Raw genomic sequence first — 253,185 nt, 5'->3', positions numbered from 1 at the left:
ATGGCCAAGAAACTTGAAACTGATGCAGGCAAACCAATTACCTGTTAAGGCATGCAGTGAATAGAGACATGCGGAACCTCTTGCCTCCTTCCCTTAAGAGTTTGCATTTATTTGGAAAAGTTACAAAGATTTCACTGCTATTATTTACAAACTGTTTTTCTAACAATGACTCTCAAAATGAAACTGTCCTAAAAAGACTCTCTTAATGTGCAAGTTTTGGATAGTCAACTTCCAAGAGTTCAAGGATTTCTGTTATTTTGAAGACAGGAAAAAATACATTAGGATCACCTTCTGTAAGTTTTAAAAGCATCTGCATTCTATGGATGGCAGTTTAATTGGGATTGAATTGCCTGTTAAATACATAAAATTGTTACCAGTTTTCAAACCTCCTCTCAAGAACCCTGTCTCTGATCCCCTTCACTGCCCAGCCACATGTATCCTTCTGCTGCTCCTCCCCAGCCAGTTTCAGTTGTGAAAGGCCCCATCTCCCAGCAGCACCCACAGCCTTACCCCCATTTGCTCAGATTCCACCACTGCAATCCACTTGTGTTTACAAGGCAGTGCATCCCATGTCTTTTTTCTCTCTCTACCAGTCCTCCCTTGTGCACTCCTAAAACAAGGGTCCAGCAGACATTTCTGATGATCAACCACATCATAACTAAATTTGTCACCTTTTTCTACACCTCCTTCCAGCTCAGTGTGAAGAGATCACAGAAGAGTTTGGACTGGAGGGGACCATAAAGATCATTTAGTTCCAACCCCCCTGCCATGAGCAGGGACTTCCACTAAACCAGGTTGCCCAAAGCCCCGTCCAGCCTGGCCTTGAACACTGCCAGGGATGGGGCAACCACAGCTTCTCTGGACAACCTGTGCCAGCACCTCACCACCCTCACAGTAAAGAACTTCTTCCTCATGTCTGATCTAAAACTTTAATACATCCTTCATAATGAAAGGTTCCAGATCAGAACTTCTTCAAAGCTCAAAAATAAACACACATGCGAGAGGTAAATCAGTAGAGCTTTATTTTCCATCAGGGGATAAAAGGAGATTATCTATTAGCCCTACACATTTCCTAACAGGTTTCTTGTTCCCAACGTGTTTCAAAAATACTAATTTTATACCTTCTGCAACGGTTCTGCAAATTGTTCCTCAAACTTCTTCCTTAGGCTTACTGCGTTTTTACCTTATCCCACCAGAATTCATGAAACCTTAGTGCTTTGCTCTTGCAGATAAAACCTGACCTTTTAAAAGATGGTGAAGACTGCTTTGTTTAACTACCTCTCTTACCCTGCTGTTTGCTATGCCATGCTGGTTTCTTTTCAGCCTTATTATCTTCAGTGGATGTATGCATTTTCTCCCAGATTCCCACATGGCATTTTCATGTAGTGCCCATGCCACTTGCAAGGATTTTACTTTTATAAATTGCCTTTAATATGCTTTTTCATTTTAAGTAGTTTTCTCTAAAAAACAAAACCCCTAAAGCTGGGATTTTCACACGTAGCAGTGTTTGATCCTGTAAGAGATTTAAATACATTTTACCAGACAAGTAACACTTTCAACCAGATCCTGCATGCAATGGTCAAAACCACATAAACTGCTTCTCCATCTTCAGATTTGTGGACTAACTGCTTCATGAAATACTCACTAACTGTGCCTAGCAATTTAGTCTCCACATCAATCATTGCTGCAGCCACTGCCACTACCAATGCAGGTCTAGGCTGACCATGCAAACTGAGAGGTCAGAAGAGAATGAAAGGGCTCCAAAGACAAAGGAGGGAAGGAAAACAACCACATAATAAAGTCAGCTTCTCTTCATTTATTTACCACATTGCTCACAGGGCTCCAGGTCCTGGAATTAGACATTACATTTATCATTTTTCATGAGCTGCTGTTTCTCTGACTTTCTAGCCCACAACTGCAGAGGGAAGGAAGGAAAAAAAAAAAGAATTCAGATACTAGATGGGTATTCAAGAAGCAGAAAGTAAACAAATCCTGATTAAAGATAACAAAAAAGTATAAGTTAACTGCTTAAAATTAGCTCACAAATATTTAAAAGCAATTAAAATCTGACCACTGACACTGAACGAGCCACTGCAGAGCCACAACACCTGCTGAAAACACACCTGGAAGAGCTATGTGCATTCCTGTGTTTTGATGCAAACAGATGTTCTACTTGGATCTCCTTCTTAATGCTCCTATCATAAAATCACTTTCCTCTCTGTGTACCCCAGGGATACCTCCCCATTATTTGTACATAAATTCTCCCCTTTATTTCATACCTTTCTAGTCCCATCAAACCATCCCCTTTTTTCCTAGGTTACAGCAGCATTAGCAACCTTCCTTCTTCTCCTCTGTGGCAGGGGGACAAAGCAAGGACTTATCTACCTTCCTTCCCCTGCTGGGAAGGACTCCCCTCCTCCCCGAGCTTGTGCCTCACACTGCAGAGCTGCGTTTCAGTACCCCCGACTGACAGCTGATGGTAAAGCACAACATTTTTCTGCCAACTCTGCCAATTCTAATCTTAAATATCCTCCAAGAAATTATAAGAGCAAAGACTGGGGCACGTGCTATAGAGACTTCTTGCAATTGTTTAATACTTTATCCTAGGAGAAACAGAATACATATCAAAAGGGAGCAATTATAAAACAGCAGCCTAAAGGGAGCAGATAGAAACAGGAGTTACACAGACATGCATCTTTTCTGTCCTGTCTTTTCAGGATAGAGGAAGAGAACAGTTCGTTTTCCTTACAAGTTTTTGTGTACTACTAGGAACGGAGCAAACAATGAGCTAAGGAATGTAGGACAGATTGAAGTAGTCAATTATGTTACTCCTTGCAAGGCTAAACAGCTAAAAATCCACAAGCCCCTTAGAACCTCAGCAGGGCAGACAAGCTCAACGGAGCTGAACAATTCAAGCCTGCAGCTTGGTAAACAAGCAGAGCACAGATGAGCACTACTCCAACCAGCTCACTCTGTACACAAAGCAAGCAGGTACCACACAAATGCAACACAAATTGCACAAGAAAAGCATAAAACAAAGGCCAAAGAGCTAGCAAGATAGGAAGGACAGCAATGTGGGAAAATGGGCAACATCCAGCTGACAAGAAGGTAAATAAGAAGTGTAGGATGTAACCTGAGTAATAGAGGAAAGAAAAAAAAAAAACAAAAACCATGCAAACTGAAAGTGTGCTTGCTCATGGAAGAGACGCTTTCCTTCTCCACATGTCCTTTTAGACTCTTCTGTTCAGGTAACATATGGCACAAAGTGAAAAACCTCTACTCAGACAGTAACAAATTTTGCTCCTGCAATGATACACAACTTGAGATTTTGTTTAAAACAACAATGCAATTACAATGACCTTGCTACCAATTTTTCCTAATTCACTTGATTTTTATGTTTTGTTTGGGTTTATTTTTAATATTTTCTTGGGAACGACCTACTACTTTGGACTGAGCTACAAGTAACAGCATGAAACAAGAATGATAAACATCCACCATTCCTACTGCTCTCCTAATCACAGCTGCAGTTCTGTGTCGCCGCACTTCAGCTTCCCACTCAATCTGTTAGTCAGACACAGTCCACCAGTTTTACTATTACTCTATAGCAATGTCCAGCAGCAGTTCAGATGCCTGCCACTGACCTGTATCACAACAGGATTCTTTATCCCATTGTCAGGTATCTGACAATTTAATCAAAATGAAAAAAGAGAGATACACTAACACCGAAATAATCTGCAGAAGTCACAGGCAGCACTATAAAATCCAACATACATTTATTTACATGCTCATTGACCCACCAGCTTTTGCCAGCAGATGCAGGAGACCTGAGATCAAAGGAGGAAAAGACTTGCTGAAGAGCTGATGTGCTACAGAGGGCCTGGGTTTTTTAGGAAAAAGCTATTTTCAGTTTCAGTTCCTTTAGCCACATGCCATTTCAATGGGCATTTTCAGGTTTTAAAAGCTTGACAAAAAAAGGCATGGCAACTTTAATACAGTTGAGATGAAGTTTGTTACATAAGGCTTTAAGTAGGACTCTAAACCTTTACTTCACAAAAAAAACCTTAAATATATACACACATAGATATACACATAAACTAATTATTTGAGCTTTTTACACAGTAGCTTACTAAGTAGTCTGTTCAATTTTCACGTGGAAATGCATAGAGAACTTGTATTTAGACTCTTTTCAGATGCACTGATACATGAGGAAGAGATGAATTCAAGTTAGACAATGAGAAATTTCAGCTAGGTGAGAAGAGAAGCTCTCTTCTGATGAGGGTGGTTCATCCCTGGAAGAGGTTGCTCCCAGACACTGTGGCTTTCTGCATCTCCATCTTTGGAGTTACAATTTCTGGGCAATGCGCGCAGCTACCTGCTCTAGACAGGCTGACTTGTGAACAGGCGGGGTGGGCTACATTACTGCCAGAGGTCCCTTCCTACCAACATTGGTTCTGTAATAAATCCAGATGACTAGTAGCAGAGAACAACATGAAATACTTCATAAAGCTACTCATCTCATCTGAACCTTGTTAAGTCAGCAACAGAAAAGATACAGCTTTAGCCTGATAGAGGCTTTTCTGGCATGAAAACATGGAAGTTTTTGCAGTTATAGAAGTTATTCATCACTCATATTTGAAGCTTCTCGGAAAATAATGGTCCTACTCCCACCACTAAATATTAAGGTCTAGGTAAAAAATGAAAATATTACATGACAACTGCGCTACTGGGGATTTATAGTGTAAGAGCGGAAGATGCTTAATTTAACATTTGGGTCTCTTATTACAAAACTTATCTGACTTGAGAAACCTGTGCCAAAATAAGAAAAGGCCTATGTAGGACAGGAACTCAAACTAGCTTGTGCTTGAAGTTTCTCATTATGTACATGGTTCTCTCTTCCAGCAAATATAAAAGAACATAGGGAGAGCTTTAAACCCCCAAACAAATTTTTTCGGGGAGCGGGGGGGGGGCAACACCTCCAAAACAAAACACACAAAACATCTTTCAAATTTCAGGTTTTGATCCTTCCTTCACCTCTCAAGATTATAGCTTTATTTCTGCTCCCTGCTTTCTTCTGCTGCCTTCCAGACTTTGCTCTCACTTTGGGCTCACAGCTTATTCCTATATGCTGCTTCTTTTCTTTCCCCCTCTTCCTCTGAGGAGTTCCCTCAAGCCAACACCATCAGTTGCTATTCCACCTACCTCCACATTCTCAGCCACAGGCTGTGTGCAAAGACACATGGAAGTAAAGTAAATATTTGCAAATAGCTACTTTCAAGTGGCAAAACACACAAAACAGATACGAAAGTATTTGCTACTTAAACAATTTAGAAATAGACTACACAGGCAAAGGGGAAAAAAAGAAGAAATAATAATTGAGCTCTTTCCTACATTACCACCTCTAAAATTTCAGTTAACATACATTTAAAAGCATAATGTGCCCAAGTAACAGAAATGAAAATTTGAAAGTCAGTAAGCTCCTTCCACTGACATCAGACTTCAGATGACAATTTGAGAACAAAAAACAAATTTATTTTTGATCTGTGTTTTGACCAGTATGCCTCCTTCTTTCAGTCACCTGACTTTCAAGGTTATTTGTCTGCAGAAAGTAACTGGTCTCAAGAGAGCTCAGCTCCTCTGCATACTCCAACATCCTGAAGGACCACCTCCTTCCCATACCAAGCAGCACCAGGAACCCCACAGACAGGCATCTCATCAATTTAATTCACAGAACTTGGAAGTATACTCAAGTCAATTAGGAATATCATGGTTTGTCTCAGCAATCCTTCAATACTTTGACTTTGGAAATTGAAGTTGCATCTGGTCATTGCTTTCTCCATCCCAACATTATTCTTCATACAGCATTCAAAGTTTCCCCCTTACTAAGCCAGTATGTTTGGCATCCCTCTCAGTTTGCAGACACTCAGAGCCACACTTCAACCTGCACTAATTATTCACTTTCACAACTGACATATTAACGCAACACTTCTAATACATCTGAACTCAACTCTACATCCAACATTTTCTAACAGATTATTTTTTTTAAGAAAATAAGAGTGTTAGTATAATAAGTTTACATGATCAATTAAAGCAAATCCCCCCCTCCTCCTTTTTCTAAGATGACTTTAAGCTGTGGGCCAAACTCCTGATCTCTGTAGAAGTATACATAAGGCCACCTAATAGCAAGCTTCATAGCAGAACCAAAGTCTTCAGAGCTTGAAGACAAAAGGACCTATCCTTATCAGAACACATTTATACTTTTTTAGTCAACACACGTTGAAATCTCAAGCACTGATCATGTAACAGACCACAAGTACTTCAAGAGTTACTGATTTTGCCACTCTAGAATTTGTTCTGAAAGATCCATGCCATCTTGAACAAAATCCCAAAATACTTTGTTATTAATTTTTCCCCCTAAATTCATAATTGATTCAAAGCTGAATCATTTACCATAACAGCAGTCCAAATTAGACCCTTAATTCATACAATCAGCCTCCTACACAGTGTCTGGAAACATTCTTCAGCAATAACATAACTCTAAGTTACTTCTAAGGCAACCAGGAACCTGAAGACATCCAACACAGTTTAGCACTAGAAATGTCGGTTATAAATATTGCCAGAAAACAGGCAGCAAGTTGAATGCAATAGTAAATCCATTAAAGAATACAGGTTCCCTCCCTTTTATTGGATTTCATTCTGCACAGAGAGCAGCAGAGGCTTTACATTATTAGCTCACTTGCTACCATGGCTGCACCAAACTGGGAGGAAATGCTTTACCCTTTTTGCCTTAGAAGGCAACACGTGAAAATTGCCAGCACACCTGAGGGGGGCAATCATTCAGTTCAAACAGCTTTCTACACTTCCCACTGAGCTTCGTGGTCACTGGAGCTGAGCTGGCAAAGATTTTCTTACTCTTCCAGAGATTTCTAAAAAAACAAAAGGATAAGCTTGCAATTTTATCCTTATTTTCACCACTGTCTGGCTCTACAGGTTTAATCTTTATCAGCGTAATGGCATTACACAGCAACTTTTCCCATTCACCCAGTAACTTTTCCTAGTCCATCTAAAACCAATACATACCCCAAAGCTATGTAAGGATTCAAGCAATATCCTATTCAGAAGGATTGGAAATTACTTTAAATTAGGCAAGTAGTTAAAAGAAATTAAAAAGCATCTTAGTAATACAAGAGAGTTGAAACAGCTGCTGTGCCTTATAACACTGTACAGCCCAAGGGGCTGCTACTGACACTTCACTTTGTTTTCTCCCCAAGGAACCTCTGCATGGCTCCTGCACGAGAAGAGAATAGCTCCTTCATTTTAAAGAAAATCTGATTAGACAGCCTATTTTCCAGAATAAAATACCAGAAGAAGCTGAAAAAACACCCCTGCATGATACATGAAGCCAGATTAAGAAGAAAGCAGCAAGGTCTGCATGAAAGAGCAACAAAACTTGCTTGGGTAAATCATTAAGTTCTCTTACAGGCAACTAGAAGAACTGCTACTCAGATCATCATTTTCATCACATGCTCCTCCCAGCCTCAAAACTTACTACCTTTCACAGATATCTGTAAATTATAAGGATCTGTAAATTATATCTGCAAATTATAAGGATGGGTGAAACAGTGGTCAGCACAATCCATTCTCAACTGAGTACTGCTGACTACCATTCTACCATTTTATCAGCACCATCCACATGAACATGAGCGCTAGTCCTTCCTTCAGGCAACCTGATGAGGTTTACTGCAGCAGCATCACAAGTCTGAAGACAAGACTTAGCTTTGGGTCAGAAGTTTTCCATGGCTGTGACAACCCTGACACTGAGAAGTTCCATCTCCATCAATCGTTTGTGACTGTGGGCAGGGAAAATCTCACAAGTACAGCACACAAAGTAGCTGAGGAGAGTTCCTAGCTGCTGCCACATGTTCTAAGACAAGTTATCTTTCATAGAATTGAAGAGATTAGCAGACAGCATTACTGTCTCAAACAGGCTGGATCAAATCAGTCTAACTTCCCTCTAAAATACAGTAACTGACTTTGAATAGGAACAGGAGGAAGAAAATGCTTGGAAAAAAAAAAAAAATAAAGTATGACTTTAGACAACATTTCCAGTTAGTGCCATAAGCCAGAAAAAGAGAAAACACTGTCTAGGAAACAAAATGATGTGGCAGTGGCAGAACTCCCTGGAAAGCACTTCTAAGAGCTTTATGAAACAAAAGATTTATCACAAAAGTATTTCATTCTGTTCAATGTTTGCATCAACAACGTGGATGCTGAATACAAAACACATTTATTAAATATGTCAACTATGAAAAGCTAGGAAGGACAAAATCAAAATCCAAGTCAATTTTATAAATTAAAGAAATTGACAAAAGAGGAATGAAATCCAGCAGGGGTGTGTCCAAGACTCATATAAAAAGACAATGGAAAATATAAGTAGTAATCTTTAAGAAAATGAATAGCGCCTAAACCCCAAGTTGAACAGTCAGTGTTAGGCAACTGCAAAATAGGCAAACATCACTGAAGTGTGGAACAAGGACAGCTTTCAGAATAAGTGAAGTCATCTTTTTTGCTTCATTCTGCAATACACTTATAGATGAAATACTGGACCTCCACTGAAGCATCAATTTTCAAGAAAACAACTGACAAATCCAAAGAGGAGGAACATGAAGAACATGAGGAACATGCCTACAATAAATACAGAATGAGCTGGATTTGGTTACTTTTTAAGGGAAGGTTGAAAGAGGGCTTCCTAAGAACCAAAGTGCTCAGCAGGCTACTGCAAAGAAAAGGGGACCAATTTATTCTCACTTTCTCGAAAGACAGAAGATGCAATGGGCTTGAAATTGTAATTAATAAAATCCACATCAAGCACTGAGGAGAGACACACCACTTTCCAACAGTAAGGACAATGAAACCTTAGAGCAGATTACCAAGGTTCTTTTAAAGCATCCAGCACTGGACACAGTTAAGGAAGGAAAATGCCCACAACGTCAGTACCATGACCATAGCAAACTCTTAAATACTTCTTGTTCCTTACTTTTGTATTAAAAAGCCCAAGCAAACAAATAAAAAACCCAACTCTATAGAGCTCACTGGCTCTAACATTCATTTCAGTAGAGAATACCAAGGTTTCCTAGATGAGGTATATCACTAGAAATGGGTTCAAATCCTAGAGAATGTGTTGGGCTTTCTGGTTTGGGGGTTTTTCTATTAATTTAAACTTTTATGACTTTTTATTCTCTTCTCCCCCTACCTCCAGCATAGTCTTAATTTTCAATTAACTCTCTTCCATGTTTATGATGATCATAGTTACCAGGGCTGCACAAAACAGAGTCCATCTTACCCTGTTCTTGCTAGAGCTTTAAAAAACACTCAATAGTCAAACAAAGGATTGCATAAGAAGAAAGAAATCCTAATAATTTCTATTCAACTCTCCCAATTCCATGACTCATGGGTTTACTGCTGACTTATACTCCTATAGAATAACAGAGCACACAGTAAGTTAGACATGAGGAAATGGAGAGTATCATGGAAGCAAATTAATGAAAATCAATAGTTTCAAAGACTAAACTGCACTGATAATAAAGCTCATGAGGTTTACAGAATTAGTCTGATTTTACTATTTTCAAATAAGAAAATTAGACAACACTTTCAATGCAGTGTTCTCTCAAGTATGTAGTTTAAAAGATTACCTTCCTAGTTTAATCAAACTTGTAATAAATAATAATGAATAATTATTAATTATACTGCAGGCACACCGGCAAGGGAGAAAGTGTGCCTTGATTAGGACTTCTAAGATGCCCTCTCAATCCCTCATACATAGAGGCAAAGCAAGCCCTGTCTCACACACCAAATTTTACCTGGTAACCTAACAGAGATGACAATCAGTTTGGACAACATCTCTGCAATATCAAACGTTGAATTCTTCTCATCTAGTTTTAGACAACAAGCCCACTTTCCAATCATCCCTTGCAATCAGGGAAAGGAAGAAATGCCTGCCCCCCAAGACAGTTCAGCAGGTGTTGGATGTACTTTAGACCCTCTCAAATGACTGCTTGTATTATTCTGTTTCTTCCCACTGTCTACAGAAGTGGCCTAGTATCACTTCCTCAGACTTGAGACCAACTCTTCCCTCGCATCCCAGGTTAGACATCTAACAATGTTCCTCTTCCATTTCTTTCCTCAAGCAATGCTGGCTAAGGCTCCACGGTCTCAGATTCTTGACACCTCAGAAGGTAAGCCAAGTTCAAGAGGCAGAGCTAGACATCAACCTCAATGATTTTGAGAGGACAAAGCAAAGACACAAAAGACTGTTCCTTCAAAAAAGGATTACACCCCAGTTTCAGTTACTGGTTTGTGTAGCAGCTATTTTTGTGAGGTAAAGTAAATAACCCAAGTTGTAGACACAATGCATAGCACTAACTGCTCTTAAATGCATGGAGGGCTATCCTAGCGATGCAAGAACTCCCAAGTGAACCTGACTGCATCTTCATGGAAAAAGTCCCACTGCTTGGATAACACTAATTATTTGAAATTATGAGCTGAAAACTGAGCTAGTAAGAATTTAATTTTAAACTGCATCAGCTGCATGCCCTTCCCCATGTCCTCATTATCCAGACAGGAGCTCTTGTAAAAGTGAAAGCCATAAGTTAGTATGAAAAGTAAACACTTCAGCAGGTATTTCAGCAGAACATCTTGTATCCTGAAAATTAAAACATGCAAATGTTTGAAGAAATAAAGTCTAAAATGGTTGGTTTGGTTCCTGGTTTTGTTTTGTTGGGATTTTTTTAAGTAATGACATTCAAAAGGATAACTCTGATTCTACCAAAAAAAATAATTCTACAACTTCACAACAGCGTCCAACACATAGACAAACAAATTTTCCTACTGAAGTACCTAAACTGGGATGAAAGCACAGATCACTTCATACCATTCACTCAGGCAGAGGTAAAGGTCCAGTGAGACCTAAATCAGAGCTGGTGCTTGGGCTTTAAGAAGTTCAAATTGCTGGGCCACAGCAGCAGTTTCTCCCATGTTCTTTCCTGGGACCTGAGACTTCAAGACACCAACATCAGAAACAAAAAAAAAAAAAAAAGAGATAAAGTCTCTCTAAAACCCTGAGGGGATTTCAGAAGTAAAACATCTTTAAACACACTGCTCATGAAAGACAAAGATCCCCAGGGTGAGGTGAGGTAAGGTAAGGTGGTGCTTCACATACCTTCCAAGATCCTCCTTTCCCTGCCAGCTAACGCCTTCCCCATGAATTCTAGTTTCTTCATGAACTCTTCTAAAGACCTGCATTAAAAGGTAGGACCTAATCTAACTTGTTCACAACAAAATAGCAAAGAAAATACTTCTGAGAGCCACTTGTTTAATTTTTTACTTATCTTACTCTATTACCAGCCATGTAAGAAGCAAATTTTCTGAATGTGGAGATTTACACTCTAAATCCCTTATTCCCTCTATGTAGCAAAAGACAGGCTACATAAATAGAGATCTGAAGAAAATCCCATTTTTTGCTTCTCCTGCTATGAGGAGAAACAAAAAAAATAATCCAAAATACACTTAACAGCATCCTCACTTCATCAAACACATGGCACAAGAGATCAAATACCTTGGTACCAAATTCATAACATAGTGTGTCCTGCTCAGAAAAAAACTCGTTGTCAGATATTTAACCAATTTAGCCTTATTTGCTGACTCCATAGTTGGAAAGTAGAAACGTTGAGCTATTTAAGGAATTCTAATGCCTCAAATACATTCAGAAGCTTTAAAGGATGACTTGAAAATAATCAGTATGTTTTATGTTAGACACATATGCTAGTTTCTTGCCTATTTTTGACATATCGTCTCCTCATTCTCAATTCTCAGTTCAAATATTTAAAAAAAAGGCTTAGATGCATGCCTCTAATAGTACAGTACTCCAGCAGAGTAGTTTAGGCTTGAAACCAACTTTACCAGGAGCAAAGATATTCACAGCAGAGACAAACCCCACTTCGGGGTTATCTGATTCATTTTACAGCTCTTTGAAAAGCTTAAGTCAAGCTATCTGATTATAAAGAGAAAATAAAGGGGAAAGTGAAAAGGTGTCTGTAATACAATAAGCAATGGGTAATAAAACAATGCAACAAATAATTACTCATTTTCCTCACTTACATAAAGACCAAGAAGTGCAATGCCACACTAACCAAATGATTCACTAACTAAACGTTTAAGAAAGCAGTACTAAGTTGTGATGGCAAAATGTCACTACATGTCTGCCTTCAATCAAAAAAAATCACGGATTATCCACCAAACAATCACTACGACTTGCTTTGTAATTCAAGTCAAAGTTTTAAGTTTAGTTCACGTAATCATCTTTTTATTTAAGAGTACTGAAGCCACTACTCCACTTCTACTGTTCACATGTGATCTTTGCAATTTCATTTAACACTCCGTTATTTTCTTACTAGTATTTTTCATAAGAGGAGAAAGGACTTCAGTGGCAGATTATATATTTTCAGACACTTCCATGAATATTACTCTTCCTTCTTATGTCCCTGATTAACATTACAAGTTTACTGAATATTCCTTAAACCTGTACAGTTAACACCAAGTGATTTTGTCTGTCAAGACATTCACAGCATCTCTCTTCCATTAGCACACCAATATGTGCACTTATCTCCAGCTAAACATTTTACACAAAATTGTGTGAACTACCTTAACAGTATTCTGCAAGTACAGTCCAAGTCCACAACCATCAATGACAAATTCAAATTATACTGACTGGAGTCATGCTAAATGGGACTAGCTTTGCAATATGAGAGAGAATGAACATCAAAGGTTCATGTTAAATAACCTTCAAATTGCCACAACAATCAATTTTATCATCTTGATGAAAAGACACTGAGAACATGAGCCCACATACGTCATGGACTGTGTGCGTTCTTAATTACGAGGCACAAAACACAAAGTCTGAGTAGTCCTGAATGAAAAGTTAAACTTTGCCAAATCATGCAATTAAGATGGACAGTAAAATGAACGAGTGTAAATTATCAGGAAACTATAACAAAAAAAACCCAAGGTTTCCTATTTTCCAGCTGTTGAAGTTACAATCATTGCATTGCAAAGGTTTAAGAGAGAATTCAACTCGTGACTTCTCACTACACACACTCAAAAATCTATCATACAGATAAAGAGAGAATCTAATATTAGCCTGAACATCTGATTTAATGTCAAATTAATCAGAACAAACCCCAAAACTTACTGAATCACCTAGAGCTATCTCGTACCGAAATTACCCATCTGACAACCTTGGATTTGCACAATTTCCACATTTCCATCGACAAGACTTTTTGCGAGACACAACAAAAGCACAATACAAAATAAACGCAGAGAGGCAGCACGCACATGACATTCAGAAGTTTTCCGCTGTCCTCAGATCAACAGAACATTTACAGTGTTATTTTTCCGCTAGCACTGCGCTCCCTGCTCAAAGCCTGAGCCCACATCGCCTCCTGACTTTCAGCTCTCATATACAGCGAGCCATCAGTACACAGCGGCAAGCAGAGAACCAGCCTATCTGCCAACAAGAAACACGGGGAGAGTTTAAGGGCTTCCGGACAGTTCAGACTCCGCTATTACACCACGCAGCTGCTGCAGCCATCCACTAGATTCTTCAGAGACACTCTTATGCAGAAGAGTGTAACGCTTTGATAAATACAAGTTTCCGAACAACATACAGACAGGAGAAACTTGCACAAGCCCCAGCAACAGTTTCTCCCGTGCTGCCGTGTGCAAAAGGCAGCTGTATACGAGCTGGGGGGAATCAGCGCAAGTTTGAGGCGAAGCGAGCGCATTCCAGTTACCAGGGCGAGAAACAGCCCAACCTAGAACCTCCTCTGGGAGAGAAGCCTTTTTAACCAGCATTTATTTATTCATTTCCCCCGACCGCTCCTTACTGCCGCCGAGTCCCGCGGCCGGCACTTACCTGAGGGTGCGGTTGCCGGTGCAGCCGCGGCGCTCCATGGCGGCGGGCACGCAGCTGGTGAGCTCGGTCCAGTCGGCGTGCAGCCCGCAGCTCCAGCCGGTGGAGAAGCGGGAGAAGAGCCACGTGTCCTTGTCGCCGCCCGGCCGGTGGCAGGCGCACTTCTTCTGCCCGGCGCGGCAGTAGCAGGGCTGCTCCAGGCGGATGTTGCGCACCAGGTGCCTCCCGAAGGTGGTGCCGCCTGTCTTCTGGATGTGCAGGAAGACGATCACGTCGCGGCCCCGCATGTCGAACCGCACGCGCCGACACAGCTCCCCCCGCGCGAAAGGGAACTTGGCCACCAGCCGCGGCAGCGCCGCCGCTGCCTCCGCCGCCTCCTCCTCCTCCGCGGTACCCGCGGCCGCCTCCTCCTCCTCCCGCTCCGCCGGGCCCCCCCCACGGCGGGCAGCGGAGGCCGACGGGCGGCGGGCGCAGGCGGCGCCGGGGCAGGCGGGCGACACATACTGGTAGACGATGAGCAAGAAGAGCAGCGCCAGCAGCGGCGGCAGCAGCCACCTGTTGAAGCGCTCGTCCATGGCGGTGCGCGGGGGGCAGCGCGGCGCGGGATCAGGCGCTGCCGGGCGCTGACAGGACGGCCGCCCCGCTCGGATCCCGCAGCCGAGGCTCTCCCGGCTCCCTTCCCGACCGCATGGTCCTGGCAGGCGGCTGAGGTTGGGCTCCGCTCCCCTCAGCGCAGCGCGCCGCGCCGCAGCCCGCCCGAGGCGGCCATCCCGCTCCCCGCGGCTGAGGCGAAGCGGGGAGCGCCTCGCGCCGAGCCCGCCACGCGCTGCTGGCTGGGCGGCAGCGGCGCCAGCACCACAGACTCCGCTTCGCCGGCAACTCTCCAGCCCAAGCACACCGCTCGGCCCCCGCCCGCCAGCCAATCGGGGCAAAGCCGGCCGCTTGAGCAGCCAATGGCGAAGCCCGGCACGCCGGCTCCGTCGCCAATGAGAGAGGGCGGCCAGTGAACGGGGGTGGTGGGAGTCCCTCCTCGCTCCCCTCCAGGTATCGGACGGAGAGCGATCGCGCGCGGGTGACGACCAAGGGGGGGACGCCACAGCAGCCAATGAGGCGAGAGAGGCGGAGCGAAAGGCAGCCAATGGGATTAACGAGGGGGCTCCGCCAGGTGAGCGGCGCTCCCGGCAGTGCCCGCAGCAAAGCGGCGCGCGAGGGGCTGCCGAGCGCGGGTTGGCTTCTCTCACCGCTTCGCGTCCCTTCAGGCCCGTGTGCGGTTCGTGGGGGCCACCGAAGTAAATAACGTGTGGTTTGGATTGTAAACTCAGTCATATCCCGTTATTTTGGCTTGGGGGTTGTGTGTGTGTGTGTGTCTTGTGCTCTCTGCAGTTCCAAGCCCGTGTTTACAACCCCAGTGGTTTTCATATAACTGTTGGACAACATAATGACTACACAGCTGATTAACTGTAGATTAAATGATCTGCAGTGCTGTTGGTTCTTGTGGCCTTCAAAGCACAGGCGCACAAGCTGAACAGACTTTGCAAAACACTATCTCGCTGAGGCAGTAACATCGATTCCCCTTTATTAAAGTCCCAAAAGTTGATTTATTTCGTTTTCAAAAGTTGGTTTTTCAAGACACTTAACATATTTACCACAATCCTCAGTCTGAATCTGTGCTGTTTACTGACTTCACAGTCGTAGAATGGTTTGGGTGCGAAGGGACCTTAAAGCTCACCTAGTTCCAGCCCCTCTACCACAGGCAGGGACACCTTCCACTAGACCACATGCTCCAAGCCCCATTCAACCTGGCCTTGGACACTGCCAGGGATGGGGCAGCCACAGCTTCTCTGGGCACCCTGTGCCTCGCCACTCTCACAGTGACATTCAGCTTACAGGTCACACTCAGCTGAGCTTTGCCAAAAAAAACCCCACAACCCACTGTTTTGTCTGTGGTGAGTTCTCTGTGGTTTTAAGTATCTGTTACACTTCATATCCAAACACAAGCCTCATACAGCTCCTGGATAATAGTACATTACTATGCAAAGCATTTCATATTGGAACTGATTGCACATCTCAGTTATTTAATTACAGAATGCCTTTATTTACTGAGGGATTAATTAGATATCTGACAGTGCTAAAGCAACTTTCTCACTTAACTCCAAAGACAACTTCACCTCTAGCAGGCTGGTAACAGAAGAGTAAAGCCTTCCTATGGGACCATTTAACTTTGGAACTTGAAAAAAACAGTTGCACAAATGTACTTTAAACTGAAGATCTTTAAATAGAAAGTTAGAGTATTTGGGCTCTTGGAACAGAGTATCAGCTCCCATTAAAGCTTGCCAGAAATAATAGAAATTACCAAAAATTAGTCTAAACAAAAGAATGTTGTGAAATGTTCCAGAAGTTGCTACCAGATCAAGGGTATGTACCACCCGCTGTCAAGCACACAAACATATAGCACACACATACACATTTCCAGAGTCACACAGCACTGTTAAGGTTTTACATTGGTAAAAGTCTGAGAGCAGCAAATTCTTGTGTCATGCAAAGATATCAAAAGAAATGCATTTTTATCTTCAGTGAGATTTTCTAAGGAGAAAGCCATAGGTTACATGGTAAAAATGTAAAAAATGCAGAGGTGGTGTCAAATGAATCTACTCAGTCTTCTTCATATAATGACAAGAGGTGTGCACCCACTCACTCTTACCAAAGTGGAAAACAGCATTTTTGTCTTGGAAAATCACCATATTGCCACCAGGAGCAGCAGAGCATCCATCTTCCCCCTAGGGAGACTTGGACTTTATTTGCTTTGCCCACCACGGTGCTCCCCTGCTTTCAGACTCCCAGTGCCTCCTGCCAAGTGTGGACTTACTGAGGTTACCTTTTAACCTCAGTCTTTTACTGGGTGACAGCCTACCCCAGAGAAATGTAAATATTTATACATGGAAGAATCACTTTGTTCTCACCTCAGCCTATTCATTACCTAACAAACAACCACAAAAAACAAACCTCCAAAAAACAGGAACATTAAATATAGCCTTGTTTCAGTAACAGAACAGCACTAGCAAGCCTTCTGAGGGTAAATTTGTATCTGGAATAAAAGCACTGCTAGAACATTTTGACTGAACTATCTCTCATAATGCTTTTAGATACAGATATGCTATTAGAATTTAAGATTTTCTCATTAAAGACATAAATGACACTGTACGTCCATCTCCATGAAAAGATCAGAGCTAAATTTGCTAAACAGATAAATTGTGCATTTTAGCTATATTTAAAATTCTTATTTATTTAAATTTACTCAAGATCGTAACTGATTCGTGAAGATTATAAAAAATATTTTTTAGTGAACAGAAAGGATGTACAGGAGAAGTAAAAATATATTTAATGAGGTTTAATTTAAAACCTGACTTTTAGAAAGCACTCCTTTTTCTGAAACTAGCAAAAATTACTTGAAGACCCATATGAGTTAATGTGTAATGCAGCTTTCAAAGACAAGCTTTTACTCATGAATTTTAATACTTCTAATGACAGTTTGTGGACCATGCTCTACATCACAACCATTGTACATCCAACCACCACCCAGTTCTTCCCACTTGCATACAGGGTGTGTAGTTACACACCAAGCTGTAAGGAACATGGCCCTAGCTTGAATAGCAGTTGGAGTCTCCAGAACGAACCTGCATCTAATGATCATAGAATGGTTTGGGTTGGAAGGACTTTAAACCTCTTCCAGTCCCAACCTCCTGCCATGGGCAGAGACGCCTTCACTAGACCAGGTTGCTCAAAGCTCTGGCCTTGAACACATCTTCTGTGGGCAACCCATTCCAGTGCCTTCCCACCCTCACAGGGTTTAAACCACGACATTGATCTCCTATTGATAGATACCATCTATGCTCTAATAAAGTGACAGCATTTCAAAAATCTAAAAATGTCGTAGTTTAAACCAAGTCCCCCTACTCCCGGAGAGTTAGGAAGGAGAATCCAAAGAATGTAGCCCCCACGGATTGAGATAAGAACGGTTTAATTGCTAAGGCATAACACAAAACCCCTACTGCCATTTACTACTACAAATAATAATGATACAGCAAACAGCAAGTGAAAAGAATACAACACCCCACCAGCCACCGACCCATAACTCACTCCACCCTGCCCGGCCGAGCACCATGTGCTCCTTCCTCCATTTTCCTCTACAGCTCTCTCCCTCCAGCTTTCTTTTTCCCAGTATGCATCCTGGGCATCACGTGCTATGGTATGGAATACCTCATGGGCTAGCCTGGGTCAGGTGTCCTGTCTCTCCTTCCTCCCGGCCTCCCCTCCTCCACCTGGCTGGAAAAAACCTTGAACAAAAACACCCTCAAAACATGCTCAAACCATGACATTATCCACCCCTTATTCCATACCATTCACGTCATGCCCAGATCCTACTTTTCGAATACACCATCACTCTTAAGTCCACCCCTCGATCATGAGACATCTCTATGTTGCATCTCTGGACTGATTGCCTGAAGTATCTGGGCCCACCAGGCTCAAAATCATTCACTGTCCCCTTCAGCAGTTCTACAGCTTGCTGCTGGGGACTCCATACAACTGCCTTCCACCTCCAATGCTTCCAAAGCACTGGAGGGGCCCAGTGGATCAGATACCTGGCCATACTGTCCCACATGCCCTGCCACTCATGACTGTCCAGCCTTGGGAACACTCTCCTGGTGCTCCTATATCCTTGTCTAACCCTAGACAAGACCCAGACCTGACTCTGCTTAACTTTTGGGATCAGACAAAATGGCCGTGGGTAGAACACACTCTGTGTGTGTGCCAACATGCCGATCACCATTACAATCAGCAGGCAGGTCCCAAGGGCACCCAAAAGCCATTCAAAACCATCAGAACTCTCAGGTGCTGCTGCTGCACTTGTCACTGGGGCTGATGTAGCTGCCGTGCTTGCCAGCTCTCCCACTATCAGCTTCTCTTCTCCCGAGTTCGGATCCTCCTCCTCTGCCTTGCTGGGAAATGCTGCCTGGTCTCCTGTATCCTGCTGGGGCTCGGCGGGTGACTTCCGGGGAATATTCTCGGATGCTGCGGGGTTCGGAACGGCGGCAGGACTCGGTTCCTCCTCTGCCTTGCTGGGAAGTGCTGCGTAGTCTCCTGCATCCTGCTGGGGCTCGGCGGGAGACTTCTGGGGGACACTCTCGGCCGTCAGAGGGTTGGGAACGGCCGCAGGACTCACCCCCCCCACTGCCTGATCCCGCTGCTCAGCTACCGTCCTGCTCCGCTCCTCCCCCGCCTGCTCCCGCTGCTCTGCCACAGCCGTTTGGCTCCCCGTGCCGCTCTCCCTGGCAGCCTCAGCTGCCGGCAGCTCCCGGGGCCGCTCCTTCCTGGCTTCACGCAGCTCCACACAGGCGACGAAGAGGATAAGGACAAGGACGGCGAAGAGCAGCGGGACGGCCTGGTACAAGTCCAAGTCCACGGCCACGTCCATCCCCCCCTGCTGCCGGAGCCCCACCGTATTACAAGCCTCCGACACAAACACATCCAGTCCATACACAAAGTACCCGGCAAAATCCCGAAACAGCGAGATCCAGAGAAAAACCTCTAAGAGCCAATAAATCAGCATTGTGACAAGAGACCATAAATCCGCTCAGATCTGTTCTTATCTCAAACCCTCGGGCCCCACGTTGGGCGCCAAAAATGTCGTAGTTTAAACCAAGTCCCCCTACTCCCGGAGAGTTAGGAAGGAGAATCCAAAGAATGTAGCCCCCACGGATTGAGATAAGAACGGTTTAATTGCTAAGGCATAACACAAAACCCCTACTGCCATTTACTACTACAAATAATAATGATACAGCAAACAGCAAGTGAAAAGAATACAACACCCCACCAGCCACCGACCCATAACTCACTCCACCCTGCCCGGCCGAGCACCGTGTGCTCTCTCCTCCATTTTCCTCTACAGCTCTCTCCCTCCAGCTTTCTTTTTCCCAGTATGCATCCTGGGCATCACGTGCTATGGTATGGAATACCTCATTGGCTAGCCTGGGTCAGGTGTCCTGTCTCTCCTTCCTCCCGGCCTCCCCTCCTCCACCTGGCTGGAAAAAACCTTGAACAAAAACACCCTCAAAAACATGCTCAAACCATGACATACATCATCTAAATATCCCCTCTGTCAGTTTAAAGCCATTCCCCCTTGTCCTGTCACTACATGCCCCTGAAAAAAATCACTCCCCAGATCTCTTGTAGGCCCCCTTTAGGTACTAGAAGCTGCTCTAAGGTCTCCTTGGAGCCTTATTTTCTCCAGGCTGAACAGGCCCAACTCTCTCACCCTTCCTTCACAGGAGAGGTGCTCCAGTCCTCTGAGCATCTTCATGACCCTTCTCTGGACTCGCCTGAGTCCAGCATGTCCCTCTCGTGCTGGGAGCCCCAGAGCTGAACGCGCACAAGAGCTAATTAGAGGGGGAGAATCTCCTCCCTTGACCTGCTACTCAGCAGGAGCCAAGTATCCCTACACAGAGAATGTAGCATTTTCATTTGGTAGCATTTTATGTTCTCTTTATAGAGATCCACATTACTGTGCAAGGCTCTGTGGAATTAAGCTTTAATAAAACCAGCTAGTTTCTTTAGAAGTCAATGGCTGTAACTCATTAGCATCAATGAAGCGATGGTAAGGGTCATTTTGAACACAGTCGTGTTTGCATTGATTTAATGGGAACATGGCTGGGTTCAAAATGAAGCCCTAAAAATTGCAACACTGTTCAGTCCCAACATTTTCCCTTTCAAATATAATTCATCTGTAAATCTCCAGTGAGAGTTTAACTACAAGGAACATCCAAAGTCAGTTACAAACTATGTTTGAGATACTCTTTACTGTTACAAAATGAGTGTAGTTTATCTGGATTTCAAAATTAAACAATTACTAAGATTTGGAATTCTCTTGTTTCTACCATAGTAGTTCTCCGAGATCCTATGCTGTCAGCATAGAGCTCAGAGTTCACCAAGCATTCAAATAAAATAATCTTGAAATGCACTTATTCCTTGTAACAATTTCAGGCAGAATACTTTCACCTATTAATACTTACATGCCTGCTATACTGTCATCTCTACCAGAGATATGCCGACATGTGAAACTGTGCACACAAGATTATTTTGGAATTCCAAGACAGTATTTTCCTTCTCCTTGCCAGTTCTGAGATAACACTCAGCACATTTTCAGAGTTACTAAAAATAAAAATAGGCATACCTACCATTTATTTTAAAGGTCAGTACAACATTTGCTAGTCTGAACCAATGGACATGTGAAACACTGTCAGTGCCAACATCAAGGTTTGTACAAAATGCATGAGTAAGCAAATGATATTATGAAGCAAAGGTACAAAAGTATGATCTCATTTAGCAATTACCTGTCTGACAAGTTTAGCATCTAATAGACCTGTTAATGTAAAATTAAAGTGACACCTAACTTACACTGGTTTCTTTAAATTATTTATCACCTCTTGACCTGAGCTGTTTCAATGCTTGTAGCCAGTTGAGATTTCCAGTAAACTAATTATTCATTGTGCAGCAAGTCCCAGGTGTCTCTCTTGTCACAAGGATACAAATTGTTAAATTAATAAAGGCAGGCTAACTTCAGTTATCTCTCATGGATTAATCTGTTCCAAGGTTTATAATAAAAACCTCCCTTATTTTTTGTCAGATTAAATTTTAGTACATGCAGTTACTGAACCTTCTACTCCAGTGGCACACTGAGTGATGTGTTCTTCCTTTTAAAACGATTTATGCATTACACTGTCATCAGTCCATCTTCTCATAAAGTTGCAGTTCATTATGAGGCTTGTTAATTTTCACTTCTCCTGCTTGCCATCCTTCTTCTGGATGTAACAACTTTATTAAACCTATGACCCCCTTTCATTTCCTTTAGTCAGAACACAGACAATATAGAAACAACGCTTTCAGTCAATGTCTCCTATGTGCCAATCCACATGCGGTGGCTTCTGCAAGTCATCCCTTACGCACTGCTACATGTTCTCCTTATGAGAGAAAAGATCATCTATATTCTGCTTTGAATATTCATAATTCTACTAGTGTAAGACACTGACCTAGAACAACTTGAACATCTTAAATCACTCCCAAGATTCTAGTCATTTTTCTTTCGTTTAAATGTTTAAAACCATAACTGCTCTTTAGAAATATTAAAATACACTTTTCCTTTTTAAATTACAGTTGTTGGGAAGATAGTTTCCAAAAAAAAAAAAAAGGAACATTTCAGAAAACCTCAAGCTACATTTTTTAAATAGATAGCAAAACTAGATGTTTATAGGTACGTCTCCTTTCTACCATGTAACTTGCTCATCTTTTGCTCTTGCACTAGGGATCATTCCCGGGCTTTGCAACATGAACTTCTAGCAAAGAAAAGACTGAGAAAATGCTCTGCGTTTGGGCATGTGCCAACTAGCACTCTCCCATCCAACTCCTGGACACAGTCTGGGAGTCTAACCATTCCAGAAGTCATTTCCAAGCAGCACTCAGTGACCAAGATTACAGCTTCAGTGTAGGTGAGACGACATCATGTTACTCAGCTTCAATATTCAAGAACATTCGTGAACATGTTTCATTTACTAATGTAGACAACACTGCTGAGCATTTGCAGTTTTTAATTTGGGGAAGAAAAAATTGTGTCTTCTCTTGCTTTTTGCACTGTGGCATAGCCAAGTTATATTACAAAGCCGAGTCTGAAGTTACAGTACGTTAGTTAGCAAAGAGAATCTCTGCCATTTAGAGCCACACACAGGGCTTACTGGAGTCCACTGCCTAGAGAATGGGGTGGCTCTAGAGATGAGCAGTGTTAGTCAGCTACAATCAGAACAGCAAGAATGGTGCAAGATGTGACCCTTGTCTGCAAATTAACCAAAGAGCCTCTGGCCACTCTTGCCATTCAAAAGACATGTGCAGCTTCATGATATGACCAGATAGAGCTGGTGAGTGGGAACATACTTTGAGTGGAGTTACAAATGCTCCAGTTATTGAAAGATGCAATATCAAATTACTAGCAGCAAATGCTGGTCCTGCACCAAAGGGAGAAAGCAAAGGGTACGAAATGCAGGGTTCTTTTTTATAACCCCCAAAACCCTAAACACAGGGTTGTTCATTTATGTTCTTTACAACCAGACTGCAACACGAAGACAGCCTGAGGAAAGCATTTAGCAGGACAGACACAGCAAATTGCTCTCCCATTTCTGTTCCATGCACAGAAGAACTTAGATGTACTTACACAAATTTCTTCCAGCTCTCAGCCTTCTGAATACTGCAATATTTACAATGCAAACTCTGGAGTGTCTATAACATATCAAAAGCACTTCATCTGTACCACATTGACGTGTATTTTTCCAGATTCAGTACAAGTAGAAATGTTACTGACCCAGCCACTGTCAATCATGTAAAGGATATTGCTACTGCATTTGCATATGGTCTTTTTGTTTTTCCCAGTACAGAACAGTCCAACAGCACGTAAGAAACTCCCTTGTTTAAAGATTAAGGTGTCCAAGTCAACACCCAAGTTCCCAGACTGAAGCTTCCACCCAAGAGCTCACTTAGGTCAAGGAGATAAATGCAGAGAGAAATCTGTCTCTTCTGAAATTGGTCCAAGCTTCCTTCTGCCTAGAAAAGCTAACAAATAGACATATCAGTATTCCTCTCAAGACCCCAGAACTTCTCATATAGTTAAGGTATAGGAATTGCAAGACTGTGTAAGACTGCCACCTGGTGATATACATCACAGCAATTTCTTCCTCCTAGCATCACACAACAACCTTTTGCTTCCTTTCAGGAAATCACCATCAAATATAGCTTATCCCATTATCAGTTTATCTTGAGCACCTCTGCTTGTATCTAGAAATCAAGTTACTCATGTTTTCAAAGTTCAGGCCATAGCTCGTCTTTTCCTTCAGGATTGACTTTTAGATGTGTTATGGAGAGATGTGGTCCATACCCCATCACAACTTTCTATGAAATCTAGAAACTTCAGTGTTTTCTGAGAAATAAATTTGAAACAATATTAGAAATGATCCACTAGGTCTCCCCTTCCAAGAAACTTCCTTCTTCAAGATCTAAAAAATTATTTCTGTAGTATATGATCTCAGATTCTTTCATCTCTTTCATCTGATCTCTGTGGGATACAGATGGAAAATGGAGAAAAGCAGTGCAAATGGTAGATTGGTAGATCAGGCTCAACTTCTAGCACGCCTATCTGGCTTTCACAGCTGTTCACCAGTCTGAACTTTTCTTTTGTCACTGACCTCTAGCTGCTTAGTGAAAATCACAGCCAGTTCAGAACCGTTATTGCTTTCTGGGTTGCTGCTATTTCTTACTAGGCCTTTCTTGGATTCATTTCAGCAAGCCGACTTAGATACTTTGAAGTTTGAATTCAAGAACTGCACTTTTTGATGTGCAGGAGTTTTTTATACTACAGGGGGTTTTGGAACAATTCAACCCTTCCTGAGAAGTACTCCAGCACCTGACTGGGGATTTTTCTTAACTCTTTCTGATTTACCTATCTTGCTGTAAGCACTTAGAGGCATGTAATCAGTGATTTTTCCCTAACGTATAACCATACAAAGAAATTTGGTCTTTTGTGTATTTGTGTATGAAAGGTAATATCTATTCTGTAACCGTACAAAGATCCCCAAGATGGAGGGTTGGACTAGATGACTTTTAAAGGTGCCTTCTAAGCCAAACTATTATATGATTCAAAAATCAGTGATATACTCTTCCTGTCATTAGTTTAAAGTTCAGATGGACTTCTTGAAAACGCTGAGAGGAATTCAGCTTTAATTATGAAGGGGTGTAAGTTATTTCACAGCTGGGGCTGCAGTGAAGTATTCCTGCTACCTGAAATCTGGCCAACCTACAGAAGTCATAGTGCAGAAAAGTCACTAGTACTGTAGGCAACAGGTTAGATACACTCAGATTGAAGTCTTGGCTTGAGTTATCTGCCTCCAGCACTAATTTATCTTATCATCTTGGATTCAAGTATGCTAAAGACTGTAATTACCATGAGAACTGGGGATTTTAATATGTAAGAGCAAATGGTGGCAGCAATTGTCAAGATACAAATAGTTTCCCTAACCCTCAGCAGAGGGAAGGATCTCTTGGCCTTGCAGTCTGTCTGCAACAGGCCGATGACAAGGTAAGAAATATGAAAGGGAAGAAAAATTGTTCAACACTGTGACAGGTTTGAGATGAATAAACTGTAAATCTGGAGGGAGAGCTCAGGTGAAGATTGCTTGAGTGTTTGTTCAGATTAAGAATTGGCAAAAAAACGAGAGAATATTTCTCCAGCTGGCAGAAAAGAAGATCAAAATACAGGTTGGTCAAAGTGCTTTGTCTGGCCAAGGGGTCTAAGGGCACTTGAAGTCAAAGTGGTTTAGTGAAGAGAAGCATGTACCTACAAACTAGCAAGACTGCATATCATTTTGTGGCAAAAGAAAAGCTGCAATAGATCAAGAACTGCCCTTGAGTGTCTTACAGCAGTGTAGTGGCTTACAGGCCACTAAGGTGTAAGAGGTGGCTTACAGCAGTGTAGTCACACTGTGGCTTACAGGCCACTGATGGTGAGTAAAATACCAGAATGTGATTTGCAAGACAATTACTAGCCCTGCATGCCCATCTGTGGCTACATACAAGCATAACTGTGAAGTAGCAGGCATTCAAATATTTTAGTTGATGTTTGTAACATAAACATTCATATGCTGTAAAGCTATTTTATTTAAATACTGATGTTTCAAACATAATTGTCATTCCTTTTCCTAAGTGCTAAGAAATACTATCATAGACTCTATGATTCTGTATTCATAGTAGGATTCAAGTTGTCCAGAGATTTTATAATTGCATTCCTTTAATAAAGTGCTTGATCACCCCAAGTTTATAGAAAAAAATGTGGAGAAAATGGGAGCTTGCACTTTCTTTTGGAAGCGAGACACTTAGATTCTTTTGGAAATGTTTGCTGAGGGCTTCAGCAGGCAGGATCTGACTCCTCATTCTTTAGTATAATAGAAAATACATACCATTTAATCTTAATCCTTTCAGGAGGCCTAAGTATATCGGCCTATATACTATATATTATAGTAAATTGTTTATGATAACTGTCAGTTACCAAAATTATAGTGTAATCAGCAGTATAACAAATGTGAAAAATCAGTACTGGCAGTGTATTTCTGATTTAGCTTCATTTAATCTAGGAAGTCATGTCAAAAGAATAATGGAAAACCAAAATAAAGATGAGGTTTCCAGTCTGAAACCTAGCTTTAATAACTAATAGATACCCATAATTTTCCTTTAGTTTAAGATGAGATATTAGTGATACATGATTACCATACATACCTGTGTATAATCTTAGAAGTTAGCCAAATATCTGTCTAGGTGCATGACCATTTTATTTCAGTGACAAAGATATTCTAGAGAGTATGCATCAAGATATCATACATATAGCATTAATTCTGTTGCCTTATTCCTTCCTGTATCTTCAGCGTCCCATAGCCTGGAACTGCACATCACTGCTTCAGCAGCACTGGGAAGGGGTGAAAAAACCCTCCACAGCACATGCCCCCAGCTCTTACCTCACCACTGTGGTAAGCTTGCATGGCTGGGAACCCCTTTAGCAGAAAATGGATACTGGAGATACCATTAGCAGAAGCTAGTACATTAGGGGTTAAGCAATTTGCATTTTGTTAATAACTCTTCATTTTTGCCCTCAAAGTTTATCTACATTAAAATATTCTAAATGTACTGTGTTTCTGTAAGTCTAATTATATGCAGTATGTGAAAATATATTTCATAATCACATTGCTAATTATGTGCAATCACTTCAATACACAGGTGCAAAGCTCCAGAAATATGCACAGTTGAATCTCTTCACATACAGATTTAAAACGCAGCTTTGTATAGTTATTCAAGTGTTCGGTGACCTGTCATTTCTCTGGGACAGTACTGCCTTTGGAACCAAAGGAATGTGCTGGGCTACTCAAACCTAGGATTGAATTTCTATGTGCATGTTCCAATGCTTAAAAACTGTATTTCCTGACTTTTCCACAGTTTAGGAACATTTTCAAGTACACATTTTATAATTTATTGACAAATACATCATGCTGACTTCAGAGATATAACTTATAAAACCCCAATTTGTTAAAGATCAGAATCTTAGTACATGAGTATTTGAAACAGAAGCATAGGATAATTTCTTTCCAAAAGTAAAATTATAAGGGAAAAAAGATCTAAGACCAACAAAAATTTAAATACCGTTAACAAAGACCTTAATTAAAGCATGCAGTGCCATTCAGAATCCAAATTTCTGGTTAATGCGCATTTATGTTTGCAATGCAAGACTTCATTACAAGAAATACATACAAGGAACATTTTAACTATAGTATTTTTTTCTCAATTATGCATCTTGCAACTGGAGAAGCAAGTCCTTTGTCCAGAGAAAGCTAATTTAAAATCACATTCTTTAAATTACATCACTTTTCTGTAATTGCAAGGTTTTGTTAGTATTAAATGCGATGCAACTGGATGTAGCATAACTCGGATGTAGCACTGACTTTGCAGACCAGAGCCAAAAGGAGTATTAATCTAATCTCCATAGTGTAAAAAAAAAAAAAATAAAATAAAAATGCTGATATGGATCACTCGTGGAAATAAACTGGTTCATTTTCATTTCATAGAATGAAATTTCATGCATAATGTGAAATTGAATGGTCAAAACTGAAAGATGAGCACAATATGACACCACTCAATTATGATTTCTTTAACAACTCTCACTGGTATGTAAGATATATTTTGTTGTAGGAATTTAAACATTATTTACAAACCCCATGGCTAGTTTCTCTACAAAGGCTCTCTTTAGTTAGAAAAAAAGATGTGGAAAAAGACCACAACAGGAGTATTTTTCTTCTCCCCCCCCTTTTTTTTCATAATCAATTTTACTATTCTATAGGCACAAGCCTATAACAACTGATCCTTTTGCTTTCTTATATCCTCCCTTATCACATCAGATGCTGGAAATAGTTATGAAGGAAGCCTCGTAAATGCCAACCTGTACTGCATCTTGACACCAGTGATGTGATCTGCACTGCAGCCAAATCGACCTTCATTTGATTCTTGACACTGAGCCATATCACCTGTCCATGACGGGAGCTCTGCTGGTCACTACTGCAATACTGTTGCGAACAAGTTTTATTTACGTTCCAAAAATACAATCATCTCTACTTGCAATATCCCCCATCTAGCCACAGACCTTTTTCTTCCATGTTTTCCTTGCTTTTCAGAATAAAATTTTAGGATTCTGGTTATTTTTATGTTTATAATAATTATTATTAGCTCACTGGTTTTCTCACTTCTAAAGGATCACCCAGGTGCTAACAGATCCTTGCTCAAGCACTGTCAGCCCACTGACTAGTCTGCAGTCTTGTCTTACCTGCTTTGGCTTGTATTCCATGTTCATTTCATCAGCTCCCACTCTAGTCCTTGTTTATTTTGCTAATGGACTTGCTGCCACAGCATCTATAAAAGTAACAGTAATATGGTGAGGGAATTTCAAGTCCTCAAAATGCAATCTCAAAATGTTTCACTTTCCATACTGTGTTGTTACTGTAGCAAATAGAAAAGTTCACAACTGAGAAAATGCAGAATGCAAAAAAAGAAACCCAAAAGCCAAAACTGGACAACGTAGCTTGCGCGTCAGATGTATCTGTATGCAAATCTTTATTCATTTGTAGTTGGCATGTTTGTTGGCTTTTACATTGATTCACAGAATTGTTTGGGTTGGAAGTGACCTTCAAGATCAACCAGTTCCAACCCTCCTGCCATGGTCAGGGGCACCTTCCACTAGACCAGGTTGCCCAAACTCCCATCCAACCCAGCCTTGAACACTGCCAGGGATGGAGCAGCCACAGCTCCTCTGGGCACCCTGTGCCTGTGCCTCACCACCCTCACAGTGAAGAATTTCCTCCTCTCATCTAATCTAAATCTCCTCTCTGTCAGTTTAAAGCCATTCTCCCTTGTCCTTTCTTTATAGGCCCTTACAAAAAGTCCCTCTCCAGGTTTCTTCTAGGTGCCCCTTCAGGTACTGGAAGGCTGCTCGAATGCCTCCCCAGAGCCTTACCTTCTCCAGGCTGAACAGGTTTTAAAAAACAAACAAACAAACAGAACCCCCAAACACCTGCATTATTGTTTATTCTGAATTTAAATCATTCACCTCAGATAATTAGAAAATGTACTACACAGATGACCTTTTACAGTTAGACTGACAGACTATCTGTGTTATGCTCTTCAGTGCTGTTCATTGTAGAGCTTTACATCTGGAGCATACTACAGAAGGGTGCAGAGCACTTAATCTCACTTTATCCCTATTTCTCCCTAAGAAGTTATACTATTACTCTTTCATCTAACAGAATCTGTTACATTGGTAAATATTCTGAAGGTGAAATTTTACATCAAAGGCCTTCCAAACCCAAACCCAGCATTAGCCCACAATGGCTGTTTCCAGTACTACCAGTGATACAGAATGATACAGGATAACATATAGCTCTCGCTGAAAATTATTAAGTTTCAAAACAAATGCTTACAAAGAGAGAATGCTCGTATGCAGCTAAGAAAAGATGGATGAAACTTGCCAAAATTAATATTATGAAAGAACTACACTCTTTTAAAAAACAACTGGGGAAAATTCAAGATACCTGGATAGGCTTGCAAATATTTAACCAAAACTTGTTTTCTGTTCTACCTCAGAGACACGTGATGATGATTTCCCAGGGCTAAATTAACATTGCCACCATTCTGCAAAGTAAATAGGCACCTATTGATTAAATTAAGCATGGGGTGAACTTAAGCTGTTTTATCTGACCATCATGAGTGAATGTTTTGCTGGCTGGGAATGTCCCCAAAGAAGAACAAAAGTGCTTGGAATCGATACTGTCCAAACCTATTTTTTCTCACTGTTATCAAGGAGAACCCTGTAATTAAGAAGCAATTTGCTTAAACAGCCCACCACAGTATACAGGAATGAGAGTCTAAGTCAGCTTCTCAGAGATACAGTTTGCACCTTCCCCGGTGGGGTTGAATAATGTTACCACCCAAGCAGACTCTCAAGTGTATATAAAAGGCTTCATTGCAATTGAATTTCAGTTGTTGGTTCAAAGAAAAAAGCCTTTCATATTTACCTCAGCTTAAACAGACATAATTCTAAAATCTCAGGGCATATTAGATAAAACTACATAAAGTCAAATTAGTCTGAGTCTTTTTGGTTTGTAATAACCTTGATATCTAGGAAATCCTAGCTACATTGCAGAACTATAGGAAATTTACTCTAATCCACAGAGATAACACTGCTTATCGATCTGCCTAATAACTACAGCAATGTTTGACTTGAGAGATCCTGTCTCAACACACTTGAAAAGCATATTCTGTAGTTTCATTACAGCAGTAGTACCTGTGACGTATTCTGACAATGCACCTGCTCCATCCATGGTCCAACTATAGACTTCCCTCCTGAGATCTGAGATTTGCAGAACATTTTGTGTGTTGGCCTTGGTTTTGTACCCCCTCGTTCTCTCTGTATTTGTATTGACGTAGGAAACAGTTTTTCCTGCCCTGAATTCATAAGGTTTCAAAAAGAAAAGCCTCCTGAAATTAAAATTACAAGAACAATGCAGAAACATTTACTGACCAAGATAAGAAACAAAAAGTTTACCTTGAATTTTTAAAAGAGAATTTATTGAGTGAAACAGCATTACCACAGTTGAGTTTTGGTTTTGTTGCTTTGTTTTCCGGGGGTTTAGGCCTAGTTTATCCATATGAAACATGAACTGTTTTATAAATCACCTCTAGATTTGGCAGAATATGGAGTTACAAGTCCTTTTATTAGTAATAACCATTAAGGTAGAATTGGAATAAAAAAAAGAAATAAGGTAAAATGATGTTCAACTAAATAATAAGGTAAAATGTACAATACTTGAAAACAACTGTACAGATTGATTTGTTTGAATCAAACTACTTTGTGCAGAAGAGCTATTTATTAGAACTACCACCTGTCTTGATTAAGACTACTGGTTAGTTAGAACTCAAAATTTAATTATTTCGTATCAAACACAGTATCTAGCAAATTAATTTTGGCACGTGTGTTCCTTTGTGAGGATCTGGTTTTGTACTACGCTATATATATATATATAGAGAGAGAGAGAGAGGGAGAGAGAGATGTAGACATATATGTAGATATATGTTAGGGTAAATTTACCTATAAAACCAATGCATTCCTGTTGTATATCTCAGAACCTGGAAGGGTACAGACAGGACTTTTCAGAATGAGCAACAAAGCACAGCAGCTTGGAAGAAATGAAGCACTGTAATTTTCCCTTTTTATTCGTAATACTTCAATGCCCTGCAGACCTGCTTCTTCTCACCAAGCATTTGAATAATGTGTGCTTCCTGAAATCCTGCAGTTTCTTCAGGGAACATCATCCACTTTATAAAAAGGAAAACAGTTTTTTGGTAGAAAGCAATTGCTCAAGTTAGATGGTGCTTTAAAAGTTATTTCAGCTGTAAGACAGAAAGGGTAAACTATGGAAATGTTCTTTAAGAAAGCAGATTGAACACAATGAAATCACACAAGACCTGTGTGATTGAGATGGTTCCCATTTATCAGGCAAGATAAACAGAGCAAAGGAAATATTAGCTAGAGATCAGAACAGAAGACGAACTTCCTCAAAATTCAGAAAGCATTTTATATGACTGTTACTCCACAACAGTCAGCTGCAGGGTAGGTCTCTATCAAAATAAAAGTAAAGAAACACAGCAATTAGAAACAAATAAACCTAAACCAGTATTTATAGTTAATACCAGACCTAATGATCATTTAATACTATGAATTGGCTAGGAATTAATCAAAGTTAACTACAGTAATGCAACTGTTCTTATTGTGAGAAATAGAGCAATATATGCGCAGATTTTTAGGCGAAGAATGTACACTGCTGTAATTTCAGGATGACATCAAAGTCATAGATCTTAAGGAAGATTATTTTGGAAATTTGGTTCTCTCTCCCTTATTTCAATATTTACTTAATAAGTAAATACAGGACTAGAAACTTGGGTAAAGATTACATAGAGCCCACTTGGAGCTGATGATGTGTATGTTAATGCAGATGAAGAGAAATGGAACTTCCTCCATGCTATACTCCAAAGATGGTTTAATAGGCTACCAACAGCATCTTATCTCCAAAACGTACACACACACATACCCAAAACTCCTAAGATAAGCACAGGCACAGGGGGAGAGAACAAGGTGCCTTCTGCTCCTAAGACAGAAAGGTATGCAAGACATAGTAACAGAGGGGTAAAATCAGGGAGCAGTACTTGGTAGTAGGTCACTCTCAGAAGTGAGGGTAGTTCTTGCTCCTGAACTGCTCTGCCTTATTTACCATCCAATGGCTTTGGACCAGGAAATGGGAATGTGCAACCATTCCCCCTCATTTTACGAATCCTAAGCACTGAACTTCTGACTGTGAGTACTATGTTGAGACCCTTACACAAGTGTCTCTGCTTCTCATGAACCCATGGTGAACACACTCTGTACATCATTAATTCTGTTGTTTGTATGCAGGGTGATCTGTAAACACTTCAGAGGTTCTTCAGAGAGCAGGATACTCAAAAAATATTCAAATCTGTGTATGAGGTACAGACCTCTCTGCTAAAACAGCTTGCATTGCTGGAAGTATGCACAAGCAGACTTTCGGGCACCGAGGGAATCTACTGGAGCTGCATTACCTAGAAGTGTTTACAGATCTGGGGCTTAATGGAAATTTGGCAAAGGTTAGGATGACACAGTTAGACTGACACTTAAGTTCCTTTCAGGCCCCACTTCACATCTATCAGCCTTGCTTGAATTGAGCTCTTAGATGCTTAAAGAGAAGAACAGAATCAACATAAAATTAGGTTACGATTCAAAAACAGTGGCTGTATGGAGGAAGAGGCAACTCTTATTGCAAACTTAGCAGGAGAACTAGGCATGAAAGAGGATCCTTTACTCAATACAGAAAGATGCTACCGAGCCATGTGGAGTAGAGTTCATGAACTCTAGTCCACAAGAAAGGGGAGTATTTTTAGAGTAACCCATCAAACCCAAATGTCATAGAGAAACAGATAAAGGCAGAAAAGAACACATCGAAACATCCTTAGAACAAGGTGAAATTTTGCTGTTCCCACTTTAAACTCTGTATTTGAAATAAATAAAAGGAAACTGAAATAGCAGTGATGACACTTTTGAAGAGAGGATGTGAAGCAGTGCCAAAGACTCTACCCTGGGAATGTTCCATGTGCAACTCAATGATACGGAAAAATAAATCAGTAAATCAATGCAAAAAAAAATCCAAGTAAATAAACGTTTTAAATCTGCTATCCTGTTTCTGATGGTGTCCAGTAACAGAGACTTAAAACAGACAATAAAGAGCCAAGCTGCTAATGCTTTTTCCTTAGCATGTCAAATTTCAGTAGAAATTTCAGTTCAGGGATTTCCTGAGCCAGAGATGGTATCTTTGCGTTTAATAACCCTCAACGGATTTGTCTTCCATAAACTTGTCTTTTTCAACACATGAAGACTTTTAGCATACAGTAACATCCTCTGCTAAGAAGCTTCACCACTTCATTTAATTCATGTTGAACTTGTCACCTGCTGACATTTAGTAACTCTTAGTTTTATATAAAAGGTAGTAACAATCATGTATCATAAAACATTGTTTAGCTAGAACATGGTGTTACAAATGCTTGGAAGATCCCTTTTTCATGAAGCAAGAAATCTAGAGAAAAAAAACTGCTGCAAGACAAGTAACAACAGAGGTATTTCTTAATGTATTTTTTTTTCTCCTGCCTTATACTAGTTGATTGCTTGGCAACCAATCCTAAGTGTTTACTGCATCATAAGCTCAGAGTTGTCATGCTGGGACCTGCACATATATTTGGTATGTCTTGATTTTGTACCAGTGGTTTATCATGCTCTAAGCAATAACCAAAAGGGACAGGACATCCAGAGCAAGACCAGCCTCCAAACTCCTGGCAGAGAGATAATGATCAACTCTTCTCAACAAAGAGAGCTTGCAGGAAAGGAGAAAAAGTATGCCATGGATGCCACCAATTAATTTTTCCTGTAAAAGCAAAAAGCTAATTAGATTTCCTTGCTTGAATGGCATTTATAGTTACAGTAACTTGTAAGACAGAAAACTCAGGCCTTGAGGAAGTCTCAGAATTTTTTGAAGTTATCAGGTTACTTCAGTGGCATCTTTACATTCTGTTTCCAAATTTTGAGAAATTACAAATATAATAATAGTCAGGAGACTCTACACGATGCATTACACTAAAACCACAGCCAAGTGTTATCTAGTTACTACAGCTGAGTTACTTTCTCTTTGCAGTTTCATACTGCAGTTTAGCTTTTTGGTTCTCACTATATAACAAACACTAAAAGCTGATAATAAAAATGTAATGTAAAAGTAACATACACATTTTCTCTCTAGTAGACTATTTTAGACTCCAGTTTCTCATGGCTTTGAAGCTCTCCAGTGTGAATCACAGCCTTTTTTTTTTTCCCCCTTCCTTCCCAGAAATATTAAGCATCTTTCATCACTTGATGAATGATGAAAAAACACAAAATCCCACAGGGAAAAACATCCACGAGCCTTCCTCAATGATGAAAAGTTATTATACAAATGATGGACTTTTGCAACACCTCAAAATGTCAAAAATCCTTTTAGATACTTTTAAGAACTAAAACCAATTACAAGTATGCAATTCATTTCTCAAACACATTTAGTCTAAATGTTCGTCTTTGCACAATATCTTTTCTCCTTGAAGGTGGCAAAGCATGAATTAATTCAGCACAATGAATCATCCATTGCAGCATCACAAAAGTAGCTTACAGGATCACACTGTACAGGGATAAACACTTATTTTTTTTACAGGAGGTTTTTACAGGAGGAAAATCACTAACTAGATTTATCGAAGTCTTATTTTGGAAAACAACTAGAACCCGGGTTAACCTTGTACTTGAAAATTTTACTTCCATTTTCCAATCTCATTCTACTGGTACCTGGTCTGATGCTTGTACAAACATGTAAGTAATTCTGTATGGTAAAATGAAATAAAATATTTTTGCATAAAGTGTAGGTAATCAGCAAGCACACAGATGCTCCTGAAATGACAGCTTCAGAACATCAAGTGAAATTCAGATTCTCTAAGAGTTTCAGACAGCAGCTAACACTCAAGCAGCAATGCACAAGCATCCATTCTCCTAAAGCCTCAACCATAGATACCAAATACTTAAAAAAAAGTAACCCTGCTTTGCTGAAATGCTCCTTGGCTTGCCCCAGCCATGGTTAGATATACTCTGAAAGCTGGCTGCTTAAACCACCTTGAGCTCTGCTTCATTCCAAGCCTCAAAGCACAATATGGATTCCACCCACTCAGCACTAGCACAGCCACACCTGCCGTACTGGGTCCAGTACTAGAGTCAGTCAAGCAAAGGGTCACAAAGGTGACAAAGGGTCTGGAGCATCTCTTCTGTGAGGAAAGGCTGAGAGAGCTGGGACTGTTCAGCCTGGAGGAGAGGAGGCTCAGGGGGATCTCATCAATGTACATAACTACCTAAGGGGAAGGTGCAAGTAGGAGAGAGCAGTCGTTCCTTCCCTACTACTTCCATCCCTAGTAGTGGCTGGCAATGGATGCTTAGGAAGAGAATATGCCATGCTATTTCATACAGCAGTCCTTCATTCCCTCTGCCCAACCCTCCAGCAACCTTGCATCTTCCGGTAGATTGTGGTTTAGGGATTCCCAATTCCCATCATTGTGTTTAATAGCCCTAGATAGAAGTATCCGTCATGAATTTGTCTAAATGCTTTTGAACCCGTTCAGACTTTAAGCCTCCACAACACTCTGCAGCAATGAATCCTGCAATTTAATTATGCACATCATGAAGAACTACTTCCCTTCATTTGTCTTGAAGCTACTGCTTGATCATTTCACTGGCTATCTCCTCGCTCTTGCACTCTGAGAAATAGCAAATAATTATTTCTCTTCACCTTCTCCATGACATTCATGATTTTACATACTTCACTCAATTTCTCCTGTCATTCCTCTTCTAAACTGCAGAATTCTTTCTTATTTAAAGTCTCTTCACATAGAAGCTGTTCCTTCCCTGTGATGCAAAATCACTATGGACTTATACAAAAGTATGTTTTCTTCTTTATGCTCTCTCCTCCTCTCCTGATCATTCCTAACATTATCAAAACCCTCCTACAACTCCTCCTTTTCAAGCTTAAGAACTTAATTTAATCTTACTGCATGCAAAATCCATTCCATTCTTTACTTAATGCTACTACATTGTTTCTGCACCTGGGAGACCAGAACTGCACCCACATAGATGTCATGCACGGTAATAAAATGGCTTCTTTTTTTATTCAAAGCAAAGCCAACTGTATCCTGGGCTGCATCAAAAGGAGCGTCACCAGCAGGTCAAAGGAGGTGATCCTGCCCCTCTACTCTGCTCTTGTCAGACCTCACTTGGAGTATTGTGTGCAGTTCTGGCGTCCTCAACATAAAAAGGACATGGAACTGTTGGAACATGTCCAGAGGAGGCCACGAGGATGATCAGGGGACTGGAGCACCTCCCGTATGAAGACAGGCTGAGAAAGTTGGGGCTGTTCAGTCTGGAGAAGAGAAGGCTGCGTGGAGACCTCATAACAGCCTTCCAGTATCTGAAGGGGGCCTATAAGGATGGACTCTTCATTAGGGACTGTGGTGACAGGACAAGGGGTAATGGGTTAAAACTTAAACAGAGGAAGTTTAGATTGGATATAAGGAGGAAGTTCTTTACTGTGAGGGTGGTGAGGTACTGGAATGTGTTGCCCAGGGAAGTGGGGAATGCTCCATCCCTGGTGGTGTTCAAGGCCAGGTTGGATGAAGCCTTGGGTGACATGGTTTAGTGTGATGTGTCCCTGCCCATAGCAGAGGAATTGGAACCATATGATCTTAAGGTCCTTTCCAACACTAACTGTTCTATGATTCTGTGATTCTATGAATTGCTGGACTATTGGCCATTATGAACAGTTATGTAACAGTTATCATATTAAACAATAAGTAACCTGCTATTGTCCTTAATTCAATTTTTTTTTTAATACCAGCTATTAAGATGAACCAACAGGCTCGGCCTTGAGAATATTATTTTCAAATGTGCTATTTTTATTTCAAGTGATTTGTACTGATCATTTAAACTCACATCTCTTACACCTGAAGACATGTAAAAACCAAGCACTTTGCTGTTTTTCAGATTGGAAATGCTGCACTTCCTATTGACAATATTTAGGCACTTTTCTTAGAAGACCTACATCCATGTTCACAATCTTTCAACGCAGAGCAGGGTTCTGAATAGTTGCTTTCTTTGATCTAGCTGAATAACTAGAGGCATTACTGTCATAATTTTTGGTTGCTGCTAATATATGGGCTATAACTAGCTTTAGCTTCCTTAAGGCATTCATATCGCAGTGAGGCCCCTGATAACATGAAAAATAAACTCCTTTGCTTGAGAATCCTATTCTTGCCTTTGGGATTTACACTAAAGTGCATCTCAGACAGTATGTCAAAACTTGCATATGCTCACTGGAATGTACCTATGTCTCTGTGGTTAGGGTAAATGGGGTGGGATTCATTTCATCTAAATTTAATAAAGTCAATACAGATATCTACATGTGAGCTAGGCAACCAAATCTCTGCCATAATTAGTGGAGATCACCAATACAGTCAATGTAGTCTAGTCTCAGAAAGTAGAGACGACTCTAGACACGATTTAGATTCCCAGTCTCGTAATTACAGAAATGCCACAGGCTTTGTCTCCTCTATGAACCTATATGCTCGTGTCATGCGTCTCAATAAACAGAAATAAACTAATTTACAGAATTAGAAAACAACGACTGTTAACTTTAGGAATTAGGGGTTTTTAATACCTGGATGAGGCAGTAGCCTTGACTGATACTATATATACACAAAGTTGCGAGGTTTCACATTTAGGTCTAGCTGGTGAATCGGATCTTCTCAGAAGAATTCACTGCCTGGATGTGAGAATTTAACATATTTGACTTCTGATTATCACTGAAAGCTTATCTCCTTGCTGCTCCTTTGTAAATTCCCCCAGCTTCCATCTCCTGATGGATGCTCCCTTCCATGAATAGTCCCTTCAATGGTCCCCCTTGAATGGGTGGGGCTACAATCAGCATCCTTTTAGGCCACCTTCAGACACTAGAAGACTGTTAATTGGGTGGAGGAAGAGGTTGTTAGAAAGTCCATAGAAAGGTAAGAAAGGCAAAATCTCAGACAGAAACAGGACAGAGATAGGAATCATTTCTATCTCGAGTATTCAAGAAGAAAAAGGGTCCTTTCCAACCCTAACTATCCCATGACTCTATGAAAAACAACATGGAAAGAGACATAATCGTAATCATCTCAGGAGACCTTGCCATAGACACTGTGCCCCCCAGCAGAGGTCTCGTGGAGAAAGCAGCATGTGCGCCCCATGACAGGATTTCAGGAAAAGAAACTGAAATAAAATGGTGTCAATGGAAGTGAAGCAGGCGCAGCAGAAGAGCAGCTTGGAACTCCTCCTGGGACTGGGGCAGCAACAGAAATTGGGTGCTCTCTAGAAGCAAGGTCATGATTCTCAGGAAGACTACTGAGCTGGGGATCACACATGGAGGGAGGCACTACAGAAGGCCAAAGCTCAAGTAGAGATGAAACTGGTCAGTGTTCCCTCAGACTACAACCAAAGGCTTTTTGAAGTATGCTAATAACAACCGGAGGCCTAAGGAAAGTACTGGACTGATACTTTATGAAGATGGCCACTGAAAGGTGGGGATGAAGAACAGACAGAGGCATTTAATGCTTTAGCATTGCCTCAGTCTTCAGTGTGCATGGTAGACCTGAGGGTCCCAGGTCCTGTGAGTCAGAAGACCATGGCTGCAGGAGCCATGACTTTCCATTGGTGGACACTGCAGTTGTAAGGGATCAGTGCTTGGGTCCGGAGCTGCACATGGGCACCCTGGGGAGAGCCCCACAGGGCTCCGCCCCATCTGAGCCCCCAGGTGCTAGAACCGAGGTCACCATGGTGTTCCCTACTAACACGCTGCTGGCCCGGCAACGGCTCCAGTGCCTGCAGGTACGGTGCTGCGAGCAGCAGCACCAGCGGCACTGGGGGTGCCAACCTCTTGTTTTTGAGGAGGAGCGCTCCCGTCTCACTGCTATCCTAGCAGATTATTACTCGTTTATTACGCATCTTTTCTCATCCTGCTCAGGATGGGGCAGTGGCTCTGCTGCTGCGGGTCCAGGTGAGTACCCCAACAGCTCGGGGACGCGCCGGCACAGCAAGACCTTGCAGCAGCCGTCTTGCTCATGCCCAATGCTGTCTGCCCTGCAGGGATGACCCTGACCCCAGTGAGCACTGTGAGCCCGAGCTGGCATTGCCAGGGAACATGGCTGTGCCAGAGGCACCTGGGCCATCGGGCTCTGCGGCTGCAGGAGCTCTGTTTGGCCGGCCCCTGGCAGATCTCTGCAGCCAGGACGGATTGCTGCCTCAGCCCATCCAGGTAAGCCAGCCTGGCTGCGGGGTCCCCATCCCATCACATCCTGCCAGCTCCTCCACAGACAGGCTGTCCCCAGCACCTACCTCAGGGCCTGTCTCCAGCCCAGCATCTCTCCTCCTCTGTGCCCTCAGGACCTGCTGGCTCTGCTCCATGAACATGGCCCATCCACCGAGGGGATCTTCCGGCTGGCAGCCAGCCAGCGCGCCTGCCGGGAGCTCAGGGAGGCCCTGGACAGCGGGCTTCCAGTTCAGCTGGAAACCCAGCCCGTGCTGCTGCTGGCTGTCCTCCTGAAGGTGAGCCCTGCTGACCCAGAGCCCTGCAGCTCTGGGCTCTCTTGCTGCTGATGGGCACCTGCGGGAGCACAAGCACAAACCCAGCTGCCTGCTCACGAGCCAGAGGCCTGGGGATGCTGCGGCTGCTCCTGGGGGCAGTGCCCAAAGCCTCACGCGGAGCCCTTGGCACTGCAGGACCTCCTCCGGAAGATCCCCTCCAAGCTCCTCGACGTTGACGTTGTTCGAGGACTGGATGAGATGCCATGGAGAAGACCAGCAGGCAGGAGAGGCTGGCAGCTCTGAGAGAGTAAGTGTGGCAGCAGCCAGCAGGGACTGCCACAGGCTGGGACTCCAATGCAAAGCACTGGCCTGCCTGAAATAGCCATGGCTCCTGCAAGCCACATTCTGCTGCTGTGCGGTTTAGATCTGGGGGATATAAAGAGGCACCAAAAAGCTTTTGTCTCTGGGAAGCACTTCCACAGCTGTTGGGGCTTGCTCCAACAAGGGCCCTTTTCAGAAGGACAGGGAGGCAGGGAGGTGGTCCTATCTCAGCCAAGGCAGTCCCTCTGCTGTAGAGCAGGCAGTGGCCTTGGGTGAGATCAGCCTGGGAGACCTGTGTTGTCAACACCGACTTCATTAATGCTGTGCTCCTGTTCCCTCAGGGTGGCCAGCAGGCTACCAGTGGCCAACCTGCTCCTGCTGCGGCAGCTGCTGGTGCTGCTCAGCAGCATTAGCGACAACGTGGCCAGCACAAAGATGACGGCTGGGAACCTGGCCATCTGCCTGGCCCCAAACCTCCTGAGCCCACCCCAGGAGGTGCCCCTGGATGTCCTGGCTCAGGAGACAGGGAAGGTACGCTGTGTTCACCACCCGCCTACAGCGTCCCCAGCCCAGCCCAGCTTTGCTGCTCACAGGGTCCTGGCTGCTTCTTCCCATCAGCAGCCGGGAAGAGCAGCCCCACGGCTGCATCTTCCTGCACAGAAATGTGGGTCAGGCTGGGAAAGGCTGTTTGAGCCCTCATCACCCCCTTGCTGAAACCAGTCATTTGCTGTGTGCAGGTGACCCAGCTCATCCAGTTCCTCATTGAGCACCACGAGGAACTCCTCAGGGAGCAGGTGGCCGGGCTGGCCAGTGAGGGGGCTGAGGAGGCACCAGCACCACAGCCACAGCTGGAAACAGCAGAGGTAAGTGAAGTGCACGAGCAGTGGGACAACAAAAGGCTCCCCTCTCAGAAGGTGGGGCTGCTGCCACCACAGGGACAAGCACGCTCATCCACCAGCCTGCAGCTCTGCAAAGTGCAGAGCCAGGCTGATGCAGGTTGGCCATCCTGCTTTGTGAGGTGATCCTACCACAGCTGGCTCAGCTGAGCTGAGCAAACCCATGCCAAGGGATGTGCCTTTTAGAGACAGGGTAGCAAGTTGTGCAGGGAGGTCCTTGCCCCCTGCTAACCTACACATTTGCATTGCAGCTGCCTCCCATCGCTCCCAGAGAGTGAACAGCAGAGGAGCTTTTCCGGGGAGAACAGGTAAAACTGCCTGGCTTTGCTTGGTTCAAGGTCATCGTGGCTTCACCTGTCTAACAATACTGTTGAATGGAAAGGTTCCCAGGCTCTTCTTGGAACACCAGGAAGAGAAGAGCGAGCTGGGAAGAGGGCAGCGACGGGACACCGAGCAGGAAGAAGAGCAGAACCGAGCTCTCAGGGATGGGCAGCTGAAGAAATTCAAGCAGCGGAAGAACAAAGCACCCAGGTATGTAGCAGAGCCTGTGCTCCATCTTTTTGCCAAGCTCTGGGTGTAGGAAACGTTCCTGAGGTGCACAGGATGGTCCTGCCTTGGGGGAACATGTATGTCAGGAGAAACATGCTACCCTAGCATTGCCTGCCAACCTGTGATTTTAGGATGGCAGAGCAAGAGATGCTGCTGCTTGGGTTTTGGAAAGGGCCATATCCCAGTTTCCAAGGGCTCCCTGCTGAGCCCTGCTGCCTGGCAAGGGGGCACTGCACATCTCTGTCAACTTCCCGTGATCTTGGGCTATTACATGTACTGAGAAGGGACCAAAGCAACACTGTAGTTGCCAGTAAGGAACCAGTAAGGAGCCTCTGTCCTGTGCTATCAATGACCCTTTTTACAGCATAGCTCTGAACAACCCAGGAGCCACGTCCCGCCTGCTCCTGCCCTCATGGCTTCATCAGCGCTTTCTGACTCTGCCCTTGTAGGTGCCCATCTACTGCTTCGCGTCCCGCACGCATTCTGCTGCCTGGGCTTTGAGTTCCACCTTGCGGCCCCAGCACCACCTCGGCAGCGCCAAGGACAGAACCACCGTGTCCTTCTGCTCTGGATAGAAGGTTCCATCACATCACCCCGGAGCCAGAGCAGCGCCCTCAGACCCATCCCAGCCCTTGCAGGAGGCCTTGCTGGCTCACTCTTCAGCTCTGCCCACTAATGCACGACCATTGGAGCATCTCCACAAGTGGGGAGCTGGCCTCTGGGCTTCAGATGTTCACTACCATGTTTCTTACTATCTTTGTTACTACGCTGGTTACTATGTTTATTGCCATATCCTGCAGAATGGAAAACAGAAAAGAAAGTCTACTGAGAGAGTCTTTGGATTAGGAACGAAATGACAGAAAGGTATTTATGCATGCAGAAGAACTCCTGCTACACCTTGAAAAAGATTCAGATAAGCTCCAGGAGAGTACTGCCTGCTGTTGGAATACAGCTGCATATCCTAGACACCTGTGAAGGCCCAGAAGTAAAGAGAAACTTGCTTCTAAAAGAAAATGCAGGCAGGCAGCAGAAAGGAACACTGAATGGCACCACTGTTTTCATTGACAACTGATGGTGGTGGGGAGAGAGATGATGAAACAGAAACAAAAGAAACAACAAGGAAACAAAACTGAGAAAAGAACCAAAACAAAGCAACACAAAATCAAACAACACCCTCCATCCCCCACCCCATCCCCCCTAAAAAAAAAAAAAAGAAAGAAAAAACCCCAAACAAACAACCCCCTTAAATCCTATTTTGGGGGAAAAAAGAAAAAAAAAAAGACAAAATCCCTCAGATCCCTCTGCACTCTGATGGGGGAAACACTGGGAAATGTTAGCAGGTGTCCGAGGCATCGGCAAACAAAGCTGTCTCAAACTGGGTACCAACAGAGTGATTTGTTGGTAATAGGGGTGAGCGACTGACACGTGCTTATTCCCTTTTGCATTTGCTGGAATATATCGTGCAGACTGCCTGCAGTTCTCAGTGTTGCTCCATATGTATTATGCCTTTCTGAACTTTCTTTACCACTTCTATACAGAAATAAAGCGTCAAATGCATACCTGGCCAGTCTCTGTATTTGGATAAATGCCTTTCCTTTTTATTCCTCTCTCCATCTCTGGGTTTTTTTCCCTTCTCCTTCTCTCAGACACTTACCCGGCCAAGAAGACGAAAAAGGGCATGCAATGGTTGCATTTGTATAAGCCCTTTTTTCTCCCAGGAACCTTGTTTTTAACCCTAAAACACCTGAGGAGACCTTTGCATCCAAGAAAAGGCCTTGAGAAGGAAAGAACTTGAGTACATTGCTGCTACTTCTTAATCTGAGAAACACAAGCACTACTTTTGCCCAGAAGGCCACTGGGCAGTATTTATGTCATCTGGCTATGCTTTCACTCCATCCTTCTTCACATTCAGTACCAAAGCCCCAAATCTCTTGGCCATGTTGCCATACCACATACACTCTTAGGAAGAGAGTAATTTAAAGAGTGCAGGGAACTGTTGTTTATGAAAAGGAGATTATACCTTGTCACCTGGAAACGTTAGAAAGAACTGCTAAGTTACAAGGGGACAGCCACTTCAAATCTACCTCATCTAAAAAGTAGCTGATGAAGTGGCTGAAGAGCCTCACTGACTATTAAAATAGTAGGCACTACTCTGAGAACTGTGCATGCATCAACTGTCTCTATGTGTATGTTAAACAGATTGGTGTAGGGACCAGTCTTGTTCAACATCTTTGCCAGTGACATGGACAGTGGGATTGAGTGCGCCCTCAGCAAGTTTGCCCATGACACCAAGCTGTGTGGTTCGGTTCATACGCTGGAAGGAACGAATGCCATCCAGAGGGACCTTGACACGCATGTGAGGTGGGCTGATGCCAACCTCATGAAGTTTAACCATGACAAGTGCAAGGTCCTACACCTGGGTTGGAGCAATCCCAGGCACAGCTGCAGGTTGGGCAGAGAAGAGATTCAGAGCAGCCCTGAGGAGAAGGACTTGGGGGTGTTGGTCAATGAGAAAATGAACATGAGCCAGCTTCAGTGTAACTTGCAGCCCAAAAAGCCAACTGTATCCTGGGCTGCATCAAAAGGAGCGTGACCAGCAGGTCAAAGGAGGTGATCCTGCCCCTCTACTCTGCTCTCGTGAGACCTCACTTGGAGCATTGTGTGCAGTTCTGGTGTCCTCAACATAAAAAGGACATGGAACTGTTGGAACAAGTCCAAAGGAGGGCCACAAGGATGATCAGGGGACTGGAGCACCTCCCGTATGAAGACAGGCTGAGAAAGTTGGGGCTGTTCAGCCTGGAGAGCTTTTACTTTCTATACCTGAAAGTATTGTGACTATACAGACATACTTGAGAGTTGCTTTTCAATTCTCCAGACCACTAACCACATTATAAAAAGTACCATAGAATATAGTAGCGCCTTGGAAGAAACTGAGGGCAGTTGGAATTTTCATCCATAGGACACTTTGTCCTATTTGCTGGTTTGTCTTAATTAAAACTGGAGGTTGGAATGACAACCTGCTGTCTTCCCTGAGCCTAAAATTAAACAACTGCATAAAAAGCAATAGCTTCTGGAAGGAAACAGTCTCTACTGTAACCTGAAGCAAAGCACAGAAGCACAGAATCATTAATGTTAGAAGGGACCTCTGCAGATCATCTAGTCCAACCCCTAAGTCACCACAAGCTGCCTCTGCACTCAAGGGAGAGGGAAAGGTATTTCTGAAAGGCAACTCATACTCCCTGATGTGAACGACCTTCTGGAGGTAGTAGATGGTTTAGTCTGTACCTAGCTGGTGATGAGATGCATTTGATTTAGAAGTATCTATTGTGTTTTAAACAGAATATCACATTGAAGGGAAAGAAAAATTAATTCTGTCAGACAAACGTGAGTCAGTCACAGTCACTGGTATAAATAACCAAGCTATTCTATTGTTTATGCCATAGTCATCTTCATGGAAAGGGAAGAACCCAATAGATCATTTTCTCTTACATTACGGAGTGTAATGTGGCAAATGTCTGATTCAGCACATAAACATGTGGGTAAAGAGCATCAGCCTTCAACGGGGGACAGTTGTTCAGTATTTAAATACATTCATGAGTGACACAAGATACAAAAATCCTGTTTCCTCTTATTAGCATGAATCCTTGACTAATCAGGGCTTCTGATCAATACATTGTTTTGCTTCTAGAATCATAGAATAGTTAGGGTTGGAAAGAACCTTATGATCATCCAGTTCCAACCCCTTGCCATGGGCACGGACACCTCACACTAAACCATGTCACCCAAGGCTCTGTCCAACCTGGCACTGAACACTGCCAGGGATGAAGCATTCACAACTTCCCTGGGCAACCCATTCCAGTGCCTCACCACCCTAACAGTAAAGAACTTCCTCCTTATATCCAATCTAAACTTACCCTGTTTAAGTTTGAACCTGTTACCCCTTGTCCTATCACTACAGTCCCTAATGAAGAGTGCCTCCCCAGCATCCCTGTAGGCCCCCTTCAGATACTGGAAGGCTGCTATGAGGTCTCCATGCAGCCTTCTCTTCTCCAGGCCGAACAGCCCCAACTTTCTCAGCCTGTCTTCATACGGGAATTGCTCCAGTCCCCTGATCATCCTCATGGCCCTCCTCTGGACTTGTTCCAACAGTTCCAACTCAAGCTTTGGGAGCTACAGCAGGAGATTCTTCCTAAAGATGAAGGAAGCTACTAGAAAAGCAAAGATTTCACATTTGAGAGATATTAACGGGAAATAAGTGGGAGAACTAAGTGTAAGTAAGCTCAGTGAAGCTGAGAATAAAGCAAAAGAAACTGCTATTTTAAGGAAAAGAATCAGGGAGAAGGGCAGCTGTAGAATTCAAACTACCCAGGGAATAGGTTGAAAGGGTCGCCGGGGAGTGAAGCAGAAAGGATGGAAGTGTTCCGAAGAGCTAAAAGAGTCTTATAAAATACAATAGCATCAAACTATGCTATTGTAGAGGAAGGGTACAGGGAACAATGATAAACATTATGACTGCATTTAGAGCTCCTCAGTGATCTCAGAATAAAATAAAATAAACCAAATGCTTAAATAAGGACACCCATTTATGGACAAGAGCAGAGGAACAGCACCAGCATATTGAAGTGACACTAGAAAGGTTATGGATCGGGCCAAGTTATAGCTTGGGACATCAGAGGCAACAAAAAAGGTTAACAGTTAGAAGAAATAGGGAAATAGAGTTTACTTCTGTAATGGGAAAAGAGAACACATGATGAATGATGCAGGGAAGTCTGAAGGAATTAATGCCTACCTTCTTTCAGTCATTTATATTCCCCACCCCAAATTAATTAACCCAGCTTTAATAGCTGAAGAGGATAGTGAAGGAGCTAGCTAGAAATTACTGAGTAAGTCAGAGGCATCTGAATCAGGCCACCTCAGAACTGCCCCATATGTTTCTCCAGAAAGTAGCAGAAGATGTCTCTCTGAACCTTAGCCACCTCAAAAATATTGTCAACAATGGTTTTGTTCAAAGTGGTTTTGTTCAAAGGCAAAAGAACTGGACTGCAATACCTTCTCTAACTAGTTCAGAACAGGAATTTCTGCTAAAGTCTCCTTTCTTAGCAACTCTCTTGCAGCAGAATATTACGTTAGAGCCTAAAACAGTGTTCCCCCTTTGCACAAAAAGCTTTACCAGCAAATGGAACAGCAAGAAGAAAAAATGCTCTCTAATTTAGGTGATTAGATTGCAGGCATCTGCGTCCCAGTGACCATTTTCTTAGCCAAAGTGAAAGCATGTGGATAAGAAAGGCAGAAGATGATGCTGAGATGTATTTCAGATTTGGAAAGTTTGGTTTATACCCTGAGGTACAGAGAGGAACTGAATCAAGTTCTCCCACATCAAGGGTGAATGCCCGAATGACCAAATTAGTTATTGAATTAGAAAGAGAAAACTTCCAATTAAGCTTTGGAGTTTTTCCAGCCACAATTATTTGATGCATTCAAATGCTTCTGAGACTTTAAATCACACTCTTCAGCAAATTTGCTGTTTCTCAGTAAATATAAACACACTCATACAGACCTAATGATTATTGCCTGAAGGTGAACAGAGAAGGGAAGGAAAGTTATAATTAGTTGAGTCAGGACACAATTCACAGATAAGGTGTTCAGCTGGCAGCTACAGCCTTCATCCCTGCCATCCCTCTCCTCTCTGGCTTCTTTTAGTGGACACTCTACTTATGCTGCCAATTGGTAAAGCACTGTGCTTCCCGCACAGCATGGCAGAGCTGCACAGTAGCAGCAGCTACTTCATCAAAATACCATTTACGTAGCATAAATACAGAGAATTGGAGCCTATTTGTCATAACTCATGCTTTTATGCTCCATATGTTGCTACCACTGTTCTCACATACTCTCACTTGCTTGTTCCCCTTCTCATTTTCATATTTGCAATAATAACACCAAGTTATTATTCAGTCTTCCTTCTACCAAGCACATGTAGAGCACTAACTGGCAACAAAGGGTGAGAACGGCATATTAGCTAATTCTTGAAAATATTTCTTCTTAATGCATCCATTATCTCACTTTTATCAAGCTCACATCTGAGTCAGCAATTTTGCCAGGCTCTTCTTCCAGGAACAATGCAATATCCATGCAGCAACAGTACCACCCACATCATCTTATTCAGTGCTCACTGAAGAGGGGAATGAAGCCAGATTTGACCCTGAGAAAAGGTGCAGGAAAAGCAGTGTGGCTGCTCGTCAGATTTGGACTTCGTCACCTTATTGCAGCCTTTCAGTTATTAAAAGGGGCTTATAAGATAGATGGGGAAAGAATTTAGTGGGGTTTGTTGCAATAGGATGAGGGGTCATAGTTTTATACGAAAAGAGGAGAGATTCAGGCTGGATGTGAGGAAGAAGTTTTTTACAACGAGGGTGGTAAAACACTGGCACAGGCTGCCCAGAGAGGTGGTGGATGTGCCATTCTTGGAGACATTCAAGGCCAGGCTGGATGTGGCTCTGGGCAACCTGATCTCATTGGAGATGTCACTGCTCATTGCAGGGGGTTGGACTAGATGACCTTTCAAGGTCCCTTCCAACTTGACCTGTTCTATGATTGTGTGATTCTGCGATTGTATCATCGCTCTTCCCAACTGCAAGCCATCAACGCATTGTGTGGAACTGAAGCCAGCCTTTCAAGAACTGCTAGTTTGTCTGTCCTATTTTTGTGGCTATAAAACATGTTATTGAAAGCTATTTCTATGTCCTTTCTTTAAGAAGGCTGGGATTTGATAGATATTGATGGAGTTAGTTTTTCTCCACCTTTCTCACTGTTTCGCATGAGGAAGCCACTGTTATCAAGCTATCATTTTAAAGTGCTAAATTTATATTGTGCCAGGAATTCCATATTTTCCCTTTAAAAACAATAATCTTAAATGTTTCTGCTGTGTGCCAGCTACACTTTGCTTTGTGTTTGAGAGTGAAACTGTGACTACCAAATCTCTTCCACTGTAGGACATATCCATGTTTGTGACTAGAAAAGTAAGGTTCCTTGAGCAGCAGTCTAAGGTTCTGAATCCTTGCCCATCATCTTGGTTACGTGTGCAACTGAGCTTCTGTAAAGAGCAGCCTCAACATCCTACAGGCCCTGAGTGGCCTTTTCCCCAAAGGAAAATGTTGCCTTAACAAAGCACAACCAATTCCCTATGGAATTTTGATATAGTTTAATTGTATTTGTTCAGGATAAGCAGCAGCACATTACAGGCACCCTGTGATTAATATCACCTACAGAAAATGAAAAATGTGCAGCCAGCTTTAATAGCGGTTAATGCAATAGGGACAACAATTTGTTTTAAAGAAAGTTAGTCTCAGCTTTCAACTAGTTTGAAAAGCCAAGAACCTCAGGATCCATACTTCCAAACTTGCACACTTCAGTTTAGGTGCCTAGAACAGCATTCCTCAAAGCAGTGGGAAAGAGGCAAGGGTCCCTGAAGGCTTCAGAAGAAAACCTCCCTGCCCAACTTTAAGCCTTTTTGTCACCAGACATGTTTGCCTAATGTATTTTAAAAGATTCAGCTCTAATCCCAGTAGTTAATGCTATATTATTAAATAGTTTAATTATAAAATAAATACTTGTCAATCTTCCTTGCTTTCATTCAGGACGCAAGCTCCCCTCAGGGCTTCTGTCACTAAAAATTAAAGGCTTGATTTAAGAAGTTGGTAGATGCTAGATTATTGGAGAGCTTCTGCACAGGAAAGGACCTGCTACCAATAACAGAAGAAAAATATTTAAATCATACATAGAAAAGCTGTAAGGAAAGCTAAGGAAAACTTGATATTCTGGGAAATAATTAGTAAATTTGGTATGTATGTTTTCCTCTTCTTTTTAATGCACGTATCTTCTGAATGCTTCTAACAAAGAACACTTACTAAAGCTGACAGAAATAGAACAAGTATGTATTCCTGACTGGCTTCAGTTATTGTAACCGAAAATAAACCCAGTTACAGAATAATGTATTTTTAATTTCATCTTGACACAGAAAGAAAATGAGGTTCATCTGTGTTGTTCCTCAAGTTCTTTCAAAAAAAAAAAAAGCTGTGTAAGAGCTTTATTATTAGTTACATAAATCCCGGAAAATGGTTGCAATCCAGACTGTGATCACTAATGACTGTAGAGCAGAAATCACACTGAAAAGTTAGCAATGAGACAGTTTATCTACCCGAAGCATTCATGAGCTGCCCCACACTCTTCCTAATGACTTCAACCTCAACCTGCCTGACCTGTTTTACCTCCTTGTTCCCATCACCATAAGATCTTCATTTATTTGACCTGCAGCCATGGCTTACCTTCTCTACTCACAAAAGCTCATTCATCTTCACCACATATACTACATCTCCCAGAAGTCTCTGTTGCTCCACTCTCTCTTTCCAGGCACCACCAGTGCTCCTCCACACCTTTCCCTACTTACGTCCTGGCATTCAACTTGGATGTGATCAATAGTGCCTTAGGTCTGATGACTTTTAGGCAGAATTCAAGTCTTCTTCATGCCTCTCCAGTGACAAAACTGATTAAAATGTCCATCTTTCAATCATCTCTCTCATTCCCTTTACATAGCCCATGCAGCCCATACCTGTGCCTAGATGATTCCAATATTTGCCTTCCATGCACCTACGTTTACTCTGCTAGGCACCATTAGCATACACCTCAAAGTATCACTAGTAACATTCACCATCACTAATTCATCCACTCTTCCTTTAGCTCAGCTATCCTCTACTTCCTCTTAATACCTTCATTTCAACTTCAAGAAATCCCACACTGACAGTCTCAGATTGCTTTTTGATATCCAGGATATTTTCCTCTGTTTTCACCAACAGAGAACTATGTCTTCTTAGAGTATAAGTTACCTCCTCTGAAGTCAGCTTTTAAAAGAGGACAGATGAGTTGTGCCCCCAAAGTGTCTGCTTCTTTGCATCATCTATAGCAGGAATCTCAACAACTAACTCCATCAGATGTAGCTGGCTAAAGGTAAGCCACAAAACAAACCACCAGATTGGGTCCCTATCTACAGTCTTGGACCTACAACCCGGACATCAGACTTAACTCTAACTTTTCTTTCTTTAAAAAAACAAAAGATCTGTCTGCTCAGGAGATCACAAAGGCCTGCACATGATTTTCATTCAATGCAGAAACTACTCTTCAGAACTTCTCTCATGGTTCTCCACTGCCTTCAACCCCAAAAAGCTAGGCAGATGGTACTCTGCTCCTGTGCAAATGGTGTTGTTTATCACATCACCATTTTGAGTATTGACTGACATACTGCATTGTACTGATAACTGTAGCAATACTGTATTGTTCTCCTCCTTGTTCTGAAATTGTTTCTTCTCCCATCTTAAATTTACATCACAAACTCTTATGGGCAGAGAAAATATTTCTATTCTGCATTTATCCAGCGCTTCTTGCAGTGGGGTACTGTATCATGACTATGCCTCTGAGGTATTATAAATATATATAAATAACTAGCACACACTAATATAATTACATTTTGGGTTTGCTTACAGCTACAACATTTTTCTTGGGCATTAAGCAAAAGAAAAATCAGACCTAGCATATGTAAATGCTTCTGCGAGACCCCCCAAATTATAATATTTCCTTATATTAGAAATGCCATATAACAGATAAGAGCAATAGAAAAACATTAGCAGATTTACAAAGGACCAAAGAGCACACATATAATTACATCTACTTTATTGCTGATTTGTAAGGCTCAGAACATTTCTGTACATTTATTTTCCTGATTCTGTTTTAGTTTCCTTCTTGTGCAGTAGCCATGCTCTTGATGGACTTGACAGCACTAAAATATAAGGCAAGCCTACAGTCGAAGTGTTTTCACAAATTCATCTGGCTCTAGGAAAAATATTACAAGAATGCCCTACTTATTTTCATATTCTGCAAATGTAAACCTTGAGTTTTCAAAGGCAAGGTTTTAAGAGCAATTCTTTCCATTTGTAAGAGGTTATTTAAATATTCCCATCCATCAGTTAAAAATCAGAAACTGCTTTCTTGGATGACTAAGCAAAGTCACAGCTGTGACCTGAAGTCTCTTAGGAGCTCATAAGCTATTTTACAGTTCTGCTTATAATCCTGCAGTAAGAGGATTCCCCCCTCCCCCAATAAAATAATTACCTTAATGTTGAAGAAGCATGAAGATATGAATAGAGCACATCAGTTTTCACTATTTAGATTATGCTATACCATATTTAATTATATAGCTATTAAGTTATATATATATGTGTGCATATATATAGTGTATACATAAAGTATACTTATATATACACACACACAGACAAGAAAGACCAGGGCTGGTTTTCAGAGCTTTAATTTGATATTGGTTTTTTTTTTTTCTTTAACTGTTATTGACTGAGATCAGTGTCTTAACATTGCACAGCTTTGTCTTTTGATTACTGTATGTGATGAAGGAAACCAGCTGCAGTAACCTTTCACAGCACTGTAAAGCAACACACAATAAACTTTCCAGTTCTCCATTTATTCATGTAACATAAAATGCAGCTGGAAGTTCACTTGGATTCCAGTAATGCAGTTCGTATGCAGATGACAGCTAGCCACAGTCAAGGGGATAAAGCTTTAAGACACCCTGCCCAACAATGCCAAAGAATCCTGGTTAGAGGTTAAGAAAGAAACAGCGGTTATAGGACATAAAGTTTTTTATTTTTAAGTTGCTTATCCTTCTGCTTCTGCGTACACAAGATGTTTTAGAAAGGAGGGAAGGAGACACCAATTCACGTCACAGACATACCTCACTGAGGTCAAAAACCTCAAGATTTAATTGCTTGAAGTGGTTAGGGATGCTGACAGACAAGCTTTGTTCTCACCTCTTTGTGATAAAAGTATTGATTGGCTTTGTATAAAGCTCTTGCAGTGGAAAAGATGAAAACCAGGCAAGCTGTACTTTGTGCCAAACATGAGTTTAGCATGCTTGAGAATGAAAACTGAGCTCAAGAGAGGTATGGTCTATTGCTCGCAATAGAGCAATGAAGTCATGAGACAGAAAATCCTCACCTAACCTGTTAATCCAACATCATCCAGCAAAACACAGTCAAACCCAGCTCATTGCAGAACTTTGCATTTCCCTTAGCTGAATTTCATGAGACTCCTGTCAGCCCAATTCTCTAACCTCTCATGGTCCCGACAGCAACCCAACCCTCTGGTGTAGCAATCACTCCTCCCATTTTGTATTGATCCCAACCTTCTAGGGATGTACTCTGTCCCATTGTCCAGGTCATTAGTAAAGATGTTAAACAGTGCTAGCCCCAGTACAGAACCCTGAGGCACACCACTGGTTACTAGCCTTCAGCTGGACTTTGTGCAACTGATCACAACAATCCTTTGAGCTTAACAGATCGGGCAGTTTCCAGTCCACCTCACTGTCCCTTTACCTAATCCATTAAGTCCCCAGCAGACAATATAACCGTTCTCTACTAAACTGGATCAGACAGAAAACCCCAGAACCTTTTGGTGCAGATACTTCATTCACCTTCAGCTGCAAGATGCCTGCTGTGAAGACAACAGTTGGACACCCAGTGCCATAGGGTATTGTCAGTGGTTGTGGTTCACCAAAGGTACACACTTCTACTGTAGATGACACCACACCAATGATGCTAGTCAAGCAAAATCCCCAGCCTCCTAAAGACCTTCTTAAATTTGCAACTACAACTACCTTTGAGGCAGAAAGGACAAAGTTCTGCTTGTGTCCCTTTCAACTCATTTAAGTTTGTGGCCACAGATCCATCATTGGACATTTATTTTTTATGACTTTCATTTACTATACTCAGTGCAAACACCAAACACAGCTTCAAATGCCAGGTTGCATTGTTCTGTTGTGCTTTGGTTTCTTTTTTATTTCAAAATGAAGACCACAACATGCAAGGTGAAGTGCTTAGAAAAACAGATACTGTCATTGATTAAGGCACAGTTCTGCTGCACAGAGGCCTTCAGCAACGAGTATTGCTTTTTCCTTCTGGATTGTGTTTTCTACTTCAAGGAAATGCTAAAGTAGCTGAGATCCTTTCAAACACTGTTCTCTCCACTACTCAAAAATACCTGTCTTTCCTATATTGCTGTTTTACAAAATGGAGAGAAGTTACATCTATCAAAAAACAAGTAGGGTGTGTATTACAAAGGGAAAAATAAGCAAAGCACGTTCTGGACCCTGTCACTGCTGAACTCCACACACACTCTCATTCACTTTCCAACATGCACACTAAATACAAAATGAGTTTCACTGGAGACATTTTCTTAAAGACTGCAGTATATGGATGTGCAAAAGGAGGGAGCAATAAAGTGAAACAGAGAATTCCCTCTTTCCATTTACAGCTTTTAAAGTTTTTATTTAAAGATACTTACTGTAGGTTTTGCTGGTAAATTTTTTACACATTTTAAGCAGGAAAATTAAGGGATTAAGAAAACCCACTGCACTCCACAATTTATCAGACACTGGCAATGCTTTCACTATAGATGCATTCTCCTGGTGAAAGAAAATGCTGCATTCTCTATTCATTTTTCTGTCTGGAGACTAACAATTCAAACAAAATAGGAAAATACCTGTCCAGCTTGCCACGCCAGAAAAATGCCTACAAACTGGCTTGGTCAAAGGTACTGCATTTTGAAAAAGCACCAAAAATAAAATCACTGTGCAAACCCAAGAGAGTCATTTTTATTTCTATCAAATTTTGAATGCAAATATAACTTCAATGAAAGGCCTGTGTTAAAAGCTGACCACGTGATTACTGAACCGTCCCGATTCATTTCTGAACCCCCTTTCTCCTTGCTCCCCAGGAAGCCCAACATGACCAGGTTGCTAGCTTACAGTTAACGGGTATGAGTCTTCCCTTCTCTCCAGCTTTTAAACAATCCTCTATAAAAATGACAATGATTTCTTAAAATTTTATGGATGAGAGTTGTATTTGCAATTTACAAAGGATCTTTGGGGAAGAAATTAAATTCACAAACCAATGAAGTTTACGAAAAGTGAAAGAAAGAGCCCAAAAATATATAAAAAAGAAATGTTTATTTCCTTATGACAGTAAAAAAGACAGCTCCGTGGAAATATTTGGACAACTAATGGGATTAGAAAATTGTTCCCAAAATACACTAAACTTGAGAAATTCTAGGTTAATGAAGACAGATCTCTGAAACTGAAAGAATGCTTACTAGTCTTGCCCGTAGCTTGCACTACAGCCTTCCCTGAAGTCAGTGGGCTTCACTCAGGCCCAAGCCAGACATACAGCATCATTTATACATTTCTATAGCCACTGCCTACCTTATAGGAGTCTGACATTTTTGGAAAATAATTATTATCGTATTTTAGCCAGACATACCAAGTGGACATTAAAGTCACTTACACGAAATTTCTTGAGCAAGTGGAGAGAATAAAGTAAGTAAAAACCTACAGTGAAATCCCATCTTCATTGAATACATTATTCTCAAGACTGCAGAGGTTATGGAAAGAGTAGATAACATATTCTATAGACAGTAACTTGATAAAAGCAATTTAATCACTTCCATCCTCCACAATGAAGTTTTATCTTTACCTTTGCCCTGAGGTGAGATACATCCTTCATTTTCATTTCATGTATTATAATGTTCAGAAAAATTTGCTATTTTGGTGGAGTTACTTAATCTAGAAGTCTCTTTTCGTAAGAAGTATCAACCAAGGAGATTTTTGATTGACGAACAGATGCTTAGCTCCTAACGATATTTCTGAGGTTGTCTACTCTAAATGAAACAGACTTAGATTGGCTAATTTTAAGTCTCTAAAGAATCATCTTCAATAAAGGTCACTGAACATCTCACTATGCAATTAATAAAGATTCAGCAAGTAATTCCTTGATCAAATATTAGTATTTTTGATTGGTCCCAGAAGAAATATCCTTTTTTATGTACACCTGGCACATGAATCAGAGCTGCAGCTGCTGACTGATATAATCAGTGTACAATATTCTAATCCCATGAACTCTGACTCAGCAAGCATCTGCTTTCCAAATAAACTCTATCAAACATAGTTTTCTATTTTCAGAACTAATTTTGTCAGCCAAGGTTTAAAAAAAAACAAATTTCAAAACCTTTCACAGAAGCACTTTGAAGTCAATCACTGTATTTCTACTTCTTTCCAGAAGACCTTCCCTAGGAATTCAAATGGTTATGAGACTGTTTAATTAGTAAAGAGAATAAGGTTTTTTTATTGACATTGCATGTAGGCTACAGACAGGGGAGTCGTCGGAGCCACAAGGTTTGATGTGCAACTTTTAGATACTAGTCATTTACTATCCCAGTTGTCCCCTGGTTCATATGAACTAAAGTAAATTTAACAGACCTGCACTTAAGACTACATTGATTATCTGTCAGCTTCTAAGCACACACACAAAAACATAAATGAGGGGGTCGTCTAGGGTCTGAGACACCAGCTACCTTGTCTCTTACTACCCTGCAATTAAAATCACACTTTTGTGATTGCTGATTTTCCACACAGTTTGCAATTTCCCTTGCAGTCTGTAGACTGAGACCTTCCCTAGCAACAAAGGGAAAAAAAACATCAGTTGCAGAATCTTTTAGAAATGAGCAATATTAATGGCGAACCACAGGAACCTTCCAGGTGAGGCATAATGCCAGTTTTTCCTCCTCTTTTTGCATTAATGCTTTCTTAGGTGCAATCACTGGGATTGCACAAGCAGTAGGATTGCTCTTCACAGCAGAGGTTGAGTAGGAAAAGGGACATCACAGCAACATAACCTTCTAAAACAGAAAAGCACAAAATCGTAGAAATGGTGCCATGACACCATGTAACTCTAAGGTCCAAAGAGTGTCCCACCCAAACCAGGGATATCACCAACACGGTTGGTCACCTGTGGCTTTATTTAACCAAGTCCTGAAAAACCCCAAAAATAAAGACTTCACCACCTCTCTCAGCGACCTGTCCCAGTGCTGCACAACATACCTACTCAAGTTCTTTTTCTAATGTCCAGCCTAAACCTCCTCATACATCCTCTGCCATTGCCACGTATGTTCCCCAGCGCTACAATTTCAGGGTTATATTGGAGTGCTCTAGCCTTGTCAAAACTGGAAAGCCCAGTTTCTTCAACACCACTCAAACAGGATGCAGATTCTAGCTCCTGCTCATTGCAGCAGCCCTCTGTAACACCTTTCTAGTTTCAAAACACCCTTACAATACCAGGGAGTCCAATGAAGTATTGTGCAGCCTAACAGGGTGACATAGAGATGAATAAAGCTCCTCTCCATCTCCTGCTTGCACCCCTTACTTTGATTGTATACACCAGTGAAGAACTGCTGAGGAGACGTTAAGGCTGGTGTAAAGAAGAAATACAAAGGTTCAATGTCCAGCTGGAGATCAGTAATGAGTGGTGTCCCTCAGGGATCGGTGTTGGGACCGCTCTTGTTTATTATCTTTGTCGCTGACATGGACAGTGGGATTGAGTGCGCCCTCACCAAGTTTGCCCATGACACCAAGCTGTGTGGTTCGGTTCATACGCTGGAGGGAAGGAATGCCATCCAGAGGGACCTTGACACGCTTGTGAGGTGGGCTGATGCCAACCTCATGAAGTTTAACCATGACAAGTGCAAGGTCCTACACCTGGGTCGGAGCAATCCCAGGCACAGCTACAGGTTGGGCAAAAAGGAAATTCATGGTAGTCCTGCAGAGAAGGACTTGGGGTTTTTAATACCTAGATGAGGCAGTAGCCTTGACTGATGCTATATATACACAAAGTTGCGAGGTTTCACATTTAGGTCTAGCTGGTGAATCGGATCTTCTCAGAAGAATTCACTGCCTGGATGCGAGAATTTAACGTATTTGACCTCTGATTATCACTGAAAGCTTATCTCCTTGCTGCTCCTTTGTAAATTCCCCCAGCTTCCATCTCCTGATGGATGCTCCCTTCAATGAATAGTCCCTTCAATGCTCCCCCTTGAATGGGTGGGGCTACAATAGGCATCCTTTTGGGACACCTTCAGACACTAGAAGACTGTTAATTGGGTGGAGGAAAAGGTTGTTAGAAAGTCCATAGAAAGGTAAGAAAGGCAAAATCTCAGACAGAAACAGGACAGAGATAGGAATCATTTCTATCTCGAGTATTCAAGAAGAAAAAGGGTCCTTTCCAACCCTAACTATCCCATCATTCTATGAAAAACAACATGGAAAGAGACATAATCGTAATCATCTCAGGAGACCTTGCCATAGACACTGTGCCCCCCAGCAGAGGTCTCGTGGAGAAAGCAGCATGTGCGCCCCATGACAGGATTTCAGGAAAAGAAACTGAAATAAAATGGTGTCAATGGAAGTGAAGCAGGCGCAGCAGAAGAGCAGCTTGGAACTCCTCCTGGGACTGGGGCAGCAACAGAAATTGGGTGCTCTCTAGAAGCAAGGTCATGATTCTCAGGAAGACTACTGAGCTGGGGATCACACATGGAGGGAGGCACTACGGAAGGCCAAAGCTCAAGTAGACATGAAACTGGTCAGTGTTCCCTCAGACTACAACCGAAGGCTTTTTGAAGTATGCTAATAACAACCAGAGGCCTAAGGAAAGTACTGGACTGATACTTTATGAAGATGGCCACTGAAAAGTGGGGATGAAGAACAGACAGAGGCATTTAATGCTTTAGCATTGCCTCAGTCTTCAGTGTGCATGGTAGACCTGAGGGTCCCAGGTCCTGTGAGTCAGAAGACCATGGCTGCAGGAGCTATGACTTTCCATTGGTGGACACTGCATTTGTAAGGGATCAGTCTTTGGGTCCGAAGCTGCACATGGGCACCCTGAGGAGAGCCCCACAGGGCTCCGCCCCATCTGAGCCCCCAGGTGCTAGAACCGAGGTCACCATGGTGTTCCCTACTAACACGCTGCTGGCCCGGCAACGGCTCCAGTGCCTGCAGGTACGGTGCTGCGAGCAGCAGCACCAGCGGCACTGGGGGTGCCAACCTCTTGTTTTTGAGGAGGAGCGCTCCCGTCTCCCTGCTGTTCTAGCAGATTATTACACGTGCGTCTTTTCTCATCCTGCTCAGGATGGGGCAGTGGCTCTGCTGCTGCGGGTCCAGGTGAGTACCCCAACAGCTCGGGGACGCGCCGGCACAGCAAGACCTTGCAGCAGCCGTCTTGCTCATGCCCAATGCTGTCTGCCCTGCAGGGATGACCCTGACCCCAGTGAGCACTATGAGCCCGAGCTGGCATTGCCAGGGAACATGGCTGTGCCAGAGGCACCAGGGCCATCGGGCTCTGCGGCTGCAGGAGCTCTGTTTGGCCGGCCCCTGGCAGATCTCTGCAGCCAGGACGGATTGCTGCCTCAGCCCATCCAGGTAAGCCAGCCTGGCTGCGGGGTCCCCATCCCATCACATCCTGCCAGCTCCTCCACAGACAGGCTGTCCCCAGCACCTACCTCAGGGCCTGTCTCCAGCCCAGCATCTCTCCTCCTCTGTGCCCTCAGGACCTGCTGGCTCTGCTCCATGAACATGGCCCATCCACCGAGGGGATCTTCCGGCTGGCAGCCAGCCAGCGCGCCTGCCGGGAGCTCAGGGAGGCCCTGGACAGCGGGCTTCCAGTTCAGCTGGAAACCCAGCCCGTGCTGCTGCTGGCTGTCCTCCTGAAGGTGAGCCCTGCTGACCCAGAGCCCTGCAGCTCTGGGCTCTCTTGCTGCTGATGGGCACCTGCGGGAGCACAAGCACAAACCCAGCTGCCTGCTCACGAGCCAGAGGCCTGGGGATGCTGCGGCTGCTCCTGGGGGCAGTGCCCAAAGCCTCACGCGGAGCCCTTGGCACTGCAGGACCTCCTCCGGAAGATCCCCTCCAAGCTCCTCGACGTTGACTTGTTCGAGGAGTGGATGAGAGCCATGGAGAAGACCAGCAGGCAGGAGAGGCTGGCAGCTCTGAGAGAGTAAGTGTGGCAGCAGCCAGCAGGGACTGCCACAGGCTGGGACTCCAATGCAAAGCACTGGCCTGCCTGAAATAGCCATGGCTCCTGCAAGCCACATTCTGCTGCTGTGCGGTTTAGATCTGGGGGATATAAAGAGGCACCGAAAAGCTTTTGTCTCTGGGAAGCACTTCCACAGCTGTTGGGGCTTGCTCCAACAAGGGCCCTTTTCAGAAGGACAGGGAGGCAGGGAGGTGGTCCTATCTCAGCAAAGGCAGTCCCTCTGCTGTAGAGCAGGCAGTGGCCTTGGGTGAGATCAGCCTGGGAGACCTGTGTCGTCAACACCGACTTCATTAACGCTGTGCTCCTGTTCCCTCAGGGTGGCCAGCAGGCTACCAGTGGCCAACCTGCTCCTGCTGCGGCAGCTGCTGGTGCTGCTCAGCAGCATTAGCGACAACGTGGCCAGCACAAAGATGACGGCTGGGAACCTGGCCATCTGCCTGGCCCCAAACCTCCTGAGCCCACCCCAGGAGGTGCCCCTGGATGTCCTGGCTCAGGAGACAGGGAAGGTACGCTGTGTTCACCACCCGCCTACAGCGTCCCCAGCCCAGCCCAGCTTTGCTGCTCACAGGGTCCTGGCTGCCTCCTCCCATCAGCAGCCGGGAACAGCAGCCCCACGGCTGCATCTTCCTGCACAGAAATGTGGGTCAGGCTGGGAAAGGCTGTTTGAGCCCTCATCACCCCCTTGCTGAAACCAGTCATTTGCTGTGTGCAGGTGACCCAGCTCGTCCAGTTCCTCATTGAGCACCACGAGGAACTCCTCAGGGAGCAGGTGGCCGGGCTGGCCACTGAGGGGGCTGAGGAGGCACCAGCACCACAGCCACAGCTGGAAACAGCAGAGGTAAGTGAAGTGCACGAGCAGTGGGACAACAAAAGGCTCCCCTCTCAGAAGGTGGGGCTGCTGCCACCACAGGGACAAGCACACACATCCACCAGCCTGCAGCTCTGCAAAGTGCAGAGCCAGGCTGATGCAGGTTGGCCATCCTGCTTTGTGAGGTGATCCCACCACAGCTGGCTCAGCTGAGCTGAGCAAACCCATGCAAGGGATGTGCCTTTTAGAGACAGGGTAGCAATTGTGCAGGGAGGTCCTTGCCCCCTGCTAACCTACACATTTGCATTGCAGCTGCCTCCCATCGCTCCCGAGAGTGAACAGCAGAGGAGCTTTTCCGGGGAGAACAGGTAAAACTGCCTGGCTTTGCTTGGTTCAAGGTCATCGTGGCTTCACCTGTCTAACAATACTGTTGAATGGAAAGGTTCCCAGGCTCTTCTTGGAACACCAGGAAGAGAAGAGCGAGCTGGGAAGAGGGCAGCGACGGGACACCGAGCAGGAAGAAGAGCAGAACCGAGCTCTCAGGGATGGGCAGCTGAAGAAATTCAAGCAGCGGAAGAACAAAGCACCCAGGTATGTAGCAGAGCCTGTGCTCCATCTTTTTGCCAAGCTCTGGGTATAGGAAACGTTCCTGAGGTGCACAGGATGGTCCTGCCTTGGGGGAACATGTATGTCAGGAGAAACATGCTACCCTAGCATTGCCTGCCAACCTGTGATTTTAGGATGGCAGAGCAAGAGATGCTGCTGCTTGGGTTTTGGAAAGGACCATATCCCAGCTTCCAAGGGCTCCCTGCTGAGCCCTGCTGCCTGGCAAGGGGGCACTGCACATCTCTGTCAACTTCCCGTGATCTTGGGCTATTACATGTACTGAGAAGGGACCAAAGCAACACTGTAGTTGCCAGTAAGGAACCAGTAAGGAGCCTCTGTCCTGTGCTAACAATGACCCTTTTTATAGCATAGCTCTGAACAACCCAGGAGCCACGTCCCGCCTGCTCCTGCCCTCATGGCTTCATCAGCGCTTTCTGACTCTGCCCTTGTAGGTGCCCATCTACTGCTTCGGGTCCCGCACGCATTCTGCTGCCTGGGCTTTGAGTTCCACCTTGCGGCCCCAGCACCACCTCGGCAGCGCCAAGGACAGAACCACCGTGTCCTTCTGCTCTGGATAGAAGGTTCCATCACATCACCCCGGAGCCAGAGCAGCGCCCTCAGACCCATCCCAGCCCTTGCAGGAGGCCTTGCTGGCTCACTCTTCAGCTCTGCCCACTAATGCACGACCATTGGAGCATCTCCACAAGTGGGGAGCTGGCCTCTGGGCTTCAGATGTTCACTACCATGTTTCTTACTATCTTTGTTACTACGCTGGTTACTATGTTTATTGCCATATCCTGCAGAATGGAAAACAGAAAAGAAAGTCTACTGAGAGAGTCTTTGGATTAGGAACGAAATGACAGAAAGGTATTTATGCATGCAGAAGAACTCCTGCTACACCTTGAAAAAGATTCAGATAAGCTCCAGGAGAGTACTGCCTGCTGTTGGAATACAGCTGCATATCCTAGACACCTGTGAAGGCCCAGAAGTAAAGAGAAACTTGCTTCTAAAAGAAAATGCAGGCAGGCAGCAGAAAGGAACACTGAATATCCCAGTATTTTCTTTCAAGAACCAGATCATATCCTAATATTATAAACATAAATTGTAATGAATATGGTAGTTATTCTAGATTTTGTGGTTTCAAAATGGGATGGATGATGTGGCTAGTTATTTTTTGTTTTACAGATTTGCAGTTAAAGAGCTTTATAAGACTTTGCAATTTCCATACTAACATGGTTTTACTTGAAGATATTAAAGAGACTATATTCAGTTTTTAAGTGACTCTTGGTTGCAGCATTATCAAGTGATGAATGTATAGTCTTTATAATATCTGTATCAAAGTTGGGCATTTCTACAATTTAAGGGATAGTTGATATCATGCCTTATTAGCAGTTTTATTTCTGCATTATTAATAATCTTTACTTATTCCATTATCAGAAAGAAATGCCATACACTTATTTTTCTTTAGAATAAAATTAATTTGACTCTATTTGGTTCTCTGTCTACAACCACTAGGACATCCCAGCTAGCTGTCATATGATAACTGGCTTTCAATCATACAATGGCATAGATTAGTCTTACAGTTGAAGTCAGAAAACCTACACATGAACTTCAAAATCTCAAAGAAAATTAATTTGTTATTTATGAGAAGATTCTCCAGAATGTAAAGCAGGATTATCTTTAATTTTAAGGTGAAGATTCATTATATGCTGTTACTATCTGGATTGTTGCTGATTTTGATAAGCCAGCTGGGAGACGACTGCTTTCTAATTCCTTGAAAAGCCTGGTGAGTTCCTAGCAGTTTTTATTAAGATAATTATTATGAATATGTTCTTAACAACACTGTGGACATTCAAAAATTATACTCTTAAATAAAGGTGTAATAAGGATTATTTTTGTGGGTCAGATGCAGACTTACAGGACTGTGCTTTCATTTTGCTCTACTCTCCTGCAACTCTGGCATCTCACAGGCCTGTAAATGATTATTTAGTTTAGGGTTTCTCATTTCTTCCCAATTACAGACTTTCTCCCATGAGGTAACCTAGTGTCTTACGTGGACCAGGGAAGTTAGGATAATATGAACCATTACACAGTGTTCTTCTGTATTGCATGTCACAGCTGTGGCTGTGAAGTAACTTTTTTTTTCACATCCTGTTTGTATGCTTCTGAGACAGATTAATCTTTTTGTGTTTTTATGTGCTAGGAGGATTATCCACATTTAAGAGTTTGATTAGGTTCCTCAGTGTTAATAATGGGACTTAGAGTATACAAGTAAATGTCATATAAATATAAATGACAAAAAAAATCTCAGTTCTGAGGAAGTTAGAAGAGTGATTAGACTGAAATTGGGAAAACATCTAGATTTAACTAATCAGGAACGAAACAGGAGCCATGTAAGAGAATTATAAAATTGGTATGCTGCAGGGAGCGTGTGATACCAAATATGTCTTTAAAAATAAGCTTAAAAAACTGCAAAGAGGAATATGCAGTACAAGGTCTTGTTACAGAAAAACATTTAATTTATCTGATTGCTAGACCTATGACCTGAGCTTGACAGTCGTATTCCCTCTCTAGTTTTACTTTTTCACCCCTTCAGCAGGGAAAATATGCCGTAGGCCCCAACTAGGAAGTGAAAGCTGTCTAGGCACAAGCTCTCATATGTTTGTAAGGAAAATCTAGGAAAAACATTAGAAAAAGCCAACAAGGCTTGCTGGATCTTCTATGAAATGGCAGTTTAATTGGTTATCTTAATTCTCATCGATAGACTTGATTTAGATTAACTTCATGTAAACTGCTTGGTCTAGTGGTTGCCAAGTTTCATGACAGAAAGACAAAAAAACAGAGGTTTTTTTCTGAAGTTCATTGCTTTGCCTGGAGTCTCTCTACTTCTTTCCAGGCCCTCCAGTTTGTCAGATCAGAGTCTAGTAGAATTTCTGGTACAGAAATTCAGGTGCAGAACTGGCACTAACACATCTTGTGCATGACTACCATTGGCATTTGAAGACAAGCATGAATCTGGGAGGGGAAGTGGCTGAAAGGAACTGACTTTTAACTATTCCAGTTAATACATAGTATTTCAAAAACTACTAATGTATTTTTACTTTGTTTGTTAAAACTGGAGATGTCTTAGCTGGAAGAGACCTCTGGAGGCATCTAGTTCAGCTTCCCATTCCCAACTGGGTTTATTGCCGACATTAGATCAGGTCAGCTGTAGGTTTGTCTGAAGAAGTCCTGAAAATCTCCAGGGTGGCAACTCCATTGCCTCACTTGACAATTTGCTCTGGTGTTCCATTGCCTTCCTGTTGTAGTTTTTCGTGCCGGGCCAAAATTGATGACCGTTACCCCTTGTTCAGCCCTCGTGTTTTTCTCTCACCATTAAGTAGTTGGCATTCTCTGTAGCCTTCTCTTTGCCAAACTTCTTCTAGTATCTCCTCACAGGCCCTTAGGTCTTATTACTGCTATCTGGTGTAGACTTTTCTGAAGCTTCTTCAGAATCAAAATGTCCTTACTGCAGTGATGGGACCAAAACCAGGAGCAGCAGTCCAAGTGCAGCCTCACAAGTACTGAGGAGAGGAGAGTAAGAGCTTCCCTTGCTTGGTTTGCTGTATGTCTTGTAATGTAGCTTGGTGTGCCACGTGTCTTCTTTCCAGCAATAACACACTTCTCGGGAGCAGTTTAAAGTACGCATTCTCAAACGCTTCAAATAAATACTCTAACAAAACTTTTCTCAAGAGCAGCAATTTAGAGTTTGCCACTTAAATATGTTGCATACCAATGATAACATTCCTTATTTGTGTATTCTTTACTGCAGGTAGTGTCTGTTTACCTTTTCTTCAGCTAGTGATGCTATTTGATCACACCTTAGAAGCATTACTCTAGTAAAATTTAAGTGGCATCATTAAATTTGCCTGCTATTAAGATTAAAGTGATGAGTGGATAAATTTTCTTGTATTTATTTTATGCTTTATTTGATAGTTTTTGAAAAACATCTACAAAGCCAGTTCTGAAGTTTGTAAATCAACACTTGTGTATGTCTTTAAAACGTTAAAATGTTAAAAATGCAGAATATTCTATTAAAAAAAAATCTTCCACTTAAAATACATATTCTGGAATAGGTAAATCCTTACTAATATAATTTTCACTCCTAATTAAAGTTTTGAATTAGGCATTGATGTCTGTTTTCTAAAGACAAAGAGCTGCAATAATTTAAATACTTAAGGGTATTTCACAAAACTATAATAGATATGAATCCATTAGGTAACAGCAGATGGAACTTCTGGAATTATGTCTTATTCTGTATTTTTCTTCACAGAAAACAAGCAGTCATACACGAGTTGGGATTTTGAACAACCCTTCATCAAAAATAAGGGAAGATAACACAGCCATTGCAAGAGGAATTTTGACTGCTTTTCTAACCCAGAACAACAGCAACTTAAAAAGTTTCCTAAGTAAACTCAGTAAGGAAGAGACAGCAAAATCCCCTGCTGCTGGAACTAAAATTGCTAAATTCCTTGTCCCAGTGAGTGCAAAATCAATTAGACTATTTTCTTTTTCACTTCACATGTATTTTATTGTAAGGAGATGTTGAGAAGAATAGTGTTTGGCCAAATGCTATGAAGTTTATAACACACAGTTTCGACTCTAGCATTTGAGTTTTTGACAACTTTTATGTGATGGAAGAATAGAGAATTTCTTTAAAGTAAAGGAAGAAAATACAAGAGTATAGAAAAATACAGAGTACAGATACTGGATTATTGAGACAAATAGTTGAAATTTTTATTGTTGATTTTATTTTTTAAAAAGCTCTTGCTTACTTAAGATTACAGTATAATGTTTACCATGAATTAAGACTTCAGAAGTAACTGTGTTTACCTTGCTATTGTGGTTGCAAGCAGTAATAGGCACAAACTGAAGAGCTCAAGGTTAATGAGCATTGAATACTTCTGGCTAATATTTTATGGTGTGTTTCTATGAAAATTCATTGGTTTAAAATATAAATGTTGCTGATTTCAAAGTTCACATGTAAAGTGGAGCTGAGTTATCAAATAACAGCTGCAAACTACAGTTTCTGTTTCAGAGCTATACATTTTAGTATTTTTAAATAGAAAGATTTGGAAGACTAAGAGAACTTGCTGGCACCATATTGGAAAACTAATTGGGTTGTGCTCTTATTTCATTGTCTAATTTTGAGTGACATAAAGGCAGCTAATTAAGCAGTGTATTATCTGAATTAGTCTTATCTGCTTGGTCTGTGCGTTTCTAATGAAGAGATATGTATTGGTAGCATTTAGTACAGCAAGGTAATTTTGACAGGTGAGGCACAGTACCATTGTAAGCATGGCAAAGTTCCAGCATTTTTTTTCCCACTTTGAATGTTGATCCATTACATGTCTAACGGGATGATATTTGCTATCCCAAAACATGTTTAAAGCTGTATCCAATGACCACATTAAAATGACTGTTAAGTTTTTAGAATATTATGCCCTTTTTTATACCTGTTTCCTAAAAGCTCTTTTTCATGCAGCTATGTTCTGGATCATAGAAAAAGTGTTTAACCTCAGGCTCAGCTTTCCTCTCAGGGTTATTCAGTTTCCCAAAAGTAAGAACTGCACACTAGCTAGTAGGGAGACCATGGCTCCACACCATCAGTCATGTTCTTACACTAGGGCTGAGGTGGTTCTTATGTTACTACATAACTTGAAGAAAATTTTGATTACCTCAACTATTACAAAATCTATTTTTTGCTGAAATTATCATCTCGTGCTTTACCTTTGCTTTAGGGCATGGATGACAATACTTTTGAGAAGAAGTACAACACTTTAGGCCTGGATATAATTAAAACCCACCAGACGTTCTGCCAGGAGGTTCTTAAGCTGCTTCCTGGGCAAATGGCTGTTATAAACAATGGCAGGGTAAGAAAGAAATTAAGTCATCTCTCAGTATTTCTGTAGATATTTACTTCCTGGAACTTCAGGTTCAAGGTAAAGAAAATGCATTATATTGATTTCCCACTTTTTCAGCCTGTTGTTAGAGAATGGTATGAATGTTTGCCTTGGTTTTTATTTTGTTTTACTCCTAATCTGTATATTATCTCTGTTCCATTGAAACTACTAGGTAAATATGTCCTCACTCCCACAGCTACTTAAGAGTTAATCCTATGGAATTCTTTCAATACAGTAATATTTAATGCATTACAAATGGTATTTAATAACATTCTTTGATCGTGAAGTTACCTATATTTTACACATTTGAGGTAGGATAAAATACTGCTTATATAATTAAAAAGAAAAAATTACATTGACTGGGGTAGTATTCCAAGCTGTAAAAACCCAAATTGTTTATAAGTATTAAATTGTTAGTCTTAATTCTTAGTGTTCAAGCAAAGGTACAGTATGTTTGTTGTTTCAGTTTCTTGTATGTGTATTCTGAAACTAATAGCTTTAATTGCAGTGTGGCTATTGCTGAACCCTGATTAAACCCCATAATCTTGGATACACTATTTAGTATCTGTTAATGATAGTCAATACCTTATATTACAAATACAGTTTATACAAACTACTAGGAGTTATCTCTTCTATTTTCTATTTATTCCTCTACCATTAGAAAAAGATAGAGGTACTGTTTTGGTATGTCATTTCTAGAAACTCTCTTTAAATTGTCATTTTAGTTGCTCTTGCGCATCCTATTCAGTTTCTGAGATACAAATGAAATACCACTAACAAAACCACAGAAGGTATTTTTGTTGATTAAGCACAGAAGAATTGTGTTGGTTTTTTTGTTCTCCCCCACCCACCAAAATATGCAATGTTATTTTATAAATGGTTGTCACTGTATTCCATGCCTAAAAGGAGCCCCCAGATAATGTCATATTTTAAGTTTGGAGGAAATGAGTTTCTTTAAAATACTTGGATAGATCTGATAATATATATTCATCTATCTGAAAGTGTGTTTTCACTTTGAATATTACTTTTAAGTAAGACATGGAATATCATTCCTTTCTATCCTTGCTATTTCATCGCTAAAGTTTTGTATTTATGAGCTTTTTTTTCTAATTATGACTTCTACAAAAGTAGCATGGTATTTCATAATCACATTATGGCTTTCTCTATCTCATGTATTGTTAAAATGTATTAATTATTCAAAAGTGTAATTTTACTAGATAACCTCTCATTTCTAGAAATTGAAATTTGGAAGAGAGGCACTCAGCACCAAATATACATCATGATATTCTACATATGGGGAGCCCTTTGGGCTCTTAAAGTTGATTTGGGTTGTTTTAGCCTGGTGAACTACAAGTACAAAATTCCAGCAACATTCTAAAGGCTGTTTTCTGGGACTTCAAGGCACCTTCTTCTCCTTCAGATACCAAAAAAAAGTAGTTCTGTTTCTTGTCTCTGTGTATCCTACATTCCTCATCCTTTGCTGTTTTCTTTCTTTCTATCCATTCTGTTTCATTTGTGAAACGTTGAGAAATAAAGACTGTGTTCACTGAATTAAACAACTAAAGAGAGTGGTTGGCAGATAGTAATTGGAATTTCAGTTTAAATTATCATAGATTTCTTATTTCTAAATAGTGTGGTACTTTATGTAGTATATATAATGAAGAATATCATGGATATTTCCATTGAAGCTGTTCTTTATGACTGATAATTAACTGTAATTACATAACTGTAGAAACCTAATCCTGTATAGTTACTCTACAGTTTAGTGATATATAGTTAATAATATTGATGAGTGCTGGGGGGTACATATTGAATATTGTTTATTCATTTAAAATTTTAGTATGTTTTTGTTTACAGAAGAAATGTCATTGGGACATTCTATGCTTAGTAACACTTTCTCTCTGCCTAAGGTATTGGGTCCTTTAGATGAAAATGAATTCTATGCAGAAGACTTTAATTTGTTGGAAAAGATAACGTACAGTACCTCAGCAGAGAAGATTAAAGCTATTGTCAAAGAGATGGGAAACAGTAGTAAAAGGTAAAATTCTTTTGCATTTTGAGGCTTTATGATATACTGCCATGTTTATTGCCTACAACAAATTAATAAACCTTTTGCATGGGAAATACAAACAAAGGTTCAAATATACAGCCACAGTACTCTTCATGCTATATATGTACATATATACACTCTAAAAGCACTTAAAGTGTTTGTTGTTTGCATGCTATGCATTTGCTATCTTCTTACTTAGCATCTGAGTACTTCTATGTAGACAAGTTTAACTGTCCCTCATTTCCTCTTTAGCATTTCCCTGACAGGCTTAGTATACTTACCTACTCAGACTCTTTCCCTATTTTCTAGAAGAAATAGCACATTTGCTGAATTTTCCATCGTCATTTTGCTTGGCTAATTATGCTATTTAACATTGTTTTCCACTGTATATATAAACTGTATACGTTGGATTGCAGCTGCATGTGTCATTTACCATGCAGCTGGCAGTCTCTTTGCTATTTCCTTGTTACAGCACAGAGTAGAATAAAAAGGCACCCTGTGTTATTCAAGAGATGTGCACCCTTTTATCAATGGTAATGCATGTGATGAGGCCAAGGCATAAAGGAGATTATTGTGTGTCCAAAGAATTATATCTATGTCATCTCCAACTTGCTTCATAACATTTGTGCAGATCTGCTAAATTACTCCAAACACTTCATCTACTTTCACTGTACTTAGAACCAAGAGACAAGTATAGCTAACTGCAAACAATACCTTCTAGCTTTTGTTTACTTAAGTAAACAGGTAGGTCAGGGTGTAAGTCAGAAGCAAGAAGTAGATCCCAGATGTATAGAACATGCTTAAATTTATTGGTTTCCCCTGTAGCAGAGGTTCTTTAACTCAGTAGAAGATTGATAACACAGGTCATCCAATTTCTGCCTGAGTAAACAATGCTGTGCATTTATGTCTGTCTTTGGGTGAATTTCAGAAGGCTTCTTAAGTGCAATTGTCCCTGCTTTTGTCATTTTCTTTGTGGGATCACTAAAAGGTTTTTATCTGCTTATAGCAGAAAAGGGATCCCACAGTAGCAAAACCCAAGTCTGTCAGTGCCTGCATTCCACCTACTTACCCTGCAAGCAAGTTGCACTCTCTTACATGAGTACATTATTTGCATTCATTCCAGAAATACAACTAAAAATTGCTGATAGCAGATAATGGTCAAAGAAAAGTGGAAATACAGCTATGCTACAAACTGGAACTAGCCTGGACACGGAGCTGGAGCAGCCTTAAGCTGTAACTGTTAAGAGCAAAGGACTGACAGCAACAGTCAGATTTTACCTCTCTTTTCTGGAAAATAGAAGGAATTGTTGGCCCTGTATTGCACACTTTGAGAGTCCTGATGTGCTGTAGCTGTGTGTTTAAAACGTAGTCTCACCCTTTTGTACAAGGTGTCTCTCAGAAGAACCTTTAAGATTCAGAAGCTGGGTACAGGGCTTCCACCATAATGCTGCTTTTCAGAAATAGTAATTGGTTTTATCTAATATTCTCCAAACATTAGTAATGTATGTATTTCCATCTTAGGATTCTTGTATTTTGAATTACAGTATTAATACATGATAGCACATATCTCTTAACAGTCTGTTGGATCAAATTGAAAGCCACTTCAGGGTCAGCTGCCATTCCCTCAGCATGTCAGGGCTGAGCACAAACATTAAGGCAGCTAAATCTTGGCAGAATGGAATTGGAAATACTTTGGAAAGGGAAATATGTCAAAGTAATATTTCATAGTATTCTGCTTTCCCATTTATTGATACAGCATCACTTTCTGCCTTCATTGCTGCTACTCTACCCCAAATAACAGCAACGTTCCCGGAAATGCAAACCACAGTGCAGTATATTTTACAAGAGTCCTGAACAGCTCATATCTGCTGAGAGGATGCAGCATGATCATTTGTTTTCCTCTTTATTTTAAACACCTGACTGGAGTGCTCACTCCCCTTCTCAGTGAAGAAGCAACCTTGGCTCTTTGCTATCTGCCAGCACAGCTGCTTCCTTGGATGGTAGTTAAGGCTATGCTACTACAAACCACAAAATAGAGGTAGATAGAAGGGGAAGAAGTCACTTAAAATGCTAAGGGGCGTAAGTAAAATCCTCCTAGGGAGAAAAATTACACATGATAAGAACTGGACTACTGGTACAGCATATTCTATTGTACTCTTTACAGAGAAGCGTGGGAATGTCTATGTAGAGATGCCAAGACAAATACTTACACTGATAGCAATTCACTTAAAAGAGAATTAACCATCCTGTTCTTTACCTAAAGAATAAAAACCAGCAGGAGTTAATATAAGATTAATTCTTTTATTAAGAGGCATTTTTTTTCTATTTTTAAATTGAGCTTTGTTTTTTTTTTCCTAATAAAGATGCTGCTGTGGAGGAGTTCCCCTTTAACATTGTGTAGGTTGTCTGGGTGAATGTGAAAACAGTCTTACTGTAAATCAAACTGAAAAACCAGTTTTAACTGTGAAAGTGAGACAAAAAGATTTCAGTAGTTTACATATCTTGAATGAACAGAACTTTGGGCACTGACACTAAAAACAATCTGGTTTTACCCTTATTCCTTTATTTTTCTGATTCATTAATATTTCCTCTTGGATCTTGTAGATGTATTTTACTGGTTTTGAGTTTAAATCACTTTCTTTTGCAAAGACAGGCAACTTTTTGGTTAGAACTTGGTTTTCTTCTATTTACTTTAAACCCTGGAACCAGCAGTTGCCTTTCTGCTTTCTACTCCATACAACAATTTGTAAATTCACAGCCCTGAGAGCTACTGTAGTAATGCAGGAATTGTGTTTTCCTTTAGAAAGTCAGAGAGGCGCAACAGAAAAGCAGTCTCATTTCTCTTGAAATCGAGATGGTGATAAACCATTTACTCTCTATTCCCCCCAACAAATCATAATTTGAAGGTTTTTTAAAAAATAAAGCATTTAAATTAATGTTTAATGGCTTGTGTACTCAGTATCCTTGTATTTGGTGTAATTTTCCTGTGCTAATGTATATATATTTGAATTCAATTATATGCCTTTTGTAATGCATCTATATGTGCTATTTTCTTCTGTCACATGGCAAAATAAGATGTGACTAATACTTGAGTTCTGGCACTTATTTTTATATATAATGTAGGGGTTGCACATGGGAAGGAGCTTACAAATGGATCTACGAGTTTCACCTGCTATTTTTAACTGTGGCCAGAGGACATGCAGCCTGTGGCTGCCTGAGGTTCTTCTCATAGTTAAAAGCTGTTCCTTCCATTCTGCAAGATATTGGTTCAGAGTGTTCATGATCAGAGGACTTGAGTACATAGTAAAGGTTTAAAAACCAAACAATATAAATTCAGTAAAGTAAGGAAGATGAGAGCCAGAATAGCAACTTAATTGCTTTTCCTTTTCACATTCATGTTTCAGGAATCCATTTTCCTAGAAGTCTAAATTTAGAGCAGTGGTGCAGTCCTGGATTTAATGCTTTGGAGCTTTTTCTTTTCCCAAATGTGAGGAATGGAAAGATGGTTGAGTTCTGCTTTAATCATTTCACACAGTCTCATTCTGCTTAGAGGTATTGATAGTGGGACATGCACAGGTATCAGAGAGTGGTATTGCTTATGTCAGTCTAAGGAAGGATGGATGTTAAGTACAAGAAGAAACTTCTGGAGAAATCAGAGGTGGAATTGGCCATCAAAATAAGCATGAGTGAGTTTTAAATCTACTTGAAAAAGAAGTGGGGGAGCACTTAAAGGAAACATAAGAAGGAAGAAACAGACCAATTAGCTGAAATAATAGGCAGAGGTATTCTACTTCTAAGTGCTTGCTCAATAACCAGTTACATTGCATTCAGTGCTAACTTATGATCTTACAAAATTTGTGCAGGATCTTCCCAATAATATGATTCATCAAGTAGCTATCAAGTCTCTCCCTCAGGAATGGCTTTGGTGTGAAACCTGGTGTGATGATGAATCCAAGAAGAAGGCTAAAACAATAGACTTGGTGAGCTGATTTCAAGTTATATTGGTTTTCTTCATTAAAAACCTTTTGCTTTAATTTCAATGGCTTTTGAGATAGATACACAAGTATGTCATGTCATGTCATGTCATGTCATGTCATGTCATGGAGGCAGTCCTGCTGGAAGGCACTGTAACATGGTGTCTGTTCGCTACAATACAGCAAAACTCTTTTCCTTTTCTCTGAGACCTTTTCTGCTTGCTCTGTACCAAATTTACTTCTGTTAAAGCTGAAAACTGTGCCCCAGTTTTACATGCTGTCTGTAACTGGACAGGATTGGGGTTTTCACACCCGTACGTGTATATTCCTTATCTTTTTAACATAGTCAGCTGGATTAGTGGAACTCTGAGTACTGTTAACTGTCTGGGTATTGTGTCACCCTGTTAAACTCTATGAATTTCCTCCAGAACCAGCTGTGTAGAGGATGAACTTAATAGTATCATGGTTTCCTCTGTCCATTTCACCACTATAAACAGGAGATAAAGAAGAGCTTTTTAAGTGTAATGCTGAGGAGACTATCCATATTTAGAAAGAAGAAAGTGTCTTTATTTGGGAATTGAAACAGAGAGAGAAGATATAGAGAGGAATTGGGGCTGCCCTATCTCTGGCAGTGTTCAAGGCAACCTGGTCTAGTGGAAGGTGGGGGGTTGGAACTGTGTGAGCTTTAAGGTCTCTTCCCAACCATTCTATGATTATTACCTCTATCCTGGTTTTTCCCATTCTCATTTTTTGACAACACCAACACACTGTGATACTTCAGACACAAAGTTCTGAAGAAAAACACACATTGTAAATTGTTTTGTTTTCTCTGTGTCTTTACAGTTGTTAAAATAAGCTTTTCTGTACACTCAAGACCAGAACTAAAGTTACTGATCTTTCTTTCAATCCCTATTATGTATCACTTATGATTTGCATTTATGTTATTTTATGGAAGCAATCAATACATCTTTCTAGACAACAATAGAGGAATCCTCACAAACATAACAAAAGCCCCGTATCAGATTCAGTTTGAATATACTAATGTATAACTTGTTTCTCCCCGTGTAGCTTTGTCTAAATCTTGGTAGTCTTGTGCTAGCCCTGTTTCTGCTACCCAGGTAGGCAGGAGCACATGGGAAAATGACAGTATTGACAGTAAAATGTTTTGAGTTATTGAAGCAGGGTTTAGTTACAGTTTGATTTGTGTGGGGTTTGTTTTTCTACTGACCTCACTTGATGCCCTTCAATGAAACTGTGAATGCTGATGAAAGCATTTAGATCAGTTCCTTGGAAAGGAGATATTTCCACATCTGCTCTGTTTACATCTGGTGTGTTTTAAACTTCCAGTGCAACAATCCCCAGACCAAAGAACCAAAATTAAAGGCTGCTGCCCGCATAGTTCCCGAGTGGGTTGACTACGACTCTGAGATACGAGCATTAATAGAACAAATTGGGAAGGAGAAGAAAAGTCGTTTATTTCAAAAAGGTAACTTGCATGCCTATTCATCTGCTGGCTTTTAACAACTATTAATACAGTTGACATTAAGATCAGGGTCTGTAGGCACAAGTACTCTATTTGTGTCATTTTCCCTGCTCTTACAGAAACTGAGTGAGGTTTAAGAGGCACATGATGCTCCTCTACGTAAGTTTCACTAAGAGGATAAAATCTATTCTTTCATGCCATGATCTAAGATAATTTTCTTTCTGTTTGGTTTACAGGTCTTAAACATGATGAACTTTAGCAGAGCCTTTACCCAGTAATGGGGACAGCTCAAGCAGTCTTCTGTCAAAGACCAAGTGGAAGTTACAGATGTTGCATTGGCATCAGTATTTGTTACATTCTGTAACATGAAGTCAAATATTTTATAACTTACAGTGTTATCTAAAAATGTTTTCAAGAAAATACAAAACCAGAAGAGAAATCCGTGGGTACTTTGATTTTGTTTTTTTACCCAGCATCGAGTAGGTTTACTGTTTGCTTTGGGTTTCCTTCACTAAACAGCAGTTTGCCCAGAGGGTTTTCAGTACAAAGACCGATGTGTTCAGCTCTTCAAAGATAGATTGTTTCAGTCTGGGGGAGAACGCACACACATGAAATACGGACATAAAAACTGGTTGGTGCAGATCACATGCATTAAGCTAATGTATTTAAATAGACAGAAATTTGGTTGTGTGTCTCTGGAGAAATGCTGTGGTCGCAAGAAAGAAACTCTGAGTGTAGGAAAGATCAGGCATAAGAAGTATCTGGTGTAATTTAGATTTGTGTGACCTGAGTCAACAGGGAAGCTGACTGAAGCCAGGAATGTCATTTCCCATTTATGATGCGGGACTGCTGCACTCTTACTTATTATAAAAAAAAAAGAAAAATAATTTTTGATTCTTAGGCTCTTTTTGGTCACATCAACACTATGTCATAACAGTCATAACCCTTCCACCCAGCGTGTACTGCTGCAGAAGGTCAGGACCTAAACACTGTTTCCATTCAGCTTTGATTATCATCATCATCCTTTCAGGCTTGATAATGAAATCTGTGAGTAATTTTGACTATCAGTCAGTGGTGGTTCCTGTGATTCTCAAAGTCTGTACTCACAAAACCATTGCTTTAATGGGCTACTGATGTTTTGATCCTACAGCAATTGCAGTGAAAAGTTCTTGCAATGCAGATATTTAAAAACAGGGAGCTTATTTCTTAAACTGAAAACTAGTGCCTTAAATACTCGGTTGTTTAAGCTGTGCTGCTTTCAAAAGAGATTGGACGTGACAGTTCCTTCTTGTACGAACAGCTTAATGCCGTCTTTTAAATGCTTGACGTGACAAAAGAGAAGGTAATTTGCACCGAGTGGGTGAATCCACAATGAGTGGCACAATATTATTTCCATACTAGCAAATTATTTACAAAATAACAAGAAAAACTATTTTGTCTGTATTGGAATTGGCCTCAGGTGTTGGTTATTTCAAATGTCTCACTGTAAGAGCAAGTGTCCTGGTTTTTGGCCAGTGTTGAACCATGACAGCAAGTATTTAAAATCATACTTTGCTGCTATTTTTCAAGTGTTAGGAATATGAGATGTGCAGATTTCTTGTACAGCTTTTTATATTTTTCACTGTATTACCTTTATGCATTTTCAAACAGTTTTAACATGTCACAGATGGATTTTAAAAGGTCCATTATGGGCATTTTCTGTGGATGAAGTACCCAAGGAAGTTACTTCCTGTGTAACCCATGCATAAATCCCAGTGTCAGTTCTCTTTAGCTGTTCTATTTCACTGCAGTATCTGTTTTGTTATGCTTGTTTGGCAACATAATTAGTTTAGGGTATCAGGCAGCATAGAACTTCTTGAAGCTGGTATTTTTATACCATATAGTCTTACACTGAACTTTGAATGTATAGTAATGGTGCATATACATCTGCTATGTGTAACAAAGAGATGACTGGTACTCTGGATCACAGGAAGAACCCAAAGAGGATTCAGCTGCTTGCTGCTCTGTTTATTCCCCCTTTTCTGTGTTTAAGCTTACAATACCACCCTGATGCTTTACTGGGCTGCCATGTTTTAACATCAGTCTGCCGTGGAATGCTTGAAGTGGACATTGGAAAGCTTTCTTTTTAAGCCAGGAGTTAAAGTTTAATCTGTAAGAAACAACTTAGTTCTCCTTAATTATCTGTGTGGAAAGTCTGTTCCTGTCATGGTTTAAGCCCAGCCAGCAACCCAGAACCATGCAGTATAAAAAGTGGGCAGTTTATGCATGGATCTCTTGTTCACTGTATCTGTAGCATCCTGTTCTTTTAAGAATTGCATTACTTCTAGAGGCTTTAAAAAAAGAAATAGCTCTTTAGGCTACTTGATCCTTGAGATCACTAAAGGATTAGAATATAATTTTTAGAAATAGCAGTTGCTGGAGATATCTTGAAGATTTCAGAGGTTTCATGGCATTTTCTACTGTGTTGTATATATTCGTAAAAGTGGTTTATGGCACTTTATTCCTGCATAACAATACTTTCAAGGACAACTCTTTTTTGAGACACGTCCTGTTCCTTTAAACCGGAGGGTCCAGCAAGTATCTTCAGTACTTCTCAAAGTTGTCTTTCAAGCATCACTTTGAATCATTAGCAGCATATATATTTCAATACCAAACCAATGGATTGTGGGTGTTGTACAAAATATGAAAATGTGCTACTAGAGGAAAAATGATTATTTTTTGTTCTCCTATTGTGTATTATATGAGAACCCTTCAATACTTGGTTAACAGATCCGAGGCAAAAACTTGCAACAAGACTTCAGCTGTCTTTCATCTAAACGGAGGTGTTTGTGCTCTGTGATGGGGTGAGAGCTTGGGAGAGGCAGAGCTTCACTGTAGTTTGTGATCTGTGTGCTCTGCCCTGTGAGAGGGAGGAAAACAGATCCTGAATTACAGGAGTGTTACTAAAACCTGGGTTAAGGTAGTAAATAAGCAAAGTAATATTTGAACTGTTCAAGTGAAGAGTATACAATTTATGTTCATATTACCATTACAGTGTCTTGCTCTTCTTAGTATCTTGTAAGTTTAAAGGAAATGAACAAACAAGACATTAGTGCAGTATTGTTCACAAGCCAGAGCTTTAGCATTGAAGGTACTTCTCAGGAAGGTTCCTTTTAACCTTTTTGGATCTTTGTATAGGGGGGACCAAACCTGCCCAGCCCAACAGGAGGTAAACTTAAGGTGTCCCTGCCCATGACAGGTTAGAACTAGATAATTAAGGTATCTTCCAACCCAAACCACTCTATGACTGCTTCGTGCTGTATGTTACCTGTTAAAACCCGACAACATTCACAGTAGCTACTAAAGAAATCCTACTTTCACCCCCAACCCAGGGTTCTGGCAGCCTATTCCTGGACTTTTGCAGAACTCCAGCTTCAGCCAGGATGAGGGAAGAAGGGCAGACAATGACACTGTGGTGCTTTCTGGTCATCATAAATATCTTTATTGTGAAAAATACCATAAAATAATTCCCACAGTTCTAGAAAAAACAGTTCTTGCTTTTTAGATTCATGATTTGATATAAAGACATTTCATCATTTGAAACATTTCCTGTATCTCTGGCTAGTTCTCCTTCTTAAAACATAAACCCGCTACTCTGAGATTTGCTGGGGGTGGGTAGGAATTATTCTTCCATCTATTTTGTTATTTTATGGATAAAAGCATGGATTACAGAGCAGACAAACAATACCTTCCAATAAGGCACTTTTAAGTACAACTAACCTGCCAGGCAGTTTCCAGACAAGGTCCTGCAAGTCACAGCCCTAAAGAGAAGAATAATTCCTGTTGCAAACACTGGTCCGAAAACTGAAACTATGACAAGCTTAAATTAAAATAATAAAAGTTTCAGCTGACATTTTCTGCATGTCGCTCTTATCATTCACTTTAAACATGGTTTAATACCAGTTTATTACTACATCAGTATTAAGCACTTATCAAGCTTCTCACCCCCCCTTCATTGTAAAACAAGTTGGAAACAAGCTTACTAAAAGTGAAAGAATTCAACAGAGAAAGTCTGCATCTACAGATAGGCCAATTATTGTAACGATTCTTCATGCACACCTCAGGACTGACAAGCTACCGCGACATCTATTTCAATGTTCAGTTCCTGAACATTATTGCACTACAGACATCCACAAATAAATAAAAAGGCAAAGTCTGCTCCCCAGCGCATCACCTGCACCATTAACACTCAGCATGGCACCAACACTTTGCTTTCTGAAGTCACATCAGGAAGCACATCTCCATGGCTGGAGATCCTGGAAACACAGAGGCTTTCTTTCACACACAACTTCTGTCTCCCTGTATCTACAGAGGTCCCTCAGAGCTACAAGCCAGCATCTGCTCCCTGAAGAGCTGCACCCAAGTGGTAATGATGCTTCTCAGTGGTAACTTTAATACAGAATGCCTTGCACACCACTGCTGGGTTTTGGTTTGTTTTTATGACACTGTCTTCCACAGAAAAAAATCTAAAAGCAGCACAGTCATCTTCCTACATTCAAGCTTACCCTCCCTCCCCCCTTAATATGTAGTTTTCCATTTTCCATTCATTCCAAAAAACAAACATAATGCTTTATGTTCCTGCCTGCTTGCAGTGCTCACCACAACTGCCTGCTGCCTTAAAGAAACAGAGCCAAACCACTCTGGTGTCAGCACTTTGTCCTGATCATTTACTTATGCGGAACCATCTTAATCCATTCCTACAGAATGGAAAACAAGAAAAAAATATCCAGGAAATTTCTCAGCGTAAGGTTTTAAAATCAGATGACAACAAAATGGCTGAACGAGGACAGACCTTTAGGAGTAGGTTTATCATTCCAAGCACTTCCCTAGCATATAAGCAGAGCTGCCTGCAGCATTTCCCGTTACCTCCTGAAACCAACACTCCTGCATGTACAAACATGACATGCTGCTCACACTGGTCATTCAGTCACAGAACAGTCTGGGTTGGAAGCACCCTAGAGCTCACCCAGTTTCATCCCCCCTGCCCTGGGCAGGGACACCTTTCCCTAGACCCTGTTGCTCAAAGCCCCGTCCAACCTGGCCTTGAACACTGCCAGGGATGGGGCAGCCACAGCTCCTCTGGGCAGCCTGTGCCAGGGCCTCACCACTCTCACAGGGAAGAACTTCCTAATGACCAATCTGAATCTCCCCTCTCTCAGCTTAAAGCCATACCCCTTTTTCTGTCCCTATGTGCCTTTTTACAAAGTCCCTCTCCAGATTTCTTGTAAGCTGCTCTAAGGGCTCCCTGGAGCCTTAATACTAATTTAAAACAGCCCATTCTGTAATGGACGAGGCAATACAAGAGTTTATATGGGGGAAGAACTCACACAAACACCTACCACCAGCAATGCCCAGGGCAGCACCAGCTACTCAGCCCGTAGGGACCAGTGCTGACAAAAGCCTGGAGCAGCCACTCTTGGTGGAAGCTGCCAACCTGATTTTTACCCACTGGGAGCAAGAAGCACCCACACAGAGGCTGACATCAGGGCCCACAGACTATTTGTTGTGCCGCAAGCTCCTACACCTGAGCCTTGGAGGTCCAGGAGAACCACAGCAGCCTACAACAGTGGGATCGGCATCCCACAGGTTAAACAAGAATCCTTCAGACAGGTCAAAAGCAGGAGTCCAACTTCTCAAAAGCCATTCAGCTTGGAAAACAGCCAGCACTGGAGTTCAACAGGCTGCTGGGCGGTTTTGTACCACGGACTGCTTGAAATCAGCACATGTGCTCTTCAGCGTGAAGATTTCTGCTGAACAAACACCTTTAAATGGCTGTTGAAAGGTATTTTAGGACGTCACGTGGCCTCACAGTTATAGTTGTAAAAGTACTGAGGCAGGAGACAAGGGTTTGTGCTTCAACAGCGACTCCATTACAGTAACCAAAAAGAAGCTTTGAGACTGAAGGCCTTATGTGCCAACTTCATTTGTTTTACTGAGGCTCTTATGCTTTCAAACACAAGAACTGAAGTGAGAGAAGGCTCCATCATCAACTGACTACTGTTCTCCAGTTAAAATGCAGTCAAGACAACACTGATGAACTGCAATTCTTGCATTCTAAAACACAGCTGCTGCTGAAACTGTTATAGAGGATGACTCCGAGCACTGACTGCTCTGTAGCCCCTCAGATGACATTCACACATTTCTGTCAGTCACTCTAAACCAGTATTAGCTACACACACCTTGAAAAAACATATCAGACTCTTTCTTGGCTAATGGGAAGTGAATCCCTCCTTCTGCATGCAATTGCTTTTGCAGCACTGTGGCTGTTTACAAAAAGACTTGGGTTAACTCGTTGTGCCAGCACCCAGCAGAACTGAAGTGATGTTAAGAGGGTCAGGCTGGAATAAATACCCTATTCCTGCTCCCCTCACAACCTGCATAGGCTCCGAGTTGATGTACAGAGAAGTACCAAATTGCTGCACAGTCAGAGAAACATCACATCAGATTTTTTGCTCAGATCTGAAGCAGGTGTTTTGACAAGGTGCAAACTACTCGAACATGAAACCAAAACATCCCAAATCACATCCCAAGAAGGTCTTTTAAAACAGATCATGTCTATTTTTTTTTACTTTCATAGTTGACAACTACCACCAGGGCAATGACCCCAATTTATTCCAGGTTAGTGACTGAAGTGAGCAGGCATTTTCAAACACTATTACTTACAAGCAATCTTTTCTAAGGGCAGTTGTTGGGACACTCTTCCCATATGCAGCATCTCTACGCCACCTATGGCACTGCTGACAGTAATACAGGAGTAGGTGGTCCCCAGGGGTTCCCTTTAAGAATACTGAGAGATGGGTCACTCTGCCCAGCACAACTAAAGGTTTGTTAACATAGAGACTATTGTAACTACCTTTTCCATGTTTATTAGGCCCCAGTCCAGAAAAATATTTACATGCATTTTTACTTTTAAGCATATACTTGAGTCCTAAATTTATGTTTAAGTGTTGTCCTAAGTAGCCTCTTACTGATTTGTCCATCCATGGTAATCAACGTGTCCTATATAACCACAACAAATAGGCAGTAACAAACCCCCACAGTAATAAACCAAACCGGTATGCACTTGGCAAGTTCATCACAAAGCAAAGCCTCTGAATCCTAAAAGAAAGAAGGAACTTTCTTCCAGTGCAGTAAGAATCTGGGTTAAGGACAACATCAGAAATTAAGATTTTGGGATCTTGAACTGAGAGACTTTTTATTTTTCAATGATTTAAGTAAAAAACAGCAGCAGCCACCGGGAACAGTCTTAGCTCTAACTGAAGTGAAATTTGAATGTAAACGGTCCTCCTCCCGATCCAAAGGGGTTGAATCCTTGCCATGTATTCCAGTTCCTGTGGAAGGGGTTTCCCCCACCCTGCTGACTCTCCGCATCCAGTGGGTCCTCTCCTGCATCAAACTTCCGCCGCATTTCTGGAGGAAACAAAGCCAAGGTGGAATCACAACACAGTAGTTAGGGTAAGAACACCAACCATCTTTGATGGCTGGTAACAGACACAGACATCCCCCTTGCCCCAGCCTTGTATTGGCAGCATCTGTAGAACCTAATTACTTTGAGGTTTTCCAAGCTGTCCAGGACACTGGCACAGAAGAGATTACACTCCATGAACACACTGCACGAAAAACTTCAAACAAGTCATTTGGCTTAAAGCAAGGCAAGACAGCACCTGGCTGTCCCATAGGGCAGGTAAGAACAGGACAGCTGCACTACCCCAATAACTGGGGTATTTTGTCCTTGATGAGTTGTGTTCAAGGCCAGGTTGGACAGGGTTTTCAGCAACCCAGTCTAATGAAAGGTATCCTTGTCTGTGGGAGTTGGGGTTGGACCTCTATGATCCTTAAGGTCCCTTCCAACCCAAACCATTGTATGAGTTTATGAACTCCAGAGCTAATCAATCCTGGAAATCTCTGCAAAATGATACCCTATAGAGACTTTAGTTTACAGTCACTGAAACACAGTAATTCATTCCAGGTTTACATCTGACTTCATGCAACAGATTGGATGCAAGTATGACTGCACTGTCTTCTTAAGATGGGTAAGAGGGGAAAGAGAAAAGGGGAAGCTGCAATGCTTACGACTTACACTTGCTGAATTTTACATTAGTGTAAAAATGTAATTAAAAAAAAGAAGTCATAAGAACAACCATTACCTGGGTCAGTGAGGACTTCTTTAGCAGCTGCTATATCAATGAATTTTTTCTCTGCTTTCTTCTTTTCTTCCTCGCTCTGGAAATTATCAGGGTGCCACTGGGATGCCAGCTTTCTGTAAGCTTTTATGATTTCCTGCTTTCGAGCATTCCTGCATGGATAAAATCATAACTTTAAATTCTCTACTTGTTCATATGCACATTAGTGAATGTACAGGTTTATTTTAAACACTGAGACAGTAACTAAGGGCATCAGGAAAATGATGAGGTGCTAGTCAGCCTTCTGGAGTGGCACCGAAGATTCTTTACACAAAAACCAGAAGAATCAGGCTGCAACTTCAAACAAAGATTACTCACTCTTTCCTTCACCACCCATTTACTTCCCTTGCAGAGATGCTACTGCCAGCTACCCTGCAGAATACAGTTCCCAGTCTGAAGAACTTACAATTGGTAACAAAAAATACGGAGTAGAAATCAAATTAGTTCACAATTGGAAAGATGAGCAATAGTAGTTCAGAACTAAGACATTTGTCCAGTTCTCGTCAGAGAAGCTGGTTTCTCAAGGTTAATGGCAGAAGTATTCTAGATACCTTTCAGTTACTCCTTTCAAACCCTTCCCATCTGTTACACTACCTGCCACAGCTTCATTTTTTGTTGCTTTCAGTAATTCTCTCCAGTCTTAATTTCATCCAAAGTTCATTCACCTGACCCTTCATCTATACTAAGAGTTTCTTGCCAAGGGATCTATTTCCTTTCTTCCCAATGTTGTTTCTTTATTCTATCCAAAAGGAACTACAAACAAATGCTACTTAAAAGCTGAACACTGCTAAACTGCTACAGGAGGAAAATGAATGTAGCAACATACAGAACACTCAGCAGAGCAAATTCAAATGATCAGCCCTAGATGTACTGGTTTAATAACTAACGTTCATATTATCATCTCAGATATTAATATCTCACCTTTTTACTCCTAAGATTTTATAGTAATCCCTCTTCTGTGATTGCTTCAGCATCTTCTGGGCACGTTCCAGCCCTTCCCGAATCTGCTGGTCGTTTTCACTATTGGCTTGAGCAGTCTCATAGTCTTTAATAGCTTTAGTAAAAAAAGTAAGTAAAAGAAAGATTACACAACTCTTTCATACACTTCAATTTAAAGAACTCAACCACTAACCAAAACCGAAGGTGTGTTATTTCCATATGTAAACAGCAGAGCTTTTATTTCAACTTTCCCTGTTCTGGGGTGGGAAGTTTCCCCAAAACCTTTGAGTAGAGGAGATGAATTTTTCACATATAAATTAGGCATTTTTCTTTCTCTGGGTTCACCACACTTTTTGGAAAGAAAGAAGAGATGTTACTAGTCGTGGGTCAGACCACTCTCTAGAAGCTACAACAGTCACACGAATGAATGTAACGAGCATCTAGGACAGGGATGAAAAAGAAGTCAAGAAGGAAATTTCAGGAGCTGGTATCTGAAGAGCCCACTGCAGGGTGTTACTCCCACACTGCTGCTCAAGCGAAGATGCGTGACAAATAATATTAAACTAATATTCCTTCTCCCTGTTCACCTCAATCGAGGATAAAAAGCCTCTTCCTCTCTAATGGCAATAAAGATGGATTTCAGATTACGAGAAGGTTCATACTGTTAGTGCAAGACAAATATTTGCCTTTTATGCTTCTGCGTAACATGTTTTAAGGCTGGGGTTTTCCCCAAAGGCATTATCTTTTATTTCAAGAAGTGGCATTTCTCAGGAATGAAAGGAGGAGGTACTGTAATGTATTCATGAATTATTAAGACATTTCAGGTCAACACTTTAAGTAAACTATATTACTATTGTAAGCGGCAACTGAATGCTGAAGACATCAAGTTTACCAATTCTTTGATATCAAGACTTATCAAGGGAAGCAACTGTTTTTAAATCTTTAATGAAGCTGCTCTTCTTTCACTGTTCCGATCGTCAAAATCTCATTTGCAGATCCAAGTTTCCTCGGTTTCTCCAGTTAGACAAAATACTTGCAACAGATTATTTCCAAGCAGATGCTATTTCTCAGCAGGTGTTACATTTGTTTTTCACTGTTTCTGAGCAAGGCAGCAGGAAGTGCTAATGAATTCGTATTACCCAGACATCTGATACCACTGCACGCTTGGGTACTGAAAAAACACACCACAAAACCACAACACAATAATCCAAGAATATTTCCAGTGCCCCAATAGCTTCCATGTGCTATTACAAGCAAAACAATTTTTATTCATTTTCACATCACTGGACACTGTCATCTGCTGCTTCAAAAAAGCATTTTGGCTTCTGCTGGTATTTGTAATTATTTGTCCAGTCATTAAAAAAAGCCCCAACAAACAGGAGTGTACACTAATGCGTGTGCCCAACATATGCTGTCAAAACTGATACAAAGAATGAAAATGCAGGGATTTCGTCATGCTGCTTTACCACTCCAATGATTTTAAGCACCAGAATACTTAATCTGCTTCATGTAATAATGGGAGGTCCCACCACAATGTCTGCCAAATGCAGATCAGATTGCTCAACATCACTGAGTACCACATCACCTACAGCACACACCGCTGCTGGAAACCAAGCTGCTCAGGGTCAAGGATTTGCAATGACAGTAACAAGACTGACTCCTGATTTAAAGGCTGCAAGCATTAAGCACACAGGAAGGCATGGTTTTCCGTACTGCACACTGCAAATGGAATGTGCCCAGCACACCTGATGGCAAGTACATTTTGCATTCTCCCAGTTGGAAGATGCTTCAGTTTTGATGGTACTCTCCAGTGTAGGAATTTCCTTCTTTCAGAGAGTTAATCGCTCTCCCCACCTGAGGGGTGAGGACTGGAAGCAGGTGGAAGCAGGATAACAGCTTCCTGACCACCAGCAGTTTGCTATGAAAACATGAGAAATATTCCTATTTCATGTCAAATGAGATATTAAATTAGTTCCACTCAGTCCCTATTTCTAAATGTATTAGTCCCTCACATACCCTACTAGAATCACTGACCTGCTATTTCAGTGAGCATTTGTTCTTCCTTTCATCCTGCCCCATGTATCCCATGACACAAAAGGCAACCAGTTACCAGTGCCAGCTTCAGCATGAATACTTTAGTCAAATCTAACTACAAGAGTTTGCACAACCTCTCAAACAGTAAGCACATCGTTATCTCTACATAGCTTAGCTGTCTTTCCTATCTTGCCTACCACCTCTAAAACAGAGTGACCAAGATTCCCATTATTCCACATGCAGAGTTCATGTACTGTCAAACACCAGTAACTGCTGACAACCTATGTCCACGTCAACTGTTAGAGGAATAACTGAACCAGTTATGGTCTTACTGAAACAGGGACTCTTTCCTCTACAGCAATAGGGTAGGGAGGAGAGGGAAAAGAAAAAGGTAGGGGTTTTAATTCTTTTACAAAACTCATGCTGTATACTTCAGACAGACTCCTGTACTTATGAGGTAAGCCAGAAACTGAGTCATTACACATCTGTCTCTGTAGACAAGCCCTGGATCCCATGTGATTATAAAGTAATTAAACCCATTTGACAGGAATCAGAACTCAGCAATACATACTGAAATGCATCTTGAAGACTTAACAATAATAGCCTTCAAAGTTCTGAATTACACGTAATTCAAAATTTTCTGGCTTTAAAACAGAAAAATGGGTGCCTCTAGCTTGAAGTTTTCTTGAGAGGAGAATGAGAATCAGTTTCCCCTTTAAATATAAGGCTACATTTTTAATTGCTCTACTGTTCTCTACAGCAGAGAGAAATCAGCCATCATTTTTACAGCAGTTAAAACTTAAGGATAAATGGAGGCACCTTTAGGCAGACTAACATTAATGGGCTATAATAGTGTTTATGGAGGCTCTGCTGGAAGGCAGAGTGTAACTACAACCATCTCACTACTGTCAGGGGCAGGAGAAAGGCAGACTATATGCTAAACCACAGGGATTCGGATGAGCATGGTTCCGCTCTAGAGTGGCTGTCCACTTAGAACCAGGCCAGGCCAAACCAGCAGGCTCCAGTCAAGGAAATAAGTTCTCCCAAATCCTAGGTGTGTCCCCTCCATGTTTCCTTACATCCCATAATAGGCAGGCATTTGCTCCATCAGAAAGCAAGCTGCATTTGTGCAGGACCTCATTACAAAGCTTTTTTCCCCCCTTCTACTTTCCAAGAGTAGAGAGATTCTCTCATCCTAGATGAACGAGAAACAGATGAGGATTTAACTGATGATAATGTTAGAAAGATCCAAATTGAGATTCATCAATTTCAAGAAAAACAGATCAATTCTGTCCATTAGTAAGAAGCAAAAGGTACATCAAAGAGGACTCATAGCAGGGCCTGTTTGGTCTGCCCATCTGCACCCTCCTCTAGGCTGAAGATTCAGACATCTTAGAGAAAACAACCTTAAATTTCCTTTGGGTTCTCCTTTTGCTGATACTTCTTCCTTTTACATCAAAAACCTCTGCACAAGCTTATCTTGTAGATTTGTATTCTGTACCTTAAACTCTTTTTAGAGAGGTGTTTGGGTTTTGAGGGGTTTTTTATTCATTTGTACATGCACTTTTCCCAGCACTCAGTATACTTCCACTGTTCTGAAGTACAGAAAAAGATGGGGAAATGCCTAAAGGAGGCCTCGTCACTGTGAAATCTTCCTGAATCTCACTTTAAGGCTGACACTGCAGTTCTAATCAACAGAGGGAAAACCATCAGCCTAAGAAAAACAGAAAGAAGATATTTTTCCTCATGCTTTGGGTTTGTTGAGGGTTTTTAAGCAACCCCCTTTGTACAAAGGCCATCAGTTCTCTGAATTACGCTTTCACCCTTTTTCTTTTAACAGGGAAAAAGGCTTGCCAGTCTCAGCAAAGGGGGACTAAGTCACTTCAGAGGTACAAAGTCTACAGGCCTGATGAAAGGACTATCTGAAACCACACCAGTCCTTTTAATACTGTGTTTTGATTTGAGCAAGTAGGCCTAATATGAGAACAAAATGGGTATCTCGTATTTGAAGCAAGCTTCAGGAGGTGAACATTATCCTCTCTCCTTAATTTCTCAAAAAGGCAAAAAAACCCATCTGTGTGCTATAAATGAGAACAGCTGCCTCATGAATGTTTAAATCAGAAAGATTTTTTTTCAGTTCTAAAGCAAAAGATCCAGTACCAGAATACAGAACAGAAAAATTGCTCTGTAAGTACTAAAAATCATGGAACTAGTTTTCTGTAGATCTAAAGCCTACAAGTCCTCTCCATCACATTTGACTGAAACAGCCCAATGCTTCAGCAACTGCTGCATGACTGAGCTCAAGGGCTGAACAGCCAGACTGTCCAAATTTCCTTCTTAAGCCTTGTTTCTTGTGGAAATGAGATTCACTAAATTAGATTTTGAAGGTTTTTTTAAATAGCACTCAAAGAAACTAGGTAACAACATAATGGTGTATGTGAGGCACTTACTCCTCAGTCCCTACTTCCTGAGGCTGTAGATGAGACCATGTAACAATATGCTTTTTATGGAAAGCCTGCATGGAAAACTCAGCCTAAGGAGTGGCATCAGTTTACTGCTCTTAACAGCACTAGAGACCCATCAAGGTGAAGCAACGGCTATCATTTTCATCTGCCCTCAACACATGCTACGGGGTGGAACGGTGTTGTTTCATGCTGCCACATGAAGACATTAAAATGGAGTTCCTAAAATGGATTTATATCACCCTAACTATAATTACCTCTTACTTCTAAACAGTTACCTGACACTGCTGATTATATAAAATGTGTTTAAGTAAGCTGAGTAAGCTGCAGTCTCATAAAACATCCTGAGCATAGCCCACTGTTGTAAAGACAACTGTGCTGTAGATAGAGCAAGTACCTTCAACTTATACTCATCAAGGCAAAATTACCAGCAGGTATTTTTGTGAAATCTGCAACTACCAGTGCTGATTAGGGATAACATAGTACAGAATCAAAGCACATGTTAAAAAACAGTTGAAACACTGACTGCATTTTAAATGCACACAAAAAAGTATGTGCAAATTGCATACAACTGTACCTTCTTCATAAAGGTCTTCCAGCAGATAAGCTTCTGCTCTGTCTTTCAGGGCATTCACATTGGTTGACTCCAATTGCAGAACTTCTGTACAAACTTTTATGGCTTCTGCAGCCTGCTGGTTCTAGGGAGGAGAAAGTACAACACAAGTCATGTAGTGTTGTGGCTTGTTTTTTTTTTGTGGTGGTGTTTGCTTTAAAGAAGCTTACAGACAGATATAACCAGTATTACCTTTGACAAGCAGTGGCAGATCCTTTCTTTGGCACGAGTAGCATAAATTGGGACATCTGGCTCAGTTTTCATTACAGACTCATACTTACTGATAGCATCTTGATACCTGTTTAAATCACAATAAGCATAATATCATGATATGCAGTAACAATTTCATGGTGTGATGTATTTACAAGTTTAAAAATCCACACACTTTTACATCCTTATAGCAATGTATCTTAACTTTAGTAGTTTTAAAGGTGTGGTGTGAGACAACAGTATGAGAAACCTTTCAGCCACTTCAATTACATCCCCATTCCCTTTTCTGTGCTACGAAACAGAAGAGCAGGGACTATGCCTGGCACAGTTTTGCAGAAGGTAAAAACTACCATCCCTTACCGTGCACAGACAACAGTCTCTAGACTTGCCTCCTGTCCAACACACCACTCTGTACTTGGAGAAAAGCATTTCCCTCTCTGATACACAAGATGGACTAAAACTGGAGTCTTGCTGTGTGTATTATTTGCATTTCTTGGTACAAAAAGACAAGCCCTTGATGGCAGCTTGAATCAGACGGTTGTTTTCTCCCTTCCTCCTTCTCACAAGTCCCACAGTAAAAGGTATTTTTGCTGTGAAGGTTTCAAAAATGCTCAAGTTCCATGGTTTGAGTAAGAAATTGGTTAGAACGTTCACCTAAAGATGCAAGCACGTGACTGAACCCATGGGTTGCTACAAGCTAGGAGAAATTCAAGCTCTTGGAACACTCCCCAAAAATGTGCTGATACTTGCTTAAATTAGAAGACTGAAGTGCAAAGAGCCCAAACAGATTGCTAACTCAATAAAACTGTCTTCAGTAGTGCTGATTCACATTCCTGATATACTTCATTTTGAAAAGCCACCCTGACAATGTTTAATCACTTATTAGGGGTCCTTAGATTACAGTTGGATATTGTGTGCTTTGTAACACACAAAACTGAAATAAAGTAAGAAACAGAAGAATACAGGGGAATTGTCTACCATTTAATAGGGTGCATTAAAGACACCCATTAGTCAGATCCATTTTTGCTGTCAAGGGACTGCAGAATTACTAGGTGGGTTTAATCTAAAAACGTGGGCTTTTAATCACAGAATAGTTGAAGTTGGAAGGGACTTCTGGAGGTCATCTGATCCAACTCCCCTGCTGAAACAGGGCCACCTAAAGCAGGCTGCCATATCCAGACCTGATATCCGTACCCAGATTCTGAATATCTCCAAAGCAGGAAGACTCCACAACCTCTCTAGGTAACCAGCACCAGTGAAAACAAGGGGGTACTGGGGAGCACTTCTTTATGTTCAAGTGAGATTTCCTGTTTCCCCTTGCACCCACTGCCCCAGTCCCATCACTGAGCACCACTGAAAGGTTTGCTGCACCCTCTCAGCATCCTCCTTTCAGGTGTTTATATACATTGATGAGACCACCCTGTAGAAGAGAAGGCTCAGGTGGAACAGTCAAAGCTATTTCAGCCTTTCCTCACAGGGACAGAGATGCTCCAGTCCCTCCATCATCTTAGTGGCACTTGGCTGGACTTCCTCTCTCTGTAGTTTCATCTCTCTTGTACTGGAAAGCGCAGCACTCAGGTGTGGCATCATCAGTGCCAACAAACAATATATGAGAGCTGACAGGTATCATCCCTATCTCAGTCTTACTGCCTTCTTTATAAAGAAGCTAACCATGCAAAGACAGTGGCATCAGAAGGAATCAGAATAGAACTGTCACTATGTGAGTCAGTATTTATCTTGATTGCAACTTGAGCGCTGTGCTCAGTTATCCACTTTAACTGCCAGCTGCAGAAAGCATCACTTAACTCCTCAATCAATAGTAAGTTGGCACCTCAGCAGTGGCTGGTTTTCCTCTTTGTTTTTAATATAGCTGTGAACACTTACCTGCCTTCTCGGATGAATTCCTCTGCTGACTCAATCTGCTTATTGAGTTTCTTTACTTGTTTATACAGAGAGAAGCACTGCTTGTGATCTTGGTCCAGTTTCAGACACTCCCGGACTTCACTGTTTCCAAGGAAGTAGGAATGGAAAATAAAAACAGAAACCGAAACAGAAGACATCACCACACATTATGACATTTCATCTGGAGGTGCAATGTAACATCTATAAGCTGTCCAGAAAAACAGTTGATGACTTTTACACAATCTCTCTGTTGAAAAAAAAAATGAATTTAAAGTGGAACAAAGACTTCCAGAACATACAGGAATATTTGTCTGGTTTTGGATTCAATTATTTTGTACTGCCAAATAGGCAGAGACTGACAAGTGTTACATTAATAACTGACTAAACAGCAGAAGAAAAATATACACTGGGAATGAAATTACATTCATCAGGTATCAGATGCAATTGACTGTGATTTTCTTGTATATTTAACTCTGCTATATTACAATACCCATGTAGAAATATATTTTATACTGCCCGAAACAGATGAAGCTCAACTAAGACCCATGCTTTTGATGGCATCTCAGCCAAACCTGAGCCTGACTTTTCACTGCAAAGACTGTTTAATCAGACTCTGATTAGGGCAGATACTTCTTAAAATAGGCCAAAGTCTTAAACCCCTCCAGAATGCAATCATATGAAAGAACATGAGGTTTGTACCATATAGAGTCATCATAGAACAACCAAGGTGTTATTTTTAGAAGAAGATCATAAAATCTCATTTTCTTCCTAAGCACACACAAAACCACCTATTTGAAAATCATTAAGCCTGTAAAGATAAACGGGAGAAACTAAGAGAAGGACACAATTCATGAGCCAGCAAGTCCAAGAGCTATACAACTCTCATACTATATCTTATGATGCAAGAAATAGAAAAGTGTCAGAGAAGAATAAAGAGGCTTATTCCTTTATACTGATACTATTCTATTCTTCAGCAGCTCTCTCAATTGTACTCGTAAAAACTTTTTGATTAAGTTATTAACAGAGTGTGCTCATGTCTGAATTTCAGGGGGTGGGTGAGAGAAGAAGTCTTACTAAAGAGATTCTGTGGTAGAAACCATATTGGAAGGAGTTTGGAAAGGCAGGCAGAGCATCTGAGGTGATGAGCTGCACAGAAACAACTCGTGCAAAAAGGATTAAATTATTTGTCCGGCTAGGCATAGAGTACGAAGTTAAGAGTCTACACTGGGCAAGGGCAGTAATCTGCAGGACTGACTAGGAATGGATGGGAATAATACCTTAAACTTAAGCAAAAATGAATAAAAGGGTAGGGTGTTGTCAAAAAATATTCCAATACTGGACACTGCCTTCAAGAATGCAACATTGACAGCTCTGGATCCCCAGCTTCTTACACTTGGATGCTTCTGGACTTTATTTATAAGCTTGTAACCTTTTGCTTCCACTCTTCAAAATGAAAAGCTAGCCTAGCACCAAGACTTAATGCATACATCTTTTGTTTGCACTGTAAACTTAAGTTGGACGAAGTTTGAAGGTTAAAAAAAAAAAAAAGCTCCACCAAAGCAAGTTTAGAGATGGAGAAAAGCAATAAAGCAGTAACGTAAGCAACTCTGACAGACTTGCACTATGGCTTCCACTTTGGTAAGCAAGATGCTAGGAACCACTGATGGCTGGTCTGCCAAGAATAAGCATGGTGTCTTCACTGCCAATTCTTAGCTTCTGGAAAAGAGCTTCCTTTATCAGATCTAAGCCAGAGATGCTACTCCATCCAAAAACCAGACAACATAGATATTTCATGGTTTATCATGACCTATATCACCACATTGCGTCTCAATTATAATGGTTACAGCAAACAGGAAAATTACCTGAGTGATAATTCATGGTCTCCCAACTGATAATATATTCTGCTGATCTTATAGAAGGCTTCTGTGTTATCATTCTTTAATTTGGCAGCAGCTTTCAAGTCACTAATGGCTTTGCTTGGTTCTCCTTCCTTTATATAACACTCAGCTCGAAGTTCCCGTAGCTCTGCGTCCCAAACACAAACCTTGAGAAATCAAAATTAAAGCTTGTTTTTGGTCTATAACACTTCACTTTTTTTCCTCCCCAGCAAAAGAAAAGCCCCATTTAATTTCACTTTGCCACCTGCAATAGCATAAGGTTCAAGCTGCATGCAGAGCACATGAAATTAGCATCTCTGCTTCCTGGTGGATGCTGTGATGCACCTGTCCACATAGAAAACAAAGGCCTGAAAAATTTGTAAGTGATTCAATAAGCTCATGCAGAGAGATGAATTTAATCTGTTGGCACTGCTTAAACTGGGACAGTCTGTTGAGCCTCCAGTGAAGGATATCAGAATCATAACTTATTATATCTTCCCAAAAGACTCAGGGTAATGAACAGCAAGGATCAAGCTGTCAGATGTCCTCTAGAAAGAGACCTGAGGGCAAGATTCAGCCACACAAGATCTGATCTTGGTATCCATATTTTAAAGATATATATACAGAAGTAATAATGTCACAATATACAAAGAAAAGGAAATGCTAATCATAATTCGTTCTAGTGAGAATTTATTCTGGGTCTTATCATTTGTAAGCCATGCTTTTAGAGAACAAGGCTTTTATGCTTCTCCACATTCCCTCTCCATAAACAAACTCCCACCCTTTGGCAGGTTCTTCAGCAAAAGCCAGAATGTTGTCAATTCCAAATCTGTGTTAATTTGCACTTGAAGAGTTGAAGCAGTTAACAGTCTTCTAATATATATTTCTATATGACACACAAAATGCCCATGATGAGTTATTTACACTTATATGATCAGCCTACCTATACTGATTAAGATTCGATACACACAGGTATCTACGGAACAAGCTGTAAACCAGAGAGATGTTTACATTTCTAACTTCGTGGGTTTAATCTTGTTACTTCATTCACTCAAGACAAAACCTGCCTGCATATAGGCAGTGAAAAATCTAGATGACAAATCTACACCTTCTATATTTGGCAAAACTTCATTGGTTTGAGAACAATTTATTCCCCATCTTCTCCAAGAACACCAAACTGTGAAACAATAGCAAAGTACGATCAAGGAAGTTATCTGCAACATAAGACTGGCTGAAGTTCTCTCTTTAACCCAAACTAAAAACTCTTATTTTGACTTTTTGCAAGTAGTGCTCAGCATTCTCTACTCTCTCATTATGGACTCACAGTGCTCAGCAAAACTGGGCCAGTTACACCAAATGTTTTCTATCAGTGAAAAAGTTATTAAACAAAAATACACAGATGTCAGACAGGAGCTCATACTTCCCCTTCACAGTACCATTATACTTCACACTTACTGCCAAGATTTCATCAAGAAGAGAAATAGCGGCTTCATAATCCTCTTGCTGGTAGGCAGATAATGCTTGTGAATGCAGGCGCTGTAGCTCATCAGATTTTGTCAGCTGAGTCTGGGCTTCTTTTTCCTCATTATTGCTAGGATTGGATTTAAGCTGCAAGCATTAAGGAGAGAGACTGAAATGCTTCTTCAAGGATCTCTTTTTGTCCCATAAATAATCATATCGTGGAGAACTGACTAAAGCTGCCAATAAAGCCAAATCAGTTTTAAAATTGCACTGGAAATGTTTCCAACTCCAAACTTCAGAAAAAGACAAGCATTTTTAGCTTCAATACAAGTTGCAGCAGGTGAGACAAATCCAATTCCTCCTGCCACAGTGCCTGACTGCTTACCATTGGACACATCATACATAAGTTAGTCCCCCCATCACCACAGGATGTCTCATGGATCTCTCAATTGTAGTCTAGTTAATTCATCTCTCTACAGTTATCATACACTTCATTCCTCAGCATCAGCAGAAATATCCACATAGTAGAATCACATACCTGACATTAAGTACAATATGTATTTAAAAATTCATGACAGAAATCAGTGTAACATGTCACAGACAGCATTACTGTAAAGCTGTTTCTTCTATTTCCCCCCACAAAAAGTGGCTACAGCAGCAAGTTAAGATGCCACACATGGGGGAAAGGCTGAACACTGGGATCAGCTGGGAATCTGTGCCTTTTGCTTCATATGTAATTGCAAACGAGCCTAAAGTTTTCTTCTACAGAGACTCCCATTTCTCAAGCCCCCCTCTCTGAGCAAGTAGAAGGTGTTATATTGCATTTGCTATTTTCAGAAAAAAACTTAAAAATCCAAAAGCCTCACAGGCACCTCTGCTTCCACCCAGGAAGACCCAGGGCCACAAGGATGATCGGGGTCTAGAGGATCTGTCTTACAAGGAGAGACTGCACAAACTGGGCCTGGTAGTCTAGAGAAGACCGAGATGGGATCTCATTAATGCACATAAGTATCTCAAAGGTGGATGCCAGGAAGATAGTATCAGACTCTTCAGTGGTGCCTGACAACAGGACAAGGAGCAGTGGCCATAAACTAAAACACCTCAAGTTTCACCTCAACATGAGGAAGAACTTCTTCACTATGAAGGTGGCAGAGCACTGAGCAGGCTGCCCAGGAGGATTGTGGAATCTTCCTCTCCAGAGGCATTCAAAACCTGCCTGAATGTGTTCCTGTGTGACATGCTCTAGGTGGACCTGCCTTGGCAGGCGAGTTCATCTATATGAACTCCAGGGGTCCCTTCCAACCCTAACGACTGTAATTCTGTAAAGACAGATATGGGCCAGGAATTCATTTGCAAGATTAGCCTGGATAAGGCACTGGCTCAACACTTGCTGACAATCACAATGACTTCCAAAGTTTTAAAAGGGACAGACCACCAGGACTTGAATTTTTATTATTATTTTGTTTGCTCTAAAAAAAATTTGCACCACGTTTTGTTTCTTTTTTTTTTAACACAAAATGTTAACTGAAGTTACTGGGTCCTCAAAGTCACTCCTGACTTTTTCTTTCCTTCTTTATCTCAAAGTGGCCTCTTCCCTTTTTCTCATCAGTAAGTTCTTCAAACACTCAGATTTTGTGCTTCAATGTAATGCAATTCTCAGTGTAATCCACATGTAATGTAATTCAAAATCAGCCTTCAGAACACTTTAACAAAATTCCCCTTGGTTCTAACACTGAAGGATATGAAAGCAAAAAGCCTAAACACCACATCAAAAGCATGCACAAGTCCCACCTCTACCTTAGATTCATTTTAGGTCTTTTTGAACCTTACCCAGCTGTTTTATTTTACTCTGGCAAAAATCAAGGTGTACTTAGACCTGACAATTCTCCTTTATCCCCTACACCATCTTGCAGCACAAGGAAAGGAATGTGATCAAAGAGTTTTCTCCTTTGTAGGCTAATTCCCAACATAAGTCTCACAAAGCTTTTCTTCCAGTTACAGCAGAAGCTGCCTATAAACCCCTGGATGTTGTGCATCCTGCTTCTCCCCCAGCTCTGGAGCTTGTAGCAGAGGCAAATTTCTGCCCCTGTAATTTTAAAGTTCCAAGACTACAAAGCTCTCTGAAGTTCTGAACTCTTTAGTTACAGCTGATGTGCTTAATTTCTCTGTATTTCTCAGCATTTTCTGCTCTTAAAAATAAAGAGCTTTTGCTATGGACAAGCTTTGTATTTCCATTTAAGCTTATCTCACAGGAACACTGCACTAAGACACACCGTATGTTTCTTGTTAGTTATCTGAAGAAAAACGTCAGTGGAATATGAAAAGCAATGCTGCAACCATAGACAAGCCCAACAGCAATAATGACCATTTTAGTGAAACATCCTAGGTAATTCTGGCCAGTACAAACCATCCTGGTAAAGAAATATCCCTAGCTATCATTCAAACTAAAGCCATCAAGTGTTTGTGTGCTACAGTAAGATGAACACATACACTCAGAAGCTCTTATTAGGTAATTAGTGCATTGGTATGATGGTTTAATCAGTAATATTAAATAAAGTTTTACATTCAGCTCCTAGGAAAAGGCTGAAAACATGATGTAGCTACTTAATACTCTCATTTTGGTTTACTTTCTTCCCTCCCCCTCTTCCCCCCGTGTTTTTGCCCTGTGATCAGAGGACTGTCATCATTTCAAATAACTGAAACATGATTCATTATTTCTGCTTTTCCTCTGAAGCAGGAAGCTTGGGGGGGACAACTCAGAACAACTGCTCACACTAAGTGTGCTAGAAAGAAACATGGTATTAAAGGAGCAAGAAAGGAGCAAAGTATTACAAAACACCCTTCAGCTGAATTTAATACAGGTCCAAGGCAAACCTAACACTCCTCTACATGCTTCATTAGTGGCCTCAAGGCACAAAGTCAGAAGATATGTTGTGCTCAGTTCTGCTGCACAAGCACACTGCTATTGGTGAATGTATTCTTAGTACATCCTTCACTGTCTGATGTTTACTACATTTGGAATAGAATGGTAAATTAGCTGCAGTTTAAATTGCAGTAGAGCTAGCCATCTGTTAACAGCAGCATTCATTTGCTACTGACACCCTCCACCCCAAACCTGCGCTCAATTCCTGTACAGAAAATAAAAAACCAGTATGCAGGAATGGCTTTGTTACTATAAATAATTCTCTAGCACAGACTTACTACTATGGGTGCTGCTTTACAGCCTAGTCTCAATACAGGGAAGAAACCCACCCTACGTTAAGCAAAACCCTACTCCCCTTCTTCCCCCCATTTTCCCCTCCCCCCAGGTAAGCAAGATTAAAGGGGAACAAAATTATCCTCCTCTCTCAACTAAGTTGAGCTTTACAGCATTCAAACATGTATCTACCTTCTTCCCCCTTACTCTCAGTGAGGAAGCTAGCTTCTTCTACAACTTCATCTCAAGGCACAAAACTTCACAACATTAGCTAGCTTACTGCACCCAGGACAGTGGAAAACAGGTATTAGTAGTTCACTTCGTGAAACACAGCATCTTCTTGGCATATTGGAAGTGTTTCAATCATTTTTACTTTAACTAGGCAGCCTTGGGATGGCTGTGTTGCATTTACAGTCAAACACCAAGTAGTCAAAAGTTTTCCGATGGGAAAAGCATTTTAACAAGGTAAACAATCCATGCTGGTTTTCAATAGACAACATCACACCCCCCCAACCTGCCATATTTCACTGCATTTCACAACTCTATCAATGTGACCTTCCTAACTATACACAAAAGTTACACCAACCACACACAAAGCTACATAAAAAAATACAATGCACCACTACTTCAGAAAAGTTTGTTAGTAGCAGGGCATCCAAACTTTATCAGCAGTGACAAAACACTGAAGTGAGACCAATGTTAAACTACATAGCACCATTTGTGTTTTGTGTGCTGGAAGGTGCTCAGGTTGACCAGAGAAGCTGTGGCTGCCCCATCCCTGGCAGTGTTCAAGGCCAGGCTGGATGGGGATTTGAGCAACCTGATCTAGTGGAAGGTGACCCTGTCCATGGCGGAGGGATTGGAACTGGATGATCTTTAAGGTCCCCTCCAACCCAAACCACTCTGTGATTCTATAAACAGAGCAAGTACCTCCTGCTATCAAATTTAGTACGAACTCTTTGCTTCAGGATCTTTTCTCAGAAATATAGCAAAGGGTTAAAAGACATGCCTAAGCTAATTCAGTGGTTTAACAATCTGTCCTTCTTTCCATCTACATAGTACTACATCTTTCTTTGCAATGGCTCATTGATGATACAGGAAGAAGTTGGGCACTTGGCACAGGAATTCTAAGGAAGAACAGTTACAACCACCTTAGAGAAAAAACACCAACAACTCTAAATCCATACTCAGGATACAGATTAAAAATATACAAACAATTCACCCATAGCATTTGAGTATCTTAGTATATATTATAAACAGACAATATCAGCTTGAAAAAAACCCTCCTAAATACTGTTGTTAAAATGAAATTGTTAAAAAAAAATGTTACAGATGTACTGTTTCTATACCTTGCTTAGAGTGGTCCAGTGCCACTCATGTAGGCATACATCTACACATTCTAAAGCTGTTTTATTGTCTTCCTTCTTAAAAATGTAAATACACAAGCAATGAAAATTGCTTTGGCTTGTGAAAAACATCCAGGGGAACTGAAGGAACCTCCACTGTTTGTGTTATCTAAAATTAAGACATCCACGTGCTCAACAACAGTGCACAAAGGAAAACTCCGCATTGGCAGAGCAATATATTAGCTAACACTATTATGATGTTAAGCAGATGGAAAAAAAGCAAGGAAATACCTTGCAGTCTTTACCTAGAAAGCTACAGATGATCACAGGACCACAGAGGAATGTATTTGGAAGTCTAATGTTACTTCGATCTGGTTACTAGAGCTTCAAACACCCAACCCAAGATTCCCTAGTAACTTAGTCAAATGAAGTTATGCCACTGTAACTTAAGACGGTCTCCTCCACCTACATCCCAGATAATACTATTACATATAGCAACCAATCACAGAAAACTATTATCCAGTGTACTTCGCAACAGCTGAGGACTTCTCTACAAGACAATTTGCAGATGTACAGTGCTCAGCCACTTGGCCTTGGCTGACATCTAGTGGAGCTGGAAGTAGTACCTTCAGTTTCCAGCTTTTAAATGATTATGCTTCCAAAGGAGACAGAAGTGCATATTTAGGGCACCTAAATTTAGAGTATTTATTGCAACACACTGCAACTGTAAGCATTATAGTTACTCTCAAAACCAGGAAGACTTAAATATGATAGCTTGGTCCTTTCCACACTTTCCAACAGACTAGGTGGAATTTCTTTTCTATTTTCGTGCCTTACACTGAATTCAGCAATTTAAATACTTAGCATTTTCTCTAGCACACAAGCAGGGTCACAGACATTATAAGGCATATACAAAGGGCTGTCAGGACTTGCATTGCTTTTGTCATATTTTCAGAAGGCCTTTCGTCAACCAAAACATATCAATATTTCTTTTAATTTCACTAAAAATCACATGCTTACAGATAAATATTCCAGAGCTTTTGTGGATTGAGGCTACAGATATGAGCGCTGATGTGCCCACAGATCTGTCCTGTTGACTTCTATTATTCAGAAACTACTAACCAAAACAGAAGGAACTTGGTATTAAAGCATATGAACATCCACCCGAAGTTTGAGCAGTGAAATAAATACTATTCATATGCTGTGAGCAATAACTTTCCGAAGTGTGCTAAGGACTTCTTAATCCTTGTTACATCCTGAAGACTCTGAACACAAGAATTAGACCCCTACGTTGACACTTGTTATAAGCTTTGTTACCCTCTAGGTCCTAGACTTCAAAACAGGTAACTGAGTTGCAAAGAAAAATGCTAAACATCTAAAGATTATCAAATTGTGATTCTGTATCACTACATGGAAGAAGTCCTGGTCCATGTAAGGAATTCCATCAGCTTCATGCATCTGTTGACTAAATGGAGAGGTACCTAGAAATATATTGCTTAACACCCCTGGCAGCATTCAAGGTCATGCTGGATGAGGGTTTAAGCAACACAGTCTAGTGGAAGGTGTCCCTGCCCATAGCAGGGGGGTTGTAACTAGATGATCTTTAAGGTCCTTTCCAACCCAAACCATTCTATTCTTTTATCACTTTATGTTGAGACATAAGTCTGAACCACACCTTCTACCCAAACCTCATGATGAATTTCAGCCAACAGGGAGGTACAAAGTAGACAAAACAAATAAAGACACCTCAAAACAATGCATGAAGACTGGGGCTTGAAGCAGCTCTGTCCCTGAAAGAAGTGCTCCCATCCTTTTCAGTCAGGCATTCCCACTGCCTGCTCTCACACTGGCACTGCCTCACAAGATAGCCAGTACCAATATGCCACAGGAGGCAGAAATACAGAGAAACTGTTCTGCTCAGCAGTCAGGTAACTTCAAAGAGGTACAGGGTGCTTGTGAAACTTTTCCCATGTACTACAAAATCATGCAAATAGAATTTAAGGATATGATTTTTTTTTCATGTTTATACACTAAAGGATAGTGGTACTACTCTATGTAAAGAATAGTTCCAGTGATTCTTTCAAGCTCTACAGAAAACCACTGCTGTTACAACCTGGGAAAGTTTACTTGTCATCCCCCTGCCTCCACATAGATGGGCTGATCTTTTCTTGCTATTTCTCTGCCTCAAAAATGATTGCATCTCCTGAAACACTGAGATCCCTTTCAAGAACATGACTTTTAGAGAAGGGATGGGAAGAAAAAAAATGCTTTTCCAAGTCTCCACTGGGATTCAGACTTTGGAATATGCTTGGAGAAAACATTTTACAGACATATCACTATATCAGTCACCTTGCAGTTCTGGTACGCACACAAAGGAACACTGCTGATATTGACTCTTAATGCAACCATCACACAGGGAATTACAAACCATCTCACTCCTACATGTCTGTCTTTGGTAGTCCAAGTAAAATTACTCTCCCTAGTTTCCACACCCTGACATGGTTTCTCCAACTCAAAAGCAGAAAATACTCTAAATTCTCATCTGCTCCCTTGAAATCAGAACCTGACCCAAACAGTCTCATGTGTGAAGTCACACAACAGAACTCATCTATAATCATTCAAGGGCATATAATCTACTTCAAAGAAGGCTTTACCAGAAGAAAGCCCATCTCATCTACACAACTATTTCCTCAGGAAAATAAAACAACACTGAAGGCAGAAACTCCCACATTTTTACATCTTACAATTCATTTCTGTACACGTATGATGTTCTCAGGAACACCTACTCTCAGTAACATCCTGCAAGACTGCACACTAAAGAAAGTGGATTATTTTTCTTCAAAGCAAGACTTTCAGCAAAAAAGAATGGATGGGGTGAAGGTTGGTTCTGGGTTTTGCTGGGGTTTTTGTGGTGTTGTTTGTTTAGGGTTTTTTGTTGGGTTTGTGTGTGTATGGTTTTGGGGTTTTTTTTTAATACAGCATTTCCACCCTGTCTTTCCACAATACTTATCTTACGCAGATTCAAACATATGACCTGGCTGCTGCATGCCTACTGACTTAAAGTAACTGCAGATTTTGAGCCTGCACACAACTAATGCAGGATGACCCAAGTTTTTCTCCAATTTAGCTCCAGATCTGGACACAACCTGCTGATGTGTTACACGCTTTGCCAAAATGAAAGCATTCCAGTAGGTGATATCCAGGCAACAAAGTGAGAGGCTAGTGGGCTCTTCAGCTCCTGACCTATAGAGCATAATCGAATTACATACTCTGTTCACATGTAAAACACACAGTTTCAGGTATCGAAGTCCACAACTACATTTTAGCCTAAAAGCTTTTAAGATCCCACTGGTATTTCTTTGCATTGTATCTGCAATAGTAACAGAAAGAAGTTTCCAGGTACAACTTATTCTTTTCGGCTCCTTGACCAGTGAATCACAACATGAGCCAAAGCTTCCTAATGGCTAGTACTGCCCCTACCATTTTTGTTAGCAAAAAGTAGAGTCTGGATGTGAAAGTCTTGAGATCACTTCAAGAGCTACTCAATCCCTAACAGACTCACACCTTCTTTCCTCCCCTCTCATTTACAAGAAAAAATACCAAAGACTAAAGGCAGTAATCTTAAATTTTTGCAGTTGGTTTGGAAAACGGCAAGTTCCCTGACAAGTGACCGCAGCATTTCCATTACATAGCATTAAGCTATACTTCAAGAAACAGTAACAGCAAAGAGATGCATACACACTCAGATTCAACACCGACATCATGTAATTGCTACAGCAGCAACTATGTCCTCTGTTAATCAGAGCTGAATACTCTCCCGCATTTGCAATTACACTTTCAAATTCTATTTGTTTTGGCATAAGGAATATGCAAGCTGTTCAACTAGCAACTCTTGAAGGGTAAGAATAAGAATGAATCTTACTTATTCTCATGCTTACAGAAATTTTGTGCAGAGAAGGAATAGGGTTTCACATTTTCTCTGAGGAATTTTGTTCTAGATGAGTTTATTTTCGCAATGTAAGGCTGAAATGTACAAATACCCATGAAAATTAAAAAGAAAAAAAAAAAAAAAAAACCCAAGTGAGCTTTAGGTGGGTAACATCCAACTGTGTTTGTATGGAAACTCTGAGCACTTTCTGATCACAGAGAAAAAGTATTGTCAATGTCATGTCACACATGAAATATGGGGAACTCCTCAGACTCAGAATCCAACCTTAAAAGCAATGATGTAATTCAACTTAGGCTTCCAACTTACCACATTTTTAAAGTCATCCTCTGCTTCATCAAATTTTCCTTGCTTGAGCAGTAAGTGTCCTCTCTGTAATCTCGCCTGAAATAAAACCATTTCTTTTTATGTACAAACTGGAATTCAGCAAATTATGAACATAAACTTCAGCTTCCTTTATCAAGAAAAAGAAAGTTGAATTTTACTACAGCTAACAAGCTGAAACAGATCACAACACCCGTTCCTCATCTTCTTGATTTGGCATTCTTAAAAAGCCTCTTTGATGGTAAAGGATCACTGCACCAGAACTGATGGAGAAAAAGCAGCCACAGTTTTTATGAGCAGCTGAAACCCATGTAAAGAATTCATCTGAAGAGTTGCACAAAGCACAAGTTAATGTTTACCTTACACCAGTTACTTGATTATAACAGATTTAAGAAATCAGAATAAATAATTGAATAACCACAAGCAAGAGAAATGTTCAGCGTAAACCCATGAGGAACATGAACTTAATGAATCTACTACTAGTTGTTAGAATAACTGTCTAGACTATACTCAGCATAGCTACAAATTAAAGCACATACACCCCTGCTATTATTTTATCCTGTTAAAAGCCTTATGAGTAATACTATATTTCTGTTGAGCAAAACCTGAAAAAACAAATTTGAAGCAGGGGGGTTTTATGCTTGAACACTTTCAATCACAGTAATACTTACTGATGTGAAGTCCTGCTTTAATTCAACCACTTTACTTAAATCACGAATTGCTGCTTTTGATTTGCCCATGGCTAAGTACACTGTGGCTCTTCTGTAATAAGCAATGTAGTTATCAGAGTCTGCCTCTGCAAGTGAACAAACAGTAATCAGAACACTATCTCAAAGCAACTGAAACTTTGGGTAAAACAAAACTTTAATAACTAAAATTATCTGACTTTTAAGCCACTGGAAAAAAGTGGTACTTATAAACAAGGCATAACATTTGTAACAATATCCAAGCACTATGCAGTTTCATTTAACAATCAAGATTACAGAACTACAATAAACTCTAAATGAGTACTGAAAGTGAAACATGTACACATTTTTCACCTTTGTACAGGAAAGCAGCCACTAATGCTAACCTTTTATCTCCAACCACATGCCTGCATTTGAAAGCATATTAATGCATAATTCTCTATTCCAGTCCCTGTCAATCATACAGGATGCAAGCAAGTAACTCCAAAATTACCAATATGCAAGTCCAATGCCCACACAGACACATAAACCAATCATCTATTGAACTAGCAGCAGCTTCTTTCTTTAATACTAAAGTGGATACTAACACCCCCTTCTCAGTGGCAGACAAATGGACATACATTAGTAAAACCTGAAGGCTAACTTCAAGGCCCACATATTCCACACTGTATGCTGGTCAAACTTCCACGATCCGGCTATTTTAACAATTTTAAGGCTAGCACATACATACGCCCTTACAGAAGGCAATCAGTTTCTGAAACTGAGTAAGACTTCCCTCAGTATTCTCCTCTAGGCAGTTTTTCAAAGAAACAGGCTCTCAAGAGCAACTTAAACCACCCAACCAACCATACACAGTAGACTTCTACTGTGCTATTAAAAAAATCACCAGAGTTTGTAGACAAGACACCCATATCTGTCACAGAAAACAAGTATTTATTGTCCTCATCTCATCTGAGGTTAAAGTTGAACTTCAAAATAAATGGAATAAACAGCACTGCCAAAAATCTTACGGTCAGTAACCAAGTTTCATAGCTGGCCACCTCTCTTACCAAAATGCTAGTTCAAGTCCCACTGGAAAAAGTATCTGCACCCTTTCTCTCCAATGTGTTGGTTGTGAAAGTCAGAATGCCCAGCACTGAAACTGAATTACAACTTCCATGCTGTACAGCAACATGGTGGACATCTAGCATATTTAAATGTTGCTACCTTTAAAAAATGAGAGGTATTAAATCCTACTGCATGCAACTAAATATGTATGGTAGGCACACATCAACAGCTGAAATTAAGGAACTTCATTAATACACAAAGGATGAAAGAGAGGAAAAGAGCAAACCCAGAAAGCACATTCCATCCCAGAAGGATTATGGTCTTTCTGTCAGTCAGCATACAGTTTTGCCTCAGTTCCCCAGTAACAGTAATGAACAGCAGTTGGCATTTACCCAGAGAGAAAGCATAAGCCATCAACATGACACGACTGAAGAAACAGTTGTAAATTTAACGGGAGAGAAAACGGACAAGAGCTTTCTTCTACTTTAGAAGTTTGAACATAAGCAAAACAAAAAACAACCAACCAAAAACCCACAAGAAAAACGAACAAGGAAAAAAAGTAGGCAGGCAAAACAAAACTATCCATTTACCTCTCTGTCTACAATAATGAAACACAGACAAATTAGCATTAGAAACATTTCTCCCCTCCTCTACAAACACAGTCAGCAAACTGCACTTTCTTCTCAAAAAGGCAGAATACAAAAAAGAAACAAGTCTGATCACAGTTCCAGCAATCAGGCTCAAATCAACATACAGCTAAGAATCCTGTCAAGGCCACAACACAGGTGGTCATACCATAGTTTTACCAGCTGCTCCAACAAAGCAGAGGATTTCTTTCTTGCAGGCACCTGACACCACAGCCACCTTTGCACCACCACCTGCATTTGAACAGCCACAAACTGTACTGGACTTCTCATCAAATCCAAGTTAAGGCTTGTCAACCAATAGTAAAGGAATAAACCACACTGTAACACTAACTCTGCCCAGATCCCACAGGAATGCTTTGACAGCAACACACAGGGAAAAGGTGGAACAAGGAGCCTCTTGGTAGAACAAGGAGATTCCACATCACAGAGAAAGAGAAAGTTTCCCCTCCACTCCCTTTATGAAAGGGAGGTTGATCTTAGAAATCTCACAGAAAGTATGAATAACTCAAAAATCAGCAAATATTTCATTTACACATCACTATTAGACCTAGACATAAATAGAAAAGTCTCAGTAGTATGACTTGATGTGTAACACCTTTGTATTATTCTTTACAGAGAAAATTATGCACTTGTACAAATTACAAACTCCAACAACTTTTAAAATGTAAAAAAAAAAAAAATATGCAATTGAGAAATTAGTGTTAATGAGACTGCTCTTTACTGGTGCTCTGTCATTACACTTCAATTAAAGGATTTTAACCAGCCAAGTTGCTTTGAAATTTATAGAAGCAAACATTTAACTCCTCTGTTTGCTGAAAATGTAGAACATCAAAACAACTTGATCACTAGTTGAGTTTGAGAGGCACAGTTAATAATTCTTCACTACCAGTCCAGTATCTCAAATTTGTAGAATCAGTTTCACAAAGGTATCAACCACCTCAACTAGAAAAAAAAAAACAACCCCCAAACTGCTCCTCCCCCCCAAAAAAATACACCAAAAAACAAAGAATTACTTTAAATGTCGTTTTTTTAATCCATTCTTTCTTCTCTCCAGCACTGTAAACTCAACCTTTCAAAAACTAACTTCAAATAACTTCATAAAGACAATACCTCATCTTGATGGGATTAGATACAGGTAACACCTCATCAAACAATAACATAATCAATTGTCATTGCTTTCATACAGCTAGCTTGCAAAACAGCAGTGACTTAATGTTCACGTATCACAGTTCCTTTTATCAAAACCAAACCATAAGTATTATGCTACATCTCTTTTGGCTTATATCCAAACTGCTGCATAAAGATGCCCAAAATTCTGTGACTCATGGAATGCAGTTTGCAAGAAAGCAGAACACTTGATGAAGCAAACAAAAACAACAACCCAAACATCCAAACTTATTTCAAGGCAAACATCACTTTCCAGAGATACATACCTATAGCAGTGTGAAAGTGAGACAAAGCATCTGCTAGCTGTCCAGCAGCCAATAACTTCTTTCCCATTTCAAGTTGCTTTTCTACTTCTGCATTTATTCCACATTCAGCTCCTTAAAGAAAGGCAAGACCAAGGTTTTGAGTAACTAGTTTGATTATACCAAGAGCATATAGTGATAACACATATAACAAGCAGTTACTGATATAAAAGCAGTCACATATTCCTGTACTAAAACAATCAGCAACTTAATAAACACTGTCCCCAAAATTACCAAGTAAATAGATAAGCATTGTAAAGCACCATATTGTGAGAAGGCACCAAATAGGCATTTCTGCTCCTGTCTATACATTCAGTAACATACTTTCGGCACACCAAGCTTTATACATCAGCTATAAAAACAATTTGACAAAATACATTTCTATGTGAACTTTCAATTTAAAAACAATCTGAAATAAAAATACTCATAATGCACACACAGCAACGAAAAACAATTGAAGTTAAATTTCATGACCCTACTGATAACTTAGGACTCAACTGAGAACAGTTAACTGAGTGACTGGCTTCTAGTCTACTGCAATTTTGTCTCATTTACTTTATCATTTCCAAGGCAAAATGTTTCCAGGGCACAAGTTTTGATATCAATAATTAAGATTCTTCCCCCTCCCCCCAATTTTCATTTAACTGGAAGTATGAAAAATCACACTAAGGTGATAAGTTTTCAAACTGCCAGTTTCAGTTGAAAGCTAATAAATTGCTGCTGTTCAATGAACAGGGAAAGACTATTGTTGAGAAGAAATAAGTAGCTGAATTCAAGTACATGCTGTACATCCATCAATTCAGCCATAGAGATTTTTCATTTGTGAGACTTGACGGCAATCTGCAAATCAGGACAGACTTTCACTACAACTTACCAGTTTATGACTATTGAAACTTTCACTCTATAAAGAGTTTTAATAAAAGCATACCTTACACATAAGCTTAAGCAAGGTAGCAAGTTAAAATCCTGAATAAATACAATTACTGTGAATCAACTTCTTTCAGTCAGGTTTTGTGTCTAACTAACTCAGGCACCTGAACTAACCTCATATACAAAAATGCAGCAGCACTTTGAAGCTGTTTCTTAGAGTCCAAATAAAACTGTTAAAACTACACAGGTTGGAGGAAAATATATCAAAACTTCTCACACTGACAGGTAACTAAACAACAAAGTATTTGTAATGAAAAGAACATGAATGTCTGGATCACCAAATCCTTAAGATTTTTGGATCCAGAAGCTCTTGGCACTCAAGATCTTAGTTTTTCTTTCCTACTCCTTAATGCAGTTCATAATTCTTTAAATTCCACAGAAGAAAAGTAATGCCCTCTGTATGCACTAGAAAAAGCTTCATCTGCTAAAAGACTGATAATAATTAAACAAACTGGATTCTAGAGGCTTCAATTATTTCTTTCAGACCAGTAACAAACTATTTTTTTTTAGTTCATGGAAGTTACTTTATAAAATAATCCCTAAGTTCCTGGTCAGTAGGGTTTTTTTTGTTTAAACAGATGACATTCATGTACTAATTATTATCCTAGAGTCAATTTGGGGTTCTTATTAAACAATGCATCCCAAAATCCATTCTATACATTCATGTATAGCTCTGAAGAAAATACAAATAGCTCCACTGATAAGAGAGAAGTACTTGACAGCAATTTTTCCATACACAGTATTCTACTTCAAGGCAGCTTTTATGTGAATGTCTATTTCTCCGAAAATTTGAGATTCTCTTTCCCATTTTGCTTCTTTGCCAGCTTGAAGTTTTTATCACCAAGTAGTTCAATGTCCTCCAAACTGACAAAGCAAGCACTGAAGGGAAGAAAACCAAAATAACCCAAACCGGAAAACAAACCCACAGATTTCTCTATCTTTGGAAGTACACTAGCAAAGAATCAGGTATCAAGTCACGAACAGACTGAAGTATTTAACATGAGCCAAAAAAAAAATTTAAAGCTTTGTCTCTCCTGTCTCTCCTCACATAATACCTGAAATCTTTCAAAACTTGTCAAGTTTGGAGCAGTATCCTAGAAGTGGGCTGTAAATTACTCTTTGATGAACCTTCCATCCACCTAAACATGGCATTCAGTTTTCAGAGAGTCTCAAGCATCTGAGGGAGTGCCCTTACTTTTACATTTAGTCACATCAGGATGGCTCCAAGAATAGATTTTCCACAATAAGATGTACCTATACAATTTATACCTTTCCTGCACATTATGTTCAGTATAGCTTTACAGTTACATAATACTTTAGGCAGGAAAGACTTTTTCCTTGAAAATACTGAACATAGTGAATGAAACGAGACAGATGACCATTAGTAGTAAGCAGGCAAGTAATAAAAACAGAAGCAACACAGATAGAGAAATAAGGCAAACTGGGAAGTATTGTATGCTCTCTGCAGAACAAGACTAATTATACTAGACATACTTTAAAAGTACACAAGTTGCTGAACATCTTAAATTGACATGGGAATCTCCAGAAGCAGCATATATAAATGGTGTAATCATGATGAAAAGTTACATTTACCATAACTACTAGGAACACTGTACACTGACCTGATAGTTAGGTTGATTATTCATATAAATCTACATGAACACTTACTCATTTTCTGGCTGTAAGCAAACAATCACTTTAAATAACCACCCCACAGCAACCATCTGCAAAATCCTAACACAGGCACAGAAGTCTAAGGACTCCAATTTTGTGTAACCTACGTGGGTATCTACTCTTTGGTCTGGGAATAAACGTGAAGACTCAAGTTCAACCAGAGGTAAAAAATAATCAAACCCACAGAGCTCTTCCCAGCATATATACAGACATTCCTGAGCTAGATATGAAGGGCCCAGCACTGCAGCTGAAGAAGCTTTGTGTGCTCCAGCAAGAAACTAAGTTTATGCAAGAAATATGCAAGTATACTATTTTTAGAGCTTTCAACTATTTTAATTTGAATGTTATTTCTAAAGCCTGCCTAATTGTTACCTATTTACCAAGAATGACAGATGACCACACACAAGAGCTCCAGCAGTCAAATCAAGTCAGATATTGTGGATAAGTTCAAGAGTCTGTAGGTCTGGCACTGATGCAATGGTGGAAGAGTCAAAACAGAAGCCAACAAAACAAAAATAAAACCAAAGTGCTCTCAGATAATAATTGTTTCCAGCCCTGTCAGTCAGAAGGCACAGGAGATGATAAGCAGGTGCAGCTAACCTGTTTTTCCAGTTAAATACACTCACTTCAAAGAAATTTTAACTACCTGGTAGGATTTTTGTTTTATTAGAATAACTGGTGCTAATACATGGGTACCTGAGCATGCAAACTTCAACTACATCTCATAATCAGTCAGATCCACAGTGTAAAAAGCTTAAGGCTGTCACAAGGCAAACTCCTATTATCAAGACAGCAAAATGCAAATGAAATATGAATATGAACACATTTGAGTTCAAAGACCAGTAACAGTAAAAAAAAAAATCCAGATATTTAAATAATGTAACCCCTAAATTCTGTAACTACATACTCTGGAAAATGAATTCATGAACTAAGAGATTAGGAAGTTCAGAAAATAAGATCTAGAACCACCGCTTTTCATTATATTACTGTTCATCTTTATTAACTGGAAATAATACATCCTAAATGAGGAAAAGGGTCTTTGATAATTCCTCATGGCCACTAAACCATATACTTGAAACAGGCTGGCAACTCCAAATAAAGAATCTTCAGCAGGAACTCCTCATGTGAAACTCTAAGTGCACAATTGTATAACTAAGTTGTACATTTAACAGGAGCTTGTGAATAAAAGTTTGACCAGACAGGTGTTGTTGACAGAGTATTCTGAAAGTAAACAGGTTACAAAAATGCAGATAAACTTCCCTGCTGAACTTCAAATACTAACGTTGAGAAAAGAAACAAAAAAACAAAGACACAACAATAAAACAAGAACATAACCAAATACAATACAGCTGTCAAAAGCCTCAGCCAGCTTGGAGGTCTGGCACTAGTAATGGCTGTGGCTGAGACGGACCATTGAAAATACCTTTTTACTTGGGAACGGCACAAAATTCCTCCAAAAGTGAGAAATTCAAGGCTAGTATAGAAGCGGCCAATACCGTCACACAGCTGCGCTCGATAACACCACGTTTTCACGACCTCACAGCAGCTCAAATCCCAACAGCAAGCCAAGGAATACGAAGCACACACACCGAGCCCCCTTCACCAGCACCGCCAGGAACTCGGACAGAACCAAGCAGATTACAAACAGGGACGGTGCCTTCATTACACACCCTTCGGAACCGCCTTGATGAGGTGGCAGCTCTGCACCTCCTTCTTCCCCACACCTTGTCCAGAAACACTCTCCTCTCAGGACGGCGGCCCCGCCGCCATGGTGCTCGCAGCCCCGCTCCTCCTCTCGACCCGGCCCGGCTCAGGCCCGCCGACTCCCTGTGGCCAGGCCGCGGCTCCGCTCTCCACCGGCACAATTCAACCCGGGCCGACACCCGAACAATCCTAATCGTCGCAATCGACGAAGACAGACCAGAAGGAGAGAGGGCGATCACCCAGCGGCTTCCCCTGACCAGGCATCGCCGCGGGCCCAGCAGTGACCCCATCTGAGGCCGACCTGCCCCAGCGGGCCGCTCACGGAAGCGGCGGCCACCTCTATTGCCACACACCTCCGGGCCGGGCAAGGCCGAGCTGCAGACTCCCCAGCTCCCCGTCACAAGCTCCACTCACCCTGGTACTGCAGGTCGAAAAGCACGAGCAGGAATGGCAGCGCGGAGCCCAGGCGGCCGGCGGAAGCCGCGGGACACACCATCTCCACCGCGCCCCGACTCCCGCGGCAACACTGGCGGCGCCCCGGGGCCGACAGCTCCAACCGCTCCGGGGTGGGTCGTGGGCACCCCTGATTGGCCGCGCCACGATCGCCCTCCCCCCGCACACCCTAACGTGGAAGCGCCCTACAGACGCAGCCCGTCCGCCTAAGTAGGCGGGCGGGCGGGGGTGCGGCTCCGCGCATGCGCGAGAGAGAACTCACCGTCCTTTCGCGCAAGCTCAGTGGTGCTGGGGCTTCTCTAGCCGCTCAGTGCTGCGCATGCGCGTTAGGGTGGAGCGACGCCACCGCCCGTAGGGAGGGTCGGTCAGTGGACGTGGTGGTGTGGGCGGAAGCCTGGGGTCAGCCACTGTGGAGTTGGCCTATCAGGAAGAAAAGCCCGGAGTGCGGCCACCTGCCCATGTGGTTTACCCCGTGTCTCTTTGCCCACTCTCTCCTGTCGCAGCCGGGCTCTTCCTGGGGTGAGGTGCGGTTTGCTCCAGGTCCGGGTTCAGCCCGACTCAGCGTGTTCTGCGGGTGTTGGCAGGCATGGCTCCTCGCCCCGGGCCAGCCGTGAGGTGAAACGGCTGCCGTCGTTGGTAAGGGAGAGAGGACTGTCGATATAAAGAGCCACAATTTGGGGTGTGATTGTTGCTGTTACCCTTCAAATTACGCTTCGAGGACAGTATTTCTGACTAGTCCAAACTGTAGGAAAATTGTGCATTTAGTCAGAAGAAAATTGATCCTGGTTCTTCATCGCTGTGTCTGACCTAGCACGGACCAGAGAACGGCAAGTGTGGTTTCAAACTGTGCTTGGCCGTCCCTGGGACACAGTCCAGCTTTCCACTAAGATTAGTCAGCATGGCCTTAACTCTGTGTTGAAGTCCAGGCATGCCAAAACAGTGTTCAGGAGTTTACCAGACTGCAGAAAAATTGGGGATGTGATTTAACAGAGCATGGTATTTTCACACTGAAAGTTCATATTAGATCTGTAAACTGAAAGTAAAGCCTGTGTAAGATAGCCTGCAATCTAACACGTATTTTTGGAGATCTCATTGTGATACACGGGTAACCAATGTACAGGGGGGTAATACAGAGAAATTGTACAAGGGAGTTAAAGGAATTCCTTTGCTTAAACAAAAGTATTGTCTGTCCTAAATACCTTCCACTGCCATCTTGCCAAGGCATTGATTGCTGCTGGAGGGGAAGAAGCAGATGCTAATTCTACTGACAAAAGCAGATGAAAGGTCCTGCTGATAAGCACCAGGAGAAGCAGACTGGGTGACCACCATGACAAAAACACAGATGTTTGGTCCTACTGATAAGCGGCAGGAGAAGCAGACTGGGCACCGACTAACCCTAAGTCCATGTCTGAAGATTAAAAGGTGTAAAGGTTAAGAGGAAGACTTATTTACTTCATCTTGAAGACCCCTACCCACAGGAGGAAGACTCATTTACTTCATCCTGAGACCCCTGCCCATGATCAGAAGGGGCACTGCGCAAGTGCAAAGGACCTTCCGGCTCATTATAATACGAAGCGGGGATAGATAATAAATATGTATAGGCAGATTGAGCAACCTCATGTCTATGTATACCTTAAGAGGATAAATGTAAAGGGACAACAACCCTGAGGTGTGCATGCTTTGCAGGAGCTATCCCCATGCACCTCAACGCTGAATAAAAGCATACCTACTTTACAACTTTAACTAGTTGTGGAGTCTATCCGCGCATCAATTGTTATCAATGAGTGAGTCAATCTCGTTTCAGAATGCAAATTTAGAAATTTATTAAATTGAGCAAGGGATAGCAGATAAAAACCAGCGCTGGGTGCGGAGAGGAATCTCCACTCCGCCCAAGATGCGCACACCAGGTCTTTGGGGGGGCTGCCCTTTATCCTTGTTGGTTCAAGGCTTCAGCCAATCCCGCTGCCTCCTTTCGCCCAGATGTTGATGTAGCGCTTTTCCATTGCTTCCCTCTGTTGCTGGGGATCTCATCGTCGAGAGGTTTCAAGAAGCTCCCAGAAGCTTCGAGAAGCGTCCGTTACCAGCCTCTCCATCACCGGTATCTTTATTCCATATGTGGTGCATGTAACAAGATATCACTTCAAACTACCTAACTCCCCCTCCCTCCACCAGCAGGGGTGCGCTCTGAACACCAGCGCGATCTCGCTGGCTCCAGTCTCATCACTGGGCTCGGGGCTTCCTCTCGCCTCCCAGTCCCGTGGAACAATACAACTGATTTCCCCTTTATAACTCACAAAGTACAATAATTACAAAAAAAAAAAAGAAATATGGTTCCACACAGTGACAGTTACAGAGAGTGTCTTAGAGTGTAGCAAGCAATATTTCCCTTTAAACCTTTCGATGAACAAACCCCACACATTACATCATTACCTTTATTTTCATAATGAAAATACAATCTGTTCTTAGCTACCACAGAAAAACTAACCCTGTATGTGCCTAGTTGTTCATTGTTTCAAATTATCTGCCTAGTGTTTTTGGATAAGCAGTTCATCTTAGGGGCCTATTATATGTTATACCTCACCAATGTAAAAAAAACAAACAACAAAATAATCATGCTTTCCAGGGAAATCTGCTGAGGAAGCCAAAAACTTGAGGCTTACAAGTCTGATTTGGCAACCACAGAAACTTCTTTTTCATTCTGCAAGTACAGTCACATTACCTTTCTTACCCTAGATGATATAATTCACTAATTTTCTTGAAAGATCATACTGTTAAAAAGAAAAGCAAGTTATCCCTCTTCACTTTATTTTTAAGATGATGCTTCAAAGATACCACCTTGAAATTTGACCTGCAGAAGTAATTCAGAAATAAGAACTTGAAATAATATAAGAAGTGTTAGATGTGAAATGAATAACTGATGACATTCTAAGGATATCAGCATGAAGAACTTGACAACTCCATAGCAGTATGGGTAAGACAAAATATGAAAGCCTAAAGCTGAACTCAGAAGCATGCAGTCACTGTTACAATAAATAAATTCATTTGATTTACCTGAGGAAAAACAAACTAGACCAAAGCCAGACAAAATGAATATGGAAGAGGAATTTAATCCTTAAGATGACTGAAAATAATACTAAAATAATGATGACTGAAAATAATACTAAAGATTATGACATACTTAATAACAAGATTAGAAGAAAACAAGCTGGAGAAAACTCAGTACCTCATACAGGAATACCTATCATAAAGATTCAAGCATCAGAATCCCTTAAAGCAGGATGAAAATAGTATGATTAAAACATCAAGTATCATTCTGAGTAGATGCTTGACAGGCTTTTGGTCCTTGACCTTGGCCCTGAAATACTGCACCAAGGTCAATATTTCAGGCTGACACAGCAGTGTAAAGAACAGTGTGTAATGCCAACACTACAAAAAGATCTGCTCAAAAAGCATTAATCATTGTCACTCTGTGCTGGAAATGTCACCATTTGCACAGAATTACACAATAAGTCTTGAAAGAAATCATAAACCATAAAGAACCATTTCTGATTATTACAGATTCCCAAACATATTTTATTTAGATACTAAGTATTAAACTGGGAGAACAAGTTCTTTACCACATATTCCCTTGTGCAATTTCATCAAAGAATCATAGAATGGTTTGGGTTGAAAGGGACCTTAAAACTCATCTTAAAAAAAAAACCAAATCTAGATTTCAGAAGCAGAAGAGGAGGAAGACTTGAAAGAACAAATGCATGTGACATGCCAACATATTTTGGAATTTGAAAAACAGCAAAGCAGCACAGCTGTAATGCAAAGAGTCTTTCAAACGGACTCATCAAAATTAGGCTGTTGTCTGAAACAAGTTTCTTCATCAGTCCTGAGTTTTGGAGTGAAAGGGTGGATGACAAAGACTAATGTTCAAAGTGCTGAAAAGACAGAAAACAAAAGGCATTTACTCCCGGTAATATATATAGTAACATCAGAGGGCGGCAATGAGCAAGGAATAACTCTTGAAACTACTAATTGCTTGTAACAGAGACAATGAGCTGCATATGGTGACGTGTGAAAATAGTTAAATCTGTAGTTTCTATTTATTAACTGAGAAACCTTCTAAGATGTAATACAGTAAGAAGTCTGGATTACACGTGACAAACACAGGGTCCTGTTTTGCTTGGCAATATATTTTAATTAATAATCTTGAGTCCAAAACCAACCAAACAAATCAAAGTTTCCTGATAAAGAAAATAACAGGAGACTGTTATGTTGCATACACAGTCTAGTAGGAAAATTAAGGGAGGATGGTAACACAGAGGTACTATTGTCAGGGTTTATTCTTGTAAGAGGTCTCTAAGACCTCACACTTTGTTTTTATTCTTGCTTCTGTATATCCCTATTAGAAACATAGCTGTGTTGGAGCTAAATAAAATAGTAGCATATATCTGGTTAATATGGAATTATTTTTATGCAGCCACATTTCTTGGTAATTTCACATTTGGATTGGTGTTCACAGGAGAGGACTTTAAGGAAAATCATTTTTCTGGGCTACTTTTACAGTAAAAGGAAGCAGAAACTCTACACCCTGCAGTCCAGCACAAGAACTTAATTTACATGCTCTGAACTTCCACTTGGAAAAGCTGATATTTGTCCATGGACATGAAAGAGCAGAGGCTAGCTTCCATTAATACTTTCTAGTTACTTTTTTAGGGCAAGGCTAGCCTCCATTAAAACTTTCCCCTTCATATTGTCCTAACAAGATTCTGCATCTTTGTCATAGCCTTGATGGGAGAAGTACGTTTCTGGTGTGGAATTATTTAGCCTTCTGCGCTATGGCCTTGTGTGTAGACACGATATAAAACCACAGCCAGTTATTGTGTATGTATCCAAGTATGATACACCAAGCTGTTGTAAGCAGATGCAGACAACAGTATAAAAAGGATAGATGCTTTGTAGTAAATGGCATTCGTTGGACCACATTGATCGTTTCAGCATTGTTCATAACTCCCGCGTCGCGACAGACATCTAAAACTGGCATGCAACTCAGTGGGATCATCAGGCACAGTCAACATGGGCTCACAGAGGGAAAGTCCTGCGTAGCTAGTTTGAGATCCTTCAGTGATGAGGTTGCCTGCCTAGTGAGTGAAGGGATGGTGGTGGGTATTGTTTTTCCAGGTTTCAGTGGGGCTTTTGGTACTGTCCCTCTCGGCATCCTTCTGGACACATTGTCCAGCTGTGAGATGAACAGATACATGGTGCACTGAGTGAAGAACTGGCAGAAAGGCAGGGCTCAGGGGGATGTAGTGAATGGGGCTACATCTGGCTGGCAGCTGGTCACTGGTGGTGTTCCTCAGGGATCAGTTCTAGGTCTAGTTGTATTCAATCTTCTTATCAACGCTCTGGATGCGGGAGTTAAATGCATCATTGGCAAATTTGCTGATGATGCTAAGCTGAGAGGTGCTGTTGACTCTCTTGAGGGACAAGAGGTCTCGCAGAGGGATCTAGATAGACTGGAGCATTGGGCAGCCGTCAATGGCATGATAGTGAACAAGAGCAGATGTTGGATTCTTCATCTGCGATCAGGAATGCCAGCCTCAAGTGTAAACTGGTAGAGGGGTAGCTGGAGAGCAGGCCTGCAGAAAGGGCCCTGGAGGTGCCGGTTGGCAGCAGGCTCAGTGTGAGTCAGCAACACCCCTTGGCAGCCAAGAGGGCAAACCACATTCTGGGGGGCATCACACGCAGCATGACCTGCCAGTTAGAAGAGGTGATTGTCCTGCTGTAATCAGCGCTGGTGCGGGCTCACCTTGAGTACTGCTGGGTGCAGTTATAGGCCCTGCCATTGAAGAAGAACATGAAGATCCTTGAATGTGTCCAGAGGAGGGCAACAGGGCTGGAAGGCATGTCCTGTGAGGAGCGGCTGAGGACACGGGGTTTGTCTAGTTTGGAGAAAAGGAGGCTGAGGGGGGACCTCATTGCTCTTCCCAAGGAGGGGAAATAGAGAGGGAGGTTCTTGCTGGGATCCATTGACAGGATGTGTGGGAATGGTTCAAAGCTGTGCCAGGGGCAGTTTAGACTAAACATTAGGAAGCATTTCTTTACCTAGAGGGTGGCCAAACCCTGCAACAGGCTTCTTAGAGAGGTGACCAGTGCCCTGTGCCTATCAGTGTTTCAGAGGCATTTGGACAACACCCTTAATAACATGCTTTAGCTTTTGGCCAGCCCCGAAGGGGTCGAGCAGTTGGACTTGATGATCATAATAGGGCTCTTCCAACTTCCAATTTTTTCCTCCCTATTTCCTTCTTTCCCTAACAGTACACGCTGAGGAAATACTGGATGCTATTACTTCCCAGGACAGCACTAGTGGAAGGGATTGAATGGGAATCACATCCCATCACAGGCATTGGCTCTGTCCCTCTGTGGGAAGGAGGCCTGTGACTTCTGGTGGGGGTGAGAGATGTCAATTGCCTCTGAATCATTTGAGCGTCTGAACAGATTTGTGAAAAACACGAGTGAACTGGTTTGTGAAACTCTTCTGTGTTCATCCGGTTCATTTGGGTTTCCACGGGATAGCAAAGGACCACATCTCTGATGTCAGTGAGGCTCAAAGATCAAGCCCTCAGCCTGAAGCAGGACGTGCTCCTGAACTGAGTGGTTGCAAATCTTGTTCATGCAGGCAAGACCTGCTCATTTCCTTGTGATTTCCACCCTCTCCCAAACCCACCCCTCCCCCAAATACTGGTTTGTAAAAATGCCAGAGTTGTTTCTTTGGGAGAAACGGAACAAAACACAAGAGCCTGAGAACAACAACGCTCCGTCAGGAGTCCGTCTGGCCCAGTACTATCTCTGCTGTGGCACCCCATGCATGTCTAAAGGAAAGTAGATGAGGAGTGCACATCTACTTCCGTCAGGGTCCAGAGGGTGTTCGTAGGCCTGAATGCCTTGGACTGGCCGCCCTTGGTACCTGCACTGCAGATAGCACCTCAGACCTACACCAGAGCTTGTCATGCAGAACTATATGCATGACATATCATAGGTGTTCTGACCTGTTCTCTTCCATTCCGTTCCGTTCTATTCCATTCCCCGCACACAATGAGTTGCATGATGAGACCATCATTTACCTGGAATTCCAAGTGGTTTTCAGCACCAAAACCAACACTTTCAAAGACACAAATCAGAAAGGTTACAGGTGAAAAGAGTATTTTATTTATTTATAAGTAAAAATATTTATCCTAATTTTAGAATATTTTATCTTAGCTTAGTTTAGTTGATTTTAGCCCAGCCTAGTTTAGGTTATATTTTCTTTCCCTAAATCTTTCCTAGCGGTGCTGTGGTGGTGTGAGAGCAGTGCAAGAACCCAGCCAGAATGGGCCGGGGAAGACCTGACAAGGGCTGGTGCTCAATGCTACAGAGGACAGGCAACAATCCCGGGGCCACGCTGGGGCCACCCTGGGAGTCCAGAACTCTGCCTCCCCCGGATGCGGGGCACGAGGGCCAGCTGCGTGGAGCACGAGCCGCTGCCCTTGGGCCACACTAACCCAAAGGAGCCCCATGAAGGGGCTGTGCTCGGCTGCAGGGGAAGGCAAAAAACCCCAGGGACACTTGCTAGTCCACCTGGGGGGAAAAAAGCTCTTCCCCTCCCAGCTGCAGGACACGAGGGCCACCTTCGTGGAGCATGAGCACCGGGCGATAACCAAGCCGGAAGGCACCGAGGAGACCTGACAAGTGGTCCTGCTCAGTGCTCAGAGGAAGGCAAAAAACCCCCGGGGACCGGTGCCAATGTGCCCCCGGGGGAAAATTCCTTCCTGACCCCAGTGCTGGCGATCGGCTACTCCCTGAGCACGTGAGCAAGACCTGCTCCTGGTCCATGGGCTGGTTATGGCTCTTGGGTGAAACTGGCCCTGCCTTTTCTGCCTCCACCTGGAGCCATCTCAGGGGCTTCCAAGAACAGCAAAGTGACCCTGGCCTCATCAACCATGGCGGCAAAAACCCTTCCTGTGCCCGGCAGTGGGAGCTCCAAAGTACTGCAGGAGGGCACTGGGCCGTCTCTGGACCCTGCTTCTTCTGTCTTCCGACACTATCTCCCCAAAAGATGAGGACTGGGATCTCCCCAAAGACTGAAGCAGGATTTCCATCTATCAGATGAGCTGCGAGTGTGACCCCTCTAGGGGCTGGAATTGCAGCAGAGAACCTCCAGCAGCTTCGGGCAGTCTTCCGTCCTCTGCCCCTCCAAGTAATTCCAGGGGTGCCTCAAGGAATTCCTTTTGGGTGCCTTCAGGTTCCAGCTCTGTCCTGGTGCCAGCACCAGGCTCTCTGGCAGTGGAACAGGGGAGGAGGCTGCCTTATACTGCCCCGGGGCATTGTGATGCTGCGTTGGTGGGTGGTGGCCCTGTGACACGGGGGTGACGGGGCCTCCGCAGCCCCGCCCACTGCAGCCCTGCTGCTGCTGCCCCTTCGCCCAGCATCCCTTGGAGAAAGGCTTTTGGGGTGCTGGCCCTGAGGCAGTGCCTGTGCTCAAGAGGCCCCCAGGATGTCCCTGCCCATGGCAGCCACACAATGGGCACTGCTGCTGGGTGTCCTTGTCAATTAATCTGTGTGTTCAGACTGTATCAATGAAGCGTGTGTACCACATACCGTCATTTGACTGTGGTGATTGCAGGGGTGAAAGAAAGGGGTCCTGGTCCCCTCTGCCTGAACTTTGCAGAAACATAGAGAGCATGCAGGATTTCCTCCCCATTCCTTATCATTACACCAAGGGGTCTTTCTCCCATAGGCTTATTTCTTGTGTGGTCTATCGGGGGGATTGGTCTCCCTTGGCACCTGCACTGCAGACAGCCCCTCAGACCTACGTGAGAGCTTGTCATGCAGAACTGTATTCCATAGCCCCATCACAGAAGACCACCAAATTTGTCTTTTGGAAATAAGGATTTCCCCTCAGTAACCCCACGTTTGCTGTCACCAAGCACCTCCTTGCTTTTCCTGTGCCTCAGCTGTTTCCCAGGAAAATCTGGTCTTGCCAGGCCCCGCGCTGCCGAATGGTCGTGGAAGTATCCTTGTGCTACAACTGTGGTACCTGAAGGTTCCCTATTGTTCGTATAGTGGGAAACAAACTAATGGGAAGGCAAAAAGATACCAGAAATGAGACAGCAATATCCGGTTACGCTCATGCAAGAAGTGAAAAAGCCTCACGATGCTGTTCTCAGCATAAGATTTAGGTGTTGACCGCAAATAAGACAGATACTGTTAAAATAATACCTCCGTACAGAGGAGATACAGCTAGCAATCGGCGCGTTTGCAGACATTTCGTTAGAGTTAAGTTGAAGTCCCTCTGTGTTTGAGAGATAGGAAAGTAAATGAACAGTGTGGCCCTCTTAGTAAAATCCAGCTACACTCGCTGCATTAAGACAAACCTTTAAAAGAGACTCTTTCAGTTGAATAAAAGAAGATTTAGTTGGAGAAGAGTCTGAAGTACCCAAACTTGATATTTGTTAAGCTCCATGGGGCAGTGTCTCTTCAAGCTGCTTAATCACAGCTGGTGGCATGTGTTGGAATGAAGGAGGTGCACAGATGAGACAGGCTCATCCTACCTTTGTTTTCTTTTAAATCCTTTGCTTTCCTGTGATAAATATATACATTATTTCCTGCAGTAAACTAAGTGGTATAAGGATTGAACAGGTGGGAATATACTATGCATTTATCGTGATTTGACTGCAGGCAGCAGCTAAGCACCATGTCAGCCACTTGCTTGAAAATCAAAAAATGTGCCATGGAGGGAGTTGGCAGGAAGGAAAAGATTAAATAAACTGAGAATCTGTCCAGACTCATTAATATACCTGTACCGTGCTACTCAGGTCAAATTTCCAACAGAGTTAATGATTACTGGTATGTGTCACTGGCCTGGGTTCAGCAGTAGCAGTCACCTTTCTCCTTCTTAGTAGCTGGTGCAGCACTGTGTTTTGACTTTCAGCCTGGGAACAGCACTGATAACACTGATGTTTTTAGTTACTGCTCATATGTTTAGTCTGACCAAGGACTTTGTGAGTCTCATGCTCTGCCAGGGAGGAGGGGAGGCTGGGAGGAAGCAGAGACAGGATACCTGACCCAAACTGACCAAAGAGGTATTCCATACCCCAGCATGTCACACCCAGGATGTAGAAGTGGGGGTAGTTACCTGGAAGGGGGAGTTGACTGCTGGGTGGGAGCAAGATCAGTGGGTGGTGAGCAGTTGTATTCTCTTCCGTTGTTATTTCTCTTATCATTATTATTATTGGTGGTAGCAGTAGTGATTTGTGTTATACCTTAGTTATTAAACTGTTCTTACCTCAACCCATGGGAGCTACATTCTTTCAGTTCTCCTTCCCATCCCTCTGGGAGTGGGGGGAAGAAATGGAGGGGGGGGAGTAGACTGTGTGGCTGACTTGCCAACAGGGTTTAAACCACGACAGTCACTCTGAGACTGCTGGAGGAGAAAGCTGTCTATTTCTCAGTTCCCAACACAGTTTTTCCACTGCCCTGTCAAATGAAACCATCTTGTAGAACATGTGTGGCCTCATCCTCTGTGCCACAAAACAGGCACATGATTTTTTCACTTAATACATTGCATTAGTACCCCAAGGGCACCAACAGGCCTGGCAGTCCCTGCTCATTCTCCCCACCTGCACAGGGCCCAGAACCCCAAGTCAGCCCCCCAGGCCATCAGCCCCTGCTCTAGTGACACCGTAGAAGTTGCACTCCCCAGCTTCTTATAGCCAAGTCATGGGCCCACATTGCCTCTGCACATCCCTATCCCTGGCAGGCATCCGATTCCTCAGGGCTGGGGCTACCCCAGTGAGCCCTGGCTGGCAGATAGGATGGGCCCTGGCTGCCGGGTCATGCCTTGACACCCCATGGGGAGCAGACGGCCCACTCTGTGCCCTGACACCCTGCTGCCTGGCACACTCCCCAAATAGCCATGGCCATTGGATTTCACCCCACAATCAGAATACTCTCTCCTTTTTGTGGTCTCCAGTTGCAGGTACCCTCTATAAGCCTCACAAATACCTTGCTGCAATCAATATCCTAGGCTTACTTCTTGCATTTTAACTCACTTTCCTCATTAATTCCATCTTAATTCTTCCTTAGCTTTTCTCACCAGCTTTCTATTAAAATGTTTCTACTTCCTAGAAATCTCAGTTCTTCCTTACTCATCTTTCCTGAATTCTAAAAAAACACTCCATATTCATCATTGCACAGTGTCAACAGAACATGGAAAATCCTCCTAGAACAGCAGACTGTAGTTTCATAAAACTGTCATGTACAGAAACTACCTCTGGAGGACTCCTTTAATTGCCAGAGTCTTCCACATTAAGTAGAGGATGTAAGTAGTAATGTACACTTAACATTATTTGATAAACCTGGACAACTTTAAACCATTCCCTACAGTAGGATGGCACATGGAAAATAATGTGTTAGTGCACAGTAATGAGATGTACAGGCTAGAATAGGGTAAGTGTGTAGGATTTGAAGTGTTACTTGGTAGAAGCAACTGGTAATAAAACAAGACAAGGGGGAAGAACCAGCTTTGAGTCAGGACTCTAGAACGTCTTTAGTGCCTCAGTGCATATTTAGGCTCTTAAAATTCCCATTCAGCTGTTATCTATTACTGTAAAAAAAGGTTGGTAGCTAACTGCAGAAAGAAGTATTTCACTGTCTCCTAGGCAACTAAAGAAAAAACACCCATAACACTGGGTCTTCAAGGAATGAGCTGCTCTGAGTCATTTTCAGTGCTTCATGCTGGGCACAAGCTGGGCATAGCTTAGGATAGTTCACCTCGGGTGAGTTCAGAGGAGCATATCCCACATGTTCGCACAGTACATGTTAAATGTGACGACTACTGAACTTCGGAAGGTGGCCAGTGGAGAAAGCTTACTGTCTCCCAAGGCAGCAGTTCAGAGGGTACTTTGGCTGTGTGGCTGGGTATCAGCTGAAACCTTGGCTGAGGTAGTTGCCTACTGGATTTATGGTGATTGCACACCATGTTCATTTGTGTACCAACAGTAATCACCTGTATGCTCCAGCCGGCCTGCTGTCCTAAACCTCCTCCATCAAGTCATGCTGATGGGGAAAAGCTAAAATGCTCTCGTCCTCTCTTAGGAAATCCATGAATGTTTTATGAGGGTACTTTTGTCACCAACCTATGAGATATGAGGAGGGAGGAGCCAGGCAGTAATGTGGGTTAAAGAATACCTGCTATTGCCAAGTGAGGCTGTACCACTTACAGCAAGTAATTAAAGATTAATCAAGCTCTGCAAGGAAGCAAGAGGGAAAGAATGAGATTGTCTAGCAGACAGGGTGATGGCCCTCCCCTTACAGAATGGAAAACTTGGTTCTAGTTCTTGTTCCAAGGGCTGCTTATGTATTTTATATTAAACAGGTACTAGAATAAGTGACCAAGATGCAAGTGTTTCTGCACAATTTGTACACACTTTCCCTCATACACTGATGATAATCTCTAACATTTTCTTATCTAGTTAGTGTTTACTTTGATGTAAAAACCAGCTTCAGCAAGAGGTCCTTAGAAGGTGCCCTGGACAGACTAGGGTGTTGCCATTAGGACACTTCAAGGACATGGGATATAAAGCCTCTTGGGTACATCTTGCTTTCCAAGTGAATACTCTAACCATTCCCATAATGTGCTCATCAACTCCTACTGGATATTTGCCTCTAGGCCTCACCCATAGAGGCTGTGGCTGTCACATTGCTAGTGTTCAAAGTCCCCTCTTCATTATTAGTGTTAATTAAGGTTTATCACACTAAAGCCTCGATATCCCCATCTTTCTCTGGCAATACCTGCTTTAGTAGCCCAACAGGAGCAGGTCAGCAGAAGCAAAAGTCAGTATTGAGGACCTGACTTCCACACTTTACACATGTTCAGGTTTTCCTTCAGAATAACTCTAGCTTGATCATCTAGATTTAATACCCACTAGTGATGGGAGCACACTGTGGTACCCTTAGGGCATTAAAACCTGAAGCATCCAAATGATAACTTCTTAAAGCTGGTGTACTCAGGCAGCACATGTGCCCATGTCAACACCATCACAACAGAATTTCATGGTGCGTGAAGAAAAGCTGGTGTCTTGGTAGGTGTCTGAGCATGAGTGTAGAGAGCCAAAAGTTTTCCTTATGCTTATTGCATATGTACTCTGGGAAAAAAATGGTGTCTCCCTGGCCAAATGGAGCTCCTCAGTGCAGATCAGGTGTTGTAAGTGTGCAAAGGCCATCTCCTCTGCGCGATTTGCCAGCATATTTTTACATTAAATACAGGCTGTTGTGAGTTTTCTTCCTTGCCACGCAGGCTGCATGGTGTTTATTCTGGGAAAACACATTTCAAAATCTTACAGGAATAAATAAATAAATAAATAAACAGGAGGATCTGATGGAACCTGCACCCGTTGGGGTGATTCTACCTGCATGACACGATAAGTATTTTGGTCGCTGATACTGTATTTCCCTCCGGGAAAGCCTACTCCCGCCGTACCCTCGCCCTCACCACGGTGTCCTCTTCCCCGCTTCAGGAAAACACGGCTGGAACAGTCCCCAGTCCTCCACGCAGCTCCCACCCGCCGCCGAGCCCCGGGGCGGTGGGAGGTGCCAGGGCACGGACGGGATGGGACGGAGGGAGGTGAGCCCGCAGCTGCCTTGTTCCGCGGCACGCTCCGTTAACGGCCCGGGTTCGGAGCGGGGAGCGGCCGCAGCCCCACCACGCCTCCGCGGCAGCCTGAGGTGAGCGGAGGGGCTCTCCCCTGGGGGATGAGGGGAGGGCAGCCTGGGCGGCGGGGCCTCTCCCCTGGGTGAGGCGGGAGGGAGCGGGGCGGGAGGCTGCTCTCCGAAGCGAAGCCGGAGGCTTTGGCTGCAAGAGGGAACCCGGCTTAGGGCCTCCCGCAGGCCCGGCTCTGCTCGGCCGCACTCCGCCGAACGCCCCGCTGCCGGGCCCGGGTCCGGCCTGCGGGCACGACCGCGGTGCAAGACCGCTTTTCCCGGGGGGAAGGGGTGTTCGAGGGAGCAGGCCTCCGCCGCTGCCTGCCACCCGCCCATTACAGTGGTGCAGCTCCTAACCAAGGAGCCCTGCGGGCGGGTGATGGGCCTAACTTCTGCATGGGCTCAGTTCCAAGGATGGAGTAAATCTGACAGAAAGGGAAAAAGAAATCCAAAAGGGCTGCCTCAGCCCGTACTGACTTTCTGTCTCCACTGAGATGCCTGAGCGGCTTGTGCCTCGCCTCAGCTTCTCGGTGCACCACTGTGAGATTGTGCTCTGTTAAAGCAGGTATAGTTGGAGCAGCAAGAAACGCTGTATGGATATTTGTGACTAAATGCGTTGTTCAAGGAAAAGAAGTGTATCCACAGGTTTGGTTTAACTTTGCTGGCTTTAAGTAATATGTGGGTTTTTTTTTTACTGAACCTATGCATCAGTGAGTTACACACCCATACTGCCTGTATGCTTTTTAAGGCTTCTCCTGCTTGACACACAAATTATTAGTTTACAAATGTCATATGCTTTCTATGTGAAGAAATTTCTCATATGTGGAATAGGTAGAGCATGTGGTAGGCTAAGGTCTTTGGGAGATAGTTTTCATTATGTAGACTCATAGAATCATAGAATAGTTAGGGTTAGAAAGGACCTTAAGATCATCTAGTTCCAACCCCCCTGCCATGGACAGGGACACCTCACACTAAACCATGCCACCCAAGGCTTTGTCCAGCCTGGCCTTTACAACTTTCCAGGAGAATCTGCTGCAAAATGTACAACTTAATAGTTCCTTTCATTAGGAATAATATCCAAATAGCAGTTTTCAAGGTCTTTTAAGGGATTCAAGGCATGAACACTTTCAACAGTAGTCAATATTTGAGCATTTTTTACAAATCTAGCTGCTTACGGATTGAAGTATATTTAGGCACTCTAAATGGAAGTGCATCTGCAGTATCTAGAGGAGATACTTTGTTACCTACTTCAGGAGTTGGAGCAGTGCAAAGTTCAGTGGTAAACCAGGCAGATCTGTATTTGAGATATATCAAAAATATTAAATAGATTTCTTTGAAGATAGCAATTGCTGAGGCCCTGTTTGAGGAAAATGAGGTGGCATCCTTGTAGAAGACTGCAGTGTTACAAACACCACACAGGATCTTTCTAATTTCAGGAAAAGTCATTAAGTGATAGGACTTGCAGGAGTAGTTCAGAGCTGCACCAGTGGAGGTTTAGACTCGACATTAGGAAGTATTTCTTTACTAAGAGAATGGTCAAACATAGTAACAGCCTTCCTAGAGAGGTGGCTGATGCCCCAAGCCTGTCAGTATTTCGCATTTGGACAATGCTCTCAACAACATGCTGTAACTTTTGGTCAGCCTACGGACACCCTGACCAACTTTGGTCAGGCAGTTGGACTAGGTGATTGTTGTAGGTCCCTTCCACCTGAAATAGTCCATTGCATTCTACCTATGTCTGCTAAGATGGGGAAATTAAATGAGGCCAGGTGTATTTTAATATATCTAATGTATGTGGGAAAAGCAGACTGGCTTTTCAGCACAACAACTAACATAAAAATCTACATAAAACTAAGAGCTTGTAATTCTGATGTACACAAGTAACTAGGTGCTTGGTGGTGAAGTTTTTGGGGTCCTTTCCAACCCTAACTATTCTATGATTCTGTGATCAGTAGGGCTGAGGCAGAGTGACAGGCAGATGTGGTGAGGTTGTAGGGTTGCATGATTGCAGGAGGTAGTGTGATGTGTTGTGATACCCAGTGGAGATGTGTTGATGTGATGAGAGAGCATGTGGAAACAGCATGCAAAAGATGTATGGCCGTGTTAGGGTGGGGAGGGTGTGTGAAAGCACCTGGCAGAGGCTGGTGTGCAGCATAGGGAGGATGTGGAGTTCTGTATGGAGGCACAGGAGGTGCAGTAACATGAAGCAGATGTGCAGAGAAATGGCATATGTATCATAAGCTGATGGTGGGGACATAACAGGTGTCACCACATCTGGGAGATGAGTCGGTGAGGCTGGAGAAGGGCCTGGGACAGCACAACAGTAGAGTGTGGTGTGATAGTGTGAGAAAGGTTTTGTGAGTCATGATTCGGAGAAAACTCCATGAACAAACTCGCCAACAGAGTTTCAAGTTGACAAGCAGGTATTCTTTATTGCGGCGCCGGGAGACACGGGGGATAGCTCCTCCTAACGAGTGTCCCCGTATTGCTCTAGAGGCCACCCTTATATAGTCACTGAGAATATTACATCATTTCCAGAAAGTTTCCCGCATTCATACAAAAATGTGATGGTCGTTCCCAGCTTAATTAACATTACAGACATAGCAATAATCCTGTTCTTTTACTTATCAATAGGTTTAACTGCTCCCATCCTGGCCATCAGCTAGTCCCAGGTGCTACCCACCCCCTGGTCGTTTTCCATTCTGTTTTTGTCACACCTTTTGTACTGAGGTTCCGAGGACCTGAAACTGCCTTCAGGCAAAACGGTTACTTTTCATTACAAAGCCAAACTTATCATTACTTTAGAACTGATTACATTTTGTGCCTCCTTGTTTCAGTCAGGAGCAGCATGAAGGAGGGACAGGGTGGTGAGTGGGAAGCATCCATGCAGTGAAATGAAATGTGTCCTTGGGGTGCCATGTGTAGGCTTCATTGAAGTGAAGGGAACTCGGAGAGAGAAAGCATATGCTGTGTAGCTGTGATAAGGGTCTGTATATGTACTAGTGTAGCAGGGGATGTGTTTGTTGTTGCTAGTCATGCGTGAAGACAAGAAAAGGATGCCCTGGTGCCCACACAGGGGTCCGGGGGAGAGGGCTGGTTAGCGGATCACTGCTAGGAGAACGTGGAAGTACTGGGGGAAGCCGATGCTGGGATGGGGAAGTGGAAGGGATCTATGTCGGTCACAGATCCGAGGACCCTCTCGGCGGGAGGAGTGTGTGCCATGTGTCCGGGACGGCGGGGCGGGCCCCGGGCGGGCGGAAGGCGGCGGGGCCGGGCTTCACTCCCGCCTCTCCCCGCGCAGGCCGAGGCTGCTATAGTAACGCGGAGGACGCCGGCGATGAGCGGAGCCAGAGGGACGGATCCTGGCCATGGTGAGAGCCATAGAGTGAGGGCGGGAGGTGGGATGGGGTGGGCGCCGGCCCATGCTGAGCCGCGTCTGTTTCTCGCAGCCCTTCACCGAGCGCGCCTACTATCCGCTGGCGGCGGGGGGTGCCGGGGCCGGCACGGGGTCTGTGCCGTTTCCCGCCTTCCAGTTCCGTGACCGCCATGAGGGCCCGGACTGGCGGCGGCTGAGCGCCGTGGACGTGTGGCGGCTGTCGCGGGACGGGGACGTGACGGCCCTGCAGGAGCACCTGGAGCACGTCACCTTTTGCAGCGCCGAGCGGGAGCGCTGCCCGCACTGCCAGGGCCCCGCCGACCCGCTGCTGCTGAAGCTGCTGCGCCTGGCCCAGCTCTGCACCGAGTACCTGCTGCACTCCCAGGAGTACCTTAGCGCCCAGCTCGGCACCCTGGAGGAGGCCCTGCGAGGCGCCCTGGCCCAGCGCGACCAGCTGGACAAGGAAATAACACAGCGCTCACAGGAGATCAAGGTGCTAAAGGAGGAGTGCCGGCGGAGGAAGAAGATGATCATCACCCAGCAGACGATGCTGGAGGCTCGAGCCAGCTACCACCAGGTGAGAGGAGAGGTCCTGGTGGCCCAGTAACCCACAGCTTGCCAGGGATAGGCAACAGTGCAGCTCTGCTCTGCCTGAGTGCATGCACTTGGTGAAAGGCTGGAGCTGCAGGGACTGGTGACCTTACAAAAAGGGAGCGCATTGCTTGCAGGTGCTTTGCTTCCCATTTTTTCAGTTGGTATGACAGACATTTGGGAGAGTGCTGCACCATCTTTAACAAACCCTCTTTTTACTAACAAGTGCTTTCTATTCTTGGATTTGCTTTTGATATGTCTGAAGTGTCAGATACACACACATACAAAACCTGTGATAAATGTGTTGCTACTTTCTGTTACTGTCTTTCCTTTTGTATCAACTACATGGTCAGAAAACACAGGACAGGTACATTAGAACTGATGCTAGGCAGTAACTTACCTGTCTGCAAGTTACCACTTTTCTTCAGTGATATTCTCCAGGCACAAAGTTTCTGTTTGTGTATGTGACTCAGAAGTGACTCAGGCATTATGGTAAAGAGCCTGAGTGAGGTAGCTAATCCCTAACTCCACAACAATCTGTTCCTTAAGGGTTTCCTTAAGAGCTTTAGTATATAGCTGTTCTGTCTCCCATGTTACGGCACCTTTTTTTTGGGGGAGGGGTTTTTGTGTTCTGGGTGTCATAGTCTGGTTTAAATATTTTTCAGCTTCAGCATTTTTCAACAGGTTGCAGGAAGCAGATTGCAACTTGAAATGTAGTCTGAAGTCTGGAGAGTATACTGGACAGACATTATGTGGTTTTAGGCTAGCTCTTAGTGTCTATGAGTTTAAAGTTATAGTTCAGGGTTTTTTTTTGTGTTGTTTTTGTTTTATTAATTGTTTGGGTACTAATAGTCCTGGTTGTTGAAATTCTCCTTAATCAATGGAATAGTTGCAATACAGAACAAACACAAGTTTTCTTATAGTACATCCAATCTTATCCCACAGTATGTTACCAATTTCAGCAGGCTAGTAAAGTTTAATATTTCAAGACATCAGCTAAGTTGGCTCAGGTGTTTCTGTAAGGGAAGAAATACCTTCTGCCCCAAGACTAGAGCTATACATATGGTAGACTTCATGGAAACCTTGTCTAAATGCATGTAAGTGTTAGTCTTAAGGACAAGCTGGTGTAATTTTAAAAAGCCAAACAGAGCAGTTTGTGTGTGCTGTGTTGCACAAGAAAACTGATTGCTGCATCATTTTATGTGTGAACTGAAATAATTCTGATACTGGGATTGCCAGCTAAGTATTTCCAAGTTTTCCTGAAATATTTGTAGAGTACAGCTGTCTCAGTGGCAGCTGAAGAGCATAGTAATGAATTTGGCTCATCACTAAGCTTCTGTGCAGTGGCATTACAATAAAGCAGACATGGAAAAGCTATTTTCTTTTTTTAATTTCATTTCATATAAAGTAACCATCTCACATCCCCCTTTTTTCTTTTATCTGATAGAAAATTCTTGTCTCCCGAAGTTACTTAGGTTCATGTGGGAAAAGTTAAGTTCAGGGAGTGGTATTAAACAGTTCTTGCAGTTCCTACAGTGTTTCCAGGGTTCTGAGTGTGTGTGCCAAAGGTAAATGAAACTCTTCCTAAGGTTTGTAAGTGCAGAGTAACAGTGTGATCAGTAAACAGTAATTGTGTGATAAACAATAACTGTGTGTTATTTATCCATGCCATGATCTTGGGTGGTCTGTAGTGCTGTAGTGCCAGATAATAGGGGTTTTACTGGTGTTCCTGAGGGGGTACTTCAGATTCCATTACCTTAAAGTCTTGTTTGTTTTGCAAAGGAGTCTGAAAATAGTTACTTGACTTTTTTAGTGGAGGTACATTTTATGTTTTGTGTAGCCATGCTTTGAAATTCATATTTAATGACTTTAATCCACCGCCACTGTAAGTTTAACCATGAATCATAGAATAGTTAGGGTTGGAAAGGACCTTAAGATCATCTAGTTCCAACCCCCCTGCTATGGGCAGGAGCACCTCACACTAAACCATATCACCCAAGACCCAAGGCTCTGTGCAACCTGGCCTTGAACACTGCCAGGGATGGAGCATTCACAACCTCCTTGGGCAACCCATTCCAGTACCTCACCACCCTTACAGTAAAGAACTTCCTCCTTATATCCAATCTAAACCTCCCCTGTTTAAGTTTTAACCTGTTACCCCTTATCCTGTCACTACAGTCCCTAATGAAGAGTCCCTTCCCAGCATCCTTATAGGCCCCCTTCAGATACTGGAAGACTGCTATGAGGTCTCCAAGCAGCCTTCTCTTCTCCAGGCTGAACAGCCCCAACTTTCTCAGCCTGTCTTCATATGGGAGGTGCTCCAGTCCCCTGATCATCCTCGTGGCCTCCTCTGGACTTGTTCCAACAGTTCCATGTCCTTTTTATGTTGAGGACACCAGAACTGCACACAATACTCCAAGTGAGGTCTCACGAGAGCAGAGTAGAGGGGCAGGATCACCTCCTTTGACCTGCTGGTCACGCTCCTTCTGGTGCAGCCCAGGATATGATTGGCTTTATGAGCCACAAGTGCACACTGAAGCTGGCTCATGTTCATTTTCTCATTGACCAACACCCCCACGTCCTTCTCCGCAGGGTGCTCTGAAACTCTTCTCTGCCCAACCTGTAGCTGTGCCTGGGATTGCTTCGACCCAGGTGTAGGACCTTGCACTTGTCATGGTTAAACTTCATGAGGTTGGCATCAGCCCACCTCACAAGTGTGTCAAGGTCCCTCTGGATGGCATTCCTTCCCTCCAGCGTATCAACTGAACCACACAGCTTGGTGTCATCGGCAAACTTGGTGAGGGCGCACTCAATCCTACTGTCCATGTCACTGACAAAGATGTTGAACAGGACTGGTCCCTACACTGGTCCCTGAGGGACCCCACTCGTTACTGGTTACTGGACATTGAGCCATTGACCACAACTCTTTGCGTGCAGCCATCCAGCCAGTTCTTTATCCACTGAGTGGTCCATCTATCAAATTGATGTCTCTCCAGTTTAGAGACAAGAATGTCATGTGGGACAGTGTCAAACGCTTTGCACAAGTCCAGGTAAATGACATCAACTGCTCTACCCCTGACCATCAGTTCCATAGCCCCATCATAGAAGGCCACCAAATTGGTCAGGCAGGATTTCCCCTTAGTGAAGCCATGCTGGCTGTCACCAAGCACCTTGTTGTTTTTCATGTGCCTTAGCATGCCTTCCAGGAGAATCTGCTTCAAGCTTTTGCCAGGCACAGAGGTGAGACTGACTAGTCTGTAATTCCCAGGTCATTCATTTGCCCCTTCTTGAAAATGGGATTATATTTCCCTTTTTCCAGTCATTGGGAACTTCACCTGACGGCCACGATTTTTCAGATATGATGTCCAGTAGCTTTGCAACTTCATTTGCCAGCTCCTTCAACACTCGCAGATGAATTTCATCAGGTCCCATGGACTTGTGCACGTTCAGGTTCTTAAGATGGTGTTGAACCATATCCTCTCGTACAGTGGGCCTAAGGTCTTCATTCTCACAGTCCCTGCGTCTGCCTTCCAAAACTGGGGTGGTTTGGTCATTTGCCAGGGAAGACTGAGGCAGAGAAGTCATCAAAGAACCTCAGCCTTCTCCAAATCCAGGGTAGCCAGTTCTCTTGAGCTTCCAGTGAGGGCCCACTTTGTCCTTTGTCTGTCTTTTATTTGCTACATACCTATAGAATCCCTTCCTGTTATCTTTAACATCCCTAGCCAAGTTTAATTCTAACTTGGCCTTAGCTTTTCCTGTATCCCATGGAACCTACTAAGCAGGTTCCTGAAGAGGCCGAAGTCTGTTCTCTTGAAGTCCAGGGCAGTGAGCTTTCTGCACGCTCTTCTCACTGTCCTGAGGATCTTGAACTTGATCATCTCATGATTGCTAAAACCAAGGCTGCCCTGGAGCATCACATTTCCAAGCAGCCCTTCACTGTTGGTGAGCATGAGGTCAAGCATGGCACCTCTCCTTGTTAGCTCTTCTGTTACTTGCAGAAGGAAGTTGTCTTCCACACAATTGACATACTACTGTAAAATGGTGCTTGGTACCTGTAAGTCCTAAATTTGAGACTCATTGGCCATACCTTCACCTAAGTAGTACACATTTAATTTTAAGTAAGTTTTTAACTTTTTTGATACTTTGCTCAGAAATCTTACATTCTCATGCACAGCGTAGGCATGAAGTGCACATTGTGTCTAACTCTGTGAAAAGTAGTTGCAAGAATAATGTCACATAATTCAAAACCTGAATATTCCCTGTGTTAAACCTGCCTTCTGAAGTAAGAGCTTGCTTTCAATGCCAGTAAGTCAAACTGACATGAAGTTTGTGCTTGAATGGATAACATTATTTCACAGCCAATTTCATTCCATAAATCATGTACAATCTGTTCCACTGTACGATCCCTCTTGGTTGGCAGTAATGCTTTGCTGCCATACTCTCTGTAGGCAGATAGGGCCTGGTGGCCGGAAGATATCTGGGATATTAGCCCGGAAGATCGGCAAGAGGGCGATACGACCCCTCAATCCTCGGGCGCTGACACGCTCCCGGAGGGACAGAAACAGCCTGGATCCCTCTGGGGAGCGCTGGCCGAGGAAGCCAGGGGGGTCGCGGAGAGAGCAGAACCCGCAAGGGTTAGGGCTAGACCGCCGCCCTATGCGCCCCAAAATGGGACCGAGCACAAAGGCGAAGGGCGGGGCGAGGATGCTCCTGGCGGGAAGAGAGAGGGAGCACAAGAAGGGGAAGAGGGGGTGGGTGCAGGGCGGACACCGATCCGAGCGGGCATCGGGAACAGTGCCCATGCTGGGCACACACCCCCGACCAGAGGGAGAAGCGGGCGGGGTTGGAACCCGAGCAGAGGGAGGGGCGAACCCAGAGAGAGGGAACGGCTCACCTGCAAAAGCGGGCGGGGCCGGAGCCCAACAAAAAGGCACTGAAAACCGGCTGTAGGCAGCCAGTCGGGTTCCGACTCCGAACCGGAGACGGGGTGGGAGGAGCAGTCCGCAACCGATTCAAGTTTAGAGGAGGAGGAAACAGAGATAAACAAAATCAGGAGCCAGAGGATTCCCACCCAAACTACAGAGGGACCACGAGGGGAAGAAATCCCTCTGACAGATTGGAAGAAAATACAAATTGCGTGCGCCGACCGGACCTCACCAGCCACATTAACGTTCCCGGTCCGTGTGGCACCTGGGGGACAGAGGTACTATTCGCCAATAAGCCCCAAGGACATACAAGTGATTGATAAGGCAATTGCAGATAAAGGGCTTAACTCTGCCATGAGTTTCTATCCACAGGACTGGATTATCGGATGTCCCCGTAACCCGTATACCCCGGTGACAAGAGAGGACGATAAGCCAACAAGCATCCAGCCTGCACCTGAGAGTTCTGCACCGATTAGATCCAAACAACAGCCAACACAGTGCCTTTATATACTGAATAAGCTCATGTCGTTTGTAAAGAGCCGGTTAGAGAGAGTTAACATCATGTTAGTAGAACGCCGGCAACTGCTTTAAAAACGCAGCCAACAACTGCTTTAAGAATGTTCTTGTTCAAAATTTCCTTTACTTATCCCCAGTTATACCCCGTTATTCCCAGTTATCCTCCTGTTACCTCTTGCTTACTGTGCCTTATGTTTTCTATCCAAGTTTCTGTTATATATCCTAAGTCTGTTGTAGAGCAGAGAATAGGAGTAGAATGCATTTAGTATATTTTTACGATATATATATTCTTTAAGATTGTTACATTTTAGCCAATTTAATTAAGCATAGGGAGGGGGGAAATGTAGGCAGATAGGGCCTGGCGGCCGGAAGATATCGTGCTGTTTGGAAAGATAAGACCCCTCTCCAGGTAGCCAATAGCATTTAGGTGATTATACCAGTTTTACGATGCAAGCAGACGGAAATGACATCGTAAACCTAGGCTGTATAATGCCGTGTTCTCTCTCAATAAACGCCATTTGCCATCCACCACATTGGTGTCTGTGAGCATTTGGACCGAGCAGCCCAAGGGGGGTCTGTCACGCTGTTCCTGAACCAGGTCGTCACGCCTCTCGAAGGCAACATCTCTCCCTCTTTACTATGGTTTTATGTTAGCACTTTTTTTTTGCATTTGTTCAACAAAATTTGTCTTAATAATTTATGTCTTTAGAGTTTGCTGAAAGAGGTATTTAATAGGATACCTGACTATCAGTAGAAGTAGTGTAAATATTAGATGAAATCTGGAAATTTGAGTATAGTGACAAGATCTTGAATCTGTTAAGTCAGTCACAGTCATATTACACTGATAAGGAAAAAGGCCTCAGCTGAGCATTTGTGGTTTATTAAAATGTATTTATTTGAAAAGGAGTATGAAAAAGAAGTAAGAAGCAACCCTGCCTAAAGTGATTCGGGCTCTGATTCATAGTCTTACCAGTATGTTGCAATGAAAAATCTGTAGGTGTATCTTCTGTCCTTGTACTGCCCATCTGTTTTTAAAATCTGACTTGAAATTAAAAAATAGTAAATTTTAGGAACAGTAATTGAAAACAGCTTTATGCTTCAGAAGTCATGCTTCATTAGTTAGCATACTAATACATGTACCTTTTCTTGCAAATTAATGTACTGTTTACCTTATCTTGAAGTGTCTGAACTTCTGAAAACTCACGTATAGTCAAACCCATCTTTTGTGGGTTTTTTTTCCAGCTGTGTGGTGCTCTCCTTTGCTGTGATACAAGAATCTTAAGAATACCTGAGCTGTTAGTTGGCTGGAGTCAGTGTTTATTTTGCTGAATAGTGTTGTATTACTTTTTCCTTACATACTCATGTCTTATCTGTGGTGTATATTTGAATTTGAGCTTGGTTTCACAAACAGATGTTAGTAACAATAGCTAACATGGTTTCATCTTTTTTTTTTTTACTTTCTGTAGTGTCAGTTTTGTGAAAAGGCTTTTATGAACTATTCCTTTTTACAAAGTCACATGCAAAGACGTCATCCAGAAGAATCTCAGATTGGTATGTACTTTAACATTATAAAAAAATTAAGATAAATGGTGTATGTGATATAGAGAGGATGTGCAGTTCATGATTTTGTGTAAGTGGGAAGAATAATTTTTGATTCCATTTTTAGGTGCCACATCAATTTGTGTGGATGCAGGCAACACTGACTGACAATGTATTGGGTGACATGTATCTGTCTATAGAAAATAATTAACAAAAAATTGTATGCCATATTTACAGTACCTTTTCAAAATAATATTTCCACTGAATACTTTAGTCAGTAGCAGACTTCAGGGCACACTTTTTGTGTGTAGGCATGTGTATTTTGATGGTGTGTGCAAAATGAATAAATTGCTCTAAGGATAATACATTTTGTGACTATATATATGTATACGAATTGTCAGTCTTATAATAATCCAGCTCACCTGAAATCAGTTTGAATAGGATCAGACTCTTGTGAACTACGCTGACTAAAATATAGTGAGAAACTATCAAAAATAATCTAACTTCAGATATTTATGATAATCTCTGTTGCTATGCCACTAATTTACATACTGTTGCCTCTGAGTTGAAAAATATTTAGTTTGAAAAGCAATGCTTTCAAAATTTGTTTCATTCATCTCTAAATTCTCTCCTTCCCATTAGGCTGCATGCTTATGATTTATTGCTAAGGACAAATAGATATTGACAAATGTCAGTGATTAGAAATGTGTTAGGAAAAAAGAATGTTTGGGAAGAGAAAGAGAGGGAAGAATCTAGTGGGGTTTGAACTGTAGCTTGTCAGGCAAATAAAACAGCAGGAAGAGTGAGAGGGTCTGAGTAAGCATCTGGGTAAGCGTTAATATATTGGAAGAAGAAAGCTTGTGTGCTTTAAGCTTGATAAAAATGGTAGTGGAAGATGCTGCAGAAACAGTAGAATTAATTATTATACAAAGAATTAGTCTGAAATGGCTGAAATGTGAGGGAAATACTGCATACAGTTATTTCTGAAATAATATTCTACATTGTGCTCAGATTCCCAGATGGTGGGCTAGTAAATCCTTGGTAAATTAGTAAAATGTTTCAAGATTAAAGATTGTTATATTTATTGCATATCTAACATGTTTTTTTTTTACAGTGACATTCGTCCTGGCTCATTCCAGATAAATAATGAGTTGTATTCCAAATGGATTTATTCCAAAAGTTATTTAGAATAATAAATTAAACTTAACAAAACTGAATTAATGAGGTTCACTTTGTCCTTCACGTGTCATTTTTAAGCCTGTGTTGCTTAGATTACTTTGAAATTAGATTATAGAATACTTTAAAATATTGGATAAGCTATTTCACATGTCATTGATACATACATTTTCAGTCTTTGAGGATAAGTTAGCAATTAAACATATATATATTTAAGAATATCTTTGGTGAATCATAGTAATAGGAGGGAAGTGGTCTAAGGGAGCCACACTTCATGAAGATGCTACTGAAACACTATAGAAATGCATTTGCATCTACAGAAATTATAACAAACTTTTTAAAAATCTGTGTTTCCTTTAAGCAGAGCAGAAGAGGAAAGCAAAGACAGACAAATTGCAGGATGAGATTGATAAACTGAAGGAGCAGTTGCATCTCACCAAATCCCAGTTAGAGGCTGAACAGCAGGCTAACATGGTCAGGTTTTCTAAGGTAACATGTGCTAAGTAATGTGAGCCTCTCAAAGCATTAGTACTTTGGATTGTGTTTATTCATTTTGTAACTGGAACAGAACAAAATGTATCTACAACTTTCCTGTCTAGCAGGGAGGTGCTTGGGCATTAGAACATAGCCCTCCCTTTCCTCTGGTAATTTATAGAATCATAGAATGGTTGGGGTTGGAAAGGAACTTAAGATCATGTAGTTCCAACCCCCCTGCCATGGGCAGAAACGCATCAGCCTAGACTATGTTGCCCAAGGGTCTAATATTATAATATCTAATAATATTGTATAATTCTTATAGCCACTTTCTTCTTACTTTCATTTTAGACATATTTTAAATGAATACTTGAGGCAGCACTTCTGTGAGCACTTGCCAGTTCATAAGCTATATAGGCTGTTACTGAAGCAAATAAAATTGCCTTGCTGTGGGGAAATAAAAGCTTTCTGGCATTATGATATTTTGTAGTGTGTAAGTCTTTCTTAGATCTAACTGTGATTTTATATGTGACATTACACACTGAGTAGGATTTATTCTTTGCTGTGGAGAATTTTACTGTCTAACAGAGATGTAAAGCAGTTCAAGGAAGAGAGACTGAGAAAAAACGAAGCAGTCTGGAACTTGCATGTTGGTCTGTAAACCTTTAGGATTTGGCTGACCAGAGAGCGAAAGTAGAAAGTAGTGTTAGCTACTGCTGTATGAATGAAGAAACCTTAAACCAGAATGATTTAAAATTAGTAATTATCTATTTGTAATCACATGCAGGGCTTTGTTTAAGTAAATACAATCATATTTTGCTATAGAAATAGGGGTGGATTTTTGTTTTTTTCTTTTAGCAGGGGAGAGGTATTGTGCTTCAGTTTGAGGAGCAAATTCTTGGCATAAGAAACAAATATGTCCCATGACTGAGTTAAATGCTGATCTTTGGGTTGCAGTTTGCCCTTTATTACATTCAAAAGCAGTGTTTTGTGGTTGTTAACCTAACTTGCGAGAACCTTCTCTCAATATTTAGAACTTCTAAATGGCTTTCCTAGGGGAGTATGAGGACCTTCAAACATAAAGCCAACCATTATATTTTGAAAGAAACCTTGCATTTTGAATTTAAAGGAAATAAATAAAACACAGATATCATTAATTATTTTCTTCCTTTTTTTCAGAGGAAAATCTGGTCTTCTGTAAAATATGTCATGTTTCTTTCCCTGAACACTGCTTCAGACTCTCTCCAGTCTTCTTGTTACCTTTTCTCAGGGCCATTCAGCTTCCTGTTTTGTTCTGTTTTGTTGTGGGTTTCTTTTTTTTTTCATTTTCAAAAGTACTGAATTACCAGATGAAGAACATGGCTAGAGTTTTACTTAGGAATGTAAGCCCTCTGTGAACATGTGCTAGGCATGCTACTTGTTCATTCTGTACCTCACTTTTGAGAGGTACAGCAATTATATATTTCTCCTTCCCCTAATGAATTGTTTTTCTTATGAAATGGGACTTGGACTGTGCGTAACAGGGCAGTGTACACTTTTTAGTGCCTGTGGGGTCTATTTTGAAGTCACTTGTTTTAGCTGAGACTCGTAACTACAAGTGGACTACCTGAAATGTCCTGAAGCTGCAGCCTGCAGTGTTATACAACAAGGAGCTTTCAAAGCTTCTGTGTTTTTCTGGGATTTCAGGGAAGATAGGAATGTGGAGTGTGGCTGCTTGCAGTTTGTCTGCCATGACTGACACCCACTGTCAATTCAGGTATGATTATGTTGTTGTCTTTTGACTGAAAGAGCAGAAAACCTTTCCCTTTGATTTTTTTTTTTTAAGGTTAACCACTACTGGTGGGAATTTGGATAAAAACTGCCATACTTCCAATTCATGGTCACTTCTTCTCCTTTGAGGTGAAAGGATGTGGAAGACCCCATTCTTCATGACCGTACAATGATTGCTTGTTATAGTTATAGTTAGCCAGAGAACAAATTCAGAGTGAATCTGTGATGGAAAGATGTAGGGAAGTGTGTATATTCTGGGCAGTGAAATGCAGGACTTCAAACAAGTTGAGGACTATAGTAAAGCGAATGACTAGGTCATGGAATGATAAAATAATTTAACAGATAGAGTGGGTTAACTCTATATGGGAAAAAAATAGTTCTAACTTTGTCTACAAAATTATGGGCTCTGAGCTGAGTTTTATTACTGAAGGAGAAGATCTTAAGGTTGTGGTAGATACATAGTTCCAGGGAAGCATCAGCCCAGGGGTTAATAGTAGTCAGCAAAGAAAATCAAATATTACAAATCAGTCTGAAAAATGGCTGTGCAAGCCACAGCCTAAATTCCATGTGTCGTCTAGTCCCTTCATCTCAAATATGATATGATATAATAATAAAAGTTATGGAGATGGTCTACGAAGTTGATCAATCTGTATTTAGACTGACTGAGCATACTAAGAGTTGTCAGTCTGAAAAAGAGACAACAGCTCGGTGGAGATGGAGGGCAAGATACAGATGGCTGCAAAACGATGAGTTACATAGAGTGAATAGGTATTAATCATTCACTTTCTTTTCCAGTTCAGGACTTGGCATCCATCAAATGAACCTAGCAGGAGCCAGATTCAGACCAAAAAAAAAAATCCAAAACTTGCCTCTTCATTCAACTTGTGGAGCTCATTGGCAAAAGATGTTGCAGTTGCTAAAAGCTGACACAACCACGAGGGATGACTGCAAAAGTGTACAAAGAGAAATGTGTTGAAGGTTACTGAGTTTACAAAACTCTGTCTGGCTGAGGAAGTCCTCTGAGCTGGAAACAGTTGGCAGCTTGGGGACTGTTAAGGAGAATGTGTGTGTTTGTTTGCCTTGGTATTATCTTTTCCCACATAAATGCTTATGGCCTCTGTGAGAAACAGGATGCTGAATTAAGCAGATCTTTGATATGACCAAGTAAGGTTGTTCATGTGTTATTCAGTGAAAAATAATGAACTACTAAAATGTCTTATCGAGATATAGCAAAATGTATAGTTTGCTACCCCAAAATTCTTCTGAAACTGGTGGATTTTATGTTTTTTGATGTGACAGTATTGCGCATTGAAAGTGGCTGCTTGCCACACATGGTTTGGGTGCTTGAATTGGTATTGCATGTGGGGAAAAATAACAAATAATGCTTTTCATATAATTTCAGGAATGTGAACAGCAAAAATCAAAAGAAGAAGAAATTCTTCAGTCATTTCATAAATGGAAAGAAGAGGAAAAAGAGAAATTGGCTGATGAAATAGAAAAAGTGAAAGCGATGTTTATGAAAGAGCTTAAAGAGTTGTCTTCAAGAAATTCAACGTTAGAAAATGTAAGTGATTTACATTTGCCAACATTTTAAGGCATGACTCCCTTATAATAGATGGCAGTGAGCTTCACGTATTTGAAACGTGATGTAGTCATCTTAGAGGTCTTGTTACAAAGCTCTAAAAATAATGGTTTGATGATAGCCATGATTCTATCTTTGTATACTGGTGCTTTAGGAACATAATTTCAGTTTTTTTTTAAATAGCACTGTTCTAGATGAATGAATTATGCCTTCAGCAGCTATGTCAGTTTTTTCTTACTCTTCAACCTTTGGATGTCTGTTTACAGATGGGTAGATATGATTGATGTCTGTTAGGTGTGCTTACACTAATATTCTTGTAACTGGCATGGAGGCGACTAACCGCTGGGTTATAGTCCCGACTATGCAGTATAACTGAATGTGTTTTCAATGCATGCTCTAGAAATGCTTTCCAGAGTTTTCACCAGAAAGAGAGCTGTAGAAGTATAGGTAGTTCAGAAAACAAATATGCACAGTATTACCAGAGTAGCTGGTATTTTGTAGCTGCTATGTCCTGTGTGCACTTGCAAGGCATATTTATGTTAGATGTATGTATTAATAACTATATGAAACTCGATAAATGCTGAACTTGTTATAAATGTGAAAAGTATCTGATGCAGTCTGTATAGTTATGTTTAAAGTAAATTGTGTATTAAATAACAAAATGTGTATACATGTTGTTAAATTCTCTCCTTCCCCTCCCTCCCCTGCCTCCTTGTAGCAACTGGTAGAATTACAAAAGTCCAGTATGCCACAAAAATCCAACTTAGGGACACTGAAAGACAGCCAGGACTTTACAGAAGAGGAACCTCAGAGGCCTCAGGATTATCACAGCGTGGTCAAGCTTCTTGAAAAACAGGTAACACTATAGATTAATGTGTTGGTTTTGACAGACTACTTGTGTTCTTTTTATTTTTGTATTTCTCCAAATATGGTTTTATATATGTAAGTAAAATTCCTGTCTCCCTCAAGGCCCATAGTATCTTCTTTTTGAAGATTTAGTATTATTTAGTACAATCTTTATAATGGAGATTGAAGCATTATTTCGCTTATCCTTTATAAATGAACTAATTGTTATTTATTTATATTCTCTTATCTTTGTGATTAAATACAACTAGTATTACCCAGTATGCTTGCAGTTCAGTTCCAGAGTGCTCTAATAAAGCATTTATGTCTGCTCATCTGTGAAGCCACTTAAAAATTGGAATGTCCACTATCCAAGATGAAAAAAAAAAAAAAGTTGAGAAACTTTCTGAGGGGATCTGTCAACACAAGGCTTCGGGTCATATGAAGCACTTCAGCTTGGCAGGTTAAACTTCTGTACCAGGACTATATCATCTGACCAGCATGGATGCTGGTGCTGATGCAAATCAACTGGAGAATCCAAAGTCCCACTTGTAGGAAGGATAGAGCTGGAAAGGGCCCCAGGGGCCAAGGTTGTTGCAGTGCTCTTAAACTCACCTCCATGTCCAGGTTGTTCCTGTTAAACAAAAAAAGTTTGAGGCCTTTGGAAAAACTGACAAACCTTTTTACTCCTTTTTTTTGACACGTTGAGACATGCATTATATATTTCATGGTTCTTGGAATGTGAAGATCTTTGTATATTGCTGATATATAAAGCTACCTATATCAAGATGAAGTATCTAAACATCCAGAAGTTTAGATACTTCAGTTAGTTTTACTTTATGGGTCTTTTTATTTCATCAAGGAAGATTCACTTCACTCTGCAATTCATATGTTAATATCTTTTTTAATCAACATTACACAAAGTACATTGCTAATGAGTACTTGAAATGACATTATTTTGGGAAAAAAAAGCCCTGCTTCTACTACTCTAATTGTTAATACACAGAGGTGCATCGAAATACCAGTGTATTTCTTACAGTTACTATGGATACGAATTAAGGAGCAAATATGTAGTTTCTAGAGTGATTGGTAAGAAAACTGTACTCAGATGTATAAAACATGCTGATGACTGTTACAGGTCTTAAATATGGGGTTACTCAAGCTTCATATCATCAATAATCTTTTCAGTATTTATACTTTATTTAGAAAAGTAAAGCTGCATATATCAAACTAAATGGTAATGTGTTGTTAACAGAAGTAAATATTAATTTCATCTATGCAGGAAAATAAGTGGACATCTAGAATACAAGCCCTAAATCATGCCCATGAGACAGAAAAGTCCCTGGTAAGTGGCACAGCAAACCAACTAACAGGAGATTTTTTTTCTTATTTTATTACCCTTTCAGTAGTTCTGAATATGCTGTAATACATCTGTTGCATTAGAAAGCCTAGATATCAAGAGTTGTAAGAGTGTATCCTCTTAGACCTATTTATTACCTTTTTCTTTATGTTATGCTAGGTGCTTGACGTTTCAGTCAAGGCTAAAGTTGAAACAGAATTTGTCACTTAAGAATCTGACAGACACTTGAAACTGTATCTGTTTTCTGAAGAGCTAACAATTAGTTCTTCAAGGACTGTGTCATTATAAAGTGTTTTCTGTGTTACATGGATATGCTGGAAAATTGAGAAATAACTTGCCAACATGTAGTTTTCATCTGCCCTGTACCTTCTGCTGCCATGTACCTATGCTGTATGTCTCAGTCTTTTTTTCTTCTTTTCTGTCACTTCTCTGCTGCTTTTTTAGTTGCAGCTTTCTAATGCAGAATCTGTTCAGCGTTTCCAGGAAAAAACACCATGGCATTTTATTTTGCATCAGTTTATGTATTTTACTATACAGAGCTTTATTCCTCAGATTTTTTTTATGTCTGCATTTCTTTTTAATCTCTTTCCAGCTTTGTTTCTCTTGCTTCTTTTCCTTTCATTTTCCTTTCATCTGCGTGAGCATGTAAGAACTGAGCAGATCATAATGGTCTGACCAATGCTTCTCCTCCTCTGGCAAGAAAGCAGTGGGGAGGAACCATGGAACATTCCCCAAAAAGGATGTAGTTAATGATACACCCACATACAATGCAAGAATAGAATAAGGGAGGAGTAATGTAAGTATTACTTTTGGGATGGTGCACTTAAAACATATTGTTCCCTTTCTTCTACATTCAGAGCTAATGGGTTTTTCATGCAAATTCACATCTCATCTCCTTATTTGATTACATTATTTGATAGTATTTATAACCAAATATTTTTGTAGAGTTGTATGCTTTTTCCTGCAATCTTATTTTTAGGCTATCACAGCAATGTGTATGCATGTCCCTTTCTTTGTATTGAGATTTAGGTAGTCTTCCTTGTGTAAATAAAAAGTGATCCTGACAGCTGTAAAATATGCAAATCCCAATGAAACCACAGGAGACTTAAAGGGGGAAAAAAAAAAAGAAAGGAAAAAAAAGTTAAAAATATTTAAGCATGACATTTCCTTGTTTAAACTGTTTAGTATTAAAGTATTTTCTATAATAATATGAAGTTACTTTTCTTTTGATTGCTTTCTAGCTGCTGTCACAGATTGAGAAGCTTAAATTATCAGTGAGAGAAGACCTGAATAAAAATAATGCCTTTTACAAGAGGAGGATAGAAGAGTTGGGGCAGAGGCTTCAGGAGCAGAATGATCTGATTATTACTCAGAAGAAGCAGGTCTGTTTTTTGAAGCATTTGATGTTTCAGAGAGCATAAAACCCAGAGAAACATTTTACTAGCATTTGATCTTCGATATATCTCTGGTTGCATATTGACTGTGTGTCTGTATGGCTTGGGCTTCTCTTTGGGGAATTGGAGTGCAGAACATTTCTTTTAATCATAGAACTGCTTAGGTTGGTAAAGACCCTTAAGATCATGGAGTCCAGTCATAAACCCAGCACTGCCAACTCCACCACTAAACTATGTCCCAAAGCACCACATCTAAACGCCTTTTAAATACATCCAGGGACGGGGACTCCATGGCTTTCCCTGAGCAGCCTGTTCCAATACTAGACAGCACTTTCAATGAAGAAATTTTTCCTGATATCAAACCTGCAGCTCCCCTGGCTCAACTTGAGCTCATTTCTTCTTGTCCTGTGGCTTGTTACTTGTGAGAAGAGCCAACACTCACCTCTCTACAGCCTCCTTTCAGATAGTTGTAGAGAGCAATAAGGTCTCCCCTGAACTAAAGAACCCCAGTTCCCTCAGCTGCTTCTAATAAAACTTGCACTCTAGGCACTTCACCAGCTGCCTTGGTCTTTGGACATGCTCCAGCACCTCAATGATTTGCTTGTAGTGGATTCACAAGTTTACTGTTTTCTTTAGACTGAATTACAGCCAGATAGTTTCCTCTATGCTCTCAGTTTCATTCAGTGCGTGTCTTGGGTGTCAAATAGACAGAACTGTAGAGAAGACTGGAGAACTGTTCATACATTTCAAATAAATGTGTAATTAAGTGTTTCCCTGGAGTGGAGCTGGCTTGCAAAATTGAACATGAATTGCTGAAGCAGAAAGTATGGAAGCTGTGAGTGCTGAAGTGGTCTGTAAGCTTACGCTCATTTCACTTTATAGTTTGTAAAAAATAGGGTGTACAAAGCATAAGTCCACATAAGACAACAAACAGAAATATGTCTTCAGCAGTCATTAAGCATGAATGAAATACACATTAAGCAGTAGAACAGAGTTCCACAAAAGTAGTATTTTTCTCCCCAAATCATAAACAATAATTTCTGTTATTAAATAGTACTGAAACTAGGTATTTTGTACTAAACGTTCATTTTTAGTTATTGATCATTTACATTTGTAACTATTAATTTGTCTGTCTTCCCTATTCTAGATTAAAGAATTGTCCACAAGATCAGTTGCAAACATTAAAGCATATGAAAGTAAGTACAAACTGTAAAAAAAATCAGATTTTATTTCTGATTTCAGCAGCTTGGCTAAAACAAATGTTGCAATTCATTAAAACGTAGAGACGTGAACTTTACTAACTAAATATTGAAATGAAATCACTACTGGCAATTTGTGTTTCCTGGGGTACCTACCCCTTTTCATGTAATGATTTGCAAAGTTCATGTTTCACGTCTGTAAGGAATCGTAATGTAGAAAGATGATTGCTTGAATAGTGAAGAGATGTGAAATACAGCAACTGTATTTTGTATTAGGTAAGCAACTTTAGGCTTTGCTTTATGAAGTGTAATTTTAATTGTTTTGTCATGCTTGACTATCCTTAGGCTGCAGAACTCACAAAAGCCAAAATACTGGAAGAGAAGAAAAAATTAGTAGTTTTTCATTTAGGATACAGATATTCAAAGAATTTTAATAACTCTGTCATTTTCATCTGTGAAATGCTCTAATATCTGAAGTCTTACAAGTAACTAAACCTTGTAATAATGTTTCAGAATGTAGTCCTGCACCACAAACGTCCATATATAGGTGATGCGGCAGTTGCAGTGACTTGAAACAAGTTTATTGCAGTAGATGATGACATCTGAATTAATCTGATCCCAGTTTGGAAACCATCTTGCTTTACTGCAAGGCATTGGTCTGAACTGAATCTGGCAGCAGGGACCAGGTTGATTTGACGAGAATATAGTAGCAGGCTGTACGCATTTTCAGCTAGAGCTTGTGATATCCAGCTGCACGGAAGAACAGACAAGTATAAGACCATGGCACACAAGTGACTTTGCTCATAGGCCCCAAGCTTATCTGAGGAGTGTAGAATTGAAATGGTGATTCACTCCAAAGCTGCACTCTATACATGAGATATATATAGGCTTTGTGCAGTAGATCCTCTTTGGGGAATATAAGCCTTGATCAGGCTAGACTTAACCAAGTAGCTTTGGGCCAAGACTTCCTCCCTGAGACATAAAGACAACATACAGACATGACCAAAGAGATGATCACATTCCAGTTCACTGATGATTTAGTTATTAGGTTCTTTTCCTGATTCTAGAAGTATTAAAAACATTAAGCATATATAAAGACATACTTTTATGTTGTGAAGGACCATTTTTTACTTTCTAAATGATTTGTTTAATTTTTCTCTATTAAAGCAAAAATTTAAATGATTTATAAATGTGATTAAATATTGCTATGTTTTAGAATATGTGTATTATTGCTTACTAGAATTTATTTTTTTTACTGTTCTGCAATTTTAGGGAACACTACTGTAGAGCATCTTCAAGAATCTAAACCAAGTCTACAAGTGATGCATGGTAAGGCTTTTTGTTAGTTCCAGATCCACTACTTTCAAATCTAACCCTCTGTCTCGTCAAATGTGTTGCTTGTTGAATCATAACTGTAAGAGTAGTTACATTGAAAGAACATATTTGGAATTGCTTTGCTGTATGTCTGCGTCAGCATTGAGAATTCCTATCAAGTAATTGTAGAGATGTACTATTGAAAAGAGTAAATCAAAACCAAAATAAAACAATTTGAGAACATTTTCTAGCACATGTATAGTGTTGAAGCACTTTAAGGTAAATAAAACTAATTGATGAAATGAAATGTCATTTTCTTACAGAAAATGTGCTTATCTGGTATATGCATATATATACTGGATAGGTATATACATGTACTGGGATTTGTGTAGGGAAATATGTCGAGATGTTTGGTTTTAAGTCCCAAAATAGTGTATTTTTCTTGTGAGGTCTAATGGCAAGGAGGAAAAATACAGAAGAAACAGTCAGAATAGATAGCCATGCTGTGTACATAGTTCTTCTGGAGTATAACTGTAGTTAAATATAGATCATTATTTATTTAAGCTTGGGGCATCGTGATATTGTTTAGAATTAGGGGAAAGGGATGAACTTCCATTTGCATTGTTTTGTACCTTGTGAAAAGGTACCTTCTTTCTTTCTCAGTATGCAAATTAATGGAGAGTATTGTTACCATACCAATATTCTGCAATCGATTAATTCGTTATTTGCATTTTAAGTAGAAAAGTAATGAAAAATGACCTTTGAGCAGGTAAAGTGCTTAAATGTTAAAAACCAGTTTAATAATTTGAATCACTCGATTTTAATTATTTTTAATCATATCTCTTAGTTTTAAAACCTGTCATAGGGAGACAAAATGGAATTTGTGTAAGAAAAATGTACAGAATTTATCTTGTACAACAAATGCAAGAAGTTCTGAAAAGGCATATAGGGAGAAGGGCAGTATACAACAGAAGCTTTCAATGTAACTTCATTAAGGAATGAAAAATTATGAAGTGTTGATTTAAAAATATTTGTAATGACAAGAATTATTAAATGATGGAATAGATTATTCTATGGTAACATCATTTGAATAATACAGATTTCTTTCTAACATATACAATGTTAGTAGTTCAATGCTTGAAGCTTTTTATGTGAAAATATATAGATGAAATGTTTTGTGGAGAAAAGTAATAATATATTTAAGAATATATTGGTAAAAGTTTTTTAAATAATCTCATTCTTTTTCATTCAAACTGGCTTCATGCACCAACACAGTAGTGCTGGCTCTTGCTAAGAGATCTCAGGACAGGTAGCTTAGCTATTGCCCTGAATTTAACAAGTTTTATGAAGAGTATTGCTGCTAAGGGCTTACACAGCAAACTTGTAAAGCATTGCTTTCTTAGTGCATTTACTTTCATATGTACTGAGGAGAAAAACAGTTCTCTAAACATTAGTATTTTCTGTACTCTGACAATTTAAATCAGGTCATCAGATCTTTTCTAATTTCTTGCTGTTCCAAACAGGAAGTTTGTGGCACCTTCTGAAACTTATTAAGATAGACAAGGCTGTTCCTGCCATTGATATACACAAGATTCACTATCAGTTTATTATGAAACCTTAACAAAGGTGTTTCCTTCAGATTCCTTTGCTGATGATTATTTTGTTTATCTCTGCAGGTCTCTCTGTCTGTCCCCTTTCTTCCCTTCTGGAGTTTTTTAAACTTACCCTAAATTTCTGGATATAGAGGTTAGCAGAGGCTATAGCGTCTTCCACAAAATTTTCAGGGCTCCTCAAGGGATTGAATTACATACTGAATGTATATTCATGGCTGCATCTTGTGCCATTATCAAAATAAAAGCACTCACTCATACCCTCTGTTCACGAATTTATTTAGCACAGAGCATGTCTGGAATCACCAGAGCTGTAGTTTTCCTACAAAGCAATTGCCTGCATATGGAATATCTTCCTTTTCTTTTTCATCTTGAAAGAAAATTAATTCTGGAAAAAGACTCTCCAATGTAAACTTCAGTACACTTTTTGAAATAGCTTGGAAGCTTTTGTATCCTAATATTCACTCTGCACATCTTAAATCTGTGTAATGAAAAGATAACATAAGTTACAAATGAGGTATCCTAGGTGTAAAGTAGTGTAATACCTGTGTTAGCCTCGTGCTTTTGTATTAACATTCCTGATTTCTTGCAGGAGCTAATAGTGTGCCCTGAATGCCATCCTGGCTGACCATTCTTCTCGCTATTTCTGAGCTAACTGTAGGGTTTTGTGCAAATATAACTGAAGTCCTATCTTTAAAGATTACTTCAATCTCACAAAAAGGCAACAGATTGAGTTTTTGTTTTAATAAACTCGTATTTTAAGATCAGGGTTTGCCTTCTACATTGAAATGTTGATACTTGTTCAGTATTTAATCTTTGTTAGGTCAATAATTTCAGGTAGAATATTGAAGACTAATTAAAAACCAAACACATTAATTAGATTGTTGATTAAAACCTATCTCTCAGTCTTTAAACATGGTGTGAGCTAAGGCTCAGCTATAATTAGGGACATAGCTGAAGCATCTGAGGAAAATTTAGGCAAAGTAGCTTTGCTAGACAGTTAACAGGGAAAAGGGGCACCTTCAGAGTTTGGTTCAGCTGAACTAAGATCTGAATTGCTCTTTGCCTGTGTCTCTTCGTTGACTGTAGGAGTCTGAGATGACTAGACTCCTAACTTAGAGGCCTCAGGTAAGTGTCAAAAATTTATAATATTTAAAAATATTGGTTTAAATTTAATATTTATGCTGCCTGTATGCAGTATATGTATTCCCATTGATTAGTTAGGAGAAAAATAGATGAAGTGCATTGATACAAATACGATGGTCAAAATTACAGGTATCACAAATGAAGTCTGGCAGTTCTTTGGATGTGAAATTTGAGAATAAATTAAAAGAGTGTTTCGTGACTATAACCATGTCTTATATTCCTTACATCTTTTAAGAAGTGCAGCAATTTACAGCAGAGAAGTTCTACATTTTATCCTGGGTTTTCGTGTTGCAAGTGCAAAGTACTTACTGTAGGTGATACTCCACCATAGGCAATTGTTACACTTTTGTTCAGGGTAGAAGCTCTTTAGCATTTAATATTTTAGAGGAAAAAAACAGCATTTCTCCTTGAAATGCTGGCCAGAAGACTGCTTTTCCAGTAGTATGGTCAGAATATTGGTGGGTTTTTTTAATTAAACAAGTAGATAAGAACAGACAATTAATGTATGATATGCATGAAATATACACAGCCTGAACTCCTCATTATTGGTAAATATATTTCCCTACACCGCTTGCATGGAAATTGTCTTCAGATATTTTTTAAAACAGATATTAAATGATTTGTCAAAGTATTCCAGGTACATAATTTTTCAGTAGTATAATTAATTATCCACTGAAGAAATTAAGACTTTTGATACATCTCTTCTATCTCTCCACGTATATTAGCTGTCAGAAGAGATATTCTGAAAGATGTGGGATGACAGACATCATTGTGGAGGTCATTTTAAGGTTGCTGGCCTTAATTATGGCTAGTATTAATAAGTCTTGATTCAGGCCAGTGAGATAAGAGTACATCCAGCCTACATAAAGACTGGTGTTGGAAGCTGCCATTTAGTTAGGTTCAGGCCTGAGGCTGACAGGAACCATTCTTCTCAGGATAAAGGTAGGGTAGGGTAAAGGTAGGATAAAGGTTTGGGACTGAGGCTGACTGATGACATATACATGGAGGATGTGTCTAGAATTTGTGACTGGGCTAGGTAGAGAATTTAGTAATAACGTTGTTTGGTTAGGGTCAGTTGTGGGACTGCTGAGGAAGATGTACTGGATTAGCTTTGGAGCTAAGGTGGCCCATGCCAACAGAAGTTGTTGGTTTATGGTAGGATCTGCAAAGGGCTAGTGTCAGCCAGAGACATCTTGTTACTGCTGAGCCAGGGTTTTACAGGGATCACTGAGCTTGTATTAGGATTAGGAACAGGCTTAAATAAGCATTGATTGGAAAAGAGTTATGGTCAAGTTAAGAAGGATCAATTAAGCAAAGTATCAGCAGAACCTGAATGGTTTAATTATGAAGTTGAAATTTATCTCTATTTTATAGCCAAGAAAGGGGTGGAGATGAGAGCCAAGAATCACATTGTGTCAATTAACAAAGTATAATTGGGGCTGGATCTGAACTGCAAGACTGATGTAATCTCCAATTCTGCCAGTACTTTGGTAGTCCAAAGCAGGTAACCTGCTTTGAACAACATGCCTTCTGCCTTGCTTTAGCCTCCTGGGAACCGCTTCCAGTCAGGCAAGGACACAGTATGGCTGTTCAGCTGGAGTGGGGAACTAAGAGGTAACTAGAAACAACTAATTTATTTCTAGGTGTGAGTTCAAAAAGAAGGTAAGTAGTTTGTCTGGGTTCAACACTCAGGCTGGGATCAAAGGTAGGAGTAAGATCCTGACCAGCAAGATCTGATGTTGAAGATGCTGATGTAGAGCAGCATCTGCTAGGGTCAGCTGAACTAGGTTTAGGGCTGATAATTGGCAGGATGGTAACTGGCTCTATGTAAATCAGAAGTTGAAGTGATTACTTGTTTAAGGCTAGCATTGGATTGTGGCTTGGAGAGATTTTGGACAAAAAAGGTTGGATGAACTAGAGTTCACAATAATTAAAAGTAGTTAGGATTTCAGTCTATATCAGCAGTATTGTTTTAGGTTTGATTCCAGTGTGATGTTTAATAAATATCTCTTAGAATATGTATATGGTAAAGAGAAAGAAAAAGTCTGCTTGTGTTGGAGGAGTTGGTGTTTCCAAATACTGCACTCTCTCATGTCTTAGCATTCAACCTCCTCTGTCATCATGCAGTAAACAACAGTGTTACACATAACAGTAATACATTTTGGGTTTGCTCTTGCAACTATTCTGTTACTGATCTTTAACTTCCTCTGTTTCTAGTATACTGAAGAAAAGAAGCATTTTTTGCCAGATCAGCAGACTCTTTTCAGGTCTGAGTTTTGTGGACTGAGCTTTTCTTGTCAAGTTACCAGAAAAGGGCTTGTGCAGTCAGCACCTTTAAGCAGATTGCATTTGAGTGAAGTACAGGTAAAGCAAGTATAGATTGAATCCAATTATATAGCAACTGGCTTACTATGTAGTATGTCCAGACAAGAAACTCGGAAGCCTCAATGCCCATGCAGCTAAATTGAATCTTGCCAAATCTCATCTGTGCTTCAGGCTCTGTCCTCCAAAACAGGCTCACTGTAGGCTTTTGGGAACGATCCCAAATTGTGTACTAGCACTGTTTTGAAGAATGTTAGTTGGCGCAGGACAACAGTGTGCCAGTAGCAGTAGTGTGGAGGATCATGTTCAATTGCCCAGAAACACTTTGACCACTGTTAAGACCAGAAGCCTATTTGTCTCTCAAGTTTTGCTGTTTTTTTCTGTAAAATGTATTTACATTTGCATCTTGTTATCATCTTGTGGTGGTGTAAGAAGCATTTTTTTAAAGAACTTTTTATTTAGTACTAGTTATGTGGGAGCAAATCTGAAGTCTGGTTACCTGCTTGGAAAAGCAGGTGAGAGGCTGAATATAGCTGCAAGTATGGAAAGCACGGAGAGAGCAGCTACCATACCTAAACATTTACACCACCAGTTTTAGTCCTCTTTAGATGGAGAATAATTTGGAGATGTGACTGTAAACGTCACTTAGTTCCAAGTGCTCATTTCACTGTGATTATCCATCACGGTGCATCTATGTTTGTACCTCATTATACAAGAAGTACTGAAAAGCAGACATCTTTACTGCAGTGTCACTTCCTTCCCTTCTCCCCTTTGAGTGTAACGACCATTTATAGTACCTGAGGTTTCTTGTGAAAGCCGAGGCAAAAAAAAAAAACCAAACACCTGGTCAATATACTGTCCAGTAAATTGTATTCTTCTATACTGCCATTAGTTGGATGCTCTAAGTGTAGTCTGCACATCTCTGGTTTTGTCATAAACCCTAGAAGAAACTCAACTTCTAGTTTTCATTGAAATAAATTCATTTATGGAAGTTGAATATTAACATTTTTTAAAACTGTATTTTTATTAATCTACATATAAGCATTTTCGTGCATCTCTCATATCTGAAGTCTACAGAGTGTATTTTAAAGTGTACTTAAGTACAGCAGTACTTTGCACCTGACAGCCTATGGAATGATAATTTTAAAGTGTTTAGGACACTGTTTTCAGCAGACGACATTTCATGTTTTTTTTGAAGCACATGATAATACTGACTCTCACTATACTGGAGTGATCAAAGACAGTTTTTAAATGGGTTTTATTTGGAATTATCATAAATATATATGTAACATTTCCTTATGTTTTGCATGTACGAATTCAGTACTTAATAATTCTGCGGAATAATAAGTTAACATTTTTCCCATATATTTTTGAGGTTTTCTGTGCCTGTCCATTTCATTTGCCTTTGTAAACTTTCAGTATCAAATTGCACAGAACATTATTTTACAATAAATTGTAAAATTAAAATTCTTCTTATGGGAAATGAATGATAGTATTAATTTATTTAATTCTAGGTGGTCTTGTCATTGTAGATGCCTAAAAACATCCCACCTGGCCTTTGGGTGCCATCCCAGAAGGGCATGGGGTTCTCTATAGTTGTGTTGAGGTATCAGCCAGCCCTGTGCTGATGGTTTAGAACTCTGATGGCAGTAGACGCACATGCTTGGGCAACTGGATCACTCCTGAAGTGACCATTGTATTAGGGTCTTCTCTACAAAAATGTACCACCAAAGCAGTGAGAAGTCACGATGTATGAGGTTTGTGATTGTTCATCAGGTTGTCAGCAATCAGGAAAGTTGACATCAGCATTTTTTTTTTTGCCTTTCCCACTCTGGACCTTGACCTTTTTTTGTCCTGTTTGTCTGGTGTTCCTGTTCTTCCTCATTATTAGAGCAGGCACCCTTGGTACATATGCTGGAGCCCATAGAGGAGCTTTCAGAAGAGGAAAAAGGTAATGGTTGATTCAGCAAAAAATACAGTGGCATGTGTTTCTTGGAAATGAAAAAAGTAAATATTATTTGATATCTGTGGTGGTTTTCATTTTATTTCAGCATGCTTATGTGATTTGGGTGGGAACATTCCTTGTTTGTGTCAGTCTCCTGTTTACTATTGATGCTTGTAAATATTACAATTTCCTTATCCCAATTCAATGTTTAAGAAAATCTGGCAAACTTTTTAAAGCAGGCATATTCCATATGTCTAAAGGCACTTGGGCTAAGCAGAGCAAAAATGTTTGATGCTGATGCTATTGCAATGTGTGCTCACTTCTTTTCAAACTCTACATAAGAGGGTAAAGAGTTCAGATAAAAGAAGGAAGTTGGTGGTGGAGGTTGAAGCTGCCTACTTTAACAAACACACCAAAGATACCTTTGCAAGTAATCTAAGTAAACCTACCTCTAAGCAGCTACAGATCCAGCCAGAGTTGTCCAATTCCAAATGAAATGATGTAGCCCAGTGTTGGCAGCTGTTCTTCTGCTTCATCTGAGGAAAACTTGGACAAGGCCACATTTACAGTGACAGAAGAGAAAGCATTGGTTCGTCCTGAATGGTATTCTTCTCCTGAGGAAGGCTAACAGTACTTTACATGAAACACCAAATAGCTGAATAGCCTAATAATCTGTACTGTGTGCAAAAATCAGAATCAGTCTTGAACCTTATAGCCAGTGAGTTTAAATTTTGAAGGGATTATGCTGTTTTGAAAGCAGAATTGTTATTTGAATGCATCTGTGCGTCACTGAGAGGTTTCCCCAGGGAAAATCCATTGACTCTTGAACAATCTGAAATAAAGACTGCCCACATTTTTGCCATTCTTTCTGCTATTTCTCCTGCTTGCCACCATCTCTCTTGATGGATTGTCTTTGATTCTTCTGCTGTGCCTAAAGGCATGGCCTGCAGTACTAAAGAGAGAAGGAAAGAATGCAGTTTGAAAAGATAGACCCAGATTTTTTTGGTTTTGGTGACAGCCATTTGTAAGGGAGAGTGTGAAAATTCTTGACTTGGCACATTATTTCATGGAATTATGTAGGAGCTGCGACAGTGATCCAGACTTAGGGTCCCTTTTCTTCAAAGTTGTTAGATCTAGCATTTAGGGTTTGTTTTTTAAAAAATCCAAGAATGAGTGAAGAAATAGATCTGTAACTAAGTTGGCTCTGGCAAAGAGGATTTGGCTTGAGTTAATTAGCAAGAAAGAATATTTTTTTTAATAGCGATAATGCTGGATAGTCTTGTTACATGTATTAGTATGTAGTAATTAGGACTATTAAAATTATTTTTGATTGATCTATTTTATTGTAAGGATTAACATCGAAAGGGATGGGATTTTCAGAAGGCTCCTTGAAGCATTCCATTTTAAAATGTCACCTCTCTGGCTTTCTGGGAGGATTTCATACTGCATAATGCACCTTTTCCTGACTGGGGATTATCTGATAGATCTCTGTTTCCTCACCAACCAGCAGTTTGCCTCTTCTAGGACTCAACTTTCAAATCACTTTTAATCCCACCTCTGTCAGGGACTAAATTGCCCACACAGTTCCCAAAGCCAGGTAAGATTTCAGCTGGATTCTGGCCTCTTTAACACAGACCTATTAGTATGGTACCTGAACTGTTGCTCACTTTTCATTACCTGTAGCTCTTTCCAGGATCCGTCGGAAGCCAATCCTGCACAGTAACCTAATATACCATTTGTGTATCTTGGATCCTCTTCATGGTGCTTATTTTTCCCTTACAGAAAAATGAAAATTAAATAGAACTGCTTTTTAAGCAACCGTTGTTTAAAAATAGAAAAAGTGGCATGTTTGTTTTGAAAGAAAACATTTAAAAGTCACAATATGCGATTATTTCTTCATTTACATCTTTGTCTGTGGGCTAGCAAATGACTCTGCTGCCTTGTAAGGCATAGTGGAAAGAGAAACTCCTGCCCAAGATGTACGTTTCATTTCAGGGGGTGAAGTTGGGAGTGTGGTTTACAGCACACTTTCTTGGGATGTTGTGTATGCTTTGCCAGCTTTGCTGACCACTGCCAGACAGAAGCAGCTACCATAGTCCTGAAGGTTATTGGTACACTTGACATAAGTGGCATTCAGTAAAATTTTGTCTTGCCAGAAACCCTTTATAGGCAGGTTCCAAGTGCGTATGTTTTTCTTCTTTGCTACCCTGTCTGACCTTATAATACTTTAGCCTGACTTAAATGTCAAGATTCTTCAGTGAAAGAATCTGCCTAGGTAATTCTTTATTTCTTGCATAAGAGTTTCTGTCAATACTGGTGCTTAAAGCAAGGGAAAAAGATAGAAACTTCTTTGTCTGCTTTTAAGTATGTATGATGTCAGACCTGTATAGAAGAAAACGTGACACTGAACTTCGTCCTTGATAGAGTTTTGGAGAAAACCTCAGACTGAGGTTTTGTCTTTACTAAGTCTTTTGGAAGTATTACTACTTTCTGAAGATCCAGTTTCAGTAGGTGTTTCTCATTAGGGAGCATTACATTGTTTAAAGCTTTTCTTAACAAGTTTGTCATATTCCTGTTTTAATTCCTGCTAGACTTCAGCTTTGATTTGAAAGAACACTTTTAGTGAACTTAGTTATCAGGGGATAGTCTTTCATTATCAGAAGTTACCAAATACAATTCCAGTAGTAAAGATCTTTGTTGCTAAATATTCAGGCATGTAACTTTACAGTGATTCTGTAGCAAGAAAAGTAAAGGATACTTGTGGTGGTATGAGGTGCTGAGATACAGAGTCCAGGTGAGCTGACTTTTGTCAGTTAGCCCAAGATTTTAAAAGGAATACAATTCCATGGAGACAAAAAGTGCACATGTGTGTCTATGGTATTTATCAAAAATGCATGCTTCAGAGCAGTTCTTAATTGTCCCATGTACTGTAGGTTTTTCAAGTGTCTCTTAAGTGCACTTTTCCATTCTTATTTTAGAAACTGAGAGAGTTGATCGTAAAACAAGTAGAAGTAACCAGTATTTATTAAATGCTTTGAAGACTGATCCTTCTTTAACTAAAAAATTACGAGTATTTTTGGAGCAAGCCTTGGAGGAGAAGCTGGAATCTTTGGGAATTAAAGCAGTAAGATTATTTTGAGTTATTTGAATCTTTGTCCTGCTTTTGCTATTGTCTTTCACTCTTGTACCACAACCCTCAACCTATAAAATCCAAAGCTAAATTTCCATGTGTTACAAATAAGTGTAATTCATGAACCTGAGAGGATGGCCGTCAATTACAGCTGTGAAGGATATGGCTACACCTGTAAGTAGTGTTATCAACTTTCATGATTTTTGTCCAAGCTTTGTGATACTTGAAGTTCAAAAGAATGTATATGATTGTAGGGTATAAATGCGAGAAATAATAGCCCTTCTGTTTACATTTTGTTTCCTTAGGGTGTCCGTGGTATCCCAAATGATCGCTTAAATAAAATTTTGCATGCTATTGAATCTGCTAGAGAATGCAAACAGAAGCAAGAGCCTGACTTTCACCGAATTCGAGAGGATCTTGAACGCCAAGTCAGCTTTAGGGCTGAAGAGAAATCATTGTCTTGTAATAGACCTGTTTCCTCCTCTCAGCTTCCTTCAGAAGGTTAAAATGGGTTTTGGCTTTTTCATTCTCTTACATTTTATAACTGCTGTTTAAGGTTTTGCTTGCCAACATTGCTATATAGCTGCTTTCATAAATTGTCTTATAAATATTCTATATAATTATGACCAACTAAATAGTTTTCTTTAAAGGGTTCTTGATATTGTGTTTAAATGCAGAAATCTTAGCTCCTGCATTGGCAAGATACATGGTAACTCTGAACTGCTTTGAAGAAAAAAAAACCCCTTTTTTCCTTCTTTTTTTGTAAAACTATAATCTGCAGCAGAGCCATCTTTACTTTGAGAAATTAAAATATGAAAGAAACCAAACATTATTTCTAATGATGCAGTAGATAACTCCTCTTGTAGGTAAACAGAGGCACAATCAAGTGGGAATTTCCTCATCTGCCACACCACGAAAACAAGTAAAACGCTCTGCAACTGCTGTCCACCCACCCGAGCAAAGACCAGCCATCACTGAGAATACCTCTACACCCAAGTAAGAGATGCTGCTCTCGCAGTGCTTGTAGCTTACATATCCATCCTGTGGATTTGGGTTTTTTGGCTGATGCAACGATTTCCTGCTAATATTGAAAGAACTCAGCAAAGAATTCATATTACTTATGTATAAGCTTTATGTTTACTTAGTTGACTGTCAGTCTTGAAACTTGTCTTGTTATTTTCAGATCCACAAAGCTTTTGGAGAATGTTGCTGCCAGGAAGACATCTAGCAACACGTATGTTTTGTTCCCTTCTATTTTTGAAGAAAACATTTTTGGTGACTGAATATTCACAAAAGCTGTTATTAATTAAGCTAAAACTATAAACACTTTATGGACCATGTATTTCATATATAAAGTACTACTTGAGTGTGTTATTATAATCCCTGAAAGATAGCCTCTTCTGCTTTTATCAAATGTTTTCTTGGTTGTGAACTAGAGAGGGACATTCAGTAAAATCAGGCAGTATCACTTCCTTCAGTTTATTTCTCAGATGCTTTTGCTGACCCTGTTAAAAGCATTTAGACTGGTGTGACCTTTTTTTTTTGTGTTTATTGACATTTTCTTGCTATGACCAAAATTAAGCACAATATTTCAAATTCCACTCACCTCAGATATGTCACTTTTTTATTCCTGCACTGAAAAAAGTTTTCCTAAATTATTTTCATCCAACATAGTCATAACAGATATTCTGTGGTGCATATTCCTTGACCCTTATCTTTGCTCTCCCTGCTGATCCATTTGCCTGTCTTTGCCTGGCAAGACTTGTTATACATTGGTCTGTTACTTCATAAAACATAGTTGCATAGATGGAAGTAGTCATGTCTGTATAACAGATCATTTTATGATAAATTTCTGAGTTTATTTAGCAGTGTGGTTTTTGTGGGTTTGTTTGTTTTTTAATGGTTTTATGGATCGTTAAAATACATTAGAGCTCTTGGTTTTTTCACGTAAGGAAAATTCACGCTATTGGAGAGGAAGGTTAAATAAATATATGTGTGTACATATATATATATATATATATATATATCAATGCAGTTGCTGAAACTCAGTTTTTCCTTGGGTTTTGTTTTGGTGTTTTGTTTTGCATAGAACTCCACCATTCAGTTCAGAAGAAGAAGTAGATGAAGATGACATTAAACAGTCTTACATATCACCAGGATTATTGCAAAAACAGTCAAAAACATCAAGCAGCAAAGTCAGTGTTCTTCAGAAGGCTTCTGGCAAAAGCAATATGGATGGAACAGAAGAAAGCGAAATTGTTGGAACTGACACACCTGCCGAAACTTCAAAAGGTTTTTTTCCCTACTTTTCTATATGCATGTCCTAACAGCTGTGCATGATTTTCCATTTCCTGATAATATTTGTGTTAGAAAACCTATTGAAGGCAGACTAGTCTAGAATGTCTATATATTTGTGTGCACTTTATGTTTTTGCTTATGTGTTTATATTAATATAGTACTTAAAGATGTAAGTTCAAATTAGATGTGCATCATGCTGTTTTATGTAAGTGCAGAAAAAGACACAACCTTTGCCTCAGAGAGCTTTCTTTTACTTATTCCTACTTTGTGGAAGATTTCCAGAATGTTTACAGTAAAGCCCCTTCCTGGTGAATGGAAACTAGCAATGTATCTTTTATGAACTTTAGGAACAGTTATTCAAAAGCTGACAGAACAAGTTGGAAAGAGTCTTTCTAACCATGGAAGTAAGAACAAACCAGCTGGAGGGGTTAATGTTGCACAGGCGTTTATAAAGAAAGAAGAGGTGAAAGAACTGAAGGTATCTCTTTTAGTAATCATTACTATTTCATTAAGTATTTGAACTATATATATGTGTGTGTTACTTTTTTTCATGCTGAAACTATCTTGAAACAGTGAATTACTTCATTCTAAAAGACTGCTTTGGAATTGCAGCTAGATAGTTTCTCCGGGCAGGTCTGCACTGGTATATGGAAAAGGGCTAGCAAGTGAGCTGTGGCAAGTGACTTCTTCATCTACACTGCTTATTACCTTATACCATGACTGTTCTGGGTTGTTACAGCTAGCACAAAGTTTGGGCATGATTGCTATAATTTTTATCTCCTATTCTGAGACCCCACCTGCATTCAGTAGTGGGGACCCCAGTGTAAGAAGGATGTGGACCTGTTGGAGAGAGTCCAGGGGGGGGCATGAAGATGCTGAGAGGGCTGGAGCACCTGTCCTACGGAGACAAGATGTGAAAGTTGGGCTTGTTCAGCCTGGAGAAGAGTAGGTGTCAGGGAGACCCTCCAGCAGCTTTCCAGTACCTAAAGAGGGCTAAAAGAAATTTGGAGAGGGATTTTTTTACAAGGGATATGACAAGGGGTAATGGCTTTCAATTGAAAGAAGGTAGATTTAGGTAAGATTTTATGAAGTTCTTCACTATGAGGATGGTGAGACACTGGCACAGGTTGCCCAGAGAAGTTTGGCTACCCCATCCCTGGCAGGGTTCAAGGCCAGGTTGGACGAGGCTCTGAGCAACCTGGTCTAGTGGAAGGTGTCACTGCCTGTGGCCAGGGGGGTTGGAACTAGGTGATCTTTAGGGCCACTTCCAACCCAAACCATTCTGTGATTCTTATTCTAGAGAGAGACCTCTTCTTTACTTGCTTTCCTAGTATCTTGTTTTCATGGAAGAAAAAAAAATTATTTGCTAATCTAATAATTTAAAATATTTTTGTTTCTAGAGCTTCATCTGATATGGAAGTTTTAAATGAGGGGGGAAAATTTCATTTTTGAGTATGGCATGTCTTCACAATACTAACAACGTACTCTTTGCCCCTCAGGCTCCTACAGTCCTAGTCTTCCACTCGGTTTATAGTTTTATAATTGGTAAACTACTTTGATGCACATTGATCTTTGCCTGAACAATTTTTAAAAGGAAAGAAATTACTCCAAACCAGAAGTCAACAGTAGATAATGCTTTTTAGTTGAGTTTTAGTAGTTGTTATTAGATTGAAATAGACAGCCAGACACTAGTTCTAGCCTTCAAGAAAATATTTCCTTCACTAAATAAACAAATAATAATTACTGAGAATCCTGTTATCCAGAATAAAACTGATACTTTAGGCCTTCCTGGCTGCCAGTTAAATCTGAAAATTATCTCTCCTCCCAGAAACAGTGACACTTCTATTTCAGTTTCCAGAAAGGGCTGATTGTCTTAATCAACTTTGGATGTAATTGTAGGGCAATCACATTTAGCCTTTGTGCTTTTAGTTTTTGGTTGGTGACACCTAACTTGTCCATTAACTGTGTGGGAGCTACAAATTCCACCAGACTCAAAACTACCAACTCAGACATGACTATTTACAGTGTAATTTTATGTAGAAATGTTACTTTCAGATTCTCTGCAATGTCAGGTAATACAAGACTGTAAAATGTTCATAGTTAAATTTAGGGGATGTTAGATTTTTTTAAAGATCTATGAACAGTGAGCCACTATGTTAAAGTTTCACATGCAAAGAACTTTAAAAAAATAAGCCTTAAAATCTATGTTTTAAAGTGGTCATAGTTTTCACTGGTAACCTTTCTTACCACATCCCTCAAGCCCCTGAACCTCAAGGCAGGGGCTGGGGGCATGAAGTCCCTCCCATCATTGGAGAAGATCAGGTTTGAGACCACCAGAGGAACCTAAACTTCCATGGGACTGAAGAAGATGTTGCCCAGGGTTTTCAATTGGCTGATGTAGTTGCCAGGCCACTCTCCATATTTGAAAAGTCATGGCATTCAGGTGAAGTCCCTGACTGGAAAAAAGGGAAACAGGAAACCCATTTTTAAAAGGAGTAAAAAGGATCACTGTGGGAACCACCAGCCGCTCAGCCTCACCTCTGTGCCTGGTAAGATGATGGAACAGATCCTCCTGGAAGATACGTTGAAATACACAGAAGACTGGAACGTGACTGGAGATGGCCAACATGCCTTCACCAAGGACAACTTGTGCCTGGCTAATCAGGTAGCCTTCTATGATGGAGTTATTGCATCAGTGGACAAGGGAAGAGCTATGGATGTCATCTTCTGAACTCTGGAAGGCAGTCACCCAGAACATTGTTACCTCTAAAATTGGAGACATTGGGTTTGATGAAGGGACTGTTAGATGGCTAAGGAATTGGTTGTGTGGCCGTGTCCAAGGAGTTACACTCGGTGGCTCAGTGTCCAAGTAGAATCCGGTAATGAATGGTGTCCCTCAAGGTTCCCTACTGGGACCAGTACTGTCTGGTATCTTTAATGACAGAATGGGATTGAGTGCCCCCTCAGCAAGAAGCTGAGTGATGCAGTTGATGCATTGAAGGAAGGAATATCATCCAGAGGCGCGTTGACAGGCTTGAGGAGTGGACCAGTGTGAACCTCATGAACTTCAGTAAGGCCAAATGCAAGGTCTTGCAGCTGGGTCGGGGCAATCCCCAACATCAGTACAGACATGGGAATGAGTGTATTGAGAGCAGCCCTGTAGAGAGAACTTGGGGATATTGGATCAAAGAATGGACCTGAGCTGGCAGCGTGCACTCACAGCACAGAGGGTCAGCTGGATTGCATCAACAGGAATGTGGCAAGCAGGTTGAGGGAGGTGACTTTCCCCCTCTATTCTGCTGTTATTGAGACCCCTACCTGGAGTATTGCTTCTAGCTCTGAGGCCTATGGATATGGACGTGTTGGAGTGAGTCCAGATCATATATTCAAGTCCATATTTGTATGTTTAAATACAGATGTATAGTTCAAGTTAATTCTTCACATTTTAGGAGGATGTTCAAAGATGCCCAAAGACATAAGCACAAAGTGCCACTGGAATGATGGTTTCTCAAAAAATCCAGTTTTTTTTATATCAGCTTAAATAGTAATAGCTGAAATACAGCTAATACAGCTAATGGTCATTCTCAAAACCCACAATACCATATACCTTCATAAGGCAACCCACTGTGGTATGTTTTGTAAAGGTCATGTTTCACAGAAGTAACTTCAGAAGCATTTTAGAGAAAATGTATTTTGTGCTTACCTGAAGGTGTATGACCTGAGTTCACCTGCACCAGACATTGTTTAATGGTATTTCTCTTACGGTAAGTCCTGGACTTAACAAAACTGCTTAGCAGTTTGGATTGGTGCTGTGCATTTACCCTCTATTGGAAGTGAGTTCTGTTTGAAGTTGACCCTTTTTCTCTATATTTTATACTTTAGAAATCAGTTGAGACTTAGTGAATATTTGATGAAACTTCCTCCAGCATTTCTTAGTCTATGTGACTCTGACTTTCCCATTACCACACCCTCCAAATGCAGATAGTTTAAAACAGCAAAATGTTGAATCGTGGTATGTTAATAATATAGCACACTGATCAGATCTGTCAGGTTTTGAAAAAGTTTGCATTGTTAAAATAGAGTTATGTTGCAAGATAGAGCATTGCTGCAGTCTCTCTCTTCTTTCGAGACATATGACACGTTCATATTTGTTGATTTTTCTCTACTATGTACATACCTCACATTGTTTTCTAATAGCATCTGAATCTTTCTGCTGTGCAATGGAAGCACCTTCTGCATCTTACTGTAATACTGAGAGGCTCCAGTGAAACAAGGTTTTAGTTTTGTGGGAAAACATCTTTCACTTTCCCCAGTTAGGCTCTCTAATAATGGCATGATTCTGTTGAACCACATCTGATTGACAAGCAGGGAAATGCTCTAGTCTTCTTTCAAAAGCTGAATGAAGATACACAGTTTTCAGGCAGGTGAGGTAAGGCAGACCTCAGGCTTCCTGCCTTCAGGTTCTTCTGTTTGACTTGACTCTCATTTTGTGAACTCACTATGCAAATCCTCCACTTCATTAAAAATATGCTTGTACATGCTGACAGTGGGCGTTAAGAGGAATACATATTGTAACTTCAAGCACATGTGGGTTTTTAAACTTTCATTATTTAATTTTCTCTTTAAATAAATTAGTTTTAAATTGAAAAGGCTTTCATTACAACGTGAATTTTTTCTAATGTGAATACAGAATGCTTATATAGCAAACTGAACTGCAGGCTTGCATGAAAACGTGTCATGTCTTTTGGGTTTTAAAATTATGGTGATAGATGTCATAAAGGGTGTGTGCCAGTGCATTTTTCTGTAGCAGTTTCACATTGTTGAGTATATGGAAGATCTCAGCACAACTTGAACAGAGGGAAAATCCATGTTCTTTCTTCTCTCTGTTAGTTCACAGAAGTTGATGATGATGATTGGGATATATCATCAGTAGAAGATGACATTTTATTGATGAAAGACAATAGAGGTCAGAAGGCATTGACAGTTCAGAAAAATGAGTCAAATGCTACATCTACGGTACATGCATGGGCTGTTCCGAAGACAAATGTACCAAAGGAGGAAGGTAACACGTTTGTACTTTTACATTATAAGCTTTAAGCAACTGACACACCTAGAGAAGAACTCAAGTATACTGTATTACACATTGTAATCCAATATATGGTATTTTGTAAGAAAGGAACATGTAAGAACAACTGTGTGCTTGTTTATATGTCATGTAAATATAATGTGTGATATTTATGATACATACTTGTATGTGAATAACACACCACAAATATACAAAGGTGCCAAGAAACTTAAATTTGAGGTTTAAAAAAAGTATAGTACTATCAAGCTTTGACCTCGTTTTAAAAATCAAGTATCCTGGGGCTTTTTTAATCCCTTCCCAAATTTAAGAGAGGAGGGAAACATTCTTACTTAGTCTTGATAATACTAATAATAATACTAAAATTTCAGGTTTGTTCAAGCTATCTAAGTGACCTACCAGGCTGAGATAAATATTTGAACTACTGGTAAAGCAATAGCCTCAGTCTTCCATAGAACTTATATAGTAGTTTCTAGTGTTAACATTTCTATATATGTAAAGTATAAAGCTGTGTCAGTTATATAAAGATTGTTCAGATTATTTTTAAAGGGAAAGTAACGTTGACACTGACTGCTTGTACTGTGCATTGTATTCTGTGACAGAAACTGCTTTCATGTTATCAGCACTTGTAATTTCCTCATTGGTTGAAATTCTGGACTTCCTGGAGTCCACAGGTGTTTGTTCACATGGCTTGTCATTTTATCTCATAGATAAATACAAAGTAAAAATACCCCCAAAATAGGATTAATAATTGTTATTATTGTTTTGGTATTTTAACAGGCCTTCATGAAGCTGATAACACAAGCACATTAAAAAGCAGCTTAGTCACTGTAACAGATTGGAGTGATTCTTCAGACACATAATAACTCTGTTCCTGATGGGAGGCACTACTTTTGGATTCATAAACTGTATATAAAATGGTGAACATTTTAAAGACAGTATTTCCATTTATTAAAATGTTTTTACCATGGTTTACAATAAACACCAAATGGAAAGCTAAAAAAAAAAGCCTCGGCTCCAAAACTGATTATTATTGAAAGCCCCATATTCTGGGAATTTATTCTTTTTATTTATTTGTTCATTAGAATTGGTTCTTAGTTTACATAAAAGCGCAAACATTAGAAAAAAAGCCCACACCAAAACAGAAAGCTAAGGTGAGGAAAGCACTGACATGCCAGTGCGGAAGTATTTTCTTAGTTCTGTTTTGTTCATGTTGGCTGCCTTCTTAAAAACCACGATAGTGTTTTGACTTTAATGAAATACAACATAAAGTAGAAGAGGAATGATTGGCTTTGTAGTTCTGATGCATTTTAGATAGTGTCAGGTACAAAACCTTTTCCATTAATAAGTGCCATTAATAAGTAGGGCTATTAATTTTGCATTGAAACCCCAAGGGTCCCTCAGTTCAAACCTCAAGGCAGACCCGAGTTTGTATGTGATTTTAGGGTCTCAGTCTAGAAGGCATTTTGTGGTTATCCATAAGCTGTGATCTCATTTACTGACTCATTGTGCCAGTATTCCCTCAAAAACCACCACATGCTGATGGACAGGTAAAAAGTAAAGTGCTAGCTGATTTTTTAAGTGTTGTAACTAATTCAGGATAATCTGAAATAGTGCTGTTAAGTGTTGTCTGCTTTTATTTGGTCACTTTGAGGAATGTCACTGGCAGAGCAGCTGGTATTGCCTAGGGTTTTGCTTTCCTAACCCAGTGGCTTGGAGCCACTCTGGAGCAAAAGATGTCCATCCTGCCCAGCCTGAGGAAACAAAAGCAGCTCCCCCCACGGAAGTGATTTATCACCAGCAGTGGTGAGTGCTGAGGCAGGGAGGAGCCCACTGTCACAAAGCAGGTGCAGAATGTAGGAACCATCTTGGAACCTTGGCTTCCCCACCACAAAATTCCCTGTGGGCTGCAGCTTCACTCAGCCTCTGCTTGCCCCACCACACACATGAAAGCTTACAATCACACATGCATGCTTCTTTTCATGCATACATTCTTCTTAGGCCATGCAAAACCCTCTCCAGTGACTGCTTTCATAACAGCTCTTCTTAATGCCTGCTCTTGCATCCCCAAATCCCATACTTATTTTCACTTCACTCAGTCTCTTCCTACTCCTACGGCACCACATTGACCAAGCTGCACGTTCTCCCACCCCTGTAGCGTGATAAGGAGATAAGAGCCTCCTAATTCCCACTGACTGTGGTTGGCTGGCACTGCAATTAGGATGTGCTCTGCTATCCCAACATCACTGCTAATCAATGGTGAGATACTTTATGTGTTAATGTGCACAGAGTGTGGTTGGTTTGTCCAGTACTGAACCCAGTTCAGAAACAGATGTGATCAAAATCATGCACGTGATGCCATTCCCATAAACAACTGACAAACCAAATTGGTAAATACCTCATTTATTTTTATGAAGAATGCAATATCAGCTCATGATTTCCAGGTATAAACTCTACAATACCAACATCAATCGTAAAATATAATAAAATTTACATCAATATGTAAAAAGCTGCAAGTTAATGTTTTAAAAAGTCATTGTCTTGGTGGTAAGTACATTGGAGTAAGGGGTGGGGGAAATCACTCTGAATGAAACGTACAAACTCATCTTTAAAACGCTCTGAATCTTCCCACAGTACACTTAAACGTAAGCATTCTTGTCAAAGTGCTTTGGTGTGGTTTTGTCTGGGATGCTGTTCTGCACCTTTGTCCGAGCAGACATCACAGATGTGGCTCCATTATATGCATACCCCCTCCTGAAAAGAGAATCAACCATTTACAGCTTATCCCACAGACAGAGAACATCTCTGCGTCCAAGTGTTACAGTACCATAAAACTAGAAGAAGAATGTACTTCCAACAATGATAAATCTCAAAGGAGGGTGAAGGGGGGCATCTTGCCTTGTATAGTCTCATCCTGGTTTGACATTCTGCCTCCAGCATCTCTCTTTGAAACTCACTTTTCTATAAACGCATATCCCTTGTCCACAGCTAAGTAAATTAGGTCCCAATCATGAAATATTTGGGCTGTGGGAGGTCCAGCTGTGCCTCATCATCACCCTCTTCTGCTGCTGGAGGTCCTGCTGCCACTACTGCTGTCCCTCACCTCTCACTTTTGATCTGATGATTTGCATTAACGAAACTTGTCTATTGAGACCTGTGAAGTGACCTGACCACTTTTCCTACATCACTGAATGTGGTTTTTTCTCAGCGGCAGTAAATTTATGAAGTATATATAACACAAGTGCTTGTTTCAATAGCTTTCCTTAATTACATTCATAATGGACAGAGCATTATCCTTAAATCCCATTATTTTCCTACATCCACACCATCTTTTTCTGACCCTCACTACAAAGTGGTTTGGAAAAGTAATTAAACCATATACATATAGTGGGTACAAATGTGCTAGTATTGATTTCTTTGGATAAGGACAACTTGTCTTTTACCTTGGAGAATTTCTGTTTTCAGCTATTGAGAAGCAGAATATACTGCCACCAATTATACAGAGTGAAGCTCCAGCCCATCCAATGAACAAAGCTGCTCCTAATTCATACCTGCAGGAAGTTAATAAAAGGGTTTAACAACAGAGAGCATGGATTTACCAGGGTTGGGGTTTTTTCAGCATAAAAGAACTAAATTTTATTTGTTCCTGAATAGCTTTCCATTGACACACACATTATTCATTGCAAAATCAGCAGCTCCACCACTCACCCATGTTCTATTCATTATTCCCCTCTTACTTGGGTAGCAAACTCTGTCCCTGTGGTACACTTGCATGATGCTTCTCTCCAGGGTGCCTGGCTTTTCCACATCTCCTTGATTGCTTGGCTGTGGCATTGCATGATTCTTCGGTGCTTTTACAGCACAGAGCTCCTGTACCTTGGAGCATTTCAGGTTTGTTCCTGTTGGCTCCCAAACTCACTGGGGCTTTGCTGAGCCTGTGACTAGAGCTGCTTCTGTCAGCAGCTCTCCTTAACTCTTCCCTCTGGCTTGCAGGATCTCTCCCCCTCCCTATCCACACTCACCCTGCTTAAAACAGGAGTGTTTTGTACATATATAGAATATGCATATGCAACACATATACACACATGTGATATATGCACATACATATATATCTGTAGCTGATATATGCATATACAGATACATACACACATGCACACATATGCAGGTGTACATCTGTGCACACATGCACATGTGCACACGCACACGCCAGCATCTTTCTGCTTATCTAGTCCTGGTGGCTGGGTTCTATCTCCTTTCTGAGCAATTGGGCTCAGCTCCACGTCACAAACAGCCATCCCCTCTGCTGTCAGGGCAGCCACGCAGTGTTTGCAGCCAGAAACAGCTCACTTTGACGTTGAGAGGAGATGGTGGTGCTTTAGGAGCATTATCACACAAGGGTGAGTCCCAAGTTTCTAAATTAAGAGTAGGAAATGAAGGGGAAGAAGGGCATGGGGAAGAGACTTTCCTTCTCTTTGCTCAGCACCCACAGCCTGATCTCTGGAGCTTCAGGACAAGCAGCAAACCATGGCTGTCACTTGTCTGGTCCATTCCCCAGCTCTTTGCCTGAGGTACAGCTCTTTAAAACCCTTTCAGGATGACCTGTGTTAGAGCACAGGCACAACAGTTTTTTATCCCTCACTGTTAGGACAGACTGTACGTCTCTTGCTCCTTCTTCTCTGCTCCAGTTCCTCCTTGAGGAAACCTTTATCTCCTCCTGACTCCTGGCATCCTGCACTGAAAACACCAGCCCCTGTCCCTGATCCAGCCGCAGTTACTGGTCAGGTGCCTGCACTGTTCAGGCCTTTGTCAGTAAGTCTGTTTATTTAGTGTAAGCTCTGGTGAGGTAACTGAGTGAAACCCTCTGCTTGACAGCCTCCCTGTACAACTGTATGACTGTTCACAGAGCAGCTGCACACTTTTCAGCTAGTTCTGAACACTTCCATGTGAAGAGACCCTAATTTCACATGAGCCAAAATATGTACCTGAAAGCACCTGTAAGCTGTTCTACAAAACTGGTGCCTTTACAAAGGTGATACTGCAGCAACACTCAGAAATTGCCTATGAGCAAGACACCCAGAAAATGATCTAGCAAATTCTGCAACAGGTTACAAGAGGGTGAACACTGGCTGGAGAAGAAACAGATCACTTCCATGTTTCCTGAGAGTCTAACCAAGGGTTAAGCACAGACTTTAAAACCCCAAAAAGGCACACAGGATAAAAAGCCACACTTAGGATACCAGTCCTGGGTGCTATGAACATCCAGGCTCAAGTCATTGCTGACTCAGGGACTTGCTGCCAATAAGAGATGGAGACACTGGAGCTCAGAGGTAGAACACCTGATCAGGGCTTGCTCCTGACTCTTCATGGCCCTGCTAATGCTCTAACATCTAGGCTTCTTCATTTTCTGTCCACATCATCTAACCAGAGTTTTTATTTATCATCCCTTGCTAAAAAAAGGATCAGATTTCCCCAAACATTCTGCATACCCAATGCAGGTGAGACTTAGGCACCCAACCCCCAGATTAAACCATAGGTCAGTCACCTTTCACCCTAGGAAACTCTGCACCCAGCTTCTTCCGACTTGGTAATCCAATGAACTTGTACAGCTTTATTCTAACTGTTCTCACCTTTTCAGCCATGGTTTTCACAAGACTTGATCAGATTTCTGTCTGCTCAAGGACTGGGGGTTCCCTCATTAGAACCAGGTATCTACATCAGAGCTCCTCACCTAGGATCCCGTTACAGTCAACATGTAGGAAATACACAAAAAATTCACTTCTAGAACACTCCAAGGCACCTATTTTAACAAGCTGTAAAGGCAGATCAAAGTGACTAACTCCAATGTGAGGTAAGCCTCAGCCTAGGCACCTCTCAATCCCCACAGGTACTGCCAGAGCATCCCTAAAGTACACAGACTAGGGTTAGATTCCCCACAAAAGTCAGTGCAGACCACTGCAGTGCTGGAGAGTGTATCTGGACTAAGACTCAGTGATGCTGTTGCTGTTACAACTTGCTTGCCGAGACCATTTGCCTAGAAACTGTGAAACACAACATCATTTCCACTTTTCCATCTAACAACGTTGAACAGTTGACCCAAGGCTACCATAGGAGAGGCAGAGGCTGAGGAGACAAATTGCCATCTCCCCTTCTGAAGCTCTTCAGCTGTACAGAAAAGATATCAAGATCACATTGGTTTTAATTGGGTAGAGAAGGGTTACCTGACTGTTGCCTAAGTGTTGGGAAAGAAGATGGGGGTCCTGCCTTTGTTCTTATGATTGTTTCTACATTTTAAAGAACGTTTGTTACTATATATGTATACTTGTTATATATATAGTTGTTACTTTATATATATAACTATTGTCATAATATGTATAAACAGACTGCATATACAAACCCTTCTCAGGTGATTGCCACCTGGCTAGATCAATGGGTTGCAGAGGTGGCCTAATTGGTCTTCCACATCTTTAAACAGATGAACAAGTTTCTGGTTTACCCTGGTGCTTATGAGGAAGACTTAAAGCTTTCAATTGTGCATCAATCTGAGTATGTGTTGTGGTTCAGGAAGAAAATAACTCTATCCCAGCTGAAATCAGGACATTCTGGCTCCCTGGATTTTACCCAATCCATCTTTTCAGCATTTAAGAAGCCAACTGTACCCTTCCATCAAAATCCAGTCTGTAAAAAAAACCCTTATCATATGAAAAACCTCAACCAAATCAGCACAACTACCTGAGGGAAATGCACACTTTGAATGTCTGATTCTTATTCTTGCAATAAGAAACATGTTCTTGGAAAGTAAAAAATAGATTTAAATGTAACACTTTTAAATGTAATAGATTTAAATGTGGAGAGAGGGCCTGTGTGAACTATGCACAATCCATTCCAAGACAAGCAAGATGAAGGGAAATGATTCTCCATAAAAGAGAACGGGAAGTTAGTCAGATAATTTGGAAGAATTAAACCCATTTATTAGTACGAATGACCACGATTACAGAGTTCAGAGTGTGGCAAGGGACAAAAAAGAAAAAGTCTGTAAGAGGAGGGGGTTTTTAACTGGAAGTAGTAGAGTGACAAAATAGTTTCCTAAGAGAAACTGTGGGAGCAAGGTGAACAAACCAGCAAGAGATGTATAGATTTTCCCTATTAGAGGTGTCTGAGAAAAAACTAAATCCACTTTGGCTGCAAATGCCAAGGTATCCCATGCTGCAAGGACAGCACGGGATACCTTGGCACAGGATGCCTTCAAGTGTGTTATTATGTATGGTCAAGCAATTCCTTTGAACCTGTCTTAAAGTGGCAATGCAAACTATTGCATCGGAATACAAAATCCAGCCTAAGATTTCTTTCTAAGTAAGGTGGGGTTTAGGCTGTCCTTTTGGTGCCTGTCATTCCTCAGTTAGGTACATAATTCAAACCAGAAGTCTATTGGGGAACAGCTAAAGGTAGGTCTCCGATTTCTCCTGCACCCATACGGAGGCAGGGTGCCTCTTCCAAATGCAGAAGGCTGGAGGGAAATTCTGACAGCTGAGATGATGCTAAACATCTTGTGCCACTTTGTTTATCCACTAACAGTATCTCATGCCTGTCTTTAACACTGCCAGAATAACTTCAGGAGGGAAATGTGCAGTAAAAGGTGAAAGGCTGAAACCCCCTCAGTGAAGAGCCAATGCCAAATCTCCACAATATACCAGTGAAGCATATTAAATGCTTCCACAATGCATATCAGAGTTCATAGATGGCAGTGAAATACATGACTCCAATGTATTTTACACTGGTTGAGAGAGGAAGATGCTGAATGCTGCCATTAGCTTCACTTGACACAAGGTCATGGCATGAGCTCCATACACCCTGCAGAACGCAAATTACAGCTTCTGGCTTTCCTCTCTGCCTTTATCTTTGCAGTCATGATTATGTGTGCCCACAGCCGAGCTATGCTGGCTGTCCAGGGAAAAAAGGAATTTCTGCAGAGGATGTTTTGCCACCTTTATTTCAGTGCTTGAACTGCAAGGGATTTCTCATTCCCTTGCAGTAAAAATTTACTGCCATGTCTGCCTGCTCTTTTGCAGCAAAAGCATGTAGGAATACAGTGTAGGAAAGGGACTTCTGGCAGCAACCACGGCATTTTTCACTAGGAACAGTAAGCCTGATAAATAATTAACTTAGGGCTATATAGACAGGATCCATTTTGTTCACGGTACCTCACAACCTTGTTTCTTTTGGAAGCCTTCTGATCCTGTCCTTACCGTACCAAATAAGCAGAAACTATAGCAGAATTATGGAGGAAACTAATACAGATTTGTTTTCAAGATGGGACAGCCCTAGTGTTGTAGGTGCCAGCCTACTGCAAATGTGGATTCAGTTAGTGGTATTTATTCAGACCATTTTCTTTCTATCAAGGAGAAAGAGGAAAAGCCCAGGGTTCCTTCCTGAGCCCTTACTTGGATCTCAGAGAAATGTATACCCAATGCTTGAAATATCCTGGAATCACTACCAAAAAAACTTTGCAATCCTTGCCTTTAAAGATCACAGAATCACAGAATGGTTTGGGTTGGAAGGGACCTCAAAGGTCATCCAGTTCCAACTCCCTGTCATGGGCAGGGACACCTTCCACTAGACCAAGTTGCTCAAAGCCCCATTTAAAGATAAATTTACATTATGTAAGGAGCCAAAACAGTAAAGTCTATGATGCTGTAATTTACAGCCAGTGTTTTCAGACCTAGTAGTGAAGATGAGTCCAAAATCCAAGCACTGGTTTGTGAATTGCTGCCTATGTAGGTCCTGAGAACTTGCACAGAACAGAACTTTACAGTTCACATGTATGTACACATACAGAACTTTAAAGGGAGTCTTTAGGGATGCTCTTTATTTCTGACATGGATCCTGTTGTGCTTATAAGATCATGGGTTACAGTAAGATTTATGATCCAAATTTCAGCCACCTGGATTTGAACATCTCTCAGTGAAAAGTCCACATAGCCTGCAGAAACCCCTCTTCAAGAGGAGTCAGGATTGTGCAGTGCTCAACACCTTTATGGAAACCACCTCTCGAAAGCTTGAGGAAATAATTTTCTTCCTCTTGCATTGAATGATGCACCCAACGAGTGCCTCTGTCTTGTGCAATCCTTTTGCTGCACCTCTGGCAAAACCACAAGCTTCACTTCTGATTAACCCACTCTGCTCTGCAGTAAGCAGGGCAGAACCCTGCTGAGCCCCATGAGTCTGGGCACAGAGATGACAGAGCAATCAATCACCCTACCAGCAGGTTAAATCATTAAATCTCAGCACACAGATACTCCAGTTGGAAAATGTGATTAAGTAAAACTGCAGCCCACTCTGCTCCTCTGTCCAAAAGGAGAAGCACACGCACTGCCTAAAAGGGCTCTGGTGCACAGTATGAAACTTAAGGTCTACATCTTTGAAAGATTTATGGGTATAGGAAAGTACTTACTTTTGTGCAACAAAAGAAGGATCAAAGAACTCAGACGTAATCCTGTTTGCATACAGGGAACAACTAGTCATAGAGCACAACCCTGAAAAGCATAAGACAAACCATTCAGTGGAGCCAGCAGAAGAGCTTTGGGCTTGACCCTGAAGCCAATGGAGTCATGGAGAATTGTGCCCGGACTTCTGCGGAAAAGAAGCAGCTCTGATAAGACTTCAAATACACAAACTTAGAGACATAAAGTATATTTACCAGAGAGTATGAAAATCAGTCCAGCTAAACAAGCTATTTTCGCTTTAGTCTGATCGGAGCCTCCGACTTTAGTGCACTTCATCCCAACCAGTCCAAAAATGGCACCGAAGAAGCCCAGGCAGACGGCAGAGATCATCAGTCCTCTGCATGCTTGGATGTAACCTGCAGTGAGAAAGAGTAAAGCTAATGTGAGGACTGGGACCACAATGGGTTTCACTGTAGCTCCTCTCCCTCTGTACAGTGATAGGCACTCTTCACTATTGCAAACTGAGTCAGACCCTGGCTGGACTGATGTCACCTTGCCATTCATGGAGTGTGTTCTTCAAAGTGACGTGTGCCCTTCACATGGCATCATCACTTGGGCCCAGCTTATAAGAGACACACTACGGCACGCAGGGCTGTGAAGTAATAATCCCATTGTATAGTATCTGCAAGAGGTTGTACCCAAGAGGTTTTGAAGAGCAGCTCCACATGGTCTGCGCAGCAGCTGCCGCAGGTCCCAGAGCTACTCTGTGTGCACAAAACAAGTCAGTCTTCTTGTGTGTATGTTGCAGATGCAATACAACTGGCAGCAGGCTGGCAGCAGTGACACTGGCTGGGGTCCTGGGCCTGCCTGTACATGCCACTGATTTGGACTGGATTCACCAAGAAGGCCCTCATTCTGCAAGAAAATCACATCCCTGCTCAGCTTCGCAGACAGCAGTAGCCTCTTGAGATAAAACAAGCCACTGTCATATGTAAGCCTGAACAAATGGCTTTCGGCTGGCTTTAGCCACGTACAGCTTTGCTGTGCTGGCTGAGGCTACCCTGAGCTGGACCTCACAGGGGCAGGGCCTTTCAGCAGGACAATGGGCTGCTTGGCCTCTTCTCCCTTCCAAGAATATCTTGTAATTGAAACTGTGATAATCTCATATCACTGTTTACAGGGTGGAACGCTGCAATCTTACACAGCTGAATAACCATCACAAGATGTTTTTCTTTATAACCTGTTGTTACATCTCATGTAAAATGAAAACGTACTTCCACTATTGGGGCATTCATTCTTTTCGCTTTGATCTCCAGTCAGTGAAAATGTTGAGAGCTAAACCACATTTCCACTGCCTATTACAGCAAATTTTACATAATAACAAAAAATCACCATCCCCCCTGCATAAAAGTCTTTCATATATAGGAAATAAATATAGAAAGGCCACCTAATAAAAATAGAAGGCAGCAGATTCCAAACAAAAAATGTGCTTGTTCATATAACAAAGTTGTGGAACTCCTTTCCATATGGTATGTGGATGCTAAAGGTTTACAGAGATTCAGAAAGAGACTGGATACATTCATTAAAGAGAAATCTGTGCCTGGCTGGCAGGCCCTTGAGCTGCAGATGGCTACCACTGCTGCTTGGCTGCCTTTTGCTCTCCTGAGTGCCAGCCGCTTTAGCCGCTGCTGGAGGCCAATGGGCTCCAGGATGACCACTTTGTGTTTGAAGAGTGTTCAACATGCACGTACACCCACCCTTAATTCCCAGCTTTGTGCAACACGCAGCACACAAGAAGCAATTTATACACATAAACACATAACACCCTGTTTTACCATTCCTACCAAATTCAAGCACTGTGCTGCACGCAACTTACTGGCACTTATCTACCTCTGTTGGCATACATAGACTATCTTCCATTTGCAACATGCTTCTGTAGCCCATCTGTTATAGAAACACAATGGTCCATGACTGTAACTGTCATACGATTCGCATGTTTTATGTAAGAGACAGAGTCATTTGTGCCAGACTCAAGCCTGAAGAAAACAGTTCTGCTTTGTTAATTTTTGCTACAGGCATGGAAAAATTGGTTTTTACTACTTTTGGTGGTGTGTGATGTATTTCCTGCAGCACAAAGGTAAAGCAGGAGAGGAAGACTGGCAAAGAAGCTATTATTTTTGACAGGTCCAATTTATTGACACTGTTAGCAGCTAATTGACACATTAAAGTGCTGAACCATGAACATATTTACCCGGAGGTCCTCTAAACTTTTATTTATGCCCAAACCTCCTAGGAGAAACAGTAAATATTCACCCCAACCAAAATAACCAGCATATGCTGGGAACCACAGGGCTGAAATGCAGTGGTTCCTGAAGGTCAGTATACAGTTCTACAATAGGCAGAGTGTAGTGAGACAGCAATAAATAATTAACTCACTCACCCAGAAATCATTTTCAATTATAAACAGCGTGAGCTGGAGGCCTGCTCAGTTCTGCTGAATGAATAACCTTCCTCACTAAATATTTCACCAAATTGGGCAGGGTAACCACAGCAGGACATGTTTCAGTTCACCACAGCAATCACCCAACTGGCACATGTTTTTAGAACAGAATGTATGGAAAAATTAGATCACAATCTACACCGGTAACGTGGGAGAGCAGAAGGCTCTGTCAGTCCCACTAAGCTAACTGGAGCATTAGGAAGCATCAAAGGGTAAAATCAACCTTTTCACCAAATCCAGCCTCCTGTTTCATGGACCTGAGGTTAAAACTATGTATAGCATTTGGCTGTAAGAGTAATTAAACTTCTTCTTTGCCTCCTAGGAAGCACGAACATTATACTGCTTACTAAGGCTTATCTTTCAGAGAGATGTAAAGGGGAGCTGCCTATTTCTTCACATTCCTCTACTCAAGACCAAAGACCATCCCCTTTCCAAATGTTTGTTGTCTGTATTTATGCCAGCTCCTGCAGGAAGCTTGTTCTATACATACTGACCACCCAAATGAAGCTCCCAAGCAACATACCCCCATGTGTTCCAAGCAGACAAGCAGACAAACATGCTCATAAAGTCATGTTTAGCAGCATTCCAAGAGAAACCAATTTCAAGGCTTTTTTTTTTTTTAATAAATGTTTTTTGTCTTGCATTCAAATTAATCTTTCTAGAACTTCATCTTTCTTGCCTTGCTGCTCTCACGCTTGCCTCCCATGCTCACAAAGAGTTAGGAGGAATTCATATATCCATATCATATAACACTCAGAAATATATATATACATATATATATATATATATATATGTCATGTTCCGGCAACTGTCACTTTCACAGTAAATGCTTCTGGTGGCATCTTGCAGTCTGCATCATATGAAATAGAAGAGGTTGCCTTACAGATAAAGCACAGATTCCTTCCAGAAGTACACACCTACTGCTTTTGTATGTTCTCCTAAGCTCTAATACCCTCTTTTAGCTCATAAATACATTTTTGTTCAGCTCTGTTCTTGCAAAAGGTCATTGGATCCATTGTTGGAGACATGGAAACTGATACGTCCTCATTTGCAGAGGTGATTTCATCACTATGTTTCCACCCATGCCCAGTAGCACACAAAAGTAAACCTAAAGTGTTTTTAAGTCCCACAGACAGCAAGAACATTTTTGCTTGCACACAGAATGTGGGGCTGGGTCCTTAACAAGGGCTGGCCAAATTGATTATGTATGTATAAAGGTGGAAGGGCATCACATTCGGTTTTCTCTGGTGGCCACTCTTGTGATGGCCTAAGAGCCACTGGGGCAGCCCCAATGCAATGCCACCCTCAGCAATCTGGGGAACACAGCCCAAGACCAGTCTGTGATGCAAACTAAAACAAGGGTAATGGGGAACCATCTCTGGATCACTCCTGACCTGAGCTATGACGCTGCTCCTGAAGAAAGGACTTGTTCTGCATCCCACGGGAGGGCCCCAGCCACTGGCATAGTGATAGCCCCATTTCTTACCTCCTATTTTGTCTCTGATCCTCTAGCAGACCTCAGCAGTCTCTATGGACAAGAAGTCCAGCAAAACTCAGAGGTTTCAGATTTAACAAAAAAACATTTCCATAGAAGAGGAATCACTCTGTGAGGCAAATCCTTTCCAGATCCATGAGGAAGGAGTGGAGCAGAATCACCTTTCCCTGGGGCAGCAAAAGTATTTCTGGTAATTTCCCAGTCCTGCCCTACCATTTGGAGGAGAGCAACATGTCATTGCCAGATGTATCTCTACAGGGTTATTACTTCTGCTCACAGACACTTCAGGGAAAGTGGAAAGGCAGATCTGCCTTTTTTTGTGTTTTCTGACTCCCCCATCTGAGGATGGAGTGAAGAATCATAGATTCATAGAATAGTCTGGGTTGCAAAGGACCTTTCAGAGGTCATCTATGCCAACTCCCCTGCAATGAGCAGGGACATCTTCAACTAGAAGTTCCCATGTTCCTGATCCCAGGGACTGGGATCCAGCTTAGCCACTGAAGTCAGTGTGAAGAAGAAGAGGAAGGAAGGAAGAGGCTACCTGAGAGCTGAGACAGATTTGGCTTCATGCTGACACACCAATCCTAAGCTATGTGTGACGCACTGCAGCCCCACGCATGCTCCTGCACTGGGGAAGGGTTTGGGTCAAAAGGGGATGCACACACTCACTGTCAGGCGCTGACAGGTTCCCAGGAGGGCCTTTAACCATGAGGAGGGCACTCTGGGCTAGGCTAGCTACTGAAAACACCTCTCACTGTGGTGGTTGCCCTTTTGCTCCATCCCGCACTGCCATCCAGCACTGCTGGTGCTGGGGGATTATGTTAGCCTCTCTCCAGCATGCCTTTCATTCATGGTGTGCCTGGGAACCAGGATCTTGCCCTATAGCATTTAGAGATGTCACCGAGCAACACTGGAGCCAGGAACCTTCTGCTACTGATAAACACTCTGGCCAGGAGGCTGGGATATAGCCCTTCCAGAGAAGCATGTCAGATTGACTTCTGCCCTAAATGAGTTAGTGCTCTGATGGCTGCTTCACTTGTGCAGAAGGTGCCTCAGAAACTCATTTTTTGGGCAAGTTGTTGGAACTTGTTACCCAACGCACAAGCTTTCAACACACAAGTGTTTGGAGAAAGTCATTGTAAGGACTTTGCTGTCAAGTTTCTTCTTAATTTTGGAATTCCAAATGTTCCCAATTTTGCACACTTTGTAATTATACTTTTCTTACTCTAAAACCCTGATTAACTCAAATAAAGAACAGCTGAACAATAGATTCAGTGGATCTGAAAGACTGCGCACCAGCAATCACTCCATGCCTGCCTGCGCACAGACCACAGCTCCTTGCCCAAGCCTGGAAACTATGTTCTTGGCTGCTACACTTGGCCGTAAGGTGACTGATGCCAATGGAGGCTCACCAGCTGTCCCACCTCTTCGGAGGAACCAGTAACACCCTCTGTCACCATGGGGCTGGGTCAAGAGAAGGTCTGTTGAATGCTACTTCTCTACCCAAAGGAAGCATCCTGCAATAGTGATGCTTAAGGGATGCCTACACTACCTCTTTTTAGTATTTAGACGTTTTTTAGCCCTACAGAGGTTAAATGTTTTCTGATATTGATAGTGATTAGCTTCATGACAATATTAATCCCTGTTATGATAATATTTATCTCTATTAGTGATTTCATCAGTACACTTTCTTTTCCTTTGAAGCAAACCTTTCACTTCAAAATCCACCCTCAGACTCCAGTGCAGAGAGAATGTCTGGCCAGACTGTGAACAGTAGGCCTGATTTTTTGTATCAAAGCCCCTGGGACACTGTATGTTGTACTGTTATGACTATAAAAAACTGGAAAATGTGCCATGATTTTAAAAACTTTTACTCCCTTTCTTTATAGCCATTCCTGAGACTATGTAAGCTGATGACATTTGCACCTTCCCTGCTACTACCAGCCATAAGGAAGTGGCCAAGGCCAGGCTGGATGGGGTTTTGAGCACCCTGATCTAGTAGCAGGTGTTTCTGCCCGTAGTAGGGGGTTTGGAACTGGATGATCTTTAAGGTCCCTTCCAACCCAAAACGTTCTATCATAACCAGTGCAGATTTATCAGCTAAAGACCAGTTGCAAAGATTTCCTGCAGTGACACAGTTTCCCACTAGGGCTTCCTTAAAGGGCAAAAATGTTTCCCCTCAACCAGGGAAAAGACACAGCACCAACTCAGCCTTTAGTTTTAGGCACTGCAGCAAAACTCTCAGCTTTACACAAAATAACTCTGCTGTAAAACTATGCCTTGCTTCTGCATACCTTTGCATCCCTTACTGCCCCAAGCTTTTGCACTGTCATTTATCAACGAAGCAGTTACATCCCAGTTAATAACCGCTTAACAAGAGAAGCAAAGGAACATTAATTAAAACAGAACGACGCCAAGGCTTGTTCTTCTCCACCGACCGTTGCACGGCTGGTGAAGCCATAGAAAAAGAGGAATGTCACGACAGTCGGGAAATAAACCAGCAAGAAAAATTCCTCTGCATTCTTCTTGTGTCAAATCCACACGCATGGTGTTCTTCAGATGGGGGAAAAACAAGCAGGTAGCGAGAGAAGCTAAACCTGGCAGCTGGGCTCCAAATACAACCTCAATCGGCAGGTTTTAGCCATTAAAACACACTTCCACGGGTGTGCACAGGCAGTGCTCTGCCACCTGTTAGTGGACATGAGGGCACTTGCCTTCCCGGGGTCCCAGCCGCCCCCCAGGCCCTGCTCACTGCCCCCCGGACCCCCGCTGCCCACCGGCCCCGCTGGGAGATGCCCCGGAGCCCCCAGCCCTGCAGACCGGCACGGAAGGTGAGATGTGTGGTAGGGAAATTGGGATGGGGTTCGGCGGGAGCCTGACCGTCCAGCGCCAGCATGGATGGGAAGTCCTTGCAGTTGGAGACACCAGTGGAGTCGGTCACGCAGGTCTTCCAGAGGTTGGCCCAGAAGGTGGCGGTGGTGATGACGGTGCCGTCGATGGTGGACACCTTCCAGTAGTCGGTGGGCAGCGTGGAGGAGACCAGCACCCAGCCCGAGATGGTCAGCAGGAAGGCGATGATCTCCGCCGACGTGCTCGCCATGGGCCCGGCAGCAAGCAGTCAGCGGGCGGGCGGGCAGCGGCGCGGAGCCGCGGCGGCGGCAGCCCGAGAGCGGCGGAGTCCCGGCGGCGGCAGCGGCTGGGGCAGGCGGAGCGGAACCCGGAGGAGCGGAACCCGGAGGAGCGGGGCGGTGGCGGCCGCAGCCCAGGGCCACGCAGCCCAATCAGCAGAGGGAGCTCCCGGCGCCCCCCTCCCCGCCCCTCCCGGCCCCCGGCACCTCCCCGGGGTCCCCCCGGCCGCGCCCCGGAGCGGAGCGCCCCTCGTCGGGGCAATGAAGAGCAGACCCGACACCAAACCCCCGAGCAAACAGCGGCGGCCCCTAAAGAGGCTTTAGGTTCTCCCTGCCCGGCAGGTGAGCGTCGCAGGGAGAGCGGGCAGCCCCGCGGCAGGTGCTTCCTTAGCATTAGTAGCTTCAGGTTTGCATCTCCTTCTGCATGCAGACACCCTCCTTTTCCCCTTCCAAAATAGCCTTGCGGGGGTTCTGAGCAATGCTTGTAGAGAACATATGTGCCAACCATATTGAGCGCTCCATGTTCACACAGGGAGGTAAGATTTTTTAGCACTCTGGATTTCACCTGGCCTCCTGTTACTATCCATCCACAGAGAACACAGCTTTTATAGCTGGTTTTGCAAAGTGCGGTGGTGAACTGGGCTTTTCTATCTCAATCTTCATGCACTGGCATTTGAGCCTGCAGCTCACATGGCTGAAGTTAACCACCACAGCTTCTCCTCTTTTTCTAAGCTGTTTACTTTCTACATCAGTAATATATTTGCCATTGATGTGGAAAGTACACTGCCGGTCTTTACTTTCCTCCTATTTATTTCAAAACTATTGTTACAATTTCTAAACCTTTTTGCCAGCCAGGCAATCAGTGGAGGATAAGGAGCCACATTTACATCATTATTCTTCTGATGAATGCTCTTTGGTTTTGCCATGTGGACACAAACCCGGATGTAATCATCTTATAGACATTAAAAAAAGGGGGGGGGGGAGGGGAAAAAGAACCCAGCTACATTAAGGTGTACCCCGGGATGTGTGTCAGAGTTCACTGGGAGCAGGGTGCTGATCTGTTAACGCCCCAGCAGGATAAAATGGGGTCCACAGTCACGTTTACTGATGTGATGGCTTTCTGCCTGCTCTCTGCCTCCTAGGTACTCTCCAAATACTCTCCAAGTCTCATCTACATGACATTGTAATCCAAGTTCCTCTAGAGAGGGACTTTTCATAAGGGTCTGTGGTGGTAGGACAAGGGGAAAGAGCTTCAAACAGAAAAAGGATAGATTTAGATTAGACATTAGGAAGAAATTCTTCCCTGTGAGGGTGGTGAGGCACTGGCACAGGTTGCCAGAGAAGCTGTGGCTGCCCCATCCCTGGCAGTGTTCAAGGCCAGGTTGGACGGGGCTTCAAGCAACCTGGTCTAGTGGAAGGTGTCCCTGCCTGTGACAGAGAGGTTGGAACTGGATGAGCTTTAAAAGTCCCTTCGAATCCAAACCATTCTGTGATTCCATGATTTATTGTAGGGCCTGGCAGCAAAAAACCTAAAATATATATATATATATATAAAAAGTGGTGTTTTTTTCTGTTGTAGTTTTGGTTGGTTTTTTTGTTTGTTTTTAATCTTTTCCACTAGGATAGGACTTTAAGCTCTTGCAGACTGGCTTTCTCTTCGTGGTGGAATGCTAGGCCAGTTCAAGCAGCTATCAGCTGGGATCTAATCTAATACTTGAGACCAGGTCTGGGTTACTGTGTTTTCTTGTTGTGGGGAGCTGACCTATTCTTTTGTTGATAACACTGCTCTAGTTGGTGTAAAGCTTGTTGAATCCAGGGACTAGTGCCTGGACAAGTTTTGGCTGAGCCCATCAGAGGTTTTCAGTGTACTGTCACACTACACCCAGCAGGCTGGAGCGAGCTTTGCAGGATAGGAGCACAACCTGGAGACTTCTATGTCTGAACCCCTGGGAAGAAGAGAAGGAGGAAGAGGAGCTTCCTGACAAGTGCAGGCATCCCTTCCCATCGGGGCTGTGGAAGGGGCAGGCTGGCTGGGTGACCCTGCTGAAGGGGGTAACCAACCCTGCTGAAGCTGCTGTGGGCTCTGACTGTGATCTCCAGCAACCAAATCTGCTGTTCCAGACCACTGTGCTTTTAACAGAGCTGGGCTTTGGCTGTGATGTGCAGCATGGATCCATGTTTTTCTGACAGGCACCCATCTACTGACAGGGACTCCAGAGGGAGCCCATGGAGGTAGCTTAGGACAGATGAAGTTAATTCCACCTCAAACCCACTCTCTGCCTGTCAGTAAGGACCCTTCCAGCAGGACTAATTTCATAGGATGATAGAATGGTTTGGGTTGGAAAGGACCTTAGGATCATCAAGTTCCATGGGCAGGGACACCTCACACTAAACCATGTCACCCAAGGCTCTGTCCAACCTGGCCTTGAACACCTCCAGGGATGGAGCATTCCCAACTTCCTTGGGCAACACATTCCAGTGCCTCACCACCCTCACAGTAAAGGACTTCTTCCTTATATCCAATCTGAAAATTTATATGTTCATTCCCTTGAAAACCCCATTTTATCCAGAATATGTAAAGTGGTCTCAGCATACATGAGAACCAGGCTCACTTTAGCTCCAGGGGAAGGCTTCTCTTTTCTACTCCTGACCCTGCTGCTTCTGAGGATGTTTGTGTTACTGGTCCAGTTCTTACTGTCTTTCCCATCTGAAATCAAAACATGGAGTTGAGCTTCTGATCTCATCTGTGGTGGTGTAAACCCAAAATGACATTGTTCACAGCTGAGTATTCCCCCCTTGTTGAAAAGTAAGGGAAGCTGGAAGAGATAGACTTCTCCTTTGGCATTTTCTTTGTGTTGGCTGGGACCTACAGGGATTAGACATTGGAAAACATCCACCTGTGAGGCTGTGTTTTTCCCCTTATTACATTTTTAGCTCCTCTCTCTTGTGCAACTCCAAGTCCCTCTGTCATGAGCTTAACTCAGACATCTTCTAGCTTCCAGTCTTCCAGAAAACAATGGTCCCTTTTCTCTCCATTCCTGTGCTAGGAGTTTAATATCCATATGAAGACATGCCTGTAACTCCCTTCAATCTCTGTCTTTCTGCCACCAGCTTTGGCTTTTCTTACTTGGCTTTCCTCACTATTTTAAACTTATACAGTAAAGTGAAAGACTTGGCCTTTGCTTTGTTTCTTGTTCCTGTGGTTTGGGACAGGCTGCGACTCCGGATATTTTTGGAAGTTCTTCAGACCACTGTGGGACTGCTTCCTGTTCTTTTCTGTACAAAAGCTAATCAGATCATTGCATTAACACAGTTTTGAGCTGGGTGATTTTAATGAATGTGGATTTATTCCCTCAGATTGGGAAAGAAAAGAGCTCACACCTTTTTGTTAGAAAATCAACCCCTATGGTTAATTTTTTTTATGAAGTCTCATTGACTCTTGGGCATAAAAATGGCATTGGGGTGGGATTTATTAGTAAGTGCTTAGAATTGACTATTTCAATTAAAAGGGACCTACAGTGATCATCTAGTCCAACTGCCTGACCACTTTGGGTCTGGCCAAAAGTTAAAGCTTGTTGTTAAGGGCTTTGTCCAAATGGCTCTTAAACCCTGACACCCTTCAGGCATCGACCACCTCTCTGGGAAGCCTGCTCCAGTGTTTGACCACCCTCTTGGTAAAGCAATGCTTCCTAATGGCCGGTTTAACCATCCCCTGGCAGAGTTTTGAACCATTTCTACAAGTCCTGTAACTGGGTACCAGGGAGAAGACATCAGCACCTCCCTCTCCACGTCTCTTCCTCAGCCCTGTTACCCCTCAGCCTCCTTCTCTCCAAGACAGAGAAGCCCACGAGGTCCTCAGCTGCTCCTAATAGGATATTTCTTCCATCTCTGCCATCAGCCTTGATGCCCTCCTCTGGATGCATTCAAGGACCTTCATGTTCTTCTTAAATGGTGGGGTCCTGAACTGCCCACAGTGCTCAAGGTGAGCCTGTACCAGCACTGGATACAGTGGGACAACCATCCCTTTTGACCAGCTGGTGAGCTGTGTTTGATGCACCCCAGGATGTGGTTTGCCCTCCCAGCTGCCAGGGCTCACTGGTGACTACTATTTGAGCCTGCTGTCAAATGGCACCTCCCGATACCCGTCTGCAGGGCTGCTCTCCAGCCATTCATCTCCCAGTCCATCCTTGGGCCTGACATTACTATGTCCTAGGTGCAGAGTCTAGCAGTCTAGCATTTTGACTTGCTAAGTTTCATCCCACTGATGACTGCCCAATGCTCCAGTCTATCTAGATCCCTCTGAGTGGCATCTTGTCCTTCAAGAGAGCCAACAGCACCTCCCAGTGTGGTACCATCAGCAAACTTGCTAATAGTGTGTTTAACTCCCATATCCAGATCACTGATAAATATATTGAACAGGACTGGCCCTAGAACTGAACCCTGAGGAATGTCTGAGGTGACCAGTTGCCAGCCAGATGTAGCTCCATCCACTACAACCTTTTGAGCTCTGCCCTTCAACCAGTCCGTCACCCAATGCACTGTGAGCCTGCTCACCCTGCAGTTGGACAACTTGTCCAGAAGGATGCTGTTGAGGGACAGTACCAAAAGTCTTCCTGAAACCTAGAAAAACTACATCCACCACCTTCCCTTCATCCACTAGGTGGGTGACCCTCATTGTAGAAGGACATCATATTAGTTAAACAGAACTTCCCCTTTATGAGTCTATATTGACTGTGCCTGATGTTTACATTGGTATTTAAATGCCTTTCAGTAATACCCAGTATAATCTTCTCCATAAATTTTCCAGGAACTGAGGTTAGACTAACAGGTCTGTAGTTTTCCTTGTCTTTCTTCACACCTTTCTTGTAAATTGGAATAATACTGGCTAACTTCCACTCAGCAGGGACCTCCCCAGACTCCCAGGATTTTTGAACTACCTATATTTTACAAATCAGAGTTGAATATTATTCAATGGTTGGATTTTCATAATGCACAAAAGATTATTGTATTACTAAGTACAGAAGAGTCCTTCAGAAACGGCTTTGCTCTCCGGTCCGAAACACAGGATATTATTTTAGCTGTTGCAGGATCAAAATCACAAGCAATCGTTATTGCCTCATAAGTTAAACACCGGATGACAACAGCATTTGTTCTGCAGCCAGGATAAGCAGGCTAGGGTCGTCATGCCTTTGTTCCACAGTAATATTTCTTGTAATTTTACCATGCATAGGTTGGGCAACTTGGGACTTTTTCATGGCTCTGCTGTCTTATGATTTCCAGGGTGCATACAGCTCTGGTGTAGAAGAAACCCCCCCCCAGCTTTATCTTTCTAAGCCTGAAGGACAACTTCCTTGTTTGCTGGGGTTTCCCTGAGGATTTGAATGCTGAAAAGGTAAGGCAACATGCAGGGAATACAGATAGGCTTTTAAGAGTGTTATCACCTGGGCAAGGTCAGGTCCACTGTCAGTGATAGATCTGGGGGATACACCTCAAATTGGCATATGCATTAGAGGAGATTAACACAACCGTAAAATGAGGAGGCTTCTGCATTGTGCAGAACAAAATAGGCCACCTAAAAAGTGAGCAGCCAGATCCTCTAAAGGAGAGCAGACACAGAATGTTTCTGTGTCATCTGAAAAAATCCATCAGAGTGGGAACATCGGTTAATAATCACCAGTCCCTTCTGGTGGGGTCACCACTGCTGTTTTTCTTAAGCTACCAGAAATGAGTTACATTGAATTACTGCACATCTTTTGTGAACTGCCAGGATAAGAATGATTTTGAGGTATGCAGCTCATATATTACGTAACAAAAAGTAAAAAATTAATAGGAAGTGACAACCCAAAGCATTTTAAAGGAATGAAAAATTGCATTCCACAAGCCAATAAACTTTCCCCTCTCCCATTCTGTGCAGCATGTTCGGACATTGCAGGCTTTGTTTCTTGACACTGAGATTAATGCAGTGTTTCTTTCTTCTTTTTTTTTCCTTTCAGCTCAGCTTAAGTTTGCTGAAAAAGCCGGTGTTGTTCCCTGAAAGTCTGCAATACAATGCTTTAAAAATAGATATAACCTGTTTAACAAACTGAGCAGGAAATGTGAAGCAGTGCATCTCCCACTTTACTGGAGGTGCATTCCTCCTGGCCAGCAGCACAGGTGCAGCTCTCGAGCTTCAGAAGTTGCCTCCCCATCAGGTTAAGTTTATTGAACACAGGTAGGTTGCAGTGGAAAGGAGAGAAGCTTTCAGACTGATCTTCAGAATGTTTGGCCCTGTGTAATGCGATTTAGAAAGTGTTTGCATAATAAAAGAATACTGTATCTAATGGAATTTGAAAGGATTTAGTCGAGGTGGGAGGCAGATGAGCAAATGTCTTTCCAAAACAGCCAGTGTTCAGAAGCAATCCTCACAGTCAGCCATAAAGATGAAGAGGTTTAATCCTGACTGGTGTCTGAGCTGCAGGCCAGAACTGAAACCTTGGTGTTCCCAGAGTGGGAATGCTTTCCCACGAAGTACATCCTCTGCCCTTGTGTGCCAGAGCTGCTCTCTGCCATTTCCTGAGCACTTGGTAGATGTGGGCACAAGGAGTCTGTCAACTTTCCCAGGTACTGGGATAGCTCCCAGTCAGAAGATTTGGACAAGCCTGAGCCAACCCTCTGGGAGGAGCACAGCAGGACAAGAGGCGTAAACTGGGACATGGAAAATCCCCATTAGGTATTAGGGAAAAAATCGTTTACCATGAGGATCGTTGTAAACAATGAGGTCAAGCACTGGAGCAGGCTGCTCAGAGAGGTGGTGGGATCTCCCTCCTTGGAGATGCTCAAGACTTCGCTGAACATGACCCATCTGATTAGATGTGTTTTGAACTAGATGACTTCTGGAGATCCCTCCTAACCTGAATTATTCTATTACCCTATGATTTTGATGATTTTGATGATTAAATAGAGTGGATACCATTGGAAAAAACTTCCCTATGCATAAATAACTGGAAAAGTAGGTATATGTATGGTTGATATGAACTGAAATACACATATATGTGAAAAGAAGATTTCAGCTTATGCCTTAAAAAACAGGGCAGCAGGGACCACATGCAATCATATTCTGAGCTTAACATATGTTGTGTAGTCATTGGTGCACCAGTGTGCCACTTAGAGCTATAGTAAGCACTGAAGTATCTCTGTCTGCAAGGAAGCTCTTCCCCATGCCCTCCTCTGGTTCCTCACCCCAGTTCCCACAGTGGCCCCTTATTTACTCAGAGAAGGGTTATGCCATAAAGAAGTTGGTGTGCTTTATAGTCTCTGGCCCCACTGTTTATCAGACACCAATTGTCCTGGCTGGTGGCATAGAAAGATTTTGTTTAACTGAGAGCATGAAAACCACAACCTGGAGCAAAGCAGCTCCTGTAGCGTGACTTAATTCGAGAGCAAACGGCCTGGGATCAAAAAAGGTCATGGTGACAAAGCGGAGTTAAAAGCTGACTTAGATCAACATTCTCAAGCAGCTCAGAAACAAAGGGAATAAGGAAATAATACTGTGTGACTTTTTGATAGATATAGATTAAAAAAAAATCGCTAAACAGGTTGAAATTAATGTACATTTAATCCATCAGCAGTACTGATGGGTCCCACTGGTTTGATTTGGTTTTTGAAGTGAGGTGTGTATTTGAAATGGAAGCAATAGCCAGACTGATTTGACAGAACTCAGTGAAAAGAGGGTCTGCCTGCAGGCATAGAAGCTCTTTGATAACGAGGACAGGTTTAAAGTCAGATTTAAACCTGCTCACAAATGAAACTGACAGCAATGAGATCTGGGGAGAAAAAAAACACCTTAAAAACATAGATGCTAATGGGAATGTGCATATGCTGGGGCTCATGGTCAGGTTCTCTCTATGTTCCCATCCTCTGAGATCACTGCCTTATCAAAAGTCAAATCAATCCAATGTGCTTGTAAGTTTTTCAGCATAGCAAACAGTCCTTTGGTTCATTTTGTTTGCAGTTTGTGTGCAGCACCGGGTCTTCCTATTCCTCAGTGCAATGTTGTGTCTCCACACTTTGGAGGAAAGTCTCCCACTGTCTACTGCACATAGTTAATGAAGCAGTATATTACCTAGCTTATTTCTGCTGGGTCACAGTTCAGAGTAGCCAACAAGATGTTCACCAAGAACAGGACACAATGTGCTCTGCCTTGTATGTTAATGCTTTCATGTTCCCATACTGAAAATATTTCTCTTGCATTACGTTGCAGTAGCTCTACCTTGCCATTGCCCTTCTATAAAGAAATAAAGCATTTTCCACATATAATAGAGATTCAGTTATGCACTGTGTTTATCTGTTTTCCTCTTCGTTCAAATGTCTTTTCTCAGCTATTTATTTCAGTGGCTGCTTTGTATCATAGAATCATTTAGGTTGGAAAAGACATTGAGGATCATTGAGTACAACCACTAGCATAGCACTGCCAAGTCTGCCACTAAGCCATGTCCTGAAGTGCCACATCTATATGTCTTTTAAATACTTCCAGGGATGGGGACTCTATCAGTTCCTTGGGCAGCCTGGCCCAGTGCTTCACAACCCTTTTGGGGAAGACATTTTTCCTAATATCCTCTGAACCTGCCCTAGTGCAACTTGAGTCTGTTCCCTCTCATCCTATTGCTTGTTACTTGGGAAAATAAACCTACACTGACCTTGCTACAGCCTCCTTTTCGGTAGTTGCAAGGAGTGATAAGGCCTCCATTCGAGCCTTTGAACTCATTTTAGGTACAAGTCAGCTGAAGAAGGGCAGAACCACTTTTGAGAATTTAGCGTTGAAATGATGTAAAGTCTATTTTCATGCCAGAAACACATTTCAACTTTGGGAAATGGAGAAATTCTTGGAACTTTTGACTTAATTCCATTTTGTAAGGTAAGTCTGGAGCAGTGAATTATGCCTCATGTACATGGTCAACAGTTGTGATTTTGGTGGTAAGGCCTTTATTTTTGAATATTTAAATATTGCATTGCACATTTTTTCAGTCAGAAAAATTGTAAAGTGGGAGAACATGGGATAATGAAGCAATCTCTCTGGTTTCTGCCAGCTCTGGGAAAATGTGTTTTGTTTTTCTTTCCCAGTGTCTGGTGTAGTTATGTGCTGTGTCTAGAGAGGAGTCAGAAAACTTCCAACAGCAAATTCCTCAATTTCAGAAGTCCCCATCTGACAAAGTGGTGGCTTTGAGTCTGAGTTGCTTGACAAATACCAACAAAATACAAATGCCAGTGGATGCCAGACAGTGAGGTTGGAGACACCAGTGCTTATTGTAGCGACTACTCTTTGTTTTTCTACAGGATAGTGCACTGTTGACAAAAATGACTTTTGGTGATGTCTGAGGATTAAGAATTTATTTGGAAAGATGGCCTACAGCGTTTTTGTTTTTTTTTTTAATGTGGTATTCTTTAGGTGTTAACTTTGCTATGCACATATGGGAAAAACCTGATTTGGTAAGAGTGCAGGATGAGAGCTTGGTAAGAGAAGGTAGGATGCAGTTACTACATAATCTGGTACCCAGGAGCTGCAGGTTTGCTGCATCCACTAAAGAACCTGCCACAAATGTTAAAATTCAGCTGGAGGAAGTGTTTGTGTTATTGCTGAATATTCTGCTAATGCAAAATATTGTACTTCAGTATAAAATGCAAAACATAACCATGCATGAAATTCAGTCATAAACCCTGCGCACACACACACACACCCCTTTCTAGTGCCTGTGAAATACAGGGAATCTGTAGGAATATAGGAAGATGTGCAGACTTCTGAGATGAATGTTATTGCCCATGAAAGAAACCTAGAGGAACTGCCCTGGGCAAAGGCATCGGCTTATAGATACCTGTGCACAGACTGGTCAGTGGCACTAGAGCCTTGCAGACTGTGGTCCTGTGCCAGCCATTGTCCTTGTCAGGCACTTTCCGGTGACACGTCACATGCCCTGAGCTGTGAAAATATTGATTCTGGGATCACATACCTGAACCTGTTTCAGTTTTCCTCCCATCCCAAACAGGTGCTAACCTCAAGCTGAGATTCTCATCAAGCCGATGTAATGCTCTGGAGGCTGCTCCAAGCCCTTTTGCTGTCTACACTTTGCAGGAGGTTTTACCCACCTCTGCTACAATTGATTTCCAGCTCTGGCAGCACAAGCCCCAGCACTGGACACCTCTGCTGGCTGAAGTTTGCTTAAGAGCGACCCAAGGTGCAAGTCCCTCTCTCCTGCCTGTGGTCTCTCTTTACAGGACCCCACAGCAGCTCTGTTTCAAGCCACTGCTTCTGTAGGGATGCTGAATGTCACCAGCCTCAAGCAGGTGTTACACCCCAGCTCTACACAGGATAACCAGAGAAATGAAAGAAATGATGGTTTTTGATTATTTAGTTTAAGGTATAGAAAGGAAAAAAACACAGTTAAAACAATGGGAAAGTGAAATCCCTTCCTGTGTTCAACAAAAGTTATTTCTCATATTTTTTTTAGCAAGCCTCACTCCTGGAGCACTGACCGAACATGCCTTTCTTGACTATTCCACCAGCCCAATATCATCCTGGGCTCCTCCAGGCCTCCCACATAACCATACACTTCGTCTGCCTGCTGTCATCCTGATGAGTCACCGCATGAGTGGCTCAGCAGATGGGCATCCTCGAGTTCTGAGCCCTCCTCTCTCTGCACCTCTCATGTCTCTAACAGTGGCTCACTTGGACGAGTGTCTCGTGCAGGCAGAAACCGCCCAGTTGCCTGGTGAACCTTACAGGCGCTGGTGTGTTTCTTGGCTTTTGGCAGGGACCAGCTTCGTCTTTGGCCTCATGGCCCATGGGCTCTTTGCCCAGATGCATTTCAGTGATTAACCTGCTGCCTCCTTCTGCCAGCTTAGGGGTTTCTATGACCACACCAGAGAAGACGTGAAAGTTAAAGATTTGCTTGAACTTTCTGAGACTGGTATGAAGCACCAAGGGCAGGCATCCCTGTAGGTATTCAGCTAGATATCTACTGGGTAGATACCTAGCTGTAAATAAAGCCTGTTACAGTCATGTTGCAGACCTTGCTCTCCAGACAAGGCTTGGAGAAGCCAAGGGGCAGTGTTTTCCAAGGCAGGATTTTAAGAGATCACTCTTCTGCTTGTGCTGCCCCTGAACTCAACCCCTCTTCTGCAACAGTTCTCGGCACACTGCTATCTGTTGGCTTGTGGGAACAGCCTCTGCCAAATTTTTCAGGCATGGAGTAAGTTGTTCCCTTCTCATTGTTAAAGTGTCATAGTTAATTTCTAATGAGAAGTGCCTTTGAACTTCTGAACTTCAAACTCGGCAGAGAAAGCTCTCCCTTGAATATAGCAAAGCCTGTAGCTGTGCTCAGGGGAACGATTCATGTCACATACTCATCATGCTGAGAAATTATCCCAATTCCTTTATGTGGCATATGCATCATTGAATGTATTAATATACATGAGTAAATAAAAGAAAGCCATAAAACTGGGATGTACATCCTTAAAAGCAGCATTTTCTCTGCAGGTTGTCAAACAGACTGAAATACCAGTCACTGATCTTTCACAACAAAAATCATCTTAGAACAAAGCAAGCAAGCCCACACATATGTATATATATATATTTGTATATATTGAAAGATTGTGATGTAAACACTTTCTTATATCCTTGTCTTACGTCTTGGAATAGGAAAGAAAGATCAGGATCCTTATTTCAGAAAGATCTTGTCTTTATCCAAACTGTTATTTACCTGATATAGGAGCAAAATTGTTAGCCAACAACCCCAGCAACCACAGTTTGATCTTTTCTTAACAAAATTAAACACATATACAGCTCAATAAGTAAGTATTACAACAGCAAACTGATGAAGCCAATTAAAAAATAGCAAGAGAGAAATAAAGATTTAGAATAGAGAGTAAAGTAACCCAGCCCTCCCTTAGCAGACAAAAGTGTTCTTTTCTGTCTCTTTACAGACATCTATGATGAGACTACAAATGATGTCTGATCACAGTGCTTCTCTTTATTCACAGAATTTCTTCTGCATTATAGATATTCCTACATACCACTACCCACCACTTGTAGGATTTTTCATTACTAGAAGTGGGATGGGCATGTAATAACACAAGCAATTCATTATCCCTATCAGGAATTATAGAATCATAGAATCATAGAATAGTTAGGGTTGGAAAGGACCTTAAGATCATCTAGTTCCAATGCCCCTGCCATGGTCAGGGACACCTCACACTAAACCATATCACCCAAGGCTTCATCCAACCTGGCCTTGAACACTGCCAGGGATGGAGCATTCACAACCTCCCTGGGCAACCCATTCCAGTACCTCACCACCCTTACAGTAAAGAATTTCTTCCTTATATCCAAACAAAACCTCTTCTGTTTAAGTTTCAACCTGTTACCCCTTGTCCTGTCACCACAGTCCCTAATAACAGTCCCTCACCAGCATCCTGTAGGCCCCCTTCAGATACTGGAAGGCTGCTATGAGGTCTCCACGCAACCTTCTCTTCTCCAGGCTGAACAGCCCCAACTTTCTCAGCCTGTCTTCATACAGGAGGTGCTCCAGTCCCCTGATCATCCTCATGGCCCTCCTCTGGACTTGTTCCAACAGTTCCATGTCCTTTTTATGTTGAGGACACCAGAACTGCACACAATACTCCAAGTGAGGTCTCACAAGAGCAGAGTAGAGGGGCAGGATCACTTCCTTCGACCTGCTGGTCACTCTCCTTTTGATGCAGCCCAGGCTATGGTTGGCTTTCTGGGCTGTAAGCGCACACTGAAGCTGGCTCATGTTCATTTTCTCATTGACCAACATCCCCAAGTCCTTCTCCTCAGGGCTGCTCTGAATCTCTTCTCTGCCCAACCTGTAGCTGTGCCTGGGATTGCTCCGACCCAGGTGTAGGACCTTGCACTTGTCATGGTTAAACTTCATGAGGTTGGCATCAGCCCACCTCACAAGCGTGTCAAGGTCCCTCTGGATGGCATTCCTTCCCTCCAGCGTATCTACATTTGCTTGCAAAACAGAGAGGTACTCTGTAGTTTTGCCTTAAAACTCTCTTGGCTAAAAATGTCCATCGGGACAGTAATTTCATTAGGATTTTCATCCTTTTATTTATTTATTCTTTTTAATTTTGTTTCTCCACTCTTTGTGTTCTTGCTATTTAGAATGTGCTTTAGTGTGTTTAATCCATTGGAGAAGATTTCCCAAATGAGCCAGTTGTGAACCATGGATCACTATCTTTTATCAGCTCCTTTCAACCAGCAGGTTATGACGAAGTATCATATTCTGGCTTGATTTGTTTGTGTAACAGTTGGGATTTTTGTAATGGGGAAGTAAGGCTCTTGAGTAACCTTCATTTGCTTTCAATAGGGCTGCAGTAGCCTTGAATGAAGAGGTGTGTCTGAGGTTTTTTCCATGTTGATATCCAGCATTTGATGCCAATTTCACTTTCTTATAGCAGCAGTAATGCCTGGCTACATAAGCTGTCTCAAACCCTCCCTGATACGCTGGTGGGCAGTTAGGATAGAGTTCAGTATTTCTTTGGGCATGCTTTGTACCATTGCAATGCATTATTTTTCATTTTAGAGTTCCATTGTCTTCAGTGACTTTAGCCCTACTGTCCCAGTACATTTGCAAGCTTGGAGTACCCAGAGCTTTGACAGTGGCCCTGTATAATCACTCCCTCGTGCGTGTAAGTTTGGAGTAATTTGTACTCATCAGTAGAGTTTGCCAGATTTTCTATTGAAAGGATGAAGTTCCCAGCTCATGTAAATTTGCTGTAGTCCTGCTCTGCCTGCTTCACGACAGCCAACTGTTGGTTTGTACAATTATTTCTGCTCTGTGCATCCAGCAACTTATAGTCTTATTTGAATGATGGCTGCTCATGACGAGCTCACTAAATAAATCACTTCCAAAACCAATTGCTAATGGTTCCTTCTCTGTTATGAGCCTGATCCCGGTGGATTTTTATATTATTTTGGAAGTGGTGAAGGATCAACACCATAAGAGGCAAGTCAGTGAGGGATTTACTTTGTTATTATGTTAATATCAGAGTATTTTAATGTATGTGGGAGGCAGATAAATTCACATGCTGTTTCTCCAGCTTCCAAACCCTTTCCTGATGCCCACTTCAGAAAGGATCTCTAAATAGTGATGGTAAGGGTTGACCTTGCCTTATGTATTAGCATGCTCATTAATTTTTCTTAGATTTACTTTTGTTGTCCTGTAAACTAGGACAATACTACTATATAATTATTAGCTATTCCTGTTTGCTGGGACTAAGGGTGAGGTACAAATGTGTTTGTACCTGGAAAGCCACCACTGAATGGAAAACTCCAGAGAAATACAAGTTTTCTGCCCTTTGTAGGCTGAGATGACAGGAGGGCACACTGTATAACCTCCCCATTTGGCTGGGCCACAGCTAGAAATGTGACTCTCGCTTTGCACCTGAGTATGCAGAGACACATTAACAGAAGCGGTTTTGTGTGATGATTGTTGTATATATGCTTAAGGGGCAGGGTTACATCTCTGAGCTGAAAGAAGCTCTTTGTAACTACATAAATCATAGAAGGACTGTGTTTGAAGATTGTATCATATCCAGTGGAGGTGATACAATCTACACCACATGTGCATCTCTGAAATGAGTCATGATTTTGAATAATGGTCCATGCTTGTTCATTTTCATGTGAAGTTATGAGGAAGGCTTAGCAGGAAAGGCTTCAAGCTTTCAACCACTCCTCAAGATCCGCTGCTCTGGGAAGTTTAAAGAGCATTCACAAAGGCCATGTGAAATGGTAATAACGATTGATGACACAAGAATAAATGGAGCTATCGATCTGTGTGACAGCTGGCATAAGTAACAGTGTGGTCTAAACACAGTGACATTCCTCTCCCTTCCTTTGCCAGCCATTCTCATCATGACTTCTTTAGCTCTGTAAGGGACCCTTCATCCTCATCTCTATTGCAACATTGATAACAGCCCATAAATGAAGTAATTGGATTTTTCCATAAATTAGCTTAAATTTGCAATTGATATGATGCCATATTCATATAATGCTAAACTGTTGTTTGGCAATAAGCACAGTATAGGTAACCCTGTCCCACACTGTCACTGTGGAGCATTACCTGGCAAATGCAAGAAGCAGGTTGTTCTCCAACTTAGATATCCAAAATGCAGATGTTCACATCTGAGCTATTCATTGGAGCTCCAAGCAGTATAGTCAAAGGAGTCTGGAGAGCTACTCAGGTGGTTAAACTTAGGGTGAAATGGGATCAATTGTACCCTGAATCACCTGTTTCATTTTACTGACCATAAAAGGAACCAAGACAGATTCATATGTGGTTATCTATATCACAAATGTCATAGCATGGGATTTTTACTATGTTTAATGTCAAATCCCATATTTACAAATGGAGATAGAATCTGAAAAGGTTTTGGCATTCACAAATACAGGCTGGAGATAAATTTTGCACCCTCTTCTGGAACAAATGTTTGATACATATATATATATACATATACATATGCATATATATATAAAGAAGTCTGTACAGTGAAATTCTCTCCTCATTTTCTTAGAGCAAACTTGTCATAATGAACAACTTGGTAGATGCTGACTATTCCTTCAGTTCTGATCACTTGCAATTACCAATACATATGACTCCTGAATCTGTCTGCTGATGAAGTTAATAACCACTGTGGTCTCTTGTGAAATGTCTTCCAAGTGAATATACCAGAGCTCAATGAAAACAAAGATTATTATTGTTTTTTAAGTCTGCTGGTATCTGTTCACCCAAAATAATCCAGAGCAGAAAACACCCCAAGTCTGACTATAAACTCAACTGCGGCAGTTGTACAGCAACATCACTCAATTAGCGTTCACACTGTTTAGATTTATGCAGCTCTGAGTTCATTATCAGATCCTATGTCCAGTCACAGGAAAGCAAACAGCAATTACTTTTTCACTTGTAATAAGAAATGGCACTTCTCAGTGCCTTGTCACACAGCTTATCACCCTGAACAAGCTGAAATGTGGCAGATGGATAATGCAAGCAAAAGAAATGGCTGACCTAGTGAGTCTGACCTTGGAAGAACGGTAATTTCACCTATCGAAAAACAGTGCTACCAGTTAACCCATTTATGTGGGAGGTTCATTATCTGAAACTTGAAACACATATAAAAAAAAAGGGAATGAGAAGAGTATGGACAACTTTCCAGGTGGATCTGCACATTCTTATCTCTGAGTGTTTTCATCCAATTCAAGCTGAATGATGCCTCTTCCAAACTTCTCATCTAAGCAGGGTAAATTACAGTGGAGCAGGCAATTACTACAGTCCCCAGTCTGTATGGTCTCAGCAGAAGTGTTTGCAGGGTATCTGCTTTCTGCTGATACCATGTGGTTACATGCTGGAGATGTGTGATCACTCAGAAGCTTGCTGCATGCTGGCTAAGTATCAGCAAGTGAATAGCAAATAAACACTTATATCAACAGATGGATTTACTATGTTAAAATTGCAAGGATCATAAACTACTCTTTGTATTACTGACAGACCAATGATGTGTGTTAAGCTTGGTCATAACATCTTTGGCAGAGTCTTAGCCAATGGTCTGAAAAGGGTCACTGGAATAGTCAATTCCCTCAAGTCATTTTGAGCTTCAGAAAAAAAAGAAGCTTTGCCAGCAAGAAGAAATGAGATCTGTTTTGTGAAATCAGCTGTCCTTCAAGCCAGTTCTCTTTTCCAGTCTGGATAAGGCAGGATCAAGTCAGACACCAGTCTGACTATTAGCTTTGCTTTGTTGAGTTGTTCACTGTTAGCTTTGCTAACTGTCCTTGGAAAGGGAGGACCAGTGGGGCAGCATACGGACATACAAAGATGTGGACTCACCGCCTTTTCTGGGGGAAAGGAGTAACACTGGAGTGTATATGAAAATTTTGTGTCCAGTCCTTTTGCCATCCCACAAAGATCAGGCTGGGTCTGAAGCTGTTCTTACCCACAGCTGCACAAATATGGCTTGTTAGAAATGCCTGTATGCTTCATCAGTAAAGGTCTGGGGTCCTAGTATGCAGCTTCTGCTCAGTACTGGGCACTGCAGTAACCACCAGCATTCCCTGTGTGGTGGGCAGAGCCCCAGCAGCCCCTGATATCCCCTGAACTGTCATCTGAGCCTCTGAAATGGAGGCCTTGCAGCTCTGGCCAAGCTCAGTGCTTAGGAAGTCTTCTTTCCCCTCCTCTTCTAGCCTTGCTTGTACAGATTGGTAGTGGCTCCCACAGCCTGTGGTCCTGAATGGCAGTTTGGTTTTCCTGCACTGCACCTGATCCTGGACCTGAATACATTTTGCTACCAGGACATCGCAGCAACAGGGCACCTAGGCTTTCCAAGGATGGGAAAAAAACTGTTCTTTGGGAACTAGATTTCCTGTGAGTTCCCAAACTCAGCACTATGATGGAGGAATAGGTTTGTTCAGACTTCCATACTCCCTAAGAGCAATGTGAGAGGGAACATGGGTGTGCAGAGGCTGCAACTGGAGTTTTCCTGCAAGCCAGCCATACTCTGAACAGTACTTTGTAATTAACTTCATTACTAACCTGTTTATCTCCTTATTTGCTGGACTGAGCTATGGCTGTAGGATGTTTTGGCTCTACAGGAGATAAAATCTTACTGGGCTTACACAGCTCCTTTCTATTAACAACTTCTTGGTAGATTTAGCTTATATCTTTTCACATTTTAACACCTCTTTGTGCCCCCAAGAACATAATGTTTCCTGTAAATGGTACTTAAGTGTATTCAGGATATCTCATTTTACTGTATATTGTTCTCTGCTCTCACAGGAGCCTCTCACAGAGGTTTGGACTCTACAGATACTCTGGACACAGTTCTTGCAAAACTGGTTATGTCTAATGTCTTGTAGCTGTTCCAAAACACCTTTGGCAATATCTGCTCTCTCACCTATTTTAACAATTTCTCATTTATTAAGTTTGAATGTCCTGTGACTTGAATGGGCTTTATATTATGGGGCTGACCTTTGAAAGTGTGAGGCATGCGGCAGTAGTCTCATTAAGAGCAGAAGTTAAGCAGAAGATTGCAGGGTGAGCTGCATGGATGAGCAGTCTTAAGCACTGAAACTGGGTTCAGGATCAGCTTGAAGAACAAAGGAGATTCCCCCTCATAAAACAATGCAGTGGCTCACAATGCAAATCTATCCCAAAGTATCAAAATCACCAAGGTGGCTTAATTTTGAATTTGTTCTGCCTGCTTTGAAGAGGGTAAAGCCTGCAGAAGATTTCCCTTGCAATACCTTTGTGACTGGTACCTTCAGCAGGTCCCCAGCAGCAATGGCTTTTCTACCGACTGATGTGAGCTGTGGAGTCAGCTGGGCTGGCTGCTGTAAACACTGCATTCATGAGCAGCTTTGGTACCTTCCTAAAGGCCTTAGAATTATAGGCTGTCTCTGCTTAACTAAAGGTACTGCTGGGGATTGTGCTCTCAGACCAAGTTTGCAGAGTAGCTTATATCCACCCACTAAATATTGCTAAAGGAAATTGCCTGGGATCTCATTGTATATTGTCTAGTTGGGATCTCTTCCAGATAGTAAGTGATGGCTCTAAGACATAATGATGAATTTTAAGGTAGGGTTTTGCATTGTTTTTGAGCTATGAAACTGAATTTAAGTTTTTTTGCATTCTGATACAGCATGTCAGTGCATGTGGGAGAAGGTGTTGCCTCTTGGTAAAGCCAGTCTGTGGAGCCTGCCATCCTCAGAATTGCATCCCTGGTTGTGTTTTGGTCAAATTAAATAATCATGTCCAAAAAAGATCCTGGGAGTGAATTAAATGACATAGTGTGGACAGTGATGAGGAGGATGATGAAAGGCTTGGTGAAGACAGTGGCAATGTGGTGACTCTGCGCTTGGAGAATCTGGTCTTTGAGAGCAGGATCACAAGCAGCTGGGAGTCACCTGGAGTCACTTGCATCCAGAGAGGGCTAAAACACTAGTAAAGAGCCCTCCTGATTCTGCCTTACAGTGAGGCAGGGTGAGGCTCAGCTAGCTTTAGCAAAAAAGGTTTACTCCAAATTTGTCATGTAGATTCTTGTAGAAAGAGTCCCAAAAGACAATTCTTTTCCTGGTTAGGGCAATTACAGCAGACAAAACAACTAAGGAGCAATGCAGGTACATTAGTACGGGGGGTTAATTGCCCTACAGTATCCTCCAGTGACTGTTAGACCTGGGCTCCTCTTGATGTTTGTGAGGCTTGTGAAAAGTCTCAGATATTTTAAACACTTTTAAGACGGCCTGTGTTAAAAACCTCAGTTGCTCCTTTCTCTCTAAGTTAGATGAGCCCTTCTTTCAGGCCCTGATTCATTCTATTTAATGCAGGAGTTAACTGCCCTGTGACCCTCCTGCAGAAAGCACTGGAGAGAGGTACTCAATGTACCTAAAATTTGATCCCCTTTCCACTGGAGAAGTCTATACAGTGCTGAAACTGAACATAAATACTGGCTGACAAAGTTTGTTACTCAGATTACAAGTATACTTACAGATTATCCAATTTCTCACGGTCTGCCCAAACAACAAAAAGGTAAACTTTAAACACCTAGCGTGCCACTCCAGCTTGGGTTTCTCTTTACCCTCTAGGTGCAGTGGGAGACTAACACCTCAGTTAAAGGTCTCAATTTCATGGCATATGTGAGCCTCTCAGCTGAAAGAGCAATTCACCTTTTGAGATAAGACACCGTCTGCCCAAACTCTACTACACCAGAAAGCTCCTCACCTGGGATCACACAAAACCAGCAATACTGCAGCTGTGCCTGAGAGGTCAAACACCCAGCGTGCTTGCAGAGAACCACTTGCTCCCCTGAGCACAGGGCTGGAAGCAAGGGTGGCCAGGTGCTGGTTTCTGCCTGGGACAAGCCACTTTATTTTTGTGGTTCCCTTTTCTGTACAATAAGGTGCTAGTTCAATAGCATGTATGCTTGAGATTCAGTTTTAGATAAATGTGATCATGAAACCATCTGCTTGCTGATAAAATCTCTGATTTAAACATTATTTCTTTTAAGCTATCTTACAACAAGAAGTAACCCTTGGAGTATTTATTCCTCACCCTCACAGAGCTCAAACACCTCTCCAGAAGAGGAATAAATCTGAGAATTGATTTTGTCTGAAGACTTGATTGACATTCAGGACAATACCATAATTCACTGAACGGCCTTTAGAGGGAAGCAGATCCAAAGAATCCATGGAAAAAGCAAGAAGCAGGCGTCTTGCAAGCACAGGCTGACAGATCTTGGTAAACCCAACGTTAAAACTTGGTTTGCTCTCCATGTCCCTGTGTAGTACTGATGGCATTTGAACACCTCTCACATCATTCCAGCCTGAAAGCTCCCATATAGCAAAGGAAGCCAGCGCTAACTTACCTTAATGTGCTAGTGTCAGCAGACCCTGCTGCTTTGTTATCTGTCTGGGGAGTCTTCCTTTAGCCTTGAAAAGTTCCATTGAAAGTAGGATTTAGGGATTTAGGGGTGATAAAGAATTACAGGAGCATCCAGGGTACTCTGCAAGTGATACTCATCAAGTCTGGACATTCCTGTCTGGCTTATAAGGCATGATTTGAAGTTAACCTGGGACCTGAAGCTTCCTGGCTTCCATCTGCTCTCCTGTGAGGGATCAGGCAAAAATGTTGTCTGAAAAATGCCTAGATACAGACTCAGAGCCAAAATCTTAGAGGGTGATTTTTAAATACCACATATTTGAAGGAATGTGATACGTGTGATATTGTAATTCTACCTGCTTGAAGCATTCCTTTTACACTAAAAAATGTTTTAAATGTGGAAGATCACTTTGAAGATCTTTGAAGATCAGAAGTGGCAGCAAAATCTCTGGGTGGCACATTGATGGTGCAGGAATTCCCCAGTGAGCATTCGACCAGGGAGTGTGCCTGTGTGCCACACTTCTGGCAGACCAGAGCTCTTGTTTTACAGGGAGAAGGCAGAAATCCTACACACAGCATAGAATGAGACCGTGAGTTTGCAACAGCCTTAGAGAAGTCCATGCAATGTTCAGTACACACATATTTCTGTATAAAGAAGGTCCAAGCAATGAGCTTTAGCTTCAGACCTCGTTTGCCAGTTATACAACTTTATGGCTTGGTTTTCCACACCAACTGTCTCTCCCCTAGACATATCTACTCTGGAGTGTGCCCTAAACAATTCTGAACCAGCCTGGCCTGTTTTATTTCATGCCACAGACAGAGTCTTCTTAGGCTCATAGAGGATTTTTGAATGGCAGAAGCATAGAAAAGGAGAAAACTTAAAAAAACAACACAGCAGAAATGTCTGGGAATTAGAAACTTGCACACCTAACATGAATTGTTTGAATTTTGTTTGGAGCAGGTAGGGAAACAAACTATTCATAAGTAAGTACCTGTAAAACAATGGAGAGCTGTGTAACAGCTGGTACAAGTTAGCTATGTCAAATCAATCTAGCTTCTTTCATGATAGAATCATAGAATCATATGATTCTACCAGGAATCACAGAATGGTTTGGGTTAGAAGGGACCTTAAAGAACATCTAGTTCCAAGCCTTCTGCCATGGGCAGGGACACTTTCCGCTAGACCAGGGTGCTCAAAGCCCCATCTATCCTGGCCTTGAACACTGCCAGGGATAGCACAGCCACAGCTTCTCTGGACAACCTGTGCTGGTGCCTCACCACCCCCATGGTAAAGAATTTCCTTCTAATGTCTAATTTAAATGTCCCCTCTTTCCACATAAATCCATTCCCCCTTGTCCTATCACTGCATGCCCTTGTTAAAAGTCCCTCTCCAGATTTCTTGTAGGCCCCATTAAGTACTGGAAGCTGCTCTAACATCTCCCCAGAACCTTCTCTTCTCCAGGCTGAACAAGCCCAGCTCTCTCAGCCTGTCTTCATAGGAGAGGTGCCCCAGCCCTCTGAACATCTCCTCCTCTGGACTCTCTCCAACAGGTCCACTTCCCTCCTGTACTGGGGACCCTACTGATAAACACTGTACTGCAGGTGGGATCTCACAAGAGCAGAGTAGAGGGGGGAGAAGAATAGAGTAGAAGGTCTTCTGGGTAGGTAGGTGTACTTAAATGTTGTATATCTCAAGTTTTTTACACTCAGTAAAAACAATGTGAAGCTTGACAAAATTACCCCAAAGCAGGACTCCAAGCACCCACTGAATCATAAGTAGCTTTCTGTCCATGATACCCTCCAAAGGGGTCTGCAGGGATCCATGCTGAGCCTGCTACTTTTTGTCCTTCATTAGCTAGCTAGCAAACAGGAATTCTGTTATTGCTGGCAGAGCTACAGCACAAGCTATTGAAACTATGTGTGTGTAAACTGAAGTATTCCCAACTCAGTAACATTACTTACAAGATTATTCCTATATACAAGATTGCTGTTTGTGCCTAGCTCCCTGGCAACCCCTGACCTCTCTGAGAGCAGGGGCTGCCCTAGATGGCGTGTATCCTAGTGCTCCCAGCTAAGGCTCATCTGGAGTTGCCAGGCTTATGAAAGGAGTTGCTACCCCCCTTTAAGTGACATATTATGCCTCAGACTTGCATAAACCCAGATTAATTGCCTCAGTTGTAGTGTATACCTTTTCACTGGTCTTGCTAAGGGAAGCTAGAAGCAGATTAACGAGTGCTGGGTGTAAGTTTAAGCTTTAATGACATATGTTAGCATCCAAGGGTTATGCAAGATAGTATTTCAAATGAAATGTACTAACATTGGATGCTGTTTTATGTGTTGTGGAAATTTTGCTGGATTTGCTTACTCTTTCATGTCTTACTCATAATTGGACTGGACATCTTAACAAGATGGCTTTAGGTTTTTACTAATGAAGCTTTGAATCTCTAGAAATAGGAGTTAAAAGCATAGAAAATGACCCAAACAAACAACAAGGTTCACATTTCTGGGCATTTGAAGGACAAAAAGAATTACCCACTGTAAAAAGTCTCCTTTCTAAGTAAAGCCCAGGTGAACATGCGGGCATAAAGAGCAACAGGAACTGGAGCAGGAAGCAACACCTGTGGCTGGGTAATGTGACACTTTCCTTTTTGTCTATAGGTGAGAAAAAAATCGGTTTTCTGTGTGCACAGTAATTTAGGGATCCCAAAATAAAATTTTTAGCCATATTTATCTCAGAGAATGACATTAAAATATTTAATCCTGCCACCAAGGCAATTATTGATGTGTCTACATAAAATTCTTCCCCTAATGGCTGTTTGTTTTCACTCACTCATCATGCAGACTGTGTTTTGCCCTAAGATGCACTAAGGCTTGACGTGAAACTCAGGAGCTGGAGAGGTCTGGTTCCAGTTTCCCACGCCTAACACGCTGCCTCTCGTGGGTTGCTGCCTTCATTACTCAGCAGAGGAAGGTGACCTCCACAGACCCATGGGTGCTGCAGAGCAGTCAGGGGCCACTAAGCCCCTGGCTACTGCTGTCACATATGTGATTTCCTGTCCAGCAGTCACATCATAGCAAACAGTTCTGGCTCCCATCTGATTTCTGTGTGTGGTCTGACGATATTTTGATCCTTTTCTTCAAGACACTGAGAACTGTAAGCCATAAAACACTTCAGAAAGAGGGCTGGGGTGCTGTACCTCCTTGATTGTAACAGAAATGATTCCAAGCTGGGAAATGGAGCAGTGACTGTCGGTATAACTCCCAGTACCCTGGAGGAATAGCCTGACATAAAGCCCACAAACCCCATCAGTCCAAAGGATATTTTCCTTTTGTTTTTGTGAAGCAGCATGAACAAACAAGCTTGATCTTCTTCCACCTCCTTCTTCCTCCTCCTCTTTCATAAACCTACCCACTTCCTTTGAAGTTTGCTCCATAGATCATAAACACTTGGGGACAGATCTGTACTTTGTGTTCTGCGTTTGCACAGTGCCAATTACAAGAGGTATTCCTAGAAGCCAATAATAATAATAAATAATAAACACTGTTCTGGTTTCAGCAGTTCCTGATAAGTGCAAACAGAGCACAATGCCTCTGTTTGGTTCCTTTGTGGAGCACTGCATGAGATGTAATCCCCCAAATATGTGAGTAGAGTTGACCATCAGCAGAGCAGTGAAAATATCACATGAAGCAGATTCAGATTCACAAATTCCCTAAGCACCCTATGGAGCTACACTTTTCCTTCTGGTCCTTGTCAGTTCTAAAATCTGCACAGCCTTTCTGATGCAAATACAGTACTGACTTCAGTTTGATGCTTTAAGAGAAAGTCTGCAACATTATGGCTGGAATTAAATCATGGATATGGAATTCAGTAGTATACAAAGTACCTTAAAAGGAAAGTAATGTAAGTCAAATTTTAGCACTTCTATTTGCCACATTGCCAAATCTAAACAAGGCTCCTACATTTCCATGAGGAAATGTGAGATTTCTCTGCCTCGAGGTTATTCCACTAAAAAAATACACATCTGAAGTTTGTTCCCTAGTCTCTTTTTGGTGGAATTTGGTGTGTGCACACAGGGGTGATGGCTTGTCCTTTCTTGTATATGCATGTGGAATGCTCCAGTAGTGAATAAATGTGACAAAAGCCGTTACTTTTAGGATATGTCCTACTAAGGGACTTGATAAGAGATGAGCAGTTTTAGTTTTGGGAGAGGCTTCTCACGGAAACAAGCTCTCAGTAACGGAAAGGAGGAGAAATCCTGTCTCTGAGAGACCTCTCTAGGACTGCTTCTGTGAGGAATCCCATCATCAAACTGAGGTGAAATGCATTAATTGCTTTAATGCTTAGGCATGGGACCATACTCACACCATCCCCTTGCAGATCTCCTTGGACAGGATCATCAGCTGCCCTTGGCATAGGGAGGACTGGAGAAGGACAAGATGGCCGTGGCTGCGCAGGAAGGGAGTGATATCACTGGCACAATGAAATTTGGGATGGAAGGACAATGGGAGACTCACATCAAAGCTGTGAGACTCAATGTATCTAAATGCATTCTGGGTAAAGGAGAATCTGCCCCTGAACCCTTCCATACTTGGTTTCAGAGGCTCAGACAGCCAAAGACAGTGAGAACTGCATCCTCTATGCACAAGGCCAGTTAATCTGCTTACTTATCTGAGGTTAGGCACCCAAAGAGTAATATTTTGGACTGAGATAGCAGTTATTGGGAAACAAACACCAAACAGATAAAAAAAGTTTCCTCACAACATTTTTAACTCTCCCAACCCATTTAAAAGCCATGCTTCTTTCCTCCCACAAGGTGCTACCATACATGAGAGCACTGTGACGAGGCATGTCGTCGTCTTCTCATGCCCTACTTCTCCCCTCCTGGGATCTGGGTCCTTTGCTGGGCTGACAGGCATCCCAAGGAGTGGCATAAGGAGGACGCTAGTAAAAGAAGTAGCTTTAAGAAAGTATTTTATATGAAAATAATGATTAATATATGAGCTAAACATAAGGAGAACTGGAATAGTTATGAAGGCATTACTGTTATTGTTTTGTCTGTATATTAGGACAGAAAAAAATTAAAAGAGTTCAGGTTGTTTGTGTTTTTTAGACCTAGTGAGATTACTTAAGGCAACATGGTTTGGATAAAGCAGTCATGTTACCTTATCCCACCTCATGTTGCTATGTGCTCTGCCCCACACACTCCCAATTTTTGTTGTTGTTGCAGTAGAATGTGATATCTATAAACTTACCCTGACATTTTCTTCTTAAAATATTTGTCAATACATTTTTAATAGGTCCAAGTTCTGTTTGCCTGATTCAGTCAGGGTCTGCTGTAACTCCATCAAAATCTGTGGAGTTTCCCTGGCATCAAAGCTACAGCAATTTAGGAATGACTCAGGCTTTGAATTTCTTGGATTTTGCTAGTAGGAACTTGGAACCAGCAATGCAAAAATTACTTCTAATCACATCTGTAGATCCCCTTTTACTTCCAAAGATGCAATCTTCATCATCACATACTCTGGAACAGCGCACTTGCATTCATGTTTAGAAGCTTAATTATGCATCAATTACACGGGGGAATTTTAAATAAGATTTTCAGATCCTTTTGTTTCATGGATTTGACTAAAAACATTCTGTTTATTTTGGTATCACTCTCTTAGCTGGCATGACTGATTTATCTGATGACTAATTTATTTGACTCCAGCCAGAAATATGCTGCCAACATTTCAACAAAGGGCTCCTTTGGAAAGGGTTTATATTGTCTCAATGCGTTCTAACTATTAAACGCTTTATGAAAATGTCCATTGATACCCAAGATCTGCCTGGCAATGAGACAAAGCTTTCAACAACTGAGCTTAACCAGCCCTTCCTCTTGATTAGCCTTTTTGCCCGCTGTAACTAGTTCTCCACCAGCCTGGTATTAATGAAGCATCTTTGAAGAAGGATAGGATTAATTCTGCACAAGGAGAATGTGGGATAGCTTGACTTTGTGTGTGTGTGTGTGCACACAGAGCATGTTTTATGCAAAAGCTCAATCAAAACAATAAATGGCAGGCTTAGGTTTTGAAATAACTGGCATTACCTCTTGCATGAATGAGATCCTGGCTGTCAGTGAATGCTCATCAGAGACTTGTATTCCATACTCATGCCCATCACTATGATTAAAGAGGAATGTAGTTTCTATTGGGGTATCTAGCCTGTGTGAAAAGAGGGGCAAAAAGCTTTGTACATCAAGGCAGTTTGAGTTTGGTCAGCTAAACGTCTATTTAATGAAGACTGAATAATGTGGGATGGAGGGGAGCTCCTCAGTCTGTGGTGACATTTTAAAGGCTTCAGTGCTTTACCCCTACAACAGCTTTTGGTGAAAGCATGTCTCTCTTTGGGCACAGACTGTGAGAAAGGAGAAATGAGAAATATGGGAAAATTAGCTGCAGAAGGGAAGAAGGAAATTGCTCTCCATGTGTATTCAGGCTTGGACTGAAGGCTGTGGGTATAAATTGCATCCAAGTAATCTGAGGTAGCATAGGATTCACCCACAGCTATCTGCTGAGTCAGGGTAGGATTCAGTTGAATCCTGCTGGTATGCCCATACCTTCAGTAATCATCCATCTGCTTTACTGTCAATTAATTGGCATGTCTAGATGGATCCTCTGACATGGTGTAGATGTCTCCCAAAGACGGATCCTATCCTAGAAGGGGACAGGATCCCCTGTTCCAGTTTGCCTATAAGGTGATCACTGGGTGACTAGCTCACACATGGCATTTTACACCACAGATGCCTGAAGTGGTCTGGGATAAATCTTAAACCTATGCTTGAGATCCAGTGCAGTAATTTTAACACCTTATCTGTACCCAGCTTCAGGTACCCGATGAAGCAGGACATTTCCTAGGTAGGAAGAAAAGAGAACTACAGAACCCACACCATTCAATATTACTAAGTGTGACTGTTCTGTACACAAGATTATAATCTCATAGCAAATCTCAGCTGTTACAGAAAACATGAAGCTTATTCAAAGCATTGCCCTCCCTGCCAGCCTTGCTTGACTCTTCCCTGAGCTGGCCACCAACTGAATGGTTTTTGTTCAGATTCCAGTCTAAATGCTGGTTTTAGTTGATGCAAGATTGTACAGCTTCAGTACTTGAAGCATTTTGGCCTGTATTGTCTCTCTGACTCCTCTATTTTGGGCTGTTTCAGATATGTTAGGAGAGTATTGTTTTGCAGTGAAAATAGCACAGAGGAGTGAAAAGGGATGAATGTGAGTGTGCTGCCTTTGCTTAGGGCTGTATATCTCTTATCAATATCTAGGCCAAATCATGGGCCAACCTTTGCAGACCAAAATTCACTAAAAGACTTTTGTAGACCAAAGGCTACTAACAACTGGACCTTAGGCACTTCATTAATTGTATTTTGTGAATTACAGCTTTCCACCTAAGCATGCTGCAAGGGGGAGTCCAATAGAGAAGAGGTGAGGATATCAGGGGGACATTTCCTTTCTGGCAGGTAGAACTGACCACAGGGTGTGAGGCTGGGCGGCTTCAGACAACCAGAGTAAAACAACCACAGAATAATGAAATTAAACTAAGGGTTACAGGTAAGCTGTCCACAGACAGATGAAAATGGACAGTTGCTTTTAGGGTAGAATCTAAACCCGCTAATAGTTTTTGTGGTGATCCAAGCTTACCAGGTCCTATGGTATTGCCACTGGACATGGGGAACTGATTGCGCTCTTCCTGTTTGAGACAATTTTCATACATTTGAAGGATATTTTCATACCTACAGTCAGTCTACTGTTCTTTAGACTAAATGGTCTTAACTCTTCAGTCTTTCTTCATAGGTCATGTTTCATAAACTTGAGGGATTCTAGCTGCTTTTATCTGTGTGCTCTTTTCAAGTTCTCTGCATCTTGCTTCAAGTGTAGTACCCGAACTGGACACAGTACTGCAGCAGAGGCCAAGCAGAAACTCTCAAGCTATTTTTCATAAATACTTGCCTTTTTTCTTTTGCAACATGGTACAGTCTATGTGTCATGCAGTTCCTGATCCCAGCTGAGAGGATCCTGGATAGTGGATTGATCCCTCCTGGTCCACCTACCCAGACCTGATACCTGACCAGAAGCTTGTGGGAATTTTTTTCTGTTGCTTTCCCAGTAAGTTGTTTAGAAGGGAGAAGGTAGATATCTGGGGCAAAGGAGGGGATAGCTTATAAAAGCTTAACATCACTTGAGCAACAGTACTGGGTCAGACATAGCACTGAACTAATTTATGATCCTGTCTCTGCTAGTGGCATGAAGGAGACAGTAAGGCTGCAGAGATGTGGAGAAAAGAGAAAGAAAAGAAATAAATCCATTTAGAAAATATTGCTGTTGGTAGAACTGAGTGAAAGCAGATGTAACTCAGTGAACTTCAGACCTTGAAGTAATGTTATTGAGAAAAGTGAGCAATGCCAGTGAAAAAATCTCTGGCTCTAAAAATCATTTTATATGACTCATGCATGATAGAAATTAGTCTTGTTTGGAAGCAGAATTTTCCTCATAATTTTTTTCCTCAGAAGCCTTTAACACCTAAAATACAATTTTATGCTTCCTAGTTCGTCTCCGTTGTCAGCAGTACTTTCCCTCCAGTATTATGAACTACAACCATCTTGCTGCAGGGCTGTGTGATCAAACAGGCACAATACAGAACTCTGATGCCGGACACAGATGTTTATTTGAAATGATTCAAGGTGGTAAAACTGCAAAGAACAGGTGGTTGAGAGCACTCAGACTCCTCAAATGAGATCTCCCACTCTTTATTTTGATTAAAATACCAGAAGCTTTTGGAAATGATCCAGTTTCTCCCAGTTGAGTGGTTAGCCTTTGCTGAGATTGTGGGCAGCTTGGGCCCAGTTCCTCTCTTACTGTAATTGGTGGCCCAATTTTCAACCCCAGGTCAAGGCAGAGTCTTGCACCTCACAAGCTCATTTTCTGCTTCCCTAATGTTCTGCTTCCATCAAGCTGTCTGATGTATTTTGGGTGGCTGTGCCCTATGTGTTTTATCCAGAGCTCTTTTGCCACTCTGTGGCCCCGCTGTCATACACCAGACTGACTTCTCTGGGCTGCAAGTCTTTTGTCTCCTTGAACACAGTTCCCAGAAAAGAGGAGTGGAAAATAAGGCAATTCCTATCTCCTTGACTCTACTTTTGGTGGGACACATCTGAGTCTTGCACACTTAGAAGTTTCTGATGGAGTGCAAACCCTATCAGCTCACCCAGACAACCCATCGTGCCTGTGCTTGCCCTTAGGTCTCTGCAGGAGCTGGAGCAGCCAGCACACTGCAGCACAACTAGCAAACGACCTTGGCAAGCACCTACATATTTGCATATTGTTGTAAACATAAAAATAATAATACAGATGTGTGGGATGTGGGGTGGTGTGGAGTACCTCTTAATCAACAAGGTCCACAAAACTCCTTCTTTTGTTTATAAGGAGCTGCAGACCAGAGATGCCTGGATTTGCAGACAGGAAGGGTGAGGGGGGAAAACACCCCCACTTGTTTTCTCCTTTGAGCAACAACATTTCTCTTAAACTTAAGCAAAGAAGGTAGGGAAGCCACTTGGCAAACAGACTTGTGTTAAGTACCTTGGCTGGAAATGTTTATGCTTGTTCCTGTTAACACACACAGCGCTCTGCTCCATGCGTGCTGAGTGGAAGGAGGGGAAGGACCCACCACTCCATGTAGCCATCCCTCTCACAGACCAGGGCACCCCAGCTCCACACGTCTGGTCAGGAGTTTGCACACAGACAGAACTGCTGCCTGCAGGCAGCTGCCTTCAGCTGCCTGTATCTCCTTCTGCCTCTCTCCCTGGCTGTGTCAGCACAGCACTTTGGGAGGGACCACTGCCAACAACCAGGGCAGGAGAGCTTCACCACTCAGAAGGAAGCTGCCTGAGCCATGGGCTGGGGGTGTCCACATCTCTAGTGAAGCCCAGGCCAAAGCATGACTATGGTAGTGCAGGATGCCCTAGCCACAGAGACCCAACTGGCCATTGATCCTCTGAGAGTAAGCCCTGTACCACAGTCCGGAAAGCAGCAGAGATGCACAGGTCTAGAGAAGCACAACCTCTTTGCTCCCTGCTGCACCCTACACTGAACTGCACCATTGCCAACTAGTGTCTCATTTGCTTTAGGGGAAGGTGGCTCTACTGTATGTGGCCTCCTGCTCTCCTAAAGTCACACATTTCCAGCTTTAGATTATTTCTTTACCTTTGATTATTCCTTTACCTTTGATTATTCCACCTTCCACCACAGCTGAGCTCCCTGTGCCTCCTGGAAGGAGATACCCATCTCAAACATCTACACAGAGGCAGTGGTAATGGGCTGGTCCCTCTACAGCCTGTGCTATTCAGTGTCAGCCAGAAGCAGGAGAGGAGCCATGTGATGGTCTCAGCTGGAGATGCCATTTGGACAAATGGGCTGAGGGAGAGAAGCAAACAAGATGAATGCCATGGGATTGGAAGGGGTTATGCAGGATGGCCATGCTGTGCTCTCAGTGCCTCGGGCTGTGACCTCCCTAAGAGCTCCTGGTGAGCAGTGCCAGCCTGAGGTGCTTGCTCAGCCTCTCGGATGGGGTGAGAAGCCCTGGCTGCTGTCCGCTGGCTGGGAAGGCAGGAGTATTTCTGACTCAGCAGGAATTGACCCGAGTCCCTGGCAGGGAGGACAGCTAACTTTCTGCCTTCCACCCGTATCTTGCCCCTGGCTCTGGTGAGTGCCCTTGCTTTAAAAGTCAAGGTCCAGGGCTCTGACAAGGCCAGGGGGTGATGTCTCAGATTTTTGGTCAGGCTGTATCACCATTTTGACAAATCCCACCTCTGTGTACACCCAGTATGCAAATATCTGTAGCCTAGCAGGATGACTCCCAGATCATCAAGGAAGCTGAAGAAACTTTGGCTTTTGCACTGAAAGGTCATCTTTGCTTAGATCTGAATGGGGATGCATGAATGAGGGTCAAAAACCTCGTTGTTTGCCAGCCCTGCACCAAGTTAGGCAAATAGGTCTGCTCGATGGGGTCCTGAGCTTTGCTGCACACAGAGGCACAAGAGTCACAGACAACTGAAAAAGCTGACTTTCTGTAAAGAGCTGAGTTTCTAGGGAAAATGTTAGGTAAAGATGAAGTTGGGAGTTTCATAGTAGCCACTAAGTAAAGCAAAGCTATTTGCGGTATGAGAATGTTGAAAGTTAGAGTAAATAAAAGCAAAATTGTCTGTTTCATTGGTTTTGCTAGAATATAATTCTATCATGATTTGTAAGGTGGAATGTTTCCATTAAAATATGCTATTGATAAGCCAGATGCCATTAATGATTATTTAGGTAATTAAATTACTTCTTTTCTCCACTTTGTGGGATAACCGTTTCTGTTATTAACAAAAGGAGTCTGACCCAAGGCCCAGTATGTGTTGTGATAATTGCTTGGGTTGGGATGCCAGCCTGGGGCAGCAGCCTGGGCTTGTGGTGGGCTTGCAGTGGAGAATGTGTTAATACCTCTGGCAAGTCCTGTTCTCCTGGTCACCCAATGAAACCCTGCACTGAGATACGGTTAGTGAGTCACTTTCACTGTTTCTTAGTGGCTGGGGTTTGGTTTCTGCTTTTGCTGCTTACAGGATGAAATATCAATAGAAAGGCTTTTATGTGACATTCCATGTTATTGTTCAGAAATTCATTTGTGAAGAAGGAAAAGGCAGTCTCCAAATAACAGATTTTGGCGGATTTCCATCTGCAGCGGAAATTTAGAACTTCTGAGCTCTCATTTCCTCTGGAACTATGAATCAGTGTGCCCTGACTATGAGCCCGAGACACATCTTTGTGTCTGCTGCTATCTTCAGAAGAGCAGTCCCACATGCAAAATAATAACAAGTATAAACATTAGTAGAGTGGACCTGGTAGAATTATTAGCATATATTATTATGAAAAGAAATTTGTGAGAATATTTTTATATTCAGTTCTGCTTCTCATTTTGACTGTCAGGTTATGTAATTGCACTCTTTCAAATACCAGTAGAATCTACAGAACTAAATTCTGGGAAAATCTGGGGCTAGAAGGGAAATTTTGGAGTCTAACCTAAAATAATTTTATAAAATAAGGTCAGCCATACAACTGATGGTGTATGGTATTAAAATCTCCTATATGGAAGTCATGGTCTATAGAATTCAGCAGTATATCATAAGTCTTAGGATGTGGAATTAAGAAAATGCTATCTTTAAGCAGGCTAACCCTGAGGATGTGTTTTACCAGAGCTTGGTTAGTTACCTCCAGACTAACATGTTTTATTTAGAATAGTTAACACAGTGATCACGTCAGCAGATCACTGGGTAAGATCTGTAGAAGCTTTCAATGCCTCTGCTTTGCTACCTCTTTCAGATCCTTCTTTAGAAATATAAGGGGCAAATGTGTGGGTGACCACTACAAGGTATTTAAGGTGCAAGAGGAATGAAAAGTTCTCAGGAGATTGGATTTCAATATGTGCTTTGCTGGATTGAGAACATCAGTGTTAAAGTTCTAGATTTTTTAATATTTGAGCAGGCAACAGTTTTTCCCAGCATCCCATAAAAGTAGCAGAACAAGAATCTGGCTTTCCAGCTTTCTCTCCAGGCTAGCATATTCACCCATTCTCTGACAGTCCTGCACCTGGCACAAAGTAGAAACCCTTGTTCTACGGGTCCATCCTATTTAGCCATCATCCTTGTTCTGGGATGACTTCAAAGAGCTAAATGACAGGTTTAGGGTATACAGTAACAGATTCTGGTATATATCTGCTCAGTGTTGTTGGTTATCTGTGCCATGCGTCAATGGACGCTTTAACATCTTTTGTTCGGTTTCCTTTGGTCCTGGTCTCATGTCTTTCATTCATTTCTTTCAGACAGAAAGCACCCCTTGGAACAGGAAGACTTTGCTGGTTTATTATTAACAGTGAAACTAATGAAGGTTTGAACACTTGGCTTTGTGACTTGAATTTTGTTTTGAACAGATGTATGTTTAACAGAAAAAAAAAAAAGGTAGTAAGAGCCTGGAAGATTTAATGGCACAAACCCATTATTAAATCCTGAATACCATCAAAATGGAGGTGCTGCTTCTTCACTTTGATAGTGGAATGTCATCAGAAGTGCCCCTTTCCTTGCTAAGTAATCCACTGCTGGGTTTGTCCATCTCATACCTTCAGTTTGGGACCCTTCTCAGCTGACCTGCTTCCAGTCCTCTGCCTCACCTGCTGCACCTTGGCTGCTCCTCCATATGCTAGGACCATTTGGTCCGTGGCTCCATGAGCAGCTACAAGGCTGTGCTGGGCAAATGAGGCCGTGAGGGGCATAGAGCGGGAAAAGAAATTGTCCTTGCGCATAACAGAGCCCTGCTTTAAGGCACAGCCATCTGAGCTGATGTGCTCTTTTCTGTGTTAGCAAATGCAACCCTGGAGAGGAAAGCCATGCATGAGCACTTTGCTTCATTGTAGAGAGATCAAGTGGATGGAAGGCATCTGTTGGGCACAGCCAGAGGTCCCTCACAGTACTGGCACCAGGACTGAGTCAAGGAATAAATGCCTTAATAAAGTGATAATCTGAAGCCCTCCGTTACACCCCTGACAGCACCACCGCTTCAAGCATTTGATTTCATTAGAATCAGTGAAACAGCCAAGAAGATACATCCATCAGACTCTAAACCACCAGTGAGTCCCATGGCACCCACTCCAGGGAAGGCTTGTAAGGATAGCCAGACACTATAGAACTCGATGTGTGTGGGATATGGAGAGGAATCCCATGTGCATAGTTTACTAAAATAACTGCACCCATTGAGCATCCTGCTTGATACTGCAAAACTATGTGTAAGAACCATGAGACATAGAATAACACCTACACTGAGGTATTTAATACCCCATTGTCTCACAGCAATTTGCTTTCTCTACCACACTGGCACTTAACTCACACTTGCCCAGCCCACTCCATACGGCATCCACAGGAGAGATTTTTATGTACATGTATTTTTTTCTTGTGGTTTCTCATCTCATGACCATTGGCTACAGTTATTCCCCCTTACCTGTTCTCAAGCTGCTTGCAGCTCAGCCTCTCTTCTCCCTGCCCCTTGCACCACCCTCTGCAAATGTCCTATGTGCTAGAAGGCTAAGGATTTAAAATCTTAAATCCCAGCAGTGTGAATTATAAAATCATCAGCTTTAATGATTTTTACTTCAGTCTCCCTGCCTCACCCATCCACCTACCATGGCTGGTTTTGTCAGGTCTCCTCTCCCCTCCTGCTGCAGGGACTTGTAAAAATGAAATGGGTTCTATCTCTGTAACTTTGAATGAAGTTCTGATTGTAGCATAACTGCTAAAAAGATTAGAAGAGGTACGTTGGCCTTAGGCTCCTCAGTGCAGGCTAGAGGGAAGCTCCCCTCACCCACCCCAGTGCTCACAAGGCAGACCAGGGCACAAAACCTGTTTGAACAGAGGTATTTTAAGATGTTGGCTGCATACCAGTTACTGCTGAGTCCTATTCATTTTGCAGTAGGCTCTCTGCTGCTATGTAGGAGTAATCAAAGAAAGCTGAAAGCAAAGCAGAGATAACAATCTATCCTGGTGTGAGTATTAGAAGATGAAAGAGCTTTGTTATTAATGCCCCAGTAACAAGTTTTGCATTCCCATCCTCGTACCAGCTGCATGGGAACCCACACTAGCAAATAGAAGCACTTTACACCTTTCAAACCTCCGGGGTGGTCTTCAGCAGGTCCACCCGGGAAAAAGCTATAAGGATGATGGAAGAGAAGCACAAGCAGCATCACTCTTGTCCAGGCCTTGACAGAAGTGAAAAAGGTCTCAGCGCTGTAACCTCCACTCTTGTACAGAGTTGGAAAGACAGAAGGCTTATAGCCCAAAGAGACGCTGCCAAATTGCCAAGGGTAAACAGGAGCTATGAAGCCAATTGGTTTACAATGCTGCGTGTTTACCTGCAATCCTGCCGATTTTAAAGCAGTGTCAGAGCCTGTCCTTTGAAACCCACCATCAGCTTCTCCAAAACTGATGGCTGCCTGTGAAAGCTCCTACCATCAGTGTTTTCCAGCTGGCCCTGAGCAGTCTAATCCTGTAGTTCTCGGACTCTCTTTATGTATCTTTCTGGCTGCAGATGCCTCAGTAGGCACACCTCTTTCCAGTTTGCCCCATAGCTCTGGACTATTCTGGTTCCAGGAATTGGCCAGAGCCAGGCAGCCTTCATAGTAAATAGCATTGTGGTTTAGCATTCATGAATTTTCAGAGCTTATAGATTAAAATCTTGGAAACAAAGAGCTTGAAGAGAAAACAAAGTTTAGCAAGCAGGATTCCTTCTGAGTCACTTCAAAATCCCTAACCTATATTTCAGCTCTGACATCCAAAAATCCAGGTTTCAGAGAGCTGTTCTGCCTTATAGGAGATTCCTGGCCTCTGGATGCTTCTTTTGGAAATTACCACCCCTATGGAAGCCCTGGGTTTTGTTCTGCTGCGTTTTGCTCTTTCGCTGCTGCTGGAGCTTGCTGGGGAAAGATCTCTTGGATGCTTAGGAGTTAGCCCCCTTCTTCGGTTCATATCTAATCTGCCAGGGGCTGCTAGGTCAAATGTGACTCTCTGCTTCTTGAGTGGCCCTGCTACATATGAATCAACTCCTTTCCTTACATAAAAGCATCCTCAATAAGATACACTATGTCTTGGACAACTCCTACCTAGGCTGCACTGTTTCATTTACTTTCTCCTTTCACTTTGCGGGGTGGTGGGAGGGGAGAGTGTGCAATATGACAGATTCCAAAAACATTTGCTTTATATTGTCATGGTCAGGATGTCTTTTGACCTCTACTGCATTACCAACTTCCTCTAGGGACGAAACATGTGCTTCAGGCTATCTTGTTTGAGGGGAGAGCAGACTTAGTCATCTAATGTCAGAACAGAGGCCACAAGCATGGGAAAAGGCTTGCTACAGTCGAGAGGCAAACTGTGGGAGCAGAGAACTTTTCATTAAGAAGATTCAACACCCTATTTCCCTGCATACGCAAAAATACCCATGCTGGAATCAGCATTTCAGTCAGTCTGTTGACCCTTCTGCCTACTGAGAAATGGAGAGTACTTTGGAATTAAGCCATAAAGCTCTGTGAGGAATTCTGGCCACGTCTCATGGACACTGTTCCCACATCTGTGCTATTGATTCTAACGTCTATTTCTTCTTATACTGGTGCAACTTTACCAGTGATGGTTTGAGGTTGATTTTTTTTCTGTTTTTTTCCTAAATCAGCTAATGGATATTGTATTCAGAAAAACTGAACAGAGGAGTAGCTCAGACTATCAAAAACAAAGCAACCATGCCTCCCCTCAGTTAGTGCTTTTCCTAGAAGGATTTGCTTGCTACAGGAAATTTCTCAGTCAGTTATACTCTAACCTCAATATCAGACCACTGTGACTCTGTCCCTTTAACTACCTGCAGTATCCCTCAGCAGATCCTTCTGTGGCTGGCCATCAGCCTAAAGAAAACCTCCCTGATGGATTTAGGGGAGACCTGATAGCAGCCCTAGTACATACATGCGGTCTACAAGAAAGAGAAGAGGGACTTTCTACAAGGCATGCAGTGATAGGAAATGGGGAAACAGCTTTAAAGTGAAAGAGGAAAGATTCAGATTAGACATTAGAAAGAAATTCTTCCTTGCGAGGGTGATGAGGTTGCCCAGAGAAGTTGTGGCTGCCCCATCCCTGGCAGTGTTCAAGGCCAGTTTGGACAGGGCTTCAAGCAATCTGGTCTAGTGGAAAGTGTCCCTGCCCGTGACAGAGAGGTTGGAACTGGATGAGCTTTAAGGTCCCTTCCAGCCTAAACCATTCTATGGTTCCATGAATTCTGCCTTCTGTCTGAGGGCTGCAGCCATTCACCCCTGGATGGCGGCCCAGACCTCTCCCCTTCCAGCCTCTCGAAGGTGCAGTGCTGATGCTCTGCCGTGGCTCTGGGTACAGTGAGACGGTTCCTGTCCCGTGGCCGCCCACCGGGGCAGGCCGGGGCCGCTGCCTTGCCAGGCGGAGGGCAGTCTGTGTCCCCCGCCCGCCCCCGGGCACGGCCGGCGCTGCCGGGGGCCGCGCCTGCAGCACCATGGAGAGAGGAGCGGCCCGCAGCCCACGGGACGGCACGGGCAGCGGCGGGGAGCGGGCAGGAAGCAGGCAGAGAGCGGGCAGGGAGCAGGCAGCAGACGGGGAGCGGGCAGGGAGCAATAGGCGGGGCATGGGGATCCAGCGGGCAGCAGGGAGCAGGAGTGAATTCTGTAGTCCCAGCCCTCACTCAGCCTGCCCCCCATGTAACCCCCTTGTGTGTACAGAGCAGTGGCATTGCCCACTGGGGGATATAGCACTTAAGTTCCCTCCTCACAGGCTCTGGTGAAGCCTGGCCTTTGCTGCCACACAGTTATCTGGCTGGCTCGTTGTTGACTGGCAGCAGTCAAATTGATAGCGTGTTTTTCCTGGCAGCAAGTTTTTCTCTAGTGAGAGAAACTCTCATGTCGGTCCCTTCCTGCTCTGGGTTGGGCTCTCTGGGAAAGTTGCCAGTGTCACCCCGAAGCATGTCTGGAATTGCTCTCCACACCCCAATGAACTCAAACAGTGCTTGCCTATTCATGGCTGTTCTGGGTACAGGTGCTACAGTAGTAGTTGTCTTGTTTCAGCTTCCTTGCACCCCTTAGCTGCATTACAGTGAGTGGCTTCATGAAACAACAGCTCTGCATTTGCCTGTTGATGTGACCCAAAACAGCTGGGCATTGCCCTTTCCATATTGGCACCACAAGGATAGTGATACTTGCCCTACTTGGCTCCATCAAAACAGGTATTAGCAAGACTAAGAGATCCCAGCAGAAGATCTGAGGCTCAAACAAGCAAAAGTTCAGGAAGGCACATTTATTCTTTCTGGTACACTTCCCTGAATGCATGGCATGGAAAACCAGGGAGTTCAGAGGAGTCACAAAGCAGCGTCATAGGCCTGGCATGCAAAGTGCTGAAGAAATTGTTTGAAGAAACCTAGTAGCTGCCCTGATAGACTAGGGAAGTGTCATAGGAAAGGGATGTGGGCACAGTTCAGTTTGGTAGATACACTTCTGTATTTTATGTGAATGAATGGTTCTCTGCAGCATCACCAAGAGCAAAATACCTAAATAAAGTGTCCAAGCCCTGCCAGACAACTAGAAGCTAGTTCTTGTCAAATCTGGAATTGTTAGAATTCAAGATGATAAACATGAGAGGAATGAGAAGAGAGGTAACCACTGCCTGCGGGGCACTGAGGACTCAGCAGGAGACAGGGTCAGTGGGAAGTCCACTGTAAAAAGTCAGTATCTTTCTGGAGTCTTTGACAGTTCTGACTCCAGTGGAGTCAGGGGCTTCAGTTCCCAGGCCTGCTCTTTGAAAGGTCTTTGTGGGTCTTTCTTACTGATAAGGGGTCAACCAGAGGTGAGTGGGTTTGTTAAACAATATCATGTCTCTGCCAGTTTGAATTTCTGCCTAATACCATGTGACATGTGTGCAATGGGCCCTTGGTTTTGATCATGCAATTTCCATAAGTATATCTGTTGCACTGATAATCATAACCAAGTTATCTGAAGAGACAAAGTTCCCAGATAATATTTAGTTTCAAGCTTGCCATATTTGTGTCAGATCTGATGAATGACTTTGCTGCATACTTCTCCCAGAGCAGATGATTTAATAAAAGATACTGCTTCTTCCCACAAGCATTGCCTTAAATGACCGTAGTTACAACACTATTACTATTAGTGCTACAGTAAATGAGCCGTAGTCCTCCATGATCTTTCACCTGAATGTTTCAGTCACTGCAGTGGAGTCCACTGCAGCTGTACATGTGAAGGTACATTTGGTAACTGCTCAGATCTTTTGGACACTGTTAGCAGTGTGGCTGTGCTAACCCAGACATTCAGAAACATGAACCCCTCAAGATCTGTAGGTGGGCTGGGCTGCAGAACCTGAGCTCTTACTGTCTTGGCTATGCTCCTATCTGCACAACCAGTCCTTTAGCTGAAAGTTGGTTCTGGTAAATACCTGCATACTGCCTATGACTGCAGGGTAATCCTGCTCAAAGAAAGACCTCTGGAGTCCATTTTTTGTTTATTCTGATTTGAACAGGGGAAAAAAAGAAATCTTTAAACTTCCTATAGCTTACGTAAAAGCCTCTCTTGCAAAATCCTCCCAAAAGGGCAACTGAAACTTTAATAATCAAATGAATCTGCTTTGGAATAGAAGTGACTCATGTTATTTACTGCTAATGCTTTCTGTGCAGTAAGCTGAAGATGGGTAAGGAGGAATAGAGTGAGGAGCTTGTGCAACAGAGTTACCTTTGGCTATAGGACAAATTGCCAATAGATTCTGTGAAATCATAAACATGCAAAAAAAAAAGTTATATTGCCACTCCATCCTGACATTGCTATGCCAGTAATGATGATATATTGAGACTTGGAGGACAGAGATGGGAGTTTGTTACTTCTTTAATCTGAATGTTTTATTGTTTTACAATGTAGGACAGTGAGAGTGCAAATCTTTCCCTGTTGAACTCTTGTTTCCACTGGATTACCAGGAGTTTATGTTTAGCAGGTTTTCCAAACAAAATACCTCTTAGTGTTTATGCTACATGTAACATTACCCTTGGCTGATGCGTGCACTGGCAGGTTAAAATTAGATTTCCTAAATGTCAGCGCAGCAGCTTGTTACTCTCTTATCTTAACAAAAGTGTGCTACTTTAATTTGTTGTGAGTTTCTTGTCAATGTTGCCTTAACAGCAAGCAAGAAAAATCTCACTCAAAAGCTTAAGTATGTATTTAAATGATATAAAATGATAGTAACGATTCGAAGAGGCAAATGGATTACAGATTACATATTACAGAACTGATTATTCCAAAAGCAGCTTTTGTACTACTAGTAATAACAATAATGGTAATTTCTAGTTACTGAAGTACTTAGCCGTGCTTTAAACAAATTTTATCATATGTGCCTAAGGGGAAGTGTTAATTTTTTTCTTTACATTTCAATGGAAATAATGCATAAAGCGTTATTTGCAAAGATACAGTATTTTCTTTTAAAGCATATGTATTAGTTTCTACAGCTTTTAAGTTCTTTTTGATGAACAACATTCTTAAAAGAAATAAAACTATTCATACCCATTTATAACTCTCACATGTGATTTGTGATGATTTGGAGCAGGGTGTGATAAAATGTATACTGAAATGATGCTGAGTTTTATATCAAAATCCTCTGCAGATGTAAGGGTCAATCTGTATGTCCCAGCACACAATCTGATGTAGCAGGTGCATGAGAGGCAAGAAAAGGTATGAATTGGTAGCATCCTCATGTTTCCAGGTTTTCTCATGTGTGTGTGGGGGGGGTGTGTGTGTCTATGTAATACGGCAATAACCATACAACAGTACATATTATATCTCATTCAGCCACTGGCTATTAATATCTTAGAATTGTGCTTTCCTTCCAGTCTCACAAAAGCTTTGGAAGACTGTCTCTGTCTAGCCAGGATTTCTCTTCTGGTTTCCTAAAATACCAGTATCTTAATCCATTTTTTCCTACTCTAGCCTGACTCCATCTTGCTTGTGTGCTGATCATATCCAGGAGAGAGCAGTCCCCCTGCCCTTGTCCTTGTGAGTACTTACCCAGTTTTACTGAAAACAATTACCTTGCCGACTGTCTTGATGCTTAACAGCAAATAGAAAGAAAACCCTTTCCATTTGCTGCTTTACACAGAACAAAACAGAAAACACATTGCATAGTAAACTTTCAGTCAGTCCCTGTTGCTGAGAAAACCTGTCCCTGAGATAAGGCAAGAAGACCCTGTTTGTTTTTACACTCTGATAAATGACTTTCAAATCCAATGCTTTCCATTAAAATGGACATTCTGAAACAGCACACCTTTGATCTTTAAAGTTAAATTATTAGCCTGTGATACAGCAACTAGATGCATGTGCACTTAATTCCCAGAACATGAATATTCGCGTGGATGTGGCTTTTTGCTATCAAATTTCCTTAGATACTAAAAAGAGTGCTGATAGCTGTCACAGAACTTCCTATCTTGATGCTTAACTTTTGTGTGGAAATTAGAGCTGTAAAACAGTTTAGTTCTCTGCTAACGGTAGTTTGTTACTGATAATATCTTTACTGGAACTTTGTCTGGTATAGTTATCACATATTACCAACCACAGAGTACAGCTTACTGTCTTTCTTGGAATACATACCATTCCTGTAAAGTTGTATCTGGTATTCTACCTTACTTCTACTCATCACAATGCTTTAATCATAATCTCTTGCGCAAGCCAAAATAATTTTTTTCTCCTCAGGTTCACATCTCGCAATACACACAGCTTTCCATATGATACAGTTAAATTACACTTACTTACCTTCTACTTTGAAGATAGTAAGGTGAGGTCTGCAGTGAAAAGCACCCAGTGCATTGCCAGCACAGTTCATCCAGAGACCCTGGAAAACCCAGGTTGCAGTGATAACAGATGATGCTCGACTAGTGACTTTCCACTCATTCGATGCAGTAGCAGCAATAGCAGCTCCTAGCCCACAGAAACAAAATATGAAAGCTATAATCTGTATTCCTAGCATGTTTCTCTGTAACCCAGGGACTTAGTAATGCCACTATGTGGAGAGAAAAGTACTTCAGTCATGTGAGTAAGCAAAAAGGCATAACATAAGCAAATTACACTTGAAGAAGTTCAGTAACACTTGCTCTGGAAAGTTAATGTGCCTGAAAGAAACTGTCATGCTTGAGTGACTCAAGAAAGGCCCTAGGTGTTATAATGTCAAGGAAGAAAGACAAGGCACAACTTTACGGGAGCTAATTACCAGTACTTACTTACTAATTTCTAATTGTAGAAATTAATTAAAGTGTTTCCATATTTTTTCAATTAAGGTATTCCAGTTAATGCTTAATTTTTAGTTAATTGGAAACTTACAACCATTGGGTCTAGCAAAATAAGTTCAGAGTCCAAACTACAGCGCTATTTAACAGATTACCATAACATTTTTGAAGGATCGCACAACACTTGAATATTTTTAGAAGCCTATGAAATTAATTCAGCCATAAGCAGCCAACATTCAAGCAGCTCTAAACCAGTAGTATCTTGAAGGCAGCATCTCTGGATGTATTTGCAGGGTAGCAAACCTAGGGCAACAACAGAACAGCAAGTGGTCCCTGAGCAGTCATACAGCTGCAGTAGCCAGCAGAATGAACCTCATATTCTCTGGTCAGTAGAAAATTTACTGTTTCTTATGGAACATCTGCTCTGCACAATTAACACAGTACAGAAACATGTCCCACCACCAACTGAGCTCCTGCAATCACACCATGAAAAATGCTCAAATAATGTAACTGATTTAATAAAATGTCACCTTTAAAGTAGCAGGCACTGACAGCACTACATTGAAACTGCTATTCTACTTCCAGTTCCTGAATATACTGTCATTACTGGTGTGGGACCTACGCATGGTTTTGCATTTACTGTGTACAGTTCTGGTATCCCCACCATAAGGACATGGAACTGTTGGAGGAAGTCCCTGAGGATGATCAGGGGGCTAGAGCACCTCCCATGTGAAGTTTGCTAAGAAAGGTGGGGCTGTTCAGTCTGGAGAAGAGCAGAAGAGTCTCCACCTCCTTCCAGTATCTGAAGGGGGCCTACAGGGATGCTGGAGAGGGACTCTTCATCAGGGACTGTAGTGACGGGACAAGGGGGGATGATTTCAAGCTTAAACAGGGTTGGTTATAAGGAAGAAGTTCTTTACTGTGAGGGTGGTGAGGTGCTGGCACAGGTTGCCCAGAGAAGCTGTGGCTTCCCCATCCCAGTCAGTGTTTGAGGCCAGGATGGATGGGGCTTGAGCAACTTGGTCTAAGTGGAAGGCATCTCTGCTGATGGCAGAGAGGTTGGAACTGGATGATCATAAGGTCCTATCCAACCCAAACTCTTCTATGTTTTTATTATTCTACATGTGTGGCCTTCACTCTTCTAAGATATCAGCTTCCAGCTTTATTCATGCCCCTCCTTATTCCCTGATCCATTTGTCCTGTTCTCTGAAAGAGAAGCATGTATCTCTTCTCTTTGGTGTTGCTGTATGCCGTGTGGTGACATGAGATCACTCTGGCTATTGAGCATACACCATCGCTTTTGACAATGGAAGTAGTCTATTTTTTTTCTCTTTGGGTGCCTCTAGTGTTGCTTCTCCATGTTACAGCTGTGATAAATACCACATTGAATTTTGGCATCAGAGTTTTTCTGTAGACTTCCCAGATCTCAAGTAGGGGTAATCAAGGATGCTGAAATATCATTGACATTCCATGTGAAGAACAAGAGGAGCTTTAGTGAGACTGTACAGCTGAACCATGATCTGGTACTTCCACTTTAACCAGCCTTTGCCTCAGGGCTGAGAAGTAGGCCCCAGAAGCATGATAATATAGAACAGGCAATGACACTACAAGTAGGAATTTCATTTCAGAGTAATTAGTACACTCACTTCCCACATGTCAAGGGCAAGTGGAAAGCTTTTTATTAACACAGCCAGCTTGGGACACACAGAAAGTTGCTTTGCTATAGAGCAGCACTATAATATAGCAGGTTGCTTTAATGATGAGGACAATATTACACAGACAGGAAGCAATTTTTCCCGAGATGTCATTAGGTACCTTTATTTTTTTAAACCATCCCAGTGACAGAGGTATTGTCTTGGTGCTCAGAGAAGCTCAAATACATGTTTTACATTTAATGCTGAATTCAGGCCTTGTCCTGAACTTTCTCTGTGTTCTCACTGATCCGGATAAAAACTGTGGCTCATTTGGGCTGGAAAAGCAAAGGTGACTGAATGCAAACACTGTCCCACCCCTCCCTGGTCTGCTTTCTGCTGTGCATAGCAACGTGCCTCATCAACACAGCCTGTGAGGAGCTACTGAGGCTCAGCAGGAGAGGGCTACCTGCTTGCTTCTTAGTGACCTGGCTCAAAGGCAGTGGTGCTTCCTCATTAAGACCTTGTTCTTTTAAACCTATCATGCTAGGAAAGGTTTTCACATTTCTGGTTTTAGATAAACTGCAATACAAACTCCTAAGTAATTTCCCCTTCTCACTCTTAGATGATCATATACAAAGGTTACATCCAATACATAATCACTTATGAGTGTCATGCTCCTGGGACACTGAAAGTCACTTACTTTAGTGGAAAGTGCCTGTAGGCACCACTTGAACTGTAGACTACACTTTTACAGCTTAAGGAGGACTTAGTGGCTTCTTGGCCTTTACCCTGATTTGCCTCTAGTGCATGACTTTGTGGAAATTCATGGTTACAAGCACTTCACCCTGTGTTGTTTCTAGGCAGTTAGTGTGTGAGTGATAACTAAATTAAACAGATACTTAAGGGATAAGAAAGAAGTAAGCAGTCCTGTTTACAACCCTCATTTCTTCTATAATCTGTCAGGAAGCAAGTTAATCAGTCATTTAAGAAGTTCAAGGAAAAGTTGAAAGTTAACCTGTTAATGGCGTTTTCCATTATACCAAAACTTCTTTTCTCTGTTACTGAACAGACAAAAGTTGGAAAACAGCTGGGTGCTTAAGAAGTGTTTAAACACAGAGCTGGAAAAGGGAAAAAAATGCTACAGGCCTTTGTCAAAACATTTTCCCCAAACTCTACAGATACACTAGCTAATTATTTGAGGTATTGCAGTGTTTAATTCAATACTCTGTCAGTAACATGTCATATTCCTACTCATATTCTCCTTATAAATCAGTCCAGTGACAGTTCTTAAACACAGAAACACCTTTTTAGCAGGGCAAGAGTGATTATATAGGTAAGCTGTGGCCTCTGGTTTGTGATTTCTACTTCAGCCTATGTTAATTGCTGTAACCTGCTAGCTGGAGGAGTTCCCAAGGCTGGTATGTTGGCTGATACAGACCTGACTCAGCAGTCATATGACAGTATATGTTTCTCTCAGGAAGATATAGACTCTTAGCTAAACTGAGTTAGCTGTGGGAAAATTTATAGTAAAATTACAGAAAGAGCTAAGTGCAAATCAATCCTGATGTTATCTGCATAAGAAACAGGAGAGCTCTGCAAAGGAGGTACCTAAGGTAATGGAGAAAGTGTCCCAGATAAATAAGTACCAATGCCAAAGATATCCCTCTGCAGAGTGGGTGGACAATGCAAACTGATCCTGAGCACTGTGGAGGAAATTATGAGAGGCCTAAACAAACATGAAGAAGTTGGATAAGCTGTAAAACTAGAAGTTAAAGAGACTGAATGTGTGATTCATGACTTCTGGACAAGCTGAAGAAGTAAAAGCATTGTGCAAAGCGGCAAAGAAACCAAAAAGCCTGGAGGCATCACTACTCAAGACATGGCAAAGGCTAAGCTGTATGGCAATAGGGCTGGGCCAATAACACAAACACAAAAAGGGTTCTTGAGAACTGGAAGCGAAGTATGAAATGGTGTTGCAAGTAGAATTACAGTTCAGTGCCAGTTCCTGCTGACTCTTCCAGATGCATGCACTGCCTGGGTAAACTGACAAAGGCTGAAAAAGCACCTCCTAAAGGGGAATTTCAAGGAACAATGAAATTCCTGTAAATGGAAAACTTGAGGGAAAAAGACAACTGCACATTTTACTATAGCAAAAGGACAATATCAGATTGTATACCAATTGATGGTAGTTGTGATCTGAGATATTTGCTGCTCACCTTGCTACTCATGAAGTGCTGGCTGACATACGCAGAGAAGGTAATCTCAGAATCTTATGCTCATTCCAAATTTTTATTCAGGATGCAGTCACAACACAATAATATGATTAGTGTTACATACTATAGTATAATCCTATTATTAATAGTACAGTTATATTGCTGTAGGACAGAAAGAGAAACTTCATGTATTCATCACTAGAAGAATTGCTTTGAGAATTTATGGATACGGAAGGTAACCCATTTCAGGATTTACATCGACTTTACACAAGCTAGGTATGTGTGATTTTAAGAATATACATGAATATCTATATTCATATATGAATGTATTTAATATCTGTATAGATACAAGGTCTCCTTTATTACATTTTTTAGCATTTTATGTCAGTTGTTTAATGGGAAAACTACTTGTGTATGTAATATTCATGAGTACTTTTTGAATATTTACATAAGAATGGGGGGCGATTTTGGACAACTGGTTCAAATCAGTGTTTGGTGGGAGAATAAAAATACACAGGATTAACCTTGCTTTTTTCATCATGTGAAAAAGAGATGGATTTTAAAATGCTATTTTGGATGATCCAGCATTATACAACTTAGTTTATGCTGTTTACACTGGACACTAGCAAACATATTTTGATTAAAGATGTCTGCTATCATTGAGTTTATAGTTATTGTTGGTACACTCAGCCTAGACTCGCAATAAGTGGCAGAAAGTCAAAATGGTTTCATCTTCATAAAACTAAAAAATGCAAAACACTAAAATGCAGTGAGGTTTAAGTGGTAGGACAAGTCGTAAGTCTGATCAGTGTTGAAAGTCATGGTCATTTTGCTTTGCTGTGAACTTCTGAATGGACACTGAGGAAGTGATGGGCTCAATGAAGATGTGTTTTTATAGAGTGAACTATTCAAACCCAGCCACTATTGGAACTAGTCTGTGCTACAGGAAACTGATAGCATTACTGGAAGTGGTAGTATTAGACATGAACAAGCACCAGGGAGCTGTGGACAGAGTTCAATGCTTTGAAAGACGACAGATACCAAGTGAAATGATTGCAACACAGATGAAGAAAGAAGGAAGCTGGGAATCAGGAAAACAGGGTAATAACAGAAATATTGTGATGTAAGTGCTACAGACACATAAACACTGAAGGAAAATCATCACAATGATGAAAAAAAGTATGAGTCTGGCATCCAAGTGAACTCAACCTCGGGAAAAGCCTTGTAAGGGCTCTGAGTGCATCCTCCTCTCCTGGAGGCTTGACTGCCAGGCCTTGGGGTCAGCTTACAAACAGTGCAGCCAAGGGCAGCCCGTTCATGCTGGAGATGTAGGGAGGCTCTTGGCCTCCCCTCATGATGCTGCACGGAAGCCATGGCAAGTGTCCCCCTCTGCCCTGTGGGATCTGCTTTTAAGCTGAGGCTCCAGATCTTTGCCCTTCCTGGAAGCCATGGGCTGCTGATCCTGTGCTGGCCCCTGTCCCTGACCTGCCAGTTTGACCTTGGACCTGCCTCATTGCCAGGGGCCTTCCTGGCTGCCACTGGGCTGTGTCTGACCCTGGTTGCTGTCACTATGGACTGCTGCTCCCCTGCCTGCCCTGCTCCCTAGCTGGGGTGATGGGGCAGGTCCTGCCTCCACTATGGTGAGTCCCCTCTGCCCCACAGTGTCACTCTCAACACAGTCTTGAGCCCTCTGTGACCTCTGGCTTGGCCTCTGGTACTGACCATCTCAAGGGCACGTGAATCCCTCCACCCACTGGTGAAGCTCCTTGGGGGCAACCCCTACTCCCCCCATGCTGCCAAGCTCTTCAGGGATTGCATGACCTGCCCTGGACTCTACAGTGACTCTCCAGAAACATCTGCCCAGACCCACCCCAACCGATACAGGAAGCTGCATGGACCATGGAAATAGCTCCATGGGGACCCTTGACCCAGCCTGGGACCCATTAGACCAGGTGCCCCCAGCTCCTGGCTGGGGGGCGGGATGAGAACCTGTAATCCAAGTGTCTGGGCATGAATGGCAGAAACCATGGTAGAACTGAGGAAGCAGAAATCCTGCCTGTGTCTGATGATGTGTCTGTCATTATCTGATTATATGTCTGTCATTGTCTGATTGTGTTAGTCGTTCTGAATAAGTGCGTCTAAAAGTACATGCAAATAACCCTTCCTGAGTATTGTGCTGTGTTATTGAGTAGGAACACAGAGAGAAAAAACCTTAACATGAAGAATATACCTGAAATAACACTGTATTTTGAAGATAAGGTCCAACTACGCCAAAGTAATCAAAATGGCATAAAATATTTTGACATACAGTAACAATGTTATGAAAATTAATAATGAGAATGAGCTATACTGTGTTTTGTAGATCAGAAAAGTGCTTTGTTCCTTCACAATATGCTACCTGATAATACAGATCTTTAACATTGCAACACACAATCAGACTGCAAAATTCTCTCTAGGTATCTTTAGCCTATCTCAGAAGTAGTGTGGCAAACACATCTCCTTGCCTTTACTAGCCTGCCATGGTACCAGCCCTCTAGGGCTCTACCACTTCACATGGGATTTAGGCAAAAAGGAAAAAATGCATTGCTGCCTTCCTGCATCAATTCAACTCGCCACCTCCCTCAAGAGGGTGCCTCCACCCAGCCCACTTCCCATTTTGATGTGGTAGGGAAGCAACCCCTCCTCTGAGTTGTTGGACACCTGCCAGAGTGCAGCTCTAATTTGCTATGCTGCTAATCATTCTTTCACCAAAGGCAGTAGAAATGTATCTGCTCATAAGCACACGTATGTACTCCTTTTGTCTTAAATATCTGGGACACTGAACACGACTGCAAGTTCCTGAGAGCAATGACAACCTCTCCTGCTCATGTAAGCCCTTAATACCACCCTGTCTACTTCACAAAACACAGAACTATGCCTGCACATCCAGGCATCAGTTCCCATGACCTGCAGGTATGATCCTGAAAAACAGAATTTGGTAGAGATTAGAACTCTTAGGTCACTGAGAAACCATCTTCAGCAAGAACATTGACACATTTGTTTGTCACCACTGACATGCCAAATCTATGACATGTCAGACACATCTCTTCATTACTGTAACCAAGGTCTAATACCAGGATTTTGATGTGTTCTTGCAAATCCTTTGAATTGCTTTTTGGAGCAGCCCAAAGAGCTCCATTCTTGCTCCAGCTGTGTTTGCCTCAGGTCATTACATTTAGAGCAGGAAAGGACTCTTGGGGTTTTATATTCTACTTTTCCTTCTTGAATCATAGGGGGGCTGCTTACCCTGCCAGAAAGCCCAAACCTAGTGTTTCATACCACACATACAGATTAACTTTCACATCTGGCTGGTCTCCAATCTTCCCTTCAGAGGGAAGTTTATTGCAGCATTCAAGAAATCCTCCAACTCTTCAGGCAGCAAGTTTTCAGACAGCAATGCATTAGACAGAGCAATGACTGATAGCAGGTGACACTGCCCAGAGCCCAGGTTTGTAAACCTGAAGAAAGCCATATGGTTCTGACAACATTTAGGAATGTCTCAGCCCCTGAGCCAATGCCATCAAGCTTGCAGGTGATGACATAGATCTGTCTCATATCTCCAATGGACCAGGGGAAGAGCACATATGATGACCTGATGATGTGGGACAGCTTTTTGTTTTCTAGTTTGTTCCTAGCTTACCACCCAACTGGACTTAGGCCCAGCAGCTACAGCCTTTTTCTTAAATCAAGACTTGCTGGTAATTAAAAGTATACCAGGCAAACCATCACCCTCACAGGTGATAACCACATTCATGTCTTCTAAAATTATGAGGACCTGGTAAAGCATGATCACAGCCTTCCATGGGCTAAGCCCAGCTTCACCTGTCTTGTAAAAGCCAGTACTGAGATTAGCCAGGAAGCTGCTCTGTGGGATCTGGGCCCTTTTCAGCTCTCTGTCACAGCAGGCAAACCACTCAAAAGGAGGGGAATTGCAATGCTGCATCTTGCTCATCACTCCGTAACTGCCTGTCCTATGGATTACTGGCACTTGATATTGCAGCGCCTCAAGACAAGAAAGAACCTTTAAAATCTTTTAATCTTTCTGTAGGTCACAACATAGATTAGATTTCAACAATTTCCCCTTTTTACTGAGGCTAGTCTGACTGAAGTCTGTCTTTGGAGAAGACATTAGTTTCTGACTGAATGGATGAAGATGTAGACAGGAACATGTTACTGAACAGTTTGCTCTGATGGCAGTTTGTTCAATATCTTAAATGCATCTTCATCATCCGGTGTCTCTTCTTTTGCTTTGTTAAACAGCCTTTTAATATTGTCTACTCTGGAAATGAACCAGATTGGACAAGATGATCTTCTGAGGTCCCTTCTGATCTGGGGTGTTCTATGAAATAATGTTATACTGGAGTCAAGCTACAGTTGACCTTCAAGTAGGTTTTCAGAGACTAAACACGTTGAGTTCTTTCAGACTCCTGCATTATTTTCTCAAAATTCCAGATAATTTCTGGAGCTTTTTGCTGCATCTTTTCCAAATTTCCACATACTTGTCAAATTATGGGCACCAAAATGGGAAGTTATAGTCTGGTATTGCCTGCTCCAGTGCCAACTATGTTTTATCCAAAATAATCTGATCAAGTTTATTTTCCACAATACTGCATTGGAAACTCACATTCAGTTGTGACTCCTGAGCACTTTCTAAAAACATTATTTTTCAGAACTGAAAACCAAGTAATCTCCATGTGCTTATTTGCAAATTATTCTGTTAAAAGAATATAATGCCACCTATGTCAAAGAAAGGCTTGTTCATTTACTGTCCTAAATGAAAGATAGTAACAGAAAATTTAAAACACAGAAAAAGTCTTGATAACAGTAATAGACTTTGCAAATGAAGAAACAAGATCATCTTAGCCAAATAGCTCTTGCACACAAACAACTGTTTTGGCAGACTAAAACCAGTCCAGCTGGAAACCAAGTAGTTCAGTGACCTCTCAACATTTAAATATATCCCTCCTAAAGTTTTTAAACCCAGAAATCATGCCAGAGATACCTTTTTTAGATTTACTGACCATCCTTTCCCATTCTGTGCTCTGCTTAATTCCATGTAAGTATCCAAATGTGTTGCATGGTGTTTGAAAAGCAAACCATTGTCATGGTGTTACAGTTTATAATGGGAAATATGTGACTGACCTACTTCAATTTTGTGGTACTATCTACTTCAACATCCAGAGCAAAATAAGTGTTTTCTTGTAAACAGTGTTTTTCATGCCTCTGTATATGTACTCGGTCATGTTCCAGCAATGTCTGCATGTTTGCCTGGGAAGTTCTCCGACTGAAAAGCCAAGCTCCAGATTACTTCAGGACAAGAATGAATCCAATTACTCCTGCAATTTCATGACAGAAGTGGTGATGTCTGAGGAAAACTTTGCTATTTCGTGCAGCAGTGTGGTGTCTGAAGGCTAGGAGACTAAATGAATTTCATTAGCAAGATGACAGTATTTATATATGATTATACATTGTGCTAATGTTTGTAGTTTATTGTTATTATTCCATTTGGCTTGGGAAGGATAGGAATGGGAAACAATATCACTGGGAGTTTTTTGCTGGAATAACTGAGAAGTGATATGTTGTTCAAAGGCTAAGCTTTCACAGGAATGAACACTTTGCACTCCCAGATGAAGCTGGCTTCTCAAGGGTTTCAAGAGCAGAGTGCAAGTGAGAAAAGCTGTGCTTTCTCCCATCTGGTCCTTGGTCCTGGGCTGAAGGCATTCTCCTTTTCCTCTTTCTCTTCCCACCTTCTCCCTGTGAAATACAAACTGATGGCAGGGCAAGAAACAGAGTGGAGAAGGGAAGGAAAAAAGGGGAGGAAAGGAGGATAGGGTAGAGTAAAGGAGCACTCTGCCATCAGTCATAGTCACTGGCTAGTGTTGATCCATTCCTGAATATGGATGTGTATTGGTATGTTCAGAGGGACGAGGTCTAGGCTGAAGCCCATGCTTGGCACACAGTGGGAAAAACAGCTTCTCTGTGATGTTCTAAAGAAGTCTACTGCCTGCATTTATTATTCCCGGGCATCCTAAACCAAACCTTGATTCTCACCCTGGGTGACTGAGATGACTGGAGCTACAGTTTCGAGTCTGATAGAGCAGAATCATGGGGAAGATCTTTGAAAACACTCATAGTATCTGACTCAACATCACCTCATCTCAGTCACCTTTCTTCTTGTGTGCATATATTGTCTTTTTGTCTTTCTTTAATGCTGAGTTCTTTACTCACAGACAATCTGGAAGCTTTTTCATTTTTGAGGGAGGACTCTGGAAGAGTGTCCAAAAGAGACTGTGTGTAGATGTAAGGCAAAATAAAACTATTCACATGACTTTAGTGAACACAGAACAAAAAATATTTCTTTATTTGGGCTGGCAACTACAATCGTTCTGCAAGTTGTGTATCTACTTGGCATTGCCAAACTTGTTACTTATCATTTGCTTTTTGGAACTGGCCAAATTCCAGAAAGCAAATGGTTCTGAGATTTGGAAGAGACTAAGTGAAAAACCCTCCAGCAGCAGGTATTTTACAGCTCTGTAAGCAATGCCATGTCAAAGCCTGTACACATGTGTTCCAAATGTTTCAGTGTTTCTCCCTATCCCTTTCAACAAATTCGTAGTGGCCTCAGAAAGCAGAGGACTTTGGTTTAGACAACCGTAATCAGATGTTAGTACAGTCTCTTGTTTCCTATCAGTGGCATGTACACTTCAGTACTGGTGAAAAACATGTTCTTTGCAAAAAAAATACTGTTTGATTTACCATTCTTTTCTGGTATTCATTACTGTTCCAATGCAATACAATTCATCATGCTAATTCTTACAAGAAAACACATTTCTTGACAGGTGCATACCATTGCCTGACTCCTGGTTCATGATTTATAATCTTCTTAAATCACTGGTCTATTTGGGATTTGATGGAAGCAGGAGTTACATGTTTACTGAGAAGGGCAATCATGAAAAATAACTACCGCATTGCTGCTTCCTTGGCTCTGGAAACTTACAGCATCTCATTCAGACAAGAGAAACAAAGTACATTTTAAAGTGTAAAATTCTTTGTCTACCCACCACACTCAGCTGCATTAAGCTGCATGACACACATACTTCATAGATCACCATCCAAAGTTCAGCTACAAGAGCATGGCCTTATTTGGCTGTAGCTACACTGATGTCAGTGCAACTGCCTTTGGTGTTAACACCTTCCACAAAGCTGAAGTTACTCACCTGGTTTATTTTCCTTTCATATTTTCTATCCACTTCAAGTGGTTGAATACTAACACTGATTCTTGAACATAGGTAGACAGGTAATGTTTTGAAAGCTGTGCTTACAAAATGTATCTCTTATCTTCTTGAAATGAAAACATGGAATTTGCCATTGAGTACTTTCCTCTGATAAAGCTAAGGATGTGACTACACATACAAATAATTACACAGAAATACTCATTCAAGAGGACATATACCACTCTAGAAAAAAGAAAATATGAAGGCAGTCCATATCTCTATTGTAATATGCATATCACTAATGTGATAATTTTGCAAAAACTAAGGAAAGAAAACATGGCTAAGCAAGAAACCATGTAGGTCAAAATGACTTAAAAGATTACGTTCCTGGGTAGTGCTGGCAAAGACCACCTAACTCAATTTTGCAGAGGAACACAAATCTTGGAAATTGTATCCAAGAAGTAAATAGCTCTGATAATTTGGAATGACTGTGATGGAATGTAACTTTTGGGAATCCAAAAAGAATATGGTTTGTCAACAAATTCCTTTGTGGTTTCTGTCTGGCTTTGATTAGTCTCTTTTGCTCACTATGTTTGTTATTGTGTCAGCTCTCCCTGTTTCTTGACAAGTCCTTTACTATGTGTTCATTCTGTAATGTAAAACCTTGGCAGACATAGATGGATGTAATCTCAAAATGTTAGCTACCTGAGCTGCTTTACTCCTCCTTGTGCCCACAAACTTTCTAGATGTATATTGAAAATGTGCATTTCCTGTTTCCTTAGTAGCAGCAGAGCATATTACTTCTGACTGTCAGAGACTATAAGTTCTTCTCCAAATAGTAATTTAAATATAAGGATCTGATGTAATTTTAAACTTGGTTTTGAAATGTGTGCTTTATGAAAGATCTGGTTCTGGGATAAAAATTAAGTGGTCACAAGATGATTCAATTTAAGATAAAGGGGAATATTAAGGTAGTTTTGCAACTAAGCTCCCTGATTTTGAAAGCAGAAGTGGTGATGATTTCATAGGACTTATCACTGAAATCAGCTGCATGAAGTTTAGGGACTTGAATGTAGAAGTCTGTAACCTGCAGCTACACAAAAAAGCAGATGAAACCTACTGGACGAATAGGAAAAAAGTGATTACCAGAGTCTATTTTAACCTGGTAAACCACTTCTCTGTAGTAGAGAATGCAATGGGGTAACATTAGGACTGCCAAAAATTAACCTGACTCAAAGTTCACAGAGAACTTCAAAGTAAATGACAAAAAGGTCTTGAGATGTACAAAGTATCTGAGGACAAAGAAAGGAAAGTTGGATCAGCTGTATGGAAATGTGATGCTGGTATGAAACCAAAATGAAAGGTTGGGTCCAATAAGGGATGTGGGTTGTATATTAATCAAAACCCAGTCAGGAGTGCCCATACAATTATTTGTTTATGCATAGTCTGAGGAGAGGTGAGTACTGTTAATGCAATTTGTAGCACCAGCAGGCTCTAGAGTTCGGGCATATGTGGGACTTAACAGACAGCACAAAAGGGTGCTCTAAAATGGTGTCTGTCTTCTGGATTTGAGCATCCTATTTAGGGCTAGAGAAAGCACCCCAGTAAGGCCTGGATTGGTTCTGTGCTTAGTACATACCTTATACTTTGGGATGCAGGTGACTGGCTCATGGCTGCCTTTGCTAAGATGGGGAAGAGGAATAAATGGAAAAAAGAAACAGTCAGTTCTGCAGAACAATATATTAATTAAAGCAGTCAGCAAAGATGTGACTGGGTCAACACCCCATTTCTTGACTTGTGTAAATCCAGACCTCCAGTTCCTAGGTAAATCCTTCAGACTCCATGACAAGTGAATTAGGGACCAAGTGTGCTGGAGGCACACTTCAGCCTCTGTCCTTGGCAGCCACACAGCTGCCAATGCAAGATTCATGATTTCAGAAAAGACATTAGACCTGACTTTGGGGTCTAACAAGTAAGTGATGTAGTCAGACAGGGAGACACCTAACATCATCTCATCTTTTAGTTCTTGTTATATCCAGTGAAACAGGACAAAAGGCTGAAACAATTTTGGTGTAAGGAGCTACAAAACACAGGCTGATGTAGAGAGTCTAAGTTGTGTTATCTTTATCACTCAAAATCAGTAAAGCAGAAAAGCTTCCATTCGGCTTGCTCACTCCTCATAATCGATATCAGCACTTAGTGGGACACAAAATCCTTCTGCAGTGAGCAAAACTTTTTGAGAATCTTCAGGGTGATATTAAAGCAAAAAACAACACAGCATCTTTATAATTTCCACATCAGTGAGGAAATCAATGCCTCTTGCCATACAGTGCAGAAGCAATCTGTGCAGGGTTCGCTTTGTGGATGCAGATTTGGGCTCTTTCTCCCATGGCAATGCTTCAGTGCTTTTGTATCCTTCAGTTTCCAAAAGGTGCCTGCAGTGTGACCACACTTCTGGAACTGCTTCTTTCTACCAGGGCCTCGAGGGAGTCATTGTCACTAGGCCAGTCTCACAAATTAAAAATTCCTGCATCTCTAATGACTGGATCATCTGCAAAATCTTTTAATCTAATTTCCAAATGTTTCAAAGTAACAGAAGTCCCATTCTCTGCTGGAGAAAAGGAACAGCAGGTCTACCAGTTCCCCTGTTTCTTGAACAGTTTGAATAGGAGCAGAGCTTTTATCTTCCTCAGGAGACAGTTGTAAATCTTTTGATTACCTCAGGGTTCAGATGGAGCAAAGCCAGCAGATTTGCTAAGATGTTTGACCTGACCTGTATTTGGAAACTCAGGCTTGGTGTTCATGTAGACGGTATCTACTTCAAAATCTCTATCTTATGTTTTCCATACAGTTTCAAATAGATTGAGTGCTTTAAATTGCAAGGCACTAGTGTTACTCCTTATTTAAAAAGCAAACAAAAAGCCTTAAAAAGCTGAGCTCTTTAAAACTCCATTGCAATGATTTTGTTGAAAAATCTCTAATGGATTCAATTCAGGCACGCTACAAATGTGCCACAGATAGGGCCTGTGGAGGATAACATAATAGTACTTAAGAAGTTTATTATGTCTCACAAAGTGTCCTGTAGTCACTCACGAGGTTATGTGCTAAGATCCTAATACTACAAGAACAAACTGATATTTTTCTTGCAGTTGTTTTGCAGTGATGTCAAGTGATGTCTTAATGTGCAAGTATCGATCATCGTTGATCACGTTTGCAAAGCCCACAAATCTAAAGAACTTAGTCATGAAGATATCTAACATTACATCATCTAAATTAATGGAAGGCCCAGGCACCTGCATACCCCTGCCAGTCTCAAATCCAAAGGCTGATGTCTGATATTACAGCACTCCTGGGAAGGCATTCAAGGTCAAGGTCCTGTACAACCAAATGCAACAGGAAGAGTTAAGCTTATTATGAACATATTAATGTCACAAACAATACCAGATAAAACAGAAAACAAAATTATCCAGTTCATACAGCAGAGCTAAGTGATGTCCTAATGCTCTCATCAGCTAGTTGGTGTGCAGTAGCCACTGCCATTAGGCTGATGGCACTCTTAATGCAACAACTACATCCCATTCTCAGGTCTTGTATTTGCCTGGATATGGTCCCTCTTCACTTATTTCATCAGCCAGTAGCAAGTGGCTTGGCATAGGAACCACAGTAGGCACCAGAACTGTCCAATGTGGATACACAGAAACACATGAAAGAGAGAAGTCAAATGTTCCCCATACTTCATGGTCTTTGCTGTCTCCTCCCATATACCTCTAACCACCCTTCATCTCAGAGTCCTCAAAGCATGGCTCTGCCCTCAGTTTCTCCAAAAACTGCAGCAGTAACACTTCAGAGAGACCAGATGGCACAAGATGACCCACTCAATAGCTGTCTTAGTCCTACCTAGTTTCTGACTATATGGGACACTCAAGAAGAAAACACCATTCAGGGTACTCTGTTACCTAGACAGCCTAAAATCATGTCCCCAGCACTGCTTAATTTACAAGTACAGAAGAGTTGTTAATCTGTCAAAGGCATACCCAGCAGAACAGCATTAGCAAACAAGGGTTTTGGTGTTGGCTGGATGTCCTGCGACTCTTTTGCAGAGATGCCCCAGCAGTCTAGTCTGCTTGCTCTGGGGAAGAGAAAAACACTTCCCAGGACTCTTAGAGAGGCATGCAGGCTGCCAGAGCTGGCAATGTGGAAAGGCACCATTCCTGATAGAAAACTAACTTTGCTCTTCCATGTCTAAGAAAAGAACTCTTCCTGGGTTTGCCCTTGAAGCATATCAAAGCCTGGTTTTGGCAGGGGGCTGTGCCTGCAACAGACTGTGAGCTCCTTCTGCAACGAAGGTGAAAACCAGGAGCAGGCCTTGGGGTGTGCAGGGGCTTACATATCTTGGTTCATCCTTGGGGCTTTCTCATTAGGTAGTTGTGTGTTGTTCTAACGCACATTAGCTGGCTGAGTTGCTTTGGCTGAATTGGCTGGAGGCAGAAGCTATAGGCAAAAGGCCCATTTAATTCAGGAGTCTATTGTGAAAGGTATAGCCAGGAAAGTTTCACCTAATATCATGGAGTCTCTCAGACCCTTGGTAGTCAAGTTCCATTATCCAACGCCAAATTTCTGAGTTTCCGACAATGATATGAGGGTGACAATCCCTATGTTACTCTGTCTTGAGAGATCTACAGGGAGCATGAGGTTGCCTTTCTTTGGGAGTAGGGTACAAGGGTCTACATTTGCCCACGACCTTTATGAGGAGAATGAAAGTGTTCTATGAGCAATGGTAACTGGCTTCTGTTGGGTTGCAGACACATCTTGTTGCAGATAGGCCTTACTGCCCAAAGTACTCCCTTCTTCTGGCTTTGCCTATGTCCCCCAAAAGGATGTGCCCTCTGCCAGCCAGTAGTCTGAGTTCTTCTGAATTTGGAGCACCCAAAAAGAGGCATACAGACTTCCTGCCAAAAGCCAGGGATGGAGGGAAGCACATAGCTCACTGTGGGATAGGGTGGGGAAGCAGAAAGGTCCTGCCCCACACCAGCATTTGGGCATGCTGGGCTTATGGGAATGGGTTCAGGTCAGTGACTCTGGCAGGGCTGCCAGGTGTACCTCAGGAAATCTTTCAGGGGACAATATGGAAAGCTGTTAGCCTGGAGGACTGATGCTTGATTTTTACCTCCTCTTTTCCTATTAGACCTTGATGGATAAAGGCACAATGTGGTTGTGTAACATGGTCAGCCAGTGCACATGGTGCACATATGTGGAGTGTGTGGTACAGGCACCATGTGAGAGAGGTGAGGAGCGTAGTACAAGTAGGATGCTACACCTTTGGGCCCTGTCACTGCAATAGCTTTGCAGCATACACAGTGTTCTCTTAGGGAAAACTGCCTAATTGAGTAGCTCTTCTTTTTTTTAAATGGTTGTTGCAGGTGTTATTGGTGCTGCTCATCTTTCCTACTATGGTTAAAGCACTTGACCAAGAAGCATGCATTTAATGTGCATAGCAGGGATAAGTGGCATCTTATTTCTTTGTAATTAAAAAAGCCTACAAACAACTAAACACAAAACCACACACATTTAAAGATTTAAAATTTTGGGTTTTTTTATTTTTATTTGTCTGCTGTGTTATTTCATGTCATATCTGTTTCTGGGCAGGAGAGGAGACCAACTGCAGGGAGACAGTTGTGTGTAGCTGTTCAGGGAAGTGGCTGTATCTGTAAATGAAGTGCATGCTTTTGATCTCGATTGCATCCTCTAATATAAAAATGTAATAATAAAAATCTGCTTATAATAAAAATGAAAAAGTTAATTATTCCAGTGCCTGTGCAGATGTTATTGATAATGCTTTTTATGTGAAAGAACATGAACAAAACAGACCCTGGACTTTTAAGGAGACAAAAGAAAGGAAGAGCCCCAATAGTGTGCCAAGTTTTAAAAAGAAAAACCCTTAAGAGAAAAAAAAATAGAAAGATTGAGAGTGTAGAGTGAAAAAGCAAAAATTAAAAACTATGAAAAAAATCTTGTCACTACCACATTCATTAGGAAAATTCTATTCTGAGTACCCTTTATAAAATATCAAAGTTTTATACCCCAGCAACAAATAAGAAACATAAATGAAATCAGAAGGGATGAATTACATTATATATTGCATCAGTTAAGTCTTGAGTTACTTGTATCCTCAGCCTATAAATGCACTGATTCTAGAAGACAAAAATGCCCTTTTATAGGAGCAGATGAGTAGAAATCTTTGAAACAAATACTGCCAAAATCCAGTAATAAATATAACAACCTTGATTTGAAAAGCCTACTTAGGGCAGCAGTTCTCAGAAGGTTTCATGTGAGAAGAGGCATGAGCTGGGCAAGAGCCAGTGGGCTCTGGAGCTGAGTGGCAGGACTGCTGAGTTATAGAACCATCAGGAAAAGTCAGGGATATCTGCCATGTGCCACCCAATTTTAATTCAGGAAAACCCCACATGCCGCATGTACCACAAGAAAAGCTAGTTCGGAGTCAGTCTAAAAAGAAAACATGAACTTGTAGCTCTAGAGGAGCCAAGAAATGATGCCTGCTAGTCATGGAAAGGGGATGTTGACAAAAAGCCAAACAGTGATTTAAATGTGGGCCCAGAGAAATGAAATACAGCGAGAGATTGCTTCAGGCTTAATAAAATCTAAATTAAAAGTCTGGGGTCTAACAAATTTTTAACTTTTTAGAGGGAATAGATAGAGGTGGACTATCTGTATTGTTGAGTCAGTGTGAAAGGAAACACAGGGAAAGGGATATGCAGCGATCAAGATATGCCAAAGAGAAAAATAAAATATAATAATAATAAATTATTTTCTGAACATTTCTTGGATGATAGTTTTCTTGAAATATGTTGCAAAATGTTCAGTGGTCTTTTATGGAAGACAAGTAATTCTGGCAAGACAATTTGTTACAGATTTATGGAACTGTGTCAATAAAAATCCAAACTGAGATTGCAAAAGCAAAGAAAACTATTTTATTTATGTTAAATAAAATGTTTTAATAATTCTATTTGAAATCACTTGTTCAGTCTGGAATTTCTTTTAAGGTCAAAAATGCAAAGTGCTCAGATTCACAGGCTGAATAAAAAGCTTTCTTCAACCTGAAATTAACCTTTTCTGTGAAATTGCCACCAAATAAGAATTAAAAAAGTATCATTCACATAGGTTCATCCATGCATCTAACCACCAAAAGAGCATCATTTTTCTACTTCCCTTACTGCTTTCACTCTCTGTCTTCTGTCATTTGTTATCATTTAATCATGCCACCATTCATCCAAGCAAGCGCTGAACTGTGCTTGTTGCTGCATGATTAGGTAGCAAAACCTTTAAATTAACTGTTTCACTAAAGAAACCTATTAGATTAAAGGCATAAATATAAAAGGGTTTAATCGAATATTTATCCAGTGCAGTCAACCAGGAAAAAATGGTTGCCATGGCAGCTAAAATTTCCCTGTACAAGTATTGGGAGCTGTGATAGTTCACTGGTCAAGCTACAGACTTGGAAGCCCCTGCTACTACAGACTTACCCTTTTGAAGGACTGTAGGAATAGGTAGAAATGTAGCATAGACATCTCTCTGCTTTCTTCTCTACTTGCTCAGCTGACACCAAATTTAAGTGTGTGGTGCCTTTTAAGTTGCAATCTGCTAAAGAACATGTACCTTTCTGCCTTCCGTATTGGTCCCTTGTCACCATTACAAATTAGGTCCACCCTAAACATGCTTTGCAAATGATTTTACTATCATGTCCCATTGGGGAGATAAGGATGTGCCTAGCTTAAGCATTTAATTTTATGACCTGTAATAGTTCTCAGCTTGAAGTAAAATTCTAAACTTATATACTTGCTATTGTAAGGCAGCATGAGCAGAAACTGAAATGCAGGCTTATATAGGCATTTATAGAATTAGGCCATCATATCACCACTGCTTTGCTGTGTGATTTTTCTCCTTGTGGCAAAGGTAATGAGAACTGTTTCCATGTTTCTTTTGTAATGATGCCACACCTTTACAGAAAAGTACATTATGTGAAATGTCACCTAGTTCACATAATAGTGACAACATGTGTCACTTTATATGTGATCTGGACTCCTAGCAGCCTAAATCCTCCTGAATAAGTAAGATTTGCAGAGATGCTTAGGGATGTACTTTGTATTTAGACTTACCTGAAGGGTTGTACAAGGCTTTGGAGCTCACTGGGAGCTCAGTAGGATGCTAGTTTTGTTTTCATTTCCAAAAGCCCTGTTTACTCCTATTTATCTGTTTGAGTGCTCTCACTTTAAATATGTCCAACAAAACATCTGGGTGTACTGAGTCACTCCTGCTGAACAGAAACTCAGCAGGAGGAAGTGGAGAGCACTTACCCAGTTCACCTACTTAACAAATGTTCCGATGCAGAAACTAATAATGCCACAGTTCTCTTATTCTGGGTGGGCCTTCTTCCTTCAAAGAATGACCTTCCTATAAGGAAATATAATTCTTACAAAATTACTAAAGGAAACTTTTTTAAAATTTTTTGCAGGTTAAATGACTCATTCAAAGGGTCATTATTTAACGTGTAGAACAAAAGCTGGCAAGTTTATTCTTATTCTTTTCCTGTGATAATGTAGCTTCTGGGAATGCTGCTCCTGAAGGAGAAGCACTATGCTAGTACTAGACAATTAAAGAATTAAAAAGATAGTCAATGCCCAGAGGAGCTCAGCATTAAACTACGAAGACAGTGATTTGTCCAGTCCTCTTGTAAGCTCATTATAAAGATTACTTCTTAGGAAAATGACTGTTCAGTAAGATTTTTTTACTCTCCATTTTTCTCTGTTGAGAGGGGCAGGAAGGAAGAACCATCAGCATAGGTGCCACGGTGGAGGGGGGATTCAAAAGGTCTCATCTACATTGCTAAAAGCATGGCAGGTTTATGGAAAACTAATTCAGTCAGAGGCTCCTGTTAGGTGCTGCCTGCACTTAGGAGGTGGGAAGCTTTGGTGTTTCCTTTTAATTACTGCCAGAGAGAGAGGTGGTGCTTTTGTGCAATCCTCTGATAGCTGGTCATCTCCTTTGAAGATGATCTAGAGAAGAAAGGAGCACACATGGTAGCACAAACTTTCTGTGTCAGGAGGGATGATAGTGTAGCATTTTCCTGCTGTGAAGTGTATTTTGAAGGGTATAAAATGCATGTAGTTACAGAAACAATTACAGCGATATAGCCTAAAGCCATCCCACGCACAGAGATATGAGCCTATAAATATATACACAAATCTACCCCACCTATTACTGCCTGCTCACAACCAAGGGAACTTGTAAGAATTTCCTCTCTGTCAATTTGGTCTTGAATTTCAGTTGTTGTCAGGACCTGATGCATATTGGTGGCAGCTATTTGACACTTCACCATCTGCTGGCCATTTTAGTACCTGACACAACCATCCTCCTTCCCTGTCCCCCTTTCGTGGTTAACCTCACCTCTTTTATCATGCTCAGCCTTTTACCCTCCTACCTCATTTTCCTTGCTTCTCCCTCTGGCACCAGTTTGGACCCACATCCTCTGCAAGCGTTGGAGAATACTTGCCCCCTTCTTACATAAAGCCTTTCTTCCGTTCTTATTCTCCGTGGTTCATCTAGCAATCCTTACTACCACAACTGTTGTTCTTATGCTGACATTTCTGACTTCATGGTTACTTCTCCTTGTGCTGTGCCTCTTCTGAAAACATCCACAGCCTTTTTATGTCTTTCTGGTCTAGGGTATAGAGGTTGAAAGGCCATCAGAATGAAAATGCAGGCAGAGGATTTGATCAGAGAAGTAAGAATTGTCTGGTAAGGATGAAGACACTGATAAAGAAAAAGATTAAGATGTAATGAATGCAAACATGGCCACATTCCTGGATTCCCAGGAACGCTTTGCAATTTAAAAGCAAAAGGAGAAGGTGCATATGTGCAAGTTTACATCTAGCCGGTTCAAGTCATAGCATGGGAGTGCTCCCAGATCTCTGATCAACACTAACCTTTCGCACATTAGCAAACACAAGTACCTCTTTCTCTTATCTCCCACAGAATAGGACATTGTGAGTTAGTTTGGTGTGATGCATCTAAGACCATGACATTCCCCTCTCTTTTTTACACTTACCCACATGCCTGTTCTCTCTGGACTGCACCTACTCTTGGACATCAAGTCTTTGGCCCACAGGAAGTACCATGAAGTGCAGAATACAAGGTGCACATCCCCAAGGTAACAGAGAATACTGTGAACACATATCTGTGGTCTGTTCTCTGCTCTGTCTTCCATAAACTATTGCTAAATTCAAGTTCCCAGTATTTGCCTTCCAAGTGCACTGTTGCTTGCTCTCAGAGATCTAAATAAATGCCTAAATGATTCATGCAAACATCTTTCCACCACAGAGGAAATAGAATGTCCCTCTGTAAGAGCAAGTTTTCCTATGCAGAAGACAAAATTTTCCACTTTGGTTTGTCTGAGGCTGAGAAACAAATAGTCACAGCAAGGGAGTACTAAGGAAGACCTCATTGCCTTCTTCTCACTACCACAATATGTAATGCTTCAAGCTTTTTCTCTGTAACCTAAACACAGCTGTGGGCATATTAGCTTGAAGTTGCACTAAATCAAAACAGATTGAGAGCAAGAATAAACAACACTTGACATATTAGTCATGGTACTTAACGTGTTGCTAGAAGATACCCAGATTCAACAGTGATTAAGATGTTGTAAGAATATACACACAGAAAAACAATGGGTGTGTAAATATCCTTGGTGCCTCTGAGGCTACGTTTATAGGCATTTGAATCATAGGTTGGAAATTAGGTTGGAATTAGGTTGGAAAAGATCCTTAAAATCATCAGGTCTAACTGTTAACCCAACACTGCCTAGTCCATCACTAAACCACATCCCAGATGCCACGTCTAAACACCTTTTAAATCCCTCCAGGTATAGTGACTCCACCACCTCTCTGGGCAGCCTGTTCCAGTGCTCTGCAACCCTTTCAGGAAAGACATTTTTCCTAGTATCCAATCTGAACCTCCCCTGGCACAACTTGAGGCCATTCCCTTATGTCCTGTCACTTGCTACCTAAGGAAAAAGAGACTAACGCTGACCTCAGTACAACCTCCATTCAAGTAGTTGTAGAGAGCAAGAAGGTCTCCCCTGAGCCTCCTTTTCTCCAGACTAAACATTCTGTGGTACTTAATTTTGCTTAAATTTACCACTTAATTTTGCTTAAATTTACCATTTTAATGTAAACCAAATAGAGAAATTAGCACAAATATAATACAATAATTACATTACAAATATTATAAAACTCTGTCTCACAAAACACATGTGATTCAGAAAAATCTTTCTATATTCTTCTTATGTAGTCCACCCTTGCTTGAAATACCCCAGATGTGTTAGAATTGAGAAGAGCTTTGCAAGTGGTGTGTGGTTAGGTGAGGAGAATATGAGGATATCCTGCAGGCCAAGGATATGTGGACTCCAAAAATTGCATTTTGGGAGCTCTGCATTGGCAGGTAACTGGTGGTCTGCTGAGAGCTGTGCCCAGTAGTGTCAGAGAAACTTCTCTTTCTTCTTTTTCTGATGCCCTAGAAAAGTGGGAGTTCTGTGTGATCCAGACAAAAAGTCAGGCCATGGACCTACATGTGCTAGACCCTGGTGAGGCAGCTGAGAGCTAAGGAAGACATACATAGCAATAATAGTGTTGACATACTGCACTGGCCAAGGCTGAGAGCAACTATGTTTGCAGTCATTTGACATTGTTTGTGTCCTGATTTGACTGTCCATACTTCACAGTAAGTGTCTCATATCCAGGTCACAAAATATCTGACATACTTTGAAGATGGCTCTGCTGGTCTTAGCTTATTTCTTTTAGAACAGAACTGCATTTCTCCTTTTCATGGGTCTCCAGCTTTCCAGTAAAGGATCAAAAACTGGGTAAAGCATTCTCTTTTTTCTCAGCAGAAAAACTAAGAATAATTATTATTTTTTTAATTATTAGTTTTAATTATTATTATCTTCCTGCATGCAGCATCTTGCTAGAATGCCAGGTCTCTGTCTGTGCTTTCTGTTATCTAAAGCTAACAGTATATGCACACACAGTGCTATTAACTTTGCATTGTGAGGTTCTTATTAAAGGTAGAAATCAAGTTTTCAGAGTGTAGTGTGAGTGTGTTGCTTACACTATTAAAATTTATGTGAGTGCTTAATTTTGGGACCTCTAAATATTACTGCACCTGGCAGTACTCTAGCTATTTTCCATCTTTATCCAGGATGCTGGATGGCATTAGGCTTTTGCTTAGGCCATTGCTGGCAGCAAATACTATACAAGCATCTCAGAGAAAAGTGAAAAAAAACCAAAACCCCAGATATAATTTTTAGGGTCATTGTTACTGGCAGAAATTTGAACATCTCTAGTGTATAGATCTGTAAGTGCATACATCTATAGATCTGAAGTCACAATCTGCAATTACTATTTTGAGGTCGGAAGTACCAACAACAAAATAAATAGTTTTAATTATGTCCCACCTCCCATCATAGTTGGTAACCCCAGTAAGGCAAAAGTCACACTGTGCCTCTCAATTTAAGCAAGCGTTTCTGTAGCTTTATGTTACAGAAGGAAAAACCCCTCAGATCTATGTAGTAACCTGTGAATTTGTCTGTGTTGTCTTCTGTCCCCTGGCTGTTGCCAAAAATAACTTTCTTAAACATAAGTCTGGGAATGCCAAATGAAATACGATGAGGATCCAGATGACCTTGACAGTGAGGTTTGGTTATGAAAAGTGACTTACATGCCTTTTCTTCTTGACCTTGTTGATTATTTGCATTATTACTAGAGGGAAAGGAATTCTTCTGGGAAGAAAGGCAGTTTTGTTTGAGCATTTGTACATTGTCTATTTTTCTGACTTTAGCATAGAAGCAGAGTGGCTTCAAGAACAACCGGAAACATCTGGGACATAATGGTGGACCTGCTGACTGTCTTGCTGTGGAACTTTTAAATGCCTGAATGCTCATGATGTTTTTTCCTTCCTTCTTTACTTCACAGGCAAGGGAAACGTTCCATGGTTCCACTTCTGATGCCTCTCCTCTCCCTCTTACCTATTTGGGCTGACACTAAACGAAAGAGATCATGCAACAGAAACCGCGTCGTGTAAATGTATGTGGAAAATGCAAGAGAATGCTGTAATCAAGAAAAGCTTTGAAAGAAGCACAGGTTTTAGTAACTCATTTGGAAGAATGTTGTTTGTTTGTTCCTAGCCACTTTTGAAAACAGAGGTTTCTAACCAAAGCCACTTGAATTTTGCATTTTTCAGTATTGTATGTCCTAAATGTTGCTGTAGAAAATTAAGACAAAATTCGTACTTGGATCAAAAGGATCTTGTGATCCTCCAGTCTGTACATCAAGGGCACAGTATCACTGCAATCAGACATACATGACTGGAAGTGGAAATCAACCATTCACCTTCAGGCTCCGAGAAGACGTTTTACAAAATAATTTCCCCTTTGTTGTGTGGAAGTCATGACAATACCCTGGCAATCCTGCCTAGTCAAATGAGTCCATGGGCACTGGCATTCAGGGAAAACACAGATGTCGAGAGGTCAGCTAATCCACTTTCTACCCTTGGACTTAGGTTACCTATGTTGAACAAACATCATGACAGAGATTACAGAAACATAGAATCATAGAATATCTCAAGTTGAAAGGGACCCAGAAGGATCACTGAATCTAACTCCCTGCTCCTCGCAGAAGCAATCTAATCTGTTTTTTAAATGTCAGGGATGAGAAGTCTTTATTTCCTTAGGCCATCAGTCAGAGTCTGCACAATACTTACACAAGTTTGTTTTCTGTTTGCTGACTCACCCCTGCCCTGAAACTAGTTCAATTTAATTTTTCTGTTACTGTAATTCACTGTTGCTTGGAGATTATCCTGGGCTGTGTGGGCTAGTATTAAGCTAAAAAAGCAAGAGATCAGGATAGGAAAAAGGCAAATGAAGGGCAAGGTTTTCTGCAACATACTGTTTGAAAGAGAACATAAAGAAAGACTTTGCTCTTCAGAAGCTGTATTATCAATATTAGAGATGTGGGTTAAAAAATTGAACTCTTGAAACTGTAATGAATAGAAGCAAGAAGTTTAATGTCTATTACCTCGTGAGACTAGAACAGTGAAATAAGCTCTTAGCTGCTTATAGGAGGGAGGGCTATGCAGCTCAGAACAGCAATATTGTAAAAACACATGATTTGGTGTTTTAACTAATAGCACAGGGAGCTGCTGCTGAAGGCCTGCTGCAAGCTCATCCAAATTATTGGACAGAAATATCAGTCTCTAAGTATCTGTGAAAGAAGTATGGAGAGGAATATTGTTAGGGGCAGCTGAACAGGTGGTAGGTGTGTACATTTTAACTTTTAGTACAACATTTTCTGATACTTTTCTACTGCATCAAATATTTAATAGAAAGTAACTGGTTTTGAATTTTAGCAGATAATCAATACAAACTATTTGCTATGGATAAATGATTTTAACATAGTTTTGTGTAAAGCAAGTAAGTGGACATCCAAACACCAAACGAACTAAAGTATGAAAGTTATCAGAAATATATAGTGTGTGTGTATGTGTGTGTGTGACAATTAGAAAGACAAATGTGAATGGAAATTAAAAGTTCTTTAGGGAGAATCATATTGGCCAAAGTAACCTAATTGTGGTAGTCAAAGATGGAGAGGGCTCTGGCTTAAACCCCAGACTGATTCAGTAAGTGAAGATGGTTAGGGTGAGATTTGGTAATCTAAACATAGGTGCCCACTGTCAATTATAACACGTCAGACACATGAGCATGGGATGAGCAGATGTAACACAGTTAATGGAAGACCTGAAACCTGGAGTGGTAACTTGTAGCTGAGTGGAATACCCCATCATGTCAAAGATGGAAGAAGGCACCTCTTCTTAGACACCTGAACTGCACCTTAATTTAAAGAGAATGAGTAAGTCAATTAGTATAAATAAGAAACTGTGCCATGTATAAAATTAACATGGGGATGTAGTAAAAGATATGAGGAAAATAGAGATGGCTAGTGGGGTAACAAGAAGAAATAGGAAGAGAAGCTGAGGAAGACTATTGGTATCCCACACTGATCACGAGAATGAAATAGCAAAACTACATAGAGCTTGGCTCTGCAGCACTGACATTTGTGTTCTGCAGCTGAACAAGAACAGGCTGCTATGTCTGTATTGCAGAAGGATGAGAAGCGATTCTCTGGTGGATACGTCAGCAAGATGATGAAACAGGCCACTGGATAGTGACAAGCTGGGCTCACAGCCAGTGGGACAGCCTGCGTTCTTGCCTGCGGCATGGCAGCAAATAAGACTGCCTATTTATTTTCTCAGGCAGGCATACAGTCTGCCTTTCTGCCTGGCTTCAATCAAAAAAACATTAAACTCAAACAATGTACTGTTGTAAAGACTTTGCATTCTGCTATCATAGCTTGTCCCTGGGAAACTACTCCCTCTGATGTCTTTCAAACAGCTTTGAATCTGCTTCTGTCCCTAATACTGCCTCAGAGACAGCAAATCTTTAATATGTTCTTTTCAGACACACTCATGCACATGTCTTGGCTCTCTAGGTGGCTCTCAAGGCCCTGTGGTATGACATGGTGAAATTGTTCAGCTCTGAAATCAATGGCTGCTTGTCTGAAAGGGAAAGGCTATAGTGCTACATCCTCCACAAGAGTAAGCTTTCCTATTGCATAATAGGAATTTCCTATTACATAATCCTAGTCAAGTTCCTATTGCATAATGGGGATCAGCAGCTATATTTCACCTTAAGGTCCACACTCTTTTCCATTCACCATCTGGGATTCGGTTGAAACTGCCCAATTATCTTCTCAGGGTTCTCAGAACAGCAGTTTGTGAACTCCTGGTACTTTAGTGATAAGTGCCACAGAAAATGCACATGAAGAAACTCGTCAGTCTGACTGCATTCAGAATGAGAAGAGAGCAGAGCAAGGGCTTCAAGCCACGCATCATACAGATGCTTATTGGGTGACTATGGTCTTTCTTGTGCAGTGAATAAACAGGGAATCTTGTGTGTTTTCATGTTGTGACACCCTCTGTGACCATAGAATTGATTTCCTTAGTACAATGTATATGCATAACAGGTTTAATTCAGATGCTACTGCCTTAATTTGGCCATTATCCTATTTGAGTAGTTGGCTTTGCTAGACTGTTACCCGTATTGCAGATTTACTAAGCTGCATTTTGATTAGTTTGTTTGTATCTTGCTTTTCTCTCTCTCTAAAACAGAAAGATTATGAATTTCATTACTCTGTTATTTTCCCTTCCCCTTCCCATTCATATGCAGTCTCAGATTTTCCTGAGCATCTTAGTTGCTAATTGCTTCACAGTTCTTTATTACTGCATTGGTTTCTAATGGTTATTTGCACACTTGACAGATAAAGTTACAGATTCATTTGGCTTTCAGGGTATTATGGGGTTTGTTGAATTTTATTTTCCCCTTCCTTTTTATTTTTTCCTTCTCCAAGAATTTGCAAGGTGTTTTGTTTTGGACTTATAAGTAAACACTAGTACCTATTTTCAAACTGAGTACTGGCCAACATTTGTTGCTGGTAAGTCTAGCAAAGGAAAAATGTACTTCTTAAGATTTGATCTTTGTCTTTTTCCTACCATTACAATCACGCTGCAAAAAGAAAAACTTTAATATTTTGTTTTAATACTTCTAACTGCATTTTAAAAATAAATTTAATGTTCATGACCAGTATTCTATTTCCTTGCCCAAACTAAGAAATGTTTGGATAATCTTTCATTGCATATCTACTTCACAAAGGTAATGTTTCATGAAGGGAAGTCAGTTTCAGTTTTACATCTTCCTTTCTCTCACTGCTTGACCCAAACTTTACTGGCGGTTTGGGACTTGCACTGAGCTGTCATACCTTTTAACTCTCCTATTGCTATGAAGTTAAATAATTTGCTTCACAGAAATCTAAACCTGCCAGATTTTGCTGATGTGCAGAGCTTTTTTTTTGTATGTTTTGGGAGATGATTTAAATTAATTATTCAGGTTCTGGAATACATAAGCACTCTTTCCTTAAAGCATGTCCTTTCAAACCACTGCACCATTTCTCTGAGTTTATTTCCTTGTTTTAATCTGGAAGGATCACAGACAGTTGTTGACAGGTGTACTACTTAGTGCTTGCAAAATTCTGTGGCACATTGTCTATGCTCAAGCAGTGCATACTGCTGCCAGCCTCATCAGTGTTCACTGACAGCAAGCTTAAGCTTGATTTGTCTGACTTATGATTATCATAACATCCTTGCAAGTGTGAACTGATGCTGCTCCTTCAATAATACAGCGTGGCCCAGACTCTACCCCTCTTTTATCTCAACAGCGTGTCAACTCCAGTGCCTCTAAGGTAAGTCAGATGCCACCCCTGTAAACCGTTTCACTGGCGATGCATTTTAGTAGGAAGAGACAGGGCTGGTTGCTGCTGGGTGCATGAGATGAATACACAGAACATAAGAGTGGTGCCTGTCTTGGAGCTGACTTGGCTGGGCTGGGAAGAAGCCCAGGAGTTCAGGGTTGTGATTAGTTGTACAGAGTTTGGTTGGAGGATATGGCTGTGTATATCAGGGGTCAACACTAGGTCCAACCTGAAATACAGGAGGTTCCTTCTGAACATTGTGAGGGTGGTCAAGCACTGGCACAGGCTGCCCAGAGAAGTTGTCGAGACCTTGGAGATCTTCAAAATCTGTTTGGGCATGGTCTTGACAACTGCCTTTAGGCTATCCTGCTCAAGCAGCGGGGTTGGACCAGATGACCTCAGAGGTCACTTCCAACCACAGCCATCCTGTGATTCTGAGACCACAGAAAAATAGCCAGTATGGCAGGGACCCATACTGTCAATTACATTGTCATGGAGGTTAGCAGTTGTTTGTCAATGATACATGTCCCGTAGTCTCTTGCAGTTTCCTCTACTCCCTTCGGTTGTACTCCCTGTGGCAAGCACAGTGACAGTACTGGAGTCTGGTGGTCATTTGCTGAACTTTTGAGAATGGCTTCAAGGATTTCTGCAGGTACCATCTCCTGGAATATTTAATTACTACTACTAGTACCACCAAACTATCCTAAATGTTGTTAAACAGTCTTTTGGGGTTTTGGTTGTTTTTTTGTTTTGGTTTTCTTACAGAATCATAGAATCACAGAATGGGTTGGGTTGGAAGGGACCTCAAAGATCACCCAGTTCCAGCCCTGCTGCCATGGAC

The 253,185-nt window shown here is 41.7% G+C and overlaps 4 protein-coding genes across 6 annotated transcripts; 2 read left to right on the top strand and 2 right to left on the bottom strand.

Annotated features, from left to right (window-relative positions):
* Positions 1 to 72,877: 72,877 nt before the first annotated feature.
* LOC117435885 (UDP-glucose:glycoprotein glucosyltransferase 2-like) lies at positions 72,878 to 74,918 on the top strand. The gene is made up of 3 exons (XM_034060089.1): positions 72,878 to 73,002; positions 74,344 to 74,482; positions 74,716 to 74,918. The coding sequence occupies exons 1-3, from the start codon at positions 72,901 to 72,903 to the stop codon at positions 74,736 to 74,738; spliced, it is 264 nt and encodes an 87-aa protein (XP_033915980.1). The 5' UTR covers positions 72,878 to 72,900; the 3' UTR covers positions 74,739 to 74,918.
* A 6,773-nt stretch (positions 74,919 to 81,691) lies between these two features.
* On the bottom strand, positions 81,692 to 111,833 carry LOC101874614 (dnaJ homolog subfamily C member 3). The gene is made up of 12 exons (XM_034073697.1): positions 111,583 to 111,833; positions 106,825 to 106,935; positions 103,683 to 103,807; positions 102,997 to 103,071; positions 94,194 to 94,346; positions 92,724 to 92,905; positions 90,844 to 90,963; positions 88,942 to 89,047; positions 88,714 to 88,834; positions 83,623 to 83,755; positions 82,666 to 82,814; positions 81,692 to 81,928 (listed from the first exon to the last, which is right to left on the bottom strand). Exons 1-12 carry the CDS (start codon positions 111,662 to 111,664, stop codon positions 81,771 to 81,773), a joined length of 1,515 nt encoding a protein of 504 aa, XP_033929588.1. The 5' UTR covers positions 111,665 to 111,833; the 3' UTR covers positions 81,692 to 81,770.
* Positions 111,834 to 125,262: 13,429 nt separating this feature from the next.
* DZIP1 (DAZ interacting zinc finger protein 1) lies at positions 125,263 to 165,953 on the top strand. Of its 2 annotated transcripts, none has more exons than XM_034073598.1 (19): positions 125,263 to 125,376; positions 128,654 to 128,723; positions 128,802 to 129,305; positions 136,227 to 136,311; positions 137,840 to 137,964; positions 141,122 to 141,283; positions 142,020 to 142,157; positions 143,427 to 143,489; positions 144,746 to 144,886; positions 146,046 to 146,094; positions 147,370 to 147,426; positions 157,413 to 157,558; positions 157,870 to 158,065; positions 158,431 to 158,560; positions 158,748 to 158,798; positions 159,654 to 159,856; positions 160,210 to 160,340; positions 164,753 to 164,924; positions 165,726 to 165,953. In XM_034073598.1, exons 2-19 carry the CDS (start codon positions 128,721 to 128,723, stop codon positions 165,806 to 165,808), a joined length of 2,439 nt encoding a protein of 812 aa, XP_033929489.1. In that variant the 5' UTR covers positions 125,263 to 125,376; positions 128,654 to 128,720; the 3' UTR covers positions 165,809 to 165,953. The 2 variants fall into 2 exon arrangements, with proteins under 2 accessions (XP_033929489.1, XP_033929486.1); XM_034073595.1 differs by having other exon boundaries at positions 137,837 to 137,964.
* A 1,382-nt stretch (positions 165,954 to 167,335) lies between these two features.
* Positions 167,336 to 223,559, bottom strand: CLDN10 (claudin 10). Of its 2 annotated transcripts, none has more exons than XM_005144749.2 (5): positions 223,346 to 223,559; positions 174,639 to 174,800; positions 174,393 to 174,474; positions 168,389 to 168,496; positions 167,336 to 167,699 (listed from the first exon to the last, which is right to left on the bottom strand). In XM_005144749.2, the coding sequence occupies exons 1-5, from the start codon at positions 223,557 to 223,559 to the stop codon at positions 167,585 to 167,587; spliced, it is 681 nt and encodes a 226-aa protein (XP_005144806.2). In that variant the 3' UTR covers positions 167,336 to 167,584. The 2 variants fall into 2 exon arrangements, with proteins under 2 accessions (XP_005144806.2, XP_033930303.1); XM_034074412.1 differs by lacking the exon at positions 223,346 to 223,559 and adding an exon at positions 181,260 to 181,535.
* Positions 223,560 to 253,185: the final 29,626 nt, after the last annotated feature.

This window comes from Melopsittacus undulatus, chromosome 2, assembly GCF_012275295.1.
Source record: "Melopsittacus undulatus isolate bMelUnd1 chromosome 2, bMelUnd1.mat.Z, whole genome shotgun sequence".
Lineage (NCBI taxonomy): Eukaryota > Metazoa > Chordata > Aves > Psittaciformes > Psittaculidae > Melopsittacus > Melopsittacus undulatus.
Note: the sequence above shows the minus strand (reverse complement) of the source record. Positions and strands in the feature narration are given on the sequence as shown.

Excerpts from the sequence above, each read along its gene's own strand:
- CLDN10 (XM_034074412.1), bottom strand. The coding sequence starts at position 181,479 with ATGGCGAGCACGTCGGCGGAGATCATCGCCTTCCTGCTGACCATCTCG. Across the intron at positions 174,475-174,638 it reads ACTGATTTTCATACTCTCTG|GGTTGTGCTCTATGACTAGT; the intron begins GTAAATATACTT and ends TATGCTTTTCAG. Across the intron at positions 167,700-168,388 it reads GAAAACAGAAATTCTCCAAG|GAGGGGGTATGCATATAATG; the intron begins GTAAAAGACAAG and ends TTCTCTTTTCAG.
- LOC117435885 (XM_034060089.1), top strand. The coding sequence starts at position 72,901 with ATGATTCATCAAGTAGCTATCAAGTCTCTCCCTCAGGAATGGCTTTGG. Across the intron at positions 73,003-74,343 it reads AGGCTAAAACAATAGACTTG|TGCAACAATCCCCAGACCAA; the intron begins GTGAGCTGATTT and ends TTAAACTTCCAG. Across the intron at positions 74,483-74,715 it reads AAGTCGTTTATTTCAAAAAG|GTCTTAAACATGATGAACTT; the intron begins GTAACTTGCATG and ends TTTGGTTTACAG.
- LOC101874614 (XM_034073697.1), bottom strand. The coding sequence starts at position 111,664 with ATGGTGTGTCCCGCGGCTTCCGCCGGCCGCCTGGGCTCCGCGCTGCCA. Across the intron at positions 103,072-103,682 it reads TAAAGCAGGACTTCACATCA|GCGAGATTACAGAGAGGACA; the intron begins GTAAGTATTACT and ends GTTTTATTTCAG. Across the intron at positions 90,964-92,723 it reads GACCATGAATTATCACTCAG|TGAAGTCCGGGAGTGTCTGA; the intron begins GTAATTTTCCTG and ends CCTTGGAAACAG.
- DZIP1 (XM_034073595.1), top strand. Across the intron at positions 129,306-136,226 it reads CTCGAGCCAGCTACCACCAG|TGTCAGTTTTGTGAAAAGGC; the intron begins GTGAGAGGAGAG and ends TACTTTCTGTAG. Across the intron at positions 147,427-157,412 it reads AAGTCTACAAGTGATGCATG|AAACTGAGAGAGTTGATCGT; the intron begins GTAAGGCTTTTT and ends TTCTTATTTTAG.